At 48.9% G+C, this 288,358-nt stretch overlaps 1 protein-coding gene and 1 pseudogene across 1 annotated transcript; both read left to right on the top strand.

The window, feature by feature from the left end:
* Nucleotides 1–18,164: 18,164 nt before the first annotated feature.
* Nucleotides 18,165–50,611, top strand: LOC144752397 (uncharacterized; annotated as a pseudogene).
* A 49,503-nt stretch (nt 50,612–100,114) lies between these two features.
* On the top strand, nt 100,115–221,902 carry LOC144754176 (E3 ubiquitin-protein ligase TRIM39-like). The gene is made up of 6 exons (XM_078641758.1): nt 100,115–100,631; nt 107,038–107,133; nt 114,009–114,239; nt 125,028–125,050; nt 179,336–179,388; nt 221,301–221,902. The coding sequence occupies exons 1-6, from the start codon at nt 100,218–100,220 to the stop codon at nt 221,810–221,812; spliced, it is 1,329 nt and encodes a 442-aa protein (XP_078497884.1). The 5' UTR covers nt 100,115–100,217; the 3' UTR covers nt 221,813–221,902.
* The last annotated feature ends 66,456 nt before the right edge of the window (nt 221,903–288,358 follow it).

Below are 288,358 nucleotides of genomic sequence, written 5' to 3'. Positions count from 1 at the left end.
ACCTCTTAGGACAATGATGCCGTCCGGTAATACAGCGCTTGGCAAAAACCTAACGACAAATACATATTCGAGCATCCTCTCGAAGTCTTAGAAAACTGTAAATTGAATTATTTCAAAACCGGTTTCTATTAATACATTTGACACCAATTGTATTACGAAAGTAAAGGTAAATCTCTGGGCCTCTGAGAAGTACAGTGAGACAATGAGCGGCCACGATGGGAGTAGGAGCCCTTTATCCACTGCCATATTTCATGTTTCTAACAGTAATACATCATCATTGAGGGCTGGGCTGACAGGGATTGATGCATAACTTGCTCAAGGAAGATTCAGGCTTCACGGTCTCTTATTATTTAATGGCTCATGGGGAAAATATTCGAAGTGGAAGGAATAGTGCGGAAGCAAGACTGATACATTCCTTGGTCTCTCAACAGAGAAATCACTTCCACAGCATGAATAATAATTAACTTTTCCCTGCCAATCCAACCCTTGCTCACTTTTGAATGATTACCCTAGGTAACAATGCAAAGTGCCCTGCATGCCCATTCCATTATTGGCCTCTTTCAGTAGCGTGCATTCTGAATGCCCATGCCATCTTTGACATCTTTGCTGTAATATTAGACATGTAGCAGTACAATTCAGAAACTGCATCACTGACACAAACATATTTCACATTGAAGGTATCCAGATCCTTCCTCGTTCCCTAAACATGGATCCATTCCTGGGATTTCCTTTTTTGTAACCACGTTTATCAAGCATATTATTCTGGTGCAGTCGCAAAGTGAACCTAGTCTGCAGCTCTGATCCCAGTTTGGAGGCACTGATGGTTGTAATACCGTCTGCACACCATTGCAGGTCAGTTTTCGCCCCTCAGTAGTTCTTCAGTGATAACGGTGAACTACTCACAAAAACAGTCTTCTAGCCTCTCCCAGAGCACTCTTCTGTTGGCACAATTTCCTAGAGGTAGGACCTAGTCTGAAAAGAGTGTGCAGAAGTCATCAATCAGTGAAAGCTATTGCTATTCATCCTATAATGCGCAAAAAGTGAAAAGATGGGCACAGGAATCATCTCTGCACAATTGTTTACTTATGGACCTAGGGCTGGCTCTTGGCATGGCATGAGCGTTGCATGGCATGGGCGTGGCACGGGCGAGCTGGGCGCTCATCTTCAGAGGGGCAAATAGAACTATTTGCATAAAAGTCCAGCAACGCCCCTTACCTCGGCTCAAGCGGTTTTCTTAACGTGCTGCAATCGATGTATTTTTAGCACCCACTCAGCCCCTCCCTTGGCTCGTGCAGTTTTGTTTAAAGTGCTTTCAAACGTTCTTAACGTGCTGCAATCAATGCATTTTTCGCACCCATTCAGCCCCTCCCTTGTCTCAAGCGGTTTTGTTTAAAGTGCTTTCAACCGTTCTTAACGTGCTGCAATCAATGTATTTTTCGCACCCATTCAGCCCCTCCCTTGCCTTCCCAGTGAGTGACCCCTCACCCTCTGCCGCAGCTGACCTGTGATTAGGACGCGCTGCCGCATTTTCATCAAGCAGGGCGGCATGATTCTTCCCGCCAAGGCGGCGATTGGAGCAAGGTGACCACTAGTGCCTTTCAGATGATGCAAAAAAAAAGGCCCATGTCAGAAATAGGACTGGATAGTGAGGGACCCTGTAAATATGTGACCCTGCTGCTGCTGCGCCGGTTTTCACCTAATTAATATACGGCATTTGCCATATAAATTCGCATCTGCTGCATTATAATTTGCAGTTTTTAACAAATGTTCTATCTTTCTATTTTCATTAGATTTTTAAACGCTTCAAAAGTGGTGTCGCATAGTGGTAGATCCTTTACACAGGGCAGAAGGTTGTGCACTTTTCAGTCACTGCTTGCTGTTCTACGGAGTTAAGCAAGTGTTAAAACAGTAAAATATTTGCTCTTATCATACTAATGTGTATTAAAATCAGAGCACGAGTCTGGGGTACACGCGGGTGGACGGCGTTGACCCACTTTTTTCACAGGATGGAAGCTGTCCACCCTGCCAAGAAGTTGAGCCCCACTGAAAAATAATTCAGAAAAGGGGGTGGTGATGAACAGAGTGTCTGAATTAAGCAGACCACTCTTACCCAGTCCAAAGATCAGGGCTTGATCCATCACCGTTTTTTAGCTCACTGCACCATCCCAGCTCAGAACCTGGCTACATGCAAATTAGTCTGTTCCTGTCCCAGTGCATGATGGGAACAGGGCAAACCAAACTACCAAGCCAATTCTTATACTGGGAAAGAAGCAAGCTTCCGGGGACCGGTTTCTGGCATTTCAGCCGTCGTCGGCCCGGCTTGCTTGAATCCTGATGGTGCAATGAGCAAGGGACTCTCATCTGAGTATACCCTTCCACGCTTATGGTGGACAAAATGATTCAGAAAAGGGGGTGGTGATGAACAGAGTGTCTGAATTAAGCAGACCACTCTTACCCAGTCCAAAGATCAGGGCTTGATCCATCACCGTTTTTTAGCTCACTGCACCATCCCAGCTCAGAACCTGGCTACATGCAAATTAGTCTGTTCCTGTCCCAGTGCATGATGGGAACAGGGCAAACCAAACTACCAAGCCAATTCTTATACTGGGAAAGAAACAAGATTCCGGGGACCGGTTTCTGGCATTTCAGCCGTCGTCGGCCCGGCTTGCTTGAATCCTGATGGTGCAATGAGCAAGGGACTCACATCTGAGTATACCCTTCCACGCTTATGGTGGACAAAATGATTCAGAAAAGGGGGTGGTGATGAACAGAGTGTCTGAATTAAGCAGACCACTCTTACCCAGTCCAAAGATCAGGGCTTGATCCATCACCGTTTTTTAGCTCACTGCACCATCCCAGCTCAGAACCTGGCTACATGCAAATTAGTCTGTTCCTGTCCCAGTGCATGATGGGAACAGGGCAAACCAAACTACCAAGCCAATTCTTATACTGGGAAAGAAGCAAGCTTCCGGGGACCGGTTTCTGGCATTTCAGCCGTCGTCGGCCCGGCTTGCTTGAATCCTGATGGTGCAATGAGCAAGGGACTCTCATCTGAGTATACCCTTCCACGCTTATGGTGGACAAAATGATTCAGAAAAGGGGGTGGTGATGAACAGAGTGTCTGAATTAAGCAGACCACTCTTACCCAGTCCAAAGATCAGGGCTTGATCCATCACCGTTTTTTAGCTCACTGCACCATCCCAGCTCAGAACCTGGCTACATGCAAATTAGTCTGTTCCTGTCCCAGTGCATGATGGGAACAGGGCAAACCAAACTACCAAGCCAATTCTTATACTGGGAAAGAAACAAGCTTCCGGGGACCGGTTTCTGGCATTTCAGCCGTCGTCGGCCCGGCTTGCTTGAATCCTGATGGTGCAATGAGCAAGGGACTCACATCTGAGTATACCCTTCCACGCTTATGGTGGACAAAATGATTCAGAAAAGGGGGTGGTGATGAACAGAGTGTCTGAATTAAGCAGACCACTCTTACCCAGTCCAAAGATCAGGGCTTGATCCATCACCGTTTTTTAGCTCACTGCACCATCCCAGCTCAGAACCTGGCTACATGCAAATTAGTCTGTTCCTGTCCCAGTGCATGATGGGAACAGGGCAAACCAAACTACCAAGCCAATTCTTATACTGGGAAAGAAACAAGCTTCCGGGGACCAGTTTCTGGCATTTCATCCGTCGTCGGCCCGGCTTGATTGAATCCTGATGGTGCAATGAGCAAGGGACTCTCATCTGAGTATACCCTTCCACGCTTATGGTGGACAAAATGATTCAGAAAAGGGGGTGGTGATGAACAGAGTGTCTGAATTAAGCAGACCACTCTTACCCAGTCCAAAGATCAGGGCTTGATCCATCACCGTTTTTTAGCTCACTGCACCATCCCAGCTCAGAACCTGGCTACATGCAAATTAGTCTGTTCCTGTCCCAGTGCATGATGGGAACAGGGCAAACCAAACTACCAAGCCAATTCTTATACTGGGAAAGAAACAAGCTTCCGGGGACCGGTTTCTGGCATTTCAGCCGTCGTCGGCCCGGCTTGCTTGAATCCTGATGGTGCAATGAGCAAGGGACTCACATCTGAGTATACCCTTCCACGCTTATGGTGGACAAAATGATTCAGAAAAGGGGGTGGTGATGAACAGAGTGTCTGAATTAAGCAGACCACTCTTACCCAGTCCAAAGATCAGGGCTTGATCCATCACCGTTTTTTAGCTCACTGCACCATCCCAGCTCAGAACCTGGCTACATGCAAATTAGTCTGTTCCTGTCCCAGTGCATGATGGGAACAGGGCAAACCAAACTACCAAGCCAATTCTTATACTGGGAAAGAAACAAGCTTCCGGGGACCGGTTTCTGGCATTTCAGCCGTCGTCGGCCCGGCTTGCTTGAATCCTGATGGTGCAATGAGCAAGGGACTCACATCTGAGTATACCCTTCCACGCTTATGGTGGACAAAATGATTCAGAAAAGGGGGTGGTGATGAACAGAGTGTCTGAATTAAGCAGACCACTCTTACCCAGTCCAAAGATCAGGGCTTGATCCATCACCGTTTTTTAGCTCACTGCACCATCCCAGCTCAGAACCTGGCTACATGCAAATTAGTCTGTTCCTGTCCCAGTGCATGATGGGAACAGGGCAAACCAAACTACCAAGCCAATTCTTATACTGGGAAAGAAACAAGCTTCCGGGGACCGGTTTCTGGTATTTCAGCCGTCGTCGGCCCGGCTTGCTTGAATCCTGATGGTGCAATGAGCAAGGGACTCACATCTGAGTATACCCTTCCACGCTTATGGTGGACAAAATGATTCAGAAAAGGGGGTGGTGATGAACAGAGTGTCTGAATTAAGCAGACCACTCTTACCCAGTCCAAAGATCAGGGCTTGATCCATCACCGTTTTTTAGCTCACTGCACCATCCCAGCTCAGAACCTGGCTACATGCAAATTAGTCTGTTCCTGTCCCAGTGCATGATGGGAACAGGGCAAACCAAACTACCAAGCCAATTCTTATACTGGGAAAGAAGCAAGCTTCCGGGGACCGGTTTCTGGCATTTCAGCCGTCGTCGGCCCGGCTTGCTTGAATCCTGATGGTGCAATGAGCAAGGGACTCTCATCTGAGTATACCCTTCCACGCTTATGGTGGACAAAATGATTCAGAAAAGGGGGTGGTGATGAACAGAGTGTCTGAATTAAGCAGACCACTCTTACCCAGTCCAAAGATCAGGGCTTGATCCATCACCGTTTTTTAGCTCACTGCACCATCCCAGCTCAGAACCTGGCTACATGCAAATTAGTCTGTTCCTGTCCCAGTGCATGATGGGAACAGGGCAAACCAAACTACCAAGCCAATTCTTATACTGGGAAAGAAACAAGCTTCCGGGGACCGGTTTCTGGCATTTCAGCCGTCGTCGGCCCGGCTTGCTTGAATCCTGATGGTGCAATGAGCAAGGGACTCACATCTGAGTATACCCTTCCACGCTTATGGTGGACAAAATGATTCAGAAAAGGGGGTGGTGATGAACAGAGTGTCTGAATTAAGCAGACCACTCTTACCCAGTCCAAAGATCAGGGCTTGATCCATCACCGTTTTTTAGCTCACTGCACCATCCCAGCTCAGAACCTGGCTACATGCAAATTAGTCTGTTCCTGTCCCAGTGCATGATGGGAACAGGGCAAACCAAACTACCAAGCCAATTCTTATACTGGGAAAGAAGCAAGCTTCCGGGGACCGGTTTCTGGCATTTCAGCCGTCGTCGGCCCGGCTTGCTTGAATCCTGATGGTGCAATGAGCAAGGGACTCACATCTGAGTATACCCTTCCACGCTTATGGTGGACAAAATGATTCAGAAAAGGGGGTGGTGATGAACAGAGTGTCTGAATTAAGCAGACCACTCTTACCCAGTCCAAAGATCAGGGCTTGATCCATCACCGTTTTTTAGCTCACTGCACCATCCCAGCTCAGAACCTGGCTACATGCAAATTAGTCTGTTCCTGTCCCAGTGCATGATGGGAACAGGGCAAACCAAACTACCAAGCCAATTCTTATACTGGGAAAGAAACAAGCTTCCGGGGACCGGTTTCTGGCATTTCAGCCGTCGTCGGCCCGGCTTGCTTGAATCCTGATGGTGCAATGAGCAAGGGACTCACATCTGAGTATACCCTTCCACGCTTATGGTGGACAAAATGATTCAGAAAAGGGGGTGGTGATGAACAGAGTGTCTGAATTAAGCAGACCACTCTTACCCAGTCCACAGATCAGGGCTTGATCCATCACCGTTTTTTAGCTCACTGCACCATCCCAGCTCAGAACCTGGCTACATGCAAATTAGTCTGTTCCTGTCCCAGTGCATGATGGGAACAGGGCAAACCAAACTACCAAGCCAATTCTTATACTGGGAAAGAAACAAGCTTCCGGGGACCGGTTTCTGGCATTTCAGCCGTCGTCGGCCCGGCTTGCTTGAATCCTGATGGTGCAATGAGCAAGGGACTCACATCTGAGTATACCCTTCCACGCTTATGGTGGACAAAATGATTCAGCTCACTGCTCCATCAGGATTCAAGCAAGCCAGGCCGACGGCGCCTGAAATGGCAGAAACCGGTCCCCGGAAGCTTGTCTCCTTTCTGGTGAAGAATTGGCTTGGTAGTTTGGTCTGCCCTGTTCCCATGATGCACTGGGCCAGGGACAGATTAATTTGCATATAGCCAGGTTCTGAGCTGGGATGGGGCAGTGAGCTAAATAACGGTGATGGATCAAGCCCTGATCTTTGGACTGGGTAAGAGTGGTCTGCTTAATTCAGACACTCTGTTCATCACCACCCCCTTTTCTGAATCATTTTGTCCACCATAAGCGTGGAAGGGTATACTCAGACATGAGTCCCTTGCTCACTGCTCCATCAGGATTCAAGCAAGCCGGGCCGACGACGCCTGAAATGGCAGATACCGGTCCCCGGAAGCTTGTCTCCTTTCTGGTGAAGAATTGGCTTGGTAGTTTGGTCTGCCCTGTTCCCATGATGCACTGGGCCAGGGACAGACTAATTTGCATATAGCCAGGTTCTGAGCTGGGATGGGACAGTGAGCTAAATAACGGTGATGGATCAAGCCCTGATCTTTGGACTGGGTAAGAGTGGTCTGCTTAATTCAGACACTCTGTTCATCATCAACCCCTTTTCTGAATCTTTTTGTCCACCATAAGCGTGGAAGGGTATACTCAGACATGAGTCCCTTGCTCACTGCTCTATCAGGATTCAAGCAAGCCGGGCCGACGACGCCTGAAATGGCAGAAACCGGTACCCGGAAGCTTGTCTCCTTTCTGGTGAAGAATTGGCTTGGTTGTTTGGTCTGCCCTGTTCCCATGATGCACTGGGCCAGGGACAGACTAATTTGCATATAGCCAGGTTCTGAGCTGGGATGGGGCAGTGAGCTAAATAACGGTGATGGATCAAGCCCTGATCGTTGGACTGGGTAAGAGTGGTCTGCTTAATTCAGACACTCTGTTCCTCACCACCCCCTTTTCTGAATTATTTTGTCCACCATAAGCGTGGAAGGGTATACTCAGACATGAGTCCCTTGCTCACTGCTCCATCAGGATTCAAGCAAGCCGGGCCGACGACGCCTGAAATGGCAGAAACCGGTCCCCGGAAGCTTGTCTCCTTTCTGGTGAAGAATTGGCTTGGTAGTTTGGTCTGCCCTGTTCCCATGATGCACTGGGCCAGGGACAGACTAATTTGCATATAGCCAGGTTCTGAGCTGGGATGGGGCAGTGAGCTAAATAACGGTGATGGATCAAGCCCTGATCTTTGGACTGGGTAAGAGTGGTCTGCTTAATTCAGACACTCTGTTCATTACCACCCCCTTTTCTGAATCATTTTGTCCAACATAAGCGTGGAAGGGTATACTCAGACATGAGTCCCTTGCTCACTGCTCCATCAGGATTCAAGCAAGCCGGGCCGACGACGCCTGAAATGGCAGAAACCGGTCCCCGGAAGCTTGTCTCCTTTCTGGTGAAGAATTGGCTTGGTAGTTTGGTCTGCCCTGTTCCCATGATGCACTGGGCCAGGGACAGACTAATTTGCATATAGCCAGGTTCTGAGCTGGGATGGGGCAGTGAGCTAAATAACGGTGATGGATCAAGCCCTGATCTTTGGACTGGGTAAGAGTGGTCTGCTTAATTCAGACACTCTGTTCATCACCACCCCCTTTTCTGAACCACTGAAAAATAGGCTGAATTCATCACGGTGTAACTTGCAAACACTTGTATACATTCAGCAGCGCCTGCACGTTGTTGTCTGTTTTCGATTGCAACAACGTGCATTCTGGGAGGGGGCTTTCTTTGGGGCTCATTATGATGGCGGGCGGACATCATTCCGCACACCAACATGGGCTGCAGACGGGCGGCTTGTCCACAGCTTCCCTGCCTCCTCCTGCAGAACCCCATCCTTTGGAGACTCAGCTGTCCTGTTTTCCTTGCCCTTCCTTGGAGGAGTTCGGTGTCCTGGCAAACGGTGTGTCCTCAGGATCGCCATTGGATCCTATACCCCATAAGATCTGGAAGGCATTTCAAACAGAGCTGTTTCCTCCGCTCCATGCCATTTGCTGCCAGTCACTGAATACAGCAACAGTGCCAGATAGTTGGAAGATGGCAATTGTTACACCACTGCTTAAAAAGGCCACTCTGGACCCTTTAAGCCCGGCCAACTATAGGCCTATTTCGCTCCTTCCTTTTATTATTAAGGTGGTAGAGAAGTGGGTCACAAAAATACTGTCCAACTTTCTGGAAAGCAACGCTGGCCTGGATACGTCACAGTTCGGCTTTAGGCCAGCTCATGGCACGGAGACTGCGCTGGTTACCGTGTTGGACGATCTCCGAACGCGTGTCGACATGGGAAAGTCAGCATTTCTAGTGCTGCTTGACATGTCGGCCGCATTCGACACGGTAAACCATGCAGTACTACTGGACCGCCTCCGGAGTGCAGGAGTCACTGACCTGGCTTTGAGATGGATAACATCTTATCTCAGCGACAGACAGCAGGCAGTAGCATTACCACCTTTTCGCTCCGCCGTGCAGCATGTGACTCAGGGTGTTCCACAGGGATCGGCGATTAGTCCGATCTTGTTCAATTTATACTTACGCCCCCTGGTTGCCCTGGTAAAGTCATTCGGCATTTCTGTCATCAACTATGCCGATGACACCTAATTGATATTTTCATTTGAGGGTACCAGGGCAATATCGAGTGACATTTTCCATCGCTGCATGTCGGCTACTGCGGAATGGCTACGAGCCAATTCGCTCCAATTCAATGGCTCCAAAACAGAGGTCCTTCATTGCTCTTTAGATCGAACCCCCCGCCCGCTTCTGGACGATTTTTGGCCGACATCTATTCCAGGTACGGTGGAGGCGGCTAAATCGGCCCGAAATCTGGGAGTCATATTCGAACCCAATCTGCAGCTTGATGCCTCGGTGAATAGAACTATAGCGGGCTGTATGGGCTTACTTCGTGCCCTACGCAAGATCCTACCGCTTCTTCCTGAGGAGGTAAGGGCAGAAGTAGTGCGCAGTTCTATTCTTAGTCGATTAGATTACTGCAATGCACTACTCCTGGGAGCCCCAAAAACACTGATCCGAAAGCTGCAGAGGGTTCAAAATATGGCAGCTAAATTGGCCCTATCCCGCCCTCGCTCTGCCTCTTCTTCGGGTGCTCTAGCAGACCTTCACTGGCTGCCCATCCAAGAGAGAATTTGTTTCAAGGCTCTCTGTCTTGTCTTTAAGGCTTTGCATGGACAGGGGCCGATTTTGCTTCGAAACCTTTTCTCCTGGTATTGTGCTGCCAGACCTTTAAGATCTGCCTCGGCGTTCCTAGTTACAGTTCCTAGGGTCAATAGAGTGAGGATGGGTGGCCGTGCATTCAGTTTCGCGGCTGCAACACTCTGGAACTCTCTCCCGCTGGCGCTGAGGTGTGTACAAGATCTTACCTCTTTTAGAAAGAATCTCAAAACCTTTCTATTCCCTAAAACTTAGGTAGTGACAGTTCGCCAGCAGGACAGTTGCAGTCTCAGCGCCAGGATACCCTTGGGGTGACAGCCGCGCTTAATAAGTAAATAAATAAATAAATAAAAACATAACGGTAATGGGACCGCCTGCCAGATGTGCGGCGGTCCCACCAGCCCAATTAGGATGCGCCCGCCACACTGGCATCCTGGCCTTTTCACATTGCGAACGGTGCTGTGGCTGCAGCACCGTCCGCATTGTGAAAATGCCACGATGTGCATTTCCATGCACTACGTGGCAGGCACCACGCGGTGCCTGCTACCTTTTGCATGTAAATGTAGGGGGTACCATGGGTACCCCCCAGTGCACCCCCTCCCCACAGAGGGGGCCCTCAACATGCCCCCAAAGCCAGTCTCCGCCTGTCTTTTTTGTGGCGGGATATCTGCTGCAAAAAGACAGGCAGAAGAGCTCATCCGAATCACTATGGCGGTGCCTGCACGGCACCGCCGCAATGATGTCCTAGTTCCGGGTTCCTCAAGGCGGGCGGAAAAGGACCGCCTTGCGGGATCATGATGAATGGACTTTCCGTCTGCCGCGGAACCAATGTGATTCCCCCCACCATCCTAATTTGGCGGTGGGTGAATCACATTGTGATGGCAGCTGCAGCCGTCGGCGATCCTCCCGCCATCATAATGAGCCCCTTAGTTCGAACTCCTGCTGGGGCCATAACAAAGGGCCAATTGGAGAGGTCATCAGGCCTCCTTTTGTTCAGTCTCTTGGTTGGGAGCAGTCAGGAGCCTTAACCCTAGATGCCAATGAAGTGGAGGGGAAACAAAGGCTCACACCTTGTTAGCACTTCACACATACTTAAGAGCGGCAGCTTTTCACTTTGTTCCGTCCCTGTTTAGGAGATACGCATGCACTGTAAGAATATCAGATGCGTTGGTCTTTCCCTGTATTTACACAAAATATATGTAATTTATATAGTGCTTACAACCCCTGAGGAGGCCTTGAAAGAATTTATTTTTCTTGTAAAGCACTATGGGTAGAGGACGTTTACGCTGACAAAAGGCAGCATGTGTGAATCATCTGCCTAAATCAGGAGGGTTTCCCTGTGTACTCGAAATGTGCTCCAATGTACTCATGATAGACCTTCTAAACATACATGTGAGGTCTCAAGATCTGATGTCACTTCTTATGATACCACTCCCTGTGATGTCACGCGCCGCAATGTCACACGCCGTGATGTCACGCAACGTGATGCCACTTGTATTCTGATTAGCTAGGTTAGTCTCCCCACTTCTTTTGTTAGGACTTGTGCCCTGGTTAAAATAGGAAAATAAAGAGAAAAATGATTGCTACCGAAAGTGCCACTTCCATCCACACTGTTTGATTAAAATGTGAGCCTTTGTGGCCAGTGGCCATGATAAGACAAACCCTGTTGGTTCACAGCAGTGCTGGCCTTAAAGACAACAGTGACCACCGGGCAAGACTTATAATGAAGATTAAGGAATCTGATTTAAATGTGTTATTGGATGGAAGCACCTGCTGAAGTCCTGCGATTTCCAGCATTTTCCCTGGATGAAATATCAGTGAACTGGTCAAAAGGACAAGGATGTTGCCTCCCATTTTTGATGCCCGCTTTGGACTCCTGTCTGCTGGGAGGTGGGGCCGCTGCTACAGCGCTGATTGGCCACCATAAAACACATTGCATCAACCCGGGACGGCCGTGACGCACTCTCAGCTTTGTTTTGTAGGGCTTTGGCTCCCTCAAGTGGCCAAGCAGTGCAACAAATGGGAAAAATCAATGAAGCTTGGTTTAAACCGGGGCAGCTGATTCTATGGCAGGACGGAGGCGAGGATTATGCATAATCTTCTCCACTTTATTATGCACACCAAGTTCAAAGAAAACAAAATAACATCAAGTAAACTACACATCCCATGAACAATGAGGCAATCTCTATGGTAACCAGTCCAGATAGTCCATGTTATAATAATCCGTGACGTCGTTTCCCCTTCCTCTTCTTTCCCTGCTCGTCAGTTAAGTGCCATATTTCCTCTCATTGCTCTTTCCTGACGTGTTTGTTATGCATAGCGGTTCTGTAATCTTTGCCGATTGCTTTGGTGTACTGTTGTGATTTAGCGCGGTAGGCTGGTGCCCGAGCGCTTTGGTCTTGTCTATACGCGGTCCTTGAAGCGCCCGACGCGCTGTAATGCTGGGCTTGGCTCGCGTTATCGCTTTGACGTGGGTTTGGCTCGTGAGTTTGACTCGCGTCTATATCACGAGCCAAAGCCTGGGGCTAGTATTGTTTCCTTTTGAAATGTGTATCCACGAGCCACGGCCCGTGCATACTGTGTTATGTTTCAAACTACTTCCCTCGTGCATGGACGGCTGAGTCTTTCCGTTTGCCATTGTAACCACCGGCTTCACGGAGACCAGACGTTCATGACGGGTGGAGTTATCCTTCTGAAGAATAAACTTCACTTACCGAAATCCACTGCCTCTTCTTCATTTACAACATATTTTGGCGACGATCGGGAGACTCCACCCCACCCACGCTGATCTTTTTCCCGATTCAGCACCTCGTCAATTAGTAGTAATTTCATTGGTCGGATGAAGCTATCGCTTTCCCAATCAGCGGAGTTGCTTTCATAAACTTCTTCTACCAGCAACTCTTATTGGGCGGTTTCAATCTCCTTCAACACGACCAACCTCATTGGATATCTCTTCGTGCAACTTTATTGAGGTATCGTGTGAAGACTGTTTACAAGACACGATGACAAGGTACTGTTTTGTTTGAAAATGTTTCTTGGATTGAGCACACCTCCAACGATACGCACGTTGTAATTGAAAACATTGCGTGTCACTCCAGCGACACGCACGCTTTCGACTTACAACGCTTTTGTTATTTAAACAATTGCTTTTAAACATTTATGCGTGTCATCTTCAACGATACGCACGTTGTTGTTGGACCTACATTTAACCATTACGTGTCATTTCAACGTATCTCTGCAGCGATACGCACGCTTTTCATTTTGAATTAGCATATTTACAACGTTATAGACGTGTTTGGAACCTTAAACTCCTTGTTTAAATCGCATATACTCATTTTAAAACTGAATACTTTGGTAGTATTAAGTTTACTGTGATTTTAATATTTATTAACCTTTTACTTCTGCATTGACTTTGAACATGGCTAATAACCAGTGGCATCAGATTACTCAACCTCCACCTTTCCTGGACAAACCAGGCACTCCAGACATAATTTGGTCTGAGTGGTTCGGGTTGTTTGAGAACCATTTAGTTGCTATTGATGCCGCTGATTATTCTGACAAAAGAAAGTTCGCTATCCTCTTTGGTTGTTTGGGACAAGCTGGTCAACAAATCTTCAAAAGTATTGTTCCTATAGCACCTCCCATTTCACAAGATGAGAGTGGGGATAATCCTTGGAATGTATACATTGAAGCCATCGCAAGATTAAAAAAACAATTTTGTGATGAACCTAACATTATGCTAGAGAGGCACAATTTCTATGCCAGAAAACAAAAGGAGGATGAGAAGGTGGAAGAATACATCGCTGCACTCAGAGTATTAGCAATTACTTGCAATTTCGAACCTTCTCCTGATAAATTTATTAGAGACCAGTTCGTATTTAATTGCGCTTCAAGGAAGATTAAGCAGAGAATTCTGGGGTGCAAGAATCCATCTTTAACTGAAGTCATAGACCTTGCTCTTAGCATTGAACGCTCTACCCTAACCAGCAAAGTTGTGATGGATCAACCAAAACAAGGAGTCAATGCTATAGACTGTTATGACTCTGATGAAGGAGAAACTCTGTGTGCCATTTCTAATAAAAACAGAGTTCAATCCAGTAAATTTACCCAAAAGAAAAAAACATTCTTTTGTTATAGGTGCGGGTCAAAAGACCATATTGGAAACGCTCCGAATTGTCCTGCACTCAAGAAGCGGTGTTCTATTTGTAAAAAAATTGGGCACTTTCAAGGGGTTTGCAGATTCGCGAAGAAGCCCCCCAATGTTAATATGGTAGACTTTGATGCATGTTCAGAATCTTTTAAGAACATTATTGTAACTCTTGATTCTAATGGTGATATTGATTCCATTAAGGGTCCTCTATGTGCAGCTATTATTGATAATGTTCACCTTCAAGTCATGGCAGATTCAGGCTCCCCGTATACTATTCTTAGAGATTCAACCTTTTATGAAAAATGGGACAAAAGAATTGAATTGATTGAATCTGATGTTAATCCACTTGCATTTGGTGAGAAGAATATTAACATGCTAGGGTATTTCGAAGGATTGGTCCAATGTCTGGGGAGGGAGACCGTCACTAAAATTTATGTAGCAGAAAAAGGTAAAGACATCGTGGGCTGGAAAGATTTAGCCAGGATGGGCCTTTATTTAGTTCCCGGTGATGAGAACCCCATCAAAGTTGGGAAATTACCTACTGTTAAAACTGATTTACCCATTGCTGTAGTTGATAATCATAATACAGAGGTACAAGAAATTATATCAGAATTTAAACCGGTGTTCAAAGAAATGGTAGGGAGTGTCAAAGGATTTGAACACAAGATTAGACTGATACCCGGAGCTCAACCAATAACACATAAAGTTAGAGCAGTTCCACTGAGCGTCAGGTCAGAATTAAAAATAATGTTGGATGATTTGTGTAAACAAGGTATCATTTCTCCCATCAATTCTTCACAATGGGTCGCACCAATTGTAGTCGCCCGTAAAAAGACAGGTGAAATTAGATTATGTGCGGATTTACGCTCATTAAATAAGAACATTATTGTTGACTGTCACCCACTTCCAAGAATCCACGAGCTTCTAGCTAACATAGGCGACGCTAAATGGTTTTCATTGATCGACCTGAGGTCAGCGTACCATCAGGTGTCTTTGGCGAAGGAATCCCAAGAACTTACTTCTTTTATCACTCCATTCGGAGCTTTCAAATTCCTTCGCCTCCCTTTTGGTTTAGCGTCTGCTGGAAGCGTTTTCCAGAAGCTGATGGATGTGTTGTTCCAAGGGATAGCGGGTGTGCAGGCATACCTGGATGATATCTTGATATTTGCCAAAACGTTAAACGAACATAACATTATCCTCAGAAATGTGCTTTCAATTTTGATGTCTAGAAATATGACGGTTCACTCAGATAAATGCAAATTTGCAGTTAACAAGATTGATTATCTGGGACATACAGTTTCTGATCAAGGTATCACTCCCAAGTTTTCAGTCATTAGAGCCATTGAGGATGCAAAGCCCCCTCCTGATAAAGACGCCTTACGTTCCTTCCTTGGACTAGCAGATTATTATGCAAGGTTTGTCCAGTCATACTCCCAACTAGTTGAACCTTTAAGGAAACTTTTGAGGAAAGGGTCTAGTTTTGTTTGGACTCAGGAGTTAGACAAAGTTTTTTGTGAGATCAAGAAGTTGATTGTTTCTGCAAAAGCCATACATGCTTTCAGGGAGGATGCCATCTCCGTTATCACTGTGGATGCAAGTATTTCTGGTCTAGGGGCAGTGCTTACACAGAAGGTTAATGGTCAGGAGCAAACTGTGGCGTTTGCGTCTAGGGCACTTAAAGAATTCGAACAGAGGTATAGTACTATCGAGAGGGAAGCCCTGGCTTGTGCATGGGCGGTCCACAAATTTAAAATGTACATTTGGGGTAGGAGATTCGAGTTGGTCACTGATCACAAGCCATTAATTTACATCTTTAATAAATCCAGTTCAGCGTCCATGTCAGCACGACTGATGAGATTAGTCTCAAAGTTGCAAGAGTTCAACTTTTCTGTTAAGCATATTGTTGGTGGCAAGAATTTTCGGGCTGATTGCCTATCTAGAATGGCTATGGACAAGGATGATGAGGAGGATTTTCTTGTGGAGGATGTCGAATGTGTAACCTTTGTGGATGCAGTGGATGAAATTAGTGATGTGATTTCCGAGAGGGATTGGAAGGAAGCCACTACCTTAGACAATGTGTTGTTAAAAGTTATCGAATTTACCACCCGTTGTTGGCCTGAACCTAGAAGTTTGAGCGGCGATCTACGTAGTTTTGCTCAAATTTCTGAGGAACTGTCTGTTGAGAACGGCGTAGTACGAAGGGGTGAGAAATTTGTCCCTCCTTTTAAATTGAGAGAGTCTATTATTAATAAGGCTCACCAAGGGCATTTGGGGACAACTAAAACCTCCATGCGCATTAAACAACATTATTGGTGGCCCTCAATTGATGTCCAGGTTAAAAATTTGATTGACTCTTGCCCGGAGTGTTTATTATCCGACAAGCATTGGCGCACATTGAAAGTCCCTCTTCATCCGACGGTTTTTCCTAACTCTCCCTGGGAGAAAGTTGGAGTAGAATTTTCAGGGCCATATTCCATTCTCCAACAGGAGAATAAGTACATTATTCTTTTGGTGGATTATTTTTCAAAGTGGATGTACTTTGATTTTGTTAAATCTCCTGATTCAGATTCCACCATAACCTTTCTCAAGAAAGTGTTTGATTTAGAGGGATCTCCCAAGTTTATCGTCACAGATAACGGGACTCATTTTGTCTCAGATAAAATGTGCAAATTTTTGGAAAAATTGGACATTAAACAACTCAAAGTCTCTCTTTATTCTCCAGCTTCGAATGGTCTTGTCGAGAGGGGGAATAAAGTGATCAAAGAGAGTGTCCAGACGGCGATTTCTTGCGGTTACAGTGTAGATGAGTTCGTAAAACAAAAAGTTTGGCACTATAATACCTCCCCTCATTGCGTGACTGGGGTCTCCCCATTTTCCTTACTGAGAGGTAGAGAGAATCGTTCTGTTTTATTTCCTTCCTGGTTGCACCAGGACTCTGCCGGTAAAACTATTGATTTGGATTCTGTCAAGAAATCTGTTCTAGAAAAACAGTGTCAGATGAAGTTACAGTTTGATGGTACCTCTGATGGTAAATTGGTGGACCTGCTGGTTGGTGACTGGGTTTTAATCAAGAACCCAGGTAGAGTGGTTAAAGGACGTTCAAAATTTTTTGCACCTGTTCAGGTAATTAAAGTGAGTAAAGGAGCAGCCTTTCTGGGCAAAAAGGGTTGGTGGAACAAACGCCAGTTAGTGAAAGTCTCTGATCACCAAGCAGAAATTATCAAAGGCAGGAAATATAATGGTAAATCTGGTAATTTGGATTGGAGTTTTTGGATGGATACGCCTTCTGTTTCTGGTGTCCCTAATCATTCTTACTCACAACCCCCTCATTCTTCGGGGCAGCTTCCTGGGGAGGGTTCACTGGATCCTCCAAACATTGTCATTAACCAAGATGCTCCTATTCACATGAAAGTTTCTTCTTTCGGCAGACACATCAGGGCTCCTGAGAGATATAACGAATTCATTAAATTCTAGGCATTTGTTTACTTGTGTTTAAGCCCATTTTAATTTCCTGTGTTTTCTCTTTTATTTTTGTTGTAAGGGGGAAGGTGGTGTAATGCTGGGCTTGGCTCGCGTTACCGCTTTGACGTGGGTTTGGCTCGTGAGTTTGACTCGCGTCTATATCACGAGCCAAAGCCTGGGGCTAGTATTGTTTCCTTTTGAAATGTGTATCCACGAGCCACGGCCCGTGCATACTGTGTTATGTTTCAAACTACTTCCCTCGTGCATGGACGGCTGAGTCTTTCCGTTTGCCATTGTAACCACCGGCTTCACGGAGACCAGACGTTCATGACGGGTGGAGTTATCCTTCTGAAGAATAAACTTCACTTACCGAAATCCACTACCTCTTCTTCATTTACAACACGCGCGCCGACAGGCTCCGTGGGGCGCGTTCTCTGCCGCGTGTGGTTGCTTTCCCGCGCTATCACGGACATTGACGCACGTTCGGGACTGCGGGGTGCCGCTTCTCTATCGGCCCGCGTCCCGACCAACCCTCTCCCTGACACCGTGTTGCGGTGCAGTCTCGGGCTCGTTTTGACCCGGCAGCGCCACCTGGTGGCTTTTGTGTATTCCCGCGTGTTGGGCCGGAATTTTGGACAGCTGGGGGTCTTTGCTGTCTGAGCACCGGAGAGGGGGCTACCCAGTGAGTGTACGGGCGTTTTGGTGCTCTCACCCTTATTAACATGGCAGAAGACCATTTTTACTCCGCCACTCAGGCAGCAGAGGAGGGATGGCCGCAGACTCTCCCGCCTGCCATGAACCTTGCCCTTTCACAGGCCATTTCTAAGGTGTTAGCTCCCTTGCAGGAGAGGATGGACCAGTTGGCTAGGAGTATCCCGGGGGTGTTTGGTGGCCCTAGCGCGGCGGAGGCAGGTCCTAGTACGTCCCAGGGGGAGAGTAGGAAGGCGGTCAAGCGTCACGCGGGGCACCTGGAAGGGTTCGACAAATTGAGGGAATCCTTCCTTAAGAGTGCGCGAACGCTTAGACAGGTACCCTGCCGGGAGGAGGATAAACCCGGAGAAACCGACAAAGACGTCGCCCCTAATACGGACCCCGATGGTGGTCTTTCCCTAGACGGGGAGGGTGTTTCTGAGGGCGACGTTTCGTCCGAGGAGGACAAAGATCTGGGCCGTCCCTGGCGTCCAGGTTCTCGGTCCTCGGAATCCCAGGATGGGGATGTGGGACACTCGGATATGTTCGATCCCACTCAACTTTACCGCCCTCGGTCTTCTGAGTGGTTCCCCGATGCTAAGGTGGCAGACTACGTGGCCTCTAAGATACGTCAACCCCTGGAGAGGGAGGTCAGGGCTAGGTTGCGGAGCGAGTGTCCTCGGCCTTCTCTTAAAGGGAAGGTGGCGCAGACTCCTGACATCGATGACAAGTTGTGTGTCTTCTTCGGGAAGTACATGCGCGATCCTAAGAAGGGCATTGACCGTTCATGGAGAAGTTGTCAAGATAAGCTACTTGACGTCGTGGGGCCCTTGACGCAGATTGTCCAATTGACGGAACGGGCAAAGGAGTCGGGTACTCCTCTGTCTACCGAAATAGTGGCTGGTTGGGCCCAGCGAGCGATATGCCTTCTCGGCAACGCGAACTGCGCCTTGGCGGCAGAGAGAAGGCAGTCCCTCCTCATTAAGGTTGACCCGAAGTTGGGGGAACTAGCTACTTCTGAGGCGGGTTTGGTGGCCAAGGCAAGCTTTTTGGTGACCCTTTCATCAAGGAATTGAATAAATTTGTCACGACCTTCTCAGCCCTTGACTAGGCGCAGGCCTCCATTAAAAAGATCTTCCCGGGGCGTGTTTTTGCCGGGGCCGGACGAGGCAGGGGTCGCTCCTCCGGCCAATCCCAGCAGCAAGGCTCCACCAATAAAGATCAACAACGATGGAATAACGGCTGGAACGACGGTCGCCAGGGCACCTTCTATCCCAGCAGAGGTGCCGGGAAGGGCAGAGGTCGAAACAACAGAGGTGGCGCGAACGCCCCTGGAGGTCCCTCTGGTAAGGATTTCCCTTTCTTTCCCTCAAGAGTTGGGGGGGAGGCTGTCTCGTTTTGCTCACAATTGGGGGAAGATTACTTCAGACCCTTGGGTGCTGCAGACAGTCAGGGGCTTCCAGATAGAATTTTACGGCACTCCAGTTCAGTTGATGCGAGCCAGACCTCTGATCTTCTCGGCAGAGGAGGAGGCTTTAATAGACTCCGAGGTCTCGGAGCTGCTATGGAAAGGTGCGGTTTGCAGGTCAGTACTTCATCCAAATGGCTTTCTCAGCAACCTCTTTTTAGTGGAAAAAAAGGACAAGGGGTTCAGACCAGTTATCAATCTGCGAGAATTCAACGAGTGGCTGGTTTACCGCCATTTCAAGATGGAGGGGATCCACCTCCTCCGCGATATGCTACTTCCGGGGGACTGGATGGTACGAATCGACTTGAAGGATGCGTACCTGACGGTCCCTATATTTTCCCCTCACAGGCGCTTCCTCCAGGTCGAGTGGAAAGGGCAGGTTTTCGAGTTTCGGGCCCTGCCATTCGGCCTTTCCTCCGCTCCGTGGTGCTTCACGAAGCTGCTGCGCCCGGTAGTGGAGGTTCTCCGTCAGAGAGGGGTGAGGATGATCATTTATCTAGACGATATCCTGATCCTGGATCAATCTCTAGAACATCTCACTCGCAATGTGACCATGACTATTGCCTTGTTACAGGATCTGGGCTTCGTGATCAATGCTCAGAAGTCGGACCTTCGACCGGCGCAGAGGATGGTATTCCTGGGATTTCTCATCGACTCGGTCGACGCGTCCTTGAGTCTCCCAGAGCCGAAGGTGAACAAAATCCGGAAAGAACTCGCACAGGTCCTCCGGAGGGACCGGATTTCTCTCCGCAAACTTGCCCGGATAGTGGGACTTCTGTCCTCGTCGATCCAGGCCATTTTTCCAGGCCCCTTGCATTACAGGGCCCTCCAGAGGTTGAAGGCCCAGCATCTCCGGCGGGGATTAACTTATTCGGAACTCATTCCACTGTCCGAGGAGGCCAGGACCGAGCTTCAATGGTGGATCGACCATATGATGGCCTGGAACGGACGGGCAATCTTCGGCTCAGCCGCGGATTTGGTGATCGAATCGGATGCCAGCCGATTGGGCTGGGGAGCCCGGTGCGGGACCGTCTCCATGGGCGGTCGTTGGTCCGAGGAGGAACTCTGGTTGCACATCAATTGCATGGAGCTGCTGGGGGGTTCCTTCGCGGTGAAGTCTCTCACCAAGGACAGGATTTCCTGTTGCATCCTGCTGCGGATGGACAACATCTCAGCAGTGCAATATATAAATCGCCTGGGCGGTCCTCGATCTCGGGCCCTCTCCAACTTGGCGAAGGACTTCTGGTACTATTGTCTTCAGAGGCAGATTTCGGTCACGGCGGAATACCTTCCTGGCCTGCAGAACACGGTGGCGGATTGGCATTCCAGGAATTTCTCCGATTCCAGCGACTGGGGACTCGACCGTGCGGTCTTCCTGGCTTTGATGGTCAGGTGGGGCCCTTGCACTCTGGACCTTTTTGCCTCCAGGTTGAATCGGCAACTTCCACGCTTTGTCAGCTGGAGACCGGACCCGGAGGCAGTGGCAGTGGATGCTTTTCTTCAGGAGTGGTCGACGGAGTCCCCTTATGCGTTTCCACCCTTCATGCTGATTCCCAGGGTGGCAGCTCAGGTTCGTCGGCAGGAAGCGTCCTTGGTGTTGGTCACTCCGGTCTGGAGAGCGCAAGCTTGGTTCCCGACTCTGTTGGAGTTGTTGTGGGATTGCCCGGTCCTTCTGCCCTCATTCCCTTCGATACTCCGGGGTCCCCAGGGGGACCTTCATCCTCTGGTTCTTCAGGGCCATCTCCGTCTTATGGCACGGAGGATTTCCGGGGACGCTGGAAAGACGACCAACTTTCGCCGGACGCTGCTCAATTCATCCAGCAAGCTTGGGCTTCAGGAACAGTCAAGAGGTATCGTTCGGCCTGGCGACGATAGCATTGTGGGTGTCTGGAGAGACACGTGGATCCCATGGGGACCCGAGTTACACATATCCTGAATTTCCTAGCGGAATTGTCACGGCAGGGTTTGGCTTATCGGACGGTTAACTCCTTTCGATCAGCCATCTCTGCGGGACATGGTGAGATCGACGGTAGACCGGCGGGAGAACATCCCTGGGTCTGCAAACTGATGCGGGGCATCCGGTTGTCCAATCCCCCTGAACCTCGGTACTCAGGCTTGTGGGACGTTAATCAGGTCTTACGTCTTTTGGTGGAATGGCAGGATAATCAGTATCTCTCTCGCAAGGAGTTGTCGGCTAAGTTAGCCATTCTCCTCTGCCTCATATCCTGTAAGCGCGTGTCAGATGTCCGCGCTTTGGATGTTACGGCGAGGGTGTTTACACTGGAAGGCGTTACGTTTACTTTTTCAAGGAGGACCAAGACTAATACCAGGTCGGTATCTTACCCCTCTTTTCCTGATCAGCCTAAGTTATGTGTGGTGCGCTGTATTAAGGCGTACGAGGAGATGACATCGGCTCTCCGGGCCCCTGGAGAACGCCAGTTGCTCATCGCCTTGCAGAAACCTTTTAAAGCAGTTTCTTCCCCTTCCATCGCCAGGTGGGTACGATGGGTTATGTCTGAGGCCGGTGTGGATGTCAGCCGATTTGGTGCACATTCCACGCGTGGGGCCATGGCATCTAAGGCTGTCCAGGTGGGGGGGTCGGTTAGAGGACATTATGAACGCAGCGGACTGGTCTTCCGAATCTACCATCAAAATATTTTACTTTAAGCCTATATCTGCGGCAGCATCGCTGGTTGTCAGTAAGCTTTGAACTTGCATAATCCTCGCCTCCGTCCTGCCATAGAATGAAAAATTTCCTAGCTTACGAGAAGGAAAGTTTCGATTCTATTAAGGACTAGGAGGCGAGGATTATCCCTCCCAGCGACTAATTTCTTTGTCGTCCCACCCTGGATGTTTGATCGTTTGGCCTAAGTAACTTTCTTAGGGTTATATGATATTGCATGTATTGTTGATATGCTGCCTATGTCATTGTTTAGCTTAACGTGCTATTTCTTATTGAGACTGTTCTGACGGACTTTGATAAGTGGAATCTGAAGGAATTGGATAGCGGGTTGTTTCTTTATTTCAGGGAATGACCAAAAGTTTGATTGAAACAGTGGTGTCTGCTTAACTTCCTCCAGTGACGAAGAGGAAGAGGAAACGACGTCACGGATTATTATAACATGGACTATCTGGACTGGTTACCATAGAGATTGCCTCATTGTTCATGGGATGTGTAGTTTACTTGATGTTATTTTGTTTTCTTTGAACTTGCTGTGCATAATAAAGTGGAGAAGATTATGCATAATCCGCGCCTCCTAGTCCTTAATAGAATCGAAACTTTCCTTCTCGTAAGCTAGGACATTTTTCATTTTCACACAGTAGGGTACTGTCGGGCACAATTGGGTTTACCTGATTTGCAGACAGCCTATATGTATATCCAAGTCACTATGTCACAGCCGAGGCGCATCTGTAGGATGGCATGAAGGACGGGGTGTGTAGCCAGCTCGGTATCGGTCAAGTGCCAGGTTTGGCAGCAGTCAGCCACCAGCCATCCATACATAAGAAACTGTCCTCTAGGAAGGTTGATGTTGACTGTCAGCTCTACAAATGAAAGCAGGTGTCCACTTGCGAACAGTAAACCCGCCTCCGTGAGTGATTGTTCTGTCCATGTTTGCAGGGTTTGTGTTGTGTAGTGTTGGTAACCTCTGGGAAGTTCCACTAGCGGCAGAAGTGGGGAATAGACTGGGGGTTGTCCGTGACATCTGATGTATGAGTCTCATGAAGGTGAGAGCCACTGTCACTTGTAACAGACACGTTGACGTGGGTTTGGCCCCTGGTAGCAGCATGCATCGAATCACAGAGGCAGATATTGGCCCAGTGCCTGTGTGGGTCTCCCATACTGCGCGTCCCGCCGTCCATTGTGACATCCACTGTAATTGAGCTGCTAGGAAGTATGCTTCAAATGAGGGAGCTCCCAGTCCGCCCTGCTTCACTGGCTGCTGCAGTTTGGTCAAGGCTACCTGTCTACAACCCTACCCCCATATTAGAGTGCTGAGAAGAGTATCTAGTACCCGGAAGAAGGAGCGGGGAGGGACTACTGGGAGATTAGCAAAGTAGTAAAGCAGTCACGGGACGAGGATCATTTTGGCCACTGCTACTTTCCCGATGGGGGCTAAGGGGAGGGTTTTCCAGAAATTGACCGAGGACCAAATGCCTGTTTGTACTTTCTGGTAGTTACCCTCATAGATATCTTGTGGGGAGTGATACAGGCGCACGCCTAAATATTGCGTTGCACGCATACTCCACACAAAGTCGATTCCTCCAGAATACACCCGTTCTGGAGGGAGGTCGACCGACAATGGGTATATTGTAGATTTAGCCCAGTTGACATTTAGACCAGCTGCAGTCTCAAAGTCTGTCAGGGTGGCAAAGATCGGAGTGAGGTCTGATGTAATGTCCTGGACATAGAGGAGCAGATCATCCGCATTCAGTGATATACTATGTATGGTTCCTGCTAATGGGATACCCCATTGCGCGCCCTCTTTTCGAAGACGGATCGCCAACGGTACCATTGCCAGGGTGAAAAGCAGCGGGGAGAGCGGGCAGCCCTGCCTTGTGCCTCTCAACACAGGAAATAAGGATGATGCATGCCACCGAGCCTAATCCTGGATGTTGGTCTAGTGTATATGAGTTTAATGTATGCTTGTAAACAGGGCCCCACTCCTATCCTATGGAGCACTTCAAATAGGTATGGCATGACAGTGTATCGAAGGTCTTTTCCTGGTCCGAGACCAGGCACGCAGCGTGAGGGAAACATCCCTGAACCTATTCATACACATGGAACAGCCGACGAATGTTGTGGGAGGTATTTCTTCCCGGAACAAATCCACATTGGTCTTGGTGTATTAGTGTTGGGAGAATTGAGGTGTACCACTCTGCTAGTCTTTTGCCATAGTTTTTGTAGTCTGCGGACAGCAGGGCAATGGGCCAGTATGAGCCCAGATGATGGGGATCCCGGTCTGGTTTTAGAAAGGAGACAATTAATTATTCCTTTATGGATTGTGGGGGTCCACCCTCCTCTAGTGGGGCTTTATACAATTCTACCAGTCGAGGGACTAATAGGGTAGAGAAGGTGCGGAAGAATTCCAATTGTAGGCCATCCAGACCTGGGGCCTTCTGTGTGGCTACAGTATGTATAGCTTGCGTCACTTCTGTTGAGGTAATGTGTTCATCTAGGGTTCTTTGATCAGTTGCCGCTATACAGGGTAGTGGGTGTGCATCTAAGAATCTATCCAGTATTTCTGAGTTTACCGGGTCAGGGGCTGCATATAACGCTGCATAGTACTCGCCGTTTTTACAAACAAATATTTAATACACTTTTTTCTCTGTACATAACATCACAAAACATTACATTTAACAACCTCAATTTTCTCGCCATACACCAAAAGTTCCGGTTCCTGAGTAGCAGCCGGACGTAGAGGAGGAATTTCTTTCCCACGGGTATCCGCGGAGGCGTCACGCGAGGTCCGTCTTCCCTTCGGAAATTCACACCTGACAGAGGAGATCACTATTCGAGACAGAATTCACTGCAGATAAATACAAGAAAACTACACAATCAAGGGAGTCACACAACGATTTCCAGGATTGGTCAGAATACATGATGTGATGCTTGGTTGGAATTAAGTGAGGTTGGTCCTGATGAGAACCCGGATTTAAAAGGGGTTTGAAACGCGTAGACCGTGGAACTACCAAACACTTGCTTAAAACAACTGGCTTTTGAAATAACCAATTCGGGTTGGATATGAATATGTAAAATTGTCAAATAGTATGGACAATAAGCAAAAAATTGTATAGGATATAAAAGGATTTATTATTCAGTGCAATTTTGTTTGATATGAGAAGTATGAGTATGAATGGCTGATGTTTCATTTTCTTTATGGAGTGACTGATTTGGATGGTGTATGGTGAGAAAATTGAGGTTGTTAAATGTAATTTCATTTTTTGTGATGTTATGTACAGAGAAAAAAGTGTATTAAATATTTGTTAATGTGATTGAAAACTTTTTGAAAAAAACTTTTTGAAAATAAAAGCGATTAACAAGCTTAAAAATGTTCTGATGGTATGTCCACAATTTTTCGAGAGATAATTAAGTTCTAAACTTTTTAGCAGTATTGGCATTCTCTTTTTGGTTGTTCATGTGTTGTGCTCAGCCTTACTGCTCATGAGCCATACCCTTTATTGTTATATAAGAGTATAGTACTTGCGGCATGCAAGCATTATGTCTGCCTGGGAACGGACAGGTATGCCTGCAATGATGTGTGCGGGGAACGACCTTTACAACGCATCTTTTACGACGAAGTACCATTACAACGCAACTTTTACCCCGCAGGTGCCTTTGCAACGCATTCCTTTACAACGCATGGCATAACAATGTAGGTGCTTTTACAAGGCATGCCATTACAACGTAAGTATAGGTAAGGTAAGTATTTAATTTTAGTATGTATTTTTTTTGTTTTATTAATTAATTTATTTTAAATAATTATAACATTTAATATTTTTTATTACTTTTTTTTAATTAGGTAAGTATTTAATTTTAGTTTGTATTTTTTTTAGTTTTATTAATTAATGTTTTAAAAATAATTATAACATTTTTAATAATTTTTTTTTAATTATAATGTAATTTTTTTTATAATTTTTTTATTTTTTTATTACATTTATTTTAGAATAGTAATTTAAACCCCTACACTATCCAACACTTACCCTACTATTACACCCCCCTGGAGTTAGAATAGTAATTTTTACCCCCACACTATTCAACACTTACCGTACTATTACACCCCCCGGAGTTAGAATAGTAATTTTTACCCCTACACTATCCAACACTTACCCTACTATTACACCCCCCCCCGGAGTTAGAATAGTAATTTTTACCCTTACACTATCCAACACTTACCCTACTATTACACCCCCCCGGAGTTAGAATAGTAATTTTTACCCCTACACTATCCAACACTTACCCTACTATTACACCCCCCCGGAGTTAGAATAGTAATTTTTACCCCTACACTATCCAACACTTACCCTACTTTTACACCCCCTGGAGTTAGAATAGTAATTATTACCCCTACACTATCCAGTACTTACCCTACTATTACACACCCCGGAGTTAGAATAGTAATTTTTACCCCTACACTATCCGCCACTTACCCTACTATTACACACCCAAGGAGTTAAAATTATTAATTTAAAATATATTAAAAAACTTAAAAATTAATTACAATTATTTATTGAATATTTTTTGTATTAAAAAAATAAATACTTACCTATACTTACGTTGTAATGGCATGCGTTGTAAAAGCACCTACGTTGTAATGCCATGCATTGTAATTGAATGCGTTGTAATGGCACCTGCGGGGTAAAAGTTGCGTTGTGATGGCATGCATTGTGAATGCATGCGTTGTAACGTCATACATCCGTGTGTGCTTCAGTAATTGGATGCGGGGTAGTGTCTTGTTTTACCAGCCATGCTAGCAGTGTGCCAGCTCTGCCCCCTTTCCTATGTGCTCTGACTGCATGTGCTCTAAAGTTATATGTCCGGAGGTCTGCAAGTACCTCTGTATATGCAGGTTTTGGCTTCTGCTACCTGTGCAAGTGTTGCTTCATTTTTACATGCTGCCAGTGTCAGTGTTGCTAGTTTCTGTTCCTCTTCTAGTATGCGCCGCTCAAGGGTTTTACGCACTTCGGACATGGGTTGGATACACGTCCCTCTAATCACCTCCTTGACTATGTCCGACTCTACTGCCCTGGTTGATGCTGTGTTGGTGTTTTTGTGTAAATAGTGCTCGATGTGGGTTTTTTGCTCTTGCTTAAATACTTGATCCTCCAGACATGCAAGTGGCAGGCACCACATGGGTACCGGCTGTAGGGGTGGTTGCCAGGCCAAAGTGAGCGTGTGTGTGTCATAATCCGATAGTACCCAACCCAGATATCCCCATCCCCCTCCCAGTCAGCCAAAAGTCTTGGGGTCACTCTTAGCGCCGATCTATCACTGAAGACCCAGGTCGGAACTGTGATCTCCTCCTGCTTCTTTCAGTTAAGAAAGATTAAAAAAATCGCTCATCTGCTGACCCACTCTGCTCTCATCCAGGTGGTGCTCGCATTGGTTCTCTCGCGGTTAGATTTTTCCAACTCCACCTACCTGGGCCTTCCCCTCACCATCGCTAAACGCCTGCAGATTGCTCAAAATCAAGCAGCCAGATTAATATTCAAGAGCAATCGCAGGAAGTCAGCCAAACCTCTGTTGGCCTCCCTCCATTGGCTCCCCATCACCCATCGGATCACTTTTAAGACAGGCTGCATAACCTTCAAGGCTCTCCACGGAAAGAGCCCCAGGTTCATCAACCAACTCATTAACAGATATGAACCTACCCGCGAGCTTCGCTCTACCCATTTGTCCCTCCTCACTGTGCCGACTTTTAAAAAGAAACGACTCGGCGGATCCAGCTTCGCATATCTCGCCCCAAAGACCTGGAACTCCTTGCCCTTGTCCATCCGGAGCTGTACCAAGCTGACAGAGTTCAGACGAGCCCTGAAGACCTGGCTATTCAAACAAGCGTACGGTTAGAGCAATACACCATCTGCCCCTTCACTTACCATCTACCATCTGCTTTCTTCAGCGCCATGAGACCCCTGGGTGACCGTGCGCTTAACAAATTCCGTATAGAAATAGAAATAGAAATAGAAATAGATATTCGGTCTCCTGGAACATAGGAATGATGGGAGGGGTGCAAAGGAAATGGTCAAGGCAGACGCTGAGGTCGTTTGGTATAGAGTGAAATGAATATAGTATGGTAATGTGATATTTAGCGAACCACACATCTACCAGCATCAAGTGCTCTATTCACCTTTTAAAGCGTTTTGTTTGCGTTATTGCCGGGAAGGCTGGATGTGGTGGGTGAGATCTGTCTAGGGAGATGTTTTGCATTCAGTTATAGTCCATCCCCAGTATCCAAGGGGTCGCGATATATTGGGCCAGCGTACGGGAAAGGGAATCACAGTATTTCCCCTGCTCTGTGTTTGTTGTATAAATACTGCCCAGCAGAATTGGTCGCCCATCTAGGAGCCCCTCCAGTATGGTGTAGCGTCCCTCCGCATCTGTCACTCTGGACAGTTCCTGGAACGGAACCCCTGGTTGCAGCCAAATAAGTGTTCCTCGTTCAAATGCAGAGTATGTTCTTGAGCAGAATGTACCTTGCCATAGTTTGCGCAATTTGCCTAGCTCCCCTGCCACTAAGTGCGTTTCCTGCAGCATTGCAATCTGCACGTTCTGTCGTTTTATGGAAGCGAACACAGCATATCTCTTGCGGGCCGTGTGCATGCCTCGCATGTTAAGTGTGAGGATAGTAACATCGCCTTTTCGCGCCATGGGGTTTTGGCTCGGTCTCCTCGAGATGGGGTGGGGCAGGGTTGTTGTATATGCACCTCTCTGAGTTTGGTCTTGATGTTGCATACTGGATTATTTCTATCATCTATCTTCAAATATACCTTCTGTGTGTTAGTGGGTGAGGAAATGCAGAAGGTTAAGTGGGATGGGAGGGAGGTATTCCCAATAGTGGGGATCTACCGCAAAGGGCGGTACATCCAAAGTCAGTATGTTACTGAAACTCTAATGTGTTGTGGGTTCTGGTTGGCCGCGCATCTACGCTGGCTCCGTGGGTGGCATTTGTAGGATTATTGTGTATGGAGTAGCCTATCGGTGACCCAGCATGCGCCACGTGTGGTATTGGACCATGTATGGTGCTATGGCACTATTACCTGAGCTACAATTGAGATACATGTAGCTACAATTCATATCAACATATCAGCTGTTTGCTGCGTCACCAGTGGTGGGATCATCAGGCCCGTTTGGGATATAGTCACATCACTGCCTTCTTCTGATGGGGGCCTCTGTCGACATCTGTTGTTGGTGAGACTGTTCCCATTTTTGCTGCTGCCTATGGGACTTTTTTTTGTTCTACAATAATTTTCTCTAGGTCCGGGGACCATGCGAGTTGGGTGCGGATCTCAGATTTGGGATGTTAGCTTTGTCTTTTGGGGCGACATTGATTGCTCTTCAGTGTTGGAGGACGTTTAGTGTTTTTAAAGTTCGAGCTTGGACGATTTTGACAGTTTTGATCCACCCAGTCGTGGGCTGCCTCGGGATTCGTGAAGAATGTAGTGGACCCATCATGCATGATTTTGAGTCTTGCTGGGAAAAGCAGTGAATATTGAACTCCTTCTTGGCAAAGACGTTGTTTAACTTCCAAAAATGAGGATCGCTGGAGCTGCACTGCTCGGGAATAGTCCAGGAAGAGCATTATGTTTGTTCTCAATTTAAATGGGATCCTGTTGTCTGGCGGCCTGGAGTACAGCACCCCTGTCTCTATAGTGAATGTATTTTGCAAGAAGTGGGTGAGGCGGGGAGCCCTGTGGTGGCCTACGAAGCTGGTACCCTATGTGCTCTTTCTAATGAGAAGAAAGCAATGAGGTCTGCATCTGGTGTGAATGAGAAGGTCCAGGTTCCCATATATTCAATGGGATTTGTCCCCTCAATGCCTTCTAAAAGGCCTAGGAAGCGAATATTGCATCTCCTCGACAGTCCTTCAAGGTCATCTGCGCGTTCCTCCAGGGTCGCGACCCGGCCCAGGAGAGTCTGCAATGTTTGTTGTTGTGTTTTGGCTGATGGTTGTGATTATCTTCTCTCTGTCTGTCACTCTGTCCGCAAGCTTGCGGTGATCGCCGCGGAGCAGATTGAGATCCGTTTCCAGAGTGCCAAATCTTTCCTCCATTGAGACTCTGGAGTGCTCAATAGCTTCCAAAACCTCAACCAGTTTTTCGGACATGGTCAGTGCGTGGGCGGGGGGCTGGCCTCTGTGTCCCCTTGTGGTTTGGTACCTGCAGAATCGCTTTGTTTTGCAGCGGCCAACAGAGAAGTGCTGTGGGAGCGAAGCTTCCCCATTCTGTGTGAAGTAAGATGTGTTTCACAGTGGGTCCACCAACTCACTTGCCTATAACTGAACTCTGGCTGCCCTTCGTACTTTGGTTGGGTCTTAATGGCAAAGGGATGAGAGGAATTTCCCCCTCGGTGATAACGTCCCAATCTTGGTCCGCAACTAGATGCAGGTGCCGAGCGGCACGCTTCCCAGTACTTGTCTGCATTTGCGTCGTTTCGAGTGCTGGGTGAGTTCCCTTCTCAATGTCAGTTCTTTTCACACTGCCTCTGTAGGTTGGGAGGCGGGGAGGTGTTTGTGTGTCTATCACTTTTGGTAGATTTTCCTGGGTGCTTGCTGTGCTCGCCTCATGTTGTAATGGCGGGTTATATGATGACCTCTGTTTGTTGTTAGAAGCTTACTCTGGCTGGTGGCGACGATACTCAGTGTACTGTGCAGTAATATATTTTGCCATGGATCAGCACGTGGCGCGTTGCGGCCAAGTCTATTGGGTAATCACTAGTCACTGTGTGACACTGATCCTGATTTATTTCGCTTTACTCCCCAGCTTTATAATTATTTCACACACCACTGTATTCCGCTTCATGTTGGCGTGGCATCGGTTTGATTTCACTGCTTCGTGCAGTTTGTGTCCCCTGTTTTGGGGTGGGACACTCTCTTGATGGGGGGAGGGGTCTTCTTTACTGCCAATGTTCTTTGCGTACTCTCTAGGTCTGTTGCTGTCCCCCTTTGGTCATTCATACATGTTTCATTGACTCAAGGCGTGCTCCTACGGACTTTGTAACCTGGGCAGGTAGGACCTCTAGATTAGTCCAGCGTGTGTGTCTTTGCTCAGTTTTGGGATTCACTTTGGCTGGTGGTAGCATTACTGCTTTTAGTGCTTATTTATCTTTGCACTCACATAGTAGAATTATGCTCCTCGCCTGGGAGCAACGAGGGACTTAGCGGAGGGGGGTTTGTTCACTTCCCCAGGGGCGTAACACAGGCCCCCGCAGCCCAGGCGTTGCGGGGGGGCCCCCATGCTCCAGGGGGGCCCCTCGCTCCCGAGCCCCTTCACTCAGCAGAGGAATTTAATGGTGCGAAAGGCCGTGGTGCGCGCTCAGCCGAGGGCTTAAGGTAACCCAGGAGGCCCCCGAAGCCCCAGGCCGTGCTCCAGGGGGGCCCTACACTAATAAAATGGAGGGGCACTGCACGCCAGGCCTCTTAATTAATTAAAGGCAAGCTCTTTATTAATTATGGCGGCAGATGCCTGCGCGAGCCGCGAGTGCGCGTCTTCAGGGTGGGGAAGGCGCTGTCTCTGCAGCAGCAGTTACGGGGACTTTGCTGCTAGTCCTGGATGTTAAAGGAAGGAGTGCAGAGCTCCCGGTCGCTGGAGACATGCAGGGTCAGGTCAGACCTCCGTGCTTCGATCGGTGCCACAAAGGCCTCCAGGCAGGCCGCGCCAGTCGACGACATTGAAGGTACAGGAGGGCTGCGCTGAGCCCTGGCTCACAGTGGCAGGCTGGGCCAGTCGACGCCATTAAAGGTACAGGAGGGCTGCGCTGAGCTCCGGCTCACAGAGGCAGGCCGCGCCAGTCGACGACATTGAAGGTACGGGGAGGGCTGCACTGAGCTCCGGCTCACAGTGGCAGGCCGGGCCAGTCGACGACATTGAAGGTACAGGAGGGCTGCGCTGAGCTCCGGCTCACAGTGGCAGGCCGGGCCAGTCGCCGCCATTGAAGGTACGGGGAGGGCTGCACTGAGCTCCGGGTCACAAGTGCCAGGCCGGGCCAGTCGACGACATTGAAGGTACGGGGAGGGCTGCACTGAGCTCCGGGTCACAGTGGCAGGCCGGGCCAGTCGACGACATTAAAGGTACGGGGAGGGCTGCACTGAGCTCCGGGTCACAAGTGGCAGCCGGGCCAGTCGCCGACATTGAAGGTACGGGGAGGGCTGCACTGAGCTCCGGGTCACAAGTGGCAGCCGGGCCAGTCGCCGACATTGAAGGTACGGGGAGGGCTGCACTGAGCTCCGGGTCACAAGTGGCAGGCCGGGCCAGTCGCCGACATTGAAGGTACGGGGAGGGCTGCACTGATCTCCGGGTCACAAGTGGCAGGCCGGGCCAGTCGACGCCATTGAAGGTACGGGGAGGGCTGCACTGAGCTCCGGGTCACAAGTGGCAGGCCGGGCCAGTCGCCGACATTGAAGGTACGGGGAGGGCTGCACTGAGCTCCGGGCCACAAGTGGCAGGCCGGGCCAGTCGCCGACATTGAAGGTACGGGGAGGGCAGCACTAATCTCCGGCTCACAGTGGCAGGCCGGGCCAGTCGCCGACATTGAAGGTACGGGGAGGGCTGCACTGAGCTCCGGGTCACAAGTGGCAGGCTGGGCCAGTCGCCGACATTGAAGGTACGGGGAGGGCTGCACTGAGCTCCGGGTCACAAGTGGCAGGCTGGGCCAGTCGACGCCATTGAAGGTACGGGGAGGGCTGCACTGAGCTCCGGGTCACAAGTGGCAGGCCGGGCCAGTCGCCGACATTGAAGGTACGGGGAGGGCTGCACTGAGCTCCGGGTCACAAGTGGCAGGCTGGGCCTGTCGACGACATTGAAGGTACGTGGAGGGCTGCACTGAGCTCCGGGTCACAAGTGGCAGGCCGGGCCAGTCGACGACATTGAAGGTACGGGGAGGGCGGCACTGAGCTCCGGGCCACAAGTGGCAGGCCGGGCCAGTCGCCGCCATTGAAGGTACGGGGAGGGCAGCACTGAGCTCCGGGTCACAAGTGGCAGGCCGGGCCAGTCGACGACATTGAAGGTACGGGGAGGGCGGCACTGAGCTCCGGGCCACAAGTGGCAGGCCGCGCCAGTCGCCGACATTGAAGGTACGGGGAGGGCTGCACTGAGCTCCGGGTCACAAGTGCCAGGCCAGGCCAGTCGACGACATTAAAGGTACGGGGAGGGCAGCACTGAGCTCCGGGTCACAAGTGCCAGGCCGGGCCAGTCGACGACATTGAAGGTACGGGGAGGGCTGCACTGAGCTCCGGGTCACAAGTGGCAGGCCGGGCCAGTCGACGACATTAAAGGTACGGGGAGGGCTGCACTGATCTCCGGGTCACAAGTGGCAGCCGGGCCAGTCGCCGACATTGAAGGTACGGGGAGGGCTGCACTGAGCTCCGGGTCACAAGTGGCAGCCGGGCCAGTCGCCGACATTGAAGGTACGGGGAGGGCTGCACTGAGCTCCGGGTCACAAGTGGCAGGCCGGGCCAGTCGCCGACATTGAAGGTACGGGGAGGGCTGCACTGATCTCCGGGTCACAAGTGGCAGGCCGGGCCAGTCGACGCCATTGAAGGTACGGGGAGGGCTGCACTGAGCTCCGGGTCACAAGTGGCAGGCCGGGCCAGTCGCCGACATTGAAGGTACGGGGAGGGCTGCACTGAGCTCCGGGCCACAAGTGGCAGGCCGGGCCAGTCGCCGACATTGAAGGTACGGGGAGGGCAGCACTGATCTCCGGCTCACAGTGGCAGGCCGGGCCAGTCGCCGACATTGAAGGTACGGGGAGGGCTGCACTGAGCTCCGGGTCACAAGTGGCAGGCCGGGCCAGTCGCCGACATTGAAGGTACGGGGAGGGCTGCACTGAGCTCCGGCTCACAGTGGCAGGCCGGGCCAGTCGCCGACATTGAAGGTACGGGGAGGGCTGCACTGAGCTCCGGGTCACAAGTGGCAGGCCGGGCCAGTCGCCGACATTGAAGGTACGGGGAGGGCTGCACTGATCTCCGGGTCACAAGTGGCAGGCCGGGCCAGTCGACGCCATTGAAGGTACGGGGAGGGCTGCACTGAGCTCCGGGTCACAAGTGGCAGGCCGGGCCAGTCGACGCCATTGAAGGTACGGGGAGGGCTGCACTGAGCTCCAGGTCACAGTGGCAGGCCGGGCCAGTCGACGCCATTGAAGGTACGGGGAGGGCTGCACTGAGCTCCGGCTCACAGTGGCAGGCCGGGCCAGTCGCCGCCATTGAAGGTACGGGGAGGGCTGCACTGAGCTCCGGGTCACAAGTGGCAGGCCGGGCCAGTCGCCGACATTGAAGGTACGGGGAGGGCTGCACTGAGCTCCGGGCCACAAGTGGCAGGCTGGGCCAGTCGACGCCATTGAAGGTACGGGGAGGGCTGCACTGAGCTCCGGGTCACAAGTGGCAGGCCGCGCCAGTCGCCGACATTAAAGGTACGGGGAGGGCTGCACTGAGCTCCGGGTCACAAGTGGCAGGCCGGGCCAGTCGCCGACATTGAAGGTACGGGGAGGGCTGCACTGAGCTCCGGGTCACAAGTGGCAGGCCGCGCCAGTCGCCGACATTAAAGGTACGGGGAGGGCTGCACTGAGCTCCGGGTCACAAGTGGCAGGCCGGGCCAGTCGACGACATTGAAGGTACGGGGAGGGCGGCACTGAGCTCCGGCTCACAGAGGCACGCCGCGCCAGTCGACGACATTGAAGGTACAGGAGGGCTGCGCTGAGCTCCGGCTCACAGAGGCAGGCCGCGCCAGTCGACGACATTGAAGGTACGGGGAGGGCTGCACTGAGCTCCGGCTCACAGTGGCAGGCCGCGCCAGTCGACGACATTGAAGGTACAGGAGGGCTGCGCTGAGCTCCGGCTCACAGTGGCAGGCCGGGCCAGTCGCCGCCATTGAAGGTACGGGGAGGGCTGCACTGAGCTCCGGGTCACAAGTGGCAGGCCGGGCCAGTCGACGACATTGAAGGTACGGGGAGGGCGGCACTGAGCTCCGGGCCACAAGTGGCAGGCCGCGCCAGTCGCCGACATTGAAGGTACGGGGAGGGCTGCACTGAGCTCCGGGTCACAAGTGCCAGGCCAGGCCAGTCGACGACATTAAAGGTACGGAGAGGGCAGCACTGAGCTCCGGGTCACAAGTGCCAGGCCGGGCCAGTCGACGACTGTAGGAAGGTTGATCCCTGACTATGGTTGCCCCCAACTTTTTGCCTGGTGTTTTGCTGGTTTTCTGACTTAGTTGACCTGGGGCCCTGCTATTCAGGACCCCAGGCCTACTGCTCTCTCTGTAAAATGGATTCCATGTACCTTAGGTACATATCTAAATTGGATACTGAGTCACCTTATCAGTCCCTGTACAGTGTACCTTAGGTACCCAGGGCATAGGTGTACCCAGGGCCTACCAGGGGCTGCAGCATGTATTATGCCACCCCTGGATGGCCATCCAAATCTGACACAACTGGCTGCTTGACAGCTGGGGCAAGGTGGTGTAATCACCCTTTGCTTTAGATATAGTATACCTATATCTAACCCTAAAATGGACACACAGATCTCCTATCAGTCACTCCTATGGCAGGCCTTAACAATCCTGAAGGCAGAGTGCTTGGAATCGTGTGAGATGGTGCTCTGGCATGAGCTGAGCCTGTCTGCGGCTTTCGGGATCTATCCCTTAGCCGTTTCCATGATATCGCATACCATATACTCTTAAGTGCATTATAATCCTCGCGGTTAAATGCCAACTCTGGTATCGCTTTATCAAAACATGTCGAGTAAGGTGTCATACGAATTGGAATACTAACCCCTCGCCAATTCTGGCGACGGGGTTAGCATTCCACCCTTCTAGAGGGACACGACATGTATGTAACCCCTAACCCCGGTTAAAGTCGAACAGAGCCTCAGCTCCACAAAATGGATGCTGCCACCGAGACACAAGTCTGCCCTCCTGCTGCTGGGAGTCCTCCCAGAGCAGGAGATAAGGACAAAGGGTTTCCTGCCAGGGGCGGTGCCAGCACCGTCCCAGACAGGGTTTTGTGTATTGTAGGTAGGCAGGGCTTTAGAGGAAGGTGACTGCACGTGGCACCCCGGTGCTCACTGTGCATAGGCTGGCTGGAACCAGTTCCAGGGTCACTCCAGACCCTGTGCTGGGGAAAAGCCCGCCAAGGAAGTGGGTGTACCCACCCCCCTCCTGGTCCCACCCATAGGGCAGGACCTAGTCGCGTGCCAGCCCCCTTTTTACAGGATAAAGGTAGAGACTGGCCCCCTTCCAAATCAGATCATCTTTGAATCCTGAAACTACTTTCTGCGAAAGGAACTCAAGACTTCTTCCTAAGATTTCTCCCTTGTGACTAAGGAGTAGTCACCCTGCACCCGCAGGCACCATCTACAGAACACTGCGGTCTGCTGCACGTCCTTCCTCCGGAATCCGACTGCCCAGCTCGACGAGACCCGGCTTCCCTGGCACCTCTGACCTCTACCCACCTCTACAGCACAGCTGAGAACCGTGGGTGCGACGAGACCTCGAGGGACCGGCCATCGCCAAGACTGCACGACTTCTGCACAGCAAGCCCGCCGAGTATTCCACTGGTGAGTGCTTTGGGGACCGAGAAGCCCCGACTCTGAGCAGCTCCAGCTCCGAAGTGCAGCCCCCCAGCATCTCCACGATCTGCGTGGGGCCCTTCTGCTTTCCGCTGCTCACCGCGTTGTTTGGCTACTAGCCCGTTGGCTTGTGGCCTCCCTGACGACGCCCGACGACATTTCTGCTGCTAGTCTGGTTGCTCCAGACTGGCCCTTGCTCCCTCCCAGAAGAGGAGCACCCTGGACCCTCCTGGTCCACTCAAGACGCCATTTTGAGTCCACCGCGTGGGCTTGAATTAGCCAAGGCTTGTTGCCCAATCCTGGGTAACTTCGACGCCAACGACTTCATCCTTCGTGGGACAGCTCGCACCTCCATCCTGGTCGCCGACAACGCCTCCTGGTCCGAGAGACTGCAGAGCCCAGCAGCGCCCACTCACCTGACTGCGGTGACTTCGCCCGGTGCCATCCTGGTGCCCACTTAATCACTGGCTAGTGATTCAAGAACTTGGTCCCCTCTGCTTTCAGGTTTTCTTCTTCCTTGATCCAGGCTTGGATCCATCGAACTTTCCTTCACTGGTCGCCTGCCAGCAACTTCTTCCTTCCAGGCTCCCGGTCCGGCAACGAGATCCCCGACGTCTTTTCAGGCCTATGCAGCTGCAGCCCCTGGGCTAGGTAACTTCGGCACTCCGGTGTCCCAGCATAGCCTCACTATCCAAGGGTCAGGATCCACTGTCGTTTTCTTCCTACCAGGTCGGGTTCGCCCGTGAACACTAACTTTGCCTTTACTAGCCTCCATAGACTTTGTCCCGCATCCCGCGTGAGAGTGCACACTCTGCACCCGAGTCCCCTGGGCCTCCTAGTAGTAATCTAACGATTCCCTAGTCCAGTCCTAGCGATTCCAAAGCCTATTAGAACTGTTACTTACCTGCTAGTAATTCGCATTCCACTTTTAGTGTATATGGTTTTTCGTGCCCCTCGGGCATTTGTGTAACGTGCTAACTTAAAAGTATTTTCGTAAGAGTTTTGTTGTGTGCTTAGCACCCTGTCCTCATAAAGAGTACAGGGCTGTTGTGATTCTAATAAATACATTGTTTATTTTCATAACACTTGTGTGGTGTCCTTTCACTGGGTGTTCAAGGGGTAATGTGATGGTAAAACAGCTGGCTTAACACGCCCTCTAGAGTCTTAGCCTTAGACTGCTCGTATCCATGCTACTAGGATAGCTGGTCTATAAGGTTGACTTACAACCAATCATCAATAAGGGTTGTTTGGACTGATATATAGTGATCACTAGAATAGTGAGCACTGCACATCAGGCCAACTTCTCACATTGGTGGCAGCGGTTGGGATTTGAGCTTGCTGTTGTTTTACCACACATGCCCTAAGAATATCTTGTGAAAGATCACATAAGTACTAAAGGTACATATAACTTAGCTTAGAATACTCTGAGTTCTACTGAACCAGCTGTTGTAGCTCCTAGGGCCTAGCACACCCTAAACTACAACTCTAGCAAGGGATCAGTAGGCAAACATATAGTGTAGGTAAGTGCACCACTTACACCTCACTAGAAAAGCATGTCGACTCAGGGGGACTCTACTGAGACTCCCCTGGTCAGTGTTGACCCTCCACAGGTCACTTCGAGATATGCAGCTCTCAATTTTCAGGAGATGAGACAAATCTGTGTCTCCAGGAAACTGAAGCAGGGGTCTAACCCCACCCTTCCCTTTCTGATAGGTCTCTTAGAGACATATGATGCCAGAAAGCTCTCTCAGTTACATGGGAGCATGCCAGCCTTAGAGGGAACCTCTGGGGATCCAGACCTCCCCAACACTGATTCAGCAGTTGAGGAGGAGGATCAGGAGGTACTCTCTGGGGATGAGGCAGACAAGAATCTTGAGGTAGTCAGAAGGCTAACCAAGACCAACTTAGACTTACTTGGGCTAGGATCTGGGGGCCCCCCAGTACTGACCCGAAGTGGGCCTAACCTTGGAGTTAGGAGAGATAGATCTCTTTCTAGGGACTCCAATAGATCTCTGCACTCTAATGCCTCTTCTCAGGGGAGAAGGAATCCTCCACAGAGGAGATTTACTTCCCCTCAGAGAAGGGAGCATGAGGCTAGGATGAGACAAGCTGAACTAAGGATTGAAAGGGAAGAAATTGCCCTGGCCAAAGAGAAGCTTGCCCTGGCAAGAGAGCAGCAGATGAGTGGGCTAACTCCCACTGGTGGCAGCAATCTCCCAAGAGATAGAGAGAAGGGTTTAGATACTAAACACCTGACTAAAATAGTGCCCCCCTTTAAGCAAGGGGATGACATCCAGAAATGGATGGCTGCTCTGGAGAGGGCCTGCACTGTGCAGTGCATTCCCCAGAGTCAGTGGGCAGCTATACTGTGGCTCTCCTTTGATGGTAAAGGTAGAGATAAGCTCCTCACTACAAGAGTGGAGGATGCTAACAATTACCAGGTCCTGAAAAATGCACTGGTTGATGGGTTTGGTTTAACCACTGAGCAGTACAGGTTGCTGTTCAGAGACACCCAGAAAACTCAGTCTCAGGACTGGTCAGACTTTGTTGATTGTGCCACTAAGGCTTTGGAAGGCTGGCTACTGGGTAGTAAGGTTACTGATTTCAAGGGATTGTATAATCTAATTATGAGAGAGCAAGTCTTAAATAATTGTCAGAACCAGTTATTACACCAGCACCTGGTAGACTCTGATCTGACCTCTCCACAAGAATTGGGTAAGAGGGCAGACAAATGGGTCAGAACCAGGATTAGGCCCAAGAACCAAGGTGGTGACCAGAAAAAGGAATCAACCAAGCCTCAAGAGAAGGGTGGGAATAAATCTACGGATCAAACCACATCAGGGCCCCAAAAATCCTCTGAGGGGGGTGGGTCCCAGAATCCTTCCAACAACCAGAAGAAACCTTATTGTTATCCCTGTAAACAGGTGGGTCATTTAAAAACTGACAGCAGTTGCCCAAAGAATAACAATAAGGAAAACATACCCCCAAGTAACATTCCCAAACCTCCTGTTACTACTAGTAGTAATCCCCCAGGTGGTGGGAGTGCCCCCAAGAATTTGGGTGCATTTACTTTGGGAGTTCCTGGGGACTCTGGCCTAACCAGGTCCCCAAACTTAGATACTCTTGTCTGTGAGACTGGCATGGGGTTTGCCAACTTCACAACTTGTCCCAACACTTTGGGCAAGTACAGACAGGAGCCCCTCATCAATGGTATAAAAGTTGAGGCCTATAGAGATACAGGGGCTAGCATCACTATGGTGACTGAGAGTCTAGTCCCCTCAAGGCAACTTTTACCTGGTGCCACATACCAGGTGACCAATATTGATGGAGTACAGAGAGATCATCCCATGGCAGTGGTCAATCTCAGCTGGGGAGGTGTCACTGGCCACAAGAGAGTGGCAGTGTCACCAAACTTGCCTGTAGATTGCCTACTGGGGAATGATTTAGAGCTCTCAGCCTGGGCTGAAGTAGAGCAAGAAACCCATTCTAGAATGGTAAACATCCATGGTAAGGTTCGTGGGGCGGTGGTAGCCACAGCCCCAGTCCAAGATATCCTCCCTGAACAGGTCAGGAGGGTTGTGCCAGTCACAACCCACTCTCAGACAACTTCCTTCCCAGAACAGGTTGTCAAGGCTGTGATGGTCACAGCCCACACCCAAACTGAGCCCCCTCCTGAAAAGGTTGGGAGAGTTGTGATGGCCACAGCTCAAACTCAGACAGATGACAGTGTTGTGAAGCCTGAAACTATGGATCACTCCACTCAGACAGAGAGTATTGAGGAGGAAGAGAAATCTCCCTCCCACCAGACTTTAGGAAAAGATCAGCCTCCTCAGGGAACTGATCTGACCCCTTGTGAAGAAACTGCCACAGAGGTAGTCAGGCCTAGCCTGGCAGAACCCCTGATGTCAGTGGACCCTTCCAAGGTGGGACCCAGTCTGGAGCAGGTAACCTGCCCCTCTCTACCCTGCCTCAGTCAGCCCAGGGCTGTAGAGGTCAGGGAGGCCAGTGTTGGACCCCAAGGGGCCCCCTGTCCAAAAGAATTTCCCAATCAGCAGATTAAGGGCACTGAAGCTAGTAGTCCTAGCCAAGTGAAAATAAAACATACTCCTGAGGGATCCCCCTTAAAATTAGTTAGGGACCTCCCACAGATGGACACTGTTGGGCACAGCCAAACTTGGGACCTGAGGGCCCCAGACCTGACCTGTCCCTCCAGTAAGCCAAACAGAGGGACCCAACCTCCAGCTGTAGGTAGCCAGAGGTTGACCCTGAGAGCCCAAAACAACTCAGTCTTGGAAAGAAAGGCCTATATGGTGGAAAATGATTGGAGGAAGCTGAGCCCAAAATTAGTGGAGCCTCACTTCAGTACTCCATTTCAGCACCAGCCTTTTTCTTTGACAAAACACACCACAGGTAGAGATTCCCTATGGTGGAGACCCTCAGACACCCTTAGGGTGAGGGATTGCTTAGTGGACCATGACATAGGGGGTAACCATGCCAGTGCTGGCACTTCCTTAAACGGCCACTTAGGCAATATAGGCTTACCTGGACAAGGATAGCCTTATCTCCTTTCGTTTGGGGGGGGGTTATGTAGGAAGGTTGATCCCTGACTATGGTTGCCCCCAACTTTTTGCCTGGTGTTTTGCTGGTTTTCTGACTTAGTTGACCTGGGGCCCTGCTATTCAGGACCCCAGGCCTACTGCTCTCTCTGTAAAATGGATTCCATGTACCTTAGGTACATATCTAAATTGGATACTGAGTCACCTTATCAGTCCCTGTACAGTGTACCTTAGGTACCCAGGGCATAGGTGTACCCAGGGCCTACCAGGGGCTGCAGCATGTATTATGCCACCCCTGGATGGCCATCCAAATCTGACACAACTGGCTGCTTGACAGCTGGGGCAAGGTGGTGTAATCACCCTTTGCTTTAGATATAGTATACCTATATCTAACCCTAAAATGGACACACAGATCTCCTATCAGTCACTCCTATGGCAGGCCTTAACAATCCTGAAGGCAGAGTGCTTGGAATCGTGTGAGATGGTGCTCTGGCATGAGCTGAGCCTGTCTGCGGCTTTCGGGATCTATCCCTTAGCCGTTTCCATGATATCGCATACCATATACTCTTAAGTGCATTATAATCCTCGCGGTTAAATGCCAACTCTGGTATCGCTTTATCAAAACATGTCGAGTAAGGTGTCATACGAATTGGAATACTAACCCCTCGCCAATTCTGGCGACGGGGTTAGCATTCCACCCTTCTAGAGGGACACGACATGTATGTAACCCCTAACCCCGGTTAAAGTCGAACAGAGCCTCAGCTCCACAAAATGGATGCTGCCACCGAGACACAAGTCTGCCCTCCTGCTGCTGGGAGTCCTCCCAGAGCAGGAGATAAGGACAAAGGGTTTCCTGCCAGGGGCGGTGCCAGCACCGTCCCAGACAGGGTTTTGTGTATTGTAGGTAGGCAGGGCTTTAGAGGAAGGTGACTGCACGTGGCACCCCGGTGCTCACTGTGCATAGGCTGGCTGGAACCAGTTCCAGGGTCACTCCAGACCCTGTGCTGGGGAAAAGCCCGCCAAGGAAGTGGGTGTACCCACCCCCCTCCTGGTCCCACCCATAGGGCAGGACCTAGTCGCGTGCCAGCCCCCTTTTTACAGGATAAAGGTAGAGACTGGCCCCCTTCCAAATCAGATCATCTTTGAATCCTGAAACTACTTTCTGCGAAAGGAACTCAAGACTTCTTCCTAAGATTTCTCCCTTGTGACTAAGGAGTAGTCACCCTGCACCCGCAGGCACCATCTACAGAACACTGCGGTCTGCTGCACGTCCTTCCTCCGGAATCCGACTGCCCAGCTCGACGAGACCCGGCTTCCCTGGCACCTCTGACCTCTACCCACCTCTACAGCACAGCTGAGAACCGTGGGTGCGACGAGACCTCGAGGGACCGGCCATCGCCAAGACTGCACGACTTCTGCACAGCAAGCCCGCCGAGTATTCCACTGGTGAGTGCTTTGGGGACCGAGAAGCCCCGACTCTGAGCAGCTCCAGCTCCGAAGTGCAGCCCCCCAGCATCTCCACGATCTGCGTGGGGCCCTTCTGCTTTCCGCTGCTCACCGCGTTGTTTGGCTACTAGCCCGTTGGCTTGTGGCCTCCCTGACGTCGCCCGACGACATTTCTGCTGCTAGTCTGGTTGCTCCAGACTGGCCCTTGCTCCCTCCCAGAAGAGGAGCACCCTGGACCCTCCTGGTCCACTCAAGACGCCATTTTGAGTCCACCGCGTGGGCTTGAATTAGCCAAGGCTTGTTGCCCAATCCTGGGTAACTTCGACGCCAACGACTTCATCCTTCGTGGGACAGCTCGCACCTCCATCCTGGTCGCCGACAACGCCTCCTGGTCCGAGAGACTGCAGAGCCCAGCAGCGCCCACTCACCTGACTGCGGTGACTTCGCCCGGTGCCATCCTGGTGCCCACTTAATCACTGGCTAGTGATTCAAGAACTTGGTCCCCTCTGCTTTCAGGTTTTCTTCTTCCTTGATCCAGGCTTGGATCCATCGAACTTTCCTTCACTGGTCGCCTGCCAGCAACTTCTTCCTTCCAGGCTCCCGGTCCGGCAACGAGATCCCCGACGTCTTTTCAGGCCTATGCAGCTGCAGCCCCTGGGCTAGGTAACTTCGGCACTCCGGTGTCCCAGCATAGCCTCACTATCCAAGGGTCAGGATCCACTGTCGTTTTCTTCCTACCAGGTCGGGTTCGCCCGTGAACACTAACTTTGCCTTTACTAGCCTCCATAGACTTTGTCCCGCATCCCGCGTGAGAGTGCACACTCTGCACCCGAGTCCCCTGGGCCTCCTAGTAGTAATCTAACGATTCCCTAGTCCAGTCCTAGCGATTCCAAAGCCTATTAGAACTGTTACTTACCTGCTAGTAATTCGCATTCCACTTTTAGTGTATATGGTTTTTCGTGCCCCTCGGGCATTTGTGTAACGTGCTAACTTAAAAGTATTTTCGTAAGAGTTTTGTTGTGTGCTTAGCACCCTGTCCTCATAAAGAGTACAGGGCTGTTGTGATTCTAATAAATACATTGTTTATTTTCATAACACTTGTGTGGTGTCCTTTCACTGGGTGTTCAAGGGGTAATGTGATGGTAAAACAGCTGGCTTAACACGCCCTCTAGAGTCTTAGCCTTAGACTGCTCGTATCCATGCTACTAGGATAGCTGGTCTATAAGGTTGACTTACAACCAATCATCAATAAGGGTTGTTTGGACTGATATATAGTGATCACTAGAATAGTGAGCACTGCACATCAGGCCAACTTCTCACAACGACATTGAAGGTACGGGGAGGGCTGCACTGAGCTCCGGGTCACAAGTGGCAGGCCAGGCCAGTCGACGACATTAAAGGTACGGGGAGGGCTGCACTGAGCTCCGGGTCACAAGTGGCAGCCGGGCCAGTCGCCGACATTGAAGGTACGGGGAGGGCTGCACTGAGCTCCGGGTCACAAGTGGCAGCCGGGCCAGTCGCCGACATTGAAGGTACGGGGAGGGCTGCACTGAGCTCCGGGTCACAAGTGGCAGGCCGGGCCAGTCGCCGACATTGAAGGTACGGGGAGGGCTGCACTGATCTCCGGGTCACAAGTGGCAGGCCGGGCCAGTCGACGCCATTGAAGGTACGGGGAGGGCTGCACTGAGCTCCGGGTCACAAGTGGCAGGCCGGGCCAGTCGCCGACATTGAAGGTACGGGGAGGGCTGCACTGAGCTCCGGGCCACAAGTGGCAGGCCGGGCCAGTCGCCGACATTGAAGGTACGGGGAGGGCTGCACTGAGCTCCGGGTCACAGTGGCAGGCCGGGCCAGTCGACGCCATTGAAGGTACGGGGAGGGCTGCACTGAGCTCCGGGTCACAAGTGGCAGGCCGGGCCAGTCGACGCCATTGAAGGTACGGGGAGGGCTGCACTGAGCTCCGGCTCACAGTGGCAGGCCGGGCCAGTCGCCGACATTGAAGGTACGGGGAGGGCAGCACTGATCTCCGGCTCACAGTGGCAGGCCGGGCCAGTCGCCGACATTGAAGGTACGGGGAGGGCTGCACTGAGCTCCGGGTCACAAGTGGCAGGCCGCGCCAGTCGACGACATTGAAGGTACGGGGAGGGCTGCACTGAGCTCCGGGTCACAAGTGGCAGGCCGGGCCAGTCGCCGACATTGAAGGTACGGGGAGGGCTGCACTGAGCTCCGGCTCACAGTGGCAGGCCGGGCCAGTCGCCGACATTGAAGGTACGGGGAGGGCTGCACTGAGCTCCGGGTCACAAGTGGCAGGCCGGGCCAGTCGCCGACATTGAAGGTACGGGGAGGGCTGCACTGATCTCCGGGTCACAAGTGGCAGGCCGGGCCAGTCGACGCCATTGAAGGTACGGGGAGGGCTGCACTGAGCTCCGGGTCACAAGTGGCAGGCCGGGCCAGTCGACGCCATTGAAGGTACGGGGAGGGCTGCACTGAGCTCCGGGTCACAAGTGGCAGGCCGGGCCAGTCGACGCCATTGAAGGTACGGGGAGGGCTGCACTGAGCTCCGGGTCACAGTGGCAGGCCGGGCCAGTCGCCGCCATTGAAGGTACGGGGAGGGCTGCACTGAGCTCCGGGTCACAAGTGGCAGGCCGGGCCAGTCGACGCCATTGAAGGTACGGGGAGGGCTGCACTGAGCTCCGGGTCACAAGTGGCAGGCCGGGCCAGTCGACGCCATTGAAGGTACGGGGAGGGCTGCACTGAGCTCCGGGTCACAAGTGGCAGGCCGGGCCAGTCGACGCCATTGAAGGTACGGGGAGGGCTGCACTGAGCTCCGGGTCACAGTGGCAGGCCGGGCCAGTCGCCGCCATTGAAGGTACGGGGAGGGCTGCACTGAGCTCCGGCTCACAAGTGGCAGGCCGGGCCAGTCGACGACATTAAAGGTACGGGGAGGGCTGCACTGAGCTCCGGGTCACAAGTGGCAGGCCGGGCCAGTCTACGCCATTGAAGGTACGGGGAGGGCTGCACTGAGCTCCGGCTCACAGTGGCAGGCCGGGCCAGTCGCCGCCATTGAAGGTACGGGGAGGGCTGCACTGAGCTCCGGGTCACAAGTGGCAGGCCGGGCCAGTCGCCGACATTGAAGGTACGGGGAGGGCTGCACTGAGCTCCGGGCCACAAGTGGCAGGCTGGGCCAGTCGACGCCATTGAAGGTACGGGGAGGGCTGCACTGAGCTCCGGGTCACAAGTGGCAGGCCGCGCCAGTCGCCGACATTAAAGGTACGGGGAGGGCTGCACTGAGCTCCGGGTCACAAGTGGCAGGCTGGGCCAGTCGACGACATTGAAGGTACGGGGAGGGCAGCACTGAGCTCCGGGTCACAAGTGGCAGGCCGCGCCAGTCGACGACATTGAAGGTAATTGGAGGGCTGCACTGAGCTCCGGGTCACAAGTGGCAGGCTGGGCCAGTCGACGACATTGAAGGTACGGGGAGGGCAGCACTGAGCTCCGGGTCACAAGTGGCAGGCCGGGCCAGTCGCCGACATTGAAGGTACGGGGAGGGCAGCACTGAGCTCCGGGTCACAAGTGGCAGGCCGCGCCAGTCGCCGACATTAAAGGTACGGGGAGGGCTGCACTGAGCTCCGGGTCACAAGTGGCAGGCCGGGCCAGTCGCCGACATTGAAGGTACGGGGAGGGCAGCACTGAGCTCCGGGTCACAAGTGGCAGGCCGGGCCAGTCGACGCCATTGAAGGTACGGGGAGGGCAGCACTGAGCTCCGGGTCACAAGTGGCAGGCCGCGCCAGTCGACGACATTGAAGGTACGGGGAGGGCTGCACTGAGCTCCGGGTCACAAGTGGCAGGCCGGGCCAGTCGCCGCCATTGAAGGTACGGGGAGGGCTGCACTGAGCTCCGGGCCACAAGTGGCAGCTGGGCCAGTCACCGACATTGAAGGTACGGGGAGGGCTGCACTGAGCTCCGGGTCACAAGTGGCAGGCCGGGCCAGTCGACGCCATTGAAGGTACGGGGAGGGCTGCACTGAGCTCCGGGTCACAGTGGCAGGCCGGGCCAGTCACCGACATTGAAGGTACAGGAGGGCTGCACTGATCTCCGGCTCACAGTGGCAGGCCGCGCCAGTCGCCGACATTGAAGGTACGGGGAGGGCTGCACTGAGCTCCGGCTCACAGTGGCAGGCCGCGCCAGTCGCCGACATTGAAGGTACGGGGAGGGCTGCACTGAGCTCCGGGTCACAAGTGCCAGGCCGGGCCAGTCGACGACATTGAAGGTACGGGGAGGGCTGCACTGAGCTCCGGCTCACAGTGGCAGGCCGGGCCAGTCGCCGACATTGAAGGTACGGGGAGGGCAGCACTGATCTCCGGCTCACAGTGGCAGGCCGGGCCAGTCGCCGACATTGAAGGTACGGGGAGGGCTGCACTGAGCTCCGGGTCACAAGTGGCAGCCGGGCCAGTCGCCGACATTGAAGGTACGGGGAGGGCTGCACTGAGCTCCGGCTCACAGTGGCAGGCCGGGCCAGTCGACGACATTGAAGGTACGGGGAGGGCTGCACTGAGCTCCGGGTCACAAGTGCCAGGCCGGGCCAGTCGCCGACATTGAAGGTACGGGGAGGGCTGCACTGAGCCCTGGCTCACAAGTGGCAGCAGGGCCAGTCGACGACATTGAAGGCACGGGGAGGGCTGCACTGAGCTCCGGGTCACAAGTGCCAGGCCAGGCCAGTCGACGACATTAAAGGTACGGGGAGGGCAGCACTGAGCTCCGGGTCACAAGTGCCAGGCCGGGCCAGTCACCGACATTGAAGGCACGGGGAGGGCTGCACTGAGCTCCGGGTCACAAGTGGCAGGCCGGGCCAGTCGACGACATTGAAGGTACGGGGAGGGCTGCACTGAGCTCCGGGTCACAAGTGGCAGCCGGGCCAGTCGCCGACATTGAAGGTACGGGGAGGGCTGCACTGAGCTCCGGCTCACAAGTGGCAGGCTGGGCCAGTCGACGACATTGAAGGTACGGGGAGGGCTGCACTGAGCTCCGGCTCACAAGTGGCAGGCCGGGCCAGTCGACGACATTGAAGGTACGGGGAGGGCTGCACTGAGCTCCGGGTCACAAGTGGCAGGCTGGGCCAGTCGACGCCATTGAAGGTACGGGGAGGGCTGCACTGAGCTCCGGCTCACAAGTGGCAGGCCGGGCCAGTCGACGACATTGAAGGTACGGGGAGGGCTGCACTGAGCTCCGGGTCACAAGTGGCAGCTGGGCCAGTCGACGACATTGAAGGTACGGGGAGGGCGGCACTGAGCTCCGGGTCACAAGTGGCAGGCCGGGCCAGTCGACGCCATTGAAGGTACGGGGAGGGCTGCACTGAGCTCCGGGTCACAAGTGGCAGCTGGGCCAGTCGACGACATTAAAGGTACGGGGAGGGCTGCGCTGAGCTCCGGGTCACAAGTGGCAGGCCGGGCCAGTCGACGACATTAAAGGTACGGGGAGGGCTGCGCTGAGCTCCGGGTCACAAGTGGCAGGCCGGGCCAGTCGACGCCATTGAAGGTACGGGGAGGGCTGCACTGAGCTCCGGGTCACAAGTGGCAGCCGGGCCAGTCGCCGACATTGAAGGTACGGGGAGGGCTGCACTGAGCTCCGGGTCACAAGTGGCAGCTGGGCCAGTCGACGACATTAAAGGTACGGGGAGGGCTGCGCTGAGCTCCGGGTCACAAGTGGCAGCCGGGCCAGTCGACGACATTGAAGGTACGGGGAGGGCTGCACTGAGCTCCGGGTCACAAGTGGCAGCTGGGCCAGTCGACGACATTGAAGGTACGGGGAGGGCTGCACTGAGCTCCGGGCCACAAGTGGCAGGCCGGGCCAGTCACCGACATTGAAGGTACGGGGAGGGCTGCACTGAGCTCCGGGCCACAAGTGGCAGGCTGGGCCAGTCGCCGACATTGAAGGTACGGGGAGGGCTGCACTGAGCTCCGGGTCACAAGTGGCAGGCCGGGCCAGTCGACGCCATTGAAGGTACGGGGAGGGCTGCACTGAGCTCCGGGTCACAAGTGGCAGGCCGGGCCAGTCGACGCCATTGAAGGTACGGGGAGGGCTGCACTGAGCTCCGGGTCACAAGTGGCAGGCCGGGCCAGTCACCGACATTGAAGGTACGGGGAGGGCTGCACTGAGCTCCGGGTCACAAGTGGCAGGCCGCGCCAGTCGACGACATTAAAGGTACGGGGAGGGCTGCACTGAGCTCCGGGTCACAAGTGGCAGGCCGGGCCAGTCACCGACATTGAAGGTACGGGGAGGGCTGCACTGAGCTCCGGGTCACAAGTGGCAGGCTGGGCCAGTCGACGCCATTGAAGGTACGGGGAGGGCTGCACTGAGCTCCGGGTCACAAGTGGCAGGCTGGGCCAGTCGACGACATTGAAGGTACGGAGAGGGCTGCACTGAGCTGCGGCTCACAAGTGGCAGCCGGGCCAGTCGCCGACATTGAAGGTACGGGGAGGGCTGCACTGAGCTCCGGGTCACAAGTGGCAGGCCGCGCCAGTCGCCGACATTGAAGGTACGGGGAGGGCTGCACTGAGCTCCGGGTCACAAGTGGCAGGCCGCGCCAGTCGCCGACATTGAAGCTACGGGGAGGGCTGCACTGAGCTCCGGCTCACAGTGGCAGGCCGGGCCAGTCGACGCCATTAAAGGTACGGGGAGGGCTGCACTGAGCCCTGGCTCACAAGTGGCAGGCCGCGCCAGTCGACGACATTGAAGGTACGGGGAGGGCTGCACTGAGCTCCGGGTCACAAGTGGCAGCCGGGCCAGTCGCCGACATTGAAGGTACAGGAGGGCTGCACTGAGCTCCGGGTCACAAGTGGCAGCCGGGCCAGTCGACGACACTGAAGGTACGGGGAGGGCTGCACTGATCTCCGGGTCACAAGTGGCAGCCGGGCCAGTCGCCGACATTGAAGGTACGGGGAGGGCTGCACTGATCTCCGGGTCACAAGTGGCAGCCGGGCCAGTCGCCGACATTGAAGGTACGGGGAGGGCTGCACTGAGCTCCGGGTCACAAGTGGCAGGCCGGGCCTATCCTGGATATTAACGCAAGGAGAGCGCGAGCACCTGGTGACTAGAGCCAGGCTGGCTCGGTAGGTCGGGTTAGAGGACCATAGAGTCCAGGTCGCGGGTACACTTTCGTCCCGGTTATTACTAGTACGGGGAGCGCCAAACTCAGGGTTACCGGGCCCCTGTCTTCTGCTGCCCGCGGCCCGCCCCGCTCTCCTTCAAAGCTGCAGGCCAGCCCAGGCCTAAGGAGGTGAGGAGCGATTAGTATGTGTGTCGTGTGTCCTGCTCAGGTTGATGCAAGAACATGTTTTATACGACATTTACTTCCACGCGTGAACTGTGACATCAGATTCATGCCATCTTCATGGTTTACGATTTGCTGGATCGTTCTAATAAATTGGGAGTTAGTATAGTTTTCAATGTTTCCCTGTGAATGTTTAGGGAACATGAAAACAGGGTGTTTTAGACTTGTTACAATCTCTGCCTACGCTAATGGAGGGATATGTTCTGGGTGATGCATATTCTGATAGTAACGATAAACCATAGAAAGCATCATGTTTGATGACGTTTTAAGCTGACACACAATCTGTGTATGATAAAGCGAACCGGGAGGTGAGAGCACTGACTACATTTAAAACACTTTTTAGATTCGTGGGACAAATGAGCTGATCGCATGCATTGTGCTACAAGTTGTTTTCCTTCTGCTTCTTTTTTAAGCCTCTCCTGTGGATACTTCTAGTAACAGCACTACAGAGGCAGGCTCACAAGCTTCTTAGCAGGTAACGAGGTGCACTTTATTCCTCTATTCCGCCTTCTGATAGGGTAGGAAGGGGCATGATAGGCAAGCCCTGAAACCCTGTTCTCTGGCATGCTTCATTGCCTTATGCCAGTGTAGCCTGTCAGATATGAATTGTGACTGTGTGAGGCTGGTTTGTATCAGCCCCCGCCGGACACATGCGCAATACAGCCAGTGGAGCCGCCAGCTGCTGGTAATGTGATATTATAGCTTTTACATTCAAATAAACGATCCATGAGACCATTTGTTTTCATGTAAAAGATGTACATTCTAAGCAAACCGTGCCAGAGCCAGGTGGTGGGCCAACGCCCTGCGCCCCTGTGGAGCAGCCACTGCTGCTATAAAGGTTTGTAAGTCTGGGAAGAGTGTGGGTAGAAGGAGAAGGAAAAGGAAAGTGTCAGGGGGAAAAGGTAGAGCTTTACCTGCATGGTCTACATTACAGTCATGTGTAGTCCAGTCAGGAGGCGTAGGGAAACTAATATATATAGGCAGTTACACAGCATAAACCTATAGAGAGAAGCAGTGAGGTGCTTTGTGTGTGTAGACCAAAAGCAGGGGTAAGCAGAGAAAGTCATGCAATCCTTATGGCACCAAGAACAAGGCAGAGATGGTTCCAAATTAGTAAAACGGTGCCACATGGGTCAGAAAAGAAATTGGTGACATAAGCAGTATCTGTCCATCTTTGTAAGAGGAGGAATGCTTCCAAGTACTGTACAGATATGTGAGAAGTTGGCCTGATGTGCAGTGCTCACTATTCTAGTGATCACTATATATCAGTCCAAACAACCCTTATTGATGATTGGTTGTAAGTCAACCTTATAGACCAGCTATCCTAGTAGCATGGATACGAGCAGTCTAAGGCTAAGACTCTAGAGGGCGTGTTAAGCCAGCTGTTTTACCATCACATTACCCCTTGAACACCCAGTGAAAGGACACCACACAAGTGTTATGAAAATAAACAATGTATTTATTAGAATCACAACAACCCTGTACTCTTTATGAGGACAGGGTGCTAAGCACACAACAAAACTCTTACGAAAATACTTTTAAGTTAGCACGTTACACAAATGCCCGAGGGGCACGAAAAACCATATACACTAAAAGTGGAATGCGAATTACTAGCAGGTAAGTAACAGTTCTAATAGGCTTTGGAATCGCTAGGACTGGACTAGGGAATCGTTAGATTACTACTAGGAGGCCCAGAGGACTCGGGTGCAGAGTGTGCACTCTCACGCGGGATGCGGGACAAAGTCTATGGAGGCTAGTAAAGGCAAAGTTAGTGTTCACGGGCGAACCCGACCTGGTGGGAAGAAAACGACAGTGGATCCTGACCCTTGGATAGTGAGGCTATGCTGGGACACCGAAGTGCCGAAGTTACCTAGCCCAGGGGCTGCAGCTGCATAGGTCTGAAAAGACGTCGGGGATCTCGTTGCCGGACCAGGAGCCTGGAAGAAGGAAGTTGCTGGCAGGCGACCAGTGAAGGAAAGTTCGTTGGATCCAAGCCTGGATCGAGGAAGAAGAAACCTGAAAGCAGAGGGGACCAAGTTCTTGAATCACTAGCCAGTGATTAAGTGGGCACCAGGATGGCACCGGGCGAAGTCACCGCAGTCAGGTGAGTGGGCACTGCTGGGCTCTGCAGTCTCTCGGACCAGGAGGCGTTGTCGGCGACCAGGATGGAGGTGCGAGCTGTCCCACGAAGGAAGAAGTCGTTGGCGTCGAAGTTACCCAGGATTGGGCAACAAGCCTTGGCTAATTCAAGCCCACGCGGTGGACTCAAAATGGCGTCTTGAGTGGACCAGGAGGGTCCAGGGTGCTCCTCTTCTGGAAGGGAGCAAGGGCCAGTCTGGAGCAACCAGACCAGCAGCAGAAATGTCGTCGGGCGTCGTCAGGAAGGCCACAAGCCAACGGGCTAGTAGCCAAACAACGCGGTGAGCAGCGGAAAGCAGAAGGGCCCCACGCAGATCGTGGAGATGCTGGGGGGCTGCACTTCGGAGCTGGAGCTGCTCAGAGTCGGGGCTTCTCGGACCCCAAAGCACTCACCAGTAGATTACTCGGCGGGCTTGCTGGAAAGAAGTCGTGCAGTCTTGCAGATGGCCGGTCCCTTGAGGTCTCGTCGCACCCACGGTTCTCAGCTGGGCTGTAGAGGTGGGTAGAGGTCAGAGGTGCCAGGGAAGCCGGTTCTCGTCGAGCTGGGCAGTCGGATTCCGGAGGAAGGACTTACAGCAGACCGCAGTGTTCTTAGATGGTGCCTGCGGATGCAGGGTGACTACTCCTTAGTCACAAGGGAGAAATCTTAGGAAGAAGTCTTGAGTTCCTTTCGCAGAAAGTAGTTTCAGGATTCAAAGATGATCTGATTTGGAAGGGGGCCAGTCTCTACCTTTATCCTGTAAAAAGGGGCTGGCACGCGACTAAGTCCTGCCCTATGGGTGGGACTAGGAGGGGGGTGGTTACACCCACTTCCTTGGCGGGCTTTTCCCCAGCACAGGGTCTGGAGTGACCCTGGAACTGGTTCCAGCCAGCCTATGCACAGTGAGCACCGGGGTGCCACGTGCAGTCACCTTCCTCTAAAGCCCTGCCTACCTACAATACACAAAACCCTGTCTGGGACGGTGCTGGCACCGCCCCTGGCAGGAAACCCTTTGTCCTTATCTCCTGCTCTGGGAGGACTCCCAGCAGCAGGAGGGCAGACTTGTGTCTCGGTGGCAGCATCCATTTTGTGAATGCTAAGGCTCTGTCTGACTTTTAACCGGGTTATAGGTTACAGGCATGTCGTGTCCCTCTAGAAGGGTGGAATGCTAACCCCGTCGCCAGAATTGGCGAGGGGTTAGTATTCCAATTCGTATGACACCTTACTCGACATGTTTTGATAAAGCGATACCAGAGTTGGCACATAACCGCGAGGATTATAATGCACTTAAGAGTATATGGTATGCGATATCATGGAAACGGCTAAGGGATGGATCCCGAAAGCCGCAGACAGGCTCAGCTCATGCTAGAGCACCGTCTCACACGATTCCAAGCACTCTGCCTTCAGGATTGTTTAAGGCCTGCTATAGGAGTGACTGATAGGAGATCTGTGTGTCCATTTTAGGGTTAGATATAGGTATACTATATCTAAAGCAAAGGGTGAGTACACCACCTTGCCCCAGCTGTCGTGCAGCCAGTTGTGTCAGATTTGGATGGCCATCCAGGGGTGGCATAATACATGCTGCAGCCCCTGGTAGGCCCTGGGTACACCTAGGCCCTGGGTACCTAAGGTACACAGTACAGGGACTGATAAGGTGACTCAGTATCCAATTTAGATATGTACCTAAGGTACATGGAATCCATTTTACAGAGAGAGCAGTGGGCCTGAGGTCCTGAACAGCAGGGCCTCAGGTCAACTAAGTCAGAAAACCAGCAAAACACCAGGCAAAAAGTTGGGGGCAACCATAGTCAGGGGTCAACCTTCCTACATAACCCCCCCCCAAACGAAAGGAGATAAGGCTATCCTTGTCCAGGTAAGCCTATATTGCCTAAGTGGCCATTTAAGGAAGTACCAGCACTGGCATGGTTACCCCCTATGTCATGGTCCACTAAGCAATCCCTCACCCTAAGGGTGTCTGAGGGTCTCCACCATAGGGAATCTCTACCTGTGGTGTGTTTTGTCAAAGAAAAAGGCTGGTGCTGAAATGGAGTACTGAAGTGAGGCTCCACTAATTTTGGGCTCAGCTTCCTCCAATCATTTTCCACCATATAGGCCTTTCTTTCCAAGACTGAGTTGTTTTGGGCTCTCAGGGTCAACCTCTGGCTACCTACAGCTGGAGGTTGGGTCCCTCTGTTTGGCTTACTGGAGGGACAGGTCAGGTCTGGGGCCCTCAGGTCCCAAGTTTGGCTGTGCCCAACAGTGTCCATCTGTGGGAGGTCCCTAACTAATTTTAAGGGGGATCCCTCAGGAGTATGTTTTATTTTCACTTGGCTAGGACTACTAGCTTCAGTGCCCTTAATCTGCTGATTGGGAAATTCTTTTGGACAGGGGGCCCTTTGGGGTCCAACACTGGCCTCCCTGACCTCTACAGCCCTGGGCTGACTGAGGCAGGGTAGAGAGGGGCAGGTTACCTGCTCCAGACTGGGTCCCACCTTGGAAGGGTCCACTGACATCAGGGGTTCTGCCAGGCTAGGCCTGACTACCTCTGTGGCAGTTTCTTCACAAGGGGTCAGATCAGTTCCCTGAGGAGGCTGATCCTTTCCTAAAGTCTGGTGGGAGGGAGATTTCTCTTCCTCCTCAATACTCTCTGTCTGAGTGGAGTGATCCATAGTTTCAGGCTTCACAACACGGTCATCTGTCTGAGTTTGAGCTGTGGCCATCACAACTCTCCCAACCTTTTCAGGAGGGGGCTCAGTTTGGGTGTGGGCTGTGACCATCACAGCCTTGACAACCTGTTCTGGGAAGGAAGCTGTCTGAGATTGGGTTGTGACTGGCACAACCCTCCTGACCTGTTCAGGGAGGATATCTTGGACTGGGGCTGTGGCTACCACTGCCCCACTACCCTTACCATGGATGTTCACCATTCTAGAATGGGTCTTTTGCTCTACTTCAGCCCAGGCTGAGAGCTCTAAATCATTCCCCAGTAGGCAATCTACAGGCAAGTTTGGTGACACTGCCACTCTCTTGTGGCCAGTGACACCTCCCCAGCTGAGATTGACCACTGCCATGGGATGATCTCTCTGTACTCCATCAATATTGGTCACCTGGTATGTGGCACCAGGTAAAAGTTGCCTTGAGGGGACTAGACTCTCAGTCACCATAGTGATGCTAGCCCCTGTATCTCTATAGGCCTCAACTTTTATACCATTGATGAGGGGCTCCTGTCTGTACTTGCCCAAAGTGTTGGGACAAGTTGTGAAGTTGGCAAACCCCATGCCAGTCTCACAGACAAGAGTATCTAAGTTTGGGGACCTGGTTAGGCCAGAGTCCCCAGGAACTCCCAAAGTAAATGCACCCAAATTCTTGGGGGCACTCCCACCACCTGGGGGATTACTACTAGTAGTAACAGGAGGTTTGGGAATGTTACTTGGGGGTATGTTTTCCTTATTGTTATTCTTTGGGCAACTGCTGTCAGTTTTTAAATGACCCACCTGTTTACAGGGATAACAATAAGGCTTCTTCTGGTTGTTGGAAGGATTCTGGGACCCACCCCCCTCAGAGGATTTTTGGGGCCCTGATGTGGTTTGATCTGTAGATTTACTCCCACCCTTCTCTTGAGGCTTGGTTGATTCCTTTTTCTGGTCACCACCTTGGTTCTTGGGCCTAATCCTGGTTCTGACCCATTTGTCTGCCCTCTTGCCCAATTCTTGTGGAGAGGTCAGATCAGAGTCTACCAGGTGCTGGTGTAATAACTGGTTCTGACAATTATTTAAGACTTGCTCTCTCATAATTAGATTATACAATCCCTTGAAATCAGTAACCTTACTACCCAGTAGCCAGCCTTCCAAAGCCTTAGTGGCACAATCAACAAAGTCTGACCAGTCCTGAGACTGAGTTTTCTGGGTGTCTCTGAACAGCAACCTGTACTGCTCAGTGGTTAAACCAAACCCATCAACCAGTGCATTTTTCAGGACCTGGTAATTGTTAGCATCCTCCACTCTTGTAGTGAGGAGCTTATCTCTACCTTTACCATCAAAGGAGAGCCACAGTATAGCTGCCCACTGACTCTGGGGAATGCCCTGCACAGTGCAGGCCCTCTCCAAAGTAGCCATCCATTTCTGGATGTCATCCCCTTGCTTAAAGGGGGGCACTATTTTAGTCAGGTGTTTAGTATCTAAACCCTTCTCTCTATCTCTTGGGAGATTGCTGCCACCAGTGGGAGCTAGCCCACTCATCTGCTGCTCTCTTGCCAGGGCAAGCTTCTCTTTGGCCAGGGCAATTTCTTCCCTTTCAATCCTCAGTTCAGCTTGTCTCATCCTAGCCTCATGCTCCCTTCTCTGAGGGGAAGTAAATCTCCTCTGTGGAGGATTCCTTCTCCCCTGAGAAGAGGCATTAGAGTGCAGAGATCTATTGGAGTCCCTAGAAAGAGATCTATCTCTCCTAACTCCAAGGTTAGGCCCACTTCGGGTTAGTACTGGGGGCCCCCAGATCCTAGCCCAAGTAAGTCTAAGTTGGTCCTAGTTAGCCTTCTGACTACCTCAAGACCCTTGTCTACCTCATCCCCAGAGAGTACCTCCTCATCCTCCTCCTCAACTGCTGAATCAGTGTTGGGGAGGTCTGGATCCCCAGAGGTTCCCTCTAAGGCTGGCATGCTCTCATGTAACTGAGAGAGCTTTCTGGCATCATATGTCTCTAAGAGACCTATCAGAAAGGGAAGGGTGGGGTTAGACCCCTGCTTCAGTTTCCTGGAGACACAGAGTTGTCTCATCTCCTGAAAATTGAGAGCTGCATATCTTGAAGTGACCTGTGGAGGGTCAACACTGACCAGGGGAGTCTCAGTAGAGTCCCCCTGAGTCGACATGCTTTTCTAGTGAGGTGTAAGTGGTGCACTTACCTACACTATATGTTTGCCTACTGATCCCTTGCTAGAGTTGTAGTTTAGGGTGTGCTAGGCCCTAGGAGCTACAACAGCTGGTTCAGTAGAACTCAGAGTATTCTAAGCTAAGTTATATGTACCTTTAGTACTTATGTGATCTTTCACAAGATATTCTTAGGGCATGTGTGGTAAAACAACAGCAAGCTCAAATCCCAACCGCTGCTCACCAATGTGAGAAGTTGGCCTGATGTGCAGTGCTCACTATTCTAGTGATCACTATATATCAGTCCAAACAACCCTTATTGATGATTGGTTGTAAGTCAACCTTATAGACCAGCTATCCTAGTAGCATGGATACGAGCAGTCTAAGGCTAAGACTCTAGAGGGCGTGTTAAGCCAGCTGTTTTACCATCACATTACCCCTTGAACACCCAGTGAAAGGACACCACACAAGTGTTATGAAAATAAACAATGTATTTATTAGAATCACAACAACCCTGTACTCTTTATGAGGACAGGGTGCTAAGCACACAACAAAACTCTTACGAAAATACTTTTAAGTTAGCACGTTACACAAATGCCCGAGGGGCACGAAAAACCATATACACTAAAAGTGGAATGCGAATTACTAGCAGGTAAGTAACAGTTCTAATAGGCTTTGGAATCGCTAGGACTGGACTAGGGAATCGTTAGATTACTACTAGGAGGCCCAGAGGACTCGGGTGCAGAGTGTGCACTCTCACGCGGGATGCGGGACAAAGTCTATGGAGGCTAGTAAAGGCAAAGTTAGTGTTCACGGGCGAACCCGACCTGGTGGGAAGAAAACGACAGTGGATCCTGACCCTTGGATAGTGAGGCTATGCTGGGACACCGAAGTGCCGAAGTTACCTAGCCCAGGGGCTGCAGCTGCATAGGTCTGAAAAGACGTCGGGGATCTCGTTGCCGGACCAGGAGCCTGGAAGAAGGAAGTTGCTGGCAGGCGACCAGTGAAGGAAAGTTCGTTGGATCCAAGCCTGGATCGAGGAAGAAGAAACCTGAAAGCAGAGGGGACCAAGTTCTTGAATCACTAGCCAGTGATTAAGTGGGCACCAGGATGGCACCGGGCGAAGTCACCGCAGTCAGGTGAGTGGGCACTGCTGGGCTCTGCAGTCTCTCGGACCAGGAGGCGTTGTCGGCGACCAGGATGGAGGTGCGAGCTGTCCCACGAAGGAAGAAGTCGTTGGCGTCGAAGTTACCCAGGATTGGGCAACAAGCCTTGGCTAATTCAAGCCCACGCGGTGGACTCAAAATGGCGTCTTGAGTGGACCAGGAGGGTCCAGGGTGCTCCTCTTCTGGAAGGGAGCAAGGGCCAGTCTGGAGCAACCAGACCAGCAGCAGAAATGTCGTCGGGCGTCGTCAGGAAGGCCACAAGCCAACGGGCTAGTAGCCAAACAACGCGGTGAGCAGCGGAAAGCAGAAGGGCCCCACGCAGATCGTGGAGATGCTGGGGGGCTGCACTTCGGAGCTGGAGCTGCTCAGAGTCGGGGCTTCTCGGACCCCAAAGCACTCACCAGTAGATTACTCGGCGGGCTTGCTGGAAAGAAGTCGTGCAGTCTTGCAGATGGCCGGTCCCTTGAGGTCTCGTCGCACCCACGGTTCTCAGCTGGGCTGTAGAGGTGGGTAGAGGTCAGAGGTGCCAGGGAAGCCGGTTCTCGTCGAGCTGGGCAGTCGGATTCCGGAGGAAGGACTTACAGCAGACCGCAGTGTTCTTAGATGGTGCCTGCGGATGCAGGGTGACTACTCCTTAGTCACAAGGGAGAAATCTTAGGAAGAAGTCTTGAGTTCCTTTCGCAGAAAGTAGTTTCAGGATTCAAAGATGATCTGATTTGGAAGGGGGCCAGTCTCTACCTTTATCCTGTAAAAAGGGGCTGGCACGCGACTAAGTCCTGCCCTATGGGTGGGACTAGGAGGGGGGTGGTTACACCCACTTCCTTGGCGGGCTTTTCCCCAGCACAGGGTCTGGAGTGACCCTGGAACTGGTTCCAGCCAGCCTATGCACAGTGAGCACCGGGGTGCCACGTGCAGTCACCTTCCTCTAAAGCCCTGCCTACCTACAATACACAAAACCCTGTCTGGGACGGTGCTGGCACCGCCCCTGGCAGGAAACCCTTTGTCCTTATCTCCTGCTCTGGGAGGACTCCCAGCAGCAGGAGGGCAGACTTGTGTCTCGGTGGCAGCATCCATTTTGTGAATGCTAAGGCTCTGTCTGACTTTTAACCGGGTTATAGGTTACAGGCATGTCGTGTCCCTCTAGAAGGGTGGAATGCTAACCCCGTCGCCAGAATTGGCGAGGGGTTAGTATTCCAATTCGTATGACACCTTACTCGACATGTTTTGATAAAGCGATACCAGAGTTGGCACATAACCGCGAGGATTATAATGCACTTAAGAGTATATGGTATGCGATATCATGGAAACGGCTAAGGGATGGATCCCGAAAGCCGCAGACAGGCTCAGCTCATGCTAGAGCACCGTCTCACACGATTCCAAGCACTCTGCCTTCAGGATTGTTTAAGGCCTGCTATAGGAGTGACTGATAGGAGATCTGTGTGTCCATTTTAGGGTTAGATATAGGTATACTATATCTAAAGCAAAGGGTGAGTACACCACCTTGCCCCAGCTGTCGTGCAGCCAGTTGTGTCAGATTTGGATGGCCATCCAGGGGTGGCATAATACATGCTGCAGCCCCTGGTAGGCCCTGGGTACACCTAGGCCCTGGGTACCTAAGGTACACAGTACAGGGACTGATAAGGTGACTCAGTATCCAATTTAGATATGTACCTAAGGTACATGGAATCCATTTTACAGAGAGAGCAGTGGGCCTGAGGTCCTGAACAGCAGGGCCTCAGGTCAACTAAGTCAGAAAACCAGCAAAACACCAGGCAAAAAGTTGGGGGCAACCATAGTCAGGGGTCAACCTTCCTACAAGATACAACCTCCTGAGTGAGGAAATGAGTGGGAGAGCGATCACGATTGACAATCTTGAGCAGAATTTGCACCATCCTAAAAGGTCCCAATTTAGCCGCCTCCTGCCATGGTGAAGGAGGTCAACATTTTGAGAAGAGATTCCGGCCTCAAACACCTCATGCTCTAGAAGGCTGTCAGAGAAAGAAGTGAACATGTCGGACCAGCCCTGGATGGGTAAAAAGGTGGAAGGATGAGTGAAAGGATGGATGGATGAGTGAAAGGGTGGATGATGAGCGAGTGGGTGGATGGATGAGTGAAATGATGGATTGATGAATTGATATGTGAAAGGGTGAATGGATGGATGGATGAGTGAAAGGCTGGTTGTAAGGATGGATGAGTGAGTGAAAGGAAGGGTAGATGGACAAAAGGATGGATAGATGAGTGAAAGAGTGAAAGGATAGATGGATGAGAGAAAGGATGGATGAGAGATAGGGTCAATGGATGGATTCATGAGTGGATGAGTAGATGGATGGGTGGAAGGAAGGATGGCCAAGTGAAAGGGTCGATGGAGAGAGAAAGGGAGGATGGATGGATGACTGAAAGGGTGAATTGGTGGAAGGATGAGGGACTGGGAGGATATATGAGTAAGTGAAAGGGTGGCTGGATGGGTGAAAGGGTAAATGGCTGGATGGATGAGTGGATGGATGGATGGGTGGAAGAGTAGATGGATGAGTGTAAAGGTGGATAGGGTGAAAGGGTGGATGGATGGATAATGAATGGATGAGTGAACGGGTGGATGGAGGGATGGATGAGTGAAATGATAGATGGAAGGATTCATGATGGACAGGTTTGCAAATGGTTGAATATGTTTGGATATGGATGTGCTTACTTATATACTATTGCACGACCTCCTCTGATGTGTCTGTAAAACGTACCTTTTGTCCCGAAGTTACGTCCTGAATTTGCCCTCCTGTCCTGTATTTTGACCCGTGGTAGGGCAAAGTGGTAGGTGGTGGGCTGGGACATCGGGGGGGCCCCCTCCATGTGCTTTGCAGGGGGGCCCCCTCAAGTTTTGTTACGCCACTGGAGAGACTGCGTCGCTAGGTGCTGCTACGTACACCGTGAACAGCGTGTTTTCGTCATACAGGATCCGGACTTTTAAGCTCCCCAGGAGAGGACACTCACTGCACCATTGATCATTGCCATACCGCCAGAGTGGGTAAGACTGGAACTGGGTCCTTGTGGCCAGGAGGACTTGCTGCTAACGGTCCTGCGGCACTATGGACACTTTTGACTAATTCCTAAAGAGTCAAAGGGAGAACTCTTGAATGCAACCTAATAGTTTCCATTACCAAGACGCAGTCACTAGTAAATGGGGAATAACCCCAGATTATAAGAAGGTGGGTGGGACAGGGATCTGCCTGACAACTACGCGAACCCCGACCTCTGGAGGGCTTGTGCTATTTTTTCTGAATTCCATAAATCTTTGCATGTGTAGCGTTAGAAAAAAATGCTTATTTTTTCTACAAAAGTGAGTTTTGGACTGGAGATTGATTTATTGCTCCTACTGTTTGCACTTTGAGGTATGAGTTGTGTTCACTGACCTGTATCTTCATCCCTCAAGGGAGCCTTGACTGCTCAACCACAGCTACTACTGGGAGTCAAGTGCAGAAGGGGTACTTGGCCCAGATGCTCAGGATCCATAGTAGATCAGGCACCAGAAGTAAAAGGCCTCAACAACCACGGTTGAGCCGAGTAGCCCCTATGTGTTCTGGCAGAAGGCGAGAAAAAAGGAAAGAAAGGAGGAGAGAAGGAAAGAAAAAAGGAAAGAAAGAAACAGAAGGAAAGAAGGAAGGGGAGAGAGAGAAGGATAAAGTAAAGAAAGAGAGAATGACAGAAAGAGAAGGAGAGAGAGAGAAGGAAAGAAAAATGATAAGAAAAAGAGAAGGAAAGAAAGAAGGATGGAAAACAGAAAGGAAGAGAAGGGAAGGAATAAAGTACGAGAAGGAAAGAAAGAAACAGAAATAAATAAAGAACAACATAAAGAAGAAAAGAGAATTACAGGAAACAGAGAAGGAAGGAAATGGAGATGGAAAGAGAAGTAAAGGAAGAAGAAAAGCTAAAGAAAGAAAGATGGAAGCAATGAAAGAAGAGATGAAAGAAAGCAATGGTAAAAGGCAAGAGAAAGAAAGAACAAAGTAATGCGAAAGAAAGAGAAAGAATGAGAGAAAAAGGACATAAAAAGGGCATAAAAAGGTGAAAGAAAGTAAAAGAAAGAGAGAGAGGGAGACTGAAAGAAAGAAATAGAAGGAAAGATAGAAACACAAAGAATGAAAGAAGACAAGAATAGAAGGGGAAAGGAAAGAAAGAAGAAAAATAAGTAAAGTAAAAAGAGGATAAATGAATACAGAAGAGTTTCAAATTGACACAATCTTCTATGCTGTAAAATAGTAGAAGCCAGAAAAGCAAAACTCTCCAAAAGGAATTTACAACATCATTTGCAAGAGATGGGATCTGGTAAAGATGGAATGTGTCCTGTGCTCACATCAGAACCCTCTAAACACAAAGGCAAGACTAAAGTAATTATAAAGTAAAAACAGAAACCACTGACACTAAAGGGAACTAGCTTATGTGTGCATGTGCTCCTTGTGAGTGAGCGAAATGCAGTCTCTCAAAGTGAAGTTAACCAGTGGCTTTAGTGGGCTGACCCTCTGCCCCTGCTACATGCTGCAGTGGGTGGAGGCAAAATATGAATGACGCATCAACAGACCAATGGATGAAAAGGGGTGGCTGAAAGCCCCTATATGTAATATATTAAGCATATTTTAGTAAAATCAAAAGGGTTTGGCTAACACTAGACCTAAAAATAAAATAGATCCTCACATCATGATATTTTTAATGAATGACTGAAATGTATGGATAAAAACCTGCATGCATAGTTTTACATTATTAAAGTATTCGTATAGGTGTTAGTAAATGTACACACGGGGATTGGCCTTTCTTGGTGCAGCCTGTTTGGACAAAGTTTAGAATGGCATTAGAACAGCGAAATATGTATGTACTCTCTGGGCTATAGCACACACGTCTGTGGTTACTGCATAATATAGTAAATAATTACAGATTCTCAGGGTAGCCCTGTTACATGGTAGACAGTGAATTGTTCTAATCACACACAGGAGCGGTGCAAGCTGCAGACATGTTGTGGAGATATTTCATTTTCATGCCTTACACTGAGCCTGAAGGACTTTCCATCCTTACTCTATTCAAAGAATCCCGGGGAAGCCCCTCTCTCTTATTTCAGCATCAGCCTGAAACGTCATAAGCAGTAATAAACCACATACAGCTGAGGAGAGACCAGGAGGAAAGAAATGAGTAAACAGACTTTCCAGCAACAGGACATCTGCTAAATAAACACATACAAACAATTAAAGGTGTAGGCCTAATATCTGCAAAGTGTATATATTTTTTATGTTTAAATTTGATTTGGAAAAGTTAATAGTGACCACTAACTATGCAAGATGATTAGAGTATAAGTGCCTTTTATGTTTTATTCGCTTTTTCAGTGGGTCAACCACTAGAAAGCAAACTCAGCTTTTTATGTCTCGCCTATGCAGCACGCATGCGTGGCATAGGAGACCATTAGCCGTCGTGCAGCTCTTTTTCAAAGCTCATACTTGTGCTTGTGGCAGCATACGCCTTGCGGGAGTGAACAGCGGCGCACCACAAGCATGTGGTTTATAAAAGAGGAGACTGCTCTCCCCAGCACGTGCGCACCACTCGCGGGTGCACCCCTCAGCCTCTCTCTCCCACTGCAGCCTGCATGCCTTTTTAAAAAAAAAATCTTTCAGCAGTCACATTCTTGTCTTTCTCTTTACCCTTCTCCCTCGTTTCCCTTCTTTTAGCACTCTTGTTCTCTTCTGTTGCTTTTTTACCTTTTTGTTTTTTCTAATTTGTCATTCTCTGCCCATGGAGGCACACGCTTGTCTTTCTCTTTACCCATCTCCCTCTTGTTTCCCTCCTTTCTAGCATTCTTGTTCTCTTCTGTTGCTTTTTTACCTTTTTTTTTAATTCGTCATTCTCTGCCCATTTCTCCTTCTGTCTGTTTCCGTTGCTGACCCATCGGACTGACCTGGGACGGACTTTTCAGCATGCACCCCTACCCCCCCCCCCCCCCCCCCCCCCGGGAGCCCGGGAGAAGGGGTCAGCCGCCCACGCCTTTCTCTGCTGTACCCAGCCACCACCTCTAGAGCATCCCAGAAAAGGAGATACTCCCTTCCACTCCCCAAGCTGACTTACCTGCTCCTCTGATTTCCGTGAAACTGCGTCAGACCGCTGGTTTTCCTGCATCACTGTGTAAGAGCTTCAGAGGGAGGGATTGCTTCCCCGGGTTTTATCTGCCCTTTCTGCCGTTCTCCAAATGCAGCCAAAAATGTATGCCAAATGCAGCCAAATGTGGCAAAACTTCTCAGTTTTGACTTAGGCTTGTTCTCATGGTGCCTGAAAAAAACACAAGCTTGCAGCCGTGCAAATGGCCGGGCCCGAGGGGAAATAGAAAATTCTCTGCATTTTTTAATGTACCTGTGTGTGTGTGTGTGTGTGCATGTGTGTGTGTTTTCATGCGAGTCCATATTAAAAAATATAAGAGGGTGCATCTCTTGGCCCTGCTGCCACTATAAGGTGTGCTCCTTCTTAAGGGTCTCAAAGTTCCTCATTTACTTTTCCCTATTAACAATCTTGTCTCCTGTCCTATTACTCCACTTCTTTCCTATTTCTTCCCATCGTTTGCCTCTCCCTCCTTATTCCCTCCCTTCTTCCTCTCTGACATCCTCTTCCCTTGACTCGTTTGTTCGCCCTTATGTTCTTTCTCTCATCATTATCCCTTTCTCATGTTGCAAGTATCCTGCTCATACACAGAACTGTGCACAGAGACCTAGGACATCGGTGAATTATGGTGTACACAGAAACTCACCTCAGCACTTAGAAAACCCCAACCAGCTAGCATCAATGTCCCATTAGCTCTTCGTCCTATAGCAACGCAACCAATGATTGGACAACCTAGAACATGCGACTTAGTACAAACTCAGGAATGGTGGGAAGTGAGAACACTCTTTCGTTATACTCTCATACCAGCTCACAACAGGAGTAAAAAAGAGACACGGTAAGGTTAAAATATTTATTTTAATGACGTGATCTCAGGTGAGGTATCTTAGCCAACATAAGCAGACATATGATTAGAAATAATATGGTCAGCATTGTTACAATTCCATAAAATACAAAAGGAGAAAGCATTTTACAATGCTGGTGAAAACAGGTAGTATAGCACCTAGTTATAACACCCTCCCTATATAGGAACTATGTTTATAAACTAAAGGTCTCTTAGGCTTATGTGGGGGACCCCATTACCTTTCTGCTCAGTAAGAGTAAATCACATCAGGATCAGCCTGTAGCTCTATGCATCCCTGGAAACGGAAAATCTTCCAAGTGTGTGAATTCATAGCAACTGTGGAATAATAAAGGCGCCAGAATCTCAGTTGGCTCACAGCTGCAAATTGTTGTGTCTAAAAGCGTTACTCGATCATGTTGAACAACATCTACCCTGTTATGATAACCTTGACGGCTTCAGCACTCACTGTGCAGACTAGGGGCACGATGTAAGTATAGAGATGTAGAAAACAAACCTTTTCTCATGTGTAGACCTTCACGAAGCCTAACTTACAAAAACAGCAGTGTCGTGTGCAAAAGCGACAAAAAGGCAAAATGGCGTTTAAACTTCTATTTATTTTATTTATTTGAGTTTTATAAAGCGCATGGTTACACTAGCAAGTGTGTCCCCGCGCTGCTCGCTGCAGTTATTTCCTAGAGTCCAAGGCATGAATGTTTGCAGAGTCCTTAGTCCGGTCTTAATCTTTGGGGAAGAGAACAGTTTTCAGGTATCTTCGAAAGTTAGACTCAGAGCCTAATGAGCCATGCTAACATAACTCTCATTCCAAGGAGGCCTTAGGCCACACTACACCCTTCCTTGATCGAAGAACGCACCATAAAGCGGGTAAAAATTCATAGAATGCAGAGTTGAAGTTCGAATGAGACAGAACCAAGTTCAGAAATTTTGCCAAATTTGATAAATGGGAAAAAAAATCTGAATTAAAAAGGGGGACCATGTAATTTTAAACATCCACGGGTAGCTATGTTGTAAAATAAGACCTCAAATAATGATATGTAAAAACATGTATACATTGTTGATGAGAGAGAAAAAATTATTGTACGACTAGTACGTGTCTATGAAGTAGAAAATAATCTTTCCTTCAATCCAACAGCGTATAGGCACTGTATGTGACTGTGACCACCTGGGCTTGCCCCGAAGCGGACGCTCCATCTCTTCCTGCCTAACCGTGTGCCTCATTGCTGCCTGCTTTCCTGCTGCCTGGACCCGTGACCGCGCGCATTGTCATACCGCTTGGTATCGTAGCATTGCACTGAGATAATAGTGCCCATTTGCGCAGCGCTGCCGATTGATAACTTACATAGCCTGCATATTAATACTGAAAGCGCATCTGCTAATTAATTAATGTGCATATTAGCGCTTCATTGCTGAGACTCAAATTGTGCATTGATTCATTGCCGGTCCTCGGCTGTGCCCCGTTTCAATTTTCTGCCTAAGTAGCCATTTTGTTGTTGTTCTGTCCACCCCTGACCCGTGTCTCCTCCCCGCTCCCGCCTCCCAGCTGACCCTCCCTCCCACAGACAGAGTAAGCTCGTCCCTGCCTTCCTAACGCTGTGACCACCTGGGCTTGCCCCGAAGCGGTCGCTCCCCCACGCTCCATCTCTTCCTGCCTAACCGTGTGCCTCATTGCTGCCTGCTTTCCTGCTGCCTGGACCCGTGACCGCGCGCATTGTCATAGCGCTTGGTATCGTAGCATTGCACTGAGATAATAGTGCCCATTTGCGCAGCGCTGCCGATTGATAACTTACATAGCCTGCATATTAATACTGAAAGCGCATCTGCTAATTAATTAATGTGCATATTAGCGCTTCATTGCTGAGACTCAAATTGTGCATTGATTCATTGCCGGTCCTCGGCTGTGCCCCGTTTCAATTTTCTGCCTAAGTAGCCATTTTGTTGTTGTTTTGTCCACCCCTGACCCGTGTCTCCTCCCCGCTCCCGCCTCCCAGCTGACCCTCCCTCGCCCCCGCCCCCTCCACCATCCATTTATGACAGTTGCATTGTCGCGCAGCGGCCACGCGCAGCGGTCGCGCCCCAGTTGCGCCGAAGGTGCGCCAAAGGTAAGCCCGTCAGCGCCCGTCCGCGCCTGGCCCGCGCCCAGCGCCTTTCCCCCTGGTCCCCGCCACACCCAACCCACTAAACTCACTTATGATGCCGCAACTCTCCTCGCCCTCAACCCCGGACGCGCACCACAATGCTGCGAAGCCACCCCAGGACGCACCCACGGCCCATTCGCCTGCCTCTCCTGCAAGTTCAACAGCTTCAGAACACTCACCAAATCCACTTCCTCCATACACAACTCCGACTCTAACCGCCTGAAGTGCATACTGCTCAACACCCGCTCGGTCCACAAACACGCTACCGAACTCTGGGACCTACTCGACACTACGTCACAGGACATCGCCTTCCTTACAGAAACATGGATGAACACATCATCAGCACCTGACATCGCCATAGCCATACCGGACGACTACAAGATTATCCGCAAAGACCGCGCCAACCAAACAGGAGGAGGCATCGCCATCATCCGTAGGAACACCATCAAAATCACGACCAGCTCCGACGACAATCTTGCAACCGCCGAACACCTCCACTTTCAGATCCACACCGACCCTAGGACCACACTTAGAGGCACCCTCATCTACAGGCCTCCAGGAACCCGCACTCAATTCAGCGATGACTTCACCGACTTCATCAGCCCACATGCCCTCACCTCTGAGAACTACATTCTGCTGGAAGACCTCAACTTCCACCTTGAAAACAAACACGACAGCAACACCTCCACCCTTCTGGATAACCTGGCCAATCTCGGACTCAAACAACTTGTTGACACCCCCACTCATGTAGCCGGACACACGCTCGACCCTATCTTCACCTCCAGCAAGCACATTTCCTTCGACCACACCACAGCTCTCCATTGGACGGACCACAGCTGTGTTCACTTCAGCTACAAAACCACCCTGAACCACAACCGCCCACAACCCATTCCTCGGAGAAACTGGAACAAAATCACCTCCGACCAACTCCTCTCATCACTCAACCAAAATCCTCCCACCCTCTCATTGGACCCAAACCAAGCGGCCATCGATCTCAAGCAATGGATCACCCACAGTGCTGACGAATTAGCACCCCTGAAAAAGCACCAGATCAAACCAGCCAGCAAAAAGACTTCCTGGTTCAATGATGATCTTAAAAAATCCAAGAAACTATGCCGCACCCTGGAGAAAACATGGAGAAAAAACCCAACCACCGACAACATGGCCACCCTCAAGGCAGCCACCCGTAACCACCACCAACTGATTCGATCCGCCAAGAAATCAGCATTTAAGGATCGTCTCGACAACAACACCCACAACAGCAAGGAACTTTTCAACATCGTCAAAGAATTCACCAACCCCACCGCAGCATCTAACGACATCACCCCCTCGCAAGACCTCTGCGACGCATTATCCTCCTTCTTCTACAACAAAATCGCCGACATCCACAACAGTTTCGAGAACACTCCCAACGATCTACCCTCCCCACTCCCCCCAGATCCCACTCCGCCAACTAATCACCTTAGCGCCTGGAACACAATCACCACTGAAGACACCATCCGCCTAATGAACTCAATCCATTCTGGCTCACCAACCGACCCTTGCCCCCATCACATCTTCAACAAAGCTGACTCCATCATCGCACCCCATCTTCGTGATGTCATCAACTGCTCGTTCAACTCTGCCACCTTTCCAGAAAGTTGGAAACACGCCGAACTCAGCACCCTCTTGAAGAAACCCACAGCAGACCCCTCTGAACTTAAAAACTACCGACCCATATCCCTCCTCCCTTTCCCCGCCAAAGTCATTGAGAAAGCCGTCAACAGCCAGCTCGCCGCTTTCCTTGAATCCAACAACTCCCTCGATCCATCTCAATCTGGATTTCGAGCCAAACACAGCACCGAAACCGCCCTGATTGCAGTGACAGACGACATCCGCACACTACTGGACAACGGAGAAACTGCGGCCCTCATTCTACTCGACCTCTCCGCCGCTTTCGACACGGTCTGCCACAGCACCCTTATACAACGCCTCAGCAACATCGGCATACAAGGAAAAGCCCTGGACTGGATCATCTCGTTCCTCGCCGGGAGAACTCAAAGAGTCCGACTTCCCCCATTCAACTCAGAAGCCACAGAAGTCATCTGTGGAGTACCACAAGGGTCTTCACTCAGTCCCACCCTCTTCAACGTCTACATGAGCCCACTCGCATCCATCGCGCGCCAACACAACCTCAATATCATCTCTTACGCCGACGACACCCAATTAATACTTTCCCTCACCAAAGACCCGAACACCGCCAAAACAAATCTTCACGAAGGCATGAAAGAAGTAGCCGAATGGATGAAACAGAGCCGCCTAAAACTCAACTCAGACAAAACTGAAGTGCTCATCCTAGGATCCTCACCCTCGGCCTGGGGCGACTCTTGGTGGCCTTCCGCTCTGGGCTCAGCACCCACACCCATGGACCACGCACGTAACCTTGGCTTCATCCTAGACTCCTCTCTCTCGATGTCCAGACAAGTTAACGCAGTCTCATCTTCCTGCTTCAACGTACTTCGCATCCTCAAAAAGATCTTCCGCTGGATCCCCCTCGAAAGCAGAAAGACTGTGACCCACGCACTGGTCCCGAGTCGATTGGATTATGGTAACACACTATACGCCGGAATCACAGCAAAACTACAGAAAAAACTCCAACGCATCCAAAACTCATCAGCAAGACTCATATTGGACATCCCTCGCCGAGACCACATCTCCGGACACCTAAAGGACCTCCACTGGCTTCCCGTAAACAAAAGAATTACGTTTCGTCTTCTCACCCAGGCACACAAGGCCCGCTACAACCTAGGACCCGAATGCCTCAACTCTCGACTATCCTTCTACAAACCCACCCGCCAACTGAGATCGTCCAATCAAGCCCTCGCCTCAGTCCCGCGCATCCGAAAATCCACCATGGGTGGCAGATCCTTCTCCTTCCTGGCTGCCAAGACCTGGAACTCACTCCCCTCTCACCTCTGCCTTACTCAAAACCACTTCTCCTTCAGAAAAGAACTTAAAACCTGGCTATTCGACAAATAATGAACACCCTCCCCAAGCGCCTTGAGACCCTCTGGGTGAGTAGTGCGCTATATAAATGCTAGAACTTGAACTTGAACTTTATGCCGCGACAGCCTTCAACAGGAAGTTGTGGTTATCATCCACAAACATTTCTGCCATCCAGTTAAGTAATGGGAATGAACATACATGTTCCTCAATAGCCGGAGCCTCTAGCACAATCAGAGGACAACTTGGGCTTACTTCGAGATAACTGCGTGCCAAGTCGAGTGCAGCAGACCATATATTCCAATTGCCAAGGACCCCATGAGCCGCTGCGCAGGCCATAATCCCAATTCCAGAACAGTCTAGTTCATGAGCAATTAAGGGACTCATTAGTAGATCATAATCCGGGTTAGGAGACACTGTATTGCAGAGACACAAATCCAGGGCCCATTCAAAACCGCAATCCAGGCAGTGGAAAACAGGCTGCATGCATGTAAAGTACGAAATACCTCAAGGATAAGCCATACGCCACACTCAAAGTAGCCAGAGGTAGCGATCCATAGTATTCAAGCATCCGGTTACGAAGCTGGAGCAGCCGAGGCTGGTTGTTGAGGGGCACAAGATGTGCAACCATTTTTCAAACTAACAATAGTAACCCGGCTCCCAAAGCTAGAATTAACGGGAAAACGCCAAACAGGCTGGATAAAATAGAACGAAAAAATGACTGTATCACCAAATATAGTTTGGAATGAGGTCACAAGGACAGAACTTACTACATTAAAAAAGTGTGCCAAGCCCGTGGTGGAAGAGGCATTAAAGATTGTGTGAATCAAAGCACCGAAATGCAGGGGCAGGTCAGTATTTAATAAGGCATGCACCTCCGTTCGAGTGTTAGCAATGTGAAGGACGAATGTTTCACATGCAGATGTAAGGGGGACTTCTTTCTGGGACAAAAGAGTTCTTATTCAACTCATCTTGTTGAACTCTGCGATACATCGAGCCTCCCATGTGGAGGTGGAAACAGAACATTCTTACAGCAAACAACACGTTGGGAAACAGTAACGGTATACAGAATTCCCGCAAGCATACCACAGCAATCTTCATTATTTAATAACAAATAACTACCGTTTGCAAGCAACGTGAAAGTTGGTGTAATAGCTGCGGTTGGAGTGCCTTTCAAAACACACGCAAGATTCAGTGCCAGTACATTACAAGAACCATGCAATTGCAGATTTCTACAGACTAACGAGTGATCTGGTGTGGATGTGCAGTCTTCACCTTTCAAATAAACTTCCTTTCCTTCCCTCAAACACCTATATGTAAACGGGAGATTCCAGACTTCATGAAGATAAGTACTACCTAAATGTTCAAATCTACCTATCGCATAGTGCTTCATACATGACTCAAATCTAAACAGAGGGAAAGGTAGAGTTATTAACCCATGGATGAGCCAAACAGCTGAATTGGATTCGGCCACTGAAAATGGTAACGGTTCCAGTTTCTCAATATGCAGCAGCGAAAACGTGGCATCTATCATTGACATAAATTGTTGTTTAACAGTCAAATTAAAAGGTAAAAATAAAGACGTTGTGTTCATGTAATCCCAAGGCACCTTCCCAGTTGATTTTGTCCATGATACAGAACTGCATCGTCTTATTGTACAATATCAACAACAGAAGAAACAATATTATCTAATGTGTAAATATGGGAAGAAAGGGTGTTAATGCTATTATCTACAATAGCAAGTACTTTTTCTAAATTAGCTTGATCAATAGCTCTGAGCCTAGAAGCAGCTTCAATTTGGGACAGTTACCAAACTTCGTTATAAATAGCATATATCCATCTTTTAAATCTGCCTGCTGAAGGACCTTTCACGAAGTCATTAAGGTCAACACTGTCAGTTAATTTGGACAAATGTAATTTTACTGAGGCCAAGGTGGAGTGTTTTAGCCATCTTTGGCATAGCTTGCCAACACAATAGGTCGTAACAGAATGACCATTCTCAAAACGGGGATCCACTCTAACCACTGTATAACCAGGGCTCAAACCCAGAAAACGGTGTTGGCAGGAATCTGCACTTTTTTGCCATAGTAGCCAACCTTCAGGATTCAACCCAGAAATATTAAAGGACGAGTTCTTCAACATGGCTTGTAAATCAGCAAGTGGAGCACTGGTGTAATTACTCCAATGGGGGTATTCACCCAGATCAGGAAATGAAGGAGCATTTCATTTTTTAGACGTTGCCAAGCAGGTGGTTTGTGATATAGTCAAATTCAGAAACAACACATGGTTCGGGATGACACATGCACAATTCAAAGCCTTAGTGCCTTGCACTTGCCAACTTTTAGAACGCCAAACTGATTTAAGATCTATAGTATCTTTCCACATTTTATAGCCCCCACAGCTAATTGGTTAATAAAAGACTTCGAATACAGCAATTTCGTGTGGGTAAGCCTAACTTTGGAAGAGGACTTCTCAGTCATCTTAAAATAAAATGCTTCTGGATTTAACTGATCAAAATCAGTAAAATAAGAAAACGTTTTCCAAAGAGTTTTGGAGCTGCCTTCAACAGGTGCGGGACAATTTTCCCACTGCGTGTAGTGAACCACATTTCTAAATGTGTTTGCTTTGTGCAGAAAATGATTGCCATAGTGTTGGAAACAAAACAAATCACCATAATTAGCAGAATTCAAATACAAATCTTCAGCATCAAAAGTAGCATAATATTTCAAATCAGAAAATAGTGCCTCTACTGTTTGTACATCCCAATCATCAGAGCAGTTATATTTCTTTTAAACACATCCCCCATAGAAACACAGAGTATATTAGGGAACATTAACAACCTCTGTGGGCCCATGAATCTGGAACTTTACAGCATCCCGTACAATCCCATTTAAAACGGGCCAAGCAGTTATATTCACAAATCTCTGGTCCCTTTTCATGATGTGTCAAGAGGAGTGGGGAGCCAAAGTTCCATCAATTAGTCTAATTGTAGATCTTTTGTGAACATAGTGACCATTTACAAAACAAATAAAGTACACCACAAATCCGATGGACATGAAAAAAAATATAGAAAAAAGCACCAGCCAAATGTAAGTACCAGGGGGTATCAATTTTTTTTTTAAACCAAGTAGAAAAAAAATCGAAATTTTTGAAGGGGACTTTGATGTGGTCGATCCAGTGTCAAATGAGAAACGTGATTGATTAGCCACACGGGTCTCCAAATCAGGCAGTGATAAGTTAGTGGGGTAAGTATACTCAGTATCATCAAGAGGATCACCAGCAGGTGTGTTCAATAAAGTATTTGCAACTGTATTCAATTCACTGGCAACATCAGGCCCGATAGCAGTATCCAAGGCCAAAACAGACTGTCGCACCATTGCTAGACACGAGACCGCAGGTGTCATACTATGAAGAATCGGCCACCCTGTGTAGTTTGACATTGTCAATGGAGATGTACCTGTTCCCCTTTCGCCCAGGAAGAAGAGGTAAAATGACTGTTCTTATACCCGGCACACCAAGCACAGAAACTGGAGCTCGATAGGAGGGACCGAATTCCTTCTTGTTTTCGATCTTCTCGCGGACCAGTTCTCCAACTTGCGGTAGCCAGCCGACTACCGGAATCTGCAACGCAGCATTAGACGTGGAGGGCAAATGTTCCTTTGCAAGACTGTCTCTCGTCTTTTGTACGTCCTGTAAAACATTGGAATGTTCATCTATGTCAAAGGATGTGGCCGCCACCACCATGTCTAGACTCTCAAGGTCTGGAACAAACATTTTGATGCCAAAGAGCATTTCTTATGGGGTCCGCCCACCCAGAGACCGTCTACGGAGAATTTTTCATGCACGTTATACGCTATAAAGGTGGGTTAGCCAGCCACGGCCAGTACCTAACACCTTAGCTGTCAAGGATTGCTTTAAGTCACGGTTCATCCGCTTCACAACACTATTACCCTCAGGCCGGTATGGAGAAGAACATTTTACCTGGACCCCCAAAGAACTCATGGCATCCTTGTGTGCCTTAGAGGCAAAAGCTGGACCCAGGTCCGAATGAAAGGTACCACATGCAAAAATTCCCACAAAGACACGCAAATCCCTTACGACAGTTCTGGAATCAGCACTGCGTTGAGGCCACAACCACACAAAGCGTGTGCAAGAGTCAACTGCTACTAAGATGTACTCATACACAGTATCAGAGGAGAAAGAACCGCAGTGATCCAAATAAACACAAGCAAGTGGTTTATTAGACATGAACAACTGAGTTTGGAGCAGGCGTGCAGCAGTAGAAGGTTTAATTTGCTGACAAATACCACATTGAAGGACATAATCACGTGTCTGTTTGTACAAACCCCGCCACAAATAACGTTGCTGGAGGAGAGATACAGTAGCTGACACTTCGACATGCGATGAGGCCATCCCAGTTTGGTCTGCTGTAATCAAAGTCTGCCTGCGGTCTGCGTTGGGAATCAACCTGTCACCAACATTGTTAATTCTCACATAAGGAACTTTATCAGGGCTTAAATGATAGGAGTACTTAGAAGGGAAACCCATAGGGTAATTACCTCCCTTCTCTGTCGCGGCATTAGATGCCAAGATGTCATCATCAATGTTACTCTTGGAACGTGTAACTGCTGCTACTGCATATGTTGCAACTGCGGGCTTCACAGCATAATCCACGATTGTCATTGTATGATTGAACACAGAAGTAACAATCACTTACGATAAGAGTAGTCACACTGGGATCTACGTACCCCAATGCAAGCATCAGAGCACGAAGTACTGACAACTGGGCGGTACAGTCCCCTAATGTCTGTGTATGCACGACATCGGACTTGAATTCACCATCCACCATAGTACCCACCACAATTGTTCAGGCCGAAGAATATGCGTGCTTTGAATCCGTAGCCGCTTGCGCGCTTCTGTCGGTGTAAATGATACAATGGAAATCCTCAAGAGGGCGCATGGTCAGAGGAGCATAATGAACAAATTCATACTGCAAGAACTCTTGAGTCTGCAGATAGGAATCAAAAATGAACGTGACATCCGGGGATATCAAGGACGTTTTGCCCACCGATCCCCCGCGGGTGTAAAGTTTTGGAATTTGGTACACTGGCTTTCGTCACTGCCTCGAAGGCAGGATATGGAGAAACAACCAAAATGGGTTTTCCCTGCGACAGTGCACGTTCCTTAAGAATCGCCATTTGCAATGCTGTCAAAACTTTTTCCACAGTGGAAAACCTCAACTCAGCCGAAGTGTAAAAGTGTGACTTATAAGCGGTAGGGACTGTGTCTCCCTCATTAAAAGTCAGGTACGTGAAACCCACTGCCCCTGGTACGATTCTTATGACCAGGTTGGTGTGGTTATCACAGGTCAACAAGAATTTAGATTCAAGAAGATCAGCCTGCAAAGATTGCAATATGGCTGAATGTTCAGGCAGCCAGCACGATTTGGAGAAATTTGGTTGTATCAAAGCGTAAAGTGGCTTGATACGCTGGGCATAATCTGGAATGTAGGTAAACCCGAAATTCAAAAAGCCCAGTAATGATTGTAGTTTTTTCAGTGTTGTGTGAGCGCGCAGTTGTGCGCGTTTCTCTAGGAAGTGAGGAGCCAAACCTCGACCTTCATTGTTGAGCTCATAGCCCAGGAACAACACTGTGTACTCTGCAATGTGAGATTTCGCAAAGTTGAATTTATAGCCAAAATCAGCAAAATTACAAATTATGGGGTCAACGCGACACAAATGCGGCCATATTTCGTCGTCTGTGAGATAAATGTCATCCACATATGAACGTACATCTGCGTTGAGCCTTGCCAAAAGAGAGATTATGCGGGCGGCATACACACCTGGACTATTTTTGTAGCCCATAGCCAAATGACAGAATTGGCGTCATTTGCCACCACTTGTAAAAGCTGTCCATTGACTACTAATAGAGGACAGATTGTGGGCAAAGAAGCCATTGGATATGTCAAGTGTGGTTTTAAACCTTTTGCGCACAAGACTATCCACAAGAGCAGAACTGTGAGTATTCTGCACCGCACACGTACAACAATGTGAATGTAGGTACCGGTAATCCAATACCAAACGGTACGAGCCTTCTGGCTTGGTCACAGTAAAAAGAGGGTTATTCATAGGAGACACACACGTTTCAATTACACCTTGATATTCCAATTGTTCAAGGATCTCAGCCACAGGAGCTTTCGCTTCACGTCGCATGGGGTATTGGGGTTGAGCCTGCGGCATTGACCGTAAGGGTATATCATGTCTGGGGGAGAATTATCCCAGCCGCAATGAGTACAGTACAAAGCAGACGCAAGCACCTTATCCTAATCTTCCGCAAAACGCAGAGCCTGCTCCTTCGGGACAGTGTGCGTGAAACTGGGGAGGATTACCTCCTCCCCTAGTGGAGCGGCCAAGACAAAAGGAGGGTGCCAGTCGACCTCTGCCAGTAAAATGTCATGAGTCGTAGTCAGATTTTCCCCAAAAAAACCTTTTATAGTACATTGTATGTCACCTTCAATTAAAAGGTCAATTTCAAAAAGCCTGTCAGGGGGAGCCACTCTAGTGTCAGCTGTCTCTACTACAACGAAGGTGTCAGTCGCTGTCACCTTCAGTAGTGGACGCAGCACCTCTCGCACTATGGTAATCTCCGCCGCGCTGTCCAACAGCGTCAGTGCCCATGTCAGATGCCGAAGCTGCGTTCTCACTATCTGTGGCATATCTTGCTGTTAATGTTGCTACTTTTTTATTTTGAAACTGAGGCCTTTGACATGGTGTGTCGTCCTGCTTGCCTTTTTTCCATCAGCCTTACGAGGCTGCTCATGGCTCTGTTGTGCACCTCATCCTCTGCCGCCGCCTCCTCCACCGTTGGGCGAGACCGATGTTTGCTATAAAGAACGAGGAGAACGTTGTTCAGGAACCTGAAATCGGTCAGGTGACTTAATTGTACTGCGGTCACGCAACTCATAAGTTCGCTCAGCAGAGGCAGCTGTAAGTGAAGCAGGACGGGACCCCTGTTTCTGTTTCCCATGTTTTTTATTCTTACTTCAATTTTGTTTCGGAACTTTCTGGCGTTCATCTTTATCAGAAGACGCCTCTGGTGTTTACTGCTGTGTTTGTTTTTTAGCGAAAGGCTTAACACCCAAACTATTACGGCCAACGGTCTTATAAGCCTCAGTAATAATTCTCGGTAACTGACGGGATTTGTCGGCATCAGGGGCATCGCGCAAAGCACTAGACACCTGGAAGCTTACCGCATCTCCCTTAACATTTGCAAGGACGAGATCGCGAACCATGTCAAACGCTCCCACGATTCGCATCCATAACTCGACAGCCGCCTCCGGCCCGTGGTCATCTTGAACACGTTTAACGACGGAGGGTAGGACAGCCATTGACGTGGTGCCAAAGCACCTAGTATACACTGCCGCAAAAATCACACCCCAAGTGGTACAGTCATTCACTTCTGACACTAAGTCTTTCCGCAAACTAATGGTAAGGATCCTGTGTTTCTCCACAGGAGTGGTATTCAGGAACACTGCCTCCAGTTGGTCAAATTTCTCGGCAAGCCAGAAAGGCATCTCATCCTTGTCTTGGGGACGCTTGCTCATATCCGTATTAACCATAACGGGACTAAGCTTCAGCCCGTTCGGTCCAACTGGATGCGCCGCACCACCCAGGGCCCCACCCGGGAAGTTGCGGGTAATGTAGTGAACCAGACCCCTTATCACTGACACCGCAGATGCATAAAGGGTCCTTACTTCCGCTGCTGTGCACCGCGCCACATTAGGGTAGGGAGTATATCCAGCTAATGCAGGTCAAGATGCGCCTGCAATTGACAACGGCCTTGTCTGACCGCCATCATACTGTGGGGAAGGGCGCCATTAAACCAAACGGCATGCTGCCATACTGAAATTGGAACTTCCTGTGTCGGATACAGAGCGTAGTCTGCAGGCACGGCAGCTGGAGTATAAGTGTGAAAAACACCAGAAGAACCATCAACCGCAGGAAACGTGACCCATGAGTAAAACAACTCAAACAGGTACGTTGCGTTCACCGATACAACAAAAATCAATGTCATGCCTTCTAAAGAGACTTGGAAATCCTGCAAATGATTGCACACAGCCACACGGCTGTGTACTGGGATATCAACTGCAGCCATATCGACACAGTGTAAGATAAGTACAATGCAATACAAAAGCACAACTGGGTAGTAACTCTATAGAAAACCCTTGTATATTATCAAGCTTGAAGAGACCTATGTAACTATAGGCAGGTTTATCCCTACACCACTGATAGTGAGGGGGTCGTGGACTGATATAAGCACTACACAAGAGTCTCCAAATAAGACCACACTGGTTGGTGGCGCCCTGTTGCAAGGATCCTGCTCATACATAGAACTGTGCACAGAGACCTAGGACATCGGTGAATTGTGGTGTACACAGAAACTCACCTCAGCACCTAGAAAACCCCCAACCAGCTAGCATCAGTGTCCCATTAGCTCTCTGTCCTATAGCAAAGCAACCAATGATTGGACAACCTAGAACATGCGACTTAGTACAAACTCAGGAATGGTGGGAAGTGAGAACACTCTTTCGTTATACTCTCATACCAGCTCACAACAGGAGTGCAAAAGAGACACGGTAAGGTTAAAATATTTATTTTAATGACGTGATCTCAGGTGAGGTATCTTAGCCAACATAAGCAGACATATGATTAGAAATAATATGGTCAGCATTGTTACAATTCCATAAAATACAAAAGGAGAAAGCATTTTACAATGCTGGTGAAAACAGGTAGTATAGCACCTAGTTATAACACCCTCCCTATATAGGAACTATGTTTATAAACTAAAGGTCTCTTAGGCTTATGTGGGGGACCCCATTACCTTTCTGCTCAGTAAGAGTAAATCACATCAGGATCAGCCTGTAGCTCTCTGCATCCCTGGAAACGGAAAATCTTCCAAGTGTGTGAATTCATAGCAACTGTGGAATAATAAAGGCGCCAGAATCTCAGTTGGCTCACAGCTGCCAAATTGTTGTGTCTAAAAGCGTTACTCGATCATGTTGAACAACATCTACCCTGTTATGATAACCTTGACGGCTTCAGCACTCACTGTGCAGACTAGGGGCACGATGTAAGTATAGAGATGTAGAAAACAAACCTTTTCTCATGTGTAGACCTTCACGAAGCCTAACTTACAAAAACAGCTATGTGCAGTGTCGTGTGCAAAAGCGACAAAAAGGCAAAAAGGCGTTTAAACTTCTATTTATTTTATTTATTTGAGTTTTATAAAGCGCATGGTTACACTAGCTAGTGTGTCCCCGCGCTGCTCGCTGCACTTGTTTCCTAGAGTCCAAGGCATGAATGTTTGCAGAGTCCTTAGTCCGGTCTTAATCTTTGGGGAAGAGAACAGTTTTCAGGTGTCTTCGAAAGTTAGACTCAGAGCCTAATGAGCCATGCTAACATAACTCTCATTCCAAGGAGGCCTTAGGCCACACTACACCCTCCCTTGATCGAAGAACGCACCATAAAGTGGGTAAAAATTCATAGAATGCAGAGTTGAAGTTTGAATGAGACAGAACCAAGTTCAGATATTTTGCCAAACTTGATAAATGGGAAAAAAATCTGAATTAAAAAGGGGGACCAAGTAATTTTAAACATCCACGGGTAGCTATGTTGTAAAATAAGACCTCAAATAATGATCTGTAAAAAACATGTATACATTGTTGATGAGAGAGAAAAAATTATTGTACGACTAGTACGTGTCTATGAAGTAGAAATTTTTTTTCCTTCAATCCAACAGCGTATAGGCACTGTATGCCGCGACAGCCTTCAACAGGAAGTTGTGGTTATCATCCACAAACATTTCTGCCATCCAGTTAAGTAATGGGAATGAACATACATGTTCCTCAATAGCCGGAGCCTCTAGCACAATCAGAGGACAACTTGGGCTTACTTCGAGATAACTGCGTGCCAAGTCGAGTGCAGCAGACCATATATTCCAATTGCCAAGGACCCCATGAGCCGCTGCGCAGGCCATAATCCCAATTCCAGAACAGTCTAGTTCATGAGCAACTAAGGGACTCATTAGTAGATCATAATCCGGGTTAGGAGACACTGTATTGCAGAGACACAAATCCAGGGCCCATTCAAAACCGCAATCCAGGCAGTGGAAAACAGGCTGCACGCATGTAAAATACGAAATACCTCAAGGATAAGCCATACGCCACACTCAAAGTAGCCAGAGGTAGCGATCCATAGTATTCAAGCATCCGGTTACGAAGCTGGAGCAGCCGAGGCTGGTTGTTGAGGGGCACAAGATGTGCAACCATTTTTCAAACTAACAATAGTATGCCGGCTCCCAAAGCTAGAATTAACGGGAAAACGCCAAACAGGCTGGATAAAATAGAATGAAAAAATGACTGTATCACACCAAATATAGTTTGGAATGAGGTCATAAGGACAGAACTTACTACATTAAAAAAGTGTGCCAAGCCCGTGGTGGAAGAGGCATTAAAGATTGTGTGAATCAAAGCACCGAAATGCAGGGGCAGGTCAGTATTTAATAAGGCATGCACCTCCGTTCGAGTGTTAGCAATGTGAAGGACGAATGTTTCACATGCAGATGTAAGGGGGACTTCTTTCTGGGACAAAAGAGTTCTTATTCAACTCATCTTGTTGAACTCTGCTTTCAAGGTCGGAACAGAAGGCCAGATGGATACATCGAGCCTCCCATGTGGAGGTGGAAACAGAACATTCTTACAGCAAACAACACGTTGGGAAACAGTAACGATATACAGAATTCCCGCAAGCATACCACATCAATCTTCATTATTTAATAACAAATAACTACCGTTTGCAAGCAACGTGAAAGTTGGTGTAATAGCTGCGGTTGGAGTGCCTTTCAAAACACACGCAAGATTCAGTGCCAGTACATTACAAGAACCATGCAATTGCAGATTTCTACAGACTAACGAGTGATCTGGTGTGGATGTGCAGTCTTCACCTTTCAAATAAACTTCCTTTCCTTCCCTCAAACACCTATATGTAAACGGGAGATTCCAGACTTCATGAAGATAAGTACTACCTAAATGTTCAAATCTACCTATCGCATAGTGCTTCATACATGACTCAAATCTAAACAGAGGGAAAGGTAGAGTTATTAACCCATGGATGAGCCAAACAGCCGAATTGGATTCGGCCACTGAAAATGGTAACGGTTCCAGTTTCTCAATATGCAGCAGCGAAAACGAGGCATCTATCATTGACATAAATTGTTGTTTAACAGTCAAATTAAAAGGTAAAAATAAAGACGTCGTGTTCATGTAATCCCAAGGCACCTTCCCTGTTGATTTTGTCCATGATACAGAACTGCATCGTCTTATTGTACAATATCAACAACAGAAGAAACAATATTATCTAATGTGTAAATATGGGAAGAAAGGGTGTTAATGCTATTATCTACAATAGCAAGTACTTTTTCTAAATTTGCTTGATCAATAGCTCTGAGCCTAGAAGCAGCTTCAATTTGGGACAGTTACCAAACTTCGTTATAAATAGCATATATCCATCTTTTAAATCTGCCTGCTGAAGGACCTTTCACGAAGTCATTAAGGTCAACACTGTCAGTTAATTTGGACAAATGTAATTTTACTGAGGCCAAGGTGGAGTGTTTAAGCCATCTTTGGCATAGCTTGCCAACACAATAGGTCGTAACAGAATGACCATTCCCAAAACGGGGATCCACTCTAACCACTGTATAACCAGGGCTCAAACCCAGAAAACGGTGTTGGCAGGAATCTGCACTTTTTTTGCCATAGTAGCCAACCTTCAGGATTCAACCCAGAAATATTAAATAAAGGACGAGTTGTTCAACATGGCTTGTAAATCAGCAAGTGGAGCACTGGTGTAATTACTCCAATGGGGGTATTCACCCAGATCAGGAAATGAAGGAGCATTTCATTTTTTAGACGTTGCCAAGCAGGTGGTTTGTGATATAGTCAAATTCAGAAACAACACATGGTTCGGGATGACACATGCACAATTCAAAGCCTTGGTGCCTTGCACTTGCCAACTTTTAGAACCCCAAACTGATTTAAGATCTATAGTATCTTTCCACATTTTATAGCCCCCACAGCTAATTGGTTAATAAAAGACTTCGAATACAGCAAATTCGTGTGGGTAAGCCTAACTTTGGAAGAGGACTTCTCAGTCCTCTTAAAATAAAATGCTTCTGGATTTAACTGATCAAAATCAGTAAAATAAGAAAACGTTTTCCAAAGAGTTTTGGAGCTGCCTTCAACAGGTGCGGGACAATGTTCCCACTGCGTGTAGTGAACCACATTTCTAAATGTGTTTGCTTTGTGCAGAAAATGATTGCCATAGTGTTGGAAACAAAACAAATCACCATAATTAGCAGAATTCAAATACAAATCTTCAGCATCAAAAGCAGCATAATATTTCAAATCAGAAAATAGTGCCTCTACTGCTTGTACGTCCCAATCATCAGAGCAGTTATATTTCGTTTAAACACATCCCCCATAGAAACACGGAGTATATTAGGGAACATTAACAACCTCTGTGGGCCCATGCATCTGGAACTTTACAGCATCCCATACAATCCCATCTAAAACGGGCCAAGCAGTTATATTCACAAATGTCAGGTCCCTTTTCATGATGTGTCAAGAGGAGTGGGGAGCCAAAGTTCAATCAATTAGTCTAATTGTAGATCTTTTGTGAACATAGTGACCATTTACAAAACAAATAAAGTACACCACAAATCCGATGGACATGAAAAAAAATATAGAAAAAAGCACCAGCCAAATGTAAGTACCAGGGGGTATCAAAAAATGTTTTTTAAACCAAGTAGAAAAAAATCGAAATTTTTGAAGGGGACTTTGATGTGGTCGATCCAGTGTCAAATGAGAAACGTTATTGATTAGCCACACGGGTCTCCAAATCAGGCAGTGATAAGTTAGTGGGGTAAGTATACTCAGTATCATCAAGAGGATCACCAGCAGGTGTATTCAATAAAGTATTTGCAACTGTATTCAATTCACTGGCAACATCAGGCCCGATAGCAGTATCCAAGGCCAAAACAGACTGTCGCACCATTGCTAGACACGAGACCGCAGGTGTCATACTATGAAGAATCGGCCACCCTGTGTAGTTTGACATTGTCAATGGAGATGTACCTGTTCCCCTTTCGCCCAGGAAGAAGAGGTAAAATGACTGTTCTTATACCCTGCACACCAAGCACAGAAACTGGAGCTCGATAGGAGGGACCGAATTCCTTCTTGTTTTCGATCTTCTCGCGGACCAGTTCTCCAACTTGCGGTAGCCAGCCGACTACCGGAATCTGCAACGCAGCATTAGACGTGGAGGGCAAATGTTCCTTTGCAAGACTGTCTCTCGTCTTTTGTACGTCCTGTAAAACATTGGAATGTTCATCTATGTCAAAGGATGTGGCCGCCACCGCCATGTCTAGACTCTCAAGGTCTGGAACAAACATTTTGATGCCAAAGAGCATTTCTTATGGGGTCCGCCCACCCAGAGACCTTCTAGGGAGAATTTTTCATGCACGTTATACGCTATAAAGGTGGGTTAGCCAGCCACGGCCAGTACCTATCACCTTAGCTGTCAAGGATTGCTTTAAGTCACGGTTCATCCGCTTCACAACACTATTACCCTCAGGCCGGTATGGAGAAGAACATTTTACCTGGACCCCCAAAGAACTCAGGGCATCCTTGTGTGCCTTAGAGGCAAACGCTGGACCCAGGTCCGAATGGAAGGTACCACACGCAAAAATTCCCACAAAGACACGCAAATCCCTTACGACAGTTCTGGAATCAGCACTGCGTTGAGGCCACAACCACACAAAGCGTGTGCAAGAGTCAACTGCTACTAAGATGTACTCATACACAGTATCAGAGGAGAAAGGAACGCAGTGATCCAAATAAACACACGCAAGTGGTTTATTAGACATGAACAACTGAGTTTGGAGCAGGCGTGCAGCAGTAGAAGGTTTAATTTGCTGACAAATACCACATTGAAGGACATAATCACGTGTCTGTTTGTACAAACCCCGCCACAAATAACATTGCTGGAGGAGAGATACAGTAGCTGACACTTCGACATGCGATGAGGCCATCCCAGTTTGGTCTGCTGTAATCAAAGTCTGCCTGCGGTCTGCGTTGGGAATCAACCTGTCACCAAGATGTCATCATCAATGTTACTCTTGGAACGTGTAACTGCTGCTACTGCATATGTTGCAACTGCGGGCTTCACAGCATAATCCACGATTGTCATTGTATGATTGAACACAGAAGTAACAGTCACTTACGATAAGAGTAGTCACACTGGGATCTACGTACCCCAATGCAAGCATCAGAGCACGAAGTACTGACAACTGGGCGGTACAGTCCCCTAATGTCTGTGTATGCACGACATCGGACTTGAATTCACCATCCACCATAGTACCCACCACAATTGTTCAGGCCGAAGAATATGCGTGCTTTGAATCCGTAGCCGCTTGCGCGCTTCTGTCGGTGTAAATGATACAATGGAAATCCTCAAGAGGGCGCATGGTCAGAGGAGCATAATGAACAAATTCATACTGCAAGAACTCTTGAGTCTGCAGATAGGAATCAAAAATGAACGTGACATCCGGGGATGTGAAGGACGTTTTGCCCATTGTATCCCCCGCGGGTGTAAAGTTTTGGAATTTGGTACACTGGCTTTCGTCACTGCCTCGAAGGCAGGATATGGAGAAACAACCAAAATGGGTTTTCCCTGCGACAGTGCACGTTCCTTAAGAATCGCCATTTGCAATGCTGTCAAAACTTTTTCCACAGTGGAAAACCTCAACTCAGCCGAAGTGTAAAAGTGTGACTTGTAAGCGGTAGGGACTGTGTCTCCCTCATTAAAAGTCAGGTACGTGAAACCCACCGCCCCTGGTACGATTCTTATGACCAGGTTGGTGTGGTTATCACAGGTCAACAAGAATTTAGATTCAAGAAGATCAGCCTGCAAAGATTGCAATATGGCTGAATGTTCAGGCAGCCAGCACGATTTGGAGAAATTTGGTTGTATCAAAGCGTGAAGTGGCTTGATACGCTGGGCATAATCTGGAATGTAGGTAAACCCGAAATTCAAAAAGCCCAGTAATGATTGTAGTTTTTTCAGTGTTGTGTGAGCGCGCAGTTGTGCGCGTTTCTCTAGGAAGTGAGGAGCCAAACCTCGACCTTCATTGTTGAGCTCATAGCCCAGGAACAACACTGTGTACTCTGCAATGTGAGATTTCGCAAAGTTGAATTTATAGCCAAAATCAGCAAAATTACAAATTATGCGGTCAACGCGACACAAATGCGGCCATATTTCGTCGTCTGTGAGATAAATGTCATCCACATATGAACGTACATCTGCGTTGAGCCTTGCCAAAAGAGAGATTATGCGGGCGGCATACACACCTGGACTATTTTTGTAGCCCATAGCCAAATGACAGAATTGGCGTCATTTGCCACCACTTGTAAAAGCTGTCCATTGACTACTAATAGAGGACAGATTGTGGGCAAAGAAGCCATTGGATATGTCAAGTGTGTTTTAAACCTTTTGCGCACACGACTATCCACAAGAGCAGAACTGTGAGTATTCTGCACCGCACACGTACAACAATGTGAATGTAGGTACCGGTAATACAATACCAAACCGTACGAGCCATCTGGCTTGGTCACAGTAAAAAGAGGGTTATTCATAGGAGACACACACGTTTCAATTACACCTTGATATTCCAATTGTTCAAGGATCTCAGCCACAGGAGCTTTCGCTTCACGTCGCATGGGGTATTGGGGTTGAGCCTGCGGCATTGACCGTAAGGGTATATCATGTCTGGGGGAGAATTATGCGTGTATCAAGAGGGAGAGAGAGGACCAGAAAGCTAGTCCTTATCCCCCGAATTATATGTCAATAAATCAAAAATGGACTAGCTAAATAATCAAAAGAAAATAAATTATTTTAATTTATCAAGGACTCAAGTATGCTTTGTCAATGGTTTGTGGCACCTGGTAGGTGTGCTCATAAAGCCCTCACCCACCAACCTAGTTGGTGGCATGCTTCATCATCGGGCCCACCCAGTGACACCTAGCGTGTCCCGGGTGTGCTTCGACGCCTGAAGACAGCGGAGCAGGTATGTCGCTGTGTGTGCGGTGAAGACTGTTATGGATTGTGAATTTAAAACGGCTTGGCGGGGATCCCAGTGCCCAAGGGCAAATACACTTTATTAGCTGGGTCACCGTCAGCGGTTAAAAAATAAGGCTTATTGGATGTTAGAGGCGAGTTACGACCTCCCACATCCTGGGGTGTGTCAACATGTTTCAGCCAGTGCCTTATTACTATGCTGGCTTTCTTCAGGACGGGTAAAAAAGGTGTGTGCAATTAAAATTAGTGGGTGTATATCCAGACTATGTGTATACACGCCCTAAAGTGTTTTTCTATGTGTGAGTGGGGAATTCCCATCTCAAGAAAACACCTGTACATTAAACATATAGGACAGGGACAAAACATACAAGGGAGAAGGTTAGAGTCACTTGGCTGTATACTATAAATACAGTAGGTTGCCGGCTCTATAGCGGTGTAGGTGCTGGCTATGAGCGGCTAGGGTGTAATGGCACTGGTGGTACCATTAGGGTGGGATTCGCACTGGATTACGGTAGTGGGGTGGCTAAAACACGAATTGTACAAGTTGGTGCACTGTGGTACAAGAGGAAAAACATAAGAATTCAATCTTACGCTAGTTAGTCAAAAGTGCTACTTCATGGTTTGAGAAGTGGCATGGGTTGACCCTGTGGAATAAAAAACATAGGTTTTGCCACAGTTTTTGGGAGAGAGAGAGACCTGTAGGGGAGAAAAACGCTTACCAGAGATGAAGAACCGTCTTAGTACTCACTGAGTTCTTGGTCAGAGCCTGCCGTGGACCTGTACTGCCTCCTTCGCTGCACCGGTAGCGAGTGGCCATGGGAGTGAGCTTTTTATACTGCAAGCTGATTGTTAAATTATTGCCACCTGTGTTTTTCGAAAAAAGGGTGAAAAGACTCGAAATACCGGGTCAGAGCGCTCGCAAGCGCTAGTCATGGTTGGGGTGGCGGTCTGCGCATGCGCGTAGTAGTGTGCTGTTATCGCGCATGCGCATTAGGGTGCTAGTTCTGCGCATGCGCACGAGTGGGAGGGCCGGTACTACTCGCTCGCGCGTGCGCGGTTAAGGCGGCGCGAGTGAGAACCATCAGGTGCTTTTAACAAAAGAGGTGGGGCAATAGGAAGCTGCTAATAATGGAATTACTAAAGCAGATGTATGCCTCATTGCAACTAGGCAATGGTCTTGTTAGAGTACATGTTTTCATAGCGACCGGGCGATGGTCTGGGGATGGCTGGCACTGCTGGGTAGGGGGGGGGGGGGGGTTAGGGGGTTTTAATGTCCTGATCATGTGTGGGACAATGAGTTCCACGGGATGGCATCGTTGAGCCCATTGATCGATGTTGACAAACGGTATACCCATCTTTGTTCTTTGCCCAGGAGTCTTTTGTCATTATCAGTGGCACTTTCCGGGATCTGCTCGATTATTGTCCAGTTAAAGTCATTTGGAGTGTGACCTTGGGTAATGAAATGGTTCGTAAGCTTGCTTATGTTTTTCTTGCATCGGATCGTGCTCCGATGCTCAGTGATTCTGGTCTTGATCTTTCGGGTGGTCATCCCCACATAACGGAGGCCACACGTGCAGGTCAGGAGGTACACCACGTTGCGTGAGTTGCAGTTGGTGTGACTTTGTTGTGTCCATGTTTTGTTGGGTTCCAGGTGGAGCGTCTTGGTATGTGTGGTCAGATGGCACACACTGCAATCGTTGCAGGGGTAGTGTCCAACCACCTTAGGAAGGCCCCAGGCATTCAAGATGGTATTGGCTGGTTGCTTGTGTGGTAGTCTAGGTCTGGTGCTCACCAGCTGGTCCTTGAGGTTTTTGTTCCTTTTGTAAGCGAATCTGGGTGGTTCCCAGTCCCTCTGTCCAGAGTTGATAATTCTCCAATGTTTTTTTATGATTTTGGTCACTTCATTGGAGGCCGTGTTATATGTGGTGACGCAAGTGATGGGTTGATCTTGATCATTTTTCACGTTGTTCTCCAGAAGGGCATCCCGGTTTTGGTTCCTCGCCCTTTTCTGGGTTTTGTGAATGATGGTTTTAGGGTATCCGCGGTTTTCAAGTTTGGTAGCTAATTCAGCAGATTGTGCTTTGTAGTCATGTACATTGGTGCAGTTTCTACGGATGCGGAGGAACTGTCCGAATGGTAGGTTTTCTCTCAGGGGCCGGGGGTGAAAGCTGTTGTAGTGCAATAAAGAGTTCCTGGCCGTAGGTTTATAGTAAGTCGTCGTGGTTAGGGTTCCATCTTTTGCCCTGATGTCTAGGTCCAGGAAGGGCAATGCTTCGTTACTGGCGGAGCTAGTGAACTTCAAGTATTGGTCCCTGGTGTTGAGCCATGTCATGAAGTTGTCCAGGTCACTCTGTGAGCCTTGCCAAATGACCAGGATATCGTCAATGTACCTGTGCCATTTCAGGATATGGTGACTGAAGGGGTTACTGGTTGTGGCAATGTGGGAGCACTCAAAGTGGTGTACATAAAGTCCTGCTACACTTGGAGCAAAGACACTGCCCATGGACGTGCCATTCGTTTGCAGGTAGAAGTCGCCTTCGTATTCGAAGAAACTTTGCTTGAGGGCCAGGGTGGCACATGCCAGTATGAAGTCCCTGGGGGTGTGGTATGGCCAAGGGGATGCCATTAAGACATCATGGAGGACCTTCAGGGTGGCGTCCTGAGGCAGGCTGGTATATAGGCTCTCCACATCTAGTCCCACCAGGAGTTGGGTGTCGGGGTTGAAGTCCATCTTGTCAATGACCTGTAACAGGTGCTTGGTGTCTTTTATATATGTTGGGGTTCGTTGCACCAGGGGGTTGAGGAAGAAGTCGCAATAGCGTGACAGCGGTTCCAGGAGGGAATTAATCGCAAGGGAGAATTATCCCAGCCACAATGAGTACAGTACAAAGCAGACGCAAGCACCTTATCCTAATCTTCCGCAAAACGCAGAGCCTGCTCCTTCGGGACAGTGTGCGTGAAACTGGGGAGGATTACCTCCTTCCCTTGTGGAGCGGCCAAGACAAAAGGAGGGTGCCAGTCGACCTCTGCCAGTAAAATGTCATAAGTCGTAGTCAGATTTTCCCCCAAAAAACCTTTTATAGTACATTGTATGTCACCTTTAATTAAAAGGTCGATTTCAAAAAGCCTGTCAGGGGGAGCTACTCTAGTGTCAGCTGTCTCTACTACAACGAAGGTGTCAGTCGCTGTCACCTTCAGTAGTGGACGCAGCGCCTCTCGCACTATGGTAATCTCCGCCGCGCTGTCCAACAGCGTCAGTACCCATGTCAGATGCCGAAGCTGCGTTCTCACTATCTGTGGCATATCTTTTTTTTTTTTTTTAAACTTTGTTTATTGATGTTTTCCAAAAACAGAGCAAAAAGAGACAACAACACAAAACGTGCAATGGGATGTTACAGTGACTGGAGAACAATGTTCATTGAGTAATAACCAACACATGTAGCAATCATATCAGATCAGGGCACATTGGTCCGTCAGGGCTTCGACAATACAACAGAACGTGGGATCAATATGGGGAACAGTGGAAGGGTAGTGACGGGAATATAGAGGGGGCAGAGGATAGGGGAGGGGGCATCACATAGATGGATCAGGCAATACATGCATCATCAACCGAGTACTAGAATAATAAGCAATATCATAGCAATATGGGAGCATGGGGGAATAGGCTCGCCCAGTACAATTCAAAAAGAACCATAACGTGATCAATTCAACATCATGAAGTGCATGAAACAAATTATGTCGGGGTATCACTGCCCGCTTCATTGGTGTCCCCCTCCGGGCTATCATCTCGAGCCAACTGAGCCTGAAGGTAAGCAACTAGAGGGCCCCATATGTCTCTCGGTCTACTAGGCATTGGGAGCAAATCAGCGAAAGTCGTATGCTGGTCCTGACTGTGTGTCATGTCAGTAAGCCACTCCTTGAACTTCGGGGCCCTGCCTCGACCCCATCTGCATGCTACGCGTCTTTTCGCTAGGAGGAGCGCAGTATCCACAAATTTCCTATACTGTGAGGGAATGTGCGGTGTATGTCCCAGCAGCATGGTGAGTGGGTCTGGTGTTATGGTGGACCCTATCATGGACTCTAGGGCGGTGTGTACCTGCTGCCAGTAGGCCTGTATAGACGGGCAGTCCCAGGCAAGGTGTGAGAAGTCTGCATGGTCTGCGCGGCAGCGGTCACAGTGGTCAGTGTCAGCTAACCGAAACCTATATTTTTTCACAGGCGTATAATACAAGCGCTGGAGAAATTTATAATGAATTATCTTGAGTCTGCAGCTCGCCGACACCCTAGCCGTAAGAGTACAGCAGTACAACCATTGGTCATCAGCGATGTCCACAGCCAGCTCATGTGCCCATCGCGTCCTCGCCGAGACCTCCGGTGTCGGACCGCTTGTTCTAACTTTGCGATACAGACCCGAGACCAAGTGTGAGCCATCCTGTGAGCTCAGTAGGAAGTGAAGCGGGGGTAGAACACTAGGTTCTGTAGGAAAGTCGGGAAGTATGGTGCGCATACCTTGCTGGAGCCGCAGGAAATAGAAGACCTCAAGGGGGGTGCGAGCATGTGTCGCGAAGAACGCATCCGCAGTTTTAAAGCGCCCTGCTGTGAAGAGGTCACCCCAACAAGTAATCTTCAGTGCCGCACAGAGTTTCTGGAAGCCCTTCTCCTGTAGCAACGTGAGCCCAGGATGATATGTCAATGGCAGCAATGGAGAGTATAATAATGTGCAGTCGAGTCTTTTAGCTAGTCGGCGCCATGCGTCAATAGTGCATGTGACTGACGTATGAGGCGTTGTTATGGCTGAGGGTTGGCAATGAAGGAGGCCATTCAGAGGCAGGGGATTGGCTATCCAGTCCTCCACCGCCAACTGAGGCATGAAGGGCGTAGGGTGGAGCCAATGATATGCATGGTGTGCCTGCGCACAGAGGTAGTAGAGCTCGAAATCAGGGAGGTCAAACCCCCCTTTATCATACGGCAATATCAACACGGACCATTTAAGCCGTGGACCCTTACCTCCCCAGAAAAGGCGGCAAAGCTCCGATCTCAGGGACTTGAAAAAAAAGGCGCCCGGGTAAAAGGGGATATTGAGGAAAAAATAGAGAAAGCGCGGGAGCACCACCATCTTGACCAAAGAAGCTCGACCTGCCATGGAAATTGGAAGAGAGATCCATCGGTCCACTTGGGCAGTGAGTTTGGACACAGCAACGCCATAGTTAGAGCGCAGGATCTCGTCTTTGTCGCGAGATATCTGAATGCCCAGATATCGGAGTTCGGATCTGCACCACTCGAGGGGGTAGTCCAAGGGAAAGTCGGGTACGGCCTCAGTGAGTGGAAAGAACTGGGATTTCGCCCAATTGATCTGTACCCCCGACAGTCGGCCAAATATCACAAATTCTCTGAGCAGGGGATTTAAATTGTGAACCGGATCCTTAACAAGCAGTGTAATATCATCTGCGTATAATGATACATCAATCTGTCGTTGGAGACAACGAATCGCTCCCTCACCATGAAGCTGACGTAGTCGGCATGCAAGAGGTTCAATGGCTATCGCGAACAACAGGGGAGATAGCGGGCATCCCTGTCGGGTACCCCTAGAGATATCGAGAGGCGCAGAAAGACGACCATTGATCAGGACTCGAGCAGTGGGGTGCGTATATAGTAAACGGATCCAGGATATGAAGATAGTGGGGAATCCCATGCGGGTCAAGACAGAGAACAAATAAGGCCATTCTACGGAGTCGAACGCCTTTGTGGCGTCTAAGAAAATTGCCGCAACCGGGAGGTCCGGATGAACCGTATGGAGCAGGGAGAAAAGCGTGCGCAGGTTATTAGATGTGGAGCGACTGGGGACAAAGCCAGACTGATCCGGTAACACTATCCGGGTCATGAGGAGAGACAACCTAGTAGCTAGGACCTTGGCCAGTATCTTCACATCACAATTGAGAAGCGAAAGGGGACGATAGGAGTCGCAGGAATCAGGACTTTTGCCTGGTTTCAACAAGGAAGTAATGACAACCTCGCGCATGGACCCAGGAAGGGTGCCGTCCGCGAGTGACTCCACAAAGACCTCTCTGAGGACCGGTGCCATGGTGTCTACATAGGTCTTGTAGAATTCTGCAGGGAGACCGTCCAATCCGGGCGATTTCCCGTTTTGGAGTGACATAATCGCATCCCTCACTTCGTCTAATTCAAAAGGGGCAGCAAGGAATTGTCTGTCAACATCGCTAAGCCAGCATAAAGCTAAGTCACCCAGAAAGTCATCATACTGTATGTCGGGGGTGGTGACAGTGGTGTATAGTGTGTGATAATGGGAGACAAAAGCCATCAATAAGTCTTCCGAGTCTCTGACCGTGTGACCCCGGTCATTGACCACTTCAAGGACAGTATTGTCAGCGCGCTGTACCCCTGTTAATATGGCTAACGCCTTTCCAGGCCTGTCCCCCTCGCAGTATTTCCTCGCCTGCCAGTGTTTGCCCCTAAATCTAGTCTCTCTATGTGCCTCTTCTTCATACTGCGTGAGTTTAGCCCTGAATGCTGCGTGTGCGGCTAAGGTATCTCCCCCCACCAGCTTGCTCGTATGGATGGCCTTCTGAGAGTCATAGCGGCCAAGAACGAGGATTTGGAAGCCCGTAGTAGACGCAACAACATCCGCGTCACGGGTATTCCGGAGTCCACAGACACTGGTCGAATGGAGTTATACATCGAGGCGCTCCTCCGGGCGTCCATAGGAGATGACGCCTTCTCACCTCAATTCATAGTAGAGAGGGCTCACAGATCCTTGGCTCCTGTACCGAAGCCTGGGCTGCCACCTAGACCAATTATTGCTCGTCTATTAAATTACCGTGACCGTGATGTTGCCTTGAGAGCTGCAAGAACCAAGCGTACCCTGCATTACAATGGAGTTGCTTTTTCCCTGTATCCTGATTTTACCCCCCTGGTGCAGGAGGAACGGCGTAAATTCCTGGCCGTAAAAAAGAAGCTGAGAGAGGCTCAGATGGATTATGCCCTGCTATACCCGGCAAGATTGAGGGTAACGCACCAGGGCAAGCAACGCTTTTTCACGGAGCCGAGTAAAGTGGAGGAATATTTGAGACAACGGCGCAGGGCACAGAGAGACAGGCGGGATGAACATGCGGATTCGGATGGGGAGTTGCCCCCGGCGGACAATGATGTGTAACATACCTTATATCCCCTGATCGCCTCTGCCCTGCGGCAGCATCGCTATATCTATCTTACATTTGCTGTCTCTGAAGACATTCTTGCATTTATTGGGAGTTGATATCGCCTGAATCCACTAGCAGTGCCCAATATGTAGGAACTGCCCCCTCTACCCATGCCTCTACCGTGGACGGTACCGAATGAGAGGCTATCGGGTGAGGGGACGGCTGTGCGCTAATGCTGATGTTCCCCCTACGGGAGTACCCCGACATTGACTACTGGTTGCGGGAGTTCTGGGGGTGGGGGAGGGGGGTGGGCATGGGGATGAGTGGCTGCTGGCATGATTGGGATGCAGTAGTGGGAGGGGGGATGGGATCTGCTATATGGGGGGTTGTTTGGTTGGTGACAGCAGTTGACTGGATGTACAAGGTGTTCAATGAGTTAGTGCATGCGCTGCTGCAACGTTGGGACTCGCAGCGGCACACTGTTTATGTCCGGATGTATTGGGATAATGGCTAATTCCACACCTGATGCACAATTGAAATGTTTGTCTTGGAACGTCCGGGGGCTCAACGATGCTAAGAAATGCAGAAATGTCATATCGTATCTAGATCGCCACCAGGTGCAGCTTGCAATGTTGCAGGAAACACACTTAGCTCCCCGAGGTCGCATGACTTTTGGCAGCAGATGGGCCACTACTCGGTCCTTCTCCTCATATTCCTCGTATGCGAGAGGGGTAGTTATCCTGATTAAACGTACTGTTCCTTTTCAGGTGTGTGGTGAACTGGCGGACGTGGAGGGCCGTTATGTATTACTATGGGGGCGGCTAGGCCGCGACACCATTACCTTGGTCAACTGCTATGCCCCGAACCTTGATATCCCTTGCTTTTTCACCACACTATGGGGTAAAATCCTGGATATAGGGTCCCGCCACATCATCTGGGGGGGAGATTTCAATATAGCGTTGGAGCCTCACTTGGATAGGGCAGATAGGGAGACGCACTACAAACCCAGATCGAGAGCAGCGATAGAGGGCGTGCTCTCTGAGGGTAACCTATTTGATGCCTGGCGTCAGTTACACCCTGGCTGTATGGAAGGTACTCACTTCACGTCACAGAATGGGACATGGGCGCGGCTTGATTACTTTCTCCTGACTAGAGAAGCGATAACGGGAGTGACTAATGTTACACACCTTCCGAGGTCATACTCTGACCACAGTCCGGTACTGCTGACGTTAATTGTCCCAGGCTGGGATAACCCTAGACCGCGCTGGCGCCTGCAGCCGGCGGCGTTGCTGGACGAGGTGTTCCGGGCCGAACTGGGGGAAGAGATCACTGCTTATTTCCCGAGAAACAAGGGGACTGTCGATTCTGTTGATCTGTGGCATATCTTGCTGTTAATGTTGCTACTTTTTATTTTGAAACTGAGGCCTTTGACATGGTGTGTCGTCCTGCTTGCCTTTTTTCCATCAGCCTTACGAGGCTGCTCACGGCTCTGTTGTGCACCTCATCCTCTGCCGCCGCCTTCTCCACCGTTGGGCGAGACCGATGTTTCCTATAAAGAACGAGGAGAACGTTGTTCAGGAACCTGAAATCTGTCAGGTGACTTAATTGTACTGCGGTCACCCAACTCATAAGTTCGCTCAGCAGAGGCAGCTGTAAGTGAAGCAGGACGGGACCCCTGTTTCTGTTGCTGTTTCCCATGTTTTTTATTCTAACTTCAATTTTGTTTCGGAACTTTCTGGCGTTCATCTTTATCAGAAGACGCCTCTGGTGTTTACTGCTGTGTTTGTTTTTTAGCGAAAGGCTTAACACCCAAACTATTACGGCCAACGGTCTTATAAGCCTCAGTAATAATTCTCGGTAACTGACGGGATTTGTCGGCATCAGGGACATCGCGCAAAGCACTAGACACCTGGAAGCTTACCGCATCTCCCTTAACATTTGCAAGGACGAGATCGCGAACCATGTCAAACGCTCCCACGAGTCGCATCCATAACTCGACAGCCGCCTCCGGCCCGTGGTCATCTTGAACACGTTTAACGACGGAGGGTAGGACAGCCATTGACGTGGTGCCAAAGCATCTAGTATACACTGCCTCAAAAATCACACCCCAAGTGGTACAGTCATTCACTTCTGACACTAAGTCTTTCTGCAAACTAATGGTAAGGATCCTGTGTTTCTCCACAAGAGTGGTATTCAGGAACACTGCCTCCAGTTGGTCAAATTTCTCGGCAAGCCAGAAAGGCATCTCATCCTTGTCTTGGGAACGCTTGCTCATAACCGCATTAACCATAACGGGACTAAGCTTCAGCCCGTTCGGTCCAACTGGATGCGCCGCACCACCCAGGGCCCCACCCGGGAAGTTGCAGGTAATGTAGTGAACCAGACCCCTTATCACTGACACCGCAGATGCATAAAGGGTCCTTAATTCCGCTGCTTAGCACCGCGCCACATTAGGGTAGGGAGTATATCCAGCTAATGCAGGTCAAGATGCGCCTGCAATTGGCAACGGCCTTGTCTGACCGCCATCATACTGTGGGGAAGGGCGCCATTAAACCAAACGGCATGCTGCCATACTGAAATTGGAACTTCCTGTGTCCGATACAGAGCGTAGTCTGCAGGCACGGCAGCTGGAGTATAAGTGTGAAAAACACCAGAAGAACCATCAACCGCAGGAAACGTGACCCATGAGTAAAACAACTCAAACAGGTACGCTGCGTTCACCGATACAACAAAAATCAATGTCATGCCTTCTAAAGAGACTTGGAAATCCTGCAAATGATTGCACACAGCCACACGGCTGTGTACTGGGATGTCAACTGCAGCCATACCGACACAGTGTAAGATAAGTACAATGCAATACAAAAGCACAACTGGGTAGTAACTCTATAGAAAACCCTTGTATATTGTCAAGCTTGAAGAGACCTATGTAACTATAGGCAGGTTTATCCCTACACCACTGATAGTGAGGGGGTCGTGGACTGATATAAGCACTACACAAGAGTCTCCAAATAAGACCACACTGGTTGGTGGCGCCCTGTTGCAAGGATCCTGCTCATACACAGAACTGTGCACAGAGACCTAGGACATCGGTGAATTGTGGTGTACACTGAAACTCGGTAAAGTCAGAGAGAAATCCCTGGAAGAGTATATGTATTTGGATACCTAAGCACAAATAGACAGTATGGATAACTCCATATCAATACTAAACAGTCTGGTCACGGACTAGTATGTGATGTTCACAGTTTTTTATTGGTTAAAATATACATCAAAGTTAAAATTTCAGTAGAAATACAATTGTACTGAAAACATTCAATAAAAGGATACACATTAAAAAATGGCGAAAGTTCAAAAATTATACAATAATTAAAAAACAATTGAATCTATTCAAATTCAACTGAACAACACAATACATATAAAGGTACACAATTTCTAAATTATCAACATACTTTCATTAAAGGAAAACGGATAGACAAAGGACAAAAAGAACCCCTCTATACAAAGAAAATAAGGAATGTAGTCACAGATAAAGAATGATTCAACAGCCTATCCAATAGTATGCTAGAAGCCCTGGTATTGCAGTGTGCAAGATATCCGGGATTCTAGTGGCTTGAATTCATACGAAAATACAAAAGGCGTCGACGCGTTTCGGTGTATCAGCACATGGATATCGCCACACCTTCATCAGGACGGTATCGATAGGGGTCATCTGATTCAATGGATGGAGATCAAGGCTTGGTTTGGACAAATAGAAAACGGGCTTGGTGTTGGTCAGTTTTCACACAACTCCAAGGGCACAATGGGGACCGTTTTATTTTCAGATAGTTCCAATCGTTTTATCAGATGATGCGGATTTATATTCTTGTATTCCTGTCTATATGTTCATTAGATCTGGAATCATTCGTTGGGGTTTATATTCTCCCTTTGTTTCGTGTGGTGTTCCCTTTTATTAAAGGAGGGGTCACTTTCCCCGTGGTTCACCTTGTGTATCAGCCTCGTCATGTGTCGCTTGATAACGATCAGGTGGGCATACACTTCTATCTTTTTGATTTAGATGCGGCGCTATCCACGGGTACGACCTCTCGTTCTCTCCTGTCCAAGTACACTGAAACTCGCCTCAGCACCTAGAAAACCCCCAACCAGCTAGCATCAGTGTCCCATTAGCTCTCCGTCCTATAGCAAAGCAACCAATGATTGGACAACCTAGAACATGCGACTTAGTACAAACTCAGGAATGGTGGGAAGTGAGAACACTCTTTCTTTACACTCTCATACCAGTTCACAACAGGAGTAAAAAAGAGACACGGTAAGGTTAAAATATTTATTTTAACGACGTGATCTCAGGTGCAGTATCTTAGCCAACATAAGCAGACATATGATTAGAAATAATATGTTACAATTCCATAAAACACAAAAGGAGAAAGCATTTTACAATGCTGGGGAAAACAGGTAGTATAGCACCTAGTTATAACACCCTCCCTGTATAGGAACTATGTTTATAAACTAAAGGTCTCTTAGGCTTGTGTGGGGGACCCATTACCTTTCTGCTCAGTAAGACTAAATCACATCAGGATCAGCATGTAGCTCTCTGCATCCCTGGAAACGGAAAATCTTCCAAGTGTGTGAAATCATGGCACTGTGGAATAATAAAGGCGTCAGAATCTCCGTTGGCTCACAGCTGCCAAATTGTTGTGTCTAAAAGCGTTACTCGGTCATGTCGAACAACATCTACCCTGTTATGATAACCTTGACGGCTTCAGCACTCACTGTGCAGAGTAGGGGCACGATGTAAGTCTAGTGATGTAGAAAACAAACCTTTTCTCATGTGTAGACCTTCACGAAGCCTAACTTACAAAAACAGCTATGTGCAGTGTTGTGTGCAAAAGCGGCAAAAAGGTGTTTAAACTACCAATAAGCCATGCTAACATAACACTCATTCCAAGGAGGCCTTAGGCCACACTACACTCAAATCTTATTATTTTTGTCTCCGCATTTCTTTAATCCTTTTCCTCTCCTCCACTCATTTTCATCTATCTCCCACAGTACTCTACCCAAACTCCCCGAAGAGTAAACCAACAGGCTCTGGGCTTACCCGTTTCCGAGTGGGTTTTAAAATTACTGCACTAGGTACAGGGCAGGCTCCCGCCTCTAGGCTGGCGTTACCAGGCAGCTGCACAATTCATCAATAGGCAATTATTCACACAATATTGTGTAAAGCTTCAAAACTACAGATTTTAGGGACTGGGACAAATTAATTAGATTATTCAGTGAAAGTTACTAAATATACATTTGCATGCTAGACTCAACCATCGCTAGAAATATACAAGCATTGGCAGAGCCCATAGGCCTCGCCTTTGGGACCTTATAAATGTTTAGCCATGCAACAGTTGATGTTGTTGCACCAAGGATATTGTGCTGGATAACTAAATACTTATAAGGTTTCAAAGGCGAGAACTATTGGCTATGCCAATGCTTGTTATTGTAGTCACTATTAGGTTTAGACCTCTGACCTTCAATGAACAGCTCCTTTTTGAGGTCAAAAGTAACTGATATGAGCAGTGTAAATTGTGAATAGAAGGGACATTCTGTGGTGTTCAAAGTAAAATAAAATGTGTAGTTATAACCAGTAAAATATTTACAAATAATTTTCCGAATTAAATATAGAATTGTTTTGTACAAATGTTTTTTTGATCAAAGCTAAGGGAATTAAGGGATTTTGCACAAGTTGAATTGTGCCCATAATTATGGCAATGCCACATGTACCACATAAAACTGTGCCTACAGATAAACAAGCACTTGCAATGCACAGGGTCTCGCATTGGTGAAAGTTAGAGATATTAGAGGTGCAAAAGAGAACGCCGATCGCAGAATTGACAAGTTAAAAATAACTTGGAGGATTTTATACCAATCCATATTTAGGTGGCCGCTCCTGGCACTTTCAAAATCTAAGTACAAAACCGAAGCGCTGGTATTTTAGCTGAAAAAGGAGGGAAACCTCGAGTCAGAGCACAGACAGCAGAGGAGTCAGTTCTCTGCTCTGTGACTGTAACATGAACCCGGAAGTCCCAGCGCACACAGAGAGGGGCAGACGCACAGACACACCCACTGCACACAGAGAGGGACAGACGCACAGACACACCGAACTGCACACAGAGAGGACAAACGCACAGACACACCCACTGCACACAGAGAGGGGCAGACCGTGACGCACAGACACACCCACTGCACACAGAGAGGGACAGACGCACAGACACACCCACTGCACACAGAGAGGGACAGACGCACAGACACACCCACTGCACACAGAGAGAGACAGACGCACAGACACCCACTGCACACAGAGAGGGACAGACGCGCAGACACACCCACTGCACACAGAGAGGGACAGACGCACAGACACACCCACTGCACAGAGAGAGACAGACGCACAGACACACCCACTGCACAAAGAAAGAGAAACTGAAACTTACCTTCACTTCCTGCATTTCTGCATCATGGCGGCGGCAGCTCAGCTCGGGAGCCTCAAGGAAGAGGTCACTTGTTCCATCTGTTTGGAATATTTTAAGGATCCGGTGTCCATAGAGTGTGGACACAACTTCTGCCGCTCCTGCATTACCCAGAGCTGGGAGGGGAGAGATGAAAACTTCCCCTGTCCACAGTGCAGGGAAATATCTTCAGGGAAAAACCTTCGACCCAACAGACTAGTGGGGAACATGGTGGAAATGTTAAAACAGCTTCATCTGCCCCCCGTGAAGCCCCCGGAGGAGAATCTGTGTGAGAAACATGAAGAGAAACTGAGGCTGTTCTGTGCAGAGGATCAGAGGATGATATGCTGGGTCTGCCGGGAGTCCAAGGAGCACAAAACTCACTCAGCAAGTCCTATAGAGGAGGCTGCAGAGGAGTACAAGGTATGTGTGTGTGTGTGTGGGTGTTTGGGGATCGTTAAGTCGCTTGGAGAGCCACATGTGTGAGTGTTCAGAGATCACGAGTCACCCTCTTTATAGGGTGGCCAGATGGCTCCATGTCACTGGGACGACACTTTTACATTTCTGGATTTTGCTTTTCACATATTTTTTTATCTGGTTTGTTCAAGCAATAGGGTCCAGTAAAGTGAACCAAAACTACAACTCCCAGAATGCACTGTTAATTCAAAATCCCAAAAATGAAAATGTGTCCCAGTGGCATGGAGTCATCTGCTCCCCCTACCTGTGTGTGCCATTGAGGAGGCTGCTGGAGAGAACAGGGTATGTGTGTGGATGTTTATGGATCATAATGCACCCGTGGGGCCCAAAGAGAAGTCTGTGCAAGGAGTGTATGTGGGTGGTCACGACTCACAAGTGAAGAACAGTGTAAGTTCCACAGAGGAAGAAGTTGCAGAGGAGCACAAGGCGTGTCTGTGGACGATCACGATTCACAATTGAAAATACTTGTTAAGTCTTTAAGAGGATACAATGTATATTTAGGGGGTCTTAAGTGTCCTTCGAGAAGGCTGCTGAAAAATACAAGGTATGTTTGTAGGTGTTTAGGGATCGTAAGTGAATACACTCTGTGAGGTTATAAAAGAGCACAAAGTGTGTCTGTCGGAGCGCTGGGATCATCGGCCATATACTGTGAGCCACTGAGGCGGCTGCAGAGGATCAGAAGGGATGTGTGTGGGTGTTTTAGGATCTTACATTATACTCATTCCGTGTAACACTGCAGTGTGAGTTCAGTTGTCGGTGTCAGAAGACTTGACACGACAATGCAGGGTGTTGCACACAAGCTCACAGGAGCAGAGACACAGCAGAAGAGGTGCAGCGATGCAGGGTGCAGCACAGGAGCTCAGATGGTCATCAGACACAACTGAAGGTGCAGAAGAAGGGCTGCAGCAATCCATTGTGACGCGCTCAGGGCCACGAGGGCGTTGGTGCACATGACTCCCCAGCAGTGCAGGGTTCATCAGACACACAGGGGAGTGCAGGGTCCTGGCGCTAGACTTACATCATCATTGGGCACAGGGTGAAGATCTCCTGTAGCTTTGGCCGCTTGAAGCTCGCTGGCTTTGGGGACTCCTCACAGGATGAATGACCGTCGGGGGGGGGGGCTGCGATCACAGGCTCCCGGTCTGGGGGAGCTCAGAGTCTTCGACCTCCTCACCTCAAGGTGCTGAGCACTGGACTGGGCTCTGGGTGATCAGTACAAGACCCCCTCCCCCCCCGGCCACCTCCTTGGTCCTGCCTCCGCAGCAACAGAGTTTCTTCCTCAGTCCTGGGGCTCCAGCGCCTCCTGTAGAAGGGAGACGGCCATCATTCCAGTCTCTGGTCTTCAGCGTTCTCTTCGGTAGAGGTCCTTCTTGGGTCCTGGGGTCCAGCGCCTCCTGTAGAAGGGAGGCGGCCATCATTCCCGTCTCTTGTCTTCAGCGTTCTCTTCAGGAGAGGTCCTTCCTTGGTCCTGGGGGTCCAGCGCCTCCTGTAAGAAGGAGACGGCCATCATTCCCGTCTCCGGTCTTCAGCGTTCTCTTCAGTAGAGGTCCTTCCTCGGTCCTGGGGGTCCAGCGCCTCCTGTAGAAGGGAGACGGCCATCATTCCCGTCTCTGGTCTTCAGCGTTCTCTTCAGTAGAGGTCCTTCCTCGGTCCTGGGGGTCCAGCGCCTCCTGTAGAAGGTAGGCGGCCATCATTCCGGTCTCTGGTCTTCAGCGTTCTCTTCAGTAGAGGTCCTTCCTCGGTCCTGGGGGTCTAGTGCCTCCTGTAGAAGGGAGACGGCCATCATTCCCGTCTCTAATCTTCAGCGTTCTCTTCAGTAGAGTTTCTTCCTCGGTCCTGGGGTCCAGCGCCTCCTGTAGAAGGGAGACAGCCATCATTCCCGTCTCTGGTCTTCAGCGTTCTCTTCAGTAGAGGTCCTTCCTCGGTCCTGGGGGTCTAGCGCCTCCTGTAGAAGGGAGACGCCATCATTCCCGTCTCTGGTCTTCCGCGTACTCTTCAGTAGAGGTCCTTCCTCGGTCCTGGGGGTCTAGCGCCTCCTGTAGAAGGGAGACGCCATCATTCCCGTCTCTGGTCTTCAGCGTTCTCTTCAGTAGAGGTCCTTCCTCGGTCCTGGGGGTCTAGCGCCTCCTGTAGAAGGGAGACGCCATCATTCCCGTCTCTGGTCTTCCGCGTACTCTTCAGTAGAGGTCCTTCCTCGGTCCTGGGGGTCCAGCGCCTCCTGTAGAAGGGAGACGGCCATCATTCCCGCCTCTGCTCTTCAGCGTTCTCTTCAGTAGAGGTCCTTCCTTGGTCCTGGGGTCTAGCGCCTCCTGTAGAAGGGAGACGGCCATCATTCCCGTCTCTGGTCTTCAGCGTTCTCTTCAGTAGAGGTCCTTCCTTGGTCCTGGGGTCTAGCGCCTCCTGTAGAAGGGAGACGGCCATCATTCCCGTCTCTGGTCTTCAGCGTTCTCTTCAGTAGAGGTCCTTCCTCGGTCCTGGGGGTCCAGCGTTTCTGTAGAAGGGAGACGGCCATCATTCCCGTCTCCGGTCTTCAGCGTTTTCTTCAGTGCTGTGCAGAGCTCCATAAAGTTAAAAGGGGGCAGTTTATATCCTGTCCTAGGATAGTTCGCTCCAACCCAACTGTCCAGCCAGATTCATAGGGACCCCCAGACCTTTGGAGGGAACCAGTGAACTTGAGAGTGAACCACACACAATCCCTCCTTATTCAAGGCAAACGTTGTACTTGGCCTTAAATACAATCTAATGGAGAGGGGGGCAGTGGGGGCTGTGAGGAGCAGGGAATGGTGGGGAGGCTACAGAGAGAAGGGGGACTGTAGGCGCTGACTACAACCAAGAATCTGATTCACCCTACAACAGAAAGCGCTTCACACACATCGAGGCCCCCATCGATGCATATGGGAAACTCACCTCTCATGGTCCCAAGCACAGCATCCTATGGACCTGGGCCTGAGGGTAACTGAGCCTGACAGCACTGAGAGGCCCTGCTCATGGTAATACAGCGCTAGACAGATCTGTGTCACAACATGTTTCCTGCACATATATGCAGATGGAGCCCACATATGACAAACTACACAAAGTCAGAAAGTAGGGTCAGTCACTCTCCGATCTGAGTTTCAGGCAACATCTACCCCACTATTATACTAGTCAGCCACAAGCCTTTAGTAGTGTCATGGGCTGGTCATGTGAGAGGGATCCACTCACGTTAAAAGCAGGACCCCTCTGGGTGGACCCCAGTCTCGTCCTCTGCTGGTGAGTAAAGCACTTGCTAGGGCGCTCGTGGTCCGGGTCTCCATCACAAGAAGATATCCGGGGCCAGGATCGTGAAACGGAAGCAGTTTGTCACATGGACACTGCGCCGTAACCTTTGACCCTACTGTTCATGCTCTCAATCTGACTGCTTCTATCCTGCCGTACTCCATGCTTGGGGTCGATGCCTACTCTCCTGGCTGCAGGCTCTGCATCAGCGTGTTGCCTGCTCTCTCACTACTCCTGCCTGTTCTCTGTTGCAGACCCGGTTAAGGGCTGGTGTCTGCTCTCTCGTTCTAGCAGGTTTCTCTTCTCAGACCCCTGTATGAGTGTGTTGCCTGTTCTCTGTTGCAGACCCCGTAAGAGGCCGGTGTCGGATGCCTGCTTCAGACCTTGTACATGGCCTGGAACCGGCTCTGACTCCTGTCATGGACCCTGAAAGGGCTTGATGTCTGCTCTCTCTCGCAGCCTCTTTCTTTCCTTCTACTGTGTACGGTGTCCGCTGTCTGTTTTTTCTCACAGACCCTGTATGAAGCTGGTTGCTCTCCTGCTGTGCCTGTCTGTTCTCTGGCGGAGATCCTGTCGGAGTCTGGTACCCGCTCTCCCAATATGGCTGTTCTCTGTCACCGACCCTGTATGAGACAGGCGCCTGTTCTCCCAATATGTCTGTTCTCTGTCACAGACCCTGTATGAGACAGGTGCCTGTTCTCTTGCTGTGACTGACTGTTCTCTGTCACAGACTGTGTCAACATTTGGTGCCCGCTCTAAATGTAACATATTCAACAACAATATGTGTATGTGTGGTTAATTTACAATCGCGCATCTGTTACTCGTACCTACAGTCTTGATATATATGGGCAGTACTTTCAGCCTGGATACAGAGTGTAAACCGAGGGGCTGGCCCTGGGAAGATGCAGTTGTTGGGGGAAGGTCATGAGTAGGCTGTCTGGTCAGGAATAGCGCTCCTTGAAGATGCGTCTTCAGCATTTTCCTAAATCGGGGGAGCGTTGGAGCTGATGCCGTATCGAAAGGGATGCTGTTCAGATCCTGGGAGCGGTAATTGCAAACACAACAGTGATGGACAGAATGTGGATCAATGTCACACATTCACCCCAGTCCAAAGATCTGGGCCCAAATCCATCGTTTTTCCTCTCCACACCACCCTGGGTTAGACAATGGCGATATGCAAATCAGCGCTGACCCTGTGCCCCATGGGAACAGTCCAGTCCGAACTACAAAAGCCATGTCCTTCCCAGAACGGAATCAAGCATCCGAGGACCGGCCCGGTTTCGAGGTAACACCTCTCATCAGCCCGGCTAGCTTGACTCCAGTGGTGTGGAGTGCCTGGGACTCACGTCTGAGCATCCCCAGTACACTTAGAGTGGTAATTGCAAACACAACAGTGATGGACAGAATGTGGATCAATGTCACACATTCACCCCAGTCCAAAGATCTGGGCCCAAATCCATCGTTTTTCCACTCCACACCACCCTGGGTTAGACAATGGCGATATGCAAATCAGCGCTGACCCTGTGCCCCATGGGAACAGTCCAGTCCGAACTACAAAAGCCATGTCCTTCCCAGAACGGAATCAAGCATCACTGTTGTGTTTGCAATTACCGTTCAGATCCTGGGAGCATGAACGGAGAAGGCTTGCTTTTCCGGTTTTAGTTCTTACAATTGTTTGTCTCCAGTCTGGTGATATCCATGCTCCTGGTCTGATGTCGGCCCCTAGACTTGGCTAGTTTGTTTATCAGGTAAGCTGGGGTCTTGTTGCTGAGTGCTTTATAAGGGATGCAAATGATCTTGAAGATGACCTGGGATGGAAGGGGGAGCCAGTGTAGGTCTTTTAATGTGAAGGTGATATGATTTCTTCAAACCCTTGTTGAGCTGCGCCGCTTCATGTGTGCTGCCTTTCAGGGGTGCTGGGGTGGTGTTGGGGAGACTGTTGACCAGGGCCTTGTCCCCACCCCCATGGGAGAGGCCTTGTACTTTTGTTCTGAGGTCATCTTCCAGGAGAAACCACCTCTTCAAGAGAGGACATTGGAATCAAGCGTTCTTGTCATTCTTTGTCATTCATTCAGTGTGTTCCTTGAATGAGAGGTTTGTGTCGAGGGTGGGGTAAAGACCGATGGGTTTCTGTTGGAGACCCAGGCTTAAATCTGTGGCTGTTCTGAGCCAGTGGCATACAGGAAGAGTTGAGTCTTTGTGGGGTTTAACTTTAATACATTAGTTGACATCCAAGACTGGCTGTGATCAGGGCAGGGTATGAGGATGTCGTTGGGTGAGGATATTTAAGGTAGAGTTGGGCATCATCTGCATATTGATGGATCTTGATTCTGCTGTCTGTAAGGATGGATCCAGAGATCCCTTGTAGAGGTTAAAGATGATGAGAGAAAGGATGGAGCCCTGAGGTATTCTGCTGGAGACAGGGTCTTTCTGTGATCTTGTGAAACCTATTTGCATGAACTGGTGTCAGCTGGTGAGGTAGGATGTGAACCATTTCAAGACAGTGTCTTAGAATCCCATTGTGTTTTTTGTGCGTTGATCAGGGCCAGCTGGTCACCTGTGTCGAAGGCCGCAGAGAGGTCCAGGTGGTCAGGGGCCGTTCTTGTTGTTGAGGAGGAGGGTGTTGTCGACTACTTGGAGTGTGGCTGTGTCAGGGCTCCATTCACAGTTATTGCACTTATAAGACGTGTTTGCTTAGATATTTTCACTTGGTTCTGTGTTGTTTTGGAATGTTTGATGATGTCTCTGGGACAACCTTTCTTCTTTAGTGTCAAGTCTAAGTGTTTCCAAGCGTTAGGCATAAAGTGTACCCAATGTCAGGTAGCAGTAAGTGCCAGTGATGAAGCTTGTTTTCATGGTCCAGGGATTCTGATCCTTCTTGGCAAGAACCGGTACAAAAAGGGACATCATTGTCTGTGTCATTGTCCGTGATACTTGGGGCTGGTGCTCATAATCCTGATGTGTGGCTGGTGCTAGCAATACTAATGTATGACTGGTACATACACTCTGGGCACGTGTGGCAGGTACTGTAGTTACTTTTTTTGTAATTAGGACCACACTCTACATATCTTTATTTCTTGCACTCTCAACCCTACAGGTGAAACTTCAAGAGTGGCTGCTTGTCCTGAAGGAACAGGAGGGATATTTTCTGGAGTCTAAACTCAAGGACGAGGAACAATATAAAAGCCTGAGGGTGAGTGGCTGCAGTGAGTGCTGTGTCTGTGTATGTCTGTGCCCAGTCCTTTTGTGTTTCCTCTTAAAGTGCAAGACACACAGAGGCTGATGAGTCACAGACTGGTTATGGTCCCCACCAAATAAATATTCTGACCGGAGTCATTGCACCTGGATATTGGGGCTGAAATCGGCCTAGGCGTGTGCTAAAAAAACATAAAACAAGGATTACTCTTCTGACCATAAGGTAGTACTTGCATACTCACATGTGCATGGTGTGTGTTAGAGTATGTGTGCAGTGGTGTGGCATTATCTGGCTGGGAGTACGTACCAGCATGTGTGTGTGCATATCTGTGTGTGCATGTTCACGCTTAGGTGTACGTGTCTAAGTATGGGTTTATATATGGATGAACCTGGAGTTATCTTTGGGAGTACATGCATGTCTGCGAGTCCCTATATCTGTCTGTTTTTTAGGCATAGATTACTGCGTGTGTGTGTGTCTCCTAATGTTTATATAAAATTTTGAGCCACAGAGTATACAAATACATGTCCTTATCTTTATGCATGCATGTTTGAGGGTTGTGTGTGCTTTGGTAAACTTGTAAACTTGTGAATTTATAAAGCGCAAATTGTTGCCCGGGGTCGTCCAAGCGCTAGGAAAGCCAGAGTTTACCAGGGGCAGGAAGGGGAGGCAGACAGTTAGTAAGAGGATGCAAACAAAAAGGTCTTTAATTGCTTGCGGAACTCCGTGAGGTTAGGGTTCGCTCTAAGGTGGGGTGGCAGGGTATTCCAGGTCTTGGATGCGTTGTATGTGAACGTCCTTCCGCCAGATCTGGATCTTTTTATTCTTGGCACCACTGCCAGGAAGGTCTGGCTGGAACGAAGACTACGGTTAGGGGTGTAGTGGGTAACCAGATCACGTGTGATGCTGGGTCCTAAGTCCCAGAAGGCTTGATGAGCTATACATAGTGTTTTAAACAAAACTCTCTGACGGATCGGAAGCCAGTGAAGGCTGATCAGTCTGGCCCTCACTGATTGCCTGTGGGGAATTTGAGCAGTAGGCGCGCTGCGCAATTCTGTACAATCTGCAGCCTGCGTAGGGTGTATTCTGGGGCGCCAAGGTAGAGTACATTATTAAAATCAAGGCGTGATTGAATAAGACCTTGAATGGCTACCTGTTTTGCTTCCAGGGGGAGGAGGGGAAATATTTTGTGTAGCACCCTCATAATACCAAAACAAGTGGCTGAGAGTTTAGTGGCCTGGGCATTAAAAGATAGTGAGCTGTCCAGCCACACTCCGAGGCTCTTGATAGTCTTTTTGGGTGTTGGAGGAGGACCTAGACAAGGGGGCCACAGAGAGGGGGGAAGGGCCAGGTCTGATGGGCCTAAGAGCATCAGCTCTGTTTTATCCCCATTCAACTTCAAGGATGATGACGACATCCAGTTCCTCACCTCCTCCAGGCACTCTCTAAGCCCGCCTGGCGCAGTTCGATTAACCTCCTGCGCCAGTGAGACCACTAGCTGCGTGTGGTCCGCATAGGAGATGATCTTAACTCCAAAAGGGCGGACGACATCGGCCAGCGGTCTCATATATAGATTGAAAAGCGCGGGGCTCAGAGAGGAGCCCTGAGGGACCCCACATTTTAGGGGTCTACTGGAGGACACGGCTTCGCCGTCAAAGACCCTGAAGGATCTATTGTCCAAGAAGGATTTAAACCATGCCCAGGCCTTATCCTTGATTCCCGCACAGGACAGCCGGTTCAGTAAGGTGTCATGACTGACCGTATCAAAAGCCGCGCTTAGATCAAGGAGGATCACTGCCACTGATCCTCCTTGATCCAGGATGTTTCTAGTTTCCTCCTCTTGGTCTCTTGGACTCTTGGTCTGGATTTATTGGCTGTAAGTTTGCACCTACATAAGTGAATGCCAGCCTGTGGGTTTGTATATCACAAGGACTGGTGGTATTTGTGAGTGTGCAAATACATGTGTGCATCTGTGAGTTTGTGACGTGTATGCATAAGTCGGGAGTTATACATCCGTGAGATTGTATATGCATCTGTGTGTCAGTATATATGTATGGATGTGTGTCTCTGAGTCTGTGCATGCATGAACTGAAGACATCCATCTGTGATTTTGTACAAGGTTTATGTGTGAGTCTGCAAATTAATGTGTGTGTCTGTATGAGTGTGTATCTCTGTGGATGTGTGTATGTTTGCACTTTACAACCCCTTGTCAATGTTCCGCCACTACCTACCTCTTCCCCGCTCCCCTACCCCCTCCTCGCTCCCCTACCCCCTCCTCGCTCCCCTACCCCCTTCTCGCTCCCCTACCCCCTCCTTGTTCCCTCCTCCCGGAAGGAGGTTTAGCCCAAGACACTGTGCACGCATCAAGACTATCTCAGGACCTCCCTACCTCAATGACGCACAGCACACTTGGTCTTTCGAACATTTACGCTTAACTTTGCCTTTTTATGTGACTTCTGCTTCAAATCTGTTGTAAAGCGCTTCGATACCCTCGGGTCTGGCCAACGCTATATAAAACCTCTTAATAAATTTGGAGTTATCTATCCATCCATCAGTCTGAGCAAGCCTAGTTTAAGGCCCTTCCTAATCAAAGGTTTTAGCTGTGTAATAATGCTACGGTATTGTATATACATCGTCGAACACAATAAATAATATACCTCCCTCTAGACCTCTATTTCTTTACTTTGTAGAATGAATCTTAATGGGTTATACATACATTTTGTGAAACATCATGGATACAACATCATCTTATTATTCAAAAATTTTATTTATTCATTTTAGTTGGTATTTGTATTCATTTACATTGATAGTATCAAAACAGGGAAAAAATGTAATCTAGAAAAACATACATATTCATAAAAATCTTTTTGTCACAAGTTTTGCTTTTTTATACATTTTCTACATGGACCAACAATTTCATATCTTTATATACAAATTCAATTTAGTGCTCTTCACTGGACCCCTATAATAATACCATACACTAATCACGTAAACAGAATCACATTTGTACTCAATCACACCAATGAAACTACCAAACAACCCCAAAAGCACATACACACCCTGGCCAGAATGGGACATAGATATTGTGAATCTCCATGACCGTGTCATGGGTTGGGTGCATACAGTAAGGTCGACTCGCGTTTCGGTGGAATATGTCTGATGTTAACCACCTTCTTCAGGACCTTACAAAATCATATATCTTTCACCGAGTGGTAGGAGTACAGATAATAATGATGCGAGAAAAATTCTCAAATGGTTGCCGCCTTCAAATTGACAAACTATTGTTAAGTCTGCTGGGTCAGTTATAGATGACTCCTATTGGGATAGGGTTCTGTTAAACCTGCATAGACAGGAAGAATCCTCTCTGCTTATTCTTCCAAGATATTTTCTTTGTAAGTGAACGACAGCGCTTCGAAGTTGGCGTTATTACCTGTTGTCTGTAGTGGTGCCACCACACTGGGGAACCATGTAGAATAGGCAATCTCATAGTTTATTACATCCTTGAATCATGCCCTGTTAATAAGGACTCAGGCTTCCATAATTGAGTCTATTTCTAAATAGTATTCGATGTGTACCGCAAATGATCCAGGCAGGCTCGGCAACAAGCAGCCACATCATCAAACCACAGATCATCTAACAGAGTTCATCTAAGTGATAAAGCGAGCCTGGAAGCTCGAACATTGTGTAGATGAGTTTTAGCCCACGAATAGTTCATCTAAACCAAATGCCCTCTAATCTTTACATGTTTCAGGACAGGTACATTCCCTTCTTCAGGACATATGCATTTCTAATTCTAGAAATTACTTGGGCATATCTCAGCATCAGCCACTGACCTTGGGCATTCTCTGTCTGCTCAATCCTCACTGCAAGGATTTCCTGCAACAGTCTTACTAATCGTCAGTAGGTTCACGTGTCATTTTGTATGCCTTCATTAGACCTCTCACAGGGATAGGCATTAGCTGACTGGAATGTCCCAAGATAACTAGTGCACATGTTTTTTTTAAAATATAATTTATTGATTGTTCAGAGGTTTGTACATAGATCCTTGACAATAGTGAGTGTACATAATATCTTTCATACAGGTATATATAGAACAGTGATGGGTACAAGGATATAATAACAGCATTACACATACTATAGAATTGTGGTTTGATGTTCATGTCCCAACGGGAACTCAAGATCATATTAATTGTGCAAATATATCACCATGAGCATTGTTAACGTTAACAAAAACAACTGTCCTTAATTTACCATTCATATTTGACGATTATCTATCTCGTGCCCAGGTCTGATATTGATCGGGTGTGTATGCGTACTTAGCGACATGAGGTTTAGGTTATCTCTGCAGTGAGTGCGCCACAGTGTGCGACCTCATGAGTTGGGCCTGGGGATTCCTATTACCATACGTGCTGCACATCCACCGTACCTACATGTACTGGGCATGCACACGGAAGGTTAGTGCAAGGGTCTGGGACTCACACCAAAGCAGTACAGTAGACTGTACTTTCATCTGACACAAGAAAGAGGTCTGGTCATAACTAATGTCCCGCAAAGCTGGGTACGCTGCCACCACCACTTTAGGTGGCTAACCCAGGACAAGAGAAGTAGTGTCATCTCGGTTATGAAGGCACACTTGGTATGCCTTTCCAAGTCACCAAACAGGTACTGTTCTGGGCTTCAGGGAGCTATAACATTACAGTTTTGCACAACACAGGAACACATTCCTTATTGGCACTGGTGATACAAGGACACAACCCTCTACCAAGGAGTGAGCTAAGAGGTGCAAACCTCTGCCAGGACCAGTGACCGAATACAATAGCACAACACTACCAGGACTGGTGTCACATCCGAGGAGCACAACCTTCTACCTGTATACTAGTGACACGTACAGTTGCACAACCCCCTACCAATAGTGGAGATATACCCGACTCCACAAAATGTCTGACACCAGTCATTTTTAGTGACGCAAGAGAAACACACCTCTCTCCATTGCTGAAACCCAGGCCAGATTAGCCCAGCACCATGTGACTCTGGGCAATAGCTTGCTTAATCTTCCAGACGGCCCCCAGCGCCTAGACACCCTTACGGGTGATTGTGCGCTTTACAAATGTGGATTATTATATTAATATTATTATTCCTACTGGGACGAGGCGTGCATCAACCGGATAAAACACAGGCTCCTGCTCTAAACCCCGGTGTGACGTACCTCACCTGATAACACACAGGCTCCTGATCTAAGCTGCAGTGTGACATACCTCACCTGATAACACACGGGCTCCTGCTCTAAGCCACAGTGTGATGTACCTTGATTAAAAAAAAGAAACCATTGATGGACGGAATGTTGGACAATGCAAACATTCACCCCCAGTCAACAGGATCTGGGTTTAATCCATCATTCTTTTGCTCACCACACTGCCCCAGTTTGGACTCAGCTATATGCAAATCAGTCTTGACCCTGTTCCTTATGGGAACAGTCCAGTCCGAACTTCTAAGCCAGGTCCTCCCTGGACCGGAAACAAGCATCTTGGGACCGATTTCAGGGCATCACCCTTCATCATCCAGGCTAGCTTGAATCCAGTGGTGTAGTGAACACAGGACCCACGTCTGGGCATTCCCTTCCCACTTAGGACGACATATGCGAAAGAAACAGTTGATGGATGGAATACTGGACAATGCAAACCTTCACCACCAGTCACAAGGATCTGAGTTTAATCCATCATCCTTTTGCTCACCACACCACCCCAGTTTGGACCCAGCCATATGCAACTCAGTCTTAACCCTGTTCCTTATGGGAACAGTCCAGCCCGAACTGCTAAGCCAGGTCCTGGCTGATGAGGGCTGAAAGCCCAAAACAGGTTCCAGGATGCTTGTTTCCAGTCCAGGAAGCACTTGGCCTGGCAGTTTGGGCTGGACTGTTCCTATTGGGCGCATGGTCAAGACTGATTTGCATATGGCTGGGTCCAAACTGGAATGGCATGGTGAGCAAAAACAGATTTAGGCCCAGATCTCTGTACTGGGGTGAATGTATGACATTGTTCTGCATTCTGTCCATCAATTGTTCATTTCGTACCTCACCTGATAAACACACAGGCTCCTGCTCTAAGCTACGGTGTGACATACCTCACCTGATAACACACAGGCTCCTGCTCTAAGCTACGGTGTGACATACCTCACCTAATAACACAGCCTCTTATCTTAGGATAGAACGAGATGTCTAACCAATCTCCTCAGTCATCTTTTACAGAAAAAGCTGAATTACCTTCAGAAATATTGATTCATCTAGTAATTCTGCATTTTTGTAACAGAATGCATATACTTTGTTTATGAATTTGAACGTGAAATTACCTCATCAGTGATTCCACATCACTCTGAATGAGCGCCATTGTAGGACACCCCCTCAGCGCCTCCTCTGGGCGAGCACATCCATTGTGCTGGCAGGACTGGGGCAGCCCGCACTTCCCAAATCTTTTGTCTTCCATCCCAAGGGCTGAAACTTCCTGGCCCCCCTTCTTTTACATCATCATTTAACTTCAGCCAGTGTCTCCCCTCAGCCCTTCTCCGGGTCTTTGACTGTCTCTGCCTGCGGTGGGTTTCCTTCCTTGTACTCCATGGATCAGGCTTCTCTGCAACTTCAAAATTCTGACCTCTCTGCAGTTCATGAGGTGTCTGAGGGAAGGGGGAGGAGTGTGAGAAAGATGGACGACAGTAGAAGGGAAGGTAGTAAGAGTCTGTCATTCAGAAAGTAGGAAAAGCACATTAGTGGTCTGATTTTTAAGGAACTATCAACCCCTCCACCTTCCTCCTGGACTCCGACTCCAAGGACGGCTTATAGAAAGCTTTTTAATATCTAAACAGCTTTTCTTTGCTTCTGACAGAACAAGCTAAGAACTGAGAAGAATAAAATTGAATCTGAATTTGAAAAACTGCGGCAGCTTCTGAAAGAAAATGAGCAAACACTGCACAGAAGACTGGAGGAGATGGAGACGAAAATGACCATGATAGAAAATGCAAATATCACCAAACTATCCAATCAAATCACCTCCCTCAAAGCCCTGATGACGGAGATAGAAAAAAAGTCTGAGGCGTCAGCGTGGGAACTCCTGAAGGTGAGATACTGTTTGGGAAATAAAACAGAAGAAGGAAGTGAAATATTCATATTTTGTATGCATTATTAAATGTATGAGTGGAGCACATATGATCTCCTGGCGGGGGTCAATGCACAGTGACCCCACGCACTCTGAGAGCTGCACACAATATAACAGACATGGACAATTTACATTGTCCCACTTGATGCTTTGAGTCCAACTCAATATACAAGTTAATAACCCATCTACATACAAATTATTTATGTATTTTATATATTGGGAGAATGCAAAACACCAAGCAATTCCAGTGACTGTAAATAATATATGAAGACCAAGGAGCAAAATGTGTGAAAAGTTAGATAGAAATGGAAAGCCTAATGAGTGACAACACCTGAGAGAATTGGAAAGAAACCAAAGTCCTTCTTTTCTAACAAGTTTGAAAACATTTCTGTTCTAATGCGGGTACTTGTCTCCTGATGCAGGGGGCCACTTAGGTTCCCGTGCACCAAATCTCTTGTTAGGGTGAACAGCTAATTAACCAGGAATTTGAAATCAGTAATGGAAAGCTCACTCGGTTTTTGTCATCCCAGATAAAAGACAGAGATTGCCACAGAAAACTCTTTAGTTTGAAGAATAGTAACAATTTTATATTACGGGTAACCCCTGATTATATTACAGTGTGCGAAATGAATGGCCCCAAATTGCTACCCGGCAGCAATAGAAATTTGATTTACAACTGGATTATTTTAAAACAGTAAACGGCAACCAAATTCCTCAGCAATATGGCTTAGGGTGGGATTAGAGGTGTAAACATCCTGATTGTGGTCATACGCTGTCACTTTAACAGTGATGCTCTACTCAAATAAGTTGATTAGTTTAAAGCCAAGAAGCTTCCTGAGAAGTAGCTCCATGTAAAGGGCACTAGATGATGGTGACAGAGAACATACAGGACATCCCTCCCAGCGTGACAGAGAGCCTCCCTCGGAGGGTGACAGAGAGCCTCCCTCGGAGGGTGACAGAGAGCCTCCCTCGGAGGGGGACAGAGAGCCTCCCTCGGAGGGGGACAGAGAGCCTCCCTCGGAGGGTGACAGAGAGAAACCCTCCCAGTGTGACAGAGAGCCTCCCTCGGAGGGTGACAGAGAGAAACCCTCCCAGTGTGACAGAGAGAAACCCTCCCAGTGTGACAGAGAGCCTCGCTCGGAGGGTGACAGAGAGCCTCGCTCGGAGGGTGACAGAGAGCCTCCCTCGGAGGGTGACAGAGAGCCTCCCTCGGAGGGTGACAGAGAGCCTCCCTCGGAGGGTGACAGAGAGCCTCCCTCGGAGGGTGACAGAGAGCCTCCCTCGGAGGGTGACAGAGAGCCTCCCTCGGAGGGTGACAGAGAGAAACCCTCCCAGTGTGACAGAGAGCCTCGCTCGGAGGGTGACAGAGAGCCTCGCTCGGAGGGTGACAGAGAGCCTCGCTCGGAGGGTGACAGAGAGCCTCGCTCGGAGGGTGACAGAGAGCCTCGCTCGGAGGGTGACAGAGAGAAACCCTGCCAGTGTGACAGAGAGCCTCCCTCGGAGGGTGACAGAGAGCCTCCCTCGGAGGGTGACAGAGAGCCTCGCTCGGAGGGTGACAGAGAGCCTCGCTCGGAGGGTGACAGAGAGCCTCGCTCGAAGGGTGACAGAGAGAAACCCTGCCAGTGTGACAGAGAGCCTCCCTCGGAGGGTGACAGAGAGCCTCCCTCGGAGGGTGACAGAGAGCCTCCCTCGGAGGGTGACAGAGAGCCTCCCTCGGAGGGTGACAGAGAGCCTCCCTCGGAGGGTGACAGAGAGCCTCCCTCAGAGGGTGACGGAGAGAAACCCTCCCAGTGTGACAGAGAGCATGCCTCCAAGGGTGACAGAGAGCATCCCTCCAAGAAGGACAGAGAGCATCCATCCAAGAGGGACAGAGAGCATCCATCCAAGAGGGACAGAGAGCAACAGGGAGCATTACTCTTAGTGTGACAGAGAGCATTACTCTTAGTGTGACAGAGAGCATCCCTGTGAGGGTAACAGGGAGCATCCCTCCTAGTGTGACAGAGAGCATCTCTCCAAGTTTCACAGAGAGCATCCCTCAGAAGGAGACAGAGAGCATCCCTCAGAAGGAGATAGAGAGCATCCCTCTGAGGGCGACAGGGAGCATCCCTCTGGAGCTGACCTAGAGCATCCCCCTGAGGGTGACATAGAGCATCCCCCTGAGGGTGACATAGAGCATCCCCCTGAGGGTGACATAGAGCATCCCCCTGAGGGTGACAGAGAGCATCCCTCTGAGAGTGACATAGAGCATCCCTCTGAGGGTTACATAGAGCATCCTTCCCAGGGTGACAGAGACCATCCCTCCCAGGGTGACAGAGAGAATCCCTCTGAGGGCGACAGAGAGCACCCCTCTGAGGGCGACAGAGAGCACCTTTGCCTTTCTTTGCCTGTAACTTTGGAAAAGCGGAGCTGCGGTCAGCGAATCTTACTGCTGGGATCAGCGTGCTGAGCACAAAGGATACTTTTCGCCGGACCCGCTTCGCGGGTCCCGCTTCATCTGCACACTCTGTGGGGTCTTGTGGTAATTGCAGGGCTGCGAGCGTGAAGGCAGGGACTCGAACTTCCAGGAGTCCCTGCGAGGCCAATTGCTATCACCTGGCCCGCTCTCCCTGTTGCCACGCCCACAGCGCACCGACTGGGTAAAACCTGCCTCACCTCTAGGCTCCGGTGGGTTTTTCTTTGCCTGTAACTTTGGAAAAGCGGAGCTGCGGTCAGCGAATCTTACTGCTGGGATCAGCGTGCTGAGCACAAAGGATACTTTTCGCCGGACCCGCATCGCGGATCCCGCTTCATCTGCACACTCTGTGGGGGCTTGTGGTAATTGCAGGGCTGCGAGCGTGAAGACAGGGACTCGAACTTCCAGGAGTCCCTGCGAGGCCAATTGCTATCACCTGGCCCGCTCTCCCTGTTGCCACGCCCACAGCGCACCGACTGGGTAAAACCTGCCTCACCTCTAGGCTCCGGTGGGTTTTTCTTTGCCTGTAACTTTGGAAAAGCGGAGCTGCGGTCAGCGAATCTTACTGCTGGGAGCACAAAGGATACTTTTCGCCAGACCCGCTTCGCGGGTCCCGCTTCATCTGCAGGAGTCCCTGGGAGGCCAATTGCTATCACCTGGCCCGCCCTCCCTGTTGCCACGCCCACAGCATATCCGTATATAATCAGCTCATTTCCCGCGTACGCGGGACGCGCGCGGAACCAAGCGCGGGGCGAAGCCCAGGCAAAGGGTGGGCCCTCTTAGGCCCTCGGAGGCCGAAGTAGGCTGGGCTGGGCCCACTCATTTTCATTTTTCATTTGACTATACTGTCCCTCTATTCGTGTTTTTATTACTTATTGTTACTCGTTGAGTAGTTTCAGCTACACACAGTTTATTTTGTTTAATTCTTTTTGACATTTTGTTTTTATTTATTTAATTTGCATTAAGGACTGCATCTGTTATCTCCCTTTTTTACATAATATCATGACAGCTAAAAAGCTTCGTTCAGGGAGACTTTTGGTAGGAAGGTCTTGTGCAAAAACCAAATCTAACCCACTTAGAAACAAGCAACATGGGTGTAGTTGGTTCCCTTGTGGGGTCTCCCAAGCTGTCATTGGAGGGCCCACATATGGAAAATATACCAGCCATGAGCTCACTGATTTGTGAGAAAATTAATTCGACACAACCTACTGCTTCCCTTTCTACTAAATTGCCCGCCCCTAGAGCTGAGTGTATGTTGCAGCATAATACTCTTACAATGTCCGGGGTCAACCTGATTCAAGATCTTGCAGTTGGTTCCAACCAAAGGGAAGTAGGAAATGAGGACTCTCAAATGTTAGATATTGATCTGGATCTCTGTGGGCGCTACTTAGTAGATGGATCTCTGAAGTTATTTGAGGGCACTAAAACTCCGCTTGGCTCCATTCCCCCGGGTCTCCGACTCTAGAGTAGCACCCCTTCTATTAAATCCCAAGACATTACCCCCCTGTCTAACATCTCAAATAGCCCGAGCTGAATATATCAGGCATTCACCCAACCGTTTTTCCCCGCCCAGAGAGTCTCGATAAACCTATCTCTGAGTCCCTGATTGCTTTAGAACATCTGCTGTCCTCTATATTACTGCTATTGGGTAAATTTGTGGGTAGTAATGATTGTGTTCTGGAAACAGTTACCCAGATATTGAAGGTCCTTTTAAATAATTCTTGGGATAAGATACCCAGTATAGATCCTCGAGGTGGTTTGCAAGGGCCTAAATCCGGTGGTGATGTTTCGCCAGGATCGGGGCCCTTAGACTCCCCTCTTAATTCAGCCCAGAACATCCCGCCTGTTTCTGTTGGAAACGAGCTTATACCAACCGAGCTCTTGTCAGTCCCTAAATCTTCTGCATACAATTGTATTTATGGACTTGGCTCTTGAAATTGCAGAAGATACTGGCGAAGGAGTTGACTTAAATCCTGTTAAAGAGTTTTTTCCTATCTTTGCCCAAGAGACTAAGGAGAAGGGGGAACAAGAAAAAATGGAAAAGCCAAAAAAGTGTAGAGGAAAAAAGAGGAAACCTATTCGCAGAATTAAAAAAAAAGAGGCAGAGACAAATAATGTTTGATGATGTTTTAGACCAGCATGGCAAGAGTGTTGATAATATGTCCTTGCCGGCTATTATTGGGACTGAAGATGGAAGCCCGAAGCAGGGCACCAATATGCAAAGAGATGAGGTTCCAGTTCCCCTTGTTGAGTACAACGATATCTTTTCCAGTTATACGAATCCCAATCTAGGTAGCCCACTATCGGATCGGGGAGGTCAACGAACCCTTTTCCGATAGTGAAGATGATAAAATCTGCTCCTGGATTGGTATCGGCCCTCAATCCTACTGCTCCCCCCTTTTTTGCCTCAATAGAAGATGCAGTTTGCTCCAATAAATCCTCTGGAACCCCAATAGAGGATAGTATAGATACGCTGACGTTGGATTTCCTCCCTCTCTTTGATACTGAATTAATAATGAATAGATCTTGGCTTCTTAGGTGTTTCAAGGAGATGGATAGTTTGAAGTTAATCCAAACTGGTGATATTGATCTGGTCTCAATTTTGAACGTTGAGGCAGGTTCTTGCACTAGGGTAAGGTTCTATTCCAAACTCATTGTGAACCACATTTTGAAGCAGGTCGAGAGTCTTCAGAGTCGTGGGATCGACGTAATGCCTTTTTACTCCATCTGTAGAGTTGATTCCTTTGATAAAAAGCCCTCTGGCTCGAGACAAGCCGGTCCTTCTTTCCCTTTTGAGAATTTAAAGATCTGCCTTTCTAAATCTAAACGTCTAGTAACACATGTAATTCCTCCCTCTTTATCCCTAAATGGAAATAGAGTAGAAGACGGTCAGCAATGGAACTGGTTACCTGGCATTTTATCAGGTAAATCTACGGACAACCCAAATTATTTTCTCATCTTTATCAATAGCTTAAAAATTATCTCTTGGAATGCCGCAGGAATCAAGAACAGCCCTGAAAAGATGCAGTATCTTTATTCCTTGAAGGCTAATGTGATTTGTATTCAAGAAACGTGGTATGCGGACAAAATGATCGTGGGAAGGGATTACATTGTCCTAGAAGGAGGGGCTGTCGCCTCTAAGAGGGGACACGCTAAAGGGGGTATCGCATGCCTGTTATCAAACCGGATAAAGTGGAAATATTCACACCACTTAGATCCCAGTAACCTCTTTCAGGCTGTGACACTATTTAGTTTTGACAATGTGGAAAAGAAACACCCCCTGGTATTAATAAATGCATATATCCCCCCCGATGACTGTTTCAATGGAGTGTTAAAACAAGTTTTTGATTTTATTAAACAAATTAAGGATACAGGTCCCTCCCCCCATGTAATTTTACTAGGCGATCTTAACTGTAAAGTCACTAATTTAAGCTTGGATCTATTTAGAAACAAGCTTAAAGAGGAATATTTCCAGATCCCACAAGCTCTTTTTCCAGTTAAAATTAGAACGAATAAGAGAGGGAAATTGCTCCTAACAGAATTGTCCGAAACCGAGGGTATTATAGCTAATGGAAGGCTTCCCTCCGACACACCTGCACTTTTTACGCATAAATCAAATCACAGTGAGTCGATATTGGACTATATAATCGTGGAATATTGCATTTTCTATCTACTAAAAGATCTAGTGGTCTCACAGACTTCATTTAGTGACCATAAGGTAATTACTTTACCTCTTTCTATAACTCTGCCTCCTGCTGACCCTTGGACTCTTAATGGTGATCTGGTTAATTTTGGTGATAAATCTGGAAGATGTTTTTGGAACTCAAAAGCCATGAAGGGCCTGGAACATATTCTAGATAAAACACTTAAAGATCTCCATGATTGGCTAGGGGCCGAATTAATGTCTTTTGAGGCTTTTATGAAGGAGGTTACTCTGGCTGCAAGGAAACCTAATTCTATTACAAAAAAGTCCATACTCCCCAGTTCGGTTATTTCCTTAAATAAGGAAATAAATAAATTGGTGAGAGAACAATACTTGTCCAGATCCCTCGAAAGATACCGTAAAATAGCCCTCTTAAAAAGAAGGAGACAAAGGGCCAAGATTAAAATAAAAAAAGAAAAAGAGGACTCTTTCTGGATCAATCTGCGTGAGGCCGCCGTAAACGGGCACGCTAGATTGTTCTGGTCTATAATCGGGGAGGGTTGTGGAACAAGAGTCATTCCCCTCCCTATCCACATATCTGAGCAAATCTGGGTTAATTAAATTGTTAATCTATATGCCAGTAATGGGCCTGCGGCAGAGAATGGGAGTTTTTGCAATGATAGTGATCTTTTAATAGATTTCCCGTCCGAAAAAACCATTGAATCGGCCATAAAAGAACTCCGCCTTTCAGGTGCAATGGGGCCTGATGAGCTCCCTATATCTGTCCTGAAGCAGGACCCAGTTTCCTGGAGCAAAATTTTGTTTTTATTTAGATTTTGCTTCCTGAATAAATCTGTCCCCTTGTCCTGGAAAGGGAGCGTTTTGGTGCCATTGTTCAAGAAGGGAGATAGGAACGAACCTAAGAATTATCGGCAAAGCGCCCTTCTCGACGCAATCGGTAAAGTCTTCTCCAAATGCCTCCTATATACTATAAATGACTGGGTGGAGAGGAATCAGATTTTACCTCTAGATCAGACAGGTTTTCGCAAGGGTCATGGCACATTGGACAACCTCACCGCACTTCAGATAATTTCTGATAAATATGTAAGGGTTCGAGGAGGAAGAGTATATGCGGCATTTATAGATTTCTCCACAGCGTTCGACAAAGTGGATCGGCCGTTGCTGTGGAGAAAACTAGCTGCTCTAGGCATGCCTCCTCTCCTGTTAGATTTGGTTAAGGCCCTTCACTCAGATACTTGGTGCCAAGTCCTTCAAGGAGGGGAAAGGGGGTTATCACAAATCATTCCTACTATCAACGGATTAAAGCAGGGTTGTCTTTTGGCGCCTCTGCTCTTTTCTCTATACATCTCTGATCTTCCTATGTCTTTATCTGCTTGTGAAGGTATTGCTCCGTCATTAGGGGGAACCCCAATTTCCTGTTTTATATGCGGACGATATCCTTATATTGGACCTTACGCCCAAAGGGTTAAATAATCGTCTGCACGCCCTACACCTTTTTGCAGAACTTCATTATTTAAAGATAAATACGGCCAAAAGTCAAATTATGAGTATTTCAGGGAGGAAAAAAAGAAAATATGAGAACTTGGTCCATAGGAGGTCATAAACTGGAGGTGGTTAAGTCTTATGTCTTCCTGGGGAAAATAATATCTGATAACCTAAGTGACAAGCCCCACATCGATAATAACGCCCGGAAGGCCCTGTCTCAGGGTAAAAGTTTGAGTGCATTGTACTCTGCCACTGGGAGAAGACATTTCCCTCACATGCTAGAGGTTTTTAGGGCAAAAATCCCGTCATCCCTTCTGTACGGAACTGAAATAATAGATATAGGGCATTGTTTTTTTTTACATGTTGCAGAAGGAAAAATCCTACGGTTTTTAGCCTCTATTAACACTGCCTGCACAGTGGCATCCCTGAGACTTGAGTTTGGCATCCGTAGTAGCTGGGTGCAGGGTTTGGCAGGGCTAGTGCGTTGGGTAGCCAGTCTGGCCAGAGGGGATGCGAGTACCTTGAGACACTTAATGAAGTCGGAATTGTTGGGCTCTTTAAGGGAGTTCTCCTCTATAGTAAAGAATTTCAGGAAAGCTGTTGTACTCCTGCAATTGGAGGAGAGCACTCTTTTCACTCTGTCTGCCGTGCAGTTAAAATCACTTTTGAAACAGGCCTCGTGGGATCTCAGCTTTAGGCTGGACAGGGAATCTATTCTTGCAAAGAAGAAAGTATCCCCCCTCACTGATACGTGCGTATTAAAACGCATACAACCCTATGTCGCCTGGAACCTATCCCATGGCATACGGCGTTTCTGGCTTCTCTTGAGGCAGGATCTACTCCCTCTTAATAAGCTTACGGCTAAGTGGTATGGTTGCTCTGCAATTTGCAATTTTTGTAATTTGTCTACCCAGGACTTCATACATGTTCTTTTTATATGTCCTGCACTTCGTTTATCTCGTCGCAAGTGGTTAAGACAAATTTGTTTGAAATTGAATATCCTTACAGCCAATTCTTTCTTATGTGCTTTATATAATCCTTCAAATGAAATGTTCTGCTTCAGCATTTTTTATATTTAAATGTTTCTTATATATCTACTAGAGGGTTTTATTTAACTGTGTTGTGCTGATTATTTAGTGTTTTGGCAAAAACTTGTTAATGTTTGTTGCATTTGTATGAGCATTTTGTATCATGTATTTTTTTTTAAATTTTATGTGGACCTCTTCGGAGTTCCAAAACATAATAAACAAACAAACTTGACAGAGAGCACCCCTCTGAGGGTGAGAGAGCACCCCTCTGAGGGTGACAGAGAGCACCCCTCTGAGGGTGACAGAGAGCACCCCTCTGAGGGTGACAGAGAGCACCCCTCTGAGGGTGACAGAGAGCACCCCTCTGAGGGTGACAGAGAGCACCCCTCTGAGGGTGACAGAGAGCATCCCTCCGAGGGTGAGAGAGCATCCCTCCGAGGGTGACAGAGAGCACCCCTCCGAGGGTGACAGAGAGCACCCCTCCGAGGGTGACAGAGAGCACCCCTCTGAGGGTGACAGAGAGCACCCCTCTGAGGGTGACAGAGAGCACCCCTCTGAGGGTGACAGAGAGCACCCTTCTGAGGGTGACAGAGAGCACCCTTCTGAGGGTGACAGAGAGCACCCCTCTGAGGGTGACAGCACCCCTCTGAGGGTGACAGAGAGCACCCCTCTGAGGGTGAGAGAGCACCCCTCTGAGGGTGAGAGAGCACCCCTCTGAGGGTGACAGAGAGCACCCCTCTGAGGGTGACAGAGAGCACCCCTCTGAGGGTGACAGAGAGCACCCCTCTGAGGGTGACAGAGAGCACCCCTCTGAGGGTGACAGAGAGCACCCCTCTGAGGGTGACAGAGAGCACCCCTCTGAGGGTGACAGAGAGCACCCCTCTGAGGGTGACAGAGAGCACCCCTCTGAGGGTGACAGAGAGCACCCCTCTGAGGGTGACAGAGAGCATCCCTCTGAGGGTGACCGAGAACATCCCTCTGAGGGTGACAGAGAGCATCCCTCTGAGGGTGACAGAGAGCATCCCTCTGAGGGTGACCGAGAGCCTCCATTCACCAGCTGTGATCCTGGTGTCACCCTCTAAACAGTACGTTTAACTCCTTATACTGAGAGGAACTTGTAATATAGCCGCGCCGCATGCCAGTCATAGACAACTTATCACAAAGAGTCCAATAGTCCAAATCCTTTAGTCTTGCCTGGTTCTTCCTTAAATTTGTATAGAGGGTCTCTCATCGCAGCCCCTTCAATCCACCAGCTCACCCCAAGCTGGGATGAATTAATCCAGTAATTGGCGGGAGCTTCACACAAGCAGATCCTGCAGGGCACTCAGCTAGTATCACTTCTGCTCTTACCTCCTCCTGAAGGGCACTCTTCTAGTACCCCTTCTTCTTGTACCTCCTCCTGCGGGTCACTGTTCTACCCCTTTGGCTCTTAACTACTCCTACATGGCACTCTTTTAGTAATGCTTCTGTTCATATCTTACTCTTCTCAAGAACACTCCTCTAGTATCTCTGCTGTTCATACTTTCTCCTGCAACGCCTGTTACCTGTAATACTATTAGTATAATGAAACATGGCGCACCAGGATCTACAAAAAGGATTTATGGCAGATTATTCGCTGTTAATGTAATAAAGTGGCAGAAATCAAAGGTGGAGCACGACTCCAATAAGGGCGAACTGCCTCTGTTTTCTTGGCACTGATTTTACTACCTCTGAAGCCAGTGGTCGCACATGCAGTGACAGGGGTCACAAGGCGCAATCCATGAGTCGCAGCTGTACCCCTGGCTAGTCCTAAATGGTGACCCTGTTGAGAAAATCATACAATGTGTCAAGTGACTCCATTCAGAATATCAGAATGTGCCGTCTTTTGTGACTCCATTCAGAATGACTCTGTGCTGTGTCATTACCATTCAGAATATCCGTTTCTGCTATGTGATTTGTCGCTATTCAGAATGTCACATTCTGTGCTTGGTCATGCGATGCCACAGATTGTGCTGTGTCATGTGACCGCAGCCACTGTTTTCTAATCCTAGATCGATTGAAGTGTTTCACTCCTAGAAATACTACCATAACTTTAACATCTTCTCTGGAAACTGATTTCACTTTGTTTCTCTGTTTTGCAGGATGTCAGAAGCACCCTAAGCAGGTAAGGCTGGTTTATTATTCTCCTGTCAGTGTGTAAGGCGCAGGTCTCACTGCTGCAGTGTGTAACTGCCACTACTAAGTTCACACAAATTGCTAGGAAACTTTCAGATCCTCATAAAATCACTTTGTATCCTCAAAAAACCCTTAAGTCCTCAGAAAATACCTTAGATTTCTCTGAAAACTTATGTCCTCTGAAAACTCCCTTGTGTCATCAGGAAATGCTCTTACACTTTCCTAAATCCCGGTGAGTCATCAGAAAACTACTTTGAATCTTGAAATAATTGCTACAGAAATGAGTTGCTGTCCTCACAAAACCTATTTCTATCTATAAAACCTACCTGAAGTCTTCAGAAGAGTTCCCTGTACACACAGAAAACTAATGCACATTCTGGAAACTTCCCCTCCGGTTTCTTCAATTAGGAGTTGTGGAAAAACGAATTCAAAGTTTCCTAACTACAATTCCAGTCTTCAAAACATCCCTTCTCTGCTTCCAAACAGCATTGAAATGTAATTAAAGCCATGTTCAGGTCTCATTCTTTAGTACATTCCCTCCAATCTCTCCATCTTTGGGCATGTTTGTGTAAGTTTCCTTGCTGCTTTGTTACTCAACGTCCCCTTTGCGTAGTGTCCACGCTTATTCACATTCTTAAGTGGTCTGCGTACACCCATGGAATATCATGGTACGCCCGTTAGCACTAAAGTATGGTTCACAACATCTATTCACCCACGTCTCAACCAGGCGAATCCTCAGGGTCACTGCCCTCAATATGTTGCAGCTCATTTAAGAGTTTGTCCCAACATGCTGCTGTGGGTTCTCGACGCAGCCCTAACGTTTCTTCACGCTTGATGGAGATGCTTTCGGCCTTGGCCCATGCGAACAATGAGTGATGCCATGCCCGTACATGTGGTGGGTCCACCACTTTCCACCGTCTAGTTAGGAGCCTTTTAGCTACTATTATCCCCAAGTCTAGGAACCTAGACACTACTGTTGTGGCAGGCGTCCTCCTGAATTGATACAGGAGGTATACAGACCATTCAAAAGGTAGTGCTCGACCTGTGCATATGTGTAATATCCTTGTTATCGTATTCCAGTACTCTCCTATTCGGGGGCAGCTCCATAACATGTGTACTAGTTCAGCCCCTGGGGGGGTTGTGTTTGTTTCTTGGGGTTGGTAGGATTTCTCAGGGCGACTTCCATTAGCGCTTGCTGTGATCCATTTAGTGAAGTTGTCCACTGCTTGTTCCGTGTCCTTGTGGAGGTGGGTAGGTGAAAGTTGAGGGTGTTGACCCAGCGTTGTTCTGATGCTTTGGACCGGCTGCGACATGTTACGCTGGCAGTGAGGTGTTTTTTTTTGGTTTTTTTTAACAACTCTTTTTATTGATAAATCGCATTAAAAGACACAGCACTCCGTACCCCGGAGGAACTGCAGCAAGTACAGTACATCATAATCAGCGATTCAGTTAACATATTAGAAAACATGCCCTCTAACCCCCCTCCCCCCCCCCCGTTCCCAACCACCCTGGCCCACACCCTCCCATCCCCTGCACAGCGTCTCTCCGGTACTGCAGAAATCGTTCATATATAAGACAGTGTGTATAACATCGCCCCCATGTTCCCATCACTCCCGCCCCTCCATATCTCTTAACGGTGCCGGAGGTTCCAGCCACAGACCCCTGTAGTCCGCCCATCTTTTCCATATTTTATAGTGTTTCTTGGGACAGCCTCTGGCTTCGAATATTGGCCGCTCCAATCCCATGCAAAAATCAAGGCCTTTTTTCCACACAACCACTTTGGGAGCTCTGGGGTCCTTCCATGCCTGAGCCACATCCCTCTTTGCTACCGTAAGGCCCAGTAGGAGTAGGTGTCTCTTGTAAATGTTACCCCCACCCCTTCAAGAACATGAAGTAGGCCTAATTTCGGGGTACGAGGGAGGTCCCATCCCAGCACCTCCGACAGACAGTCCCACACCCCGGTCCAGAATCCCACGAGTCCATCACAGCCCCACACTGTATGCAGGAAATCGCCCATGTCATGGCTACATCTCAGACATGCTGGAGACTCAATCAGGCCTGCCCTCCACAATCTCTCCCTAGTATAGTAAGCACAGTGTAAGTACTTAAACTGTATCAGGCGCAGGCGCATGGCGATAGCCGCTCCTCTAGGGGACTCAAGGGCTTCTCGCCAATCCTCTTCCTCTAGCTCCCCCACATCTCTCACCCAGTTGTCCCGTAGTGTCTGTAGATTAGAAGAGCAGTGTGTAACTAGTGTTTGATATATACAGGATATTTTCTTTTCCCCCAGGTCCCCCATGAACACCTTCGCCTCTATCGGGCTGAATTCGGGCAAGGTGTTTAATCCCTCCAGAGCGGGTATAAGGGCATGTCTAAACTGCAGATACCTAAAGAACTGCGTGCGGGGCATACAAAATTCTTCGCTAAGTTCTTGGAAGGATTTAAGTGTTGTGCCCTTCAGGACATGGCCTAATGTGGAAATTCCTATCGAGTCCCAGCCACGGAAGCCCTGCAACGACGCGAATGCCGACAGCCGCCCATTATGCCAAAGTGGGGTCTCCCCCGTCAGTCTCCCCCACCATCCCATGCGACGCAGCGACTGTCGTCAGAGCTGGAAGACCACCTGGGTTGCTCTAGGCAGCCCCTTTCTCAGCCTTGCAGAGTATAAAATAGTGTGCAATGAATCCGGGTCCATCAGGTACCTAACAAGGGCGTATGCTGGGTCTCCCCTGTCGCTGTACCACCATTCGTTCAAGACTACGAGATGAGAGGCTTGTTGGCGACGTCAACATGTCCGACGTCGCCAATCCTCCACAATATGTGGACAAAAAACAGGTGCCCAGGGCCACTCGCGCTGCGCCCCCAGCCCATAAAAAGTGGCTTAGCGCCGAGTTGACCTGACGGAACCACTGCAACGGAATTGGGTATGGGTGATTCTGTAGTTGGTATAGCATGCGGGGAAGGGCGACCATCTTAAAAATAGCTGACCTGCCGTAGATGTTGAGGGGCATGCGGGACCAACACTTCATCTCTTGTTGTACCCTATCCCACACCGGGACAATATTACGCTCCCAAGCTATTGCCGGCGAGACCGTCCAGAACACCCCCAGATATTTGAGACCTCCAGCTACGGTCTGCAGTGTCGATGCCCACTTCCCAATCCCCGCACGGTCACCCAGCATCCAAAACGTGGATTTCCGTGGGTTTAGGTACAGTCCGGACACCTCTCCAAAAATTCTCATTATCTCTAGAACCCGAGGCCCGGACCAATTCACATTTGTTAGGAAGAACAGAACATCGCTCGCATATAATGTGATTCTGTCCGAGGGGCCTGCCTCCCATTCGAAGCCCCGCAGCTGCGCATCCATCCGAACCCAGGCGGCCAACGGCTCCATAGCAAGAGCAAATAGGTATGGCGAGAGGGGGCATCCCTGTTGGGTGCCCCGCCCTATTGGGAAGGCCGCCGAAGCTGCTCCCGCCACCCTCACCGAGGCTGTCAGATCAGTGTATAGCAGCCTTATATATGACAGAAAACGTGGCCCTAGATTTAGACATGGAAGGAGCGCGAACAGATAGGCCAAACTCAGGGAGTCGAAGGCCTTGTCAATATCAGCCAGTAGCAGCGCCGCCTGGTCCCCGGTCCTACCCATCGCTTCTACCGCCACATGTGCGCGTCTGATGTTGTGCCTCGTCGCTCTATGAGGCATGAATCCGGCCTGATCCAGGTGGATCAGTTCCGTGATATATGGAAGGAGTCGATTTGAAAGCGCCTTGGCCAATATTTTGGCCTCGATGTTTAAGAGGGAAATCGGTCGATAAGACTCGTGTCGGTCCGGGGGCAGTCCAGGTTTGCAGAACACCACAATTTCTGCATGTCTCCAGTCTGCCGGCAGGGCAGCCTTGTAGTGTGACCCTAACTGGAGGTGATATCTTTTGAAGAACTCACTCGGAAACCCATTAGGCCCTGGGGCTTTACCGGTATTGAGCTCCCCCAGAGCGGTGCCCAATTCCTCAGCCGATAACGGAGCCTCAAGACGTTCTCGGACGTCGTCCGGGAGCGCGCGGGGTGGAAGGTCAGCTATGATTTTTTCAACGTCTGGCGCAGGAAGATAGTACTGTGGAGCATATTGGGCAGCGAAGTAGTGAGCGAAGCTATCCGCCAGTTCCCTCTGGGTTGAAATTGAGGCCCCAGTGCCATCACTGAGGCCCGGTAATACCTGCGTCATAAAAGTGTTTTGGCAGAGCCTATGAAGCATCGTACTGGACTTGTCGCCCCACTGATAGATTATGCTCCTTGTTGCCAGCCAGGCTCATCCAGCAACAGGGACGCCTACGATTGTTGTGCCAGAAGTAGCTGTCCCACGTCCTCCTGGTGTCTCGCAGCCCCGCATTGAGTCTCCAGCAGTGCCACTGCCGCTGCGGCTTTCACTAGCTCCTCTTTCCATTTCCGGCGCGCTGCTGCACCCCAGGCAATATCCACCCCACGAAGCGTGGGCTTCAGGGCCTCCCAAACCGTCCTCACGTCAGACACAGTGCCTAAATTCTCTTCCCAGTCGCGAGCAATAGTCTCCCCCATATGATGCTGGTAGGCTTCCTGTTGTAAGTTCCAAGCGGAGAGGCGCCATCTAAATGGCTGCCTCCCTTTGTCTAAGGTGACATCTATCGTGACTGGAGAGTGATCCGACAGCCCACGCAATAGGATTGACGCCGAGGTAACCCTCCTCACAATGGCAGTAGGGACAAAAATATAATCAAGTCTCGAACGAGTTGTGCACCGCTGAGACATATGAATATTCTCATTCATGTGTGTGGAGATAGCGCCATGTGTCAACCCAGCCCATGCCCTGCACCATGGCGCTCAGTTTGGTGGGAGTATCTGGAATGGGGCCTGAAACGATCAAGTCGGCACTGCATAACATCGTTCCAATCGCCTCCGATCACAGCCAGTCCCTCAGGAATCTCAGCCCATATTGTTAACAGTTTCTCAATCAATGCCCACTGTAGTGGGGGCGGGACGTACACACCCAATTATTAGCGGCTCCGTGCCTATCATCCCCTGTATGAAAACATATCTACCCTGTGGATCAATCCATTGCTTTGTGTGGGCATAGGACAATCTGCGGTGCACCAAAATCGCCACACCTTGAGACCCCCTCACAAACCCAGCATGATAGACCTGGTCATAACCGTACCTCTGCAGGCTGAGTGCTTTATTGCCCAGCAGATGTGTCTCTTGCAACACTAAGATGTCCACCTTCTCCCTTTTCCCCAGCCTTAGCACTGCGCCTCTCTTAATCTTATCAAGCATGCCCCGTACATTCCAACTCCTCACTTTCATCGAGGCACTAGTGGGCCTCCGCTCGGAGTCTTCAGCCCCCATCTAGGCGTAAGCAAAACATTAAATATAGTAATGGGCATAGTGGGCATTGACACACCATCAGCATCAGTCGAGACAGCCATGTGCAGTACAACTCCCCCCTCCCCCACCCCTCAACCTTCCGTCTCCCCCTTTTCCCCCCCAAACCACCCAACTTGACAGCCACTCCCTCAACTCCTCCTCAACTCCCCAGCCTCCTCCCCCCATACCTCAGCAACATTGAAGTATCTGTCGCGGTATAGGACATCTCTAGCCCCCAACAGGAGACCGGAGACCGTCTATCCCAACGGAGCCCCACCAACAGCCCCCCAACCCCCAAACCAATCCCCAAGAAAACCGAACTGCTTTAAACCTGAGGCACGTGTCCGCCTTGCAGTCCGCCCCTCCCCACCCGCATCCCACATCTGTAAGTCTAAATCTGCTACACAATGTGACGTGCTTCTAAAAAGCGTTGACCATCTCCAGCTAGGCCTCTTGTGTCAGCTCACGTTGCCTGCGCTGTGGTACATCTCAAAAAGGTAACCTGTGTTCCGTCACCCCTTACGGATCTACTGTCTGAGTGTCTGGAGGTTCGGTCTCCTCCGTACCTCCCCCCCTTAGTGGGGGATCGTTTCGATGAGCGGGATCTCCAGTTACTCCTACTTCGTGAGCTTCTGGGGTCCGCAGCGGCACCGCTGAGGAGGACGAATCAGAGTCTCGAGCCGGCAGGGTATGTGGCCTAACTCGTACTGTCTCATCAGTCCAGGTGAATTCTTCTTCAGGAGAGTTAAAGAACAGAGTACGCGACTGATAAACTACTCGTAGACGAGCCGGATAAAGTAAGGCATATTGGATTTTGAGGTTTCTCAGGCGAGCTTTGGCCGCTGTGAAGGATTGCCGCTGCACCAGCCTTGTATAGTCTGGGAATATCAGAATCCGCTGATTGTCGCACATGAGGGGCTCCTTCAATCGGGCTTGTCTCAGGATAGTGTCCCGATCATGGTAATTGAGTAGCTTGGCTATCACCGGCCGTGGGCGCTCGCCAACCGGCGGCTTCTGGGTAAACGCTCTATGTGCTCGTTCAATTACAAAACAACGAGAGAGGGACTCCGGCGGGAGCCAGCCCTCCAGCCACCGGGTGAGAACGGCCTCCATGTTGCCCTTTTCGCAGTCTTCCGGAAATCCAACGAACCTTAAGTTGTTGCGCCGAGCCCGCCCTTCGGCATCCTCTGCCCGGAGCGCCAGGCCCTTCTGTATCCCTTCCATGCTGGCAACTTTTTTCTTTAGTATCGCCACATCGTCCTCCACTCCAGTGATCCTAGTTTCTGCTTCCGTATACGGGCTGCTGCTTTCCGCAGGTCTTGGCGCAAAAGAGTAACATCAGCCCCAACGGCCCCTATCTTAGCATCTAATGTGTCTCTAGACTGGGTGATCGCCGCCAGGAGAGCTGCATTGTCCGGCCCCTGGACCTGGTGACTCCCCGAAGCCCCGGCATTCCCACTTGAATTTATCAATGGTTCCCTGTTTCGAGGCTCCGCCGCCACTCCCACCTCTGGTCATGATCTATGGCTGACGGGGTCGGTCTTTTGGGTCTCGCCTCGTGTAGCTCGTGGCTCCCTGGGCCTCTGGGTCACTTCAGGTCGCCCGGACTAGTCCATCTATGGCCGATGGGGCAGTCTAACGTATCGCGGCCACCACTGCGCTCCCAGTGCCCACGCAACCACTGCACCGCAGCCAGGAAATCCCCCCAGGAGCTAGCCGCGGTCCGACTCAACCGCCGAGTCTAAGAGTCCCAAGGGTTCGGCCCGGGGCGCCGATCACTGCACTCCACCTCCCAAGAGAGGCCCACTCACTCGCGTGAAGCCCCGTCCTCCGCGGTCCGACACGACCGCCGGGGCCTCGGCACCAGCCCCTCCGCTCCCGCCACCTCACTTGGCCGTCTCCGCGCACCCCCGGGACTGCTCACCGTGGGGGCAGCGCCTCGAGGCCCCAGTCGTACCTCCGGGCCGTTGCCGCCGCCTCCGGCCAGCCGATGAGTGGTGCTCTGGTCTCGGCTATGCTGCGGCCATCTGGTTCCCCTGCCGCAGTACCGGATCCACCGACCTATTCCACCAAGTCGCAATCTCCAACGCCTCACCACTGCACGAGGCGGACAGCTTCCGAACCAGCGCCTGCAAGGCTGCCGCCGGCCCTCCTCCCTCTCTGGGCGTCACCAAACGCAAGGTCCCCTGCGCCACTTCTCGATGCAGGCCGCTCCGCCTCCGGGCGTGATTTCTTACGTTCTGCACATCTAATTCGGCCCAGAGTCGCTCTATGCCTGCCGGTTACCCTCTACTGCACCTCACAACGTCGGGACACTCACGGGTGAGGGGGAAGCAGGATAAATTAACGGAAGATAAATCAGCGGGACGGAGCTCTGCTAAGCTGCGTCTGCCATGTTGGCCGCCTTAGCCACGCCCCCCTCGAGGTGGGGGTTTTGAGGAGCTCTGAGACGATGTAGTGGAGGCAGTGGGGTCGGTCCAGGTGAGCTCTTCAGTGTGGGTGTAAAGATAGGGTCAAGCGTGTCTCCTGCGATGTGAGTGGGGTCGGTGACTAATTGCTCAAGTTTGAGGTTGGCCATTCTTTCTAGGATGTCAGCCCTGTTGGTGTCATCAATGTTTTTAAGGTGAAAGTTGAGGTCTCCTAGGAAGATAGTTTCACCTCAATGGTGATAGGAGCGATGAAGTCGGAGATGGCGTTACAGAAGGGAGGGCGGAGTCTGGGCGTCTGTAGGCGAGGGTTTCTCCAATTGTGGGTTTGCTGTTTGTTTAGAGTTGGAAGTGGAGGTGCTCAATGAAGGGGATGGTTGCGCATTTGAGAGTCTCTTCGTGGATTATGGCTGTGATACTGCTGTTTCTATTGATCCGGTCTCTGTGCGTGATCTTGCATCCTTCCGGTATGGCTGTGGCAATATTGGGTGCTGACGCGGGGTTCAGCCAGGTCTCTGTGATAAAGACTGTGTCTGGGGTGGTGATGGGTTTCCAGATTTCTGTGGCGTCTTTTCCAAGAGAGCGTGCGTTGTTCAGCAGGCAGTTGATCTCTCTGAAGGGGTTGGTCACAGCCCTGCTGTTGAGTGTGAGTGACTTGCTGTGGCTGCTGAACGTGGTGTGAGTTGTTTCTCTTGTGATGCAGGTAAATCGGCAGTTCCGGCGGGAGAAAGGGCCATTGGTGGTCCTGGATGAGGCCTGGGCGCAGCAGTTGTTCTGGCATCCGGAGTCCAGGGCTCTAAGTTCATCTGATGTGAAGCACAGGCAGTCCATGGTGCCACCTTAAATCTCTGCAGGGCAGTTGGCCCCTACCAACCGCCATTCACGGTATCATATCCACCCTTGGGCTTGCGTCCTTATCTCCATTGTTCCCCCTTTCCTCACAGACCCCCTTGACACAGCCCCTGTCTGTCGCCAGCTCTCCTCTCCTCTCCCCCTCTCTGTCTATTATCTTGCTCAATACCAGATCAGCGGTACAACACCATCAAGAATTGTTTGTGCTACTGGATTCCCATAAGCCTGACATACTGTGCCTAACTGAAACCTGGTTTTGTGAGTCCTCTCTACCCCTCCTTTTGGCTGCCCTTCGCCCTGCCTATGTGGCCCTTCGAGCTGACCGCCCGGCTGGTAAGATAGGGGGTGGTGTGGCGCTAATTGCCCGTTCGGAATACAATTTCCAACTTCTCCCCTCCCCTTCTATGGCACCCGCTGAGCACTTAGTGGTGCGCTCTTCTTTCTTTTCTCCCCCGCTTGTTTGTTTAATAACGTATCGTCCGCCCCAGTCTACTCCATCGTTTATTCCTGCCTTTCAAGACATATTGGCCTCGTTGGCGGTCAATTATGCCTCTGTTTTAGTTTTAGGTGATTTTAACTACTGGCCCACTGATCCCCACGAATGCACATCCTCTAGGCAGTTCACTGAATCACTCCAATCCCTGAATTTTGTCCCCCACATTCAAGTCCTTACTCATAGACACGGACATGTGTTAGACCAAGTCTGGTCTCTCAATTATTCCATCTCATCTATATCTGTGTCTCCATGTCCCTGGTCGGACCATGCTTTTGTGTCCTTTTGTCTTCACCTTAATCCGGCCACTAAGGTTCCGCTGACAAAAAACATCTGGGCACGGAACTGGAATCGTGTCAACCTCCCCTCACTATCCTCTTCCCTCCTGAATTCCTTACCTAACCTGGGGGGATTATCTTCCCCATTACAAACTACCGCCATTGATACTTGGCTCGCCGGAGGCTGAGACCCAGTAGCTCCTTTGCGTCGGATCTCAACCAAAAGACCTAAGGAGTCTAACAGGTGGTTCAGCGAAGACTTAAAGGACAAAAAGCTAATCCTCCGGCGAGCCGAGTGGCAATGGAGAAGGGAATATTGTCCCCTTTTGAAGACTCACTACCTCACACAATTACAGAGTTATAAAAAAGCTATTTTAGGTGCCAAAACGGCTTACTTCTCATTGAAAATCCTGGCGGCTGAGAACAAATCTAGGGAGATTTTTACTATTGTGCATGACTTAGCCTTCTCTGAGAGGACTGTTTCTCGACTCCCTCCTACCCAACCCTTATGCGATTCATTGAATCATTATTTTCTAGGATTAATATCCCTGCCCCTTCGTCTACTTTTATCAATCCTTCCCCCCCCATAGTCCAGAGTTACCTGTCCTCGATCCCTCCTCTCACTGAAGAAGTATTCTTGAAAATTCTTCCTAAAGTAAAATCAGGTTCTCCGGCTGACATCTGCCCAGCTCGTATTCTTCAACAGATTTATTCTGTATGCACTCAGCCCCCGATCACCCTGCTTAACAGCTCCCTTGTGCAAGGGGTGGTGACTCCAGTCTTTAAAGCAGCCACAATTGTGCCTATTTTGAAGAAGCCTGGTGCAGATCCATCCGCCCCAGCCAATTACCGCCCCATCTCCCTGCTGCCCTACTTGGGTAAAGTGCTCGAGCGCTATGTTGCTTCGATCCTCAGTGCCCACCTGGAAGCAGCAGGGGGCTTGGCACCCTGTCAAGCGGGCTTTCGGCCCAGGCACTCTACTGAGTCAGTAGTGGTGTCGGTCCTGGACAACCTCAGGGAGGGCTTGGACCAAAATAAACATCAGGCTCTGGTGCTCCTCGATCTCTCCGCCGCATTCGATACGGTGGACCACTCCATCTTGTTGTCACGTATCGGAGCGGCGGGAATCGGGGGCACAGCCATGATTTGGCTATCGTCCTTCCTGAGGGACCGCACCCAGGCCGTCAGGTTGGGGGACTTCATGGCAACTCCACTTAAGGTCACTTGCGGTGTTCCCCAGGGTTCCTCTCTTTCTCCTCTGTTGTTCAATCTGTATATCTATCCTCTGATTTTTGCACTCCAGCAGCTGGAGGTCACCGTATATAATTATGCGGATGACCTCCAGCTCATCTTTAATCTCTCTTCTGATTCTTATTCTATTTCCAACTTTCAGACTATTATGGTTTTCATCAGTGACTGGATGAGCCACAACCATCTGAAGTTGAACCCGGATAAAACCAAATTGGTTCTCACTGGTGGCTCCTCCAGTCCCTGGAATTCTTTATTCTGGCCTTCTTCTCTGGGTTCCCCTCCTATCCCCTCTCTTACAGTAAAGACCTTAGGCATCAAAATGAATAACGACTTAACCCTCCACTCACAAATTAGCTCTGTTGTCTCTTCTTGCTTCCTTTCTCTTCGTATTATTCGCACTGTTTCCCGTTTTTTTTCTCCTCTGGCACTTAAGATGATTATGTCCGCCTTAGTAATCTCCCGGCTGGATTATGCCAATGCCCTTTACAATTATTTACAACAAGGGGTGGTGAGGGTCCCTTGCTCATTGCACCATCAGGATTCAAGCAAGCCGGGCCGAAGACGCCTGAAATGGCAGAAACCGGTCCCCGGAAGCTTGTTTCCTTCCCAGTGTAAGAATTGGCTTTTTGTAGTCTGGTCTGCCCTGTTCCCATGATGCACTGGGCCAGGGACAGACTAATTTGCATACAGCCAGGTTCTGAAACTGGGATGGTGCAATGAGCTAAAAAACGGTGTTGGATCTAGCCCTGATCTCTTGACTGGGTGAGAGTACTCTGCTTAATTCAGAGACTCTGTCCATCACCACCCCTTGTTGTAAATAATTTTGTCCACCCTAAGCGTGGAAGGGTATACTCAGATGTGAGTCCCTTGCTCATTGCACCATCAGGATTCAAGCAAGCCGGGCCGAAGACGCCTGAAATGGCAGAAACCGGTCCCCGGAAGCTTGTTTCCTTCCCAGTGTAAGAATTGGCTTTTGTAGTCTGGTCTGCCCTGTTCCCATGATGCACTGGGCCAGGGACAGACTAATTTGCATACAGCCAGGTTCTGAAACTGGGATGGTGCAATGAGCTAAAAAACGGTGTTGGATCTAGCCCTGATCTCTTGACTGGGTGAGAGTACTCTGCTTAATTCAGAGACTCTGTCCATCACCACCCCTTGTTGTAAATAATTTTGTCCACCCTAAGCGTGGAAGGGTATACTCAGATGTGAGTCCCTTGCTCATTGCACCATCAGGATTCAAGCAAGCCGGGCCGAAGACGCCTGAAATGGCAGAAACCGGTCCCCGGAAGCTTGTTTCCTTCCCAGTGTAAGAATTGGCTTTTGTAGTCTGGTCTGCTCTGTTCCCATGATGCACTGGGCCAGGGACAGACTAATTTGCATACAGCCAGGTTCTGAAACTGGGATGGTGCAATGAGCTAAAAAACGGTGTTGGATCTAGCCCTGATCTCTTGACTGGGTGAGAGTACTCTGCTTAATTCAGAGACTCTGTCCATCACCACCCCTTGTTGTAAATAATGCCCTTTACAATGGCATCCCAGCCTATAGCTTACGCAAGCTTCAGCTGGTGCAAAACCAGGCGGCCCGGTTAGTGTACGGCCTACCCCGATTCCATCATTCAACCCCGCTCCTGAAGGCGCTACACTGGTTGCCTGTCAGGGAACGTTCCCTTTTTAAAACTGGCTGCATAGTGTTTCAGGCTCGCCAGGGAACAGCCCCCGCCTTTATCAGCGCTCTGATAAAGGAATATGTTCCTGCCAGAGAGCTTCGCTCTTCCTCTCAATCACTGTTACAGGTACCCCGCTATAAGCGGAAAAAGTGGGGAGGGGCCAGCTTCTCTTTTTTGGCACCCACCCTTTGGAATTCCCTCCCCGTCCACCTGCGGTCGACTGAACACTACCCCCTCTTCCGCAAAGGCCTGAAAACCTTCCTGTTCAAACAGGCTTTCCTGATCTAACCCACCCTTTCCGTCACTCCAGTTTACGGGCTTCTGTTTATGTGCCTCTAAAGCGCCAAGAAACCGTTTGGTGAACGCTGCGCTCTACAAATATTTTTTAAATTAAATTAAATGGTGGGTGGAGACCTAGTGCAGAGCGAGATCCATGCACGGCATACCAACTGTGCGCGTCTGCTGTGTGGGTGCGCTGTGGTCTCCATGCCAGAGGACTGGGTCACTCGCAGGAGGGTGCCAATGGTGCCCATAGGGGGAGACAGCAGGCACAATGGGGAGCGGCGCGGGAGGCGAGATGTAGGGAGCTGCGGGGCTGCAGGTAGCAGAAGGGAGGTTTCCAGCAGAGCTGGGGGCAAGGGATAGGTTGGGCAGGCAGGGAGAAAGGGAAGGGGAAGAATCCAGACTGCAAGGTCAAGTGCAGCTGGCCCAGGCTACCAGGGTCAAGAGGGGTGCAGCTGGACAGTAACTACTGGGAGTCTGGTGCAGGTTGGGCTGAGGGGAGAGCATGTTGTCAGGGCGGACATGGCCACGAAGCACTGAAACTGAAACTGTGGGCGTAAGAGGGGTGGCCCAGCCTCCTTCCGTTTCTGATGGGCATGGACGGGCTCACCCTTTGTCTAGGCTTTGCCCGGGCACCGCCCGCACAGCTCCCGCGAGGCAGTAGACGCAGAAGGAATTAATCTGCTGTGGGAGGTGCGAAAACGGGCCAGGCCCGCCTCCTGGAGGCTGCTGGGAACTTTTGTTCCCTGAGGGTTATGGCGCCGCTGGCTCTGGCTCCTGAGTGGAGCAGGGAGAGTCGTGAGGCAGGAGTCTGGGCCTGGAGAAGCGGGTGAGGGAGCGGCAGATACTGCGGTGCCCCATCCTTGGTCTGTTGAAAGGCTGTCTACCCTCTATGACCATTGCTTAACATCAGTCTTTGTAAGTGCCTGGGTTAGATCCGTAAAGGCTGTCAAGTTCTTTATGAACTTACCACAGTATGTCATCATGCCTAGGAAACGTCTTACACCTGTCATGAAAGTTGAGTACAGGTTTCTTGTCTTTGACTTTGTTGGGATTCTGAGTCACCATTACCTCTGAAAATTTCTGTTTGAAGAAACTTATGTGTTGCTTTAGAAAGTCACACTTGCAGGGTTTAGCCTGAGGCCGCTTGAAGGCACTGTAGGACTTTTTGGACACAATAATGACTGACATTGTGTGCCTACTCCAAGATGTCATCACAGATGTTAATTATTCCAGTCAATCCATCTAGAACATCTTGGATGGTGTTCTCAAAAACATCAGCGACACTGGAGATTCCGAAGTTTAATCTAGTGTATAGTCTCAGACCCAGGTGTGTGGAGAAGTTTGTGATATATCAAAAAGTGGGGTAGAGCATCAGCAGTTGATACCCTGACTTAAGATCTGTTTTGGAGAACAAGCTAGCTCTTTTGATCTCATTTATTGGTCCATCCCCTGTAGGCGCAATAGGTTGTTGTCTTTGGCATGCCTGATTTAGGAGGTGCATGGCCACACACAGCCACACCTCTCCTGGCTGTTTGGGCTTCCTGGTGACAACAGTTGTGGAAACCCAGGGAGTGGCCCATAATCTCGCTCGATGATGTCAGCCTCTTCCAACCTTCATAGCTCCTCTTCCACTTTTGCCTGAAGATGAGTTGCTTAAACAAAAAACATATTCAGGCCTAAATGCTCCAAAATTGACCAATGTAAGAATTATCTAGCTCTCCAGCCAAGAGCCGGGAATTCTTGAACTGGAAAGCATAACAATATGCTTGAAAATCCAGCACAGTCAGCCCCCCTTGCTTCAGTCTCCTCCAGATCTTGTTTCATGAGATCCTGGCTCCCCTGGATGCTCATATAAAGCTGCCGACCCTCCCTTGCGATTTCTGCAAAAGCTTTTTTGGTAAAGTAAGTGGTTTAGTGTTAAACAAGACGATCACCTTAGGAATAACCAGCATCTTAATGATGTTCCCTCTCCCATAGATACCGAGGGGCAGATTTTCCCTCCATCTTGTAAGAACGGCATCTATATCATGATGTTGCTTGAACCTGAAAGATCTTTGAAAAACAAGAGACAAGAGGCGTTCGGCAAAACCGGTTCAGTTAGTTTGATTAAACTTAGCGGCCGGGAAAACAGTTACTGACACAGGGTCAAATTTCAATTGATTTTTAGCAGTCTTATATAAAGTTCATTATTGGCAGAAAAATGTTTCTGGTGATCCTTTGATGATGAGGAATATAAGTTGCTGCCTCTAGAGTCATTCATTATTTTTAATGGATAATATAGGTGGGCCTCGATCTTATGTGGACGCAATGTTTCCAGAGGGTAATGTGTCCAGATGTCTGGCATGGGGAGTGCGTGATCACTGCATGTGCTGTGTTCTAATTTGCTCTATGGTCCTAACTCATGTGGCATCTGACTTTATTTTTTTTTTATATATATTTTATTGATTTTTCACACATACGCACAGCACAGTCCAAGAAGAGAACAATAACAGCACAAAATTAAACTAAACATAAATATGTAACGATAAATGCAAAATACAACAAAAGAAGCAAAGACTAAGAACTACTTATTGCGGGTTCTTATAAATAACACAAATAACGACCAGGAAATTGAAAAAAAAATAATAATAATTAAATAAAAACAGGGAAAAAAAACAATATACTAATACATGTATTCAACTCGAAGACATACCCTCCTTCCACGTCCGTATCGGTTCCCAGATTTTCTTCCCTAACATCCTTGCACTCCTACCCCTTGTAGCGTATATGGCTTTTTAGGTCTCGCTTTGGCGAAAGAGTGCTCTGGCTGCGAGGACTATAGCTGTCGGCTCAGCCGACAACGAGTGGAGACAAGAGCTGGCCACGCGCAGCGTTTTGCAGTAGGAATAGGTCGTGCGTGTGAGCTTCTGCCGTAGACAGCATGGCAGAAAGAATCGGATCGCGACGCGCACCTCGTGAACAGTTCACGTGACTGACTTTGGAATGCAGGGGGAGTCTGCAGAGGGGCGCGCGGCGCCGATAAGCAGGCCGGCGTCGAAAATAGCTCGCAGCGAGAGGTACACTGCGATTTCACCAGAATAAAAAGGTTGAAAAGCACATCTGACTGAGAGCGGGGTTTGTGTCTGCCTACATGTTAGTTATATTGAGTGCTGCATTTAATTGTTATTCCTGCTTCCGCTCATTCCGCTCTCTCGCCCTGGCGTCGCATATGTGGTATGACTGTTTTCACAATAGCGATCACTTTTTTATGTTTATTTATTTAATGCGATTGTATATAGCGTGAACTTTACCCGAAGGTGTTGCTCTCTTGTTTTCTGCGTTTTTGGACTTAGAAAATGAATTGGGCAGAAGGAGGAGTACGGACATGACCATGGGCACAATGTATCCCCTACATGCTCTGATAATTACGTTTGTTTTCACGCCAGTATTGTCGCTCCAGAGAAAGTATTTTTTGTACGTATTTTTTTTGTAACCGACTTAACTTTTACAGCTGTAGGCCTAAAGTAAGCCGTACATTAAACGTGTCAGGCTTGTCTTCGCTCAGTTGTTAAATTGATTGTAGTGCTAAAGGTTACTAGAAGTAGAATGAGTATTAATTCAGTACTTGAAGTGCTTGTGCGTTTCCGTGTGTGATGTACAAACACGCAACCTCAATCGACAAAGTGCAGCATTACATCGACACCTGTAGACGTACTGCTTCGAAATGAAGCAATTTCTATTAATCGTCGGGCTCTGGTATTTCCAGAATGATGTTTAACTTCTCGCTTGGCTTGGGGGATCAGACACAGTTTAGGGAGGGGGGTAGTCAAGTTTGCTCAAGGTTGAGATGCGATTACTTTTTCAGAGCGCAAAGACAAAACCGACGATAAACCACTTACGAAACGGCCTTTTTACTAGTTCTCGCCCTAATACGTGTTCACACTGCTTCCACATGGCGATGGCTGCCAAAGTGAATTTTGGCTGAACAGCATGGGTTATCGAGCCTTGGCTTGCATCAGTACAATTACAATAGTACCAGTTTGTTTACTCTTCTGGGATTGCCACGGCGATTTACCATTGCGTTTGTGGAGTGGTGTGGCTCACTGGTTAGAGGCGGCAGACCCGGAAGCAGAGAACAGCCCGGGACCAGGGTTCAATTCCCGACGCGGCAGGGTCGTGGACCAGCGTCAACGGACTCGATAATTCTCGCCTCGGTGCCTACTCTAACCAGGGATCACACTCGGCAACTCTGGGCATTAAGCTTGCCTCATCTCTACAACGGCCCCCCACAGACGCCGGGGATGCCTGGTTTAACCTTGGAGATACCCAGAAGGGACCATCTCACAGGGAAAGCCAGGACGGGTTCCCCAGCGGTCTTCAGCGCCAGGACACCCCGAGATGGGGTAACAGTGCGCTTTACAAGTATCATCATTACATGACAACTGAGAGGCAGACGCTAAACTGGACATTCCGGTGGTTTTGCCTGGTCACAATGGGGAGCGCAGCGTCTTTAATTTCGTAGCGCTCATTAGTGTTGCCTAAGCGCATGGTTTGCCCGTGTAGCATTCTAGGTCAAGGCCAGTTTAGGACATGGTGCCACTGCCGCACCAACCCCCTCCGCATCTCCTGCAGTTCAAACGTTCAACACGTTCGTTATGTAGTGAAGAGCAGCAACATCAGCCATTATATATTATTCATCTGTAGCTCCGCCCCACCTTTCTGGCAGTTTTAGCCTAACAAATGTCAGTGGCACGCGGTTATGCATATTCTGTCCGCGTGTCCTATCTCTGCCTTCGAAGAGAGAGGGCGGTGAACGTGTTCCAACTACAGAGTCTTAAGCTATTTTGAAACCATCCTCTGGTGAGCAGGGAAAGCGTTCACCATGTTCGATATGGAACTGATTAGGACGTCCGACCATTCAGTCCTGCATGCACCGTTAGGTGTCTTGAACTCAGAAAAAACAAAATTACATATAATTTCATTCTTTACCTCCCAGCAGATATCAAAAGTCATACCTGTGTGTGTGTGTGTGTGTGTGCGTTTTTTAAAAGAAGTATGTGCTGTGTATTTTTTTGTAATTTTTTACAGTGCGTAATTGTTTTAGAACATTATTATCCTGTATTGTAGTATTGGTGTGCCACAGATAAATTCTGCTGACAACAGCTTTGTGTCCTTTAATGCAAGATGGGCAAGATGCTTTCTGTGAAAAATATTCCATTGTACATTTCTGAACATTTTGGCGTTGTGTGGCATCACTTGGGTTTGTCCAAAACAACTGAGGGGAGAGGTGGGGTGAGGGGAGAGGATCTGTACGCTCCTCTTTCGCAGATCTTTAAATATCCCAGGTCTGCTTTCAGTTCCCCTCCCGCGACGGGCCGTCCCCTGTCTTGGGTTGTCCCCACGTGCTCAATCTCTCTCTCTCCTTCCCTCTGTGTGTGCCAATCTACTCCCCTGTGTGACACCTCTCAGCCTCTCTTGTGTGCATTCTTCTGTGCCTCCGGCTGTGTGATCTCTGTGCCTCCCTATGCACTCCTCCTGGACTCTCCTGTATCCTCCTGTGTGCTCCTGTACAACCCCGTCTAAGTCCCTCTGTCTGCCCCAGTCTGCCCCCTCCCTCGTCTTGACCCTCTCAGCCTCTCTTGTGTGCGTTCCTCTCTGCCTCCTCCGTGTGACCTCTGTGCCTCCCTATGCCCTCCTGGGTCCTCCTGTGTGCTCCTGTACACCCCACTGCCTCCGTCCCTCTGTGTGCACTAATCTGCCTCATCCCTCGTGTTGTCCCTCTTAGGATCTCGTGTGCACTTTTCTCTGCCGTCAGCTGTCCACACCTCTGTGCCTCCCTATGCCCTCCTGTGTGCTCCTGTACACCCCTGTCTCCGCCCCTCTGTGTGCACCAATCTGCCCCATCCCTAGTGTTGACCCTCACAGCCTCTCGTGTGCTATGCGCATCTCTGTATCTCCCTATGCCCTCCACTGTGCACTCATACACCCCGTGTCCTTACCTCAATGTGCACCAATCTGCCCCTCCTGTTGCACCTCTGAGCCTCGCTTGCCTGCTCTCCGTCTCCCGCGGTGTGCACCTATGTGCCTCCGGTGGCCTCCTGTGTACACCTGTACACCCCTCTGTGTTCTTCCTTCTCTGTGCACCAATCTGTCCCCACCTCCGGTTTGTACCCCACAGCCTCTCTTGTATGCATAGCTGTATGCCACCGTCTGTGTGCCCTCTGTTCCTCCCGGGGGGCTCCAGTGTGCACCTGTACTTCCCTCTCTCTTTCCCTCTGTGTGCATCGATCTGTCTCCCACCCTCGCGTTGCACCTCTTGCCCTCTCTTGTGTACACTCCTCTCGGCCTCCCGCTCTGTGCACCTATGTGCCTTCCTATATCCACCCGTACACCCCTGTGCCTTTACTTCTATGCGCAAGAATCTGGCCCTCCTGCTGCACCTCTCAGCCTCGCTTGTGTACACTTGTATTTTCTCTCACTCTGTGAGCATCTCTGTGCCTCCTTATGCCCTCCAGTGTCCACCCTTACACCCCTGTGTCCTCACCTCTATGTGCAAGAATCTGGCCCTCCTGCTGCACCTCTCAGCCTCGCTTGTGTGCACTTGTATTTTCTCACACTCTGTGCGCATCTCTGTGCCTCCCTATGCCCTCCAGTGTCCACCCTTACACCCCTGTATCCTCACCTCTATGTGCAAGAATCTGCCCCTCCTGCTGCACCTCTTAGCCTCGCTTGTGTGCACTCCTCTCTGCCTCCCGCTCTGTGCACCTCTGCGGCTTTGTTTGCATTCCTCTGTGCACCTGTACACCCCCTGTCTCCTTCGTGCTGTGCGCATCCATGTGCCTCCCCATCCCCGCTTGCACCTCTCAGCTTCTCTTGTGTGCATCCCTCTGCCTCCCCGCGCCCCGCGTTTATGCGTACCTCTGCGCTTCCATTGTTTCATGTGTGCACGTCCCTGCTTCCTTGTGTGTGCACACCTCTATCCCTTCTCTCTTTGTGCATGCTTCTGTCATAAGAATGGACGTGGTACAGGTAGGCTGTTTATTTATTGATTAGTTTTCACTTTTATATATAGCGGAAACTTTACCCACAGGTATCAGAACGCTTTAAATCAGCATGCTCATAACAAGCAAGACTAGCACTCTAAAAAAGAAAGTGAAGGGGCCATCGCCAGTGTCGAAGATGTAGTTCAGTGGAGTAGCGGCGCAGTCAGTAAGAAAGAGTGGGTGGAAGCTATGTCTAAGGATGAAGTACTAAAGAATGTTATGAATCTCATTTCCAAAGGTAGACGTAGGGAGAGCACTTTGCCCATCAGCATTAGACCTTTTAATGCAGTCATTGACGAATTGTCAATCGTTGCTGGTCAGGTCATCGTGCGAGGAGACAAAATAATTCCCCCATTTGAAATTCGGAAAAGACTCTTTGACTTGGCGCATGAAGGGCATCTGGGCCAAACCATTACGAGGAAACGGTTGAGGAATGAATTTTGGTGGCCTGGTATGGATGGTGAGGTGGTCGATTGGGTAGAGAGGTGCAGTGAGTGCTGCGAAAGTGACAAGCGACTCAAGGTGGGACCCCAATCTGTCCCAAATTCCATCCACGACCCAGGTGCAGTGTGGCAGGTGCATATGCCTCGATTTCATTGGGCCTATGCCGGGTGTTCACCCCAGCAAAGGATTTGGGTTAGTAGTAATGGATGGTCATACTCGGTGGCTCATTGTCTACCTACTCCCTGAAATAACCACTCAAACTACCATTAAGGTTTTGCGTATGATTTTCAAGGAGGAGGGTCATCCCGCTGTCCTTATCACGGACAACGGGACTCAGCTAACTTCTGGTGAGATGAGAGAATTTCTGAGTGAGTGTGGCATTAAACACACGTTCACGACTTTGTACAACCCACAATCCAATGGGATTGTCGAGAGAGCCAATCGCATGATCAAGGGCGCGATAAGTTTGGCAATAACCAATAATCTTGACATTGAGGAGACTCTGAGCGAGTTGGTATGGGCCTATCGCACGACAGAAAATGCTAAAACAGGAGCTATTCCCTTTGTCGCCATGCGAGGTAGAAAACCAGCTTCCAAACTGGTGCCTCCGTGGATCAGAGAATTGGTTGAAGGAAAGAAAGATAATGGATGTGATGTGAGCATTCCTGAGCATGCTTCCTGTAGAGTGCACGTCAAGGAAAAGAATGTGTCCAGCATAATTGCTGGTGACTGGGTCAAGGTCCGTTCCGGACGCTGGGTAAGAGGCTTATGCAAATTTCGAGGACCCTTCCAGGTAAAGGAAGCACACCCATTCTATGTTGTGTTAGAGAATGGGGAAAAGTGGAACCTACGTAGGGTAGCAAAGTACTGCTCACAAGATCATGTTCCCAAAAGCGTGGTTAGTAAAGTGGTTACCAAGAATTCATGTTCTGGGTACATGTTGGCTCATGACAGTCAATTGCTCAACAGTGCTCGCACAGGTGTAGGAGTGAGGGCACCAGGCCCTGATGGGGATAACCTGAGCAATAGTCAAAGGCCACCTAACACAAATGATGACTCACCTGATCTCCATAGAGCTCAATCCTAACAGAGACCCTTACGGGATAGGAGAACCCCTCCGCATTTGCATGACTTCATTGTCAGGTGATTTATTGTTATGTTCTATGCTTCTGACATTTACATGTTATGTTATGTTATGTTAGTGCTATTTGTATTGCGCACGGCTGCTCCAGCGAAGGAGCGTCCCGGCGCACCGACAAGGTGGCGAACACAACACAACAGAAAACAGAAAATATTATTTAAAAATGGGGGTATGGATTTTAACATAACTCAGAGAACAGAAGGGTTTTAGCGGCCTTGCGGAAGGAAAGCAAGTCGCCAAGGGTCCGGAGTTTCAAGGGGAGAGCGTTCCAGAGCGCGGCTGCCCGCACCCTAAAAGAGCGACCCCCCGCCCGACTGAGTTTGAACCGAGGGGCTGCCGCTAGTTCTTGGTCCAACGAACGCAGAGTGCGGCCCGGGATGTAAGGACACAAAAGTTGGCACAGTAAGGGAGGCGGTAGGCCCTTCAGAATCTTGAAAGATATGCACAGTACTTTAAAGTGGATCCGCTGCCTAACGGGTAACCAATGCAAGGCTCGCAAAGTTGGACCGGCCGAGCAAAACCTAGGAAGACCTACGATTGCTCTGGCCGCTGCGTTCTGCACTCTTTGAAGTCGGGTTAGCTCGGCCTGGTTTAACCCTATGAAAAGGGAGCTGGCATAGTCCAGCCGAGCCAAAACCGTTGCTTGTACCACAAGTTGACGGGTTGCGGCATCAAAATATTTAAGGGCAGGTCGCAGATTGCGCAAGATGCCAAAGCAGCACGCCGCCGTCCTTTTGGTGTGACCAACAAAGTTGAGGGAAGGGTCCAGCCAGACACCAAGATTTTTGATCTCCGCAACCGGAGTGGGGGTGGGACCCAACTCAGAGGGCCACCAGGTATCTCCCCATAGGTCCGTCCGCTTCCCAAAGACCATCACCTCCGTTTTTTTGGCGTTGAGTTGGAGACAGTTGGACGTCATCCAACCAGCCACCGCCTTAAGTCCTTCTCTGAATCTTGGGGCATCCACCCCAGAGTCCCCGCTGATCGTGACCGCTAGCTGTGTATCATCTGCGTATGACACCATGGTCATACCGCAGAGCTTCACCACCTCAGCCAGCGGCCTCACGTAGATGTTAAACAACGTGGGACTCAGCGAGGCCTTTCCTTCCTAGTGTTTTCCTTTTTATTCCCTACCTGCGTGTAGAGGAAAGGGGGGTATGTTGTGACGTCATTCCGCTCCACGCACCGCCGTGGAATGCTGGAATGCCGAAGGTTCTATGCTGAGCGCCGGATGCCAGCTGTCAGTTCTCACAGGCTGACTGCGGGCGGCGGGCGCGCTGATGTCCTGTTGCTTATGTTTAATAAAGCTTGTTATCAACACACCACTCTCCGTCTCATGTTGTGGCTACAACAATATTACTGCCAACTTAGCTTAGCATAAGCAACAGCTAACCATTCACAAACAATGTTTATATACCAATTGCAATTTAAAAACAAAATTAATGCAAAGCATTGTCATTTACAATGCCAGTAACTCAAACTTTAATGCTGCCAAACCTATTGCATTGCAAATGCTTGTTCTAAGTTATAGACAGCCAGGAGGGTAGCCAGCCACTGTTGCATCGCCGGTGGCATTTTATCCAACCAAGTCCTAGCTATCGCGAGCCTCAGAACTGCCATGGCAACAAACATAAATTCCCCATACATACTATCCGAATCTGTACTAACGCCAAGTAATATCAAAGGTGGTGTAAGGGTGGTATTGACCCCAAGCGAGCGGACCAGAAAACCTTCAATGTCTTTAATAAGTGTGTGGAGTTGTGGGCAGGTAGCAAATATATGTATGATATCTGCCTCTGGTGCATTGCATCTTGAGCAAGTGGTCCCGGAGGTTCCTCCCCACTGGGGTATTCGTGCCGGAGTGAAATAAAGAGAGTATAATGTCTTGTAGTGCTGTGCTTGTTAAGAGGCGGAGCATAGTACTGAGCACCCTAGCTCTAGAGAGTTTTGAAAGCAGCCCGGCTTGATGTCAAGTTTATTTGCCCACTTGTCTCCATGCTTTCCCAGGCCATCTGGTTTAACCGCTGCCAGGGCTGCAAAAAAGCTACGGATTGAACACTCCCCACCCCTTTCTATGGAATCCAAGATGTCGTTTTTAGCAAACCCTGCAGCCCCTCCCTTCCTATTACTTAAAAAACTCCGTACCTGGAGGTATTTAAAGAAACTCCTCCTGTTTATGTGAAATTTAGCCTCTAGATTTGAAAATTGAAGTAAAATCCCATCCAGTCCCAGCAGGTCCCCTATCTTCACGATCCCTTTACTTGCCCAATCTGCCATAGTTGAATCAGCAAATATCAATAGAGGTAGAGTTCTATTTTTATAAAGCCGCAGTCCAGCTATTGTGGGCGGCCCGGACTGTCTTGAACCTTGTCCTTTTGAAGTAGGAGTAGTCGGTGCAGCTAAGAAAGGAATTCTCCCTATCGGTACCAAGAATGGTTGCATAAACTTCAGTAGAAGTGGATGTAATTTTAGGATCTATCCCACCGCCTCCAACCAACCCCTGCATATATTGCAGTGCTGCTGCCCAATAATAGAGTCTAAAGTCAGGGCCCCCCCAACCTCCTCTAGCCCCAGGGAGAATGATAAACCTATATGCCCTCCAGGTTTTCCCGTGCGCCCAGATGAATTTATTCAAAAGTACCTCCAATTTGTTAAACCAATTAGCCTAAAAACATAAAGGTATTGCCCTAAAGAAATATAAAAACTTAGGTAAAATTAACATTTTAATTATATTTGTACGACCTACCAGAGATAAGTGGAGATTATTCATTCTCACTAGGTCCAAGCTTACTTTGGACATTAGGGGTGCCATATTCCGTTCAACTACCGTATCTAGGTCTGCCGAGATCTCAACCCCCAGATAAACTGCAGTGCTAACTACACGGTAGTCATTACACACAGCATAAGGGTTTTTGACTATCTGGGTCTTGCTCCTATTGAGCCTATATCCTGAGATCTCTCCAAATCTCTGTGCTTCCAGTTCAACTTCACCGATGGCTAGGGCGGGATTGGGAGTAACAATTGCCACATCGTCCACGTAGGCTAGTGTTTTAAATTTCATACCATTTATGCTTACCGCGGGGATATTTAGGTTACCTTCTAATTTACGCAGTAAGGGATCCATATAAAGCGCAAACAACAGAGGTGACGAAGGCCAGCCCTGCCTAGTCCCCCTGTTGATCAGCACCAGCACGGTAAGTCCCCTATTAATCCTAATCCGGGCTGTCGGCTCCCTATATAGTGCTTGAACCGCTCGAATATAGCCTTTGCCTAAGTCATACCATCTCGTTACCTCCCAGAGGTAGTCCCAAGAGACCCTGTCGAACGCCTTTTCTGCGTCTAAAAATAAAGCTGCGATAGGGTCCCCTGGGACTCTGGCAGTATCAAACAGAGTAATTACCTGCCTAATGTGCTGAGTGGTGCCCTTTCCTGGAATGAACCGGTGCTGTGTGGAACTAACCATGCCCTCGATCACTCTAGCCAATCTTTTCGCTAAAATTTTGGAGTAAATCTTTGCATCTGAATTCATTAAGGTAATGGGCCTGTATGACCCAGGAGCTGTAAATACCTTGCCTTTTTAGGTCGAGCGACCTATCTCAATGCGCATGCGCATTGACCGGGAGCTCGATATATAGCGGCTTAAACAGAGCTTACCGAGATCAGGCGATTCCCAGGCGATTTCTTCCAGTGCATGTGAAAGCGCGTGCACAATGCCACCAGCTGCTTGCCTCGCATTATCACATCAAAGGCGGCCGCATCTCAGGCCCCTGCTGCTTCACACCCTCATGCCGCTCTCCCCGCTCCACCCCCTCCCCTGCCCGCCGTGTCGCATTTCTCCTCCGCCGGCCGTACTTTCACTTTGACGGCCGCAGGCCGTCTCTCGTGTTTCTCCTTGTTTGCAAAATGTATTGCGAGATCTCTACACTTTTTATGGTCTAGTCCCATAAACTTTCAAAGACATTCAAAGGTCATTGGCAGAGTAGCGTGCACCCCATGACCTCATCCCCGCACCACAAATGCTGCGGGGCCCACCGTACGCCCCTATATTCCCTAGCCTATCAATCCGTCCTCCTGTTTGCATTTTCTCCTCTCTGCCCATGCCTGCATCTAACAGCCCATACAAATCCGATGTTAATTTGTCCTTTCTCATTCCCATCTTCCACTCTAAGCACATCAGGATTTGTCCTAGTGTCCGTATCAGGGCCCATCTCCTGGTATTTCTGCACAGTATGTCCTTTCGATAGGGTTGCATTTTACCTAAAACTTGAGGTAGTAGAGCAAAGAGCGAGGTTGCAGGTTTGATCTTATAGTCTTTAGCATCACTTAAAAAGGCCAACTTCCTCACCCTTTTTTTAAAATCAATTTCTTCCCACACGATCTTGAAATGTCCCCGGTGCTAGGTATGTGGCCTGTCTTTTGTCTTATTATGCTTTGTAAATTCTTCGCCACGGTAATATATTTTGGTCCTTCCGATTTAATTACTTGTCTTAGAGTACATGGCCCGACCCCCTCCAAAACATAATTATATTTCAACAGCCCCTGATAGTATTTAAACAATAAACATAACTGGACCAATTCCACTCGTACTTTACTATTTATAGACCCTAACCAGCTTTTCCAAATTGACATTTCCACCATCTCAAGCTGATGGATTGATTTTTTTCCTCTACGATTTCGCACCCATACAGCAATGGGCTTGTCATTTTCCGATTACAGGCTTCTTTCAGTACTTCCACTGATTTACACCCCAGCTTCCCATTCAGCCTCCGGAGGGCACTCGTGACTCGCTACTGCTCTTGCATCTGTGACATTATTTCTACATGGGACCTAAAATAATGAATGACTCTAAGCTCAGTTGTCTTAATGTCTCAAGCCATATATGCACCGGGGTGACCTACTGAGGGGGAGACAGATGCATGACGTTTGCTGAGGGTTCAGTTTTAGATGATGTATTGTCATCGAAAAAAGGTTAGTGCATCGGAGAAGTGGGCAACAGTGAGGGTCCTTATGCACACGCCAAACGTTCTTAAATTCAATCTCCTGTTTTATTGATGTTCCATGAAGCACCTCTACCCCTCACCCTCACTCACCCTCTACCCCTCACCCTCAACCGCTCACTCACCCTCACTCTCACTCACCCTCACTCACCCTCACTCTCACTCACCCTCACTCACCCTCACTCACCCTCACCCTCACTCACCCTCACCCTCACTCACCCTCACCCTCACTCACCCTCAACCCCTCACCCTCACTCACCCTCACCCACCCTCAACCCTTCACCCTCACCCTCACTCACCCTCACCCACCCTCAACCCCTCACCCTCACTCACCCTCAACCCCTCACCCTCACTCACACTCAACCCCTCACCCTCACTCACCCTCAACCCCTCACCCTCACTCACCCTCACTCACCCTCACTCACCCTCACTCACCTCACCCTCACTCACCTCACCCTCACTCACCCTCACTCACCCTCACCCTCACCCTCACTCACCCTCACTCACCCTCAACCCCTCACCCTCACTCACCCTCAACCCCTCACCCACCCTCACCCTCACTCACCCTCAACCCCTCACCCTCACTCACCCTCAACCCCTCACCCTCACCCTCACTCACCCTCAACCCCTCACCCTCAACCCCTCACTCACCCTCACTCTCACTCACCCTCACTCACCCTCAACCCCTCACCCTCACCCTCACTCACCCTCACCCTCACTCACCCTCAACCCCTCACCCTCACTCACCCTCAACCCCTCACCCTCACTCACCCTCAACCCCTCACCCTCACTCACCCTCAACCCCTCACCCTCACCCACCCTCAACCCCTCACCCTCAACCCCTCTCACCCTCAACCCCTCTCACCCTGACTCACCCTCAACCCCTCACCCTCACTCACCCTCACCCTCACTCACCCTCACCCTCACTCACCCTCACCCTCACTCACCCTCAACCCCTCACCCTCACTCACCCTCACCCTCACTCACCCTCACTCACCCTCAACCCCTCACCCTCACTCACCCTCAACCCCTCACTCACCCTCAACCCCTCACCCTCACTCACCCTCACTCACCCTCACCCTCACTCACCCTCACTCACCCTGACCCTCACTCACCTCACCCTCACTCACCCTCACCCTCACTCACCCTCACCCTCACTCACCCTCACTCACCCTCAACCCCTCACCCTCACCCACCCTCACCCTCACCCTCACTCACCCTCAACCCCTCACCCTCACTCACCCTCACTCACCCTCAACCCCTCACCCTCACTCACCCTCAACCCCTCACCCTCACTCACCCTCAACCCCTCACCCTCAACCCCTCACTCACCCTCAACCCCTCACCCTCAACCCCTCACTCACCCTCACCCTCACTCACCCTCACTCACCCTCAACCCCTCACCCTCACCCACCCTCACCCTCACCCTCACTCACCCTCAACCCCTCACCCTCACTCACCCTCACTCACCCTCAACCCCTCACCCTCACTCACCCTCAACCCCTCACCCTCACTCACCCTCAACCCCTCACCCTCACTCACCCTCAACCCCTCACCCTCACTCACCCTCAACCCCTCACCCTCACTCACCCTCTACCCCTCACCCTCACTCACCCTCTACCCCTCACCCTCTACCCCTCACCCCCTCACTCACCCTCACTCTCACTCACCCTCACTCACCCTCACCCTCACCCTCACTCACCCTCACCCTCACCCTCACTCACCCTCACCCTCACTCACCCTCACTCACCCTCACCCTCACTCACCCTCAACCCCTCACCCTCACTCACCCTCAACCCCTCACTCACCCTCAACCCCTCACTCACCCTCACTCACCCTCACTCACCCTCACTCACCCTCACCCTCACTCACCCTCACTCACCCTCACCCTCACTCACCCTCACTCACCCTCACCCACCCTCACCCTCTCACCCTCACCCTCACTCACCCTCAACCCCTCACCCCCTCACTCACCCTCACTCTCACTCACCCTCACTCACCCTCAGCCCCTCACCCTCACTCACCCTCACCCTCACTCACCCTCACTCACCCTCAACCCCTCACCCTCACCCACCCTCACCCTCACCCACAACCCCTCACCCTCACTCACCCTCAACCCCTCACCCTCACTCATCCTCAACCCCTCACCCTCACTCACCCTCACTCACCCTCAACCCCTCACCCTCACTCACCCTCACCCTCACTCACCCTCAACCCCTCACCCTCACTCACCCTCAACCCCTCACCCTCACTCACCCTCACTCACCCTCAACCCCTCACCCTCAACCTCACTCACCCCTCACCCTCACTCACCCTCACCCTCACTCACCCTCACCCTCACTCACCCTCACCCTCACTCACCCTCACCCTCACTCACCCTCACCCTCACTCACCCTCACTCACCCTCACCCTCACTCACCCCCTCACCCTCACTCACCCTCACCCTCACTCACCCTCACTCACCCTCACTCACCCTCACCCTCACTCACCCCCTCACCCTCACTCACCCTCACCCTCAACTCACCCTCACTCACCCTCACTCACCCTCAACCCCTCACCCTCACTCACCCTCAACCCCTCACCCTCACCCTCACTCACCCTCACCCTCACTCACCCTCACCCTCAACCCCTCACCCTCACTCACCCTCAACCCCTCACCCTCACTCACCCTCTACCCCTCACCCTCACCCTCACTCACCCTCTACCCCTCACCCTCTACCCCTCACCCCCTCACTCACCCTCACTCTCACTCACCCTCACTCACCCTCAACCCCTCACCCTCACTCACCCTCAACCCCTCACCCTCACTCACCCTCTACCCCTCACCCTCACCCTCACTCACCCTCTACCCCTCACCCCCTCACTCACCCTCACTCTCACTCACCCTCAACCCCTCACCCTCACTCACCCTCACCCTCACTCACCCTCACCCTCACTCACCCTCACCCTCACTCACCCTCACCCTCACCCACCCTCACTCACCCTCACCCTCACTCACCCTCACCCTCACTCACCCTCAACCCCTCACCCTCACTCACCCTCAACCCCTCACTCACCCTCACTCACCCTCACTCACCCTCACCCTCACTCACCCTCACTCACCCTCACTCACCCTCACTCACCCTCACTCACCCTCACTCACCCTCACTCACCCTCACTCACCCTCACCCTCACCCACCCTCACCCTCACTCACCCTCAACCCCTCACCCTCACTCACCCTCAACCCCTCACCCTCACTCACCCTCAACCCCTCACTCACCCTCACTCTCACTCACCCTCACTCACCCTCAACCCCTCACCCTCACCCTCACTCACCCTCACTCACCCTCAACCCCTCACCCTCACTCACCCTCAACCCCTCACCCTCACCCACCCTCACTCACCCTCAACCCCTCACCCTCACCCTCACTCACCCTCAACCCCTCACCCTCACTCACCCTCACCCTCACTCACCCTCAACCCCTCACCCTCACTCACCCTCAACCCCTCACCCTCACTCACCCTCAACCCCTCACCCTCACTCACCCTCAACCCCTCACCCTCACTCACCCTCAACCCCTCACCCTCAACCCCTCACTCACCCCTCACCCTCACCCTCACTCACCCACACTCACCCTCACTCACCCTCAACCCCTCACCCTCACTCACCCTCACTCACCCTCACTCACCCTCACTCACCCTCACCCTCAACCCCTCACCCTCACTCACCCTCAACTCACCCTCACTCACCCTCAACCCCTCACCCTCACTCACCCTCAACCCCTCACCCTCACTCACCCTCACCCTCAAGCCCTCACCCTCAACCCCTCACCCTCACTCACCCTCAACCCTCACTCACCCTCACCCTCACTCTCACTCACCCACACTCACCCTCAACCCCTCACCCTCACCCTCACTCACCCTCAACCCCTCACCCTCAACCCCTCACCCTCACTCACCCTCAACCCCTCACCCTCAACCCCTCACCCTCACTCACCCTCAACCCCTCACCCTCAACCCCTCACCCTCACTCACCCTCACAACACATATTGTGTTACAATAGGTGTCACATTTGCGAAAGATAAAACTATTGGCATTGTAAATAACAAAGCTATTAATTCGCTATTTTCAAAACAAGCACATAAATAAAAAATGTGTCCTTTACAATACCAATAGCTCAAACTTTCCTAATGCGAAACCTATTGCATTGCTGTGCTTCTCTCCCCTGCTGCACTCTCCTGCTCTCTAGAGATGTGGCCTAACGACCAGAGCTGCCATCTAAGTCACGTAAATACAAAACATGTTGCATTCCAAATGCTATAGGTGTCACATTCGCGAAAGTTATAACTATTGGCATTGTAAATGACAAAGCCATCAATTTAGCAATTTTAAAAACCAACAAATAAATAAAATATGTCATTTACAAGACCAATAACTCCAACTTTTCTAATGCGAGACCTATTGCATTTCCAATGCTTGTTTTAGACTAACTATAACTTCAGTCCCCCCACATGAGCTTGGAATTGAATGCCCCTGCTGCGCCTGTATAACCGTATTTAACAACTCCGTGATAAGGACTTTTAGGAATACCTTATAGAATTCAACGGGGATCTGGTCCGGGCCTGCTGCCTTAGCTGAAGGGAGATCCGCTAATGCTGAGGCCACCTCCTCTAGATTGATTGGGGATTCTAAAATTACCTTCTCTTCCTCTGGCAAATCCGGAGCTAAACTGTGGTTAAGATAATCCTTTGTCTATAATTCCGCCACCCTCTTCTGCGCCACAAAGATCTGTATAAAATTGTCTAAAAACCTCTCTTATGCCCTCTGGCTCGGTTACCATATTTCCTTGACTATCCAAGATACCCTTAATGTCCCCTGCTGCTGCTTGCTGTCGGGTACGAATTGCGAAGATATGTCCAACTCTCTCGCTCAATTCGAAGGATTGTTCCTTCTTAGCTAAATAGTTGGCTGCAGTCTTACTAGCAATGCCTTCTATTGTTTCAGCTTTTAATGAGATAATTTTTAGTAATTGCTGTTCCAAGGGCATACCCTGTTGGATTAGTAGATTCAGATCTTCCTCTGCCTTAGCTAATGTTCTCACTAATTCCTCCTCTCTGATCTTCTCGGATTTCTGCTTATGGATTGAATAGCTTAGTGTCTCCCCTCGGGCTCCTGCCTTGAAAGCATCCCAGGCAGAGAGGAGGAAGCCGGTGGCAGAGGCAGACTCCCTTCGCTTGTGAGCTACGTGCTTTGCACTGTGGGCGCTGATTGAGAGCGTTTATTTTAATTGTAAAGCGATTGTACTGCTTTTTAAAAAACACATGGTGTGAGTGATTAATGCGGGCTGGCTCAACGACTGACACTGCACTTGAGCTGGTAATAATTGTAATTTTGTGTGCATCTCACTTCTGGGCTGAATAAACGTTCGAGGGGGTCACTAACCTACTGCACTCCCGCCCCGGTCCGCCGCGTCCATTCTGGGCATTTGATGCGGAGGGTGAGGAGGAGCCCAACACTTCCGGGCACAGAGCAGTGAGGTCAGCGCTCTAGTTGCCCCTCCCCTCCCCTCCCCTTCCATATGTGTATGGGACAGCGTCTGCGCAGCGGGCGAGTGCAGCAGGCGCAACGGAAGCGCGCCGAAGTCGCGCCAAAGTCAAGCCCGTCTGCGCCCGTCCATGGCCAGACGGGGCCAGGGACCACGACCCCTGCTCAAACTGTACGGACGCCGATCTACTATGTGAGACAGGAGTTGTTAGACCTTTGCCCACCCATGCCAGAGAAATGTCGGCACTCTATGGAGGCATTGACACTCCGAGATTGCCCACTGTGCTCTTTTAAGGGAAGGAGAGAACCGGCAAGCGGGACTTGCAACAGGAGCTTCCGACGAGGTTTGCTTAACTGCAGGTCACTCTGCAAACACAGTATTCAAACCTGGGATCTCCTTGAGAACGAGAAGCTAGATATTCTCTTCCTCACGGAAACTTGGTTAGGAGATCACTCTGACCCGATCATCATAGAAGCCATCCCGCCAAGCTATAACTTTGCCAGAATAGACAGGTCAGGGGGAGGGGAGGGGGGATTGCTATAGTTACTAAGGCCCCACTGGAATGCACTCTAGAACCTCTAAAAATTGAAAGTTGCGAGGCAGGATATTTTAATTTGAAACTTGAACCTCAAAACTCTGTCTCTGGTATCCTTGTTTATAGACCCCCAGGGAGCCTTAAAGAGTTTACAAGTCTGTCGGAGGGCGTCGCTCATTTAGCTATGCGGAGGAGCATACTTTTGGTGGTAGGAGACCTCAATATTCATCTCGAAGATGAACGAGTCAAGGAGGCCATAGATTTAAGACTAGAGCTGCAGGCTTTACAACTGGAACTGAAAAATCTTACCCCGACCCATAAGCACGGCCACTTACTGGATCCAGTGTTTGCTAGCTGGGACGGAGTGGTAGCGGACGCTCCCCTTCCTGTCCCCTGGTCAGATCACTATTTGGCTCCCTTTAGTTTAAACATCTTAGTTACTGACGCACTAAGAGGACAGCACAAGAGCTACCCCCATCGCAAATGGAAGCACTTCTCACAAGACAACTTTATCAAACTGCTGCAGGAAGGGGGTCCACCGGGGGGTGGTGATAGCGAAAGCGCGAACTTCAGGAACGCATTCTTTATGCCCTTAATGCAACGGCCCCGTTGTATTCATCTAAGGCTGCAATTAGAGGCAAAAAGTCAGCCCCGTGGGTCACGCCCGCTCTGCAAACTGTTAAATCGGAGTGCAAAAGATTCGAACGCAGGTGGCGGGTAGACTTTTGTCCTCAATCAAAGTTAGCCTTTAGGGAGGCACAAAGGAAGTACCAAGCTATGGTGCGGGGAGCAAAAGCCACTCATTATAAAAATCGCATCGGGGAGGCTGAAAACTCCTCGAAAGAACTCTTTAAGATTTTTAAAGAGATTTCCCTGGTACCAAGCTCTAACACCCCAGCTAATGACTCAGTAGCAGAATGCAACAGAGTAGCTGAATACTTCGCAGGAAAAGTCAGGGACATTTACGCCTCCTTCTCAAACAAACCTGTAAACGGGTTAGATTTTGTAGAAAGGACAGGTGTAAGAAATACGGAACACCGTATGGAGTATTTTACAGTCCCTTCCCCGGAGGTACTATGTAAAATGTGTTTAGGGGTTAAATCAGGCTCCCCTTGTGACCCAGCCCCCCCTAAGGTGTTGGGAGAGAGCCTGGCTATTCTAGAACCCTACATCAGGCATGTACTTCAGACATCTTTCGCTTCCCAGACACTTCCGGATGACTGGAAGAAAGCAGTAGTTCTTCCCATAAAGAAGAAACCCAACGTAAGCCATGAAGTGCTTGAGAATCTGAGGCCTATCTCCTTATTGCCATACCTAGCCAAAGTGGCTGAGAAAGTGGCCAACTCTCAATTGATGGCCTACTTAGAAACAGCTAACATCCTACCTTCCTCTCAATCGGGCTTCCGGCCGGGTTACTCGACGGAGACTGCCCTTCTGAGAGCGACTGAGACCCTCAGACGAGGGGCAGATGCCGGACACACCATGGCTCTGGTGATGTTAGGCCTCAGTGCGGTGTTTGACACTGTAGCCCACTACATCTTGCTACAGAGTCTAAACCGGGCGGGTATCACAGGCTCGGCCTTGGGGTGGCTGAAATCTTTTCTCACAGGCCGGAGCTTCCAGGTCCAACGGGGTTCCTTTAGATCCTCAGAGATAGCACTGGAACAGGGGGTGCCCCAGGGCTCTGCCCTGAGTCCAACCTTTTTTAATATTTACTTGGCCCCCTTGGCCGAGGTGGTGCAAGCGTATGGAGTGGAGTTAGTCTCCTACGCTGATGACACCCAACTGCTAATCTCCCTATCTCAAGCATCTTCAACTGCGGCATCCAATTTTAAGGCCTGTATGCAGGATCTGGCCACGTGGATGAACTCGCACTGCCTAAAGTTAAATGGTTCCAAAACCGAGGTGCTGGTGGTTGGTGGCACTAACCTGAATTGGACAGCGAATTGGTGGCCACCTTGTTTAGGTCCCACCCCCACTCCTTGTAAGGAGGCTAAGAATCTGGGGATATGGGTTGACCCCACCCTATCTTACGAGGGCCACATTCGGCGCCTAGTGGGGAAGTGCTTTGGGGTGTTAAAAACACTCAATCAAACCTTGGATCTGCTTCCCCTTGAAGCCAGACGCACCCTGACACAGGCACTCGTGACATCCCGTATGGATTACGGGAATGTCCTGTTTTTGGGTGCCACAGAAAAAAGTCTAAGACGCTTACAAATCCTTCAAAACTCGGCAGCTCATCTAGTTCTGATACTCCCGAAAAGAGCAGCGTCTAAAACTGCTCTTGCGGCTCTACACTGGCTGCCAGTCAAAAAGAGATTGCTGTACAAAGCTCTCCTCAGATGTCATCGGATATTATGACAGAATGCTCCCAATTATCTCCATGACCTAATACAAAGATACGAGCCAAGGAGAGCCCTACGCTCTGCAGGCACGGGACAGCTGATGGTTCCCCGTGCACAAAGAGCCAAACTTGGGGGTAAATCCTTTAGAGTCTCAGCTGCTTTAAATTGGAATAAACTTCCGATTTGCCTCAGACTGGAAAAATCTGAGATCAAATTGAGGAGTCTCCTCAAAACTCACCTGTACAATTCATAAAGCTCTGAGGCGGATTTTTCGTGTTTCTTGCTGCTCGCTGCTCTTCCTTTCCTCAGCGCGGGGACACGCCGAGATGGCGTCACCAAGCGCTCTATAAACTACTTTATTATTATTATTATTATATTTATTACCTGAGGCTGTGCTCCCTCTATTGATAGTCCAGAATTCCCTTATCCAATTATTCATGTAATTAATATATCCACTATCTTTCAGAAGGGCTCTCTCGAATGTCCAGATGTTTTGCTTGACAGCTGTCCCCACTAAATTAATAGATAAAATCAAGGGGTTGTGATCCGATATTATTGGGGGAGTTTCTCAATTTGGCATCTGGATAGTAAAGAGTTAGGAATTAAAAAATAATCTAATCTTACCAGAATTTTGTGAGGAGCTGAAAAAAATGTACTACCATCCAACTGTGGGTGCAGTTTGGCCCAGTGGTCTGTCAATGCGTTGTGTTGCGCCATAGCTGCTAATGCACTAAATGATCTCTTCTTCCGACCAGTTTACCCCCTCCCTGTTTGTATCTCGGAGCCTGAGGGACTATTAATGTTAAAATCGCCACAGCATATAATTGGTTCAGGCCATCTGACTAATTCCGTGTCTAGATATTCAAATATGTCCGGATTGTCCTCTGTGGAGCCATATACCGAGACCAGGGTAAACTTCTCCCCCCTGCATACTAATTCCGCTATAACCCACCTGCCCCACTGATCCTCAGCCTTCCTAGTCACTGAACAGTCCCTCCCTTTACCCACTATAGCCACCCCTCTTGTTTTAGAGCCTTGCTTTGTGTGAGCTAGTAATGAAAACCCTAGTTGTTCCAACAGGAATCCCTTGCCTCCCTCAATATGTGTTTCTTGTATACAAACAAAATCCAATTTCATTGTTTTCAATAAAGCTGATACCCGAAGCCTTTTCTGAACATCATTCAACCCGCAGACATTGATTGAAGCAATTCGACAAGACATTAAAATGCATCAAAAGGTTGTTCTAGCTTCCTTACGAGATTTTCATTTAAACAAATAAAGAAAGTGCAGTGCTGTATGTGCTGTGTGACCCCTCTCCCCCTCCCCCCTCCCCCCCTTGCCCCCTTACCCCACCTCTCCCCTGACCCCTTCCCCCCCCTGTACCCCCCCTTATGGGCAAATAGGTCAGGCATGACCTATGTGTGGTCGCTTTAGAATGTAGCTGTCGCCTCCTCCTCCCTCCCTTAGGTATTAACACCAGAATCCTCCCCTTGAAATCTAGAGTTACCAAGTCCTGTATCCCCTGCGTTGAGACGCTACTCCCTGGCCTTTAAAGTGACGTTATTCTCATCGTCCCCCCCTCCCTATATCCCAGCACCTCCACCATATATTCGTTTGCCTTGATCTCAGAAAAAACATTTTCGTCTGTCCTTTAGTAATCACTTTCAGCTTGGCTGGATATAGCAAATAAGCTTCCGATCCAAGGGCCTTTAGGGGGGCGATTAGCTGCCTCAGTCTCCACCTATGCTGCACTGTAACGTGGCAGAAATCGGGCCTGGCAAAAAAAGTAACATTATTAAAGGATCGCTTAGCCTCCGGCTTTGCTTTCTCTAAGATTAGTTGTTTCAGCAGAAAGTTGCCTACGTATATGAGATTAGCTCTGGGCCTATCCTCTTGAGACACGTTCTGCCCTCTCTTAATTGTAAGGGGAAAGCGATATGCCCTCTGGATTTCAACCTCCCATTGCCATGAAGATAGCCCGGTAAAGGCCCCTTTCAATAATTTCACCACAAACAACCTGGCATCTTGCCCTTCCAGCCCTTCAGCCACACCCAGTAGTCTAATGTTATTGCGGCGCTGACGATTTTCATAATATTCCATCTTCCACTGCACGTCCTCCGCCACTTTCTGTTGTTCTTGTTTAAAGGTATGGAAACTACTGAAATCGTCCTCCAGCTTCCCCGTCCTTTCTTCTACTTGAGTTACCTGCTCTGCGACCATCTTTCTTAAGGTGTTCTGTATCTTTTTTGCCCCCTGCCTCGCCCTGCGGCTTTCAATCCTTGCCTCGCTTTGCCTGGATTTGAGGGTACTGAATAGCAAATCCAATGAAACTGGTTGAGGTGACGGATGGGGTGAGGCCTGTCCCACGGGTAGGAGCGGGATACCGTGCATGTCTTGATAGGTCTATGAAGTGCCTGAGTAATCCCACAATAGCTTTTTGGAGGGGTCTGAGGGGCCGCTTGAGGGATTAGGTTTCCTCCTGGACCTACGTTTCTTTTGAGTGCATTTTCGAGCAGTGGAGCTGCTCCCTGAGTCAGTGGTCTCTCCCGTGCTCCCCTCCTCTGTGCCCACTGATTCTGAGTCCTCATTTACTGAATAGAAGCGATCCGTCGAGGCAGCCCCCCCCAACGGCCCCAGTCTCGCAATATCTGACTAGGTTGGTCTTGTTAGCTTGTTGTAGAGCTGCCAGGACCGGGTTACTCCCCCAGGTACTCCCCTCACATCCTTCAAGTTGTCCCCCATCTGCCCATTCAGAGCCCGTTGACTCACCCTGGGTTTTGCCTGAGGGGGTATTGCGATATACAGTCAGGGTGCCCAAGCTGCCTCCGTCTCGGCCTCCGCTCCGCCTCTGCCCTGTACACCATCTCTATCATCAGCTAACTTTTTACTCACAGTGTCAATGTCGGCCCCTGGCGCTCCTTCCATCAAGCTCTCGGGTGGGGCAGCAGTCTCCGCTACGCGCACCAGCCCTCGCTCCGGCTTCTGTCCCAGCGCCAGCGCCTGCTACGGTTGTCTAGTTACCGGCGTGCCGGCGTCCTCAAGGACGTTCTGCGAGTTGAGCTCCTTCTCACCGCTCCTCGCTCTGATGACTGCCACATCGACGGCCTCCGCAGGTTTGGGTGCAAAGCTTTCTGCCACTGTAGGCTGCCGCATCGTAGTTGCCTTTAGTTTTGCATTGTTCTGAGCAGATCGAAGGGGGAGATTGTCGCAGGGCATGCCAGGGGTAGGTGCTGCATCATTGCTAACCCGCGTCTCGCCCGTCTTTTTCCCCAAGGTCCTTTTCATAGTGCTGGTTGTATTACCTCGCTGCACTACAGAGCCTGCTGATGATTTAGACTCATTCTTGTCTTTGTTAGGGGGGTCTTTATGTGCAGCCAGATCTTTAGGGTAATTTAATTTGTTTGCGCGTGGCGGCATGATGAAAACCCCCTTATGAGCCAGCGCGATAAGAGCTGTAATCCTTATGCGGGCTCCATGAAGAACTGTTTTTATAAGCTTGCCGGTATACTGCCACCACGGCAGAATGTCCAAGCCGCTGATATCACCGCTTTTGAGATCCCAGAGACCCGATCTCATCGCCGTACAGGGAGTCAGTTCAAACCATCAATGCTAAGGGAGGGAGGAGGAGTGAGATGCGACTACTCACTACAGACCAACAGCGGCCATCTTGCCTCCTACATCTGACTTGGTGTTTTTGTTGTGCGCGTACCCCCTCGGTCATGCGTGCTCTATTAGGACCAATCTCCCTTGACCATTGAAGTGTCCCTTCGCCTATCTGTGGGATTGATCTAAGGTTTACTGTCCATGCATTTGTCTGCCAGCTACGTGCCACCCCACCTGTGACCTGTCAATCAATAAACTCCGCCCTAGATCTCAGTCCTCGCCTGACTACGTATTTGCGTGTCAGGTTGATGTGGCGTTCACAACTGACAAATTCGTTAATAAGGATGCATGTTAGACCTGTCAGCCCTAGGGAGGTCTTTCCCATTTTTTTTTCGCCCTTGCCTTGTTTTTTTTTCCCCCACTTTTTCGTTGCGTCGCCAATGCTGACGGTATCTCCCGGTTTTTCCACCTTAGTGACGAGAACTCCCTAGAGTCTGGGTAGCTCTCCCCACTTTCGGCTGGGGGGGACGCATGTTAGACCTGTCAGCCCTAGGGTGGTCTTTCCCCATCTTTTTTTGCCCTTGCCTTGTTTTTTTCCCCCCTCTTTTTCGTTGGACCTAGGTCTCCGGCGCCTTACCATTGCTAATCAGTGCTAAGGTGCAGGTGCTCTCTCCTACCAACGTGGCTGCCACAGGCCCCTGCTACTGCGGAGTGGTCTTTTTGGTAGCACCCTAGTAGCCAGGAGCTGGCTGGGCCCCAAAGATACTGTTGCAACACCAGCCCACCTTTACTGCCCATACCTAGACTAGGGAAGCTCCTGGAACCTTCCGGAATAGAGGAGGGGTCTTCTTTTGCCGCCTTAGAGAGTGGTCACCTGACCTGGGATTATTTAAGGAAAGGAGGGAAATCTTTTAGCCAATTGGGGCATCACTGACCTGGGGGAACCTACGCAGGAGTCTTAGGCGGTAGGGCCTAGGGGGGAACCTATACCACTGGGAGTGACTGGGCCTAGGCACTGCCTTCCAAGTTGAGTAAGGGGCTCTAACCAAACCCACTGATCTGGCACAGCGTGAGGGGAACCAAGGGACCCACCTACAGTGAGCTACAGAAACCAGCCTGTACTCAGCCACCAACTCAAACCCCCCCCCGAAGAAACTGCTTCATAAGGGCGCAGGAACCAACAAGCGCCAAGAACACCTATGTGCATGAAGGACTACTGGGGATCAACCAGGTACCAGCGCTATACCAATCACACGCTCCCCTGCTCAGCCTGTGCCCGTGCCCTCGCGCCGCCCGGTAGCCGCCTGTCTACGTCTTCAGCGCCGAGGCCTGGCGCTTGCCTGGGGGAGGCCCCCGCTGTGGGTATCATTGCGGTGGCCCCCGGTGCCAGGAGAGGGCCGCAGGAATTCAGAGCGGGCCGCACTAGGCCCTGAAGTCAACCTCCTGCCTCACGTGACGGGGGCGTCATCACGGACGCCGCCCCTGCCTCACTCCCATTGGACTCTGCTGCTGCGCCCCCGCAGGCCGCGCTGCCACTGGTGGGATCGCCTCTGTGTAGGTCCTTGCTGGTTGGTTCCCAGGCCCAGGGTGGCAAGGGAAGGCCCGGAATCAGCTCCGACGCCGGGAGCTCCAGGACCGTCCCAAACATCGGCGTGGGGTGCTCGCAGGAGAGCGCGAGCCCTCACCTTCTGCTGCCATCCCCGGATCAGCCCCATTAACCGCGCGGGGCCCCCCCGATCGGCTCCCTCTGTGCTCCATCGCCGTCCTAGGCCGTAGAGGCCTCCTCAGGGCCCGGTAGCTCAGAGACCACCCTAGGGGAAGGGCGGAAGCTCCCAGAATACGCGGGGCTGCCTCTCTTCACAACTGAGGCTCCTGGGCAGCCCCCGCGTATTCTGGGAGCTTCCGCGACTGTCCCTCCCCCCAGGAGACTGAAGCCGGGCCTGCCGGCCCCAAGGACCACTCAGACCGGACTTCTGGCCCAGGAAACTTAAGTAAGTGGGGAGCTAGGAGGAACCATAAGGTACTGGGCCAGAGACTGCTCCACTAAGCCCAGTGCTGGGCCCCCAAATAGCTTGTGACCTGGAACCCACCAAGAGTGGCCCCTTTACGTGGGGGTGGTTGCGCCCCTCACTAGAAATGCTGGGGGCTCTTGTTAATGTTATACAGAACTAAGGAAATAACGCCTGTATTTTGGGAGGAGGGGTTATATTCCTGCTTAATGAAATGGTTATTCCTGCTTAATGTAATGGTTATCCTTGCTTAATGAAATGGTTATTCCTGCTTAATAAAATGTTCATTTCTGCTTAATGAAATGTTGACTGAACGCCTACAGTTATCTAATGGAATGTTTCCTTTGCTTCCCTAATGAACAATGATCTAATGAGTTAATGCTGCATTGATTACTGGATTGCCCTGAATGATTTGCCAGTCGTGATTTTGGTCTTAGATAAAAGTGTATTGATTATAATAGACCAGCTGGTGTGGTGTCAGTTATTGTGTGCGTTTCCTGTCTCAGTGGGTGTGTGTGCTGTATGGTTACTTTACACATAAGCTTTCGGGTGCCTACCTGCTCGCGCCAAGCTACCCCGTGGAACTGGTGACCCCAGTTCTCACAATGCAATTTTATCGTTTTTCATATCAGCATTGATTTTTTTCCATATTAACAATGGGATACCTTAGTTAGGTTCACAGCCGGTATTTCCTCCAAACTCTCAGTTAGCATGATCCTTAGATAACTAATCTTGTTTCTGGTTTGAAGCCCTACTTTCTCTTTGGCCCAAGTCATAATCTCTGTCTTCCCCCTTGTTGATTAGATACCCTGACGGACCCCCAAAATCTCCGGCATGCATCTTAAGCTATGTCATCAGCATACAGTGCTATTCTGGTTGGTAACCCTGCAGCTTCAAAGGGAAGAATGGTCTTATCCTGCCAATCTTCTGGGATATGGGCTCAATATGTAGATAGAACCAGAACTAGTACAAAGGACACCCCTGCCTGGTTACCCTGCATATCTGAAACAAAGCAGTAAGTTTTCCATAAACTAAAATCTTGGCTACCGGCACCTTATATAACATTTGAACAATTCCAGTAACATTGCTGCTGAAACCATAATTCTGCAATACCTCTCAATGATAGATCCAAATACCGCTATCAAATGCTTTAGCAGCATCAATTCTTGTGATTGTTAACAGGAGATTAAAGGCCTTGGATATATCATTCGCACCGATAAGTTGATGGGTTAATTCATACAGCTGTCTGTCAGGCACAAACTCCTTTTCATTGAAATAGATCAACGTTTGAAGGACCTCTGACAACCTCTTAGCCAAGATTCCTATGATCATTTTGTAATCAAAGTTCTACAACGATATAGGTGTATAGGAATCTGCCAACCTAGCCTCTTTACCTGGCTTAATGATCATAACTACAATTGCCTCAAACTAGGAGGGTGGAATTTACCAGCTCTCCAGAGAGATCTCATCAAAACAAGACACCCAGAAAGGGACCAAAGAGTTTATCAATTTTTATAGTGTTCAGATGGGATCCCGCCTGGGCCCGCTGTTTTCCCTTTACTGAGCCTCCTAACCTGTTCCCTTATCTCCCCCCCAGCTCCCCTCTTCCGGCCGCTGCTCCCCCACAGCCCCTCCCCCTTTTTCCTTTCTGTATCCCCTGCCCTCGCCCATTGGCCGCCCCGCCTCCCAGCTGCTCCTCCCTCCCACTTGGCCTCTTATGGAGGCCGCGTGGCGAAGGGGAGTGTGACCAGACCCCAGGTCGCTCCCCATGCCGCACGACTCCCCTGAGTGCCCGAGTGCTGCCGAGGTTCGCCGCTGGTGTGCCCCTGGCACTGCCTACCTTTTCTTTTGCTGTGCTTTTGTCACTGTAGCTTGTTATTGTTTACTGTATTTTTTAGGCGCTCCTTTTGCGCCCCTGCCCTCTGTGCCCCCCCGCTTCCTGCCGCTGCTCCCACGCGGCCCGCCCCCCTTTTTTAGGTCGAGCGTAGCGAACGGACCTCTTGTATACTTTAGTATACCTATGTGCTAACTGAATATGTGGACACCAGTCGGACGCGCGCATTTTTCGTCTCGGATTTGTCCGTGTGAGCGCGCTTCTGAGACGCGCTTGCGCAGACGCACAAACAGCCCCTGCTTTCGCTTTGGGATTTGGCGGGCCCCTCCTGGGCCGCATCAGCCGCTGGGCTCGAGTCGCAGTCCACGCTGATGTGCACGCTCACGCCCTGCCTACGAGGCGCGCATGGCGCTCTTTCACTTTACCTTGTTTTTTTATTGAAAAAACAGTAGTGTGCCTAAGTAATATACTGTTGGTCCCCTTAACTTGCTTGAAAAATAAATAAAACCACTCTATACATTCAACCGCCGCACGTGAGCCGGAGGATAAAAATGCGCTCTCACTCGCAAGTATTACCTGTAAATAGGCGGGAAGCAAACCTTGGCGGAGAAGGTGCTCTTTAGAGAACCGTAGCATTTCCACTCACTTTGCGCTTCTTCCCCGTCATTTGGCCTCATGTGGAGTCAGACTTCTCTTCCCTTTTACCGAGAAGCACGTGGTTTAAATGTGAGGACAAAATGGAAAGGGCAAAACTACCTCCATCCCGACCTGTGCTGTGTGGGGTCCCACAAGGGTCGGCTCTGAGCCCGACCCTATTCAACATCTACGTGACCCCACTAGCCAGACTCGTAAGATCTTTCGGGATGGAGGTAGTTTCTTACGCAGACGACACCCAAATCCTCGTCTCTCTCTCCCATTCAGATGTACGAACTGCCTCCAAGTTTAGATCTTGTATGGAGGCGGTTGGTTACTGGATGATCCAGAACTCTCTCAAACTGAATGGGGAGAAGACAGAGGTAATGGTGTTTGGAGGGAAAGAGAACATCTGGTCAGCCAATTGGTGGCCTGACTCGTTAGGAGAGTGTCCTTCCCCCACATCATCTGCTAAGAACCTTGGGGTGATGATTGATCCCGCCCTGGATATGGGCAGGCAGGTGAGCAGAACCATCTCCACTTGCTGGGGATTGATTCACACCTTGCGAAGGATCAGGAAATACCTCTCTACAGTCCAGAAAGCAAATAGCGGTTGCACTCATTGGCTCACGTCTGGACTACTGTAACGCGCTGTATGTGGGGCTAAGCAGGAGCCTTCTGCAGCGCTTACAGGTGGTCCAGAACGCCATAGCCAGATTTGTCCTGGATGTACCCAGACGTTCGTCGGCCACGCTGGCCAGGAAAACTCTGCACTGGCTACCGGTAGAATACCGAGTACGGTTTAAGGCTTTATGCATGACTTATAGAGCCATTGCGAAAGACAGCGATTTGGGAGTTGGCTCCATTATCTCCCTCTACACTCCCGGAAGGAGCTTACGCTCCTCAGGGAAATCGCTCTTGACAGTTCCCCGCACACGAAAAGCTAAGTGGGGTGGCAGGGCTTTCTCTACCCTAGCTCCCAAATGGTGGAATGATCTTCCCCTTGATCTTAGGTCCCTGCCTTCCCTACAGAAATTTCGAAGTGCTCTTAAAACTCGCCTCTTCCTGCAAGCCTATATGTAAGGACGTATGTCTCAATTTCTGATGGTATTGTTAGGCGCCTTGATACCTTCGGGTTATTGTTTTGCGCATTATAAATGTATTTCAAATCAAATCAATTGCATTCCCCCCCCCCCCCCCCCCCCATTGCACGGCCCGGACAGTGCGTGCTGTATATAAACACGGTCAGCAACAGTGGTAACATCTCTCGTTTATTATTCCTTCCTCCGCATCGCTGGTTCGCTCTGCCTCTGTCTTGCTCGCTCCTCCACAGCGGCCCTTATTGTCACCTCAGCTTACACTCGTGACTCACCCCTCCTTTCTCCCCCTTTAATTCGGCCGCTTTGATAGCAGCTTGTCATTAACTTTTGCATTGTGGGCGTATTATGATTATGTTCCTTAGGGAAGGGTAGTGCTGGTTCAAGGTACATTGTACGCGCCCACGTTACTCTGGCCTCGTCTTAATTTGCCTCTGTAAATAATTCAAATTTAGCACCTGGGGGATTGTAAGTTACCTGTAAATGTGAAGCAATCTAATTTTAGTTTCTGCTTTGACGTTTCTGAATTTAAGTTTGTTTTCATTTATCTGAATAAACCTTTTACGGGCACAGTTGTAACTGTTCTCACTGTGGATACAATCACGTTTGCAAGCGCTGCTTCTAGTTCGAACATTTATAGACAGCGCCTACACTGAGCATGTTCTTGTGCTAGGGGCTTAATTTTAGCCGGGGTCTACCGGTGCGCACATTAGCGTTTAATTCCTGGCGCTTTCTCTGGGCATGTTGTAATACATATTACTTTAGGAATATGCGGTTTCTGTTTTTTAACACCCAAAAGTGCAAGTTATCTGTGTACTGTGTTCTGCTTATTATGTTATTCAGCCAAGGTGTCGGGGCCACGGCAACATGTGTGCTCTTGTGCTGCCCACACAGGAAGCACACCAGCCCCCTCACTGTAATAGGAGGCAGACCCAGCACCCCTCCCATACATCCAACAAACAGCTCTACAGTAAACAGTCTGTGTACTGTTTCTTATCACTGCAATCTATCTATCTCCGTTCCCTGGCTCCTCACCCGCCCCCTTCACTCCTCTCTAAACATTCCTTCCCATGGCGTTTGGATCTCGGGAGAGAGCAGTGGCACACAGCTGCATTCCTCCCCTGTTGTTGCGGATTTTATCACTAAATAACACAGTGCGGTCGAGGTCGCTTTCACTTTTGTGTCCGCGCTTCTTTGATTGGTGAATTTCATGCCTATCTGTGCTCCTCACCTTCGCGCATAATAAAGTGTAATTCAAAAAGCACATTCGGTACCCGTCCCTGTGCAGGTCGCAATAACTGACTTACTTTAATAATTGGGTGGCAATAGTAATATCCAACACTCCAACATGTATCCCAGTGAGCTGAGCACGTTGTTATGACTACTTCCCTTTTGACAAACTGCGATACATACTGAGATAAAGGCACACTTCCACGTCTCTCTGGCCTTCTTTTAATTTGCCTCTGTAAATAATTAACATTTAGCACCTGGTGGATTGCGGGTTACCTGTAAATGTGAAGCGATGTCATTTTATTTTCTGTTTTCACGTTTCTGAATTTAAAAGTTGTTTTCATTTATCTAAACAAACCTTTAACGGACACAGGTGAAACTGTTCAAACAAATTGATACAATAATGTTTGTAAGCGCTGCTTCTACTTGGAACCTTTGTAGGCAGCGCCTAGAATGAGCGCGTTCTTGGCCTGGGGGCTTAATTTCAGCAGGGGTCTACCGGTGGGACTGTTGGCACTTAATTGATTAACACTTGCATTTTGTGTGTATTATGATACATATTTCTTATTTAGTCAATTCAATTCAAAATCTTTATTTCAGTACACTTTTACCATAAAAGATACATTAAAAAGCACATACATATACATATTAGCTCAGAGCATTAAACTTGATTTGCATGATTAAACAATGACAAGCAGGGTATATTACAATTAGCAAAGATTCGGGGAGACAGTTTCGTGGGCGATCATCATTACATGTAAACCTTCTATAAATAATTAGGAATATAAAAAGGCATATATACAAATAAAAGGGATGTGACCCCGACATTCCTACATTTAATAATAATTAGTGTCGGTTGAATGAGTCTACCAGTTCATTTATAACCATAAAACATGGAGCAGCTTGCGTTTTTTTTGTTTTTTTTTAAGCAACAAGAAATGTATACTAGGTTTTTCAGCATATGATTTAAACTAGAATTTTAGACCCAATTTAACTCGAATAAAATTAGTGGCTAACAAAAATCTGCTGATGCCAAAAACAATAACATGGCTAGTATCCATTTTCAGCATCCTTCCTGCTTCTTTACATGATCTTAAACCTATGGTTTGGCAGGGAGGTTTGATTCATCTTTTTCTGGGAGCCACATAAGCCTGCCAAAAAACAATATATGTAATTCATCTTCCTTTACTTCACCATGGCATAGAGTGCATTGGTCGTTGATATTAGTATTAGACCACCTTGCTACACAAGCGTTTATCCGCAAGGTGCCATATCTATATTTCATGTAAAGTGTCTTGGCTAGCAGTAGTTCTACCTCATCTAAAAAGCATTCATAATATGCTGTGTCTTTAAATGTGAGGAAACTATTCGATATTGATCCATACACTCTTCCATTCAATACGTTATGGTTTAAGTAGACCCAGAATGATAATTTTAAAGTTTTCTTTGAGGTTGACGATAATATAGATGCATCGTCCCAAAATTTAGTCTTATTGATACTGTTGGACTGCTTTAGTAGAACTAAGATGTGTAGCTACCTCAGCAGTTAATACTCTTCTCGCTGCCATTGGTAGGGCCCATAACTATACCTTTTTATATTGTAGTATGCTACATTTAGTTTGTCTTGATGAAGACCCATGAAAAGGTGTTGCAAGGGGTCAAAACGCGTATGCTTCCCACTGATACCGTTTGCAAATAATACTATGCATTGCAGCCTTCACATTGGGTGAAGTCTGTGCCCTTGCAAAAAATGTATTGTATAAGCCAAAAAAGAGACTTTGGGCCCGATGTAGATAATCCCAGATTACCGATTGTTAAATACCGAATCATACCGATTCGGTATTTAAGAACTGGCAATCGGGATTTAGGTATATTTACCGAATTAATTACCGAATCGGTATGATTCGGTAATTAAGGAATCAGTATTTACCGAGTCTGTAATAGTCATTGATTCCTATGGGCCTTGAGGCCCATAGGAATCAATGTCAATTACCGAATCGATAAATACCGATTCGGTAATTGGGGGAAACATTGAAGGGTGGCAGGGTGTCACTTTGACACCCAGTTGCACCCCTCAATTGTGCATGGGTGCACATGTTGCTGACATACATGCCCTTAGGGCATGTATGTCTGCAACATGGCACAATTTTTAAAGCAAAAAAAATGCTTTTGGAAGGGTTTTCATTATTTACCACCAACTTCTAGTTGGTGGTAAAAAACGAATTCTTAAACCCTTGTAGCACTGAAAACAGTGCTACCTACATCTAAAATTACAGAATCGGTAATTTTACCAATTCGGTATTTTACCGACTCGGTAAAATTACAGAATCAGTAAAATTACTGATTCTGTAATTTTACATGCCCTTACATCTCCATATCCACATACCGGTCGGAAACGGCCGAAAATCGGTATTTTCGCCGTTTCCGACCGGTATTTGCCTACCTACATCGGGCCCTTTGTTTCTCTTTTTATTTAACTTTCTCCATGCACCTAATACTTGTTCACTTGCACTGTGCTGTCACTTGGAGCACATTATATCATATTTTGGATAAACTATAGTTGTTGTGTAGTTGTGACAAATCTATATATATAGCTTATTTTGAATTTTATACAAGTGTTTACTCTATATAAATGTTTTCTTTTCATTTGATGCAATTGGGGTGGTTACTGCTTGTTCTTTTATTTCAGCACTTCGTGGGAGACCATTTGCTTTCTTGCTCCCTCGTTTGTATACCGCTTCCCACTCACAACCACCAGTATTTTATTAGATTTTTATTAACATGCTTTCTTTGCATTTGTATAAATCTCTTGTTATAAACTTTAAAAAAAAAAAAACTCCAATAATTGTGGGGAGCTTTCGAGAAGCACGTCACTGCTGAATTCACTGAGTGAGCTTGTGATCTTGTGCATGCTGTAGAATGCTAGTGTCTCTTTTTTTCATTATTTCTGTAGGGGGTGTTTACCAAACAACAGAGTAAATCATGGAAGCACCCTGCTTTACTCCTTTGTGAGGTCTCTGAAGCCTTGCATCGTCTTCAAGGCGCTGTGTAAATGCACACTGCATCTTCAAGAGTGTAGTGTGGTGCTATTACTAAACTCGTTCTTTCGTTGTCCACTTTTGAGTGATGTATAACATTTACACAACAGCACACTACACAAAGGGCACAAATGTAGTGTCTTCTGTGAGGATGACTCTGTTTGGTCTGGGCCCATGCAGGCTTTCAAGACCTGCAATTTGTGGGACTACCGCGTGTAATGAAAGGACCCATATCTACAAAAATATCTGTTAAGTTTCAGCATGTATTTTTCTATCTATCTATCTATCTATCTATCTATCTATCTATCTATCTATCTATCTATCTATCTATCTCTCTATCTATCTATCTATCTATCTATCTATCGCCCTCACTCTATCTCTATCAATCGCCCTCACTCTATCTCTATCAATCGCCCTCACTCTATCTCTATCAATCGCCCTCACTCTATCTCTATCAATCGCCCTCACTCTATCTCTCTCTCTCTATCTATCTATCGCCCTCACTCTATCTATTGCCCTCACTCTATCTATCTATCTATCTATCTATCTATCTATCTATCTGTCTGTCTGTCTGTCTATTGCCCTCACTCTATCTCTCTATCTATCTATCGCTATCTCTCTATCTATCTATCTATTGCCCGCACTCTATCTATCTATCGCCCTCACTCTATCTCTCTATCTATCTATCTATCGCTATCTCTCTATCTATCTATCTATTGCCCTCACTCTATCTATCGCCCTCACTCTATCTATCTATCGCCCTCACTCTATCTATCGCCCTCACTCTATCTATCTATCTATCTATCTATCTATCTATCTATCTATCGCCCTCACTTTATCTATCTATCGCTATCTCTCTATCTATCTCCCTCACTTTATCTATCTATCGCCCTCACTTTATCTATCTATCGCCTTCACTCTATCTATCTATCGCCCTCACTTTATCTATCTATCGCCCTCACTTTATCTATCTATCGCCCTCACTTTATCTATCTATCGCCCTCACTTTATCTATCTATCGCCCTCACTCTATCTCTCTATCGCCCTCACTCTATCTCTCTATCTATCTATCGCTATCTCTCTATCTATCTATTGCCCTCACTCTATCTATCTATCGCCTTCACTCTATCTATCTATCGCCCTCACTCTGTCTGTCTATCTATCGCCCTCACTCTATCTGTCTATCTATCGCCCTCACTCTATCTGTCTGTCTATCTATCGCCCTCACTCTATCTGTCTGTCTATCTATCGCCCTCACTCTATCTGTCTATCTTTTGCCCTCACTCTATCTATCTATCTATCGCCCTCACTATCTATTGCCCTCACTCTATCTATCTATCTGACTATCGGCCTCACTCTATCTATCTATTGCCCTCACTCTATCTATCACCCTCACTCTATCTTTCTATCTATCGCTATCTCTCTATCGCCCTCACTCTATCTATTTATCGCCCTCACTCTATCTATCTGTCTATCTATCGCACTCACTCTATCTATCTATCTATCTATCGCCCTCACTCTATCTATCTATCTATCTATCGCCCTCACTCTATCTATCTGTCTATCTATCTATCGCCCTCACTCTATCTATCGCACTCACTCTATCTATCTGTCTATCTATCTATCGCACTCACTCTATCTGTCTATCTATCTATCGCACTCACTCTATCTATCGCCCTCACTCTATCTATCTATCTATATATCTTTCTAGCTATCGATTGCCCTCACTCTATCTATCTGTCTAACTAGCTATCGCCCTCACTCTATCTATCTATCACATCACCACAGCATCACTCAGCATCACCACAGCATCACTCAGGGGCACCACAACATCACTATGCGCTACCACAGCATCACTCAACGCCACAGCATCACTCGTCGCCACCACAACATCACTCCGCGCCACCACAGCATCAATCTGTGCAACCATTCAACAATAACTGGTTCAAATATGTTCTCTCACGTTTCAAGCTTTATTACAAATGTCACAAAAAGATGTTAATATTTCACTTCTGTTCTTGGATTTTCGTCACAATAAAATACACAACATAATCTTCACAAAAGTTATTTACAAAAGTTTAAGCTATTGCCATTATAAATTACAATACATTTTATTTAAGTATTCATTATTTAAAAAAATTAAAAGCCATTGTTATTTGTAATATCAATACATCTAAGTCACGTAAATACAACACATATTGCATTACAAATGCTACAGGTGTCACATTTGCGAAACTTAAAACTGTTGGCATAGTAAATGACAAAGCTATTAATTTTGCTATTTTCAAAAACCAACACATAAATAAAAAATGTGTCATTTACAATGCCAATAGCTCAAACTTTCCTAATGCGAGACCTATTGCATTGCAAATGCTTGTCCCTTTCTGTATCCCCTGCCCTCGCCCATTGGCCGCCCCGCTCCCACCTCCCAGCTGCCCCTCCCTCCCACTTGGACTCTTATGGAGGCCGCGCCGAAGGCGAGCCAAAGGCAAGCCTGTCTGCGTCCATCGCGCCTGGACCGCGCCCAGCGCCAGAACCCCTGGACCCCGTGCCCCCCGCAACGCCAGACTGCACTACGACTCCAGCACCCTCCACGCACTCAACACCGAACGAGACCACCCCTGCTACCGGGCCACCCCGAAGCGCACCCAATGGCCCTTCGCCTGCCGGAACTGCAGATTCACCAGCATCCAGCCCACCAAGCCACCAACCAGAGAACCCAACCACCTCTGCTGCATCCTCCTCAACACTCGCTCCGCTCGCAAACACTCCATCGAACTCTGGGACCTCCTAGACTCTACCACCCCCGACGTCGCCTTCCTGACGGAGCCCTGGCTGAACGCCACCTCAGCACCAGACATCGCCATTGCCATCCCACAGGGCTACAAGATCTCCCGCAGAGACCGCACCAACGGAGTGGGAGGGGGAATCACCATCATCCACAAAGACACCATCAGAATCTCGACCGACACCGACGACACCCTCACCTCCGCCGAGCACATGCACTTCCAGATCCACACCGACCCCAACACCACCCTCAGAGGAACACTCGTCTACAGACCTCCCGGACCACGACCACAGTTCAGCCACACCATCGCCGACCTCGTCAGCACCCACGCCCTCGCCTCCACGGACTAAATCCTCCTCGGGGACCTGAACTTCCACCTCGAGAACAACAACGACGCCAACTCCACCGCCCTGATCGACCACCTTGCCAACCTCGGACTCAAACAGCTCGTGACGGCACCCACCCACGCCGCTGGACACACGCTGGACCCCATCTTCTCCACCAGCCCCCACGTCTTCTTCAACCACACCACCGAACCCCACTGGACCCACAACAGATGCGTCCACTTCACCTTCAGGAAACACACCACCGCACCCAACAGCTGCCACGCCAAGGTCACCAAGGACCAACTGACTACCACCCTCTCCCTGAGACCACCCACCGACCCAGACACCGCCGCAACCAACCTCAAACAGTGGATCAACGACTGCGTCGACACCCTCGCCCCTCTCAAGACCTCCACAACCAACCACACCAACAAGAAAGCCGCCTGGTTCACCGAAGACCTCTGGATCTCCAAGCGCACCTGTCGGAAGCTGAAGAAATGGCTCCACGACGGAACACCTGACAGCCACACAGCCCACAAGAGTGCCACCCGCAGACACCACCAACTCATCAGGGCCGCCAAGAGGACCACCTTCAAGGACCACTTAGACAACAACGCACACAACACCAAAGAGCTCTTCAGCATCGTGAAAGAACTCTCCGACCCCAGCTCCAACACCAACGACATCCCACCATTCCACCATCACAAGAGCTGTGCGACTCCCTGGCCACCTTCTTTAACCGCAAGATCACCGACATCCACGACAGCTTCAACTCCGACACCCCCGCACCCACCATAGAGTCCACCACCCCTGCGACCACCAGCCGCCTGGTCCAACGTCAGCAAAGAAAACACCATCAAAACCATGAACTCCATCCATTCCGGATCCCCATTCGACCCCTGTCCTTACCACGTCTTCAACAAACAATCAACAGTTCCTTCGAGACAGCAACCTTCCCGGCAAGCTGGAAGCACGCCGAGATCAATGCCCTTCTGAAGAAGCCCAAGGCGGACCCCAAGGACCTCAAGAACTTCCGGACCATCTCCCTGCTCCCTTTCCCGGCTAAAGTGACAGAGAAGATTGTCAACAAACAGCTAACCCGCTACCTCGAAGACAACAACATCCTGGACCCCTCCCAATCTGGTTTTTGCAGCAACCACAGCACTGAGACCGCCCTCATTGCCGCCACTGACGACATCAGGATCCTGATGGACAAAGGAGAAACAGCCGCCCTCATCCTCCTGGACCTATCAGCAGCCTTTGACACAGTCTGCCACCGCACCCTATCAGCACGCCTCCATGACGCCGGAATTCAAGAGATGGCCCTGGCCTGGACCACATCCTTCCTCTCCGGCAGAGCCCAGAGCGTCCGACTCCCACCCTTCCGCTCGAAATCCACCAAGATCATCTGCGGCATCCCACAGGGATCCTCCCTCAGCCCGACGCTGTTCAATATCTACATGGCACCGCTCGCCCACGTTGCACGACAACATAACCTCAACATCATCTCCTACGCCGACGACACCCAGCTGATCATATCCCTCACCGAAGAACCCCACACTGCCAAAACCAACCTCCACAGAGGAATGAAGGCCGTAGCCAACTGGATGAAGGACAGCAGACTGAAGCTGAACTCAGACAAGACGGAGGTCCTCATTCTCGGACCCACCCCATCAGCCTGGGACGACTCTTGGTGGCCCACATCGCTAGGCGCAGCCCCGGAACCCACAGACCACACACGCAACCTGGGGGTCATCCTCAACTCCACCCTCTCCATGACCAGGCAAGTCAACGCCGTCTCTGGGTCCTGCTTCAACACCCTCCGCATGCTCCGCAGGATCTTCAAATGGATCCCTCCCGACACGAGAAAAAATGTCACCCAGGCACTCATCACCAGCAGACTCGACTACGGGAACGCCCTCTACTCAGGAACAACAACCAAGCTCCTGAGAAGACTACAACGAATCTAGAGCACCTCGGCACGACTGATCCTCAACGTCCCCCGACGCAGCCACATCACACCCCACCTGAGAGGTCTGCACTGGCTCCCCGTCAACAAGAGGATCACCTACAAACTCCTCATCCACGCACACAAAGCCCTACACAACACCGGACCTACATACCTCGACAACCGACTCAGCTTCCACACCCCCACCCGAAACCCCCGCTCAGCCAACCTCGCCCTCGCCGCAGTTCCTCGTATCCGGAAAACCACCGCCGGCGGCAGATCTTTCTCCTACCTCGCCGCCAGGACATGGAACGCTCTCCCTACCAGCCTACGACAGACTCGGGACCTGCTGGCCTTCAGAAGACTTCTCAAGACCTGGCTCTTCGATCAGTAGCGCCCCCCCCCCCCCTCCCTCCCAGTGCCTTGAGACCCTCACGGGTATGTATCGCGCTTTATATATGCAGTGATTGATTGATTGATTGATCTCTCCCTCTGTGATCCTTCCCCTAAGGCCTTAAATCTGCTGTTCCGTAAGATGAGGGAAATCTTTGTTTTGCAACCAATCTTTCATTTCTAAGGGGTCTGGGTTCAAATTTTCCTTATATATCCCACTAAGGCAACCCAACATCTTGGTTGTAGAGGATGGTGGCACGGTTTACACTGGCAGGGGTTGGGTGTGGTAGTGTTTTGTTGTAGGTACTAGTAGGAATACACGTGGACCTCAGTTAAGAAGGTATTTATCAAGTATATACACAAGACTCCACTAGAAGCAGATGTAACCTGTTTCTGCCCCCCTCTCACTGAGCTAACCGCCGCTCCTAGAAGACCCACGCTGAGGCACTCCATAGCATCACATGAAGCACGCTGGTCTCACTGAGCTTACTGTCTTAGAACACCAACATCTTGTCACAAGATATTAAAGGTACTTTTGGATATCGATGGAGCTTTGACTGTTATGTATGAACAGTAACTCACACTGAGCTCTAGTCGCAGGCGCTGCTCTGAATACTGAATATCATTTCAAATACGGTACTTGTATGTGAAGTTCATCCTTTGTTCCTGTAGTTGTCATTGCTGTTTAATACAAAGATGATGTGTGTGTTATTACAGGTGTAATAATGTGAAGATTCAAAGCCCAGAGATGGTGGTGAAGATTTATAAAGGTAAATATCATTGTGATGAGTAGCTCTCTATGTTACTGTTCGTGAAAAGCGTGTGGTATGGTATGCAATGTTATGTTCGTATGGTATGGGATAGTGTGTATGTGATGGGATTGTATGGTTTGGAACGTTATAATTGGATGGGAGGGTGTGGTGTGCTATGGGTTGGGATCATGGTATAATATGGTATGATGGGATGGTGTTGTTTTGAATGGGATAGGATGGTATTAAATGGCCATTTGCATTCAATGGGATGGCATGTATTGTTGTGGTGTGCTAAGGAATGGTATGGCATGGAATGTTATGGTGGTATGGTATGGAACTTCATCTTCATAATAGGATGTGTGATGTGCTATGGGGTGGGATAATATGGGATGGCATGGAAGTGCAAAACACACAAAATGGAATTGCACCTCAGAATTCGGACTTTACTGCATAACACATTCTGTGTTACAGAGGTCTAGCTCCAACAGTGACCTAACACATGCTTCTACAATGACCCAGCGCATGCACCTACACGTACCTAGGGCATACGCCTACACTGACTCATTGCATGCACCTACACTGACTCCGTGCATGCACCTACACTGATCTAGCGCAGGCACTTACACTGACCTAGCACATGTACCTACACTGACCTAGCGCATGCCCCTACACTGACCTAGCGCATACCCCTACACTGATCCCAGCGCATGCACCTACACTGACCCAGCGCATGCACCTACACTGACCCAGCGCATGCACCTACACTGACCCAGCACATGCACCTACACTGACCCAGCGCATGCACCTACACTGACCCAGCGCATGCACCTACACTGACCCAGCGCATGCACCTACACTGACCCAGCGCATGCACCTACACTGACCCAGTGCATGCACCTACACTGACCCAGTGCATGCACCTACACTGACCCAGTGCATGCACCTACACTGACCCAGTGCATGCACCTACACTGACCCAGCGCATGCACCTACACTGACCCAGCGCATGCACCTACACTGACCTAGGGCATGCACCTACACTGACCCAGCGCATGCACCTGCACTGACCAAGCGCATGCATCAACACTGAGCTAGGGCATGCACCTACACTGGCTTAGGGCATGCACCTACACTGGCTTAGGGCATGCACCTACACTGGCCTAGCACATGCACCTACACTGGCTTAGGGCATGCACCTACACTTGCCTAGCACATGCACCTACACTGGCCTAGGGCATGCACCTACACTGGCCTAGGGCATGCATCTACACTGGCCTAGGGCATGCACCTACACTGACCTAACTCATGCACCTACACTGACCTAACGCATGCACCTACACTGGCCTAGCACATGCTTCTACAATGACCCAGTGCATGCACCTACACTGACCTAGCGCATGCACCTACACTGGCCTAGCACATGTGTCGGAGGGATGGTCGGAAGCAGAAGCGAGGAGGCTGTATGTTTAATAGTGGGATTTTATTAAAGTAATTTGCCAAATTTAGAAACACATGATTCTTGGCGTAAACCGTCTTTAGACTTAAAAAAAAACAAAGAAGTGGCTAGGGTGGAGGCAGCTTCTCAGAACTTAAAGGCTTTCGACTATTCGGAGTTGGCTCAGAAACATATTACAGGTCTCTGTAGGGTCGCTGGGCTTCCTGGAAACCTATTACGGGTTTCTGCAGGATGGTTGGGCTTCCTAGAAACCTATTACGGGTTTCTGTAGGGTCGCTGGGCTTCCTAGAAACCTATTACGGGTTTCAGTAGGGTCGTTGGGTCCCGGAATGATCTAAAAAAAATACAAAGAAAAGTAGCGGTCAGTATGTGGCTCTATGGTTATGCGGGCACCATCACCAAGTTCTCCACGTGGAAAAGGGTAGAAAGACAAGTTGTGGGCGGCGTTTTACAGGCGACTCAGGGCGAGGTAATAAAGGAGATACAGGCTAAGGGCTCGTGTGCACAGTAAACAGAGCGTTTTGGTGGATTGCGCTGCTGAGCTTTACCAAAAATACCCGTGTCCCACCCCTTCCCTTGGTTATACTACCCCCGCCCCCCTCTTAGTCCCCGGTCCCAGTCACGTACAGCTGAGAGCCACAACTCTCCTGAGTTGTGGCGGCTCGCACGTCCTCTGGGACCCACCACTCCTCACTCCATGATTCGGCGGCTTCTCCTTCGGTCTCTTAGGCATCGGCGTTGCTCCTGGACTCTTTCTCGTTCTCACTGCTGTCGGGTCCTGGATCCTACTGAGCTGGCGCGTCTTCCGTGTTCTGTCCATGCTTTTTTTGCCCGTCGTGACCTTCTATTGTGGTTCCTGATTGGAGCATTCGCCTTCCTGTCCCGCCCTTGCAGTTTGGGACGACTTCCGGGTTACTTCCGGGGTTCTGCTGGAGGAGGGGAGAGGCTTCCGTTAGCTGTACAGCTTCGGAGACATCTTAATCCTGCGTGAGGTAAGGGTCCCATACTGTCTCCATCGGGGTTCTCGGATTATAGGGAAGGTTAGCCCCGGGGTCTCACTCACATCCCCTTCCCCAACTTTCTTGTGTACAAGAAAAGGTTCAGAGGGATATCTGGACAGAAAATCGGTATTGGCATGTTCTTTCCCTTTTCTGTGGTGTACCGTGTATCTAAACGGTTGAAGGACCAGAAACCATCTAAGGATTCTTTGATTGTGTCCTTTATTCCATGAAAGCCATTCAAGAGGAGCATGGTCAGTATATAGGTGAAATTCCCTACCATCTAAATAGTATCTAAGGGCTTCCACAGCCCATTTGATGGCTAAAGCCTCTTTTTCAATGACAGCATAACGGGCCTCTCTCGGAAACAACTTCCAACTAATAAAAAGAATGGGACGTTCTTGTCCGTTTGAGTCTTCTTGGGATAACACTGCACCTATACCATGATCGGATGCGTCTGTCTGTAACAGGAAGGGTTTTCTATAATCTGGATTGATAAGTAAAGGTTTGGAGGTGATGATATGTTTCAACTGTTGAAATGCTTGCAATGCTAGAGGGTAGGGATCCCTCAAATTCCTATCAGGGTGATTTTTCTTCAGTAGTTCAGTTAAGGGGAATGCTATTTCAGAGAAGCAAGGGATTATCTTCTGTAATAACCGAGCAGGCCTAAAAAGTCCCTGAGGTCTCTCTTGGTTTTGGGAAATTGGGCTTTGCTGGCGACTTTCTCTTCTTCTCTTAAACAGCCTCCACCCAACTGAAATCCGAGGTACTTTACGGACCTCGCCGCTAAATGGCTCTTGGTTGATGGATAGTCCTGCCTCTCTTAGTGATTGAATGACTTGGGTCAGATGTTGAAGATGTTCTTCCCAAGAATTACTATAGATGATAATTACATCTAAGTAAGCAGCAGCATTGTGTTGGTGAGGGTGTAAGACTTTATTCATGATACGTTGGAAGGTTGTCGGGCGCCATGCAAGCCAAAGGGTAATACCTTAAAGTGATCTAATCCTTGGGGTGTGCAAAAGGCAGTCTTTTCCCGATCTTGAGGTCTCAATGGCACCTGCCAATACCCTTTACACAAATCAAGTGTACTGACATACTGTGCCTTCCCGAGTTTTTCCACCATCTCATCAACCCTAGGAAGGGGATAAGCATCAAATTGTGAGATCTTATTTACCTCTCTGAAGTCTATGCAAAATCTTATGGACCCGTCTGGTTTGGGTACTAATATGATTGGTGAACACCATTCGCTTTTGGAGGTTTCAATTATTTCCATTTCTAGCAATTTAAGTATTTCTTGGTTAACCTCTCTCCTTGCTTCGGGTATACGGTAAGGTTTTAATCGTACCGTTTTCCCTGGAATTGTTTGTATTTCGTGTTCTACCAATGTCGTCTTCTCCGGTGTTAGGGAGAACACTTTTTGCAGTGGGGCTAAAGTCTCTCTTAGGCTCTGTTTCAGGGGTTCTGACAACTCTGGGTCTATGCTTTGTTCGGCCAGATATGGGGTTGGTTGTGCCATCAATGCTGGACTGGGTCATTCCCATTTCTTTAATAAATTGATATGGAAAATGTGTGTACTGTTACCTTTGGGATCCATCTCTAATTTGTAGGTGACTGGGGTTACTTTATCTATAACCTTGAAGGGACCCTGCGATTGACTGAGTAACTTATGTTCAGAGGAAGGGCGGAGTAATAGGACCTGGTCCCCAATTTCTAAAGACCTTTCTTTGATGGACTTATCATACTGTTTCTTCTGGGATTTTTTAGGCTTGTTCTAAGTTTGTACTTACGACCTCCCTTATTTGATTCAATTGAGACTTGAGACCCATTACATACTCCAACAGTGGTTTGGAGGTATCGGTTTCTTGTTCCCACTCCTCTCTAGCCATGTCCATAAGGGTACATCGAGGTCTTCCATATAAGAGCTCGAAAGGGCAATAACCCAGACTTTTTTGCTGACTACACCTGATAGCAAAAAGCGCTAAGGGAAGCATGTCTTCCACTTACGGGCTTCAAGGTTTAGTAACTTCCTTAGGGTGGTTTTTAAGGTGGAGTTATAACGCTCTACCAATCCGTCCGTTTGTGGGTGGTAGGCTGCTGTACGGCTCTGTGTAATGTGGAGCTGTTGACAAACCTGTCTCATTAGTCTAGAGGTAAAGGGAGTGCCCTGATCAGTCAGGATTTCCTTTGGAAAACCGACCCTGGTAAAGATATTTATCATTGCTTTAGCAATTTGTGTATTGTTAGGTTGTCTTAAGGCGACCACCTCTGGAAATCTCGTAGCGTAATCTACTAAGACTAGGACATATCGGCACCCACTCCTGGATGGTAGAAGAGGACCTATGATATCCGTCCCCACTCTGGAGAAAGGGACATCGATTATGGGTAATGGTTTTAGGGGTACTCTAGGGGGGACAGAGTGGCTGGTCTTTTGACATATCGTGCATTCCCTGTAGTATTTTCTAACCTGGTGGTGTATCCCTGGCCAATAAAATCTGTCTAGGATAGCTTTTTCTGTTTTTTCTCCACCAAAGTGTCCACCTAGTAAATGGCTATGGGCAAAGTATAAAACCTTCTCTTGGAAGGGCACAGGGGCTAACAGTTGAGTGAGTAGTGTTTTTCCTCCTTTACGGTATAACAAGCCCTTATGGGTAAAGAATTGGGGACCTACTTGAACTGGATTTTCTTCTTCTTGTGCTTGCCTCTACGCCTCTTGTAATGTACTGTCCTCCCTTTGGGCAGAGCAAAAGTTTCTGTCCTGTTCCCATAAAGGGGTTTCTAGATGTGTCACAAGGAGCGGTTTTCCTTGTTTCTTTTCCTTTCTTCGCTGTTGTTTGCTTTTTCTATCTTTCCCAAATTCCCAGTCAGGATTGGTCTCAGAAAAAATGGTGTTTCTTTCCTCAATTCTTTCTCTGTGTTCACCTGTAGGGTTTTCACGTGGGGATAGTCCGTTCCCAGGATCACAGGTTCAGGAAGATGGGGAAGGAGTCCTACGCGCATTTTTACGGGGGTCTGGGAAGGTTGATGTTGTATATCAACATCAGTCATGGGATACGTCTTACAATCACCATGAATACACTGTATATTTACTGCTCCCTTAGTGACTGGCGTTCCACCAGGGACAACATGGGGTCTTAGAAGAGTTTGTTTACTTCCTGTGTCAACGAGGGCTTCTCTGGGTTCTCCATTGATAGAGATTTGACGATGAAAAGACTGGGATGTCTCGTCAGGACCACAATATAGAACTCTAGTAAAACCAACCTCCATGGGTTCTTCTTTTTGGGGGCAGGCTCGTGCTATGTGTCCGAATGTTCCACAGTGATAGCATTGAGGCCAAAAGGGAACAGCAGGTCGTGGCATCACCGGCAAGGGGTTTGGTATCATGGTTACAGTCTCTGCTTTCTTGGGGTGGAGGACTGGACGAGTGGATCTTATTGACGGGTGATTGGACTGTTTCCAGGAGGTCTCATCCTTTCCTTTCTGCAACTCCTGGCCTCTGAAGTATGCGGCCGCTACTTCAACTGCCTTGTCCAGAGAAAGATCACTGTGTTGTCGAACCCACCTCTGTATCGGAGGAAGTAGGGAGGTAAGAAACTGTTCTAAATATATCTTTTCTACAATGGCGTCTTTAGAAGCAGTCAAAGGTTTTAACCAGTGATCCGCGGCGTCTTTAATACGATAACAAAGGGCCCGGGGATTCTCCTGTGGGCCTTCTTTAATTTGACGTAGTCGCATTCTATAGGTCTCTTCATCTATACCCATTCTCTCTATAATACGACGCTTAATGTCAGGATAGGGAGTGAGTCCCAGGGGGTTTGCAGCCTGATAAGCAGCCTGTAGGTCTCTGCTCAATAGGAGTCCCAGATACTGTCCCCACCGGTCTTCCAGCCATTGAGCAGCCCGGGCCATCCTTTCGAAATTGGAGAGGAAAAAATCGGAATCTTCCCCTTGTATGCATTTTTGTACCACCAATGATGGAGGAACAGTATACCCTCTGGGCTGCCCTAGGGTCTCAGCCAGTTTGCCCATGGTGGCTTCTTGGGCTTGTCCTTGACTGGGGATAGTCTTATGCAAGGCTTCCCTTTCACTCTGCAGTCTCTAGGAACCTGGCCATGATCTTCGCAAGGCGTTCGTGGCCTTCCGCCATCTGTTTTCGACTACTCTGAGTTGGCCCAGAAACCTATTACAGGTCTCTGTAGGGTCGTGGGCTTCCTAGAAACCTATTACGGGTTTCTGTAGGGTCGCTGGGCTTCCTAGAAACCTATTACGGGTTTCTGTAGGGTCGTTGGGTCCCGGAATGATCTAAAAAAAAATACAAAGAAAAGTAGCGGTCAGTATGTGGCTCTATGGTTATGCGGGCACCATCACCAAGTTCTCCATGTGGAAAAGGGTAGAAAGGCAAGTTGTGGGCGGCGTTTTACAGGCGACTCAGGGCTAGGTAATAAAGGAGATACAGGCTAAGGGCTCGTGTGCATAGTAAACAGTGTTTTGGTGGATTGCGCTGCTGAGCTTTACCAAAAATACCCGTGTCCCACCCCTTCCCTTTGTTATACTACCCCTGCCCCCCTCTTAGTCCCCGGTCCCTGTCACGTACCGCTGGGAGCCACAACTCTCCTGAGTTGTGGCGGCTCGCACGTCCTCCGGGACCCACCACTCCTCACTCCACGATTCGGCGGCTTCTCCTTCGCGTTCTTCGGTGTCGGCATTGCTCCTGGACTCTTTCTCGCTCTCACTGCTGTCGGGTCCTGGATCCTGCTGAGCTGGCGCGTCTTCTGTGTTCTGTCTGCGCTTTTTCTGCCAGTCGTGACCTTCTATTGTGGTTTCTGATTGGAGCATTCGCCTTCCTGTCCCGCCCTTGTTGTCTGTGACGACTTCCGGGGTTCTGCTGGAGGAGGGGAGAGGCTTCCGTTAGCTGTGCAGCTTCGGAGACCTCTTCATCCTGCGTGAGGTAAGGGTCCCATACTGTCTCCATCGGGGTTCTCGGATTATAGGGAAGGTTAGCCCCGGGGTCACCCTCACAACATGCTTCTACAATGACCCATTGCATGCACCTACACTGACCTAGCGCATGCACCTACACTGACCTAGCGCATGCACCTACACTGACCTAGCGCATGCACCTACACTGACCTAGCGCATGCACTTACACTGACCTAGCGCATGCACTTACACTGACCTAGGGCATGCACCTACACTTACCTACCACATGCACCTACACTGACCTAGGGCATGCACCTACACTGACTTAACTCATGCACCTACACTAACTTAACTCATGCACCTACACTAACTTAACGCATGCACCTACACTGGCCCAACACATGCTTCCCCAATGACCCAGTGTTTTGAAATTACTTCACTCAGCTCCACTATAACCTTTCCTAATTGTGTTGTTTTTTTGGCAAGAACTTTATTATTTGGTGTACAATTGTCGGAGTTGGTTGGCGTGGTAATGTCCACAGTTCTTGGAGTTGTCTTTAACTGCAGCTTAATGTTGTCCAAAACAGATTCTATAATTCTTGGAAGCAATGCCAGTTTATCTAAAACTGGGCTGCAGACACAAGCAGGAACATATTGTGTATCAACTTGTGCCCTCTGGACCAGTGAATTTAATGCCCCAATATTCTAATTGATTGCGGTAATGTAGAGAGCCATTGTATTCAATAAGTCCACCTAGATGTCTGACTTACTAGACTGGTATGTTAAGGTTTGAGGACAGTTTGAAATGTACTAAGCAAAATATCCCATGTATTGCTGCACAACATTTAGGTATTGAGAAGGGCCCTCACCCACCCTTGTACGCGTTACTTCGCCGTCACAGTAGCCTGTGACTCACTGAAAATGTGCCCCCGCCCGTATTATTATTATTAGAGGCTCAGGCTGTGACAGTCACAGGCAATACAAAAATCTGCAGCAGAAATGAATTAAAAACATATGATATGCAGCACGCACCTACCTACTAGCCAAGCACCCCGGTTTGCTTGCCTGCACACTGTGCCTCCCCCGGGTCATGCCATATCGCCGGTTAGGCCCCACAACCTCAAATGCATTTGCTAAGGCCATACCCCCTTTTGGAGACCCTGTCCCCCATCCCCCTTAAAGCCCGTGGTTTAGTTCCATGCCGGTAACAAAAAGGCAAAGCACACGCACATTTTTCTGCCTAAACTGGAAATGCTGCGCCTGCTCTGCCCTGGTGCGCGCTCCATACTGTGCCAGAGCTCCGTCTGCTGCCTCTTTCCCTCCGACGGCACTTTCAATTCTTTCTACTGCGCTTGCTCCACAGCCTTTTAAAAGCGTTCCTAGACGTGGGCAATCATGTGTCGACGGTCCCGAACTGGGAGCAACTCTATTGGACCTTCGTGAAGCTGCGCTCATGGCTTCCAATGCGCTATCTTAGCTAGCCTCCTAACGCTTACCACATGAAAATAACTGTCAGCCGTGGAACTCAAACCAAAGCCTTTAAAGAGACTCGAACCATAAACCTGTTGCTAAGACCGCTAGGCCATGAACTTTTCCTTTGTACCGGCGGGCCATGCTGGGCTGACGCTCCCGGTCTGCTCCCCCTTTAAAATCTCTCCGCGCATGCAATACGTTCGCTCTCCCTTATCGCTCCTCTCAGAATTAAAAACATATGATATGCAGCACGCACCCACCTACTGTGTCTGAGTCTCTGTGATGTGACTGTGTGACTTGTGGTGTGGACCGTCGGACGTCTGCTGGGCTGGCTGCTGGCTCTGCACGTGGCGACAACGACAAAGGTCTGTTAGAAGTAACTGACAGAACGTCACGGCGCGCATGTCCCACTCCCGAATGGCCAATCACTGCATGGCTTCATGCTGAAGTCACACAGTGATTGGCCATGATATATGCAGCCAATCATGCAGCGCCAGGATTGGCTAGGGGGGCACACTAAGTACTCGCCCTGGCGCCTTAGTAAAACCCGGGCCCGGCTGAAGCAGCACCCCCGGCCCCTTCGGACCCCTCTCTATGCTGAACTTCACTGGGTGTTTGCAGCGCATGCTCGGGCAAGTCACAGCCCACCATGCGCAGTGCGCACACAGTGCTGCTGGCCTGCTGCAGACTGTCACTCAAGCTGCAGCAGACCAGCAGCCCCGCCCCACCCCCTGCGCACTCCGGACCACACCGCCACCGCATAACAATAATAGTACCATGACTCGCTCGCCTGTCCCCGTGTCCCGCGCTGCGCTGTGGCGCTAATTTTTGTGAATGGTTAATAATACTTAAATAGCTTGCCATGGTGCGTCCAGGCTTAGTGGGGCTACGCCCCTACGCCTCAATGGACGCACCGCGGCTGCAATATGGCAAAAAATTAAAAACCTCTATTGGGGCCTGTGATATCGCTAAGTATGCCAAAGATTATTAAACTCGGGGAAATGTGCACTGTGTGTCCTAAAATAGTCGTTAAGGTATTCCCAACTTTTCCCCAGAATTCCGCAATGGCAGGGCAGGCCCAAAACATATGTGTATCGGGGGCGTTTTCCATGTCGCATTTTTTATATCTAGCAGGTGGACCATTGGACATCTTGGAAAGTCTTGCCGGGGACAGATAAGCCATATGTATGGTGAAGTAATGGGTTCTTCTCAGCCAGGCTGGCTTCACAACTGAGATCAAGGTGTTGTAGGAAGTTTGCCATAACTTCACCCAATCTATCTCTGGAATGGATTCCTCCCACAAATCACTGGCTAGGCTGAACTCCCCATCAATGGCCTCCTCAATTGCCCAGTAGAAGAATGATACCTCCTTCTTCCCTGCAAGCTTTTTTACCACATGTTCTTCTAAAGTATTCCCCAGCCCAGTTGGTTTGTTAAGATTCTGGGACCAACTCTTTAATTGTAGATATTTAAATCTGGACATGCACTCTTCCAATTTCTCATTAAATGTTGCCCACTTTAGAAGAAAGCCCTCTGCCGCTAAAATCTCCCCATATTGCTAACCCTGCAGTATTTAAAGGGACAGCCAGCATATCTTTCATGCAACTTGATGCCCCCGGGCTATCCCACAACGGAGCTAACCTTCAATGGCATTATAAACCCGTTACTTTTTTTAATTCTAGCCCATGTTTGAGCTACACCCAATAAAACCTTCGGCCTTACTTTTTTAAAGAATTTGTTGTCTCCATATTTGAAAAGAAAACCTTCATGTGGAAGCTCAGCCTGTTCCAACATGGCCATAAACATCTTCCCTCTACCTGAAGAGTCTAGAGATTTTAGCAACATTCTTGCGTGGGTTAATTGAAACGCCCACGCGTAATACTGAATATCTGGGAGTGCAAGACCACCTTTTTCTCTTCTCCATTTTAGCTTTTTCAAAACTATTCTAGTTGCTTTATAGGCCCACACCAATGAATTGATAGATTGTTGAAATCTATCAATTATTTGTTTCTCAAAGTGTAATGGGATGGTATTAAAAAGGAATGTTGCTTTTGGAAGAATTGTCACCTTTATCAAATTGACTCTACCTAAGATAGTCAGGGGAAGGTGGGCCCAGGATTTCATTAGATTTTGTCTCCCTTTCAGAATGTTCAAAAGATTCGTCATGGCAATCCTCTCTATATTAGGGACGATTTTAACTCCCAAACACTGCATCTCCTCTTTGGTTTGATGTCGACCCTTCGGCAGGTTCCAGGTCATGATGTTGTTTTTTTCAGCATTGACTTCATAGCCAGAGACTAGGCCAAACTCCCTAGCTAAACTAATGACTTGAGGGAAAGATGACTCTAAATCTGAAGAAAGAATAAGACTATCATCAGCGTACAGGTCTACCTTCCTCCCCCAAGTACCGCTCTTAAATGGTAAAATGGCTGGCTCCTCCCTAAGACACTGAGCACACGGCTCTATATACATGTCAAAAAGGAGGGGGGAGAGGTGGCAGCCCTGTCTGGTTCCTCTCTTAATCTGGAAGGGTCTAGTCAATTTACCGTTAATCACCAGTCTTGCCGAAGTATCACTGTATAAGAGATTGATAGTTCGATGACATTTTGACCCAAAATTCAATTTCTCGAGCACAGCTGTCAGATAGTTCCAATTAACCCTGTCAAAAGCTTTTGTTGCATCCAACGTCATTGCTGCCAACGGGAGTGTGAAGCTAGAGGTGAAGTCAATCGCGCCGATGAAGTAGTGCGTAAGGTCAAAAAGATTTCTACCTTTTATGAAACCTTTCTGGTCAGTATGCAGCAGATCTCCTGCAACTGCACCTAACCTATCGGCCAATATCCTGGTAAAAACCTTATAATCTGAGTTTAAAAGCAAGATGGGTCTACATGACCCACAGTTTGTGGAAGGTTTACCTGGTTTTAAGATCAGTGTGATGTTAGCTTCACCCCATGAGGTAGGTGGTTTAGCCCCATCAACCAGAATTTTATTGAAAATAGTAGTCATAAATGGAATTATCTCTTCTCCCAGAATTTTATACACTTCTGCCAGCAGACCGTCAGGGCCTGCAGCCTTACCAGCCTTACAGGCACTAAGTGCCTTTCTAACCTCTTGTTGTGAAATTTCCATTTCTAGATTTTCTCGTTTGGTGGATTCCAAAACTGGGAGATGGATCGGGTATAACCAATCCCGTGCCGATGAGCTATCGATATCGTTATCCTTATCATATAGATCCTTAAAGAAAGTGTGAAAGCTTCAACTATCTCTTCTTCTTTGATCGTTGATTTGTTGGTATGTGCAATATCTATTTGTTTTATCAAATTACCACTCTATCCAATTTGGCCTTCCAAGCTAGTAATCTACCGGCCCCCTCGCCACACTCAAAGTGAGCAAGCTTGCTCACCTCCCACCTGTTGGAAATTCTAGTCTGAACTATATCATCTAAAGGGGCATTCAAGGATTCCAGTTTGTCTGCTAATGTTTGGATTAGGTCTTGATCAGATTCAATAATAATACTTTTGTCCACCTCCTTCATTTGGCGGTCCGTAGACGCAATTTCCTCCCTATACTGCCTGTTTTTATAGGAAGTCCTATTTGTAACTAGACCTCTCAAAAATGACCTCAAAGTATCCCATACTACCAAGGAGTCTGCTGAGCCTATGTTGATATTTAGGAAGGATTTGATCTCCTGAGATAAATAGCCAGTTACAGCCTCATCTAGGAGGAGTGTGCGATCGAATGTCCAAACCCTCTGATGTTCATTGCCAGCAAAATCCAAATCCATCCATACGGCCGCATGCTCTGATAATTGGGGGGTCATAAAGCCTATATCTTTGATATTACCTCTCAAGTCATTGCTGATTAAGATATAGTCTATTTTTGTACCCCTCTGCTCCCCCTTCCGTGCTACCCCAACCCCACCCTTCAGCCCTACCCTCCCCACCCTGGAGAACCCTACCCCCATTTACCTGGACAAGTCCAGATTCTGCCTGCCGGTAAACCCTACGCTACCCTACTCTAGCCTTTTACTGGTGCAATGTTAAGAAAATGAATCTGTACTATTAGGGGCCCTAATCCGCATATCTATTCCTAGTGTAAGCTATATCTACCCTGATGTGAGCTATGTAAGTTTACCGATGGAATATCTTATTGCAACCCGGTTCCTTTCCCTCAGACTCCTGCCAATAGGATGAATCTTGCATACTTATATCTTATATCAAGGTAAATTATTTTAGATTTTCCAGGAGTTCATCCGCTTCCTGCACCGTACGCACATTGTGTATCTTGTTGTTAAACATACTTTTCAGTTGTGCTGGGAATCTAAGTTGGACGACAGCCCCTAATTTCCTAAAGTCTTCCATTCTTTTTCCCAACTCCCACTGATGATCCAGAGTAATGCGTGAGAGATCCGACCTCATCTCAAAAGCAAAGTGCCTCGGCTTCATAGATTTCTGTTTGAGAGCTGCTCTTAGTATTTTTTACCTTTAAGGTAAAGGTATTAAAGTTAATTAAAATTTTCCTCGTTTTGTTCTGTTAGGGTGTCTCCTAAAGGGGTCTCTTTGTATTCGCTGTATGTCCCGCTTAAGTTCTTCTTCAGATTCATCAATCTGAACTAAGTCTTTGATGAGGGTAACAATGAAAGATTTGAGATCCTCCCCCTCTTTACCTTTTGGTACATTTAAGAGATGCAAATTATTGCGTCTAGAATTGTTCTCCAGCGATTCCACTCTGTCGCGAAGTGCAGCTTCGTCCTTCTTAAGTGTGGAAATATTCGCTTTAACTGCTCCCAGATCTTATTTGAGTTCTTCCACAGAGTTCTCTAAAACCACCGTCCTTGAGCGTTAGATGTCAAGTATTTTTTCAAGTGACTCGCAAAAGAGCCTGATCTCTCCCTGATTTGACTCAGATTGCGAATCCTTTTTAATATCCGAAGCCATTGTAAGAAATAGCGACTCTAATGAGTTCCCTGAAGGTCTGTCTTCCAGGGCTTCCCTCATTTCCAGGGCTGCCCCCATTTCCTTATTGTTGCTGGCAACATCTCTCACAACCTCTCCCACGGGGTTAACCCCTTCAGCACACCTTATTTGCTCATTTAAGGTTGTAGCTGTGTTGTGTTCTATAACTACTGATATTCCAGACTCTTTTGATCGAATGGGCTGAACGGTCTGCATAGCTGGTAACTCAGATGAATTAGAGGGGTTTGAGGTCGCCACTGATATGGGTGTATGGTCCAAGCCAGAATTGAGCAGGGGCGAGGGTCTTTCTGCATCCATACCTAGGAGAGAAGTGGACTGCTTTCCTAACCCAGACTGCCCAAAGTCCTCCCTGAGAGCTTCACCCTGTTTTACCACATCTAAAACTTGGGAGTAACTCTTATTTTGGCGTCTACAGGGGGTCTCTTCTTTCTAATACTTTTTTCACCCTTTCCTTTGTACTCCCGATAGGGAAATGAACTTTCTTCAATGCTGCCCTCTAACTTTTCACCTGGTAATTCTTTATTTTCAAAGGGCGCCTTGTTGGTGTCTCTGCCTAACCTCCCTGCACTGGATTCCTGTGTCTCAGGCTCTCGTGATACTCCACGTTTCCTACCCTTTTTAACTGGCTTGATTTTTGGGGTTTTAGGGGTTTTGGATGTTGTGCCTGTTTTGCCCGTCTCACTTAGCTTGCTCTCCTGTGGGTTATAATAAGTCAGAGCTGGTTTGGCAGAGACAGAATCCCCCTTCCGTCTTAGGAAATACGGTGATTTAGGGGTCTCCCGGGTTCCCTCATTGTCCTCACCGCCCTCAACCCATTTCCTTGGAGCCCCAATACCTTCTCAGCCTCTCCTGTATTGCCGCCTTCAGTCGCATACAATCACCGTTCTCCACGGTAAAAATCTTGCTCTCAACTCTTCCCCATCTCCTCGGCACCAATCTTCCTCACCCCCATGGATGCCGCCTTCACTGTGCGGGCTCTACACGTAACGCTCCCGGAAACACCTCGGGAGAGACCTCCTCGGAGCAGCCCAGAGCCGCGGACCTCCTGCCCCGCCTCAGTTCCAGGGCAGCCGAGAGACAACGCGGGAGGTCCGACGAAACTCCATAACACATCCCCGGATGGCTGCGCAGGTAAAAGGCACACTAAAGGAGTAGTAACTGCCTAAAATGGGGTCCTCGGGGGGAGCAGAAGCGATAGCGTTTCTCCCCCAGAGGATTTTCGCCTGAGTGGTACAGGCCGGAGGTGCAGATTGGCGGGTTGGTTAGCGGCGCGAGGGGGTGGTGACGTCATTAGAAAAACGAAGGAGCAATTTAGGAGTGCGACGTGAGGAGAGTTGTTAAGCCTTTTTGTGAGGCCCACCCACCGGTTGAGCTGTGCTCATGACGGAATCGTTCCGTCATGAGTCCATAGGCTCAATGGCACGCTCAGCACAGCGCGAAAATTCGCGCCGCGCTGAAGCGGTTAATAAAATGAAATATATGAAGTGTTTGCATATAAACAGTTATATAGAAATATGTTCAAAATTAAATTGTTGGTTTCGGCATGAGTTTCTAAATTCTATGGTTTCGGAAAAAGTTATAAATGTGATATTTTGAATTATGGAAAGTGAAATATAATTGCCTGATCTTATTTAATAAAGGTGGCCTTTTTTGCTACAGTGGTGTTGTTGTTTTCTCTTGGCCTGGGCTATCTTGGGCGAAGGTTTATCACAGCTCCATGGATATTTTTAACACGATGCGTGATGGCAGAGCAGGAGAGCTACCGGCATCAGCAAGCGACCGCTCAGTTCACGGCCGCCATGTTCTCCCACCTATCCCATGTATTGTTGTTGTTTCCTCCCCGACAAGGAGAGTGGCGGTCCAGTACTTCAGCTTGTAGGGAGATGTCTGGAGTCAGTGATAAGGGGGGCAGCCAGAGGTATTCCTTCTTCCTGTATCAACACAGGCTTTGCCGGTGGCTCCACCTGTGAGTGGAAAGGTCTCATCCAATTGAGTCTTCCCCCTGAACTAGAATGGAATTCGACAGCCCTATTAGAGAAATGCCATTGGTACTTTGCTGTTTTGTTCCCTGGACAGGATCCTTGCCGTCCAAGCCTGAAAGTTGAGGCTTAAAGCCGTTATCATTGGAGTTAAAAGTATGGTACACCTCAACTATCACTTGCCTAACCTTGCTCTTTGTCAGGACAGTGTTTGGCTCTATTACACATAGGCAGTGGCCCATTGGAATTAAGAACCAGTCACTCAGGAACTTTATCCAGCTCAGACTGCAAAATCTCTAACTCATTCTGACTTTTCAATGAGCTGAACACCTGAATTTGGCTTCTCTCCATGGCTCAGAAGCTCCTTTTCGCCCAGTCCTCCCACTGGAAGGCAGGTTTTTTAGTTTTAATTTCTGCGGCGGTAACAGACTTTAGAGATATCTTCGGAGTTTTGGGTGTTATTTCCAAGAAATAGGTGAAAATGTACGTAGCGGGCTTTGTAATCCACTTGCCTCTTTGCGATGTGTAAGTAAAACAGCTACTGGATTATTTTAAAAAATTCATTTTGTCTGCATTTTCCCCTGTACTATTTGGCTGGTAGTTGGAACCTCTGGTATAATTGAAGTAAATCCCCTTCTTGTTCTGTTGTAGCCTCTGCTTGCGTGGGTTTCATTTTTGTTTAAAGTCAACTGATTGGAACACTTTTGTCTACGCCGAGCAGTTATTGGCGCCCCTCCTGTTTTTCCTCATCCCTTAGTGGGACTATCAACCACGCTACACTGAGTATCTAAATTGATGGAGTAAATATAATAGCCGTCATGTGGTGAGTACCTTCATGGGTTTTCACTTTATGCGCTGTCAGGGGTTTAAAGATTGGACTGCGCACCCCACGTACTCACACGATGGTTACTTGAACGCGCAAAGTCACACACAAGTCTTTGCCACAGCCAGGCTATTAGTGGGAGTTTTTTTTCCTGGGCCACTGGTGTGTTGGACGGTCAGCTACAGGTGCGGACCTCCGAAGGAGCAACCCGCACCGGTCTTGTGCCGGCCTCTTCCGTGCCTATCGGAAATTACCCCAGCACTGGCCTTACCTGCAACCAGTGGCGTAATGAAAGTTGAGGGGGCCCCCATGCAAGGTACATGGTGAGGCCCCGTTCTGGATTTAATCTGGAGCTCTCAGGCCTGAGTACTGTGCTGAGGGAGTCCCCTGCAGCCCGGGGTCCCCCCTGCACCGTGGGGGCTGCGGGGGCCTGCGTTATACCACTGCCTGCAACCACCCGCCTCCTGGGTTCTTGAGTATAATCCCCAGCTCTAGTTGCTTCCAGTGTCACTAACTTCTCTTTGCTCGTGTCCTCGCCGGTTCACAAGCCGCACTCCTTGACTTAGCCTGAATATCCCAGCTGCAAAGGGGCAAATGCAGAATGGAGCGAGCCTGAGCGTGGCAAATGTCCCACGCAGGGCCACGCTACCGCCACTACGGCCCACAACGGAGTCTTGATGCCGGAGCCCTGCTGCTGAAAACTCACTGCCAAGGGATTGCTGGGACCCCACAGGCAACTTCCTCTTCGGAGGGGAGCCGTGGAGATGCCAGCGCAGGCTGGTACAAGCTCTGAGCTCTAGCAATGCTCCAAGGCCGGAGTAAGGGCTGGAGCCTCGCAGTGCCTCACAGGAGCTGACCCTCTCCGATCCGCTCCAAGGATTGTGGTGCATTCTCGCATCACTCGTGTCAATTCCGTGTCCCTAGTGATCGAATCGCTAGTAACACTCCAGATAGCTCTGTCACTCATTACCATCTAAAACAGTGCACTGACTAGCATTGTATACCTTCTAGTAGCTCCTCTACTGTGCACCATACCTTTGGAGTAGCTCTTTTACTCTGTGCCATATAACGCAGTGTACTGAGTAGTACAGTACACTTCTTGTATCTCTGTCACTCTTTGCCATCTAATGCAGAGTACTGACTAGTACAGTATACATTCTTGTAGCACTCTTACTCTGTACCATCCAAAGCAGTGTACTGACTTGTACTGTATACGTTGGAGTAGCTCTGTAACTCTGTGTCATCTAATGCAGTGTACTGACTAGTACTATATGACTTCTAGTAGGCTTGTCACGCTGTACCATCTAATGCAGTGTAATGACTAGTACTGTATACCTTGGAGTAGCTCTGTCACTATGTGTCATCTACTGAAGTGTACTGGCTCTTGCATTTACCTTGGAGTAGCTCTGTTACTCTGTCCCATATTAAGCAGTGTACAGAGTAGTACTGTATACCTTGGAGTACTTCTCTCACTCTGTGCCATCAAAACAATGTCCTGACTAGGACTGTACACTATCTAGTATCTTTCTTGCTCTGTACCATCTAATATAGAGTAATAATTTGTATAGTATGCCTTGTAGTGACTCTGTTAATCTGTACGATCTATTGCAATATACTTACCTCTACAGTTTACCTTAGAGTAGCTCTGTTATTGTGTACCATCTAATACAGTCTACTGACTAGTACAACATGCCTTGGAGTAGCTGTGTCACTCTGTACTATCTAATGCAGTTTTACTGACTGGTACAGTATACACTGGAGTAGCCTTCTCTCTTTGTACCATATAATGCAGAGTACTGAGCAGTAATGTGTACCTTGGAGTAGCTTTGTCACTCTGTGCTATCTAATGCAGTGTACTGATTAGTACTTCATACCTTATAGTAGCTCTCTTGCTCTGTACCATGTAATATACAGTACTGACTAGTACAGTATGCCTTGGAGTAGCTCTGTTACTCTGTAACATCTAAAGTAGTGTACAGACGTGTACAGTATGTCATGGAGTGGCTCTGTAACATTCAATACAGTGTACTAACTAGTGCAGTACACCTCCTGGTAGATCTTTCGCTCTGTACTACCTAATACAGTGCACAAACGAGTACGATTTACCTTCTATAAGCTCTCTTACTCCATATTATCCAAGACACTGTACTGGCTAGTACTGTAGATCTTCTAGTAGCGCTCTTACTCTGCACCATCTAATGCAGTGTATTGACTAGTATGGTGTACCTTCTAATAGCTCTGTCACGTTGTGCCATTTAATGCAGTGTCCTGACTAGTACAACACACTCGTAGTAGCTCTGTTGCTCTGAATCTTCTAATGCAGTGTACTGACTAGTCCAGTGTACCTTAGAGGGTCTCTGTTACTCTGTAACATCTAATACAGTGCAATGACTAGTACAGTACCCTTTCTTGTAGCTCTCTTGCTGTGTACCATGTAATGCAGTGTACTGACTAGTACACTATACAATCAATCATTCAGGGATTTGTAAAACGCACTACTCACCCGTTAGGGTCTCAAGGGGCTGGGTATGAGCAGCTCCGTTAGGGTCATTCGAAGAGCCAGGTCTTGAGGTCCTTCCTGAATTGGTGTTGTGTCGGGCTCCGGCGGAGGTGAAGGGGGAGTTTGTTTCAGGTCTTGGCTGCGAGGTAGGAGAAGGATCTTCCACCTGGTCTGGTCCTGTAGAAGCGTGGGATGGCGGCAGGGGCGAGATTGGCTCAACGGAGGTTTCTCTTTGGGGCGTGGAAGGAGAAACGGTTGTTGAGGTATTGTGGTCCGATGTTGTAGAGGGCCTTGTACATGTGCGTGAGCAGCTTGAAAGTTATCCTTATTGTGATGGGGAACCGGTGTAGATCATGGAGGGGTTGGGTGATGTGGTTGTGCCTGGGGATGTCAAGGATTAGCCTGGCTCCGGCGTTCTGGATGGTCTGGAGCTTGCGTTGCCATAGTCTAGTCTGCAGGTGATGAGGGCGTGTGCGACCGTTTTTCTGGATTCTGAGGGGATCCGTTTGAATGTTTTGCAGAGTATGCAGAGGGTGTTGAAACAGGCTGAGGAGGCGGCATTGTTATGGCGAATCATTGTGAGCGATGAATCCAGTATGATGCCAAGGTTACGTGGATGGTCTGTGGGGTGGGTGGGTTTCCAATGGCAGGGGGCCACCAAGTGTCAGCCAATTTCATTGGGTGGAGCAGAGCAGAAGATGAGAACTTCTGATTACTCTGAGTTGAGTTTCAGGCAGCTGTTCTTCATCCAGGTTGTGACGGCTTTCATCCCATCTTGGAAGGGTTGGCTGCCCAACTCATCCAGGGAAAGTGAGCACCCCCACCCACAGGCAGCGACATGTGTCCGACATGTAAAGCAAAGCCAACCGGTGCCCCCGTCCAGAGCCAGGGGGCACTGCCCCGACCCGTCCCCGCCAATGCAGCACCCCCCACCAGGACAATGACTGCCCCCACCCGAAGCCACGAAGAGACCCCCTTCCCAGCAAGTACAGCTGCCAACGAGAAGCGATGAAAGGCAAAACCCTTCTCCAGCCCTGGCAACTACACCCCACCCCTTCAGAACCAGTGACCGGTAACAACCCGCCCCACCCAGAGAACTCATGGGGGCACCCAGAAGCACTGACAGGAACAAGCCCTCCGCATTCCTACACACAGGACTACTGCCCCCTCCCCCACAAGCAAGTACTGCTAATAGCGCCCCTGAAAAGTAGCACCCTCCCCCCCGGCAACTACTACGCCCACGCGATACCAGGTAAGGAGACCCCCCACACACACACGCCCCAGAAAGTACCACTGCCAATTGTTCCACTGAAAGATAACACCGCACAGCCTGGCAACTACTGGCCCCACCCGAAGACCGTGAACGGTCCCCCCACCCCTCCCAGACAACTACTGCCCCACCCAGAACCAGAGCACTGTGACAACCTCCCCAACCAAGATTCGGTGAAGTGTGACACCCCCCTCCCCAACCGCCCCCGAGAACGAGCGAACTGTAACCGCCAGCAGCCGCCAGCGCACAGATGCAGCGCAAGGAGACCCCCACCTGCACACCGCCCAGACATGTGGAATGTAGGCAACTGGTGCCCACAACCAGGCACTGAACGTGCCAACACTGCGACCCACCCCCTGCACCAACTGGATGCTAGCACCAAGACTACACACATTATCCCTGTCTACCAGCGGCGGACAGACAAACCGTTGGATCCCCCACATAGAGCAATGAACAGGGCGTCCTCCTCAGTACTTGCAAGGAGGATACCAGACAACCCGAAGATGACCCAGGTAGGCAGGTTTCTAATCTTTCTTAAATTCCTTTCGAGTGCAGTCAGTCTTTCGGCGTGTGATGCTCAGAGGAAGTTCACGAGGAGGCAATTCCAACATGGCTGCCCGGAGCTTCAGCTCCGTGGAAACCCCGCGCACAACATCCTAGCGCAGCCCTCCAAGCCCCACTAAATTATCTGTAAGGGACAATCAGCAGCATCTGCTGCGGGGGCCGCCGATAATACTTCCAGCGGCTGCTCTGCTGTGATATCGCCCCTGGCAATAACACCTCAAGATGGCGGCTGAGGTGAAATGGAGGTAGAAGTGGGGGGGGGGGCGGGGGTGAAATGGACCCCCGTTATGAGGTAACAATGCAGGGGCCCCGACATCAGGAGCGGGCACCCTGCTGCCCTTTCATCTTCCCCGGCGGGTGCCCGCAGCTGTTTCAGCCCGTGATCGCCGGATCTGCAGCCTCCATCCGCCTGTGTGGCCCGACCACAGTGTGTGGATGGAGGCCTGTGGCCACAGCGGACGGGCGGGACAGGTTAAACGACTGGGAGAGGATTTTAATTACAGCGCTCACCCCCTACCATGACGGAGCCGCTACCGCCCCCCTGGGAGAGCCAAGATAGCATGAAAGCTGGGAGGAGACCTGGGGATTTGTTTTAACACCCCTCCAGCTAATGACACAGGTGGACTGTGGTGCCTAATACAGGAGTGTGGGAGCATTTAGACCAGGGATCATGTGTGTGCAGCAGTGGTGAAAGGAGGTGCAAATACTGAAGATGCTCCTCCTTTTGACTGTCTGGCTCCTTTTCCCCTCTTGTTCTGCCTCCGTTGGGTCGGCTCCCTGGTTTTCTTTGGACTTGGCTTCATAACTTTTGGACTGGAACTCGTGTGCGCCCTGCCATTTTGGGATCCTCTCCTATTGTCGCTCTTGTCCTGGGTGCATCTTGCCATGTTGAGATGGTTTCCATCGATGCCCATGACCCGAGTCCACATTTTGTGGATTCTTGTCCTTTCCTTTGGTCCCTTGGATTCCATCCTGCTGACCTTCAGACATTTCACTTACGCTGGACTGCCTTATCTCTTTCTCTCCCTCAGGTCCCTCTCTCTCCTCTCACCAATCTCAGCCTCCAACTCTTTCTCCCCCACATACTGCTCTCTACCCCTTTTTATTTTTATTTTATTGTATTTTTTTTATTTTTATTTCTCTTTTCACTCTGTAAGTATGTGATATATACTTGTCCAAGCCGAATCGCTGGTAAAATGGAATCCTGAGCAAATCTACTATTTGTATATATGTGCATATAGAGATAACTCTAACCACTAGTATATGTAGTAGACCTTTGTACTCACTACCATTCCTATGTGATTCTTAGAGTTTATCCATTTGTATCTCTTCCCTGTGTGACTTTACAACTTGTACATTTGCAATTTGTTTTCCTGTTTGTATCTTTTATGTAACTCATTTATTCGCTAGTCCTTATGTATTGCAACTGGTTCTTTTGTAAAGCGCTCTGACACCTTTGGGAATGTACGCGCTAAAGAAAATCGTATTAAATAAATACATAAATAAATAAATAAATAAAATGATAGGATCGCCCCTAACCTGGCCACTCCAAACCTGCCTACATCCTGTCCTCGCCAGCTGCCCACAGCGTCCATACTATAAAGCAGGTGATCGTGTCCATAGGGGCTGTACAATAAGCGGACAGGGCGGCAACTGAAAACACTCCTTTCCATTGGGAAGCCAGCGTTTACCCTAAACGCTGACGCTACCCAATGAAAAGGAGGGGCGGGGCTTACAGAATCCCTTTTCTTACAATATCTCTCACAGGCTGTGGCAGCAGCTTCGCTGCTCCGCCCACGCCTCTGCGAGACCTAAAAAGGGACAACCTATGTTCAACGAAGATAACAACCATCTTGATCTGATCAATAATCTGACACTTCCCTTCATTTCTTAGTCCAACCATCCACAGCAACAAGATGCAAATACTCAACCTACCTCTCCTCCCAAAGATTCATACTGAGCCTGATCTCTCAGCCATAAAATTTGCCCCCGGCAAATCCCACATGGAACTCTAAACTTGTGCGCTACGGTCCCAACTCATGGTCCATAAAGTACCCAGAAAATCCGACTACTAATGCTCAAAAGAACCTAAAGCACAGTACCTGAAAACAGCATCCAGAAACACTTATAGTAGACAACTACAACACCGCCACTAATGGCAACACGAAAACTAACTTCATATTTTACACAAATCACCCAACTTAGTGGAAAAACATCTTCCTTCTTCACTTTCAAGTCACCAAATCAGTTAATATCCCCTATGGAGAGAATCTCCACAACAGACACCCCTACCTTTAACCCCTTCGGGGCTGATGACGAGCTGGGCTCGTCATGGCGTAGCCTCCTCGCACGCTCATGACGAGCCCAGCTCGTCATGAGCCCCACCCTCGGGGGAAGCGCCAGCGCTCCCCCCGAGTCAGCCCGATTTTTTTAGTTTCTGCGGGGATGGCAGGGGAAGACCTTCCCCTGCCTCCCCCCGCCCTCCCCGCCCGCGTCATCAATGACGTCAGCGCGCGAGGCGCGCTGACGTCACCGGAGGCTCCATTTGTTTACCGACGCGCAGGGAAGCCATTTGCTTCCTGCGCGTCGGATGGTAAACAGGTTAGTTTTGCGGCTGGGGCGGGGGAGATTTCAGTATTGGTTCTAAGGAGGGAAAGGAAAGGCTTTTCCTTTCCCTCGGTGGCATTTAGAGGTTTCCTGCTGCACGATCGTGCGATCGTGCAGCAGGAATGTTAGGGATTTTGTTGTTTTTTTTCATGGATGATCAATTTCGTAGTTCGGGGAGCGGCCCCTTGGGGAAGGGTCGCTCCCCTTGTTGGGGGAACATCATCTATGAAGTCTTCTCTTTGCTGCAATGTTGTTGAAAGGCCGTTTTTTCTACAAAAATGCCGATGGGGGTCATTTATAAAGTAAAATAATAGTGCTCATTGTAATGAAGGATGCAAGTGCCTCTGTCCTTCATTACTTATACTGATGTGTGTTTCTGAAGTGGCTAAAAAACACACCTGTGCTGCCTAGGCAAAGCTCACTAGTGTTTTTGGCCTGATGAATGTTTTTTTTTGTGTGCTGCTTTTCAAACACATGCTTTGTCTCCAGTGACCATGTGTGTGTTACTATGCCATGTGCGAAGGGGTCCCTTGAGTGAGCTGTCCATCATAGTGGGAAGCTCACAAATGTTTTTGGGCTGTTGATTGTTACCTGAATTTGTGCTGCAACTCTAGCGCCATCTTTGTCTCCATTGACCATGGGTGCGTTACTATGCAACTGCACAAATGTGCGCAGGGGTCCCTTGAGTGGGCTGTCCATCATAGTGGGAAGCTCACAAATTTTTTTGTGTTGATGATTGTTTTCCTGAGTTTGTGCCGCAACTCGAGCGCCATCTTTGTCTCCAGTGTCCATGTGTGCGTTACTATGCAATTGCACAGATGTGCGCAGGGGTCCCTTGTGTGAGCTGTCCATCATAGTGTTTGGGGTATGCACGAAACATGTCGACGATAGGAGTTGATAGGTACATCTGGACACATTACGTTTAGGGCAGCCTATCTTTGCACCCCGTTTATTACCACCTAGAGGCAAGAATAAAGTTTATTGTAAACCTACTGGGCAGGTATTTCACACATCACATAGTCCACTCCTCAAATACACATGCACCACACATAGTCTAATAAAGTGCTCCTACGTAACTTTCGCAAGTCGCAGCACGCCCCAGCCCGTAGAGGACTGGGATGGCCCCAATGATGAAGCATGTCACCGTGGGGCAACCCTGGTGAGTGAGGGGACACCTAAAAGAGGAGCATTTCTCCCCTTTTTTGTACACAATACCATATTTTCACAATCGACCCCAGTGTGTGTTGGTTGTTATCTGAATAAACTAGCAAGGCTCTTAGGTATCTGGAAGCAGAGACCATTTGTTCATCATAGTGGGAAGTTCACAAATGTTTTTGGGCTGATGATTGCTTTCCTGAGTTTGTGCTGCAACTCGAGCCCCATCTTTGTCTCCAGTGTCCATGTGTGCGTTACTATGCAATTGCACAGATGTGCGCAGGGGTCCCTTGTGTGAGCTGTGAATCATAGTGGGAAGGTCACAAATGTTTTTGGGCTGATGAATGTTTTCCTGAATTTGTGCTGCAACTCGAGCGCTTGCTTTGTCTCCAGTGTCCGTGTGTGTTACTATGCCATCGCACCAATGTGTGCACAGGTCCCTTGAGTGAGCTGTCCATCATAGTGGGTAAATTTAGGAAAGATGGTGCACTCCGCTAGTTGGTGGGCGTTGCCAAACGGGGATCTTCTGTGTGAGTTCACATGCCTCTTATGTGTATAAATGGTCAGAGACTGTTGAGAGCAGCAGATGGGGAGAAAGAAGCTCCTGGTTATGGGAACTGTTTTAGGATTGCGCTTGTGAAAATCAAGGATGCAAGTGCCTCTGTCCAGCATCGCAGTGAACCACAGTAATTCTGTTGTCCCCCTCCCCATGAGAATCCCTGATGATGTCAGCGCGCACAGCACGCGCCAACATCTTCAGGGATTCCCAGGCGGTCGGGAAGCCATTTGCTTCCTGCGCCTGGAGGTGTTAGGTTGGTTTTGAGATATTTGGGGGGGTTTGCAAAGAGGCATCAGGGGAGAGGTAAGTGATTTTCCTCTCTTCTGATGTCTCTTTGCAGGGCATTTCTGGCTCACGGTCGCGCACAGCATTGCGATTGTGCGGTGGAAATGCCCCCACTAGCACCAGGGATTTTATTTTAGATTGTAGGAAGTGACCCATTGTGCAAGGGTCGCTTTCAGGTGGGTCGGATTTTAAATTTAGATTTTCTGGCCTCCCCCCCCGGTGGGCAAATCAACCCGTACTTTTGTCCGTTTTGCCCTTTTTGATGGCCCATCTGTGTGGATGTGATTTTGGGGGTAAATTTGTGTATTTTTTATTCATTTGTTATGTTGTTTGTGAAATGTAGTATTAAATTATTTTTTTTCTTCTTTGTTTTTGATCCAGGCTTTTGCTGTTTGTATTGGTGTAGGTTGTGGTTCGGTTCATGCTGGTTTTGCAGCTTGTGTAGTTGCATGTGCTTGGTAAGTAAATGTTTTTTGTACTATTTTTCCTAGATAAATGTGTTGTTATGAACAGTGAAGTTATTGCTGTGTGTGTGGCTTTGTGTTTCTTGATTTTTTAACTTTTTATTTTGTATTGCTGCTTGATGTGTACTTTGTCTAATCTATACTTTTTTTTTTCTTTCCAGTGGGATTTCCTTTCTTTTTGCTGTGTTTCAGCAGAGTAGGTGCTGGTGAGTCTTCTTATATTTGGTTAGATTTGAATTGTTTTTGAGTGTATTGATTTTTGTGTGAAGACTCTACCTTGTTTACTTCTTCCTTTGCACAGTGTAGGTTGTTGTTCACTTGTGTGTGTAGTCTTCTTGATTTGTAAGGATAATGGCTGCTCGCAGGATTACTGCTAAGCAGGTTGTTAGTTTGCTTTTTGAGTCTTCCTCTGACCATGGTCCAGACACTGACTCCGATTCGGAGCATGAATTAGGTGCAGAAGATTCAGGCAGTGAGTTTTCTCTTCGCATGGTATCATCGGATGATGATTCTTCTTCTAGTGCTGATGAAGTGCCTGTGGTAGAGAGGGACATTGATGTGCCGGTAGAGAGGCAAGAGCCATGTGAGCGGCAGCCTAGGTCCTCTAGGTTTCCCTTTTTTTCACGTCAGGAACAGGCAAGTGTGGTAAAGGCTGCGCCCAAAAGGTTTCACATTGCTGTGGTGCGCCAAAGGTTATCTGGTGCTGCTAGTCTTCCTGTTGTAGAGCAGCATGAGGCATCTGGTGCTGCTAGTCTTTCTGTTGTTGTTGAGCAGCAAGTGGCATCTGGGGATGCGAGTTCTTCTGTTGATGTTGAGATGCAAGAGGCAGCTGGGGATGTGAGTTCTCCTGTTGGTGAAGAGATGCAAAATGTATCTGGGGATGCTAGTATTCCTGTTGGTGTAGTGAGGCAAGAGGCATCTGGGGATGCTAGTGTTCCCGTTGATGTAGTGCAGCAAGAGGCATCTGGCCTGCAGGCTAGGGTGGCTTCTTCTCCTCATGTTAGTGATGACGTCTGGGTTGCCCCTGGCATGGTGCAGCCGGAATTGCCAGACTTCACTGGTGTTCCAGGGTGTAGAGTGGATACTGACAATTTTTTGCCAATTCAATATTTTCAGTTGTTTTTTGACGATGAGTTTTTGCAGGAGATTGTGGAGCAAACTAATTTGTATGCAGAGCAGTATTTGAGGGACCACAGTGCCAGCCTTAAGCCCCATTCCAGAGCTACCCATTGGTCTCCCACATATGTTGAAGAGATGAAGAAGTTTTTGGGATTAACTTTTTTGATGGGCTTGCTAAGGAAGCCATCAATGTCTTCTTATTGGTCCACTAGTCCCTTGATGGCAACATCTATATTTCCAGCAGTTATGACTCGTGATCGATATATGCTTCTTCTTCGCATGATGCATTTTGTTGATAATGATTTAGCGTTGCCACGCGATCACCCTGATTGTGACCGTCTTTTTAAGATTCGGCCTGTCCTTGATCACTTTGTTGATCGTTTTCCTGAGATGTTTGCACCTGGAAGAGAAATAGCTGTGGACGAGTCTTTGGTATTGTTCAAGGGCCGCTTGGTTTTTAGGCAATACATTCCTAGTAAGAGGGCACGCTATGGCATCAAACTGTATATGCTGTGTGACAGTGAGACTGGATATGTTTATAATTTCAGGGTGTACACCGGTAAGGATTCCAGCATTAACACTTCTGCTTGTCCGTCCACTTTTGGAGTGACTGAGAAAATTGTGTGGGAACTAGGTAGACGATTATTTAACAAAGGCCACCATTTATATGTAGATAACTTCTACACTAGTGTGCGTTTGTTCAAGGAGTTGGCCAAAGTGGGCACTGTTGCATGTGGCACGATGCGCAGAAACCGGAAAGGTTTTCCAATAGAACTTGTTTGCAAAAGGCTTGTGCGGGGACAGTCTACTGCATTGCGATGTGGGAAGCTTCTAGCTGTGAAGTTTTCAGACAGGAGAGATGTTTACATGCTGACTACTATCCATGACGAAAGCACTGAAGCTCTGCCAGTTCGGGGTGAGACTGCTGAAGTGCGTAAACCTGTGTGCATTTTAGACTATAATAGGCACATGGGTGGTGTTGACAGAGTAGATCAGAGGTTGGAACCTTATGCTGCTCTTCGAAAGGCTTACGTTTGGTACAAGAAGTTGGCTATCCATCTTTTCCACTTGGCATCCTTTAATGCTTTTGTTGTTTTCCAGAAATCTTGTCCTGAGTCAAAGATGCCTTTTGTTAAGTTTCAGTAGACTATAATAGGCAGCCTTGTACTAGTGGAACAGGCAAGTGTGCCAAGATTTGGAGTGGTGGAGGAAGTGGCTAGACTGAAAGATCGCCACTTTCCAGAATACATTCCTCCCACAACTGCAAAAGACAATCCCACTAAAAGATGTAGAGTCTGTTGGCGAAGAGAAGTGCGGAGGGAGTCTCGTATGCACTGTCCTGACTGTCCTTCAAATCCTGGATTGTGTGTGCCAGCTTGTTTTAAATCGTACCACACACAAAAGAAGTTTTGGGAGTTTCATTGAGCTTGTAAGTGTACTGTCTGGTCTGTTTTCTGTAATATTTTTTTGTTTGCTTTTAGGTTTCCATTAGTGCAAAGCATTTAGGTTTTGAATTTGTGTTAGCAGATTTGTAGGTTTCTACATTTGATTTGCGGTATTTCTTTAAAAAATTCTAATTTCGATGGTGGTGTGTGCAGGCTTGTGCTTGGATTGTTGGTGTGCGTGGACTGGCGCTTGGCTGGTGGTGTGCGTGGTCTGGTGCTTGGCTGGCATAGTGCATGGATTGGAGTTGTGCTGGGGGGGTGCGTGGATTTTTGCTTGGCTGGCGGAGTGTATGGTTAGGTGCTTGGCTGGCGGTGTGAGTGGAGTGGTGCTTGGCTGGCGGTGTGTGTGGAGTGGTGCTTGGCTGGCGGCGTGTGTGGAGTGGTGCTTGGATGGTGTTGTGTTTGTGGAGTGGCGCTTGGCTGGTGGTGTGCGTGGAGTGATGCTTGGCTGGTGGTGTGTGTGGAGTGGTAGTTGGCTGTCGGTGTGCGCTGAGTGGTGTTTGGCTGGCAGTGTGCATGGTCTGGTGCTTGGATGGTGGTGTGGGTGGACTGGCGCTCGGCAGGCGGTGTGTGAGTAGTTACTTTCTGTTGGTCAATACACACACTGCTAGTTGAGTGACACTCCACACAGTCCATCATTTTGTGTAGTTGCAGTGTCAGAAATGTGGGCGTGTGAAAGTGATGGGCCCTTGAATGGCGCTGTTTGCTGGTGTGAGTGTTGAAATGTGATGGGTCCGCGGCTGGCGGTGTGAATGTTTTGTATGTGTCACGCGTACGAAAGGTGTATGAATGGCCTGTAAAGAGGTTGGTGCCTTGACGTGGCTTTACAGCTCACGAGCTGCGAGTCAGTGGTTCAGTTTATCATACTTTCAATTATACGCAGTGTATTTCATTTTTGATGAAATTACTTGCGTATCCAATTGTATGTACTGAATCATCACTCACCCTCGTGCCAAATCCAACCAGTATGTGTGTGTGCTTGCGGATTAGATGGGTGTGCAGTAATAATTGTTTTTTTTCTCTTTCTGCAGTAGGGTGTACCTTGCCCCTTATTGTGATTGTTGTTATGTGTTGCTTTTCCATTCGGATGGTGTCAATGGTCTGGTTTGTATCAGGTATGAAAGGTGCGTGAATGGCCTGTAAAACGGTTGGTGCCTTGTCGTGGCTTTACAGCTCACGAGTTGCGAGTCACTGGTTCAGTTTTTATGCATTTATTTATTGACAGAGTATTTCATTTTTTTGAAATATCTTGTTAATAAAATTTTATGTACTGAACCATCACTCGCCCTCGTGCCAAATCCAACCTGTATGTGTGTGTCTTTGAGGAATAGATAGCCGTGCTTGAATGTTTGACTTTTGAGTAACTCTGTTAGGGTGTGGTATCCTTTTACTCGGGAGAACAAGGGGAGCGCAGGGTGGTAGGACTTTTTTGCCGGCACGGCGATCCCACGCCAAAATGTTTGGAAAATTGCTATTTTTACCTATTTTTAAGGTTTGCAAGGAGTTCTGGGTAGGAAAACATTGGTGGACCCACACATGCCATACCTCCCTGGACTCTCCCGGGTGTCTAGTTTTCAGAACTGTTTGGGTTTGCTACTTTCCAAAGAATACCACCCACCCCGGCCCAAAAACTCAGGTGCCTCCCCCCAAAAAAATCAAAGTTATATTGCTTCAGGGTATTTTATATTCACCACTGTTAGATTTGGACCTTTTCCTGTTGCAGGCACTATGGCTACCCACGCAAGTGAGGTACCGTTTTTATCGGGAGACCTGGGGGAATGCTGGGTGGGAGGTAATTTGTGTGAGCCCAGTGATGCCACGCTTTCCCAGACTACAACGTGTGAAAAAATTGATTTTTTTCTGCTAAAATTGAGGTTTGCAAGTGATTCTGGGTAAAGGAACGTTGGCGGATCCACGCAAGCCATACCTCCTTGGAAGCGCCCGGGTGTGTACTTTTCAGAAATGTGTGGGTTTGGTAGGTTTCCATAGATGGCGGTCTCGCACGGGGCCAGAAACCCAGGTAACCCCTAAGTCCACCAGCTTTTGCAAGAGGGGTTACCTGGGTTTTTGGCCCCGTGCGAGACAGCCATCTAGGGAAACCTACCAATCCCACACATTTCTGAAAAGTAGACAACCGGGGGCTTCCAAGGAGGTATGGCTTGCGTGGATCCTCCAACGTTCCTTTACCCAGAATCCCTTGCAAACCTCATTTTTTGCATGGAAAAAAATCAGTTTTTTCACACGTTGTAGTGTGGGAAAGCGTGGCATCACTGGGCACACACAAATTACCTCCCACCCAGCGTTCCCCAAGGTCTCCCGATAAAAATGGTACCTCACTTGCGTGGGTAGGCATAGCGGCTGCTTTATGAAAAGGCCCAATTCATACTGTGGAGACCAAAACATTACCTTTAGCCAAATAATCTTATTTTTTGAGGGGGTCACCTGAGCTTTTGGCCCGGGGCTTGGCAGGCATCTTTGGAAACTACCAAACCCAAACAGTTCTGAGAACTAGACACCCGGGGGAGTCCAGGGTGGTATGGCATGCGTGGGTCCCCCAATGTTTTCCTACCCAGAAACCCCTGCAAACCTGAAATTTTGGTCAAAAAACCCACTTTTCCATACTTTTTTGGGTGGGATCTCGCTGCCGGAACAAATGTCATACCACCCAGTGTTTCCCTTGTTCTCCCGAGTAAAATGATACCTCACTTGTGTGGGTGGGCCAAAGGCATGTGACTTAGGCTGGGGTGCTTAATTTGTAAAACGTAAATATGAGTAAAAACTACTTTTTTCAAAATTCATTTTTGGCGTATTCTGCTTTGGGGCACCCACACAAGTGAGGTATCCTTTTACTCGGGAGAACAAGGGGAACGCAGGGTGGTATGACTTTTTTGCCGGCCCGGCGATCCCACGCCAAAAAGTTTGGAAAAGTGCAATTTTTACCTAATTTTAAGGTTTGCAGAGAGTTCTGGGTAGGAAAACATTGGGGGACCCATGCATGACATACCTCCCTGGACTCCCCCGGGTGTCTAGTTTTCAGAACTGTTTGGGTTTGCTACTTTGCAAAGAATACCACCGAGCCCCGGGCCACAAACTCAGATGCCCCCCCCCCCAAAATCAAGGTAGTTTTGCAATAAGGTAATGTAAATTCACCACCGTACGATTTGAACCGTTTCCTGTTGCAGCCACTATGTCTACCCCCGCAAGTGAGGTACCATTTTTTTCGGGAGACCTGGGGGCACGCTGGGTGGGTGGAAATTTGTTGATCCACGCAGATTCCAGAACTTTCCACCACAGAAATGTGAGGAAAATGTGTTTTTTTGGTCAAATTTTTATGTTTTCAAGGGATTCTGGGTAACAAAACCTGGGGGTAGGCAGGCGAGTCACCCCATCCTGAATTCCCCTGGGTGTCTAGTTTTCAAAAATGTATAGGTTTGCTAGGTTTCCCTAGGTGCTGGCAGAGCTACGGCGCAAAAACAAAAGGTAGTCTTTTTGTCCGAATCGTGCTAAATTTCACTGGGAAATTGAGGTGCGACCATGCTGCGTTTTGCGCTGTTTCATGTCGCAGCCACTATGCCTACCCACGCAAGTGAGGTACCATTTTTTTTGGGAGACCTGGGGGCACGCTGGGTGGGTGGAAATTTGTTGATCCACGCAGATTCCAGAACTTTCCACCACAGAAATGTGAGGAAAATGTGTTTTTTTGGTCAAATTTTTATGTTTGCAAGGGATTCTGGGTAACAAAACCTGGGGGTGGGCAGGCGAATCACCCCATCCTGAATTGCCCTGGGTGTCTAGTTTTCAAAAATGTATAGGTTTGCTAGGTTTCCCTAGGTGCTGGCAGAGCTACGGCGCAAAAACAAAAGGTAGTCTTTTTGTCCGAATCGTCCTAAATTTCACTGGGAAATTGAGGTGCGACCATGCTGCGTTTTGCGCTGTTTCATGTCGCAGCCACTATGCCTACCCACGCAAGTGAGGTACCATTTTTTTCGGGAGACCTGGGGGCACGCTGGGTGGGTGGAAATTTGTTGATCCACGCAGATTCCAGAACTTTCCACCACAGAAATGTGAGGAAAATGTGTTTTTTTGGTCAAATTTTTATGTTTGCAAGGGATTCTGGGTAACAAAACCTGGGGGTGGGCAGGCGAGTCACCCCATCCTGAATTGCCCTGGGTGTCTAGTTTTCAAAAATGTATAGGTTTGCTAGGTTTCCCTAGGTGCTGGCAGAGCTACGGCGCAAAAACAAAAGGTAGTCTTTTTGTCCAAATCGTGCTAAATTTCACTGGGAAATTGAGGTGCGACCATGCTGCGTTTTGCGCTGTTTCATGTCGCAGCCACTATGCCTACCCACGCAAGTGAGGTACCATTTTTTTTGGGAGACCTGGGGGCACGCTGGGTGGGTGGAAATTTGTTGATCCACGCAGATTCCAGAACTTTCCACCACAGAAATGTGAGGAAAATGTGTTTTTTTGGTCAAATGTTTGTTTTCAAGGGATTCTGGGTAACAAAACCTGGGGGTGGGCAGGCGAGTCACCCCATCCTGAATTTCCCTGGGTGTCTAGTTTTCAAAAATGTATAGGTTTGCTAGGTTTCCCTAGGTGCTGGCAGAGCTACGGCGCAAAAACAAAAGGTAGTCTTTTTGTCCAAATCGTGCTAAATTTCACTGGGAAATTGAGGTGCGACCATGCTGCGTTTTGCGCTGTTTCATGTCGCAGCCACTATGCCTACCCACGCAAGTGAGGTACCATTTTTTTCGGGAGACCTGGGGGCACGCTGGGTGGGTGGAAATTTGTTGATCCACGCAGATTCCAGAACTTTCCACCACAGAAATGTGAGGAAAATGTGGTTTTTTTGGTCAAATTTTTATGTTTTCAAGGGATTCTGGGTAACAAAACCTGGGGGTAGGCAGGCGAGTTACCCCATCCTGAATTCCCCTGGGTGTCTAGTTTTCAAAAATGTATAGGTTTGCCTAGGTGCTGGCAGAGCTACGGCGCAAAAACAAAAGGTAGTCTTTTTGTCCGAATCGTGCTAAATTTCACTGGGAAATTGAGGTGCGACCATGCTGCGTTTTGCGCTGTTTCATGTCGCAGCCACTATGCCTACCCACGCAAGTGAGGTACCATTTTTTTCGGGAGACCTGGGGGCACGCTGGGTGGGTGGAAATTTGTTGATCCACGCAGATTCCAGAACTTTCCACCACAGAAATGTGAGGAAAATGTGTTTTTTTGGTCAAATTTTTATGTTTTCAAGGGATTCTGGGTAACAAAACCTGGGGGTAGGCAGGCGAGTTACCCCATCCTGAATTCCCCTGGGTGTCTAGTTTTCAAAAATGTATAGGTTTGCTAGGTTTCCCTAGGTGCTGGCAGAGCTACGGCGCAAAAACAAAAGGTAGTCTTTTTGTCCGAATCGTGCTAAATTTCACTGGGAAATTGAGGTGCGACCATGCTGCGTTTTGCGCTGTTTCATGTCGCAGCCACTATGCCTACCCACGCAAGTGAGGTACCATTTTTTTCGGGAGACCTGGGGGCACGCTGGGTGGGTGGAAATTTGTTGATCCACGCAGATTCCAGAACTTTCCACCACAGAAATGTGAGGAAAATGTGTTTTTTTTGGTCAAATTTTTATGTTTTCAAGGGATTCTGGGTAACAAAACCTGGGGGTAGGCAGGCGAGTTACCCCATCCTGAATTCCCCTGGGTGTCTAGTTTTCAAAAATGTATAGGTTTGCTAGGTTTCCCTAGGTGCTGGCAGAGCTACGGCGCAAAAACAAAAGGTAGTCTTTTTGTCCGAATCGTGCTAAATTTCACTGGGAAATTGAGGTGCGACCATGCTGCGTTTTGCGCTGTTTCATGTCGCAGCCACTATGCCTACCCACGCAAGTGAGGTACCATTTTTTTCGGGAGACCTGGGGGCACGCTGGGTGGGTGGAAATTTGTTGATCCACGCAGATTCCAGAACTTTCCACCACAGAAATGTGAGGAAAATGTGTTTTTTTGGTCAAATTTTTATGTTTTCAAGGGATTCTGGGTAACAAAACCTGGGGGTAGGCAGGCGAGTTACCCCATCCTGAATTCCCCTGGGTGTCTAGTTTTCAAAAATGTATAGGTTTGCTAGGTTTCCCTAGGTGCTGGCAGAGCTACGGCGCAAAAACAAAAGGTAGTCTTTTTGTCCGAATCGTGCTAAATTTCACTGGGAAATTGAGGTGCGACCATGCTGCGTTTTGCGCTGTTTCATGTCGCAGCCACTATGCCTACCCACGCAAGTGAGGTACCATTTTTTACGGGAGACCTGGGGCCACGCTGGGTGAGTGGAAATTTGTTGATTCACGCAGATTCCAGAACTTTCCACCACAGAAATGTGAGGAAAATGTGTTTTTTTGGTCAAATTGTTATGTTTTCAAGGGATTCTGGGTAACAAAACCTGGGGGTAGGCAGGCGAGTCACCCCATCCTGAATTCCCCTGGGTGTCTAGTTTTCAAAAATGTATAGGTTTGCTAGGTTTCCCTAGGTGCTGGCAGAGCTACGGCGCAAAAACAAAAGGTAGTCTTTTTGTCCAAATCGTGCTAAATTTCACTGGGAAATTGAGGTGCGACCATGCTGCGTTTTGCGCTGTTTCATGTCGCAGCCACTATGCCTACCCACGCAAGTGAGGTACCATTTTTTACGGGAGACCTGGGGCCACGCTGGGTGAGTGGAAATTTGTTGATCCACGCAGATTCCAGAACTTTCCACCACAGAAATGTGAGGAAAATGTGTTTTTTTGGTCAAATTTTTATGTTTTCAAGGGATTCTGGGTAACAAAACCTGGGGGTAGGCAGGCGAGTCACCCCATCCTGAATTCCCCTGGGTGTCTAGTTTTCAAAAATGTATAGGTTTGCTAGGTTTCCCTAGGTGCTGGCAGAGCTACGGCGCAAAAACAAAAGGTAGTCTTTTTGTCCGAATCGTGCTAAATTTCACTGGGAAATTGAGGTGCGACCATGCTGCGTTTTGCGCTGTTTCATGTCGCAGCCACTATGCCTACCCACGCAAGTGAGGTACCATTTTTTTCGGGAGACCTGGGGCCACGCTGGGTGAGTGAAAATTTGTTGATCCACGCAGATTCCAGAACTTTCCACCACAGAAATGTGAGGAAAATGTGTTTTTTTAATCAAATTTTTATGTTTTCAAGGGATTCTGGGTAACAAACCCTGGGGGTAGGCAGGCGAGTCACCCCATCCTGAATTTCCCTGGGTGTCTAGTTTTCAAAAATGTATAGGTTTCCTAGGTTTCCCTAGGTGCCGGCAGAGCTAGGGTGCAAAAACTACAGGTAGGCACTTTGCCAAAAAAGGGTCAATTTGTAACTGCTAAATTTAGGTGTGACCACGTTGCATTTTGCGCCGTTTCCTGTCGCAGGCACAAGGCCGACCCACACAAGTGAGGTACCGTTTTTATCGGGACACTTGGGGTAATTCAGATTTGTAAATCAACTGTTATTACCAATTGAGCTTTCATGGATTTCTCCCTTTGAATGAAAGACATTGTGTAAAAAAAAAATCTTTATGAAAAATGACCAATAATTCTCATGCTAGTATGAGTATTCCCAACTTTGAAAATGTGCAATTATATACTGTTTCTGAACTCTATAATTTGTACCCAATTCAGAAATACATAGGTGTCTTTCATACAGATTATTCCATGTATACATTTTCCAAGACAAAGTGCACTATACCCAGTAAATGAAAAAATACCATTGCAAGTTGCTGCTCAGTTTTTGGATCTGGGTTCGTCGGGTTCTTGGTGAAACTACAAGTCCTATATATCCCCACAACCAGGAAGGTCTAACGGATGTAACGGTATATTGCTTTCCAAGAGCTGTCAAAATTAGAAAAAGTTATAGGTGAAAACGTTGAGACAAAAGGCTGTTTTTTTCAACAAAATTTCAAATATTCCAATATCTAACTGTTAGTTTCTATAACGAAACCTTCATGGATTTAGACAAATGACCCCTTTCTGAATTCAGAATTTTGTCTACTTTTCGAAAATGTAAAGCTTTCCAGGATCCATTATTGCTTTCAAACTCATTTCTACCATTAACTGGAAGGAGGTGGAAAGCTCTAAAAATAGCAAAAATAGGCTATGTCCCAGAAAAATGCCAAAACTGAGTGAAAAATTTCGGTTCTCTGACAAAAGTCTGTCATTCCCTGAAAGCTCAGAAAATGGAGATTTCAGCCCCACAAACCCTTTTGTGATACCATTTTCAGGGAAAAACCCAGAGGCTTTCATTTGCAGCCCGTTTTTCCAATTTTTCTGAAAAACACAAAAAAATCACTATATTTTGGTTAATTTCTGGGCCCCCTCCAAGGGAATCCACAAACCCTGGGCGCCTTTAGAATCCACATGATGTTGGAAGAAAAGGACGCAAATTTGGCGTGAATACCTTATGTGGTCAAAAAGTTACAAGGGCCTAAGCGCGCACTACTCCAAAACGCCAAAAAAAGCCTCAGCACAGGAGGGGAAAAGGCCTAGCAGCGAAGGGGTTAAAGGGGAACTCACAATCTCTTTCTTCAGAACAGGAAACATTCTCGTACAGACCACCGACCCCCACCTCACCATTTTTTATCGGTACTTCCCAACATTACTCCTCTCTAACCCACCAATACCATGAAACCCAATATCCCCCCGCACCCTGACAAAAAACCCAGAAACCATCCAATCTCCCGCCCCGGACAACCCACGCTACAACCTATGGACATCCACCATCACTAATTACAATCGCACTATTCCCATCATCACACTCTGCCGTCAAACACCCTCTACAATGGCCTAAACGGCTACCACCAGGTACAGCACACGCTCTGTTATTAAACACCACAAGGTTGAACCGGACCTAGCCAGATGGGACTTTAACGACTACCTGAAGGACCTCCTTCAGGTACCCCTGTCTCGTTCTCAGGAGACCCGACCCTACCCTCGCAAACCATCCCCAACTCCACTACTATCCCCTCTGATTGGAGCTAGCCAGATCATACTCTAACGACTTTTGTTCCATGACTGAACCTACTACAGGCACCCCCCCTCGACCACTGGTGACTCGACTCTACCCTCGCGTACTATCCCCAACTTCACTACTGTCCCTACTCCGCCTGCCCTAACCATCGTCATACCCAACATCACCGTTAATACCTCAGACACTGACCTCCCGCTAGCCACTGCTCACTCCCCCTCCCCGATCCTCCGCCACATGCCCTAACCGCCCCCACTGCTAATCACACCACCAATCCCCCGGACTTACGCCCGTCCGCCCCGGGGCCGTGATCAGCGCCAGCCATATTGCTGTTCGGCCACTGACTACCCGGATCTGCTAGTCTAGATCTCAGCTTTCTAGACTGAGACATGGCGCTTGTACCCCTTCAGCGCGGTGCAATCCTTCTGAGCTTGAAAAGCAGCATTTTAGTTGTGCACATTGCTGGCTCGCACTAGAACCCCCCGCCACTTTGCAAGCCCGAAATCCCAGCCTATCCAGGCGCCCTGTGACCCTCAAAGCTGGTTGGTCAATTGTCGCTCTCTCCCCCGTCACTCAAGTGACAATTGGTTATCACTCTCTACCACGCCTGGGACATCTTGTTTTTAACGGAGACTTGGATTAAAGGCTCCTCTAATCCTGATATTAGCCTTTCAACCCCCCCAGGCTATCGCTTTGTGGGATTAAACCGGGAGGGCACAAAGTCTGGTGGGGGGGGGGGTGCTGTCATTCTGCACTCGCATCTAAAAATAACCATTAGGAAATTCAGTAAGTTAGGCCTTATTGAAGCCATGTATTTTACTATTGCGGATTCCTCCACCAATATCCTTGCGGGCGTTTTGGTGTATAATCCACCTAGTGCCCTACCCGCTTCGCTCTACTCACTCATTGATATGATTGCAGATCTTTCACCCAAGCACCCGCATTTTACGGTTCTGGGAGACTTTAATCTCCATATAGATGAGGCCACATGCACTCGTGCTAATAACTTCCGAGACTCCATGCTTGGTTTGAACCTGATTCCGCTGGTTCAGGGTCCTACACATTTAGCTGGCCACACCCTCGACCTTTTTTTCTGTAATCATCCTGGCTTAATCACTCTCCCTTCCCTACCTCTCACCTGGTCGGATCATTATTTGATTCCACTTGAGCTGACTTTGCCACTTCCATCGTTTTTTTCAGTTCAAGGTCGGGATCACGGGAGAAAATGGTATAAGGTCACTTGTGCGGCCTTAGAACCCATTTTTCCTAATTTAATAGGGCAGCCCTCCTACGATTTGAATGCAGACGTAGCGAAGTTCAACAACTCCCTTTCTTCTGCTATTGATCTTATTACCCCAGTGTTACCATTAGCTTCCTTAAGGTCAAGACCTTCTGCACCTTGGTTTTCTCAGCCATTACATGAGGAAAGGAGCCGATGTAAAAAACTAGAACGTAATTGGAGATTGACGTATGATGCTTCCGCGAAAGCCATGTACAAATTGGCTCTTAAGAATTTCAACAAACTAAAGCGGGTCACCATGAGGGAATTCTTTGTAGGAAAAATTAAGTCTGCCGAAAATTCAGCTAAAACCTTATTTAACATCATTAAGGAATTTTCTAACCCTCCTGCGTTGGCCACCTCGATTGCTCCAAGTCAAACTCTTTGCGACGGTCTCTCTGACTTTTTTCATGATAAGATCATTAACATTTCATCCACCTTTAGGCATGACGGGGCGGTGCTCCTGCCGGACTCTAAAGTCACGCAGGAGGAGACTTTCGTCGCGTTTTAAACAGCTTACCATGGAGTCTGCCTTGACTTTATTAGACCGGTGTAAATCTGGTTCGCCTCTTGACCCGGCCCCAGCACAGGTTCTAAGTAGCCTTGCCTCTCTGGTGATCAGCCCACTTCTTGCTATCTGGAACACTTCTCTTCTCACAGGCCAATTCCCCTCTCTATGGAAGCAGGCTATGCTGATCCCTATTATTAAGAAGACTGATGATGACCCATCATTGTTCAGCAATTATCAACCTATTTCCCTTCTCCCCAAGCGGGCAAAAATTCTCGAGAAAGTGGTACAGGAGCAACTGACCGACTATTTAGAATCTAAACAATTGTTGCACGATTCTCAGTCAGGTTTTAGACCAGGCTTCAGTACTGAGACGGCTCTCTTGAGGTGTCCGAGTCCATTCGAGAGTACCTATCCGCGGCTTTCGATACGGTAACGCATGACATACTATTGGACCGCCTGCGCAACATTGGAATTGGGGGAACTGCATTGGCCTGGGTCAGATCCTTTCTCACTGGTAGATCCCAGCCGGTCTTTCTTCGACCTTTTATATCTGAAGATAAACCTTTGCTCTGCAAAGCAAAAACAGAAATACCAAAAGATAAAGGGCAAAACGGATAAATCACAAAGAGGGAAACAGGCACAGAGAACAGAGCGGAATAGCAGAAGAGCAGAGTGCTCTTCCACTAGACCACCAGGGATGAGGTGCAGGCGGAGTCTGTGGGTGAATGTCGGCCTCGAACACCTGCTTTGCACGGAGCTCGGGCTCAAGGGCAGTCCCTCAATGGTGGAGCTGCACGAGGGAGAGCAGTGATACTGACCAGGAAGGTCAGTGGCCTTGTTCTGTCACTCTGTACCATCTAATGCCATGTACTGACTAGTACTTTACACCTATTGGCTCTCTCACTCTGTACCATCTAATGCAATCTACTGACTGCACTTATACCTTCTTGTAGCTCTTCTACTCTTCACCATCCAATGCAGTGTACTGAGTAGTACTGTATACCATGGTATATCTCTGTTACTCTGTGGCATTTAACGTGGTGTACCTTGCAGTACCTCTGTCACTCTGTGACATCTAATGCAGTGCATGTGTAATGTATACCTTCTAGTACCTCTGTCACTCTGTACCATCTTGTACTGACTTGTACATTAGACTTCAGTACCTCTGTTAATCTGTGCCATCTTATGCAGTGTACTGACTAGCACTGTATACCTTGAAGTAGCTCTTCGACTCTGTGCCATCTAGTGCACTGTACTGGCTAGTACTGAATACCTTGGAGTAGCTCTTTGACTCTGTGCCATCTAGTGCACTGTACTGATTAGTACAGTGTACCTTCCAATAGCTCTGTCAGTCTTTGCCATCTATTGCAGTGTGTGCAGTGTACTGATTATTACAGTACACCTTTGAGTAGATCTGTGGCTCTGTACCATCTGAAGCATTGTACTGACTAGTGCAGTATGCCCTGGAGTGGCTCTGTTTGTCTGTCACATTAAATACAATGTACTGACTAGTACAGTACACCTTCTGGTAGGTCTTTTGCTCTGTACTATCTAATGCAGTGTACGGACTAGTACTGTATGACTTTTAGTAGCTTTGTCACTCTGTGCCATCTAGTCTAGTGTACCGACTAGTACAGTGCCCTATCTGGTGCAGGGTTCTGTGTAGTACAGTGTGTGCAGTGTCTGTGTCTAGTGTTGTGCAGTGTAGCGTGTAGTAGAATGTCCTGTGTAGTGTAGTGTAGTATGCCTCATGTGTGGTAGTGTAGCACGCCTCGTGAGGGATAGTGCAGTATGCCTTATGTGTGGCAGTGTGGTGTAGTATGTGCTGCATGTTGCAGTGTAGTGTGTAGTAGAATGCCCTATGTAGTTCTGTTCGGTGTAGTGTGTGCTCTAGATGAGTGCGTGCTTTAGTGTAGTGAGCAGTTGTGTGTCTTGTGCTTTAGTGTAGTGAGCAGTCTACTGCTGTGAGCTTTAGTGTAGTGAGCAGTGTAGTGCTGCGCGCTTTAGTGTAGTGAGCAGTCTAGTGCTGTGCGTTTTAGTGTAGTGAGCAGTCTAGTGCTTTAGTGTAGTAAGCAGTCTAGTGCTGTGTTTTAGTGTAGTGAGCAGTTGTGTGTCTTGTGCTTTAGTGTAGTGCTGTGTGTTTTAGTGTAGTGAGCAGTCTAGTGCTGTGTGTTTTAGTGTAGTGAGCAGTCTAGTGCCGCTTGCTTTAGTGTAGTGCTGTGTGTTTTAGTGTAGTGAGCGGCCTAGTGCTGTGCGTTTCAGTGTAGTGAGCAGTCTAGTCTTGTGTGTTTTAGTGCAGTGAGCAGTCTAGTGTTGTGCATTTCAGTGTAGTGATTAGCCACTTGCTGCGCTCCTTAGTGTAGTGAGCAGTCTAGTGCCGCGCTCCTTAGTGTAGTGAGCAGTCTAGTGCCACGTGCTTTAGTGTAGTGAGCGGTCTAGTGCCGCGCAGTCTCTAGCGCCGCGTGCTCCTTCCAGATGTGGTGTAAATTAATCATATGTAAAACAGAAGCAGTAATTACAGCCTTTCTTTGTGTCATTAAATCTCTAATTGTGAATCTCTTCTCTGCAGTGATGGTGACTCTGGATCCTGACACGGCTCATCCTCGGCTCCTCCTGTCTGAGGGGGGAAGACGAGTGAGACGGACGGACACAGCACAGCCCCTGCCGGACACCCCCAAGAGATTCACCTCCTACCCCTGTGTGCTGGGGAGCGAGGGGTTCACCTCCGGCAGACATTACTGGGAGGTGCAGCTGCTGCAGGAGGGGGGAGCGTGGGAGGTGGGGGTCGCAGCTGAGTCTGTGAACAGGAAGAGAGACATCACATGGTCACCTGAGGGGGGAGTCTGGGCTGTGTGGGGGTGGAAGGGTCAGTACAAGGCTCTCACCTCCCCTCAGACCCCTCTGACCCCGCGTGAGAAGCCCCTGAAGCTGGGGGTGTATCTGGACTACGAGGGGGGGCGGCTGTCCCTGTACAATGCTGACTCCATGGAGCTTCTCTACTCCTTCCCGCAGGCCCCCTTCACACAGAGGCTCTTCCCGTACTTCCTGCTCTGTGGAGGAGCGGAGCTGAGGCTGGTGTGAGAGCTGCAGGGAGCTTCAGCCCCTCATCCTTCCCTCCCTCCCTCCTACAGGGGAGGAGCGGAGCTGAGGCTGGTGTGAGAGTGACCCCCCCCCCCCCAACTGTCATCCACAGTTCAAAGAATCTTCAAACACCAACATTCCAAAGAATCTTCTTCACAATGACCCTCCCACATGTTGCCATGGCACCCAGAAGCCTCACGTGAAACTGACTGCTTCATATCTCTTTTCCTTGTACAATTTTAAAACAAGGGCAGGAAATGTTTGCCGTGTGAATCAAGCACCAGACATCATGTAACATATGATAAAGTCTCTGTAATATTAAAAAATGTGTTTCTTTCACACCTGGATCTTTGACATTAATCTGCACATTATAGCGCTGCGCTGAGAACTGATTGTTTTTAAACATTACCCTAGGAACCATTCCTGCCCCCCCAACAACTGGGATATTATTAATGACCTCAGACGCAAGACAGTTGTGACGTGAACCCCGTGTGTAACCCAGATTCAGGGCGGCTTTAGAACAGTGCGACCGGTGCAGCTGCACCTGCTCTAACCTGTGAGCGGTGATGTGTGTAGAAATAACTGGCTTTTAAAAGCACCTGCTGCTTCCTTGTGTGTTCAGCAGGTTTTAGGCAACAATAAAAATGTCAAGATAACGCAGGTGATTAATGTTTCTTCTGAAGAGAGATCACAGTTTTGACTCAAAGTAGCACAGAGGGTTAATATGCCTGCTGCAAAGAACGTGTACATGCAGATCACAGAACAGTAATCCTCATTGGTTTGTGTAACATTTCCTATAGACCTATTTACACATTTAAGATTCATTGCTTCTATATAAGGTATGTTTGGTGTAAAGTGCTCTGACACCCACGAGTTGGCATGAGTAGCGCTATAAAAGAAAAGACTTGCATGTGAAGGAGGAGCTGAGTAGAGATGAGTGCCACTGTTGGAAGGCGGGGGTGAGGGAATATTTGGAAATGGCGGTCATGGGCGGAGGGGCGCGTAAAAATATTGTCACACCTGGCGCTCTAACTCTAAAGCCGGCTCTGCCCAGAATCCTTTAGATTCATTAATTCAAATGCAATAGGTTTTTTGTAGCGCTGGTATTCTAAACTCACGGTTTTGAAGGTGCTTTCATATGTGATAGGGAAGAAAATGGACCATCGCTGAAGTCAAGTATTTGTCTATGATTGCAAAATGTGGTTACGTGGCGAAGCCGCAATTAATCCAGGTGTTCTAGTTTCCTTTCGGTCAAATTACCTACTAAATGGGTATCTATTTGTCTCTCCTTTTGGACAACGTGAGCATGACAAGGCCAGTTGAAATATATCACAGTACAGAACTATGTTTTAAACATTGCAGTTCCTAAACTGCAAAGATTCCATCACATTTACGGACCACCATGAATAAATTGTTTTCTTGTGAAACCTCTGCCCTGCTGCACAAGCCACTATTGTAATTTATGAAATGTGTATTGTGCAAAGATATGCAGATTCTGTGAACAATTTGCAATAAGATTATATTCCAGCACAAATACAACACAATAGCCTCCTGCAGGGCTTTCAGGACTCCACAAACATTCCCAGGTCCTGCAAACATATTAGGTAGAATTAACTTGTCTGTAAAAAAAATTCCAGATGTTATTGTGTATTTACAGGCCATCCTGTATTAAAAGCAGAATCTATTTTTGTCATGAAACTTTAAGAAGAGCAGCTACATGTGTGACCCTCTGAAGCAAACCTGCCTTTCAAGCCGACGCCTGTGCATGCTGGGACTGAGATGAGAAGGTACTTAATAGAAAGCAACAAACTACATGTCCGAAAATGAAAATTTATAATGACACAAAACAGCAGGGGTTGGGTGGCGGGTCACTTGGAGTGAGGTTTTGACACGAGGTCAAGCAAAGCAGAAGGATCTTGCTACGAGTTTTAAATGCTGCTTCCTGGGAGAGCAGGAATATTGTGTAACACTCATCACCTCTTCATCCCTTTTTGGGGTTTCTGCTTCCTAATATCCTTGTCTTTGCTTCATGGTGATTGGATGCAATTTTTATTTCTTTGAGTAAGACGTGGGCTGAGTATGTTCTCTTTCAGCTTTAGTGTCATGACATCTATTTATAAGGTAGCTCAGTAGGTTGAGGCACATCTGCAGACCCAAGATCTAGAGGTTACGGATTAAACTTCTGTCAGGTGCTTCTCCGACTTTCTAATGATTGTACTGTATTTTATCATTTATATAAACCTTCATGCTGTTACCAATGGCTGCAGCTGACGTCACTGAGAATTTGACCTCCAAACCCCAGACATTCATTTAAGATCATTATGATTTCTGGGGTTGTAGTTTTGGTTTACTTCAGTACAAATATTAACCTTATCAGATTAAAAAGCGTTTCGCTGGTGATAAATTAAGATTACCAGTGAAACTTTTGCAAAAACAAACTAAACAGATCAATTTACAGTACTTGTAATTGTCGAACTTTTTTCAGGAGCCCTGTGTCAATCTGGGGTAACTGGACTCAAACTATAACAAGGAGAACCTGTTGCCACTGGTGTCCGGGGGCTTCACCTTACTGTGGGGTCCAAGACTGAGCACCAAGTGAACCCCTCACCCCTTGACTCTCAGAGCAGTGAAGTCGAGCTGTCCAAGGCTTATTCAAGGAGAAGGTGCGGGGTTAGAAACCAAGAACTCTCTAAAGCATAAAACAGTTAAATGATTGTCCAGGGAGCGGAAAGATGCCCCTAGTTATACTCTGGAGGTTGGGGGGTGGTCCATACGGACCCTCATGTATATAGCCCTGTTGCCCCGTCGATGAAGATAGAACGACATGGTGCTTAGAAGGGCCTGGTACATGATGTTCGTGGCATCGTGTTAATGTTGTATGAAGCTAGATATGTAAATAAAGCAGTTTCAGAGAAACTAATCCAACATTGCAGTGCATGGAAATCCATGCAGAAGTTCACTGCAGAAATGTCATTTGTGAAAAATAGGACAATGTAAGAAACGAGCAGCTTCGCCACATGGGCCTAATCCAGGCATATAACAGTATCGTGCTGTCACAGTGAATGTGCAGTAGGACAGTTGTGAATGAGGACAGTTATGCAATAGGACAGTTATACTATAGGACAGAAGGTTGAATAGGACTTGGTCCTTAGGCTCTCACCGTTCTCTCTGGGTCTGTAGTTAATCCCCCCCCCTTTCCTTCTGGAATGGGCTGTGCCAGTTATGGAGCTGTAATGGTGCCAATGTCTGTGGTGGTCTCTTCTTACAAGGGCTCAGTTCACACTGTACCTTAATTCTAGTTCACTACATGGTGTTCTCACTGGACTCGTCAGGGGGCGCCACTCCAATAGTGCACGCGCTCACACAGAGCTCATGGGGGCAGCCAGGATGACTCTGCCTCGGGGTCATTTACCGGAGTTTGCAGCACGCCGTGAGGGGAACGGCATCAGCTCCTCACTTCTCCGCAATCCAGCCATCCAGCATACGCTGTGAGGGCAACGGCTGAAGTCCGGGCCAGCGGACTACACTACCCAGCAGCCCTGGGGGCGTCGCTGTACCGTGACGCTCACAACGCACCCGGAGGCGCTTTAAGATCTCTGAACGCCTCCCGCATCACGGGACGCGCGCGGGTAGTGCCGGGAGAAGCCCGGGACAAGGGCGGGGCCATCCGGGGCAGGAGGAGGCAGGCAGGGCCATCCCTCTGACATCGCACTATGGGTAAGCGTAAGAAAGCTACTGACGTAGAGGAGGCGGGAATCAAAGCGAATGTACCAAGACACTCGAAGTCAATCATGTCCTATCTCTCTTCTGCTGTGGGGGCACTTACAAAGGAGATTGCGAATGCTGAACAGGAGTTGGGCCTGATACCCCCTTCCCACCCCACCACCCCCAACACTCAGGACATCCAGGGCTCTGCCAATGCTTCCCATATTCCTCTAGAGCCTGCGGTGATCATCGCAAACCCCATTCCATCAGTCATATCTGGTGCTGGCCCACCCCTAGACAGCACCATCACGCTTCCCGTCTCACTGAGCGTCCAGCAGTCTGATCCACCTCCAAAGCGGAAATGGGGAAAATCTAAAAACGCGCCAGCTGCGTCCATTGTTGTACCAGACTCTTTGGGAGATTAGATGGAGGCCCTTTTCGTTGCTCGGATCGAGCCCCTGCTTCTGGGTATTGCAAAGGACATTGTGGACACTTTGAACACTTGCTTGGAAGGTCTTTTAAAGAAATGTTCACTTATTGATAGACTTGTTCACGAACATACCTCGCTTCCAGAAGCACATAATGTGGGGTTTGTAAGGCATGGAAAGAGTGATAGTGAGGAGGTCAGAGCAAGGGAATTGGGACCGCCTCTTAATGAGGTGGCGCAAGCTAATGATAGGTCGGGGGATCTCATTACTTCCCACAAAGGCCCAGAGGTAATTCCACTACACTCTAGCATCCCCGTACGCTCCATAGAACAACCTAACGTACCCATTAACAAGAGGGTAAGGGCTAGTCAGGTCATCTTGGACCTACCCCCTGAAGCTGTCCCCCTTGTTGCCATCCTTATTGGGGTCCCCCCACTCAAAGAGGGAGAGCTTGAATCCGTCCCAGACCTCATGGTAAGGGCCAGTTCCTGTTGTGACGATGCTTGCAGCGGGGCTAATATTTCCAACAGGGTCATCTTTGCGAAGAGGGTGGGTTGGATAGGGAGGCGTCCGAAGTCTGTCCAGGGGGACTGTGTCATAATTAATTTTGATAGGGCCAATTTGGCCGATAGACTGTTTTGGGATGGTTCATACATATCAGAAAGAGACCAACTGAGACCGGTCCCCTTGGGTTATTTTCATCCCCCCTCAGTAAAGACTTATGGTGAACAACGACTACCAACAAGGAGGTGGGGGTTGATTCCAGCACCGGGAGGGGCAAGTTCAGGTGTGCATGACCGCATTTATACCCCAAGGACAGACACTGTAGCCCTGGTACCTTATTCCCATCCAGTACCTAGTCCTGCTGTGGGTTGCGGGCCGGCCCTGAGCAATCGTTTTGCCCCTTTGTCAGGCGTAGAGGAGATTGATTGACTGGCGGATACGAGGCTTGCGCCTATGGATGTGGCCTCTGTTTTCGATGAGGTTGTGGCTTGTAAAATCCTTAGCTGGAACGTGGCTGGTGTCAGAGCCAAAAGGGCAGATCATGCATGGGTTGGCTTTGTCGCCAGTCACGATATCATAGCACTCCAGGAATCATGGGACACCTCGCCCGGCTTTTGGCTGGATGGCTTTACAAGTTTTGCCGTCCCTGCCGTCCCTAGCATCACCGGTAGAGCAAAGAGGGGCCTTATTTCCCTCTTTTCATTAAAACTCAGGGGGGTGTTAAAAATGGTTAATAACTGCTCATCAAATCTTTTAATCGTGGAAAGAGAGGTTTCCCCTAGCAAGAAAACCTTCTTTATTAATTTTTATAATTCCTGGAACAGGGATAATGGTAACGATCATATTGCCACCCTGGAATCCTTTTTACTTTCAGTCAGTCAAGATAAAAACACTAATGCCGAGTTCGCCCTACTGGGCGAATTTAATATTCACCCTTGCAGTAATATGTGTAGCACAGGTGACCCTGTGGGTCCTCCTGGTTTGGAGGCCCCCCATTTTGAGCACACCAAGGCCGGAGAGGCACTGGAAGAGATGTTAGCAAATTTTAACCTATTTGAACCAACTACCCCTGAGGGGGAGATGAGACTAATCACCTATAAGGGCTCAGACCCTGGTTCCATCATAGATTATATATTTGTGACCTCAGGTATCCTACACGGGGTTGTTTCCTATGAAACAATTGTTTCCCCATTCAGTGACCACAACCCTGTTTTACTCGAGGTGAAATGGGGGGATTTTATGGGGCCTATGTCTTGCCCCGCCAAGATAAGGCCAGCACTACGCCCTGTGGACCAAGGGAGAAGGTTAAGTGGGCAAATGTGGTCCCGGAAACCTTTTATGCAGACCTCCTCCCAAAAATAGAGGGTTATGTGGCAATCTGTGAGGACCCTAGAGCGGTAAACTACGAAATAATGGGGGCATTTGAATCTATATGCACTCAAATTTCAAAAGACCTAACGGCTAGACTAGGGCAGGGAGCAAACAATCACCGTCGATGGTTCGACACTAAGTGCTCGAAAGCACACAGAGCACTTATGCTAGCTCTAAAACATTATCCGCGATATAAGGTAGTCATCACATCCCTAAGGAGAGAGTACAAGCTAGCAATTAAACGACGGAAGGATGACATAAAGGCAGCGGCCTGGGATAAACTACTCTCAGTTGATGTCCTGCGCAACAGGAGCCAATTTTGGGCTATTATTAACGAGCCATTTTTCTCGGATTTGGACAATAATGTCACGGACTGGGTCATCCCCGATGACAAATGGTTGTGCCATTTTAGAGCAGTGTATGGCGACTCGGACTCAGAAGCCTCTGGTCATCCACCAACAGTCCCTGAGGCTGCACCAGTAATCTTCAATGAAGCAGAGGAGGAGTTAGCAATTTAAGAGACAACTAAAAACAAAGCCCCAGGGCCAGATGGGGTGCCAGCAGATTGTTATAAACACTCCCCGAAGCCTTGGGCCAGCATTTTGTCTAATATATTTAATGCTGCCAACTGCAATTTGTTGCCTACCTCTTGGGCCACCTCAATAATAGTGCCGATCTTCATAAAAGGACAGCGTGATGACCCAGGGTGTTATAGACCCACATCCCTTCTAGATTCTGCAATTAAAATACTAGGCAGAGTCCTTCTGGTTAAGCTGAGGGATAGCATTGAGGATGTGGGGGGCTGTCAAACATCCAGTATGGGTTCAGGGAGAAGAGAGGCACCCTGGAGCAGTGTTCCAATTTGCACTTGCTGGTCGCTAAGTACACGGTAGCCAAGGAGGGGTCGCTATTTCTGGCCTTTATGGACCTCTCCTCGGCTTTCGATTTAGTAAACAGGGCCAAATTGTGGGCAATCCTTTTGGAGCTTGGGATAGATGGGGGCACTGGTTAAATTTATGGCATCCCTCCATCAAGAGCTGTTTTCTCAAAATCGGGTCACTAACAAGGGAAGGTGTACTACCCGCTTTAAATCGGTGCGTGGAGTGCGCCAGGGCTGTATTTTGGCCCCCCTCCTTTTTACCATCTATATTAATGGCCTGGGTCGATATCTGGAGGAGGTGGATGGGGACGTCCCGCGTATAGGAGATGCAAAGATTCCTTCTCTCCTATACGCGGATGACGCTGTCCTCATAGCCCGCACTGGCAACGGTCTGCAGCATTTACTGGATGCCTTTGGGGCATTTATGGATAGGCTAGACCTAAAGGTGAATGCTAACAAATCACACACCATGGTGGTCGGATTCCATAGGAATAGGGGCAAACCAAAAATCTTTAAATGCAAGGGTGAAGTGGTCACTAGAGTGGCAGTGTTCCCATACCTGGGGGTGCTCTTTGACGAGAGGGGCTCGTGGGGCCCCCAGGTAAGGGCAAAGAGCTTATCTGTGGCCAGATCAACTGCGGCACTCATGGGGTTCACAAAAAGGTTGGGGGCCAGGCCGATGGAGGCCCTGTTAAAAGTCTATAATGCTATATGCATCTCAATCGCGATGTATGGGTCAGCCTCATGGGGCTACGTACACCTAGAGACAATCCAGAGGGTAGAAAACAGGTTTCTGCGTTCCTTGCTGTCTGTGCCCCAGTCGACCCCGACTTTTTCGATCCATGCGGAGGTGAGCTTGGACTATGTCACCGACAGGCTTAATCTGGCGCCGTTAATATTCTGGCTTAAGATTTGGCTTAACAAGGAACTAACCCTTAATGACGCGATTTTAGCAGACGTTATGTCCTTAGACCAATCCAAAAAAGTGCCTTGGTTGCAGTATCTGAGAAAGTCCTTTGAACATCTGGGATGCCTGGATCTCTTCCTATTACCATCTTGTATTAGGAAAGTGGATGTGATCCTGGTTTGTGGAGAGGGCCAGACTAGCCCGGGAGGAAAGTGAATTGTTGAAACCCACAGTTAGATCTCACTGTATGCTACTAGGTTCTACCTCACTCGAGCAATACCTTATGACTGTTACAAAGCCATTTCATAGGTTCTTATTGGTTAAGTTCAGATTTAACGTGATACATTTTTATTTGGGCAACTATCCAACTTGGGTCAAACCAGATACAGCCACACCCTGCACTTGTGACCAATTTTCAACCCAAGACACAATGCATTTTGTTATGTTTTGCGGGCTTTTTTCGGATATTAGAAAGAAATACTTGCTGCCCATTATGAAGGAGGCAGGCTTTACGCAAGTGAGGCCGGCATTAGTTTTCCTCCAGTCCTTGAGCAGCGACCGCATCATATTTTGTGTGGCTAATTTCTTAGTGGCGGCATCTAGGATTAAATTACATAATGCGCCACGGTTTGTGACATAGTGAACTTTTAATCACATTATTTATGTAATTCTATTTCTCTGACCCATCGTATTGCACATGTTGAAAATGTATCAAATATTTTTATACGTGTATATAAATGTTTTTATGCCTTTTATGATTTTTTACAAATCGAATAAAGTGTATTTGAATGACTGACTGACTCTGCCTCGGCCCTACCTTGAGCACTTCCCTCCGTGGGTGTCCAGACGCATGTCTCCAGTCCAGGTGAGGGGACAAGAGAGAGAGAGTGGTAGAAGTGATGGGTAGAGTGGGTTAGAGAGAGTGGTGACATTGGAGGGGAATAGGAGAGTGGGGAGGAAGTGGTAGGAGTGAAAGGAGAGGGAGAAAGAGAGAAAAGGGAGTGAGAGATACACTGATGTGGAGAGAAAGAAAGGTGGAGATAGGAAGGAAGTGGAGAGAGAAAGCGAGAGATCGAGGAGAGGGATGGTGGGGAGAGTGTGAGTGTAAGAGAACCAGAGTGAGGAGGTAGAGAGTGGAGAAAGAATGGGATAGAGAAAGAGGGTGGGTGGTGGGAAACAGAGAGAGAAAGAGAGACTGCCAGCAGTCAGTCTACAGGACGAGTGACTGCTCAGAAGGTTCTGCACATCTGAGGGTTGTCCGGCTCCCACCACCGGTAATGGACTGAGGTTACCTGGGCCCCTGGGATCTGCATTAAGGGGACACAATGCTTCTGACCTGCCCAGCTGGACCCTACGGATGAACAGTCATGTAATCTAGTGCCTAGGTGCCCCGGCCTGTGTTTCATGGCAGCCCAGTTAAATTGCACCAGAGCAGAGGCTGGTGCATGGACTGTCCCCCAACGCCCCCCCTCCCCTCCCCAAACACACACACACACAAGGACACAGCAGCGAAGCCGAGGCTGGTGTAGAGGCTGCACCCTCCCCCCCCCTTCTGCAGTAATCAAGATGTAACAAGGGGCACAAATAATCTTCTCCCTTTCTGCTGAAGGTGCGTCCAAGCCATCAACCCTTCAAGCAGGGCTATGCAAAATGGCATGGTGGACGCAAGCCAACTCACTGAAACGCAACAGGGAAAAGACTGAGGTGTTGATACTGGAGAATAATAAAAAGCTCTGAGGTCCCCAACACTGGCCATCTGAACTGGGTGCCCTTCCTCAGCCCACCCATCAAGCCCATAATCTAGGTTTCATCATGGATGATTAGATGGCTCAGGAAAATTCTGTGGATGCTGCCAGTCTCTACTCAAAGAACTGTAATCCAGGCTCTTGACATCTCACGCTTGGACTATGGCAACAGCCTCTTTTTAGGGGCCAACAAGGACGTGATACTCAAGTTGCAGGTTGTGCAAAATGCTGCAGCCCGCCTACTTTGCCACATTTCGAAAACTCACCCAATTTCAAGCTCTTTACGTGAACTGCACTAGCTTAAGGTTCAAAACTGCATCAAATGTCAAAATCTGACCTATATGTTCCAGATTAAAACCGGCAAGGCCCCTGAATACTTCAACACTATTGTCCATCAATATGCCCCGTCACGTTCTCTCCGCTCATCCAACCAGATGAAATTCACGGTTCCTCGGCATAGATTGTCACGTATGGGTTGCAGATCCTTCTCTTGCCTGGGCTCCACCCTGTGGAACTCCCCTCCTCTGCCATTAAAGAAAGAGACTACTTTTGTCCACTTTCGTAAGTCACTGAAAACTTGGCTATTCAATCAATAAGCTTCCTCCTTCTTTCTCTCTCCTTGGCCCCTTCAGGCGGCGCCGGGAAACCCTTGGCTAGTTGTGCGCCTTACAAATTTGAAATAACATAGCATACCAAGCAGAGATGCTGCCACCAGTGGCAGTCCCTTGCAGCAGAGCGAGAGGACAGTGATAATTGTATCCAGGAGGGTTGCACGTTGGGTGCCCCTCCGGACCTTAACGATCTGTGTGTCATGTCATTGCAAGAGAGGCTGACAGTGAGTCAGAAAACCATCAGTGACTATCAGGGGACATTCGTGTCCTAGCATCTTATTATTCTAAAATTATTAGGTACACACATGTGACGGGGCGGGTTTTCACCCTGACGGCCCCCGGAAGGAACACGATAGATGTGACTGGTGGTCGGCTGTCCCTTTGACTCCCCTTTCTGTTTCCGCTGCACAGCCGAACTCACCTGGCCAGGAGGAGTGGTCCCGTGCAGACCAGATGGAATGGTGGAGGGCCGATGGGGATGTGGATACAGAACGCGGCCCCTTTAAAATCCCCGGCGTGGAAGACGAGACTCCGCCCCCCTGGGACGTCAGCGAGACAAAAGAAGGAGGACCCCGGAAGAAGACGGACGGCGTTTCCCGAGGTGGTGAAGGAGAGAGGCAGCAGAACGCGAAAGCGGAGCGAAGGAGACGTGGCAGAGCCCAGCTGAGGACGACAAGCTAGGAGGCCACCGGTCGGGTGCTACGCCCCGCCACGCTCCCGCGGGAGGGGCGTGGCTTACAAAGGTACGGGGCACGCTGGCGGGCTGGGTCTCTCGTAGTCAGCAACCTCCTGAGTGATGTAAATAAGTGTACAGTCTCTTGCTCCCTTTCCCTCACGAGCACTGCAGGCACTAGCTACACTAGTAAAGCGCACATTGTACCACTTGGTGTCCCTCACTTACCCGGTCCCTAACAAACTCCGGTAAGGAGCGTCAGACTGACTCCCTGCTTTCTTTCTTTCCTTTTGGGGATTACACACGACCAGAGTGGCGGACCTCGGCCCTGACGACCTCGTTGGAACCCCCGGTCTGGAGGGCCCTAATCCACAGCGTGGCAGAAGCACCATGGAACTCCCCATCTTCCCCAAGGGCGTCAGGACGGAGCCCAACGAGTTCGCCCGGATTAGACTGTCCAGTAGACGGAGAAAAGCTTACTTAAAAATAAAGCCTTCCTTGAAATCACTTTTTTCTGGGTCAGAGTCGCTCCCTTCCCACCCTCCTGTGCCCGATCCCGTACAACTGGTGTCAGAAGTGGGATCTCCGTCGCAGTCCATCTGTGCAACCGAGATGGACGCCCTCATCCAACACCTCGTAAAGGGACAGGAGAAAATAGAATGGGCAGTGGAACGACAGATCACTACGGCGCAAGCCGACCGCGACCTATTTACGAACACTATTACCGCCCAGTTGGACAGTCTGCAGAAAAATCTGGTGCCAACTCCAAGTGCAGTAACAGTGAAGAGCAGGGTGCACGTCCCCAACCCCTCGGGGATCCCCCTACAGAAATACATTCATGGGGAAGACCCCGATGCCTTCCTCATGAACTTCGAGAGGGCTGCCAGGGCGTTAGGATGGCCGGAGGAGAAGTGGCCGTTCTTTCTGGCCCCTTTGTTGACCGGCGAGGCGCAATTTGCATACCAGGTGGCCAACCCTATAGGGAACGCCCCCTACACGCTGATCAAAAACGTGATCCTGGACCATTTGGGGTTGGACCCTGAAGCGTATAGGGTCCGTTTTAGGAAGGAGAAAGGGACCCCGGGAGAAAATCCGAAGACCCTTTTCTTCCGCTTGAAAATGATGGCAGATAAGTGGTTGAAACCGGAGACCTGTACAAAAGATGACATCCTGGCAAAAATATATCTGGAGAAAAAATATGTAGTCGGCCCTTGGCACTCCTTAGTTAGTATTTAATAAATTCTACTGATCGTTACTCTAGGTGCTTTATCCAACTATTGCGTGCTATCAGGAACCATGGGGCTGCCTTTCCCCCTGTTTCTCTTATATTTCAAAAATCTTTTGGGTTGTACAAGAACTTGAAAAATCCACCATTCAGACCCATAGTTTCGGGAGTGGGTTCAATATTTGAACCATTAGGAAAGTACATAGATACATTCTTGCAAAAATTTGTAACCAACTGGAAAACAAACATTAAAGACACCACTGAATTCTTAAATTTACTGGAAACAGTAAAATTGAAAGAAAATGACCAATGGACATTCTGTACGATAGATGTGAACTCACTCTACACGTCAATACCACTGAAGGAAGGAATCGAAGCGACAGAGTGGGCATTACTGCAAATAGAGGACATTGGAGCCAACAAAATATTCTTGCTTGAACTTTTATTGTTTTGCTTACAACATAGCTACTTTCAGTTTGATAACAAGTTCTTCTTACAGATCAGCGGAACCAGCATGGGTTTTGGAGGAGCACCGACCTACGCTAATATTTTTATGGCGCAATTTGAGGAACAGTACATTTTGACTAATGACGCATGGACAACCTCATTATTAATGTATCGCCGTTTTATAGACGATATATTTTTGATTTGGAAAGGTTCACCTGAAATTCTAGTGGAAAATATTCAAGATTTGAATCAAAAAAATCCCAGGATCACATTTTCGCACTTGATCAATGAGAAAGAAATATCATTCTTGGACGTGCAAATCACCAGGAGTCAGATGAAGTTGAAAACTCAAACTTATGTCAAACCCACTGACCGCAATAACACTTTGCTATTCAGCAGCTTTCACACTCCACAACTAATTGAAAACTTACCATTTTCACAAATGTTAAGAAGTAAAAGAATATGTTCATCCCCAGAAGCACAAGAAGCAGATATGCAGAGGATCAAGAATAAGTTTCAAGAAAGGGGATATCCAGCAACGTGTATCAACAAAGCTGAAGAAAAGGTTAAAAACTTGAGTCGTGAAAGCCTACTTAAAAATGTGAAAACACCTAAAACCAAGCAAAGGAGTGTCTTCGTCTCTAAATATTCCACCAAATCCCGGAATATAAAAAAGATAATTGTAAATCGCTGGGAACTATTACAACAAGACGAAGATTTCAACAAGATTTTCGCAGAAAGACCGATCTTTGCCTACAAAAGGAGCAAAAACTTAAAGGAGGAATTAAAATCGAAAAGGAAACCACAACCAACAGAGTACAAGGGAATGAAGAAATGCAATAACTGTATCAATTGCAATAATGTAATGCAACAAACATTTGTATCACATCCTAGAACTGGTAAACAAATACCACTGAAATTATCAGCAGATTGCAATTCCAACTTCGTAATCTACGGTATCAAATGCCCCTGTGGGCTGATGTACATAGGGAAAACAGAAAGGAAAGTTAAGACAAGAATAGGAGAACACAAAAGCATGATAAGAACCAAAAACACCAACTCTAACTTAGCAGCACATTGGTTAGAAAAAAAGCACAATATTTCTCAACTAAGATTCTTAGTGATAGAGAAAATTGAAGTGAAACCAGGGAGGGATAATCAAAAATTCTTATCCCAAAGGGAAATAATGCTGATCAAAAAATTTGAAACCATGGAGCCTCGTGGATTAAATGACAAACTGGACATGGTTTGCTTTTTGTAAAAATTGAAAAAATTTTGGGAAAAATTTATTGGGAATAATGTGGATATGACTACCAACAACCACATAAATGCTGAATGATATTTGTTCTATATACTTATTATGCACACTACATTTTTGTTTGTAAAAACATTCTAATTAATTGGCAAAAAACGTCATTGATGCAGAACCCAGTAACTGCAGGCACACAATGTAGTTGCAGCACACATTCACCAGCATGAACATTAATAACGCCCAGTGAGGTAGACTGAGGACTGTATATTATTTTTGTTTATTTTTGTATATTATTTTCTTTTCAGAAGTTGTAAATTACACAAACGTAGCAAGCAAAAGCGTCATATGAGCACTAAACACAGATTCCTTCCTGCCTTCCGTACAGTTTACACCATTCCAACATGGCGCCTTCCAATTTCCACAGGAAACGAGGTCAGTTAGAGTTAGATAAGGTCGCGTTTGTATGAACGCGAGATTACTCGCGCTGAAAGTTTACCACTAAGAGCAGCAAGATTACAGAGCAGCCGGTGAGTTTCCCGGAAGGCATTTGCCTGAAACACCACTTAATTAACACTTAGCAAATGCACGCACAGAACAGAATAGTTTGTCTGACACATATTTTGCTTTATAACAGACACATCGAACACGAAGGAAGAAACGCATTGAAAATTCTATACCTTGATTAGAAGTCGGTGATTCTCGAGTGCGTCCAAGGTAAAAAATGCAGAGCAACGAAAAGTTGGCATAAGCTATTTTGTTAATCTTAAGTGAGTTTAAACATTAAACCACACTCACACTCCAAATTTTTTAGCACGTTACGAGCAGTTCGCAGTCCACTTTTAACCTGAGAAGCAAGCAGCATACCATCGCGCTATACAAGGTAAACAGCGTGATACGTTTGTACATAATGAATGAGGAACACACAATCAGAAAAGCAAAGCTGGTAATTGCAGAAGGTTTTAAACTCAACAAACCACGGGTCTAGTGGGTACAACGTTAGAATTCACAGAAAGGCAATGTTTAACCTTTAAATCACGTTAATAGCCAGGTAGGCACCCCATGGATTAAATAAGCACCAACATACTGAAACTAGTGTAAAGATACTAACAACTAGGAATTTGCCATGACATATTGCATACAGCGTCAGTCACACAATTTATATCAATGTTTTACAGGTAGTAAATAGAAAATTGAGAGCATTCTTTTGTGTTTTATATATATTGTTATGTGAACATGTGATTATGGAAACTTGGTGGTAGATTTGAGGCCGGAACGTGCCTATGAGTTGAAACTATGTTTGAAAAATGAAGAGAGTAATACAGACTATTTAATCTTTTGTCCATAGGAAGGCCCCCGAAGAAGGGACAGGGTCCCGAAATGCATCGGGCCGATTTGAACTTTTGATAAAAACTTTTGTTTTCAGTTCAAAATGTATATTGTTATGGGCTGTGTTAAAGTGTGATGGAATTCACACCAAAGATTAACTGTAAATATTGAATGTTGAAAATAATCATGATTTGAAAAATTTGTGATAATTATAGAAAAATAATTTGATGAACTAATTGGTGAATAAAACCATGTTTAAAATTCAATTCATGTAAGGTTGAAGTTTGAGAATATTTTTGAATAGGAGTTAAAAAGAGTAAAGCTGTGCATCAGGTTAGGGAGTGACTGTGAGTTACAACCCAAAGATTTTTGAAAAATATATCTGGAACAGTTCATGGAGGCCCTTCCATATGGGTCTCAGAGATGGTTGAGACAACACTCCGGTATCACCGTGGAACAAGCCAATCAGATGGCTGCTGATTATGCGAGGGCTCAACCCCGCGGGTGGGAGCCGGAGAAGTACGCCAAGGGCCAAACCCCGGTCAAAATGGAGAAAAAGACGAAGCTGCCAATGGAACTAGTAAGACCCAGACCGATGAGGATGGAATCCCCTACGTCTCGCGGACCTCAATGCTTCGAATGCGGCGAATGTGGTCACATAGCCCGTTTGTGTCCCCGCAAGCGCCCACCAGAAGAACCCATGGAGATTGGTTATCTGCCAAAGACCATTCTATACTCTGCCGAAACCGGAACATATTTTTACGTGAGTATGAGGATAAATGAACATATGGTGAAAGCTCTTCTGGATTCAGGCTGCAGACAGTCTGTAGTCCAGAAACACCTAGTTCTCCCATCTCAGTATGTCCCTGATTCCATTGTAAACGTCCGTTGTGTACACGGAGACATCAAGCCCTACCCGATAGCCGAACTGACTATCTGGCCCACAGAAAAAAAACCCTGTGTAGTGACGGTAGGAGTAGTGGACTCACTTCCTGAGGACATGATTCTGGGGGTGGATAATCCCGGGTTCCTAGCCCTGTTCCGTGAAACAGTGTTGGACCATCCCCGGACTGTAGAGGGACCCAAGGCCGCTTATATCACCCCAGACCCGTGGATATTAGATCGCAGTTTTCGATTCACTCAAGCTGAGGACAGAACCCTCTAAAACGCGTGGGAAGCCGCTCATGCGGAACAAGAGGCCTCTGCCACCACATTCCCCAGGTTCGTTATACACAACGATCTACTGTATAGGGAAGCCGACCAAGGACAAAACCTCCAACTATTGGTTCCGGGGACCTTCAGAGAGCAGGTACTTTTCTTTGCCCATGCCCACCTGACGGCTGGCCGCGCCGGTAAGGAGAAAACGACGGTGAGCATTCTGCGTCACTTCTATTGGCCGGGGGTATACAAAGATGTGCAGGAAATAATAAGCACAAAGAATGTAGCAGCGGACCGTCTGATGCCGCACCTAAAACCCAGTTCCAACAAGAGTCTTTAAAGTTTTGTGCTGCCAACCCTGACGTCAGCTGCTAATTGACGTCGCTGTGCTTTCCAGATCAAAGAGTATTTTGTTTGGTTTTTCTATGGGGGCGCACCAATAAGGAAGTCCAGAAAAGTAGTCACTTGTGTATATAGAAAAGTTCTTTATTTGTTTTTGTCCATCCTTTTAAAAAACAATCATCACGCACTTTACAAACAAATCAGCCAACGCGTTTCACTCCCTTCCAGGGAGTTTCTTCAGGGCTGAAAATCAAAATAGATAAAAAAAACTTCCATGAGTTTTGCATTTCATAAATCCTGTTCCTTGAACACAATTCGTCATACTTATTTCATATTCACTCTACAATAGAAAACATATTGTAGATAGTAACTCTCGCCACAAAGGAGAGCATAGTACTCAATATGAGAAAGACAACTGGAGCCACAATACAAATGTATCATCATCTCAATGCTATAGTTACAACTCTTTCTTGCCTAATATCTTCTAATTTCATAATCATGTGTTTCCAATACATATTCAACACTGCCTTCTATCACACAGGTGATCACAAATCTTTAACACATGAACATCGTAAAAGCACGACAAATCCCTTGATTAGGACCCCATTCTAACCTGTGTGGCCGTGGAAGGGGGGAAAAAAAGTGGCAACACAGAAAAGAAAAAAAGAGAGAAAAGGGAGTGACCAAAAGTTAGCTAAGTCTTACAGGAAAAAATACTAATACATCTTTACAGTCTGACATATTTTTAGACAGTTTATGATTTCACAAATTGTTAACCATAACATCCACAATTAGCTCGGTTATCCAACTCGTTAATGCGTCACTGGTCGCAAAAATCACAGGTACTGTTAAAACACCAGCACCAATAGTTACTAATTCTGGGAGCAACGTGTCACCGGTATTTGAACGCCTTTAAAATATGGAAGAGAGCTTGTAAGATATGTTGATTCGATCGAATCATGTGAAAACTGCATTTTTATGTATATGTACTCTCCAAGAAATGCCTGTTTCTGTTATCTTCCTGTAATATGATGGATATTTTTGTTGGTAAGAAGGATAATTGAAGCGGGGACATGGTCATGTGACCACCAGTCGCTAGGAATACTGGGACCTGTAGTCCGAAGAGAAAATAATGTATGATAATTATTTAACGATGGTTTTTCTCTTCAGGTCTCCATCTTAAGGAGACTTACTGACATTGTATACCACCGCTACGTTTCATTTATACCGCGCTCAGTAATATAATTTGGGATTTTTATGTAGTCATTTTGCTCTTTCATATTAGGTTCAATACTTTGGAACCTACAAACGACTGTGGGAGGAGGAAGCTACCAGACTTCCCTTGCCAATACTCTAAATACCGGAACGCGAAACGTCATCAACAGGGGATATTAGATCTTACCCTCCATCAGGTATGCATGAGGCAGCTTATAACTATTTTGGGAAGCACTTGTTATTTGGAGGGATACAACATTATCCCCTCCTCCTATCCCCATATAGGTCATTTCAAGATTTTCTGAAAACACCAAAAACGAAATTGAATACACCAACATTCAATAACAAGGATAAGTAGGTTAGTATAACAGGCAATATATGAATATTCGAATCTTGTGCACTGTAAAATAATAAATTTAATGGTTAGATAATTATTGGATAAAAGTGGCTCATCAGTTTAAGGCTATAAATATAGGATAGATATTGTTTGTAACTACAAACCACCAAACACTTGCAGAGCTATTGACGGACATGGCATGGTTTTTTCAAATTGGATAAAAGTGGCTCATCAGTTTAAGGCTATAAATATAGGATAGATACTGTTTGTAACTACAAACCACCAAATACTTGCAGAACTATTGACGGATATGGCATGGTTTCTACATTATTTTTAGAAAATCGGACCGTCCGGAACAAGAAATATAAACGGGATTTACAAACCTGAAGGGTACATACGGGCGTTTCCGGCGAAAATTCTAGTTGGTTAGTAAGTATTCTCTTTAGATGCATGATAAGGTCTGGCTTTTGTAGCCATCATATCCAAGTATCTACTATGTCCAGGGATGATCTAGTTTGAATATATACAGTTTCCATTCCTTGTAGAGGTATTTTTCTGGACTTGTCTTGATTTTTCTCTCTGATTTTTCTCTCGCCTCTCTCTGCTTCACTTACCTGAAATCTCTATTCACTCATTGCAGTGTTTGCTGTATTGGTGCTGGTGTTTTAACAGTACCTGTGATTTTTGCGACCAGTGACGCATTAACGAGTTGGATAACCGAGCTAATTGTGGATGTTATGGTTAACAATTTGTGAAATCATAAACTGTCTAAAAATATGTCAGACTGTAAAGATGTATTAGTATTTTTTCCTGTAAGACTTAGCTAACTTTTGGTCACTCCCTTTTCTCTCTTTTTTTCTTTTCTGTGTTGCCACTTTTTTTCCCCCCTTCCACGGCCACACAGGTTAGAATGGGGTCCTAATCAAGGGATTTGTCGTGCTTTTACGATGTTCATGTGTTAAAGATTTGTGATCACCTGTGTGATAGAAGGCAGTGTTGAATATGTATTGGAAACACATGATTATGAAATTAGAAGATATTAGGCAAGAAAGAGTTGTAACTATAGCATTGAGATGATGTTACATTTGTATTGTGGCTCCAGTTGTCTTTCTCATATTGAGTACTATGCTCTCCTTTGTGGTGAGAGTTACTATCTGCAATATGTTTTCTATTTTAGAGTAAATATGAAATAAGTATGACGAATTGTGTTCAAGGAACAGGATTTATGAAATGCAAAACTCATGGAAGTTTTTTTTATCTATTTTGATTTTCAGCCCTGAAGAAACTCCCTGGAAGGGAGTGAAACGCGTTGGCTGATTTGTTTGTAAAGTGCGTGAGGATTGTTTTTTAAAAGGATGGACAAAAACAAATAAATAACTTTTCTATATACACAAGTGACTGCTTTTCTGGACTTCCTTATTGGTGCGCCCCCATAGAAAAACCAAACAAAAGATGTGCAGGACTATTGCCAGAAATGCGAAATCTGCCAGGGCAAAAATACCCATAGACCCCCAGCCGCCCCTCTCCAACCCATGCCTATCGTAGGTACCCCCTTTGAGAGAGTGGGTATGGATTTAATAGGACTCTTGCCTAAGACCTCGAAAGGACACCAGTACGCTCTCGTAATTGTCGACTACGCGACAAGGTCCATAGAGGCGTTCCCCCTAAGAGCCCCCACCACCGCAAACGTAGCCGAGAAGTTCGTCGAATTATTCACTCGTGTTGGATTTCCCAAAGAGGTCCTGACAGACCAAGGTACGCCTTTCACCTCCCGGATGATGAAAGAAGTCTGTAGAACGATGAACATCCACCACTTGAAGACGTCCGTCTATCACCCCCATGCAGACGGCCTGGTTGAGAGGTATAACCAGACCCTAAAACTAACCCTTAAAAAGATGTTAGCCACCGAGGGCCAGTCATGGGACCGCCTGCTCCCCCTAGCGTTATATGTCCTTAGGGCTCAAAAACAGAGCAGCCTTGGATGTTCATCGTTTGAACTCCTTTACGGAAGAGCCCCAAGGTCTCTGTTAGAAATCACCAAGGAGACCTGGGAGACGCTAGAAGCCCAAGAGCAGAAATCCCTCCTGGAATACACTCTACACTTACGCTCCAAGCTGGGAAAACTAAGATGTCTGGCACACACGAACATAGAACATCAACGACACCGACAGAAACGGTATTACGACAGAGGGACGAAATTGAGACGCCTCAGAGTCGGTGAATGGGCCTTGCTTCTGCTACTGTCGGTTACACACAAGAACGAATGGGTCGGTCCTTACGAGGTCATTGAGACTATTGGGAACACCACTTACCGACTTTGCATCTCGGCCACCAAAACACAAACTTACCACATTAATCTGTTAAAGAAATGGATTGGCCCCGTTCTGAGGAGCAACCACCTAGTGCTCCCCACCCGGACAGAAGAAGCCTCAACCGTAGATCGCCTTGTCATAAACCCTGATCTGTCGGAGGAGAAGCAAAAGGAGCTTCAGAGCATCCTACAACCACTGTCACGAATCTTTTCGGATGTCCCGGGGAAGACGTCTCTGGTAGAACACTGCATCGAAACCCCAGCAGGAAGAATCGTGAAACAACGGCCATATCGGATACCAGCAGCCAGACGAGAGGCAGTCAGGAGAGAGGTGAAGGATATGGTGCGACTAGGTGTAATACGCCCGTCCAAGAATAATTGGGCCTCGCCAATCGTGATGATCCCGAAGCCGGACGGCTCAAAGAGGTTTTGTATGGATTTCAGAGCCCTGAATGCCATCTCCTCGTTCGATGCCTATCCTATACCCAGGGTGGACGAACTGGTGGAAAAACTAGGGGACGCTGTTTTCATCACCACCCTGGATTTGACGAAAGGATACTGGCAGGTGCCCCTCCGTGAAGAAGACCGAAAGAAAACCGCCTTCATCACCGACAAGGGATTGTACGAGTTTACTGTTCTTCCATTCAGTTTACACGGGGCACCTGCCACCTTTCAGCGTCTGATGAACCAGGTGTTACAACCCTTTCCCTCATTCAGTTCGGCCTACTTGGACGACATCGTCATTTACAGCAAGACGTGGGAAGACCATATACAGCACCTATGTATCATCCTAACGGCGCTACAAAAAGCTGGGCTGCACTTAAACTCCAAGAAATCCTGTGTCGCATTCAATACGGTCCGATACTTGGGTTATGTCCTGGGAGGGGGCACGATAGCCCCACAAGCCGAGAAGGTGAAGGCCATTCAGAACACCGGCTTTCCAACAAGTAAACGCGAGTTACGTGCCTTCTTGGGTCTCATAGGCTATTATCGCAGATTCCTGCCCAACTTCGCCAAGGTAGCCTCACCCCTTACCGACCTCCTCAGAAAAGATATCCGACAGAAGGAAATACTGCACCCCTCCAAAGAAGCCCCGGATGCCTTCACTACCCTGAAAACAGCCATAACCACGGCGCCTGTGCTAGAATCCCCCGACTTCACTAAACAATTCATACTGGCCACTGAAGCTTAGGACGTAGGGATAGGGGCTGTACTGTCACAGGTGGGCAAAGATGGGGTAGAGCACCCCATTCTCTTTATCAGCCGTAAACTGTACCCCCGGGAGTGCAGGTATCCCACTGTAGAACGAGAGTGCCTAGCGCTCAAGTGGGCTATTGACAAACTGCACTACTATCTGGAAGGGAGGACCTTCATACTGCAGGCTGATCACGCCCCATTGACATGGATGCACAGGAACAAAACCCTCAATGCTAGAGTACTCCGATGGTGTCTCTCCCTGCAGCCCTATTCCTTTTTGGTGCAACATAAGAAGGGCACTGTTAGAATTGGGGGTCCATACTTGGTAGGGCCACAACCTCTGACCAACTAGGGACCCTCTCCTCTAGTCAAGGCAAGGTGGATGTACGTCAAAAGATAATCCCTGCTCACCCCCTTGGTAGCTTGGCAGAGCAGACAGGCTTATCTCCAGGGCAATGTGTAAAGGATTTGCGCCAACACTCACAATAATTAGAGGGAACACCACAAACTGACACCACACTGGTATAATATAAAAATCATCTTTTTATTAGGTCTCGCTAGACGTAAGCAAAAGCGAAGCTTTTGCGTCTAGCGAGACAACTTATGTTGTTACTTTTCAGGGAATGAGGACAGCAAAGTGCCACGCGCATTTGCAGGCCGAGATTCGACCTCGTGAGCGCGCACGTCGTCACTCACACATGCGCACAAACAAAGGCATACACACACTACATATACACACACGCACCCCCCCTTAAACATACACACGCGCACACAGACAGACAGACGCACGCACAAACACACTCAAACAGACACACACACACGCGTACACCCCACCCCCACTCACCCCTCCTCTCACTCAACTTACCTGTTCTGGCGGTGCACGGCGGCGGCTCCTTCTCCCGGGTGGCGGTAGCGCTTTGCGGGGCTCTCTCACCACATGAGAGCCCTGCCTTCCTCATGCGCCCGCCCGCTCTTCACCCGGTCCCCCATCTCGGGACCGGGACTCAATGCGGAGCCTTCGTGGCTCCTCGGGCAGCTCTCTCTCCCTCTCGCCGCGATGGGGCGGGACTTCCGGTTGGGGCTGTGATTGGCCGGCTTCCCAACCGCTTCCGGGTCGTCGCAGGCAGCGCGGCGGCCCGGCGGGGATTTTTTTCTAAAGCGCTCAGAAATCTTAGCGCTTCCGTGTAACAAACACTATTGCGTTCAGAAGGGTTGATTGTTAGTGCAGAATGTGAGAGTTGTTTGTGCAGTAAGTGCCTTTGAAATGTGCTGAACAAAGGGCCTGTTGTCGGCCTGACCCATTTTCCCCTGGTGTACAAAGATGGACAGAATTTGCAAAACACATATCCATTTTCTGAAACCCGCTGAATAAAGTTCAGGCAACATCTGATATCTGAAATAGCCCTCTAACAATAAACAAAACTCTCGCACTGGCGTAAAGTACCAGCCCCTAAATGTCAAAGATAAGAAGGAGATTCAGAGCTCTCATAAGTAGGACAACTAAAACAAATAAAGCTGCGTCACTTGTCCTCAGGGAGTACTTAAGAAGGTAAGTGGCATGGCAGCAACACACTAGGGCGGGGTTGTGGGGTGGGAAGGAGGTCAGACAGGCGTAGGCAAAGATCCCACAGACTAGCGGCGGGGGCTACATGGGTCCAAGCTGTGCTTTAAATGGCACGGAGTACCTGCACTTCTCAGCACTGCTGTAATATATCTAATGGGAGACTACCGGCACTTTTCAGGACTCAGAGCAAAGAGGTACTCTAAATAATGAGACCTGCACGTCTATATTTCCAATAAAGCACCGAGTCCGAGGATCAAGCAGTGATTGAGGGGCAATAAATACCTCACCCGTCTGCCGCTCTGCAGAGAATGAATATCACGTTCCCTTAAATGTATCCCCAACATCCCGCCACTCGACCAAAAAATAAAATAAAAAAATAAATAAATCTCTCCTAATAGGAAGAGCGCATGTCCACTCTCAGCTTCCGATTAACCCTTGCTTAACCTAGTCCCTCGGTCTCTGCGCACCTCTGCCTTTACCAACCAGATGAATCCCACATCACTGCCCAGCTTTGTCCGGAAGGAGTCAATGCCTTTCCATTAATCCCACTGCCAGGGTCGATGGTCCGCAGGAGAGGCATTTGGCATTTCTTTTATGGCAGTGGGGAGTAGAATAGTTTACCTAGGGCACAACACACAACAGGAGAAAATTACGTGTAAAGCCATTTGTTTCCCTACGAACACACGTGAAACTGCACACAGGACAGAAAGGTTTGTATTCAAGATTGTCTTCCCTAAATATTTAGGTCGAATTTATGCTTTTTCGTCATGGGAATCCATGCGTTTCTGTTTCCTATGGTTTCCATTACCAGTTCATTACATTCACTTGTCAGTCGGATCTTCTGTGTTAAGTGATAGCGTAGGGGCCTGAGGCAGAGGGCTGGGATTTAAATCCATTGCATGCAGGCTAAGCTCTCTGCAGCGAGGCTTTCACAGAAGAAACAAGCATTTGCAATGCAATAGGTCTCGCAGTTGTGAGAGTTTGAGCTATTGGCATTTTAAATGACAGTGCCTTTTATTTATGTATTGGTTTTTAAAACATAAATAAAAGGCATTGTGATTTACAAAGCCAATAACTTAAACTCTCTCAAATGCGAGACCTATTGCATTGCAAATGCTTGTATGTTCTTAGGCAGACTTAAAACGGACATATACCAACATAAAATGGGCTTCTTGAAAACAAAAGTATTCTTCTCATGGAAAGTGTCCGTGAAACGTAAAAAGAGTCTGTTGCCAAAAACTTGGGCACCTCAATTTCTCCCACGACCAGTCTTTTATGGCCAGAGTACTGCCCCTCTCTTCAGGGGGACCCGATGATTGGATACACAGAAGAAGGCACACACGCTGGGTCTCCCTCTCCCCCCAGGTGGACGCGCTCGCACTCGTCTCACACTCGAGCGTTACCTGGGGAGGGGAAGCTGCAGGCTGCTCGGCTCCCGGGTCTCGGGGGGGCCGATATTCCTCCTCGCTCGCTGGGCAGTCCACACTCCTTCTCCGTGTGAGGCAGGGGCCGCCAGCCAATCCTTGCGCGGCTTGCCGGTGATGCGGCGGGCCGCCAGACAATCCGTGCGCGGCTTGCCGGTGACGCGGCAGGCCGCCAGCCAATCCCCACGCGGCTTCAGGAAATCCCAGCGGTGATGTCAGAGCCCGCCGCCCAATCCCAGCGCGGCGATTTGGGCGAGCCTCCTCTCTTCTTCGCGACTCCCGGTGCCTCGCAGATCTCGATGGTGGGGGCACCGGGGGATGCCGGATTTTCTCGGGCAGAGTCAGGAGCCCACGGCGCTCCTCTTTAATGACAGGAGGGCGGCCTCCGAAACCTTGGCGATGCTTTCTGAAGTTTGGCTTGGGGAGAGAGGATACGAGCTCCCGAGCTCCCGAGCTCCCGCAGCACCCTCTCTCTCGGCAATTGCAGGTCACCAACACAGCGTTCCCCCGCACACAGCCAGGAGGGGGGGGAAAGGCGATGACCACGGCAGAGTTTCTTTGTCCCTGGACTCTGGGGCCAGGAGGCTAGCTCTTCTTCTAGCCCTTGGAGAGTTCTTCTTGGTAGGAGGGGGGACAAAGCACACAGCACAGTCCCAACGGTCCCTCTTAGGCAGGACAAGACAAGACAGCAGGTCAGCTTCCAGACACACAGCAATGGCAGCACTGTTCCTGGGGTCTTCTTACGGTGTCCTCTTCAGCAGGGATTCTCCTCTTCAGTCAGAAGTAGTCTGATTCTAATCTACACGGCTCTTTCCTTTATACAGAAAATAGTCTTTGATGCCTTTGAGGTTTGGTGATTTAAGCACAGGTCGCCCTCATCCAGGCTCTGGCGGCAGGAGTCTCTCGGTCCTGGGGAATCTTTCTCTTTGAAGCAGGGAGGCAGGGACATCCGTCATCCAGCAGACAGGGGAGCCGGTATCGTAAAGGCAGGGCACAGCCCAGCACCACTCCTCCCCCTAACCTTCAGGGGCAGCCAGCTATCATCCCACTGCTGGAGCTTTCCGAGACCCTGTCGCACTCCCTCTAACTCGAACACCCAGGCAGGCCCACAGACAGACTGGACAAGAAATTAGCCACTTTCTAAAAGTGCTATTTTCAGACACAACATTTACAAACCACCTACGCTAAAAGATGTATCATGGATTTCTGAATCCAGAGAAACCAGGTTTGGATTTTCTATCTTGTTCCTGGGGGAAGATAGGCAGGTACCCAGGGCCCTCATTCTGTCCTATGGGCAGGGTAGCCTTGCTACAGTGAAAAACGAATTTGGCAGTAATCCACTACTGCAGCATGTCCCTTACATCTGTACAGGCCCTACTAGGAGCACTTGCACCTTGGCACTGATCAGCAGTGGCAAAGTGCCCAAAGCATCTAAACCAGCAAAACGTAATCCAGCATAGAGTCAAAAACATAGGAGGCAGAGATCAAAAAGTCAGGGGAAACCACGCCAAGGATGCCAGGTCTAACAGGCACTGACAATGGAAACGCGGACTTCCTGTCTAGGGTCTTCCCTCTCCCCGATCGGGAGAGTCCAGGTGGGGAGGGGCGTGACGGGGCGGGTTCTCACCATGACGGCCCCCGGGAGGAACACGATAGATGTGACTGGTGGTCGGCTGTCCCTTTTGACTCCCCTTTCAGTTTCCGCTGCACAGCCGAACTCACCTGGCCAGGAGGAGTGGTCCCGTGCAGACCAGATGGAATGGTGGAGGGCCGATGTGGATACAGAACGCGGCCCCTTTAAAATCCCCGGCGTGGAAGACGAGACTCCGCCCCCCTGGGACGTCAGCGAGACAAAAGAAGGAGGACCCCGGAAGAAGACGGACGACGTTTCCCGAGGTGGTGAAGGAGAGAGGCAGGAGAACGCGAAAGCCGACTTTCAAAGGTACGGGGCACGCTGGCGGGCTGGGTCTCTCGTAGTCAGCAACCTCCTGAGTGATGTAAATAAGTGTACAGTCTCTTGCTCCCTTTCCCTCACGAGCACTGCAGGCACTAGCTACACTAGTAAAGCGCACATTGTACCACTTGGTGTCCCTCACTTACCCGGTCCCTAACAAACTCCGGTGAGGATCGTCAGACTGACTCCCTGCTTTCTTTCTTTCCTTTTGGGGATTACACACAACCGGAGTGGCGGACCTCGGCCCTGACGACCTCGTTGGAACCCCCGGTCTGGAGGGCCCTAATCCACAGCGTGGCAGAAGCACCCTGGAACTCCCCATCTTCCCCAAGGGCGTCAGGACGGAGCCCGACGAGTTTGCCCGGATTATACTGTCCAGTAGACGGAGAAAAGCTTACTTAAAAATAAAGCCTTCCTTGAAATCACTTTTTTCTGGGTCAGAGTCGCTCCCTTCCCCCCCTCCTGTGCCCGATCCTGTACAACACATCTCTCAATGTCCTACAATACTGGCCCATAACCCTCATGCCCTTCTGAACTAGGGGTCCCCACACAACTCTGCCAATACCGTCAATTCCACCTTGCAGCTCTACCAGAGTATTAGAATCCTGACATGAAGTACCACCCCTAAACAGGTGATCACTCCATCACAAAAGCTGCTGATGGGGTGTTACACGTCTTTACCATGACCGGTGCCAGCAGCACTTACATCAAGTGGTGTGCCAATTCAATACCAGCCCTTGCTGGATTGTCCTGTCTGTGGAGGGTGGGAAGCTATGGCAGAGGACAGCCAAGGGTCCAAAAAGTGGCATGTCACGCATTTAACAGTGGAATGTGCTTCCACCAGTTTTGCTGTTGTTGGTGTAAATGTTGTGGCTGTGTGTGGAGACACCCGCTTACACAATGTCTGGGCTGCTGATGGTGGGGGAACAGTGGGAGTCATCCCGGGCCAGGGGGCAGCAGGCTGAGCCTTAAATGATGGCTTGACTGGCATGTTATCCAGAGAGGGAAGTGGCCGTCAGACTCAAAGGGGGTTTCAGTGGTGGTTTTACATTGAGATATCAAGGCCCGCGACAACAGTGCTGGTCAGCTTTAGTCAATGATGAAGGAGAAACCAAGGAAAGAAGTGGAGGAAGAAAGGATTGCAGGCCCATTGTTGAGTGGCCATTGCCAGATTTGATGCTGCCTCTTTGGGGGTAGTTCCAAAGAAAACCCCTCGGGAATATTGTTTAGTTCACTATTTATCGTGGCCGGAGGGGGCATAAGTGATTGGCTGTATGACTCAGTAAGATGCAACAGAGCAGAATGCTACATCGGTTGATACTATTAGTTTTAGGCAGAACAGGTAAAATGTGACATTAAGTCGGCATTTCACATAATACAAGTTCATATAGTGGAGATTTCTTTTCTAGGGATGTCATTTGGGACAATATATGTAGACAGAGTTTTGTTCATCGGTTGTGCAATTTCTTGTTGAATTTTTCTGCACCTTCTTATAATGGGGTTTGTCAAGAATAGCTGGTCACAGGCTGATTTCACATTATCTGGGTGATTTCTTCTTTTTTGGGAAGGGAGATTCAGGTAATTAGAGAGATGTTGGGCATTTTTCTGCACTTGGCCGGGGATTTGGGGGTGCCCTTAGCACCAGAAAAGACAGAGGGCCTGAGTACTGTATTGATTTGTTTCAGAATTGTCACAAAGAAGATGCAGGTGAAGTTGCCAGGAGACAACGTGCAAGAGATTTGTTTATTATCAAAGAGGTGTGCAAAGAGCGCACGTTTGTGCTCCATAAGGTTAAATGTTTGTTGGTGCCTCTCAGTTTTGTATGCAGAGTGGTCAGGCTGGCAGAATGTTTTGTACAAGGTTGGTCTTTGTCATGTCAGGGGTGGATTTACTGCACCATAGAGGGTGAATGACAGTTGCTCCTCGGGCAGATCTGCATGTATGCCAGCATGTTTTCAGATTTTAAACAGAGTAAGCATATTTTCTGCAGAGGACGAGACACATTGACATGTACAGATTTGAGCAAGAGGCCCCTGGTTGTGGCTTGTTCTGGGGTGGATGGTGGTGCAAAACAATTACATTTTCACTGGCGGTTGCTTTGATGGTGTGTTGTGTGGAACTGACGAACAGAAGAGTAACGTTAAACATGGATAGCATATCAATGGTGAAGTTGGTTACACTCGGGAAGGTGTATCCTACCCTTGACCACTGTGACCTCATCAAGTACTCAACGGTCAGGTGTCCTTTCGTCCAATTCATAGAAAGGGAAAATTAAGAACGCGATATTGCGTGCCTCATATGAGTCGGGGTCGTGGTGCTTGCTCAATTTCATGATTGCTTGGAGCCAGGCACTGGCTGTTATGCCTACCCTCAGGACCTGCCGTCGCTCCCCGAGGACACCTGACCGTGAGTACTTGGTTAGGTCACAGTGGTCAGGGGTAGGATACACCTTAGCGAGTGTATACTGCCCGGGCCACGTTCACTGGTCCTGACGAAAACCTGGTACTATCAATTTCAGGTAGAAACATGTAGACCTTTTTATGCACATTTTTTCACTTTAAAGATACCTATGGTCAATCTAACCAGGAACGGCATCTCACCAATATTTTTAATATTGTCCAGTTGCTCCAGGATAAAATATTTTTTGTGAGTTATATCTGGCCAATTTTTAAACCACCTTTCACTCACTGGCACAAGAAAAATCAACCATCTCCACTGTAATCAGGTGTCGTAGCACACCGGAATGGCATTCGGCCATTCGGGTGGGACCCCAATGATGAAGCATGTCACCAACTAGGTTGGTGAGTGAGGGGTCTTCTTAGAAAGGGAGAATTTCCATTCTTGTACACCACTCCCAACACTGCGGAGACACTGCTTTGTCTCTTGGGTGTACTCCTTCATTTGTTTTTGTACTCCTGGGAGGTATTCAGCTAGGATGTGTATCAAGTCGCAACTGCGCCAGAGCTGACCGCTGTGGCGAATGTGCGCCGCTCTGTTTGTATAACCAGTACATGGCAGTGATGTGTTTGCACCCAGGGAACTTTGCCTAGAATGTTTTGGAGAAACAGTTTGAGGACTAGTTGGATGGCTAAATGTTCCAGATGGTGGATGAGATGAGGTGGCCACAGACCCTATACTGCCATATTTAGGAGATGCGCCAACCAATCGGAGAGTGATGCGTCTGAGGTGATGGTCAGCTGCAGAATGAGATCCATAGGGGACTGCCACGCAGGTTTACTGCTGTACCACTGCAGCGGGTGATGGGTGCTGGCCCTTATTAACACTCCATCTTCTTGCTCTGCTTGTGACACTCCTGCAGTGGACACATTTGGAACATGGCATGGAAGAATATGGCCAAGAAATGGAAATAATCACTAGAAGGCACATTACCGTTCTGACTATGGGAACGCGATGTGGCTGAAAAAGAGGCAATAGCCGCTGAAATGAGCCACCCTTTGGTCGCTTGGATATGCCTCGAGGGTGACTGCATTTAGGACAGATGTCAAAGAACCTGTAGGTGGAACCTAAAATGGTTAGAGGAGGAACTTGGTGGCATTGACTGTAAACACCAGGTTGTGGAGGAGGGAGAGGATAGCCTGGGTAGGATACACACTCCTGCCTGCTCAAACTCTTGATCAGTCCATTGTCTAGACAAGGGATCGCTTGAGTACTTCCATCAGAGACGGGCGGCAGACTAGGGAACGCATGATTACCTCCATCAGAGACGGGCGGCAGACTAAGGAATGTGTGAGTACCTCCATCAGAGATATGGGGCAGACTAGGGAATGCATGAGTACCTCCATCAGAGACAGGCGGCAGCTGCTGCTAGGCATTTGGTGAAGGTCCTTGGAGTGTGGTGACTCTGAAGGGCAGCAATTAGAATTAGTAGTGCCGCCCACTTGCCATGAAGCAGAGGTAGTGCCGGTGAGCCAGATGAATGGGGATGAAAATAGTCGTCCTTCAGATGAAACATGGTCATGATGTTGCCTTGCTGCAGCAGGGGAATGACATCCTACAGGGTGGGCATATGGAAATGTTCTGAGAGGATGTATCTGTTGAGAGGGCAATGGTCAAGGATTGGCCTGAGGAAGTTGTCCTTCTTGGAGATGAGGAAGTACAAGGAGTAGACACTTCTTTTCTAGTGTTCTAGGGGCCTGGCTCTATAGCTCCCTTCAGAAGGAACACTTGAACCTACTCCTGTAGTGGGCAGGTTCTGGGCTGAAGGTTTGGGGGTAGGGTGGGATGCTTAGTGGGTTAAAAGGAGTGCCAAGCAATACCAGAGCTAAATGATCTGAGGTGAAGGCCTCCCAATGAGGGAGGAAATCCTGAAGCCTCTCTGCTGTCAGTTGTGATTGAGATAATGTAGGAAAAGTCTGTGCCTGGAAGCAGAAGCTCTCTTACCGGGCATGCCTGTGCCTTTATTGAACTGCCACCCTAAATGATGCCCAGCATGTACCCTTTACCCTCTTGATGGTAGTAGGCTTGCTGCGGCCTGAGGTACAAGTGGGTCTGGTCAGGAGAGATGGTCTTGAATCCTCCCCTCTACTGTGGCTTCAGAAAGGAGCCCCTAGCAGACGCGGACCGGAGAGCACCCATAGCCTTGGTCGTCTGTGTGTCCTTTTTAATTTTATCAAGCATCTCACCAAACCGCAGACTGAGAGGTGCTCTCTGTTGAACAGCAGGTTGATGACTGGCTGTGGACTTCTGGCTTGAAGCTGAGCACACAGAGCCAGAAGTGACATCTGAGTATAATGGAAGCATTTACTCCCCTGGCTGAGGTGTGAGCTGGGTCAAGGGCAATCTCTATGGTGGCATGAGAGATGTCTATGCACTTTGAGACTATCCCCCCCCCATTTCTGAATTGGTTAGGGAGGTGCTGTTGAAATTCCTCCTTCCCTTCCCACTAGGCTCTGTCGTAGCGCCACAGGAGACCGACTGATTTGATGATTTGATGATGATTGAAATACCCCTTCAATATTCAATATTCAATGATGCACCATTGGGTAATGGCCAGCCTGCTACCCACTCTCATGCAGAATCTGTGTCTTGTCTCCTTGTCAAGTGGGGAGAGTAGTCTGTCGCTTGAGCAACAACTCTTTTGCAACTTGGGGACAGAGTGGGGGTGATTTGCAAGGGGGGGGGGTATGACCCTTAAGATATGTGGAGTCAGAGGTAGAAGGCTCGAACATTTTCTGTCCTGAGTATAACCACCCATGCTCTTGCTGACTCCTTATAAATGTCAGGGGCAGTTTTGAGCATGTCCCTGAGTATCGGGAGGCTGGATGGAGTGCTCTATCAGTGAGAGTGTGCCCACAAGGAAGTCATTGTCTTAAGGCGATGTGTGCATAGTTATCTTATGGTATGTGACTGTATAACCCTGTGGTATTCTGCAGTGTCAGCTAGAGGCCCTTACTGGGACAAGCTCTAAATCTTGAACCCCAGAATGGTGTATGCCATAGTCTTCCCATGGGTCTTCTGTGGCTAAAAGCAGGCATCATTGTTCTCTGGTGGAGAGTAGAGGCTAGGGCAGCCAGCATCGGAGTCTAACGGGTGAACCATGCATGGCATCCTGAGAAGGTGGAGGGGCTTTGTCACTAGGGCTGCCAGCAAGTATGACGGGTGAACCATGTGGGGTGTCTTGGAGTTGGGGGAGCTTTGTCACTAGGGCGGCCAGCATCGGAGTATGATGGGTGAACCAAGTGGGGTGTCTTGGAGGTGGATGAGCTTTGTCACTAGTGCTTTTAGGCGGAGCAGAGATAGAGCCCATTCTTCAACAGGAGTCTCGGAAGCACCTCTAAGGAGAAGACGGGGACGATAGTCGACACAAACGTTCTTCTCAGAGATGAGAGTGGAAGGTTTGCTCCCACTTGCCCGAAGAAAGGAGAATCTAGACTATGAACACTGTTGAACAAGTCTGACTCCGACGGAGAAAAACAATCAGACAATCTAACAATGGAGTCGCTATCGATGTGCATAACTAACTAAGGACGGAATCATATGGTACTTCCTGATTCAAAAAACTTCTTCAAACAAAAACAAGTTGCAATACTCTGAGCACCACACTCGATGGCAGTAGTATGCAGAGCATGTGTATCTCATGCCACCAAAGTGTTATTACACAAGTCCCCTGTTGCACCGTCATAGTCCCTCCTCGGTCCTCCATGCTACAGCAGTTGTGCCGCATGGGCGGTCCCGCCTCTGTCGCCAATGATGCAGCTCGGCACCAACTTCCCTACGAAAGGGAAGGAAAATGCTACTTACCAATATGCATCTGTTCTTGGCATGTAGAGCTGCAGATTCACACACTATGCATAGATCGCCATCTGGTGTTGTGCCCGGATGTTTGCACTTTGTTGTGGTCTTGTAAGAAGTCTTTGGAAGTCACCAGATAGGGGACTCCTCCTATGGACTATAGTGTGCATGGGCATCAACTCCATCTTCAGATTATTTTCCGCCATGAAGGGAAATGATGGAGTTTTGTGAGAAACAGAAAGAGATGTCCATGTATGTTGTATCTAATTAAGATAATTCTGGAACAGATAAAGGTAGCCGGGGAGGCGGGTGGGCATGAATCTGTAGCTCTACATGCCAAGAACAGATGCATACTGGTAAATAGCATTTTCCGTTCGAGGCATATGAGCTGCAGATCACACACTATGCATAGATTGCATAGCTGTACTCTCCCTTAGCGGCGCCCACTAGTATCTGTTGCAGTAGTCTGAAATAGTGTTTTGAGTACCGCCCGGCCCACACTAGCTTGTTGTTTTGTCTGCACATCTACACAATAGTGTTTTGTGAATGTGTGCGGTATAGACCATGTAGCTGCTTTGCAGATATCATCTAAGGGAATGTTCCTTAAAAATGCCATGGAAGCCCCTTTTTTGCGGGTATAGTGGGCTTTAGGGAGACTAGATAGTGTACGTGTTTCTTTGTTTTAGCAAATTTGTATACACTTGACAATCCACCTTGCAATTCCAGCATACAAAAAGTTGTTTTGCGAAAAGGTTTTTTTTTTTTTTTTTTTTTTGGTTAAAGACTTTTATTGAGTAAAGTACAAGTACACAGCTTGAGGCCTACAACCCAAGTATGGGCAGGCCGCTAAGTATCTTCTCAATGCAACACATGTAAAGTCATAACATCACCCTCATATGAGAAAGCAGTTAGAGTAGTCATAAAACCCCAAAAGCCGAAACCGAGTCTCACAAGCATTCAACCAAATACAATACGTAGTCTTTCTGTTGATTTTGTTCTTTTTCATAAATAACATAACCGTACTGAACCACAAACAACCCCCCAACCAACAGTGCAGGTTTCAGGTCCTTGTCCAACACGGTCCAATTGCAAGTGCGCCTCCAGTGAGGTACCCAACCACTATCTGAATCGCATGTAGTTAATATGCATGGGTATGATGAAATAACAAGCATTCTTGTAACCCACCCTTATCCCTTTCCCGGATTGGCCATTCACTCGTTAAGTATAAGCATCTGATTAGATCGGTCTCATCTAGTGCGATCTATGGACTGTCTTCCTCCACTTCTCTCGATAACATGTACTGTGTGTAAGGTCCCCAAATATCTCTAGGCCTTGAGGTTTCCGGCAACTCTTCATAGTAACAGGTGAGTTGGTCACGGCAGTACGCCATGTCTCGCAACCATAATGCGACAGTTGGTGCCTGCCTTCCTCCCCACATCATAGCCACTCTGCGTTTGGCCACCTGCAACGCCAGCACTATCAGACGTCTACATCGTACTGAGACACTCGAAGCTATCCCCAGCAAGCACAATCGTGGCTCCGCAGGCACCACCGTGGAAGTCATGTCAGACAGTACTTTCGCTACTGTAGTCCAGAACTCATATCTTAGCACAGCCCCATGCCAAATGTATGAAATCGGCATTATCCTCATTGCATCTCACACACCTGGAATGCCTACGCAACCCATATCTCAACAGTCGCGCAGGGGTGTAGTACCATTGTTGTAAATATTTATAATGTATCAGACGAAAATTCCCATTAGCCGTAAAACCACCCGTCCCAGTGCAGCATTCACTCCATTCTTTATCTGACAACGGCTCAGGCAGACTCGCATCCCACGTGCTCTTGCCAACTCACCACCCCCACCTTCGTCTTCTTGCGAAGCCCGGTACAGTCGTGATATCAGCTTCACACCCGTAGTTGATGTGTAAAGTAATTGCAAGGCATTTAACACAGGGGGTTCATCCGGGAAAGATGGATATAAGTCCCGTAGCGCTGCGCGCAGCCTAGCATAAAGGAACGTGGCCATAGTTGGGTTATTTGTGTTATCTAGGAGAGTCTGCAGCTGAAGAAACGTGGCAGCAGGGAACACATGCCCCATGGTTTGAATGCCAGCACCTTGGTGGAGTTGCAGCGCACCTATTTCGTTAGATCCCGAGATCTTGTCATGGTACAGGAGTGGCATATCTGGGGCATACAGCGGTAATTTATCCGATCGTCTGCCTAATTCTTGCCAAGCATGATGTGTGCTGCGCACCGTATCCACTTCCCCCTTCTCGAACACAGAATACCTATTGACTATCATGGCCTTTAACGGCCGCGGTGTCACTGCACTAGCTTCTAGCGCAACATGAGGTGTGTATGGCGGTGCTGATATCCAATAGGTAGCGAAGTGTGCCTGTGCACAGAGATAATACAGTTTCATATCCGGTACCGCAAAGCCACCCAGCTCGTATGGCTTCGTCAGCACATCCCAACTCACCCGTGCCTTCTTACCGGCCCAGGCCAGCGTAATGAGCAACGACTGGAGTTGTGCAAAAAAGTGTGATGTTAGGATAATGGGCACATTGACAAAGTAATACAGAAATTTAGATAGTACCACCATTTTGATGATGGAAATCCTATCAGCAAACGATAGCGGCAACCTTCTCCATTTTTCCACCTGGCCTTCCAATTTTGTTATTGCCACACCGTAATTAGCTCTGAGAACTTCAGTGCAGTCTCTATGGACCCATACCCCCAGATAGCGCACCGGTTCCGTCGCCCACTCCAATGGAAATTCAAGCCGGAACGGTACTGTGGCATCAGTCAGTGGCAAGATTATGGATTTATTCCAGTTGATGGAGAGCCCGGAATAGTGCCCAAATCTAATGAACTCCCTCAATACTCTCTCCAAATGCATGGCAGGGTCTCTAATGTACAGCACCATGTCGTCAGCGTGCATAGACACTGCGAAGGACCTAAGTGGGAAGCGCAGCACAGCTTCAGCGTATCTTTGGCGCAAAATACAGGCCAGCGGCTCTAGTACAAGAGCAAAGAGCAGCGGCGACAGAGGGCATCCCTGCCGGGTACCTCTCTGAATACAGAACGGCGAAGACACATGACCATTGATCCGTACCCTAGCCATTGGGTTAGTATACAACAAAGTAATCAGTGATGTAAAAAAAAACGGTACCCCCATACGATGCAGCACCGCTAGCATATATCGCCAAGCCACCGAATCGAAAGCTTTAGCGGCATCCAACAGAACTGCCACCGCAGAGAGCTCCGGCTTAAGAAGGTGCAAGACAGCAAACAAGGCCCTCAGATTGTGAGCAGTGGACCGTAGTGGAACAAAACCAGACTGATCCGGTAGCACCATAACCGGTAGAACCAGTCGGAGTCGCGTCGCAAGTACTTTGGCAATAATTTTAATATCCGTGTTTACCAGTGACAACGGTCTATAAGACTCGCATAGATCGGGGGGCTTGCCCGGCTTCGGTAGGGCCACCAGCAGTGCTTCTCTCATAGTGGCTGGCAGTTGCCCCTGGTCCATGGCATCCTCTAGTACAGCCGCCAGTCGGGGTACCAACAGATCAGCGTACTCCTTATAAAATTCAGACGGTAAGCCGTCTGTACCTGCCGCTTTGCCATTAGGTAGAGCCTAAATCGCATCTCGAAGCTCCCCTTCCGTGATATGGTGCATCAGAAAATCCTGTTGTCCTTTAGACAACCAAACTAACGCAACATCATCCAAGTATTTTGCCAAGTCCAGTTCATCCGCCGTGTCCACATGTCTGTACATCCGCTCATAGTACTGCGCAAAGCAATCTAGAATACCGGCAGCATCTGTCACTGTGTCACCCTCCCGCAGTATTTCCTGAACCCCGCAGTGTTTTGCCCATGGCTCTCGGATCCTATTCGCTAGGCCTCGCCCCGCTCTCCCCCCCTCGCCATAATACCTCGCCCTAGTGCGTTTAGTTAAAAAATTAATCTCTTGATCCGCCAGCTCATTATATTCAGTTACTTTCCTTCTGATCTCAGCTAGTCTAACTGGTGTAGATTCTTGTTCTTGCTGCCTCTCCAATGCTGCCAACTCTTCCTCCAATTTGCTCATTGAGTTCCTCAGTGATTTGAGCACCCCTGACTGCATACCAATACACGCGCCTCGAACTGTAACCTTAAACGCCTCCCAAACCGTGCACATGCTTTCAACCGACCCCACATTTCTATCAAAGAAGTCCTCAATGCAAGTTCGCAAGTCCTCCCGCAACACTAGGTCGTGCAATATGCCTGGATTCAAGCGCCATGAGAATGGTGCCGGAGTGTGCGATGGCCAGCCCACCTCCAGGAGCACCGGTGCGTGGTCCGATAGGGTCCTAGGTAAATGAGCGCTGCGTTTGACCCACCCACTGACATCCCGGGTAACTAGCCAATAATCCAATCTTGACCAAGTGTCATGCGCGGAAGTGTAGCAAGTGCCTTCTCTAACCCCCGGGTGTACCAGTCTCCACACATCCACCAAGCCAAAGTCTCTCATCCCGTCACGAACCACATCAGTAGCTTTCCTGTGCACATTCACCCTCTCATCCTTTTTATCCAACCTCTCATCCTTTTTATCCAACCTAGCATCCAACGTTACATTCCAGTCTCCCCCACACAAAATAGCCGATGGTGGAAGAGCATACACCTTGTTCCAGAGTGCAATATAGAAGTCGGGATCATCCACATTCGGACCGTATACATTCACCATGGTTAGAAGAGTGCCGTACAATTTACCCTGCAGAATAACATACCTGCCATCTTTATCCACCTCTTTGTGTAGCAGTTCAAATGGTACATTTTTCTTGATTAATATCATCACCCCACGTGCATAGGAGGAATAGTCCGTTGCAACTCGTACCCCAGCCCACTGTCGTGCCACAGCGTCAACAGCCTTCCCCCGGAGATGTGTCTCCTGAAGAAAGACCACGTGTGCCTCATGCCTAGTGAGAAAGGACAGCATCTGTCTAGACTTCTGCGGTCTGTTTAGACCACGCACATTCCACGATATCCAGCAGAGTTTTCCCTTTTCAGCCATCAGATCCTCCCATCGCACATCCGAACAACCAGGAAATGTATCTTACCTCCTCCCCACAAAAGTGGTCATATACCAGGTAGGTAACTGCAATCTTCAACCAGCCATTATTACGTGTCATCAACCCGCAGTGCATAATCAGAATCCTCCCTGTCGTGCACAAAGCTATTTATGCTCATATTCATGTGAAACCTGAAACCTGCCCCCCCCCACCCCCCACCCACTTCAGCACCCCAAACCTGCCAAAGCTGTCCCCTCCCCTCCCGAATCCCAACCAGATCCTCTATTAACAACACACAGTGGGGAACTCCCGTAAGTCGGGGCGCAGAGGCGCCGTACTACCTCCTACAAGTGTAGGAAGAAGGGATCGAATACGCTGTCAAAATTCCACCCCAGTTCACTCAGCATCGCTGCCCACCTTCAGCCATGTCGGGTCCAAACCATATTGACAGGTGCAACCCCAAAAGCCATTACACGACATCCCACAATTAACACAACAGCGCTATAACCGACAGTGATCAATGTCCCAAACCACATCCCCATCAGAGAAGTGATAATTGCCTACTGCAGCCACAGTACAGCCGCCCTCCCCACAAGGAATGTAAAAGAACACCTGTGTCATACATGTATAACCCTACGCCCTCCAGCAAGGCATAAACAGTCATCAGTGTCTTCTTATTCTATAGCTGGAGCACTTTGCAACCATCAGATCAAACTTTCCAACACATGCCAATATAGCGTTCAGCAGGCATCCACCATGTCCTCCAGATGGCTCCGTTCACTCAGCTTCTTCCTGAAGATCTCCATCCCCGCCTCCTGCAGCGTTAGCATCTCTCTTTCTTTTTTTCTGCTTTTTGGCGTAGTCCATAGCAGCCCGTGACGACGTGAAGACCTTATTATCCGAAGGCGGACCGATCCGGAGCATGGCGGGATACAGCATCGCATATGGGATGTCTTCGGCCCTAAGAAGTTGTTTCACAGTCTGAAATTCTTTCCTCGCTGTCTGCACCGCCACTGTGAAGTCGGGGTAAAACTCCAACCTGCTACCCTGCCAGTCTATGGTGCCTTTTTCACGCGCCAGCCGTAGTATCACATCTCTGTCCTTATAATTCAAAATGCGCGCAATAACTGGCCTCGGTGTTGCCCCAGATATAGGTTTCTTAGCCAGGGAGCGGTGGGCTAGTTCGACAATGAATACTTTAGACAGTTGCTTCGTCCCAAATATGTCGGTGATCAGCCTCTCCATGAAATCTTCCATGCGACCAACATTCGTGGATTCAGGAAGGCCCGTGACGCGGATGTTATTGCGCCTGGACCTCCCTTCCAACTCCTCGTTCTTGGCCTGTATGACTGCCAGGACGCGCTCCATGTTGAACACTTTCGTGGTCACTGTGGTCAATCCTTCCTCCGTGGCCGACACCCTTTGTTCCACCTCACCCATCCGCTAATTTTGTCAGTCAAACTGAGTTGCCATGTGATACAGCCTGTGGTTAACCGCCTTCATAGTGCCCTCAATCGATTGCAGCGTCCTTTGCATAGCCACCAGGACCGCTTCCAAGTTCGGCGTACCCCCCGTCGCGCCCGCAGCGTCCGTGACCGGTGGCTCCTGCCCTGCGGACATGGCAGTCTTCTTCGCCTCAAACGTTAACTTAGGCTGGTTCCTCTCCGTCCTGCCCATGTCGCAACTCACACCGTGGTAAACAGCGCAAGGATATCACTGCGGGACCCCGGTACCTCAGCGTCAAAATGGGGGACACGTGTATGGTCAATTCACCACCCGGAGGGCACAGCCACCGCACCTCAAGGATGGTACTCGTGCGCGCAGGGCCTGTTACTCTCCCCCACCTCTCACGATGCACAGTCAATGACCCAGTCGTAGCAACTTGCCCACGCAACTTGCCCTCTCTGGTCTCGCGCTGGTAATGTGGCCGTCTCTCACTGCCCAGTCCCGGTGAAATTAACTGAATCGTCCTCGGGGAGCATCCGTCTATGCTTATGTTCCCAGTGGTGCCTGCAAGCACGCCAACCGGCAATCGAAGGCGCCACCAGCCCACACAGACCCGCCCTTCCCCCACCAGTCCCGGCTCGCGCGGCGCGGCCTAGTGCGGCCCAACACCACCTCCGCAGCCTCGGGCTTTCCCAGGCCGCAACCCCACTCACCGCAACCGGCGGAAGCCGGACAGAGTCCCGCTGATCCTCGGCACCACCGCGGGCAGAGCGCCCCCTCCGCCGGTCCGGCAATGCAGCACCGCGTTCAGGCGGTAATCGCCGCCTCAGCCACAATCACCCGGGACTGTCCTGGCTCCAGCTCCGGAGAACGTCTTCACCCCCGCTCTGCCTTTTGGCGGGTCTCCCGGCGGCCGTTCACACGCCGCTATCTCCTGCTTAACCGGAACCCACAGCCAGTCCGTCGGCGCCGATCAAGCACCCAGGTGTATGCTATGTTGGACCGCAACACCAGGCACTGCACCGGGGCGGAATCTTCAGGATTTATGTAGGATGTTGTATCGATCCGGCAGAGCCTCACATTCGTGCGGCCATCTTGCTCGGCGCTCTCTAGTGCCCCGCGAAAAGGTTTTGTTATGTCAATATAGTAAAGAAGTGCTCTATTTACGTCCAGTGTATGAAGAGCTCTTTCTGCTACTGTTTGTGGTTGCGAGAAGAACACTGGCAACTCAACAGATTAGTTGAGATGGAAGAGAGAAATAACTTTAGGAAGGAATTTGGGGTTGGTCCTAAGAACCACCTTGTTATGATGGAGTTGTAAAAATGGTTCTTGAATATTAGTGCCTGTAACTCACTGACTCTTCTGAGAGATATGATGGCTACAAGGAAAGCGACTTTCCATGTAAGAAATTGTAGCTCACATTTATGTAGAGGTTCGAATGGAGGACCCATTAATCTAGTGAGGACAATGTTTAGATTCCACACTGGAGAGGGTGGTACCCTGGAAGGAATTATTCTTTTGAGACCTTCCATAAATGCTTTAATGACCGGTACCTTGAACAATGATAAATATTGTCTATTTTTCAGGTAATCTGCTATGGCTGTGAGATGTAATCTAATTGATGTGTATGCTAGATTACATCTTGGAAGATGCAGGAGGTAACATATGATGTGTTGAATGGACTCATCTAGAGGATTGATTGTGTTATTGGTACAGTATATAACACGTCTTTTCCACTTGGCTGCATAGCAGGCTCTAGTGGTGGGGCGCCTAGCCTCTCTGATAACGTTCACACAATCAGGTGGAAGATTGAGGTAACCAAATTCTAGGACTTTAGGAGGCAGATCGCTAGGTTGAGCTGTGCTGGATCTGGATGTCTGATCTCTACTTGGTTCTGTGTTAAGAGTTGTGGGGAGAAGGGTAGTTTTTGGTGCGGGACTTTGATGACTTAACAGATCTGCCATTTGATTCTTCGTTCCTGGAAGATGTGGGGCTAAAAGGCATAGGTTTTGAGGAATACCCCACCCCATATGCTCTGTGCTAGCTGAGAGAGCTGCAGAGAGTGCGTCCCCCCTGTTTTTGTAAATAATACATTGCTATTACTTTGTCCGTCCAGACTAAGATAGCTTTGCCTGATATGTGTTTCTGGAATGATTTTAATGCCAGAAAGATTGCCAGTAACTCCAAATGATTGATGTGGAGTAGCTTTTGCTGAGGTGCCCATGTGTCCTGTATGGTGTGATGTAGTAGATGTGCTCCCCAGACGGTGAGCGATGCGTCTGCTGTTAGCAAGATCTTTGGAACCGGCTCTAAGAACGGTTGCCCTTAGGAAAGGTTTTGGGTTTTCCGCCACGGCAGAGAGTGATGTGTGCGGCCGTCCACCAACACCACATCTGTTAGCTGACCCTGAGCTTGCACTGATGTGCTATGGATTCCTGGAAGGGGCGCATCTGGAGTCTTGCATGAGGCACTATGAATATACAAGAGGCCATCATCCCTATTAGTTGCATAAACACTCGAGCTGGAAGTGAGTGTTGAGGCTGTAATTTTGTTATAAGGGATAGCATGCTTGCTATCCTGGCTGGATTGGGATATTCAAGGCCTTTTGAGGTGTTTATTGCGGCACCTAGATATTGTTGGATGTGGGACGGTTGGAGGTGAGACTTTGTGAGGTTTATTGTAAACCCTAAGTTGTGGCGTAGCTGGATTGTGGTGGGTGTGTGATTTACATACTGTATGCGGCTTGGCTTTCATGAGCAGTCGTCCAAGTATGGAAAGATGTGAATTTGTTATCTTCTTAAGTGGGCTGCTACCACTGCCAGACATTTTGTGAAGACTCTGGATGCTGTGGTGACTCTGAATGGGAGAACCTTGAACTGATAATGCTGACCGTCCACTACAAATCGAAGATATTTCCTGTCAGCAGGGTGAATGGGAATGTGGGAGTAGGCATACTTGAGATCTAAGGTGGCAAAGAAATCACCTTGTTTGAGTAGAGGAAGGACCTGTTGAAGAGTGACCATATGAAAATGGTCTGATTGTATGTAGAGGTTTAATGGTCTGAGGTCCAAAATGGGCCTCACGGTTCCGTCCTTCTTTGGAATGAGAAAATACCTGTGTTTTGATGCTGCAGGGGAACCAGTTCTATTGCATGTTTTTGTAGGAAGGAAAGCACCGTTTTGTTTTAGAAGTGTTGAATGCTCTGTTGACATTGGACGCTGTTTGGGTGGTATGTTTGGGGGAGTTGAAGTGAGTTCCAGGCAATAACCGGATTGGGTGATTTGTCTCACTCACCGGTCCGTGGTAATGGTGTTCCAGACAGGTAGGAACTTGTTTTCTTGGAGAGTAGGAACTGTAGCAATCTACCACCAACCGGAGTATAATGGTCCGGTGGGAGTGGAGGAAAGTCATTGTTTGGAGGAGGAGGCAGTGGGAGTACGGATAGTTTTGCCTCTACCCTGGTTATTACCCCTGTAGCCTCCTCTGTAATAACCTCTGGTAGAGGAGGTCTGAGTGGGATTGTTATAGGCGGTGGTGGAGTTGTCAGTGGTAAAACCTCTAGAGGCGCCCCTATAAGAGGAGCGATGAAAGAAACTTCTGGGAGTTTGCGATTGCAAAGCTCCCATTGATATGGCAGTATCAGTATCTTTTTTCATCTTTTCTAAAGATGAATCTACACTAGGCCCAAAAAAATGCTCCTGGTCAAAGGGTTGGTTTAAAATGGTAGTTTGAACTTCGGGTTTGAACCCCGAAATATGTAGCCACGCAAGTCTGCGCAAAAGAATACTGGTATTAATAGCTCGGGAGGCAGTGTCTGCAGCATCCAGAGCACATCGAATAAATGTATTAGTTATAAGTTTCCCTTCCTGAATGCGATCATTGGCCCTTGTTTTATATTGATCTGGAAGGTGTTGTAGTAGGCTCTCTAGTTTGTCATAATGTGCCCTATCATACCAAGCCAGCAAAGCCTGTGTGTTGGCAATTCTCCATATGTTGGCTGCCTGAGACGCTGTTCTTTTACCAGATGCGTCCAGCAGTTTTGACTCCTTATCAGGAAGTGGAGCATCGCCTGAGGTCTGAGAGTTATCCCTTTTCCTGGCATTGGAGACTACCAAGGAATATAAGGGAAGCTGCCCTTTAATGTAAACCGTGTCAGCTGGGACAGACTTTTATTTCTTTTCCACTCTGGGGTTAATGACCCTAGCCCTTACAGGATCTTTAAAGATTTCAGGAGCCTGTTTGATTACCCCTTTTAACAATGGGAGAATGGAAGTGGACCTTTGAGATGGTGCAAGTGTGTCCATGAGGAAATCTTCTCTAGGGTCTGTGTGCAAATTCACACCGTGGTATTCTGCAGCTCTGTGTATGAGCTGAGTGAATCCTATAGTGTCCTCTGGAAGGGATGGTCTAGATATCATCTTGTGGTGTGTCAGGTACATCTGGTGTGCCGTAATTGTCCCATGGGTCATTTCGGATATTAGGATGATTAGGTTCAGCTAAAGGTTCATCAGCCCCTCCCTCCCTAAAGTCGTCGTCATCATCATCCTGAGGTTGAGGAGATTGTGAGGGTACTGGAGATGGGATAGAAGGAGGTGGAGAAGGATCTCTTAAAGGAGAAGTGGCAATGTCTCTTCTTTAAAGGGAGTGGAGCTGGTGCAGGATTGTCCATTTTCCTTTTGTTGGAAGGACTAACTATAAGCTGACCTGTGTTTGGGTCTATTTCATGAGTTTTTTGTGTTGGATCAGGTCGAAAAATCTTCTCCTCTGGAGTGTTTTGCTTCGGTGCTGATTATTTCCAGTCCGACTTTTTGTGTGGCACAAGTTTTGGAGTTGTTTTATGCTCCTTAGGTTTCGAATCAGGAGTTTTCCTGGGTTCCGAAGGTTTAGTTGGGGTCTTCAGAACCGGTTGTTTGTTTGGTTCTGATGATTTTTTCGGATCCGAAGGTTCAGTGCCAGTGGATTTCAGTGCCAAATGCGCCGATGTGGAACTAGACTTCGGTGCGGACAAAGACAGTGGTTTCTCTTTGGGCTTGTCTTTTGTTTTCCGTGCCGGGGATGGGGTTTTGGTATAGACAGTAGGCTGGTTCGATCCCGAGTCGCCAGAAGGCTTATGTGTTGACTTCTTTGCCGGGCCCGAAGGCGGGGCGTGGAAAGTTTTGTCCCGGTGTGTACCTAGGCCCGAGGGTGAAGGTGTTACTGAAGCTTTTTTATGAATGGGTGGGAGGGGAGGGGTAGACATCAGTGCTTATGACCCACTAGACTGGAGTGATGTCTTCGACGTCGGAGTTGTCTGCTTCGGAGGTGCTAAGGTTGCCCTCTTCGATCTGCTCCTACTCCGGTACATTGATGTTTTCTTGGAAGATATCGTCCGGTATCGATGATCGAGCCATAGTTCTTCATGCCAGACGATCCTGTATTGTTTTCCTGGAGCGGAAAGAGGCACAAGCTGGACAGTCTTTGGCCTTGTGCTAGGGCGAAATGCAGAGGTTACACACCTCGTGAAGATCAGCTTGTGGAAACTTGGATCCACGTTGAGGACACTTTTTGAAAGGAGTCCTTTCCATGAGCCAAAGGGCCTGATGGTGCATATAGGCCCAAAGACCTATGTCGATGACGGTTTGTGGAGATGCATGTCGAATGGGAAACGCGATCAAAACAATACCGAGGAATGGGTAAAGCATTGCGTGGCGAAAGGTAGAACGGTAACGACACCGAAATGGAGCGTGACAAACCCATCCGAGCCAGATGGCGGAAAAAAACAATCTGAAGATGGAGTTGATGCCCATGCGCACTATAGTCCATAGGAGGAGTCACCTATCTCATGACTTCCAAGGACTTCTTACAACAAAGCGCGAACATCCGGGCCCAACACCAGATGGCGATCTATGCATAGTGTGTGATCTGCAGCTCACATGCCTCGAACACAGTTTTTACATGGCATGCTCTACAACGCATGCGATTACAATGTACGGCGCAAGCCATTACATTGCAAGTCGTTTCTACTACATGTTGTAGGGGGGTGCACTAAACGAAGAAATAGCATAATTTACTATTTCAACACCTTCCCTAATGTTGCACAGGCTGGAGTTGGAATAGTAATCCAGCGTGCCCCTACAGCAAGTTGTAGAAACTACTTGCTATGTAATGGCTTGCGCTGTAACAACGCGATCGTTGTAATGACCACGTTGTAATCGCATGCGTTGTAGCGCATGCGATGTAACATCGCAATTCCTGACGAAATGCGCTGTCTGGCTTCCTTCCTTCATCCCTAAACAGGTGGTCGACTCCGTGCTCTGCTGGACAAAGCACCTGCTGCAGTCACACAGCTCTGTGTCTTCTTACTCTTATAGTCACAACAGAGAAAGTGGCTACAAAACAAGAAAACACTACAAGTGCTGGTGCGAGAAAAAGATAGTTTATTAAAAATGTATATAAGCAAAACATTTTAAATGTTCAAACCAAGATAATAAAGGCTTAAAAAAGGCTAACCAATAACTGACCATGTCAACACAGAAGACATGTGCACCTGCCAACTAAAAACCCGACTTTTATTCCTGTGGTCAGTAAACAGACAACAGCTGGGGTGGAATAAAGGTGTTTAAGTGCCAGGAGGGCAGACAAGTATCCAAATTAAACAACTCTATCTTTAATGTGATGAATTTCTTTAAAGACTGCATAATCAACATGATTTGTTCAAATCATACTTTGCAAAAACAGCAACAGGTGGAGAAGCCAGACTCGTCCATACATATTCAAAGAATGATCTGTGTGCTGCCTGTGACTTTCCACCTCGTATCTGCATTACACATCTGTGCTGCTCAGCCAGTGAAAGGCACCGCATTGATCTGTGTGCTGCCTGTGACTTCCAAGCTCAGATCTGCATTACACCTCTGTGCCGCTCAGTCAGTGAGACCACCGGGATCTCAGTGTGCTGCTATGTTTCTTCTCAGCTCACATCTGTAGAATACCTCTGATACTCAGCCAGTGAGACGCAGAATGGTCTCCCCCACCCCCCTCGGCAGAAAGAGTTTCTCACTAGTAACCACTAGGTAATGATAGCCGTAGACTGTCCATAGGGAGCCATATGAGCTCCTGTGTGGCCCAACATCCCAGGGCTGCTCCAGAGGGGGAGGGAAGACTCCTCAGCTTTAGCTCATTAGGTTTCGCCTCGCCGAAAGCTGCGCAGCCCACGCCGCATTCACTGGTATTCTTATGCAGCATGTTGTGAATTGACGTCAATGCACACAACACGCTAAATGAATGTGGATCGTAATATTTGCTGCTGTGCACGTAAAGTTCTTCGTAGTCCTTCGCTAAGTTTGTGCTATACAAAACCCCACACCTAGGTACATACGCATATTCTTCTGCAGTTTGTGTTGCACTAAACCAATTGGCTGTTGGAGATGTCACCGCCCTTTTCACCCACTGAATTCACACTAACAAAGAGCGGAAACGTAGTTAATGTACGTGGCTAAAGTGCAGACGTTCTTTTGATCGGCGGAGTTAAATGAACTGTGGCGAAGGCGCAATCCTGATTCTTCATGTCTGAAACTTGGGTCGGGAGGCAGTTGCTGCCACCATGAACATCTTACCCATGTATCCGGTTCATGAGGGAGGCTCGTCCAAGTTGCTGAAAACAGGGGTTAATGATTCATGCGTCCAAATCGCCAACAGCACTTTAAATCTATGCCGCAAAGGCACTTTAAACTGAAATTTGTAACTTTTTCTTTGCTGACTTACCGTCTGTTAAACATTGGGCGTTCGATTCTTTAAAAAGTCGTAAATCGCAACGAGCAGGTCTGAAACACTTGAGGGGTGAAGATTTACGTTATTAAATCACAAGAGTTTCCAGAGGTGTGCATGGAAACCTCCAGCAGTCACAGGTTTCCAGGAACAACTCTGGGTAACATGTGTGAATTCAAGTTCTGCATGCCGAACTATGCAGGTGTATATTTTATTTATTCTTGCGAAAAAACTGCCGAGAGAGTGCAAGTGGACATGCTAAAATGTTTTCTTCTTTTTCCACATAGAAAACATTTTACCTCGTGGTGAAACTCCTTCTCATACACTCCCAACAGTTTGGCTGGGGACGGGGTCCTTTCTCCTGCCCATATCGGAAAGGGACTTACGCCTGGCCTGCCCTTGTCATGAGAAACATTTTCCAGAGTGAAAAGTGTTTAGAAATGAGCGAATACCAATGGACATGGACAGATTTAGGTGTGCCTACACTTACCCAGGATTCCAGCCTCAAATATCCACTCCACGCTGCTCTGCGTACATTAACTCACACTAAAATGTCTGTGACAGAAAATGCCTTTACGAATGCACAACCAACTTCTGAGATTTCCAGAAGTGGTTTCTACTCTCATAAAAAAAGGTATTTTGGTTTAAACTAAACGTGCACGAATAACTTCATGAATTCGTCCCAGCCTTAATCTCTCATAATTTATTTGAGAAGCAAACACTGCACTCCCTTGCTTACCTTTTGGTAAAAATAAACTGGACATAATTATAAGCGATCAGTAATGTCAAACTCAAGTTCTGCTGGTTGCTGGCGAGATTACTTAAATAACCGAAGTAACTCGATTTCGCAAGCATTTCATGTTCCTTCCGATGTTAATTTGTTGACGTGAGTGCCACCCTGTGGTCACCTTTAGATATAATTTGTAAATCGATTAAACACATGCTGCTAAATTATCACTCTTAAACTCAGATTTTTTTTGACGCTGGTAAAACAACGATTGAAGAAAGTATTACAATTTTGTTGCAAGATGTTGGTTTTGTTGTTTTTGCGCAAAAAAAGTGGTTCTGCACTAAAAACTAAAAGAACTGAAGATGTTCGAGCGATAGTGGGAATAATACACAGTAATGCTTGCACTAAAAGTGATTAAACCAGCATTAGAAACGCAATAGGTCTCGGATTTATTTGAGTTAGAGGAAATGGCATTGTAAATGGCAATGTCTTTTCGCCATGTGTTATGGAGTGTATGCATGTGGTGTGTAATGGAATTATGTGGGTTGGATTGGAATTGTAGCAATGGTGGCATGCTGAGCTTTAGATGATTATGTTTAAAAGTAAAGTTTGCAATACTGCTATTGCTACAATAGTTAATTGTGGATTCGTTAACAATTGATGTGTGTAGTAATGGCTGGTGGTGTGTGAGCTTGGTAAAAAGCTGATTACCCTGCATACTCACATACAGCTAGATTCATCATTGTAAAATCGGCTCACAAAGGGGCCAGATTCTGAGAATCTGGCCCTTTGCGAGCTCAATTTTTGCATTTGGGATTCATCATCCCAAATGCAAAAATCGCTAATAGCAACATCGCAAAATTGCGAGGAATTGCATTTAAGGAATCTCTATTTGAGATTCCTTAAATGCAATTCATTAACCATTTTTAAATTGCGAATTCGCAATTTTTGGCCGCTATTTACCACAAAGTCTGACTTCGTGGCAAATAGCAAAAAATTAGAAAAATGCACTTTAGTGCATTTTTCTAAGTTGTATGTTACACACACACATGTCCTTTGGACATGTGTGTGCGCAACATCAGTCTACATTTTCATTTCAGGGGTGCTACAGGGTGTCCTTTGGACACCCCTGGCACCCTTGAAATTGCATCCTTATTTGCGATTAGCAAATTGCTAATCGCAAATAAGGAATAACTCCCCATTCATTCCTATGGGCCTTTAGGGTGAGTTATTCCTTATTTGCGATTAGCAATTTGCTAATCGCAAATAAGGAAGATGTAGGAATCGCAATTCTTTTTGCAATTTCTACACGAATCCCGTTTTGCAAGTCCTTAATAGCGATTCCTTAATATTCACTATTAATGACTCGCAAAACGGGACAATGATGAATCTGGCTGTTAGTGATTACCCTGCATACTCAAACACTGCTCACCATGCACACTCACACACTGCTGGCCCTGAACACCAACGTACTGCTCACCCTGCATACTCACAGACTGCTGACCCTGCACACTCACACACTGCTGGCTCTGGACACCCACATACTGATCACCCTGCATACTCACACTCTGCTGACCCTGCACACTCACACACTGCTGGCTCTGGACACCCACATACTGATCACCCTGCATACTCACACTCTGCTGACCCTGCACACTCACACACTGCTGGCTCTGGACACCCACATACTGATCACCCAGTATACTCACATACTGATCACCCTGCATTCTCAAACACTGCTCACCCTGCATACTCACACTCTGCTGACCCTGCATACTCACACTCTGCTGGCTCTGGACACCCACATACTGATCACCCTGCATACTCACACTCTGCTGACCCTGCACACTCCCACTCTGCTCACCCTGCATACTCACACTCTGCTGACCCTGCACACTCACACACTGCTGGCTCTGGACACCCACATACTGATCACCCTGCATACTCACACTCTACTGACCCTGCACACTCACACACTGCTGGCTCTGGACACCCACATACTGATCACCCAGTATACTCACATACTGATCACCCTGCATTCTCAAACACTGCTCACCCTGCATACTCACACTCTGCTGACCCTGCATACTCACACTCTGCTGGCTCTGGACACCCACATACTGATCACCCTGCATACTCACACTCTGCTGACCCTGCACACTCACACACTGCTGGCTCTGGACACCCACATACTGATCACCCAGTATACTCACATACTGATCACCCTGCATTCTCAAACACTGCTCACCCTGCATACTCACACTCTGCTCACCCTGCATACTCACACTCTGCTCACCCTGCACACACACTCTGCTGGCCCTGGACACCCACATACAGATCACCCTGCATTCTCACATACTGATCACCCTGCATACTCCCACTCTGCTCACCCTGCCTACTCACACTCTGCTCACTCTGCATACTCACACTCTGCTCACTCTGCATACTCACACTCTGCTCACTCTGCATACTCACACTCTGCTCACTCTGCATACTCACACTCTTCACACTCTGCTCACTCTGCATACTCACACTCTGCTCACTCTGCATACTCACACTCTGCTCACCCTGCACACACACACTGCTGGCCCTGGGCACCCTGCTACAATAGTTAATTGGAACTTCCTCCCGACCGACCTACGCCTGACCCAAGACCACCTCTCCTTCAGGAAGAAGCTCAAGACCTGGCTGTTCGAGCAGTAGCGGACCTCCCCCCCCCCCCCCCCCACAGCGCCTTGAGACCCTCCGGGTGAGTACTGCGCGGTATAAATGCCTATGATTGATTGATTGATTGATTGATGTGTTAACAATTGATGTGTGCACTGATGGCTGGTGGTGTGTGTGCCTGTAGAAATTGTGCACTGACAGGTGCTGGTGTGTGTGCCTGGTGGAAGCGTGCACTGCTGGCTGGAGGTGTGTGTGCCTGGTGGAAGCATGCACTGGCGGCTCGTGGTGTGTGTGCGTGGTAAAAGCGTGCACAGACGGCTGGTGGTGTGTGTGTGCCTGGTAAAAGCGTGCACAGACGGCTGGTGGTGTGTGTGCCTGGAGAAAGCATTTATTTATTTATTTATTTAGAGGTTTTATATAGCGCTGGCTGGACCCGGGGGTATTAGAGCGCTTTACATTTTGAGACAAGAAGGTCAGTAAGACATGGGTCATACATAGCATAAATGAATATAAACAACATATAAGTCTCCGCCAGACATATTTCAAAATGATAAATATGGGAAATAAGAACACCGAAATGTGGGAGATGTGATAATCAAAAATAACCAGGCATACATTGAAAAGAGAGCTGGAAAATTTCAGAGGAGGATGGGGAGGTTGGTGATCAGATTGGGTTTGTAAGGACGAGAGCAGGAGGGGCAGAAATGAGGGCAGAGGGAGGACGAGAGCAGGAGGGGCAGAAATGAGGGCAGAGGGAGGACAAGGGAAGGGGGGGTGCAGAAGGTAAACAGGGAGGTGGAAGTGACAAGGAGGAAGGGCAAAGTAGGGCTGAAAAGAAGGGAGGGCGGATGTATCTGAGGTCGGACAGATGTGGCCACTGGAAGAGAGCAGATATGGATTATGGTCCCCAATATTTATTGAGGAGATGTAGTTTGAGTTCTTTTTTTGAAGCTAGAGTAGGAAGGGTTGCAACGAAGGTCAGTTAGAAGGGCATTCCAAATGCATGGAGCGTTGCCGGCAAAGGACCGAGACTGGGTGGTTCTCTTTTTTTAGAAGGGGGGGATAAGAAGGAGGGTTGTTTGTGCTTCTCAAGGAACGTGAGCAACCGGCTTTTGTGAGTTTGTTAGCGAGGTAGGTCGGTGTATCCTGATGGAGAATTTTGTGTGGAATGCAGGCTGTTTTGTAAGTGGATCTACTTTCAATGGGGAGCCATTTAAGGGTTTTAAGGGTAGGGGAGTTGTGGTCGAATTGCTTGCAGTCTGAGGTAAGCCTAGCTGCAAGGTACAGCACAGATTTAAGCGGTGTGAGGTGGATCTTGGGAATTCGATGCGAGAAAGAACAAGGGATTGGACTGCTAGTTTGAAATCATCGATAGGGATGAAGGGCTTGATTTTCTTACGGTGGCAGAGAGTGAAGAGGGCTCCTTTGCAGAATTATTGATGTGTGTCTTGAGGGTTAGGAGGTAGTCAAGTGAGATACCTAGTGATTTGGCTGAGGAGGACAAAGATAAGGAGTAGTTGAGGGCATTAAGGTCAGAGATCCAATTCTGAATGGGAAGCTGGTTGTTTTTGGGGGGAAAAAGAATTATTTCAGTTTTTTTAGGGTTGAGTTTGAGGTGGTTAATGTGGAACCAGGCTTGAATCTTGATGAGAGTGTTGTTGAGGTGAAGGATGTCAGCATGAGTTTTAATTTTATAATAGAGTTGGGTGTTATCGGCGTAGAGATGGTAGTTGATCCCGGCTTGTTTAAGAATGAGTGTGAGGGGTTCCATGAAAAGGTTAAAGAGGGAGGGAGAGAGAATGGATCCTTGTGGAACTCCTAAAGAGATGGAGGTAGGGTTAGATAGGCAATTTTGGATTTGGATTTGTTGAGAACGGTGTTGTAGGTATGAGACAAACCATTTGTGTGTAATACCATTTAGGCCGAATCGATCTCTAAGAACATTGAGTAGAGCAGAGTGGTTAACAGTATCAAACGCTGCAGAGATATCAAGGAGGATCAGAAGGCTAGATTTACCATTGTCAAGTGAGTGGTGGATGTCATCAACAAGGTTTAGCATGGCGGTTTCAGTGCTGCATCCTTTCCTAAAGCCAGATTGGAAGGGGTCAAGTAAGTTAAAGTGTTCAATGTGTCTCTCTAGTTGGAGAAGAACACATTTTTCCAGGGCTTTAGAAAGAAGGGGAAGGTTGGAGATGGGACGAAGGTTATTGAGGTCGTTTGGGTCTGCCAAAGGGTTTTTGATAATGGGGGTGATTTGGCCTAGTTGCAATGAGTTGGGGACACAACCGGTGGCAAGGGAGCTGTTGATAATAGAGGTCCAGGTAGGGGTGATGATATGTTTGAGGTTTTGGACAAGCTTGGAAGGGAGAGGGTCTTTGGTGTGGGAGGAAGGCTTGAGTTTGGAAATGATGTTAAAGACGTCTCTTTCCGTGACTGGCTGGAAGTTAAGCCAAGCGGCATTATTTTTGGTAAGAGAGTTAGGATGATTGGGGTCCAGGAAATTGGGGGGCAAGGAGGGGTAAGGGAGATCAGAGTTATGATGGGCCGTAGAGGGTGTAGGGGGAGTTCTGATGGAGGGTGGGATATTAAGAGAGGTGTTCGGATTGGCGGTAGGGATCGCAGTAGAGAGGAAGTTTTGCTCAATTAGTTTAATTTTGTCTGGAAAAAAAGAGAGCTATTTCTTCACATCTAGTCTTCGAGGCCAGTGGGACAGGGGGAGCGGAAGCAGTTTGATTGCGCACAATGTTGAATAGTTCTCTTGGCCTATTCTGAGCTCGATCTAGTTGTGATCTGAGGAAGGAAGTTTTTTGTCTAAAGATGTGTTTTTTGTAGGATGATCTAGCAAGTCTGAGGCGGGTCAGGTTAGAAGGAGAGGGGTGCTGTCTCCATAATCTTTCAGTCAGCCTGAGTCTACGTCTTTCAATGTTTAGGTCTGTGTTAAACCATGATTTGGAGGGGATATTTCTTTGTTTTTTTAGTTTCAGTGGTGCTAGAAGGTCAAGGGTAGCAGTGACAGCTTTGTTATATTGTTCGGTTAGTTCATTCGTGTTAAGGGAGGGAGGGATAGCGAGAAGCTGGGCCTGAAGTTTGGATTCAAGTAAGTCGGCAGGGATATGACTGAGATTTCTGATCAGTTTCATGGGTTTAATAGTTTTGGACGGAGGGGTGGAGGCAGAGTTGTTTATGGAGAACAGGATAAGGTGATGGTCGGACCAGTCAATGGGAATGATGTTAGATAGGAGGGCTAGATCTTTGCTGGTAATGATAGCGTCAAGGGTGGCTCCTTTGGAATGGGTTGGTGACTGACAGATTTGTTTGAGGTCATTAATTTCGAGAAGGTCAGACAGGAGGGAGATTGAGGGATCTTTGGTATCATTCCAATGGAGGTTAAAGTCTCCCAGAAAGATGTTTTTAGATTTGGAAATTGAGGATTGCATAAGAAGGTTAGATAGCTCGTCGATGAATGGGTAGTGATTTCCAGGCAGATTATATATATATTGTGAAGGCGGATGGGGGGGGGAATCCTGTATTTTGAGTTCGGCTACAAGGTGTTCAAAAGAGGCATATTCGGCGTTATTGATAAGGGAGAGCTGTAGTTCGTCTTTGAAGACGATAGCTACACCACCGCCTTTTCGGATGGGTCTATCTTTCCTAATGATGGAGTAGCCTGGGGATGAGAGTAGGTCAAGAATGCTTGTAGAGTGTTAATTAAGCCAGGATTCTGTAAGGAACGCGATGTCGATGGATTCGCTAAGGATGGTTTCAGAGATTTCTATGGCATGTCGGGCAGCGGAGCGGCAGTTAACAAGCATGCAGGTGAGGGGTTTGGGAGTGGGTTTGGGAGATTGGAGGGCATGGATGGAGGTGAGATGAGAAGGGGTTCTAGGTGAGACAGGTGAGAGGGGAATACGACTAGTCCCCAATATGACGGGGATGCTTGAGAAGGTGGGAGGCGTGTACATGGTTGGTGAGTAAGGAGGGTAGGAATTTTGAAGGTCGGAAATCTCCTGGTGAGAGAGGGTGCAAGTGGTGCGGAGTGGTCTTTGAGCCCAACAAAACAAGGGATTTGTTTTCCACGTTTTAGATGTGGTGTGGTTTATTAGAGTAGGGCTGGCGGTGTTTTTTCGGGGAGGGAGGTCGCTGGATTTGAGGTTGAGGACATCGTTCCTGAAACGAGAGAGATCTCTGGTAAGGGTGGTGAGGTTACGTTCGATGTTGCGAAGGGAGTTTGAGATAAGAGTGAGGGGGTAAATATGGTGTGGGGGGAGGAGGACAAATGGGGTTCAGAGTTAGCTGCGGAGGGGGGTCTGCTCTGAGGAGGCAGTGAGCAAATGCAGGCAGGAGGCCTGATCTGAGGAGGAGAAGAGCCGATGCAGGCAGGAGAGCAGGGAGGGCTGCAGTTGTATGGGAGAAGGAGTGGCATGTCGGGGTAGGGGGGAGAAGGGACATCTGTGGATGAGAAGTTTTGAGATAGCAAGGAGGTACAGTTGTGGATTGGTGTGGGAGTGAGGGGGGATAATGGGAAGAATATGGTTCAGCGAGAGAGAGGATGAGTTGGGAGAAGAGGAGTGAGGGGGTGAGGAGAGGATCAAGGGGAGAGGGGGGGTCATAGTGATAAAAGAGGGGATGGGTGTCAACGTTTGCATAGTGTCATTAGATGTTGAAAGGTCAGGGGCGGGAGAATTGGGCTGGTGGGGCGGGGTCGGAGGGGAGAGAGGAGGTGGAGGGTATGGGAGGCTGTTGGTGGAATTGGAAAGTTGGATTGTCAAGGATCTGAAATGGAGTTCAAAGGTGTTAAGATGGGGTACGGCCGCTTGGATGAGGATGTTTCCAGTTTTAAATATGGAGATGTTGATTTCCCCACAAAAGGTTGGAGAGGGAGTGGTGGAAAGTTTGTCGCCATGGGGTATTTTGAAGGTTTTAGTGACTGGGAGATGTTGTGTGAAAAATGCTTTTATATTTAGAGGGGCGTTTGGAGTAGAAGATGTAATTCGTTTTAATGGGGGCGGTAGGGATGTAGTAGTTGTCAACAATAAGTGTTTCAGGATTTCGAATGAGGAGGTTGTGCTTGAGTTTTTTTCTAGCGTTTTTAGAAAGATTGGGGGGGTACGGAATGGACCAGGAGTTGGGACCATGTTTAGATAAAGAAAAGTCCTGGGAGGGCACTGACGGCTGGTGTTATGTGTGCCTGGTGAAGGTGTGCACTGATGGCTGGTGGTGTGTGTGTGTTTGGTGAAAGCGTGCACTGACGTCTGGTGGTGTGTGCCTGGTGGAAGCCTGCACTGACGGCTGGTGGTGTTTGTGCCCGGTGAAAGCGTGCACTGATGGCTGGTGGTGTTTGTGCCCGGTGAAAGCGTGCACTGACGGCTGGTGGTGTTTGTGCCCGGTGAAAGCGTGCACTGACGGCTGGTGGTGTGTGTGTGTGTGGTTGTGTGTGTGGTTGCATGTGTGATGGTGAGTGTGTGGTGGTGAGAATGTGGTGATGAGAGGGTGTGTGTGGTCTTATGTGTGTGTGTGGTGGACTTAGTTTGAGTTTTCGTACCCTGCACACTCACACACTGCCCCTGCACACTCAACCACTGCTCCTACACACTCACACACTGCTCACCATACACATTCACACAATGTTCACCCTGCACATACACACACTGCTCACCCTACACACTCACACACTGTTCACCCTACACACTCACACACTGCTCACCCTACACACTCACACACTGCTCACCCTACACACTCACACACTGCTCACCCTACACACTCACACACTGCTCACCCTGCATACTCACACACTGCTCACCCTGCACACTCACACACTGCTCACCCTGCACGGTCAAACACTGCTCACCCTCCACGCTCACACACTGCTCACCATACACATTCACACAATGTTCACCCTGCACATACACACACTGCTCACCCTACACACTCACACACTGTTCACCCTACACACTCACACACTGTTCACCCTACACACTCACACACTGTTCACCCTGCACACACACACTGCTCACCCTACACACTCACACACTGCTCACCCTACACACACACACTGCTCACCCTACACACTCACACACTGCTCACCCTGCATACTCACACACTGCTCACCCTGCACACTCACACACTGCTCACCCTGCACACTCACACACTGCTCACCCTGCACACTCACACACTGTTCACCCTGCACACTCACACACTGTTCACCCTGCACACTCACACACTGTTCACCCTGCACACTCACACACTGTTTACCCTGCACACTCACACACTGTTCACCCTGCACACTCACACACTGCTCACCCTGCACACACTGCTCACCCTACACACTCTCATACTACTCACCCTGCACACTCTCACACTGCTCACCTACACACTCACACACTGCTCACCATACACACACACACTGCTCACCCTACACACTCACACACTGCTCACCCTACACACTCACACACTGCTCACCCTGCATACTCACACACTGCTCACCCTGCACACTCACACACTGCTCACCCTGCACACTCACACACTGTTCACCCTGCACGGTCAAACACTGCTCACCCTGCATACTCACACACTGCTCACCCTGCACACTCACACACTGCTCACCCTGCATACTCACACACTGCTCACCCTGCACGGTCAAACACTGCTCACCCTGCATACTCACACACTGTTCACCCTGCACACTCACACACTGTTCACCCTGCACACTCACACACTGTTCACCCTGCACACTCACACACTGTTCACCCTGCACACTCACACACTGCTCACCCTACACACACTGCTCACCCTACACACTCTCATACTACTCACCCTGCACACTCTCACACTGCTCACCCTACACACTCACACACTGCTCACCCTACACACACACACACTGCTCACCTTACACAATCACACACTGCTCACCCTACACACTCACACACTGCTCACCCTGCATACTCACACACTGCTCACCCTGCACACTCACACACTGCTCACCCTGCACGGTCAAACACTGCTCACCCTGCAGACTCACACACTGCTCACCCTGCACGGTGAAACACTGCTCACCCTCCACGCTCACACACTGCTCACCCTACACACTCACACACTGCTCACCCCACACACACACACTGCTCACCCTACACACTCTCACACTGCAGTCTCACTCTGCAGTCACTCTTACTCTGCAGTCACTCTTGCTCTGAAGTCACTCTCACTCTGAAGTCACTCTCACTCTGCTGTCGCTCATGCTCTCACTCTTACTCTGCAGTCACTCACTCTGCTGTCACTCATGCTGTCAATCTCACTCTGCTGTCACTCTCACTCTGCTGTCACTCATGCTGTCACTCTCACTCTGCAGTCACTGTCACTCTGCTGTCACTCTCACTCTGCTGTCTCTCATGTTGTCACTCTCACACCGCTGTCACTCATGCTGTCACTCTCACTCTGCTGTCACTCATGCTGTCACTCTCACTCTGCTGTCACTAATGCTGTCACTCTCACTCTGCTGTCACTCTGCTGTCACTCTCACTCTGCTGTCACTCTCACTCTGCTGTCACTCTCACTCTGCTGTCACTCATGCTGTCACTCTCACTCTGCTGTCACTCATGCTGTCACTCTCACTCTGCTGTCAGTCATGCTGTCACTCTCACTCTGCTGTCACTCATGCTGTCACTCTCACTCTGCTGTCACTCTCACTCTGCTGTCACTCATGCTGTCACTCTCACTCTGCTGTCACTCATGCTGTCACTCTCACTCTGCTGTCACTCATGCTGTCACTCTCACTCTGCTGTCACTCTCACTCTGCTGTCAGTCATGCTGTCACTCTCACTCTGCTGTCACTCATGCTGTCACTCTCACTCTGCTGTCAGTCATGCTGTCACTCTCACTCTGCTGTCACTCATGCTGTCTGTCACTCTCACTCTGCTGTCACTCTCACTCTGCTGTCACTCATGCTGTCACTCTCACTCTGCTGTCACTCTCACTCTGCTGTCTGTCATGCTGTCACTCTCACTCTGCTGTCACTCTGCTGTCACTCTCACTCTGCTGTCACTCTCACTCTGCTGTCACTCATGCTGTCACTCTCACTCTGCTGTCACTCTCACTCTGCTGTCACTCTCACTCTGCTGTCAGTCATGCTGTTACTAACTATCTGTCATCGCTTGTCCCCAGTGATAATGGTCAGATGCTGCTGATGAAAGAGTGACAGCACTGTCTGCCTCCCGAGCACACTCCATCTTACCCTGACATGGAGTTATGTGCACTCCCTAAAAGCGCTAAGTGACTGTTTAGACTGGAAGTCACTGAAAACCGTGACATGAGCTTCATCCATCCCAGGCAGTACAGGAAATTAGCAAAAAGGGTCAGAGTTAAAACATTTGCTGGAATATCATTAGTTTCTGTATCAAACATACAAATATGCCATTCAACAATTTGAAAGGGGTACCACTGAGGTCTCACCATGTTTGGGGCTCTGGCATCTGAAGCCTGGTGAGTTGGCTGACCAAGTAATTTATGTTCCCAGGGAGGCTCGCAACTCCCTCCCTACCCTTGCATCCCTGAGTGGCATTAAAGTTAAGGTTCAGAGCAGCATCCAGTGAGGCTCGCACCTCCCTCCCTACCCTTGGAACCCTGAGTGGCATTAAAGTTAAGGTTCAGAGCAGCATCCAGCTGAAGGCTCGCACCTCCCTCCCTACCCTTGCAACCCTGAGTGGCATTAAAGTTAAGGTTCAGAGCAGCATCCAGTGAGGCTCGCACCTCCCTCCCTACCCTTGCAACCCTGAGTGGCATTAAAGTTAAGGTTCAGAGCAGCATCCAGCTGAAGGCTCGCACCTCCCTCCCTACCCTTGCAACCCTGAGTGGCATTAAAGTTAAGGTTCAGAGCAGCATCCAGTGAGGCTCGCAACTCCCTCCCTACCCTTGCAACCCTGAGTGGCATTAAAGTTAAGGTTCAGAGCAGCATCCAGTGAGGCTCGCAACTCCCTCCCTACCCTTGCAACCCTGAGTGGCATTAAAGTTAAGGTTCAGAGCAGCATCCAGCTGAAGGCTCGCACCTCCCTCCCTACCCTTGCAACCCTGAGTGGCATTAAAGTTAAGGTTCAGAGCAGCATCCAGTGAGGCTCGCAACTCCCTCCCTACCCTTGCAACCCTGAGTGGCATTAAAGTTAAGGTTCAGAGCAGCATCCAGCTGAAGGCTCGCACCTCCCTCCCTACCCTTGCAACCCTGAGTGGCATTAAAGTTAAGGTTCAGAGCAGCATCCAGTGAGGCTCGCACCTCCCTCCCTACCCTTGCATCCCTGAGTGGCATTAAAGTTAAGGTTCAGAGCAGCGTCCAGCTGAAGGCTCGCACCTCCCTCCCTACCCTTGCAACCCTGAGTGGCATTAAAGTTAAGGTTCAGAGCAGCATCCAGTGAGGCTCGCACCTCCCTCCCTACCCTTGCAACCCTGAGTGGTATTAAAGTTAAGGTTCAGAGCAGCGTCCAGTGAGGCTCGCACCTCCCTCCCTACCCTTGCAACCCTGAGTGGCATTAAAGTTAAGGTTCAGAGCAGCATCCAGTGAGGCTCGCACCTCCCTCCCTACCCTTGCAACCCTGAGTGGTATTAAAGTTAAGGTTCAGAGCAGCATCCAGTGAGGCTCGCACCTCCCTCCCTACCCTTGCAACCCTGAGTGGCATTAAAGTTAAGGTTCAGAGCAGCATCCAGTGAGGCTCGCAACTCCCTCCCTACCCTTGCAACCCTGAGTGGCATTAAAGTTAAGGTTCAGAGCAGCATCCAGTGAAGGCTCGCACCTCCCTCCCTACCCTTGCAACCCTGAGTGGTATTAAAGTTAAGGTTCAGAGCAGCATCCAGTGAGGCTCGCACCTCCCTCCCTACCCTTGCAACCCTGAGTGGCATTAAAGTTAAGGTTCAGAGCAGCGTCCAGTGAGGCTCGCACCTCCCTCCCTACCCTTGCAACCCTGAGTGGCATTAAAGTTAAGGTTCAGGGCAGCATCCAGTGAGGCTCGCACCTCCCTCCCTACCCTTGCAACCCTGAGTGGCATTAAAGTTAAGGTTCAGAGCAGCATCCAGTGAAGGCTCGCACCTCCCTCCCTACCCTTGCAACCCTGAGTGGCATTAAAGTTAAGGTTCAGAGCAGCGTCCAGCTGAAGGCTCGCAACTCCCTCCCTACCCTTGCAACCCTGAGTGGCATTAAAGTTAAGGTTCAATGCAGCATCCAGTGAGGCTCGCACCTCCCTCCCTACCCTTGCAACCCTGAGTGGCATTAAAGTTAAGGTTCAGAGCAGCATCCAGTGAGGCTCGCAACTCCCTCCTTACCCTTGCAACCCTGAGTGGCATTAAAGTTAAGGTTCAGAGCAGCATCCAGTGAGGCTCGCACCTCCCTCCCTACCCTTGCAACCCTGAGTGGCATTAAAGTTAAGGTTCAGAGCAGCGTCCAGTGAGGCTCGCACCTCCCTCCCTACCCTTGCAACCCTGAGTGGCATTAAAGTTAAGGTTCAGAGCAGCATCCAGTGAGGCTCGCACCTCCCTCCCTACCCTTGCAACCCTGAGTGGCATTAAAGTTAAGGTTCAGAGCAGCATCCAGTGAAGGCTCGCACCTCCCTCCCTACCCTTGCAACCCTGAGTGGCATTAAAGTTAAGGTTCAGAGCAGCGTCCAGCTGAAGGCTCGCAACTCCCTCCCTACCCTTGCAACCCTGAGTGGCGTTAAAGTTAAGGTTCAGAGCAGCATCCAGTGAGGCTCGCACCTCCCTCCCTACCCTTGCAACCCTGAGTGGCATTAAAGTTAAGGTTCAGAGCAGCATCCAGTGAGGCTCGCACCTCCCTCCCTACCCTTGCAACCCTGAGTGGCATTAAAGTTAAGGTTTAGAGCAGCGTCCAGCTGAAGGCTCGCACCTCCCTCCCTACCCTTGCAACCCTGAGTGGCATTAAAGTTAAGGTTCAGAGCAGCATCCAGTGAGGCTTGCACCTCCCTCCCTACCCTTGCAACCCTGAGTGGCGTTAACGTTAAGGTTCAGAGCAGCATCCAGCTGAAGGCTCGCACCTCCCTCCCTACCCTTGCAACCCTGAGTGGCATTAAAGTTAAGGTTCAGAGCAGCATCCAGTGAGGCTCGCACCTCCCTCCCTACCCTTGCAACCCTGAGTGGCATTAAAGTTAAGGTTCAGAGCAGCGTCCAGCTGAAGGCTCGCACCTCCCTCCCTACCCTTGCAACCCTGAGTGGCATTAAAGTTAAGGTTCAGAGCAGCGTCCAGCTGAAGGATCGCACCTCCCTCCCTACCCTTGCAACCCTGATTGGCATTAAAGTTAAGGTTCAATGCAGCATCCAGTGAGGCTCGCACCTCCCTCCCTACCCTTGCAACCCTGAGTGGCATTAAAGTTAAGGTTCAGAGCAGCATCCAGTGAGGCTCGCATCTCCCTCCCTACCCTTGCAACCCTGAGTGGCATTAAAGTTAAGGTTCAGAGCAGCGTCCAGCTGAAGGCTCGCACCTCCCTCCCTACCCTTGCAACCCTGAGTGGCATTAAAGTTAAGGTTCAGAGCAGCATCCAGTGAGGCTTGCACCTCCCTCCCTACCCTTGCAACCCTGAGTGGCATTAAAGTTAAGGTTCAGAGCAGCATCCAGCTGAAGGCTCGCACCTCCCTCCCTACCCTTGCAACCCTGAGTGGCATTAAAGTTAAGGTTCAGAGCAGCATCCAGTGAGGCTCGCAACTCCCTCCCTACCCTTGCAACCCTGAGTGGCATTAAAGTTAAGGTTCAGAGCAGCATCCAGCTGAAGGCTCGCACCTCCCTCCCTACCCTTGCAACCCTGAGTGGCATTAAAGTTAAGGTTCAGAGCAGCATCCAGTGAGGCTCGCACCTCCCTCCCTACCCTTGCAACCCTGAGTGGCATTAAAGTTAAGGTTCAGAGCAGCATCCAGTGAGGCTCGCACCTCCCTCCCTACCCTTGCAACCCTGAGTGGCATTAAAGTTAAGGTTCAGAGCAGCATCCAGTGAGGCTCGCACCTCCCTCCCTACCCTTGCAACCCTGAGTGGCATTAAAGTTAAGGTTCAGAGCAGCATCCAGTGAGGCTCGCACCTCCCTCCCTACCCTTGCAACCCTGAGTGGCATTAAAGTTAAGGTTCAGAGCAGCATCCAGTGAGGCTCGCACCTCCCTCCCTACCCTTGCAACCCTGAGTGGCATTAAAGTTAAGGTTCAGAGCAGCGTCCAGCTGAAGGCTCGCACCTCCCTCTCTACCCTTGCAACCCTGAGTGCCATTAAAGTTAAGGTTCAGAGCAGCGTCCAGTGAGGCTCGCACCTCCCTCTCTACCCTTGCAACCCTGAGTGGCATTAAAGTTAAGGTTCAGAGCAGCGTCCAGCTGAAGGCTCGCACCTCCCTCTCTACCCTTGCAACCCTGAGTGCCATTAAAGTTAAGGTTCAGAGCAGCATCCAGTGAGGCTCGCACCTCCCTCCCTACCCTTGCAACCCTGAGTGGCATTAAAGTTAAGGTTCAGAGCAGCGTCCAGCTGAAGGCTCGCACCTCCCTCCCTACCCTTGCAACCCTGAGTGCCATTAAAGTTAAGGTTCAGAGCAGCGTCCAGTGAGGCTCGCACCTCCCTCCCTACCCTTGCAACCCTGAGTGGCATTAAAGTTAAGGTTCAGAGCAGCGTCCAGCTGAAGGCTCGCACCTCCCTCTCTACCCTTGCAACCCTGAGTGGCATTAAAGTTAAGGTTCAGAGCAGCATCCAGTGAGGCTCGCACCTCCCTCCCTACCCTTGCAACCCTGAGTGGCATTAAAGTTAAGGTTCAGAGCAGCATCCAGTGAGGCTCGCACCTCCCTCCCTACCCTTGCAACCCTGAGTGGCATTAAAGTTAAGGTTCAGAGCAGCATCCAGTGAGGCTCGCACCTCCCTCCCTACCCTTGCAACCCTGAGTGGCATTAAAGTTAAGGTTCAGAGCAGCATCCAGTGAGGCTCGCACCTCCCTCCCTACCCTTGCAACCCTGAGTGGCATTAAAGTTAAGGTTCAGAGCAGCATCCAGTGAGGCTCGCACCTCCCTCCCTACCCTTGCAACCCTGAGTGCCATTAAAGTTAAGGTTCAGAGCAGCATCCAGTGAGGCTCGCACCTCCCTCCCTACCCTTGCAACCCTGAGTGGCATTAAAGTTAAGGTTCAGAGCAGCGTCCAGCTGAAGGCTCGCACCTCCCTCCCTACCCTTGCAACCCTGAGTGCCATTAAAGTTAAGGTTCAGAGCAGCGTCCAGTGAGGCTCGCACCTCCCTCCCTACCCTTGCAACCCTGAGTGGCATTAAAGTTAAGGTTCAGAGCAGCGTCCAGCTGAAGGCTCGCACCTCCCTCTCTACCCTTGCAACCCTGAGTGGCATTAAAGTTAAGGTTCAGAGCAGCGTCCAGTGAGGCTCGCACCTCCCTCCCTACCCTTGCAACCCTGAGTGGCATTAAAGTTAAGGTTCAGAGCAGCATCCAGTGAGGCTCGCACCTCCCTCCCTACCCTTGCAACCCTGAGTGGCATTAAAGTTAAGGTTCAGAGCAGCATCCAGTGAGGCTCGCACCTCCCTCCCTACCCTTGCAACCCTGAGTGGCATTAAAGTTAAGGTTCAGAGCAGCATCCAGTGAGGCTCGCACCTCCCTCCCTACCCTTGCAACCCTGAGTGGCATTAAAGTTAAGGTTCAGAGCAGCATCCAGTGAAGGCTCGCACCTCCCTCCCTACCCTTGCAACCCTGAGTGGCATTAAAGTTAAGGTTCAGAGCAGCATCCAGTGAGGCTCGCACCTCCCTCCCTACCCTTGCAACCCTGAGTGGCATTAAAGTTAAGGTTCAGAGCAGCATCCAGTGAGGCTCGCACCTCCCTCCCTACCCTTGCAACCCTGAGTGGCATTAAAGTTAAGGTTCAGAGCAGCGTCCAGCTGAAGGCTCGCACCTCCCTCTCTACCCTTGCAACCCTGAGTGCCATTAAAGTTAAGGTTCAGAGCAGCGTCCAGTGAGGCTCGCACCTCCCTCCCTACCCTTGCAACCCTGAGTGGCATTAAAGTTAAGGTTCAGAGCAGCATCCAGTGAAGGCTCGCACCTCCCTCCCTACCCTTGCAACCCTGAGTGGCATTAAAGTTAAGGTTCAGAGCAGCGTCCAGCTGAAGGCTCGCACCTCCCTCCCTACCCTTGCAACCCTGAGTGGCATTAAAGTTAAGGTTCAGAGCAGCGTCCAGCTGAAGGCTCGCACCTCCCTCCCTACCCTTGCAACCCTGAGTGGCATTAAAGTTAAGGTTCAGAGCAGCATCCAGTGAGGCTCGCACCTCCCTCCCTACCCTTGCAACCCTGAGTGGCATTAAAGTTAAGGTTCAGAGCAGCATCCAGTGAGGCTCGCACCTCCCTCCCTACCCTTGCAACCCTGAGTGGCATTAAAGTTAAGGTTCAGAGCAGCATCCAGTGAGGCTCGCACCTCCCTCCCTACCCTTGCAACCCTGAGTGGCATTAAAGTTAAGGTTCAGAGCAGCATCCAGTGAGGCTCGCACCTCCCTCCCTACGCTTGCAACCCTGAGTGGCATTAAAGTTAAGGTTCAGAGCAGCATCCAGTGAGGCTCGCACCTCCCTCCCTACCCTTGCAACCCTGAGTGGCATTAAAGTTAAGGTTCAGAGCAGCGTCCAGCTGAAGGCTCGCACCTCCCTCTCTACCCTTGCAACCCTGAGTGGCATTAAAGTTAAGGTTCAGAGCAGCATCCAGTGAGGCTCGCACCTCCCTCTCTACCCTTGCAACCCTGAGTGCCATTAAAGTTAAGGTTCAGAGCAGCGTCCAGTGAAGGCTCGCACCTCCCTCCCTACCCTTGCAACCCTGAGTGGCATTAAAGTTAAGGTTCAGAGCAGCGTCCAGCTGAAGGCTCGCACCTCCCTCTCTACCCTTGCAACCCTGAGTGGCATTAAAGTTAAGGTTCAGAGCAGCATCCAGCTGAAGGCTCGCACCTCCCTCTCTACCCTTGCAACCCTGAGTGCCATTAAAGTTAAGGTTCAGAGCAGCGTCCAGTGAGGCTCGCACCTCCCTCCCTACCCTTGCAACCCTGAGTGGCATTAAAGTTAAGGTTCAGAGCAGCATCCAGTGAGGCTCGCAACTCCCTCCCTACCCTTGCAACCCTGAGTGGCATTAAAGTTAAGGTTCAGAGCAGCATCCAGCTGAAGGCTCGCACCTCCCTCCCTACCCTTGCAACCCTGAGTGGCATTAAAGTTAAGGTTCAGAGCAGCGTCCAGCTGAAGGCTCGCACCTCCCTCCCTACCCTTGCAACCCTGAGTGGCATTAAAGTTAAGGTTCAGAGCAGCATCCAGTGAAGGCTCGCACCTCCCTCCCTACCCTTGCAACCCTGAGTGGCATTAAAGTTAAGGTTCAGAGCAGCGTCCAGTGAGGCTCGCACCTCCCTCCCTACCCTTGCAACCCTGAGTGGCATTAAAGTTAAGGTTCAGAGCAGCGTCCAGCTGAAGGCTCGCACCTCCCTCTCTACCCTTGCAACCCTGAGTGGCATTAAAGTTAAGGTTCAGAGCAGCATCCAGTGAGGCTCGCACCTCCCTCCCTACCCTTGCAACCCTGAGTGGCATTAAAGTTAAGGTTCAGAGCAGCATCCAGTGAGGCTCGCACCTCCCTCCCTACCCTTGCAACCCTGAGTGGCATTAAAGTTAAGGTTCAGAGCAGCGTCCAGCTGAAGGCTCGCACCTCCCTCTCTACCCTTGCAACCCTGAGTGCCATTAAAGTTAAGGTTCAGAGCAGCGTCCAGTGAAGGCTCGCACCTCCCTCCCTACCCTTGCAACCCTGAGTGGCATTAAAGTTAAGGTTCAGAGCAGCATCCAGCTGAAGGCTCGCACCTCCCTCCCTACCCTTGCAACCCTGAGTGGCATTAAAGTTAAGGTTCAGAGCAGCATCCACCTGAAGGCTCGCACCTCCCTCCCTACCCTTGCAACCCTGAGTGGCATTAAAGTTAAGGTTCAGAGCAGCGTCCAGCTGAAGGCTCGCACCTCCCTCTCTACCCTTGCAACCCTGAGTGGCATTAAAGTTAAGGTTCAGAGCAGCGTCCAGCTGAAGGCTCGCACCTCCCTCCCTACCCTTGCAACCCTGAGTGGCA

The sequence above is a fragment of the Lissotriton helveticus genome, chromosome 5_1, assembly GCF_964261635.1.
Source record: "Lissotriton helveticus chromosome 5_1, aLisHel1.1, whole genome shotgun sequence".
Classification (NCBI taxonomy): Eukaryota; Metazoa; Chordata; class Amphibia; order Caudata; family Salamandridae; genus Lissotriton; species Lissotriton helveticus.
This window is presented reverse-complemented; position numbering and strand designations above follow the sequence as displayed.

What these genes read in the sequence shown, in the direction of transcription:
- LOC144754176 (XM_078641758.1), top strand. Translation starts at nt 100,218, where the DNA reads ATGGCGGCGGCAGCTCAGCTCGGGAGCCTCAAGGAAGAGGTCACTTGT. An exon ending in AGGCTGCAGAGGAGTACAAG is followed by an intron (nt 100,632 to 107,037) that starts GTATGTGTGTGT and finishes TCAACCCTACAG; the next exon opens with GTGAAACTTCAAGAGTGGCT. An exon ending in GTCAGAAGCACCCTAAGCAG is followed by an intron (nt 125,051 to 179,335) that starts GTAAGGCTGGTT and finishes GTGTTATTACAG; the next exon opens with GTGTAATAATGTGAAGATTC.